Source organism: Bombina bombina, chromosome 3 (assembly GCF_027579735.1).
Source record: "Bombina bombina isolate aBomBom1 chromosome 3, aBomBom1.pri, whole genome shotgun sequence".
Taxonomy (NCBI): Eukaryota; Metazoa; Chordata; class Amphibia; order Anura; family Bombinatoridae; genus Bombina; species Bombina bombina.
In genome coordinates, this window is record NC_069501.1 from 646,162,676 (window position 1) to 646,414,221 (window position 251,546).

Below are 251,546 nucleotides of genomic sequence, written 5' to 3' on the forward strand. Positions count from 1 at the left end.
CATAAAAGGTAAGTCCAGTCAAGTCAGTCAAATGCCTCTTCGGCATCGGTAGAGAGGAATACGGCTGGGGTCTTAATTAATGAGATGTGTTCAAGGAGGTTGAAAACTTTGACAGCATTGTATTTTGCTTTCCTGTGAGGAACAAACCCAACTCGCTCTTGGTGAATAATTTGGGGGAGAATTTGGTTTAAACGGGAGGCTAAAATTTTGGCATCTAATTTTAGGTCTACATTCAGTAAAGAAATCGGTCTAAAGTTAGCAGGGTTGTTGGGAGGTTTATCTGGTTTTGCTAGAACAGAGATATTTGCTTGTAACATAGTGTCTGGGAAGTGGAAGCTTTCAGAGATTGTGTTAGATAGGGAATTGGTTGTTCTAAAGATTCACAAAGGTCTGAGGAAGTGCTTTTGTTATTTTTTAATATATAATAAAACATTTTCTGTAGTGTAGCTGCCCCCCTTCAATGCCCTACCCCCCTCCCAGATCCCTTGCCCGCCACATCATCCGCACTTCTATGTGACTGGATCCAGGATTAAGCAATGATGGGCCGCCCACCCGCCTCCCTGCTACAGCTCCCACCCACCAACGATCGGCACCCACCAATGATGGCCGATGCAGAGAGGGCCACAGAGTGGCCCTCTTTGCATAGGTGGGTAACAAAGGGTATTGCAGTGATGCCTCAATCAAGGCATCACTGCAATACCCTCAAAGGGTCTGGAAGTGATCACCATCGCTTCCAGCACTTGAAACCCCAGAGGACGTGTCAGGCATATCCTTGGTCCTTAACTGTATTTTTTTGTAGGATGTCCCTGACACATCCTTGGTCATTAAGGGGTTAACTTTCATGAGTATCCCTTCCCTAAAACAATCCACTCCCATCAAAATCTAATGGCCATTCTCCTCTAAGTTGTGCATTTAAGATATATTCAGAGTTCCGGAGGTAACATAGTAGTTGTATTTGCAAGTATTGTGGTAAACTAAGTAAGTAACATTCCCATTTCCATATGAAATTAGAAGTTCTATGTTTCACATCTCCCATAGCATAATATAGTTCAATAGTTAACTGGTGTAGGAGAGAGTTTTTAAGTTGAGCTAATGTTCCCTCTTTTTATTTTTATTACTAAATTAGTTAAGATAAGTTTATCTATTCATAATATATAAGTATGTGAAAATCAAAGTTTAACATTGAATGGTCATTTGAACTTAAAGGGACATTGTAAAATTGTCTGCCCTTTAATGTGTTGCCAACTAACCATTCTACCTGTTGGTGTGCATTAAATTGTTTCCAAATATTTGTTACCCTTATTTTGTCATTTGAAACAGTTGCTTTTTGCCTGTTCAAACTAAGATGTATACTGAACATTTCAGTACTGCAATATTGAGTATAGAAAATTTTGTAAGCAAGTGGTTGCAGCAGAAAGCAACCTCCCAGTGTGTGTGTGTGTGTGTGTGTGTGTGGGGGGGTTGGATCCAGTCCATTTAAAAGTGTTCAAGCAGCTGCTTTGAATACAATTCACATTTATCTGCTGCTTACCTGAATACATTATCCTTTAAAACTATAGCTGCACTACCACATAGTCATATCATTGGATATATATGATTTCCTGTTTTTGCTGTGTTCTAACTGTTTGTTTTCATCTATATTTTGAAATAAAAACATAGATTCACAGTAATGATAGTTGCAATGGAACTGCTCAGTGTACAATGCACATGTTTGATTTATTACATCTAATATCTAGTTTGCGTCATTATTTAGGCATCCTTTGTTGAAAAGCATATCTAGGTAGGCTCAGCACCTTGGTGCTATTTGCTGATTGATGCCTGCACATATAGAATGCTACAAGCCAGAATATAAACTAACAGAAGTTCCTCTACCCACCAACTTGTCCCTGGGAAAAAAGTACTAGAATGCAGAAAGAGAAAGTGTTTGGTCCTTTAAATCTTGATGGCCATTTTCTTGTCCATCAGCCAAGAGCCAGAACTGATTAGTAAATTGGCTCCTACTGTGAGTGAAGACAGAAACAACTGTTTATATTTTTCATGTTTTATTTATTTTTAATAACAAATGTGATCATGTTATGAAGACTTTCTGTAATATACACATACCTGTATAAATATATATCTCCTATATTAGGAAATCATTTCAGTTATTACTTTATTACATTATTGTGAAGACTTTAATTTTCATTACACAAGACAACACCCCGTTTGAAAAAAATGGCTTGTTTTTGTATTAAATAACATTGCTTCTGTTGCATACACATTACTGCTACTGTAAAAACAGGTTGAAGTGACTTTGCAATATAAATCTTGGACCTACAGCTCAGTTCTTCAATACTTTAGAATTGTGGAGCATAATAAATAAAAAAGAAAGTATGTTCTGTAGCTAAGTAGCTAGGGATGTTTGACAGTGAATCTAATAATAAGTCCAATAATAAGTACTGATACAACAGCTATAGTATCAAGTACTCTGCGTATAATAATTTTTTTCAAAGGTTGATCAATCTTCTTTTTGGAAGGCTGAGACACTTGCCTATCTGGCTGAGTTTCACTGTTTGATGATTCCAATGCAGCATAATTCTTTAACTCCAAGTTGTCTGTTAAGAAAAAAAATGCAATTATCTGTTTTGAGAAAAATATCATAGTTCTATTAAAAAAAAAAAGGCTTAATTGGGTTACTAATCGTATATACTGTATATTACAGTTTCAAATCCCCAAATCTGGAATTCCAAGATCCAAATTTATTTGGAAGTCCAAACTTTTTAATTAATTAATATTTTTAAAAAGTAAAACGATCAATTAATACTATTTTTTATGCCTATAAGTCACAATCTTCTCTGCCTGTGTCTTTGGTTTTGTTTTTTTTCTGTGTTCTAAAATGTAAATAATTGTCTATATTTTTTTAAAACAACAAATATTACCTTTCTGATTACAGTACTGTACAATCTCTCTGAGGTTACTATGTATACAAAAATATTACAAATTAAATAAAACCATCTTTAGGTTGCATGTATAAGCTGTATTATGACATGTAAATATTGCCTAAACTTAAGATATTGTTTTTATACTACCACTCCCTCTCCAAACTGTCCCATATATTACAGATACCAATATCCAAAATACAAACTATTCTGAAATCTAAATCTTTTATGGTCCCAAGCAGGTTGGATAATTACATTTCTACCTTATGTTAAAGCCAGAGTTAAGTTTTCCATCAAATGTGTAAAAGCAAGAAACTCCCCCCACTTCTCCCTTGGGAGCTTTGCATGACATCATCAATGACATCACTGGTTACATCATACTTGACATTGTTGATGCCATTATCAGTGACACCACCTCTGATATATAGTATAATCTGCACTATCTAAGTTCACTCTCTTTTACAAGTCCTTGGTAACCTTTTCATTTCCCCTCTCCCTCACATTCTCGCCTCCATTTCCCCCACAACTACAACAACTTTGAAAAATTGTTCATTTAAACATTTGTAAGTGTATAATATGTTTGTTTCTTTGTGCTGGAAAAGTAGTCTTGCTGGATAGAACAAACTGTGTCTGCAGAACTCACAGACATAAATGATGAACTGAATGTAGCTGTTACAGGGCGCGTTTCAGGATATTTCACCTACACTGTCGGTCAGCATGCAGAACTCGCAAAGACTCTTGTGAAATACATTGTCTCTGTGTTGTGTATTGTTATTGTAAAGCTGATAAAGTTTTGTCAATTTTTTTTCTTCTAACTTTCTAACTTACAATTTACTTTTTTGTGTGCATATTTTAGAGTGGACTGTTTTATTAAGGTAGTTTTTATTTTGTTTTATTATTTTGTCCTGTAATGCTTTGAAGTGTTTTTGGGATGCCTGTAGCCTTCATAGTCTAACTTGACAAGGGGTGTGTAAAAATCTCTTTCAATAGCTTAGTTTTTGGTTGAGATGTTGCAGCAATTATTTTACTTATATTAGAGCGGCCTGGGTCTCTCTGAAGAAGGGTCAGGATTAGTGCAGTTTAGTAGAATGCTACACGTTTTTCACCTGTAGCAAAGGAACACTTACATTTGTTTAACGGAATGTGAATGTTCCATAAAGATTCAATATTCATTAAGTTTTAAACTAAACAAATACAGAATAGTGCAGTAGACGAATATTCAGATTTTTTTTTTCAGAATATTCGTTCTGAAAGATTCAAAAGAAACACATTTTTCACTGCTGCACAAGTTTAATGCAATCATTATAAAAACATAATTTATGTAAGAACTTACCTGATAAATTAATTTCGTTCATATTGGCAAGAGTCCATGAGCTAGTGACGTATGGGATATACAATCCTACCAGGAGGGGCAAAGTTTCCCAAATCTCAAAATGGCTATAAATACACCTCCCACAACACCCACAACTCAGTTTAACGAATAGCCAAGAAGTGAGGTGATAAAAATAAGGAGTAAAAAAGCATACAAAAAGAGAAACTGGAAATATAATTGTGCTTTTATACAAAAAATCATAACTACCATAAAAAGGGTGGGCCTCATGGACTCTTGCCAATATGAAAGAAATGCATTTATCAGGTAAGTTCTTACATAAATTATGTTTTCTTTCATGTAATTGGCAAGAGTCCATGAGCTAGTGACATATGGGATAGAAATACCCAAGATGTGGAAGTTCACAGAAGAGTCACTAGAGAGGGAGGGATAAAATAATAACAGCTATTTCCGCTGAGAAAATTAAATCCAAACAAAAAAAACAAGTCTTTCTTAAAAACCTTAAATCATAAGCAGAAGAATCAAACTGAGACATCTGCCTGAAGAACTTTTCTACCAAAGACTGCTTCTGAAGAAGCAAATACATCAAAATGGTAACATTTAGTAAATGTATGCAAAGAAGACCAAGTTGCTGCTTTGCAAATCTGATCAACTGAAGCTTCATTCTTAAAAGCCCAAAGTGTGGCGACTGATCTACTAAAATGAGCTGTAATTCTCTGAGGCGGAGACTGTCCCGCCTCTAAATAAGCCTTGTGAATCAAAAGCTTTAACCAAGATGCCAAAGAAATTACAGAGGCTTTCTGACCTTTCCTGGAACCATAAAAAACAACAACAAAACTAGAAGTCTTTCTGAAATCTTTACTAGCTTCGATATAGTATTTCAAAGCTCTTACAACATCTAAAGAATGTAAAGATCTTTCAAGAGCTTTCTTAGGATTAGGACACAAAGAGGGAACAACAATTTCCCTACTAATGTTGGTAGAATTCACAACCTTATGAAGAAATGTAAACGAAGACCGCAAAACAGCTTTATCCTGATGGAAAATCAGAAAAGGAGACTCACAAGAGAGAGCAGACAATTCAGAAACTCTTCTAGCAGAAGTGATAGCCAAAAGGAACAACACTTTCCAAGAAAGTAGTTTAATATCCAAAGAATGCATAGGCTCAAAATGAGGAGCCTGCAAATCCTTCAAAACCAAATTAAGACTCCAAGGAGGAGAGATTGATTTAATAACAGGCTTGATACGAACCAAAGCCTGAACAAAATAGTGAATATCAGGAAGTTTAGCAATCTTTCTATGAAATAAAACAGAAAGAGAAGAGATTTGTCCCTTCAAAGTACTTGCAGACAAACCTTTATCCAAACCATCCTGAAGAAACTGTAAAATTCTAGGAATTCTAAAAGAATGCCTAGAGAGTTTATGAAAAAAACACTATGAAATATAGACTTTCCAGCCCCGATAATAAATCTTCCTTGAAACAGACTTACGAGCCTGTAGCATAGTATTAATCACTGAGTCAGAGAAACCTCTATGACAAAGCACTAAGTGTTCAATTTCCATACCTTCAAATTTAGCGATTTGAGATCCTGATGGAAAAACGGCCCTTGAGACAGAAGGTCTGGGCTTAAAGGAAGTGGCCAAGATTTGCAATTGGACATCCGGGCAAGATCCACATACCAAAACCTGTAAGGCAATGCTGGTGCTATCAGAAACACATGCGATTGTTCCATTATGATCTTGGAGATCACCCTTGGAAGAAGAACTAGAGGCGGAAAAATGTAAGCAGGTTGGTAACGCATCCACCATCTCCACCTGAGGATCCCTGGACCTGGAAAGGTACCTGGGAAGCTTCCTGTTTAGATGGGAAGCCATCAGATCTATTTCGGGAAGACCCCACATCTGAACAATCTGACAAAATACATTTGGATGGAGAGACCACTCCCCTGGATATAAAGACTGATGGCTGAGATAATCCGCTTCCCAATTGTCTACACCTGGAATATGTATCACAGAAATTAGACAGGAGTTGGATTCCGCCCAAGAAAGTATCCGAGATACTTCTTTCATCACTAAAGGACTGAGAGTCCCACCCTGATGATTGACATATGCCACAGTTGTGATATTGTCTGTCTGAAAACAAATGAATGATTCTCTCTTTAATAGAAGCCAAGCCTGAAGAGCGCTGAAAATCAAAATATTGATTGGTAACCTCGCCTTTTGAGGATTCCAAATTCCTTGTGCTGTCAGAGATCCCCAAACAGCTCCCCAACCTGTGAGACTTGCATTTGTTGAAATCATTGTCCAGGAAGGATGAACAAAAGAGGCCCCTTGAATAATCCGAAGATGGTCTAACCACCAAGTCAGAGAGAGTTGAGTGTTGGGATTTAAGAATATCAATTGTGATATCCGAGTATAATCCCTGCACCATTGATTCAGCATGCAAAGCTGCAGAGGTCTCATATGAAAACGAGCAAAGGAGATCACGTCCGATGCTGCAGTCATGAGACCTAAAACTTCCATGCACATTTCCACTGAAGGGAATGATCGAGACTGAAGGTTTAGACAGGTTGAAACCAACTTCACACGTGTCTTCAGCCCCCTGCCTTATTCATGGACATAAAGTTTAAGGTAATCTCACTCCTTAAATACACCTGTGTCCCCAGGTGTTATACCACATGATGCAAACAATTAAAGGGATATCTAACATATTGTTGTCAGATTTAAATCAAAAACATGCATACGCTCGTAAATATAGTAAGGCTGACTCTTAAATTTCACAGTTAGATATATTATTTTTCTGAATTTATATTGGTTTTTAGAGTCAGCCTTACTATATTTACGAGCGTATGCATGTTTTTGATTTAAATCTGACAACGATATGTTAGATATCCCTTTAATTGTTTGCATCATGTGGTATAACACCTGGGGACAAAGGTGTATTTAAGGAGTGAGATTACCTTAAACTTTATTGTGACAGACCCTTCTGTCAGGACTGAAGGAGTTAATTGTGTTTAGCTAAGAAACTAATTTCTAAAGACAGAGTTGCTGGCTCCAGCTATAATCTAATTAGTGCTAAGCATTCTATTGTTTGATCACCTCCAGAGAGAAAACGCCTAAGTGATAAGAAGGGCCAAGAGTGTCTTGTGGTTGAAGTGTTTAAGTAATATAATTCTATTGTATCATGTCAAAGGGCTTGTTCCCTCCATGTAATGTACAACAGCCTTTCAACCCCCATCTGGGGGGGTCAGACCTGCATAAATACTAGGCATAGCCTTTTAATAAATGTCATTCTGTTTTAAACCTGAAACTGGCTGGGTTGTGAATTGCTGATTGTCTATGCAGGACATTGTTCATCTGGTATTAACCCTTGGTACACTGTTGGTACCGTAACAATTGGTGGCAAGCGACGGAATGAACCTTATCGCCCAGAAGAGCAACTACACAAGCCAGTAACCTCAGGAAGAGGGGGATTATTACAATACTGACTAAGATGGAAAGAGTACCAGGGACAGAAGGAACCAATGGGCCCAGCATATCAGACAGAACCCCTGAAGAAGCAAGCTTTGATCGGGCGGTTAAAATAAGACTGGCATATTATGGCCCCAACCCATCTGCGGAAATTATCGACCGGGTCATAGCAGCTGTGGAGGCCAACCTACTTCGCCAAAGCAGCGCTGCAGCAGCCCAAGTGGAAAAGAGAAAAGTAAATTTTGCAGCTTTTAAAAACTTCCTGGAAACAGAAGGAGAGATTGATGGGTTCCTTGCGGATTTTGAGAGGCAATGTGCACTACACAAGGTACCCGCAGAGGATTGGGTCACGATATTATCCGGAAAATTATCCGGCCGGGCCAGTGAGGCTTTTCGGGCCATTCCAGATGAGGAGGTTGGGGATTATAATACTGTGAAAGAGGCTCTGCTCTCCAGGTATGCGGTTACACCGGAGGCATACCGGAGGCGGTTCAGAGACACTGTTAAATTAGCTGGTGATTCCTACGTTGAGTGGGCATGTAAGGTGCACCGCACAGCAGCTCACTGGATAGCGGGGTGCCAAGCCGTATCTGGGGAAGAGGTGCTGCAGCTATTCCTGTTGGAACATTGCTTTGACAAGTTATCAGCAGGAGTTAGAGAGTGGGTTCGGGACCGTAAACCCTCCACCCTGCATGAAGCTGCTCGCCTGGCAGATGAGTATATGGATGCCCGCAAACTGGACACTGCTACCACTAAGCCCCCTGCTAGAGTGGAGTACAGACCCCCAGTCACCCCAGCAGCTGCCAGTTACCAACCCCCGGCGCACCGCTATACCACACGGCCTCCGGCCACGAACTACCCTCAGAGAGCCCGGTTCAATTCACGGGGCTACTCACAGCCTATTTGGTGCTTTGGATGTAAGCAACTAGGGCACAAAAGACCAGAGTGTCCCCTAAATGCAGCGAACCAAGCACAGTCCTGGAGAAGACCCGCCGGCGGAATCCCACGTAACTCTCAGCCTGCGGCCCGCTACGTAGAGGCGCAAGAATTCTGGAGCATCCTACATGAGGCAGACCTTGTGCAAGCTGCCCACCGGAATAACCGGCAACTGGTTAAAGTGAATGGGAAGAAGGTCAGTGGTCTACGGGATACTGGTGCTACCATGACCTTGCTTCAAAAGAACTTGGTGTCTGAGAAACAGTACACTGGAGACACTGTGGCTGTGAGGGTAGCAGGGGGCGATGTGTTCAGCCTACCTGTTGCCAGGGTACATTTGGATTGGGGAGTGGGCGCTAGACCTGTGAATGTGGGGGTCAAGAAGGACTTACCTGCTGATGTTCTTCTTGGAAATGACTTGGCTCCCCTTGTTTCTGCCTATGCTCCCATGGGTCCCGCTGATGTTAACCCTGTGACTACCCGTGCTCAGATCCGTGCAGCAGAGACTGACCCCCCTGCTGCTAAGCCCCAGGACGCTGAGCTCAGTAAATCTCTATCCGCTATTGATACGTGGAAGTCCCGTTACAATGCGCTGATGAAGGAGAAGAGGAGCGCAGAGGAAAAAGCACGTTTAGAACGTGAATCTCTGCTAGACAAGCTGCACCGACAGACTGCAGAAAACACCAGCTTGAGAGTGGGACATGAAACATTAAAGACAAACTTAGCGACACTTGAGGAGAAGCTGACGCTGGCTCATAGTGAGGTGCAGCAACTCAAGGGCACCCTATGTCAGTATGAAGGGATTGTGGATACCTATAAAGAGCAGGTACAGAAAACTCGTAAAGAAGCTGATGGGATTTTGAAGGACTGTTTAGCCCTAGTCTGGTCACTGAGGAAGTTGAACCCTTCTTTGTATGGACAGGAATTCTCTCTCATAACGGGAATACAGATGGATTGTCCGGGCAAACTGACATGCCTACCACCTCCTAGTCCGGTCATCCCCAGGTTGACCCGCCAAAGGGTCAAGCCGGGTCTGCCGGAGTGTTCCACAAGGGGGGAGATATGTGACAGACCCTTCTGTCAGGACTGAAGGAGTTAATTGTGTTTAGCTAAGAAACTAATTTCTAAAGACAGAGTTGCTGGCTCCAGCTATAATCTAATTAGTGCTAAGCATTCTATTGTTTGATCACCTCCAGAGAGAAAACGCCTAAGTGATAAGAAGGGCCAAGAGTGTCTTGTGGTTGAAGTGTTTAAGTAATATAATTCTATTGTATCATGTCAAAGGGCTTGTTCCCTCCATGTAATGTACAACAGCCTTTCAACCCCCATCTGGGGGGGTCAGACCTGCATAAATACTAGGCATAGCCTTTTAATAAATGTCATTCTGTTTTAAACCTGAAACTGGCTGGGTTGTGAATTGCTGATTGTCTATGCAGGACATTGTTCATCTGGTATTAACCCTTGGTACACTGTTGGTACCGTAACATTTATGTCCATGAATAAGGCAGGGGGCTGCCGAAACGCGTAGGACTTGTACTTACCACTGATGCTTGGGTCACAAGCTTTTATGCTGTTTTAACCTTTCTCTACAATAAAGAACTTTTATGCATTACCTTGAGGCTTGCTGGCATTTCTTCTTTGCTGTTTTGGATATCGTTTCCAGCAGAGCCTTTGTAAGCATTCCGGACCTACAGCACTATTGATGACGTCAAGACGGCAGTGAATGCGCTGTTCAGGAAAGAGGCTGAGACGCAGGTTGTGGCTGCCCTTTGGTGTTGTGTGAATACTCACCCGGTGTTGGCTACTGTTCCCCTGATCGATCTAAGGTGAGGGTGGAGTGAGGAGTTGAAGCTTGGGGCTGGCGGAGTGATAATCCCGGATGGAACAGGAGTGACGTTCCGGAGTTAGAGGAATTGAACCCGCAACCGCGATTGTGGAGTCCCGCATGAAGTTTCACTATATGAGCCTACCGGGTGAGTTCTCTTTCATTCACTGTGACTTTATGCTGTTATAGTCTTGAGCTGTATTGTGGGACAAATTGAACTTTTTTTTCAAACGTCTCTTGTCTGTTAAAGTCATGGACAATGGACACTGAATCTGTCTGGAAACCTAAAAAGGTGACCCTTGTCTGAGGAACCAAGAAACTATTTGGTAAATTGATCCTCCAACCATGTCTTTGAAGAAACAACACAAGTTGATTTGTGTGAGATTCTGCTAAATGAAAAGATTGAGCCAGTACCAAGATATCGTCCAAATAAGGAAATACTGCAATACCCTGCTCTCTACAGATAGAAGGGCACGAGAACCTTCGAAAAGATTCTTGGAGCTGCTGCTAGGCCAAATGGAAGAGCAACCAATTGGTAATGCTTGTCTAAAAAAGAGAATCTCAGAAACCGATAGTGGTCTGGATGAATCGGAATGTGAAGATATGCATCCTGTAAGTCTTTTGAGGATATGTAATGACCTTGCTGAACAAAAGGCAGAAGAGTCCTTATAGTCACCATCTTGAAAGTTGGGACCCTTACAAATTGATTCAAAAACTTCAGATCCAGAACTGGTCTAAATGAATTTTCCTTCTTCGGAGTAATGAATAGATTTTAATAAAAACCCAGACCCTGTTACAGAAGTGGAACTGGTACAATTACCCCTGAAAGCTCCAGATCTGAAACACACTTCAGAAAGGCCTGAGCTTTCACAGGATTTGTTGGAATGTGAGAGGGAAAAAATCTTCTCACAGGAGGTCTTATTCTGAAACCTATTCAATACCCCTGAGAGACAATATTCTGAATCCAATGATTCTGAACGGAACCTGCCCAAACGTCTTGAAATTATTTCAATCTGCCCCCCCCCACCAGTAGAACTGGATTGAGGGTCGCCCCTTCATGCAGTCTTGGGGGTTGGCTTTGGTTTCTTATAAGGCTTGGATTTATTCCAACTCGAAGATGGCTTCCAATTGGTGCCCGAGTCCTTAGGGAAAGTAGTGGTTTTCTGTTCTCTATTCTGACAAAAGGAACAAAACCGATTAGAAGCTTTAGATTTACCCTTAGACTTTTTATCTTGGTGCAAAAAAACTCCCTTCCCCCCAGTAATAGTGGAAATAATAGAATCCAACTGGGAACCAAATAAATTATTACCCTGGAATGATAGCGATAGCAATCTAGATTTAGATACCATGTCAGCATTCCATGATTTGAGCCATAAAGCTCTTCTAGCTAAAATAGCCAAAGACATAGATTTAACATCAATCTTGATTATATAAAAATAGCATCACAGATAAAATGATTAGCATGCTGAAGCAAACAAACAATGCTATGCAAATCAGAATCTTTTTCCCGTTGCGGCTGCATCAACTTTTTGGTTGGATAGCTTAGCACAACATCAGCCATAGAAATGGCATGTCTGAGAATATAGCCAGAATGTAAATAAGCTTTCCTTAGATAAGATTCCATTTTCCTATCTAAAGGATCCATAAAAGAAGTACTATCTTCCATAGGAATAGTAGTACGTTTAGCAAGCGTAGAAATAGCCCCATCAACCTTAGGGACCTTTTCCCAAAACTCTAATTTAGCCACTGGCAAAGGATTTAACTTTTTAAACCTTGAAGAAGGAACAAAAGAAGTACCAGGCTTAGACCATTCCTTAACAATCACATCAGAAATAGCATCAGGTACAGGGAGGTCACAGGAGGTTTATAGACAGAATTTAAACGTTTACTAGATTTATTATCAAGAGGACCAGACTCCTCAATACCCAAAGTTATCAACACTTCTTTTAACAAGGAACTAATATACTCAATCTTAAAAAGATAAGATGATTTATCAGTGTCAATGTCTGAAGTTGGATCTTCTGAGTCAGAGAGATTCTCATCAGAGGTGGATATATCAGTATGTTGTCGGTCAATACAAATTTCATCAGAAGTATGAGAAGTTTTAAAAGACATTTTACGTTTATTTGAAGGCAGAATAGCAGACATAGCCTTCTGTATCGCATCAGCAATATAATTTTTCATATCAACAGGGATATCATGTACTTTAGATGTTGAGGGAACAACAGATACTAGCACTAATAGAAACCGTTTCTGCATGCAAAAGCTTATCATGACAATTGTTACATACTACAGTTAGAGATTCTGGGGCATATGTATCAAGCTCCGTATGGAGCTTGATGCCCGTGTTTCTGGCGAGCCTGCAGGCTCGCCAGAAACAGCAGTTATGAAGCAGCTGTCACAAAGACCGCTGCTCCATAACATGTCTGCCTGCTCTGAGCAGGCGGACACACATCACCGGAAATCAACCCGATCGAGTACGATCGGGTTGACTGACACCCCCTGCTGGCGGTCCATTGGCCGCGAGTCTGCAGGGGGCGGCATTGCACTAGCAGCTCTTGTGAGCTGCTGGTGCAATGCTGAATACGGTGAGCGTATTGCTCGCCGTATTCAGCGAGGTCTGTCGGACCTGATCCGCAGTGTCGGATCAGGTCCGCCAGAGCATGATAACTAGAGGCCATAATCTCCACTATTTTACAACAGATACACTTAGCTTTGGTAGAACTGTGTTCAGGCAGCATGGTTCCTACAGCAGCTTCTGAGACAGGATCAGATTGAGACATCTTGTAAAATGTAAAAGAAAAAATAACATTTAAACAACAATATCTTATTTCCACATATAGCAGTTTCAGGTTTAGTTTCAGCAGCTAAAATTGGCAAAAAAGCAAATAGCATAGACCTCTGAACATAAAGAAGAAAAGGAGCATATAGTAAGTGAGATGAAATATAACTACATTTTTTAGCGCCAAGAATGATGCACGGCGCAAAAGGAAGTTTAATTTTTTTTTGCCGTCAACAAACATCCGGAAATGACGCAACTCGCTTCATAACAAACACAATTTCGTGCCAAACAACCTGGCGTCAACTAAGAGGCAGGAAATGATGAACTTGCGTCAATATAGACGCACATTCACGCCAAAAAATTCTCCCGCCAAGAAGATGCAATAAATAACAGTATTTTGCGACCTTGTGAGCTTAATTTGCCCGCAAGATTTTAAAGAGAATACAAGTCAAATTGGAAAAAAGACTATACCCCAAGTAAGACAAACTTTCTAAAACATGATTCCCATAATGAAACTGCCAGACTGCAAAGGGAAATACACATAGACCTGACTCATGGCAAATATAAGTAAATACATATATTTAAAACTTTATATAAATTCATAAAGAGCCAACCATAGCTGAGAGTGTCTTAAATAATGATACATACTTACCGAAAGACAACCATCCACATAAACCAGTACTGAAAACTATCAGCTGAGGTAATGGTATAAGAGTATATCGTCGATCTGAAAAGGGAGGGAGGAGATGAATCCCTACAACCGATAACAGAGAACCCTTGAACAGATTTTCCGTGAGAAAAAACATAAAAAATCAATAGGCGATACTCTCTTCACATCTCTCTGACAAACACTGTACTCTGAGAGGAATTGGGCTTCAACAATGCTGAGAAGCGCATATCAACATAGAAATCTTAGCACAAACTTACTTCACCACCTCCATAGGAGGCAAAGTTTGTAAAACTGAATTGTGGGTGTGGTGAGGGGTGTATTTATAGGCATTTTGAGGTTTGGGAAACTTTGCCCCTCCTGGTAGGATTGTATACCCATACGTCACTAGCTCATGGACATTGCCAATTACATGAAAGAACATTTTTATTTCCTAGCTGATTATACAGCATTTAGAATAATTAAATGGGGAGGGTCATCAAATGGTGTAGATTTCTTGTCAAATATAAAATCAATACATCTGAGCAATCCATAATGTGAAAGAGTTACCTGTTTATAATGATGGGTAAAATTACCTTTATATGTCATATGTTTAATGAAAAATGGTGAATATTTAATTAAGAATAAAAATGAATTGGTCAAGGAAGCTGCCAACCCACTGTATAAAAAATAATGACATAGCTGAAATCTCACCTAATAATGAGCAGGGTCTCTTTTGTTTAAACGGTTACACAACTTTCTTGATATGGTATGGTAGATGTAAACATTGCAGTTTTTTATGTCCTAGATTCATGAATTGAACTATATATTATATTTGTTTGCCGAAACTGAAACTTTAATGTTTGGGACATTTAATTTATTTTGCTTCCTCCTGAAAAAAAATTTGTGGACACTCGAGATTTTACACAGACTTAGTCCATCTTGGCCATTTGAAAATCAGAAATGCACACTTACAAACATGCTTCTCTTTAGTGTTATCATTGTTTATCAAAGGTGGACACTGTGCAAGCCTAATGTTCACTCATACATACGTGGAGTAAAAAAATGCAGGTGGTTTTAAAATATTTTAATGATAAGTTTTTAGGAATATTTTTTTGCAAAAGAGTATAACTGAAATCAAGTAAACTTAAACTATGCATGTCAGTTTTGGAAATCTGTATTCAAATGATACAGTGTATCTTAGAGTGTTTTAAACAGAATGGTCTTCATCTCTGAAATTTACCAGTAGATGATTTCTGTTTCCCTAATACGTCTCTGGCTTTTATCTATGTATTACACATTTTTGCTTTTAGAATTTAAAGGGACAGTCTACTCCAGAATTGTTAGTGTTTAAAAACATAGATAATCCCTTTATTACCCATTCCTCAGTTTTGCATAACCAACACAGTTATATTAATATATTTTTTTCCTTTGTGATTACCTTGTATCTAAGCCTTTGCAGACTGCCCCTTATTTCAGTTCTTTTGACAGACTTGCATTTATCCAATCAGTGCCCTCTCACTTGTAAATAAACGGGTGTGGTCACAATGTTATTTGTATGTCAGCCATGAACTTGCTCCCTCTAGCTGTGTAAAACTGCCAAATGCATTGAAATAAGGGGTGGCCTTCAAGGTTTTAGAAATTAGCATGAGCCTACCTAGGTTTAGCTTTCAACAAAGAATATCAAGAGTACAAAACAAATTTGATGATAAAAGTGAATTGAAAAGTTGTTTAAAATTGCATTCCCTATCTGAATCATAAAAGTTTAATTTTCACTAGCCTGTCCCTTTAACGACTCCTAAATAAGCAGAATTTTTTATGTGCTGCAAATCTCAGCAAGCACCTATTTTTATTGCATGTAACCTTACTGACTTCCGACTGTAATCAAGAAATGAGTGAACATGCTTTCCATGTTTGTTTTACAAACTTTCGTGTAGATTACGAGTTTTGCGTTATGAGCGGCTCGGTGCTAACTTGCAAGTTATTGTCACCACTCACCTCCCTATAGCGCTGCTATTACAGGTTTGCAAAAACCCGGCGTTAGCAGGCAATATGGCAGCGTTAAGCTCCTAATCTGCCGCCCTTAACATTGCCGCCACCTACATTACACTTATTATCCCCAAATCTGCCGCCCCCAACGTCGCCGCCACTATACTAAAGTTATTAACCCCTAAACCTAAGTCTAACCCTAACGTAACCCCAACCGTAACACCCACTAACTTTAATGTAATTAAAATAAATCTAAATAAAAATTACTATCATTAACTAAATATTTACTATTTAAAACTAAATATGTACCTGTAAAATAAACCCTATGATCACTACAATATAACTAATAGTTACATTGTAGCTATCTTAGGTTTTATTTTTATTTCACAGGCAAGTTTGTATTTTTTTTTAACTAGGTAGACTAGTTAGTAAATAGTTATTAACTATTACCTAGTTAAAATAAATAGAAATTTACCTGTAAAATAAAACCTAACCTGTCTTACACTAACACCTAACCTTACACTACATTTAAATAAATTACATTAATTAAATACAATTAACTAAATTACAACCCCCCCCCCACTAAATTACACAAAGTAAAAAAAATCAAATATTTTAACTAATTACACCTAATCTAATAGCCCTATCAAAATAAAAAAGCCCCCCCAAAATAAAAAAAAACCATAGCCTAAACTAAACTGCCAATAGCCCTTAAAAGGGCCTTTTGTGAGGCATTGCCCCAAAGAAATCATCTCTTTTACCTGTAAAAAAAATACAAACAAACCCCCAACAAAAAAAACCCACCACCCCCACAACCAACTCCCCAAATAAAATCCTGAAAAGGGCATTTGGATGGGCATTGCCCTAAAAATGGCATTTAGCTCTTTTTCAGCCCAAACCCTAAGCTAAAAATAAAACCCACCCAATAAACCCTTAAAAACCCCTAACACTAACCCCTGAAGATCCACTTACAGTTTTTGAAGACTGGACATCCATCCTCAACGAAGCCAGGAGGAGTCTTCCTCCAAGCGAGCAGAAGTCCTCAACGAAGCCAGGAGAAGTCGTCATCCAAGCGGCAAGAAGTGATCCTCCAGGCGGGCAGAAGTCTTCATCCAGACGGCATCTTCTATCTTCATCCTTCCGACGCAGAGCGGCTCCATCTTCAAGACATTCAGCGTGGAGCATCCTCTTCTTTTGACAGCTAATGAAGAATGAAGGTTCATTTAAGGGACGTCATCTAAGATGGCGTCCCTTGAATTCCGATTAGCTGATAGAATTCTATCAGCCAATCGGAATTAAAGTTGAAAAAATTGGCTGATCCAATCATCCAATAGGATTGAGCTCGCATTCTATTGGCTGTTCCAATTAGCCAATAGAATGCGAGCTCAATCCTTGTGGCTGATTGGGTGGATTAGGTATAATAAGTTTAAATATCTGATAATTTATTTTTTATTTTGTGTAATTTAGTGTTTTTTTTTGTAATTTAGTTAATTGGATTTAATTAATGTAATTTATTTAATTTTAGTGTAAGGTTAGGTGTTAGTGTATCTCAGGTTAGGTTTTATTTTACAGGTAAATTTGTATTTATTTTAGCTAGGTAGTTAGTAAATAGTTAATAACTATTTACTAACTAATCTACCTAGTTAAAATAAATACAAACTTGTCTGTGAAATAAAAATAAAACCTAAGCTAGATATAATGTAACTATTAGTTATATTGTAGCTAGTTTAGGGTTTTATTTTACAGGTAAGTATTTAGTTTTAAATAGGAATTATTTAGTTAATGATAGGAATTTTTTAAATAGATTTATTTTAATTACTGTATATTAAAGTTAGGAGTGTTAGGCTTAGACTTAGGGTTAGGGGTTTATAACTTTAGTATAGTGGTGATGACGTTGGGGGCGGCAGATTAGGGGTTAATAAGGGTAATGTAGGTGTCGGGGGCCGCAGATTAGGGGTGTTTAGATGTGGTTTTTTTGTTAGGGTGTTAGGTGTAAACATAACTTTTATTTCCCCATAGGAATCAAAGGGGCTGCATTACGGAGCTTTACGCTCCTTTATTGCAGGTGTTAGGCTTTTTTCAGCTGGCTCTCCCCATCAATGTGTATGGTGAAATCGTGCAAGTGCACGTAAAACCAGCTCACCGCGCGGTGGTATTGGAGTGAGGTATGGAGCACAATTTTGCTCTACGCTCACTTCTTGCCTACTTACGCCGGGTTTTTGTAAACCTGTAATAGCAGCGGTATAGGGAGGTGAGCTGTGACAATAACTTGCAAGTTAGTACCGCACCACTCATAACGCAAAACTCGTAATCTAGCTGTATGTTAATTGTATTTAATTAATGTAATTTATTTAATTGTAGTGTAAGGTTAGGTGTTAGTGTAAGACAGGTTAGGTTTAATTGTACAGGTAAATTTGTATTTATTTTAACTAGGTAGCTAGTAAATAGTTAATAACTATTTACTAACTAGTCTACCTAGTTAAAATAAATTTATTTATTTTACAGGTAAGTATTTAGATTTAAATAGGAATAATTTAGATAATGATAAGAATATTTATTTAGATGTATTTAAATTATATTTAAGTTAGGGGGTGTTAGGGTTAGGGATAGACTTAGGTTTAGGGGTTAATATATTTATTATAGTGGTGGCTACATTGGCGGCGGCAGATTAGGGGTTAATAGGTGTAGTTAGGTGGCAGCGACAAGTGTAGTTAGGTGGCGGAAGAGTAGGGGTTAATAAATAAAATGTAGGGTTCGGCAATGTTGGGGCAGCAGATTAGGGGTTCATAAGTATAATGTAGGTGGAAGCGGTGTCCGGAGTGACAGATTAGGGGTTAATAATATAATGTTAATTGTATTTAATTAATGTAATTTATTTAATTGTAGTGTATGGTTAGGTGTTAGTGTAAGACAGGTTAGGTTTAATTTTACAGGTAAATGTGTATTTATTTTAACTAGGTAGCTAGTAAATAGTTAATAATTATTTACTAACTAGTCTACCTAGTTAAAATAAATACAAACTTGCCTGTAAAATAAAAATAACACCTAAGCTAGATACAATGTAACTATTAGTTATATTGTAGCTAGCTTAGGGTTTATTTTATAGGTAAGTATTTAGTTTTAAATAGGAATTATTTAGTTAATGATAGTAATTTTTATTTAGATTTATTTTAATTATATTAAAGTAGGGGATGTTAGGGTTAGACTTGGGGTTAGGATTAGGGGTTAATAACTTTAGTATAGTGGCAGCGAATTTGGGGGCAGCAGATTAGGGGTTAATAAAAGTAATGTAGGTTGCGGCGATGTTAGGGACAGCAGATTAGGGGTTAATAATATTTAACTAGTGTTTGCGATGATGGAGTGCAGCGGTTTAGGGGTTAATATGTTTATTTTAGTGGCGGCGATGTCCGGAGCGGCAGATTAGGGGTTAATAATTTAATTTTAGTGTTTGCAATGCAGGAGGGCCTCAGTTTAGGGGTTAATAGGTAGTTTATGGGTGTTAGTGTACTTTTTAGCACTTTAGTTATGAGTTTTATGCTACAGCTTTGTAGTGCAAAACCCATAACTACTGACTTTTAGTTTATGGTACGGATCTTGTAGTTATAGGCTGTACCGCTCACTTTTGGGCGGACAGGTAAACTCGTAATACCGGCACTATGGAAGTCCCATTGAAAAAGGACTTTGTGAAAGCTGCGGTAGTTATGTTGCGTTATGGGCAAAACAGTGTGCGGTACAGATATACCTGTAAAACTGGTAATACCAGCGGTAGTGAAAAAGCAGCGTTATGAGGCTTTTTCACTCATAACGCAAAACTCGTAATCAAGCCGCTGGTCTTTTATTTACCCTGTTGCCTTATCAGATTCCCATCCTCTCATCTCTGTCTCCCCCCCCCCCCTTAACACTCTATACAGCTTCACATATTTTTCACTTCTTACAACAGCTTACTCAGACACACAGGCTTCCATACTACAAGACAATACAGACATCCTCCTTCCTACAGCTGCACTGCAAATCTCAGCAAACATTTACCACCCAACCCTCCCCTCCACCCTCTAACCCTACTGCTCCCTTGTAACCTCTCATTTTAAGTGAGAACAAGTGCAAGTGTCATGTCACCTGACTGCAGGGCACGTTACACTTATCTTATTACATAACTGCTTTGTATTCTACACTTCCTCCAGATTTCACACATTCTCAGATAAAACAAGCATTTGTTATTGTAATGTAGTTCTTTCCCCTCTCCTGTTGTCATTTTTTTTTTTTTTTTTTCTGCTTTAAATTGTAAGCTTGAGAGCTGCTCAAAGGGGTTGATTTAACAAGCTGTGGTGGACCGGGACACATATGCGCCCCTGTCCACCGCAGCTCACCTCTGGCAGGCTGAATTCCGCTGCCAGAATTCAGCATTGCACAAGAACACAATTTTTGCACTCTTATGGAACGCTGCTTGCGCACAGACAATCACGCACAGACAGGAGCTGTCGATCTCCCCGGTCGTAAGAGACCGAGAGATTGTAATTCACCACCCAAGAGGTGGCAAAATGACCGCTGCTTGTTAAATATGGACTGCAGGTTCTCTTGTGAGAACCTGCAGTTCTAGGCAGGCGAAGCTTGCCAAAGGGTTTGAGAAATCAACCCCATATTGTAACTCACTTTGTATAAAGTGCATCTATGACTGGTTGTGCTGAAAGAGGACAGGGATTTCCTTTTGTTTATGTTTGTCTATGTTAGTGTAGTAATGTATATAGTGTTACATAGTTTTACATAACATTTTATTGTTTTTATTGTATTGTACCCTTAGGTTTGTAATGTACTTTTGTATAGTGCTGCGTAAATTGTTGGTGCTTTATAAATAAACAATAATAATAATAATACTATTGTTTATCTAACACACCTTACGTTCTATGATTTTAATGCCCCTGTGTTCTGCAGATATTGTATAGCAAAAAGCCCTTTACCTGTTTACTCAAGAGATAAATAATGTCTTTTTTTTTTCAAATTCAGCTGGGTTACATCATTAGACGTAATGTTGTCACCCTGACAATACTTTACCAACATGAACAATATTCCTAACGTTCAGTTCCATGTGGATTAAAAAGAATATTTATAGATGAAAATTATTTGTATGTGTGAATAGTATATAAAATAAATAGTTATTTTTTAGTTATGACATATAATATACTAATTTATGCTAATTAGCAAGCATGGTATATTTTGGTTTTGTAGAAAGGTGGCATTATTGATTATGAGCTGATATACTCCACACATTTCTGTATTTATAATAAACTATTTGATGTTTCTCTGAGAATAGACCTAAGAGTGAAACTGTTCTTTACATATATGAGTGCAGTTTTACAGTTTTGGAGAGTATTCTTATTAAAATTTCCAGTGAAAGGTAACTTTAAAGAGCCTTGCAATTACTTGCAATCTGTTTATATTTATGTTTCAAAAGAGAACCCTGTATTTGTGCAGAACAATATGAAAACCTTTATCAATCAAATATCTTAGCAATAAAAAGTTTCTACAATATTTTGTTAAAATAATTTAATTGGACTTCAAAGCCAGTAGTGTTAGTAGCTTTTACAAACTCTCATGAATTGACACATAGGGGTGTTAGATTTACATTTTTACTGGTTTATTTGGTTTGATTCAGTCTCTTTAGACTGATAATGCTCAATTGCTCAGTAAAATTGTACACATTTTTCACTGCACCAAGCTACGGAGGTAACATCTTTTGTTTTCCTGCAGAAATTAGATTTTCTTAGTCTGTGATTGCAATACATACCTGAGGTATCGTGACCGCTGTAGTGAAAAGAGAGAGAGTCTCTTTCTCCGAGTTTTTGGTCAACCCTGCTCGTTCCTGAGCCTATAAAGACATTTACATTTGTACTAACAGAAATGGTAATAGAAAGCAGCTGATCATACAAAAGGAATCTATACATTTCTTTAAGTAATGTTAACTCTACCTTATTGCCGTTACTTTTAAAGGGAGAGTCTACACCAGAATATTTATTGTTTAAAAAGATAGATAATCCCTTTATTACTCATTCTCTAGTTTTTCATAACCAACACAGTTATATTAATACACATTTTACCTCTGTGATTATCTTGAATCTAAGCCTATGCAAACTACCCCTTATTTCAGTTCTTTTGACAGACTTGCATTTTAGCCAATCAGTGCTGACTACTAGGAACTCAATGTGTGTGAGCACAGTGTTATCCATATGAAACACATGAACTAACACCCTCTAGTGGTGAAAAACTGTCAAAATGCCAGAAGCTAAAAGGCAGCCGTCAAGAGCTTAGAAATTAGTATATGAACCTCCTAGATTTAGCTTTCAACTAAGAAAACCAAGAGAACAAAGCAAAATTGGTGATAGAAGTAAATTGGAAAATTGTTTAAAATTACATGCCCTATCTGAATAATGAAAGCTTGTTGGACTAGACTGTCCCTTTAAGACAGGTTTCATGAGAGAGAAATAGTATCACGTTGCAACTGGATTGTGACACTGCTACAATATATGTGTATGTTTCACATTAAAAACACAATTTATGCTTACCTGATAAATTTATTTCTCTTGTGGTGTATCCAGTCCACGGATCATCCATTACTTGTGGGATATTCTCATTCCCAACAGGAAGTTGCAAGAGGACACCCACAGCAGAGCTGTAATATAGCTCCTCCCCTAACTGTCATAGCCAGTCATTCGACCGAAAACAAGCAAAGAAAGGAGGAACCATAGGGTGCAGTGGTTACTGTAGTTTAAATTTAAAAATTACCTGCCTTAAAATGACAGGGCGGGCCGTGGACTGGATACACCACAAGAGAAATAAATTTATCAGGTAAGCATAAATTGTGTTTTCTCTTGTAAGGTGTATCCAGTCCACGGATCATCCATTACTTGTGGGATACCAATACCAAAGCTAAAGTACACGGATGAAGGGAGGGACAAGGCAGGAACTTAAATGGAAGGAACCACTGCCCGTAAAACCTTTCTCCCAAATATAGCCTCCGAAGAAGCAAAAGTATCAAATTTGTAAAATTTTGAAAAAATATGAAGTGAAGACCAAGTCGTCGCCTTGCAAATCTGATCAAAAGAAGCCTCATTTTTAAAGGCCCAAGTGGAAGCCACAGCTCTAGTGGAATGAGCTGTAATCCTTTCAGGAGGTTGCTGTCCAGCAGTCTCATAGGCTAAGCGGATTAAGCTTCTTAGTCAAAAAGAAAAAGAGGTTGCCGAAGCCTTTTGACCTCTCCTCTGTCCAGAGTAGACAACAAACAAAGCAGATGTTTGACGAAAATCTTTAGTAGCTTGTAAGTAAAACTTTAAAGCACGGACCGCGTCCAAATTGTGTAACACAAGGATGGAACAACAATCTCTTGATTGATATTCTTGTTAGATACCACCTTAGGTAAGAACCCAGGTTTGGTACGCAGGACTACCTTATCCGTATGAAAAATCAGATAAGGAGAATCACATTGTAAGGCAGATAGCTAAGAGACTCTACGAGCCGAGGAAATAGCTACCAAAAAAAAAGAACTTTCCAAGATAAAAGCTTGATATCTATGGAATGAAGAGGTTCAAACGGAACTCCTTGAAGAACCTTAAGAACCAAGTTTAAGCTCCATGGTGGAGCAACAGGTTTAAACACAGGCTTGATTCTAACTAAAGCCTGACAAAATGCCTGAACGTCTGGAACATCTGCCAGACGCTTAACTAGCTGACAATCCTTTTTCCAAACCTTCTTGGAGAAAAGATAATATCCTAGCAATCCTGACCTTACTCCATGAGTAACCCTTGGATTCACACCAATAAAGATATCTACGCCATACCTTATGGTAAATTTTCCTGGTGACAGGCTTTCGTGCCTGTCTTAAAGTATCAATAACTGACTCGGAGAAGCCACGCTTTGATAAAATCAAGCGTTCAATCTCCAGGCAGTCAGCCTCAGAGAAATGAGATTTGGATGGTTGAAAGGACCCTGAAGTAGAAGGTCCTGTTTCAGAGGCAGAGACCATGGTGGAAAGGATGACATGTCCACTAGATCTGCATACCAGGTCCTGCGTGGCCACGCAGGTGCTATCAGAATCACTGATGGTCTCTCCTGCTTGATCTTGGCAATCAGTCGAGGGAGCAGAGGAAACGGTGGAAACACATAAGCCAGGTTGAAAGACCAGGGCGCTGCTAGAACATCTATCAGTGTCGCCTTGGGATCCCTGGACCTGGATCCGTAACACGGAAGCTTGGCGTTCTGGCGAGACGCCATGAGATCCAGTTCTGGTTTGCCCCAACGATGAATCAGTTGTGCAAATGCCTCCGGATGGAGTTCCCACTCTCCCGGATGAAAAGTCTGACGACTTAGAAAATCCGCCTCCCAGTGCTCTACACCTGGGATATGGATAGCTGATAGGTGACAAGAGTAAATCTTTGCCCAGCAAATTATTTTTGAAACTTCTAACATCTCTAGGGAACTTCTCGTTCCCCCTTGATGGTTGATGTAAGCTACAGTCGTGATGTTGTCCGACTGAAATCTGATGTACCTCAGAGTTGCTAACTGAGGCCAAGCCTGAAGAGCCTTGAATATCGCTCTTAGTTCCAGAATATTTAATAGAAGGAGAGACTCCTCCTGAGTCCACGATCCCTGAGCCTTCAGGGAGTTCCAGACTGCACCCCAACCTAGAAGGCTGGCATCTGTCGTAACAATTGTCCAATCTGGCCTGCGAATGGTCATAACTTTGGACAGATGGACCCGAGATAGCCACCAGAGAAGAGAATCCCTGGTCTCTTGGTCCAAATTCAGTTGAGGGGACAAATCTGTGTAATCCCCGCTCCACTGACTGAGCATGCATAGTTGCAGCGGTCTGAGATGTAAGCGTGCAAACGGCACTATGTCCATTGCCGCTACCATTAAGCCAATTACTTCCATACACTGAACCACCAAAGGGCGCAGAATGGAATGAAGAACCCGGCAGGAATTTAGAAGCTTTGATAACCTGGACTCCGTCAGGTGAATTTTCATTTCTACAGAATCTATCAGAGTCCCTAGAAAGGAAACTCTTGTGAGTGGGGATAGAGAACTCTTTTCCTTGTTCACTTTCCACCCATGCGACCACAGAAATGCCAGTACTACGTCCGTATGAGACTTGGCAATTTGGAAGTTTGACGCCTGTATCAGGATGTCGTCTAAATAAGGGGCTACTGCTATGCCCCGCGGCCTTAGGACCGCCATAAGTGACCCTAGAACCTTTGTAAAGATTCTTGGGGCTGTAGCTAATCCCAAGGGAAGAGCTACAACTGGTAATGCCTGTCTTAAAAGGCAAACCTGAGAAACCGATGATGATCTTTGTGTATCGGAATGTGAAGATAAGCATCCTTTAGATCCACTGTAGTCATATATCGACCCTCCTGGATCAGTGGTAGGATGGTACGAATAGTTTCCATCTTGAACGATGGAACTTTGAGGAATTTGTTTAAGATCTTTAGATCCAAAATTGGTCTGAAGGTTCCCTCTTTTTTGGGAACCACAAACAGATTTGAGTAAAAACCCTGTCCCTGTTCCTCCTTTGGAACTGGATGGATCACTCTCATAACTAGGACTCGTACACAGTGTAAGAATGCCTCTCTCTTTATCTGGTGTGCAGATAATTGTGAACGGTGAAATCTCCCTTTTGGGGGGGAAGCTTTGTAGTCCAGAAGATATCCCTGGGATATAATTTCCAACGCCCAGAAATCCTGAACATCTCTTGCCCACGCCTGGGCAAAGAGTGAAAGTCTGCCCCCTACTAGATCCGTTCCCGGATAGGGGGCCGTTCCTTCATGCTGTCTTAGAGGCAGCAGCAGGCTTTTTTACCTGCTTACCTTTTTTCCATGTCAGGTTTGGTCTCCAGACCGTCTTGGATTGAGCAAAAGTCCCCTCTTGTTTATTATTAGAGGAAGTTGATGCCGCACCTGCCTTGAAGTTTTGAAAGGCACGAAAATTAGACTGTTTGGCCCTAGATTTGGACCTGTCCTGAGGAAGGGCATGACCTTTTCCTCCAGTGATATCAGCAATAATCTCCTTCAACCAGGCCCGAATAGGGTCTGCCCCTTGAAGGGAATGTTAAGTAGCTTAGATTTTGAAGTCACGTCAGCTGACCATGATCTAAGCCATAGCGCTCTGCGCGCCTGTATAGCAAAACCAGAATTCTTAGCCGTTAGTTTAGTCAAATGAACAATGGCATCAGAATAAAAGAATTGGCTAGCTTAAGTGCTCTAAGTTTGCCAAGTATGTCATCCAATGGAGTCGCTACCTGTAAAGCCTCTTCCAGAGACTCAAACCAGTACGCCGCAGCAGCAGTGACAGGGGCAATGCATGCAAGGGGCTGTAGGATAAAACCTTGTTGAATAAATATTTTCTTAAGGTAACCTCTAATTTTTTATCCATTGGATCTAAAAAAAAAAAAAAAAAAAAAAAAAAGCACAACTGTCCTCGACAGGGATAGTAGTACGCTTTACTAGAGTAGAAACTGCTCCCACCACCTTAGGGACTGTCTGCCATAAGTCCCATGTGGTGACGTCTATTGGAAACATTTTTCTAAAAATAGGAGGGGAAGAGAACGGCACACCTGGTCTATCCCATTCCTTATTAATAATTTCTGTAAACCTTTTAGGTATTTGGAAAAACATCAGGACACACCGGCACTGCAAAGTATTTATCCAGTCTACACAATTTCTCTGGCACTGCAATGGTATCACAGTCATTCAGAGCAGCTAAAACCTCCCTAAGCAACACGCGGAGGTGTTCAAGCTTAAATTTAAATGTAGAAATATTAGAATCAGGTATCTTTCCTGAGTCATTAACATCACCCACTGACTGAAGTTCTCTTTCCTCAGCTTCTGCATATTGTGAGGCAGTATCAGACATGGTTCTTAAAGCGTCAGTATGCTCTGCATTTTGTCTCACCCCAGAGCTATCTCGCTTACTTCTAAGTTCAGGTAGTCTGGCTAATACCGCTGACAGTGTATTATCCATGACTGCCGCCATGTCTTGTAAAGTAAACGCTATGGGCGCCCTAGATGTACTTGGCGCCATTTGAGCGTGAGTCCCTTAAGCGGGAGTCAAAGGGTCTGACACGTGGGGAAAGTTAGTCGGCATAACTTCCCCCTCGTCAGATTCCTCTGGTGATAAATTTTTTAAAGACAGAAAATGATCTTTATTGCATAAAATGAAATCAGTACCTTTGGTACACATTTTAAGAGGGGGTTCCACCATGGCTTTTAAACATAATAAACAAGGAGTTTCTTCTATGTCAGACATGTTTATACAGAATAGCAATGAGACTAGCAAGCTTGGAAAACACTTTAAATCAAGTTAACAAGCAAATATAAAAAACGGTACTGTGCCTTTAAGAGAAACAAATTTTGTCAGAATTTGAAAAACAGTGAAAAAATGCAGTAAATCAAACGAAATTTTTACAGTGTGTATAATAGGCTAACAGAGCATTGCATCCACTTGCAAATGGATGATTAACCCCTTAGTTCAAAAAACGGATCAAAAAAACGAAATAGACGTTTTTTAACAGTCACAACCAACTGCCACAGCAAGCTGTGGCCCTACCTTCCCCAATAAACGACTTTGGAAAGCCTTTGGGCCCTTTAGAGATGTCCTATAGCATTCAGAGGGCCTTTGAGGGAAGCTGGATGTCACAGTTTGTAATTTTAACTGCACCAACTGTAACTTTTATACTACAACAGTGGAAATTGTTTCTAGTCAAAATTTAAGCCAGCCATGTGGAAAAAACTAGGCCCCAATAAAGTTTTATCACCAAAGCATATATAAAAATGATTAAACATGCCAGCAAACGTTTTATATTGTAAATATCATAAGGGTATTACCCCTGGGAGTAAGCATGATACCAGTCGTTATTAAATCACTGTATTCAGGCTTAACTTACATTAATCCGGTATCAGCAGCATTTTCTAGTGTTTTCCATCTCTAGAAAAAATTATAACTGCACATACCTGATAGCAGAATAAACTGCACGCCATTCTCTCGCTGAAGTTACCTCATCTGTGTAATCCCCTCAGACATATGTGAGAATAGCAATGGATCTTAGTTACAACCTGCTAAGATCATAGAAACCTCAGGCAGATTCTTCTTCTATTTACTGCCTGAGATAAAATAGCACAACTCCGGTACTATTTAAAAATAACAAACTTTTGATTGAAGAAAATAAACTAGCTATATTTAACCACTCTCTCCTACAACGTCCTAGCTTGTTGAGAGTTGCAAGAGAATGACTGGCTATGACAGTTAGGGGAGGAGCTATATTACAGCTCTGCTGTGGGTGTCCTCTTGCAACTTCCTGTTGGGAATGAGAATATCCCACAAGTAATGGATGATCCGTGGACTGGATACACCTTACAAGAGAAAGTAAAGGGAATCACATTTTATTGCCACTTTTCAATTAAGCGGTTTTGGTTATTTTTTTTCTATGGGTTTAGGGTAGTGTCAGGGTTGCTATCATATAGTGAAAGTATTATTATTAAATTTGGTTTTAGAGCAAATCTTTCTCTTAGTGACATGATCCAATGCAGCATCATCAAGGTCTATTTGTGGAAGTGACATTAAAGGGACTTAAAACAAGTTGAGATAGAGACAAAATATAATAATATGTACATTAATTACTTTACCTGCAAATTTATACTGCTGTGCCTTGCCTTTAACCATTTCTTTTAAGTTTCTGAATTGTACAGCTCTAACTCCCCCCACACAATTCCTTTTATGGCTGTAGCTATATCCATTGTCATTTTGGTAAAATACACAAATGAATAGGGATTATCTGATGGAGCTTGCCTAGAAGCTGTGAACTCAGCTGAAATACAATGCCTGTGTCTAAACACTGAGAAGAGGGGTGGAGCACAGTGGCCAGACAACATGGAGATTTTAAGTATTTTTGCTTATTTTTTAAAATTATTTTAAAATACTTCCCAACAATTTTTAAACAATTTTTTTATGCAAACTATTTTTTGCTTAATTAGCCCATTTAGGATATGCATATATCTCAACCTGTTTTATGGCACTTTAATTGTAGAATGTTATGTCACTTTAAAGTGCCATAAAACAGGTGTAGATCTGTGCATATCCTAAAAGGGCTAATTCTTTAAAAATAGTTTTTATAAAAAAATTGTTTAAAAATTGCTGGCAAGTATTTAAAAATAATTTTCAAAATTAAGCAAATATAATTAAATAGCTATGCTGTCTGGAGCAGTCTACTCCACCCCCCATATCAGTGTTTAGATACAGGTATTGTATTTCAACTGAGTTCAGAGCTTCTAGACATGCTCCAGCAGATAATCACTGTTCACTTTTGCATTCTACCAAAAGAACAATAGATATAGATACAGCCAAGGAAGGAAATGCGTGGGGGGAGTTAGAGCTTTACAATTCAGAAACTAAAAAGAAAGGGTTAATGGCGAGGCACTACAGTATAAAATTTGCAGGTAAAGTAATTAAAGTACATATTATTATATTTTGTCTATCCTAACTTGTTTTATGTCCCTTTAAGCAATTTTAGTATGGGTGCCTAGGTTATTTATGTTGTAGTAACCCTTTTATATAATTGTTTAAAGATTAATTTATTTTAATCCATATTTTAATTTAGTTGCAGTATTGTCTAGGAATAAACATGAATAGGCTACACATTATATAAACCTATAAATCTAAAAGAAAATCATCAAATGTGACAAGACATATGTATTTGTAAAAAGAATAGATATAAAATAACTGCTATTATTTGTCATATAAAATGCAAATATCACTACAATGCAGATCTGTATACAAATACAGAACACACTTTTATGCTAATACATTAAAATGAACTCTACACAAACCTGTTTTGTCAGATCTTGCCAGTTTAACCTCCAGTAATAGATGAGGAAAAAAATATCAATAAAAAATATCCCAACTGTTACTCCAATCCAAAAACCTGTTTAAAAGTATAAAAAGAGTTTATATTTTTTTTCTTTAATTACTTTTTGCTATTATAAATTCTGAATACTGGGCATGCATGTTCATCCAACAGCTACTTTATTGTTATTTATTAAGAAAACAATGATAAAGTATTCACGTAAATGGTACAGTAACTTGCAAATTGTATCCCGTGGGAAGCTCTCAAAAGGATTGAATTAAATGGATATGAAACTTATTTTTTCTTTCATGATTCAGATAGAGAATACAATTTTTAAACAACTTTCCAATTTACTTTGGTTATCTAATTTGCATTATTCTCTTGGTACCCTTTGTTGAAGAATTAGCAATGCATTACTGGCAGCTAGTTAATGCATTGGATGAGCCAATAACATGAGGCATTTATGTACATTACAAGTGACTGGTTATTGCTACCGCAAGCTCACAGTAGCAATTAGCGCTTATAAAACTATCCAGCGACCAGATCTCTGGTTAATTTGATAAATGTGCCCCAAATGCCCCCAAACTTAAAGGGACAGTCTACACCAGAATTGTTATTGCTTTAAAAGATAGATAATCCCTTTATTACCCATTCCCTAGTTTTGCATAACTAACACAGTCATATTAATACACTTTTTACCTCTGTGATTATCTTGTATCCAAGCCTCTGGAAACTACCCCCTTATTTCAGTTCTTTTGACAGACTTGCATTTTAACCAATCAGTGCTGACTCCTAGGTAACTCCATGTGCATGAGCACAGTGCTATCTATATGACACACATGAACTAACACCCTCTAGTGGTCAAAATGCATTCATATTAGAGGCAGCCTTCAAGGTCTCAGAAATTAGCATATAAACATCCTAGGCTTAGGGTGTTAGTTCAACTAAGAATACCAAGAGAACAAAGCAAAATTTGTGATATAAGTAAATTGGAAGGTTACATTAAAATAAATTACTTACCCTATCTGAATGATGAAAGTTTATTTTGGACTAGACTGCCCCTTTAAGTGTTAGTTTTCTTTCTTTCTTTTTTTTTTAAAGTAGCATTTTTTTTTAAAATAAAAAAAACTGCACTTAGCAGTTTTTGGGGGCTAAAATCAGCGGCTGTGGGGTGTTAGAAAAAAACTGAAATATGTGTTCCCTGTAAATATATGAATATATACATATATATGTTTATTTGTTAATACCTGTATATACACAAATTAACACATAAATATATATGTACAGTATATATTCATAAACATATATATTTACATTTGCTGCCCATCGCTGCAAGACTTACCCCCTTCACTGCACAATGTTCTTATGCCGTGTCTCACGACATGAGAACGAGGCTTTCTTTGGAGCCTATGGAAGCACACGCTCTCATGAGCGCAATGCTTCCGTGCAATGTGAACGCACTGGTATTACAAAGTGGAGCGCAAATATCGCTTTAGCAAAAGCAATATTTTGTGTTCCACTTATAATCTGACCCTAAATAAATGCAAGATAGAATGATGCATTCAAAGAAAAGATTAGTCTGAGAATAACATGTAGAGGTATTTTTTTTAAAGTTCTGTGTAAAGTTTTAGTGTCTATAAAATAATGGGAGCTGCCATGTTGTAACTTAGGTTACTTTCTCTGCTGTGGCTAATTAGAGACAGTTATAAATAGGTCACAAGAGTGTGCAGCCAATGGCTGTGTGGAATATAACAGTGTTATGCACTTCCATTTCTACCAGGAACTGAAAGCTCACAATTCCAGAATGAAATTACAGGAAATGTGGACAAAACAGATAATGAAGGTATATTGCAGAGTAGTTTTTATATATACGGTTTATTATTTTATATTACCATCGAAAAAGTGTTTAAAATTCTTTAAGGGTCTCTTAGAAAGACACTTAGCGGCTGTGAAGCAGTTTTCGGCTCCATAGTGTTAATAAGACTTTTTCGAGTGCCCAAAACCCATTTGCGAGTGTGAGAATCAGCTGAAATAATAAAAGTATCCTTTTCAGGCCAAAAAATGTGCTCTTGATAGATTATGATTGAGGTTAGGGAACCATAATGCTTTTCCTTCAGCAAAAATATAACATCCCATACGGAAAATGAAAAATTAGATTAAGGATTTTCTTTAATTAGAAACATACTTTAAACCATTTTTTTGGGCACAAATAAAAGCAGTGTAAATGGGCTGATCCTTGAAATCTGCATTTCTTGCAAAACAATAAATCAAAATTCTTCCATTTTGACTAAACATGGATAAATAAATAAGAAAGATATAGGAGTCGTATATATGTTATTCCTGACACCCTGAAGCTAAAATGGCTTTTTCTGCACGATCTCTACTTGAGTTCAAGATCTGGTAGAGAGGAAAATATTTAATTTTTTTCTAATATATAGGGGCATATTTATCAAGCTCCGTATAGTCTAAAGACCGCTGCTCTATAACCTTTCTGCCTGCTCTGAGGCGGCGGACGGAAATAAACCTAATCGAATACGATTGGATAGATTAAACCCCCTGCTAGCGGCTGCAAATCTGCAGGGGGTGGCATTGCACCAGCAGTTCACAAGAACTACTGGTGCAATGATAAATGCTGAGAGAATATGCTGTCGTCATTTATCGATGTGCAGCGGACATGATCCGCTATATCGGATCATGTCTGCTCGCACAATCATAAATATGCCCCAGTGACTGTAATAATGGATATACATTCTGGTTGTTAACAATATTATAACATGGGGCAATTCTCCCTTCTATAGTTAGAAATTAAAATCTTTATTTTTATCATTTTTCTCTTTCACAACTACAGTTATTTAAAGGAAAAATAATAATTTGCATAAATGCAAAACAATTGTTTGTTGGAGAAGTTATAATTCAATTTGATAAATTCCAAACCACAAATAATATTTCTCTGGGGATCAATAAGTTGATGTATATGGATAAGGCCATTTTAACACTGAGGGACTGATGAAAAAAAGAAAATTCTCCTACTTTGGAGAGAAATTGTAATGCAGACTCACAAGGGCTAAACTCGCTGAATGCTCAAAGAAAAAGGGCGGAACCCTCCAGCCCTGCAAGATCTCTTACAAGAGTCTAGAGAAGCAAACTTTGCTATAAATGTCTTAGGGGTGTTCTCTGCATTTATGTGTGTGAAGGAGAGACCAGCCAAGTGCAATACAGCACTGCATGAAATGAGAGTTTTGTTACATTTACACGTTGTGCTTTGTATTTTATATTACTTTATACTTTAGATTGTGTCCTTTTAGTATTACATTTACACTTTGTACTTTCTATTTTTATTCTAATACATTTAGATTTAGAACTAGCAGTTATTTTACAAATTCTGATTATGTTTTGAAAGTTTCCGTATTGCTTTATCAAATGTGAACCATACTTTGTATATTTCTGTGTATCTTTTACAAATGATCTCACTAGCTGTATGCAGGTAAACTGCGCTTGTCTCTCCTTCACATAAAAAAATGCAGGGAACACCCCTTGGAGAAATTCAGACCTGATTAGAAGTTTTGTAGAGATTTTTTTGGCAATGCCAGAATAGGCAAACTGATTGACTGCAGCCTTTTGATCTTATTAGTTAGCTTATCAAAATAAACATGTAAAGCATTAAGAGAAAAACACATTTTGTTCCATATCCAAGTAGGTGCAATAATCACTCTCCATAAGCCAATCTAAAACTATCTTTCCTAGATAAGCCCAATTATAAACCTCAAAGTCTGATAAGCCCAGACCACCATCAGCTTTTGATATAGTTAACTTGGATAGTACATTTCTTGGTTTACTATTATTAATAATAAAAAAGGACAGATTTTATTGTCCTTATACAATCATTATACAGATTGTATTTTCTTTTAATAAAGGAGGGAATATTCTGCATTAGACATACAAACTTAGGCAGTAAACTTTTATTTCCAGAGACATGTATACATATATAATGTATCTCTGTTCACAAATCATGAGGGTTTACAATTAAACCAATTCCATAAACCACACTTTATTTAAGAAACAGTGGTGCAGACCCTATAAAATGAATTTTCTAATCATGGCAGACAAGAAAAATATAGATGGAATAAAGTACTTCACTCAAACTAAAGAAAGGGATTCAAGCACTCTTTTAGAAAATGCATTTATTGAAAAACAAAATCTAAAATATCAAGCAAAAAATAGTACACAGCAAATGGATTCCATAAATAAAAAACTGTACAGGATACATGCATCTAATATATATATATATACTGTATATATATATATATATATATATATATATATATATATATATATATATATATACATACACACACTAATATGTAGCTATAGCTGCCATAGTATCCATGCACATACAATATGAGGGCTCTATGCTATTCTAATATGGAATATTTAGCTGTCGTACGGGCATGCAAATATTGAATATGTCCAACAGGTTAATAGCTTACAACTGGCAGAAACGTTGTTATATATAGATCAAGATGCAGATCCAAACATAGACCATTTACTTGCAAATAATATAGATAAAATTGCAAAGACGTTAGTAGGCAAGCAAACATTAAGACATTACTTGAGCTATAAGTAAGTAGTAAGCCACATACCAAGCTGTTATACACAGTTAATCCCAGCCTGACATAGTTTAATGCAATGGGAGCCATTCACACGTCGCAGCAGTTAACCATAAGATCTTCTCCATAACAAGTAATGCCCAGGCTGCTCCTGCAACACTGGCATGAGGACTGTGTAATAAATTAACCTGCTCGCTATCAGTGCTCCTGGCTCTATTCCATACTCTACATACTAAATTTTTGGGTAGTTTCTCTCCAAAAACCTATATCTAAAGAGCCTGTTCTTCAAATTTTTTTTAAAAGAACAGTGCCCCCTAAATCAGAGAAAGTGGCTTAAGGCAGCCAACAAACTATTGGTAGCCATATTTTACTACAGTTGATAACCCTCCTTTCTATTCTTAATGAGTAGGAATGACATTTATTAAGCATTGAATTAAAGAAAACTAATATAGGTGTTGTCATTCAGTTTTGAAACACATCCTTCAACAACTGAACTGGTCCATTTTACAATATTAAAATGTGATTGACAGATCTTAGCCACAATTGTACGTAATTGTACACATAATGGCTCAGATTTCCAAAAACTTCTTGAATTTCCCATGCCCCTAGATGAAGGCAGGCAGAAGTGGGGGCACACGTGGCCCCCATAGGTGTTCCACAGATTTGCTTATAGAGCTTTCCATCAAAAGTAGAAAAAATTGTCTCTAATATAAATTTCAAGAAGTCCATGTATGTTGTTGATATGGATTTTCCCTGCTCTCCAGAAAACGTCTTCACGTTTTAAACCCTATTTCATGAGGGATAGAGGAAAGTTAAAAGTAAACTAAATTTGTGTGCGTCAGGTTTGCACGAGTGAAGACCTAGCATAAAGTGTAAGGGTTAAAAAAATGTTCACCAAACACAACATAAATACATTAAAATAAAGTGTTACAATTATATATACTCTATCTAATTAAAAATTATTCATATAAGTAGTATTACATTTTTTTTTCTAAGAGTTAAAATGTATATGGTATATGACAAGGTGTTTGAACGGAAAGGTCAATATATATGTGTATGGGTGTATATATAGATGTGTTTATATATGTAAATACACACATATATACATATACACATGCATAAACACACACACACACATATAAATACAATAGCAAATATATATATATATATATATATATATATATATATATATATATATATATATATATATATATATATACACACACACACACACACACATACACTTTGGAGCCCTTTCCAAATAGCTTAAAAGTTGAAATTTTTTTATAACAATTTTAATATATGATAATGTGCTTTTACTGTAAATATTTTACATTCAAAATTTATGTTCTTCATTTTTTATTTTTAAATATTTATTTCTATATATATCTGTATAGATATATATTTTTTACAAAAAAATAATCACATATATATAGAAATATTTTTATTTAAAAATAAAAAGATTTTCTTCTTTGTGCAGAACATTGGAATGTTAAATATCTGTAACAATTTTCAGGTTTAGCACTCTAGGTCTAATGTTGTGTTTGGCTAGTCCATGGGGAGAAGTTATAATAGTCCTGATATCCGAAGTCCTGTAGTTAGCGCGCATTGGGTTTTGATCGCACACAAACAATTTACTTTCAACTAGTAATACATGAGCTAACCCACCGGGGTTTAAAGTTTACTTTCAGCGGAGTTTACACGCGACCGGAAACATTTTTTAGCATGTCACTTGTAATCTGGCCCATTATCAGATGCCCTGGTAGATTAAATAAGTTTTTATGCACTGTATCTAAGGGATACGGTAAAAAACTACTGGAAAATCAGGGTAAAGATATTTAAATTCTATAAAGCTAATTACACCAATTTGTTTAGCATCATTAAGTAACCTAAAAAGTGCTGACTGAATTGTGTATTAGTTCCAATTCTTAGATATTGGGAGGTGTCCAGAAGCTGTCTTTTTTTTTTTTTATTGACAATTTTGCATAGTTAAAATACATACACAATACAACAATTGCTTTTTACATTTGTATATCAGATTGTGAACATATACATAAGTAACAGTTTTGTGTTTTTACAATATTCCTAACAATTATTAACAGTATATGTTGTTAAAGGAGAATCTTTCTGTCCTTGAGCCTAATTCGATCTATAAATATAGCTCAAGTAATGTTACTCCACTCTCCCAATATTAGTAATTTAAGGAAGTATTCTGTGTTTTTTAAAGCTTTCAATATTTCTCTTTATTTGGCTTCAGGCAGGATTTTTATATATGAAGACCATTTAAAAAAAAAAAGAATTCTATTCTATTGTTGATATCTATTATCACATCCATTTCCTCTATATTTATCTGGCGCCATATATTTCCTCTTAGTACACTAATTGTTGGCTTTTTTTTATCCATAATTTGAATATAAGCTTTTTAGCTAATAAAATAATCATTATGATGATCCTTCTCTTTTTTGTTACTTCACTGTGAAGGTCAAAAAGCATGATATTATTAATGTCGAGTTTTAATTTTAGCCTCGTAATTTTTGTAAGCAGAGAAGATATCTGGCAACAGAATTGGTTTATTTTTGGACATAGCCAAATATACGCCTAGATTACGAGTCTTGCGTTGGCCTTAAAAAGCAGCGTTGAGAGGTCCCAACGTTGCTTTTTAACGCCCGCTGGTATTACGAGTCTGGCAGGTACAGGTGTAACGCTCACTTTTTTTCTGCGACTCGAGCATGCTGCAAATCCATTTAGGTAAATTGCGTATCCTATCTTTTCAATGGGACTTGCATAACGCCGGTGTTACGAGTCTTGGAGAAAGTGAGCGGTACAGCCTCTCCTGTCAAGACTCCTACCACATTTAAAAGTCAGTAGTTAAGAGTTTTATGGGCTAACGTCGTAACATAAATCTCTTAACTAAAGTGCTAAAAAGTACACTAACACCCATAAACTACCTATTATACATTTTTTAACCCCTAATCTGCCGACCGGACATCGCCGCCACTTCAATAAATATATTAACCCCTAAACCGCCGCACTCCCGCCTCGCAGACATTAGTTATATTTTATTAACCCCTAATCTGCCGCCCCTAACATCGCCGACACCTACATACATTTATTAACCCCTAATCTGCCTCCGCAACTATATTAAAGTTATTAACCCCTAAACCTAAGTCTAACCCTAACCCTAACACGTCCCTAGCTTAAATATAATTTAAAATAATCTAAATAAAATTACTTCAATTAACTAAATCATTCCTATTTAAAACTAAATACTTACCTATAAAATAAACCCTAAGATAGCTACAATATAACTAATAGTTACATTGTAGCTAGCTTAGGTTTGTTTTGCTTTTTACAGGCAACTTTGTATTTATATTAACTAGGTACAATAGTTATTAAATAGTTATTAACTATTTAATAACTTCCTAGTTAAAATAAAGAGAAATATACCTGTAAAATAAAACCTAACCTAAGTTATAATTACACCTAACACTAAATTAACTAAATTAACTACAATTAATTACAATTAAATTAAATAAACTAAAGTACAACCCCCCCCACTAAATTACAGAAAATATTAAAATAATTACAATTTTTTAAAATAATTACACCTAATCTAATCCCCCTAATAAAATAAAAACGCCCCCCCCCCCCAAAAAAAAAAAACCCTACCCTATACTAATTTACAAATAGCCCTTAAAAGGGCATTTTGCTGGGCATTGCCCCAAAGTAATCAACTCTTTTACCTGTAAAAAAAATACAATACCCCCCCAACATTAAAACCCACCACCCACACACCCAACCCTACTCTAAAACCCACCAATCCCCCCTTAATAAAACCTAACACTAACCCCTTGAATATCACCTTACCTTGAGATCTCTTCACCCAACTGGGCAGAATTGGTCCTCCAGACGGTCTGAAGTCTTCATCCTATCCGGGCAGAAGAGGTTCTCCAGACGGCCAGAAGTCTTCATCCAGGCGGAATCTTCTATCTTCATCCATCTGGAGCGGGTCCATCTTCAAGACATCCAACACGGAGCATCCTCTTCTTTCCGACGACTAACACTAAATGACGGTACCTTTAAGTGACATCATCCAAGATGGCGTCCCTTCAATTCTGATTGGCTGATAGAATTCTATCAGCCAATCGGAATTAAGTTAGAAAAATCCTATTGGCTGATGCAATCAGCCAATAGGATTGAAGTTCAGTTCCAGTGATTTCAGTTATTGGAACAGCCAATAGAATGTGAGCTCAATCCTATTGGCTGATTGTATCAGCCAATAGGATTTTTTCTACCTTAATTCCGATTGGCTGATAGAATTCTATCAGCCAATCGGAATTGAAGGGATGCGATCTTGGATGACGTCACTTAAAGGTACCATCATTTAGTGTTAGTTGTCGGAAAGAAGAGGATGCTCCGCGTCGGATGTCTAGAAGATGGACCCGCTTCGGACCGTCTGGAGGACCACTTCTGCCCGGTTGGGTGAAGACGTCTCAAGGTAGGGTGATCTTCAAGGGGTTAGTGTTAGGTTTTATTAAAGGGGGATTGGGTGGGTTCTAGAGTAGGGTTGGGTGTGTGGTGGGTTTATTAATGTTGGGGGGTATTGTATTTTTTTTTTACAGATAAATGAGCTGATTACTTTGGGGCAATGCCCTGCAAAAGGCCATTTTAAGGGCTATTTGTAATTTAGTATAGGGTAGGGTTTTTTTTTATTTTGGGGGCTTTTTTTATTTTATTAAGAGGATTAGATTAGGTGTAATTAGTTTTAATTTTTTTTTTAATTATTTTATTATTTTCTGTAATTTTATTTTTTATTTTTTTTCGTACTTTAGTTTATTTAATTTAATTGTAATTTATTGTAGTTAATTTAGATAATTTATTTAATGATATTGTAGTGTTAGGTGTAACTATAAGGTTAGGTTTTATTTTACAGGTATATTTGTATTTATTTTAACTAGGAAGTTATTAAATAGTTAATAACTATTCTACCTAGTTAAAATAAATACAAAGTTGCCTGTAAAATAAAAATAAACCCTAAGCTATCTACAATGTAACTATTAGTTATATTGTAGCTATCTTAGGGTTTATTTTATAGGTAAGTATTTAGTTTTAAATAGGAATAATTTAGTTAATTGTAGTTATTTTATTTAGATTATTTTAAATTATATTTAATTTCGGGGGGTTAATAAATAGTATGTAGGTGTCGGCGATGTTGGGGGCAGCAGATTAGGGGTTCATAAGTATAATGTAGGTGGCGGTGGTGTCCGGAGCGGAAGATTAGGGGTTAATAATATAATGCAGGTGTCGGCGATGTCTGGGACGGCAGATTAGGGGTTAATAAGTGTAATATTAGGGGTGTTTAGACTCGGGGTTCATGTTAGGGTGTTAGGTGTAGACATAAAATGTATTTCCCCATAAGAATCAATGGGGCTGCGTTAGGAGCTGAACACTGCTTTTTTGCAGGTGTTAGGTTTTTTTCAGCCAGCTCTGCCCCATTGATCCCTATGGGGAAATCGTGCACAAGCACGTTTTCCAGCTTACCGCTACCATAAGCAGCGCTGGTATTGAGGTGAGATGTGGAGCTAAATTCTGCTCTACGCTCACTTTTTTTGCGGCTAACGCCGGGTTTCTAAAGACCCGTAATACCAGCGTTACTGTAGGTGAGCGGTAAGGAAACACTGTGCGTTAGGAACGCACCCCTTACCAACAAAAACTCGTAATCTAGCCGATAGTGTGTTATATCAGGAGCTAGTTTACTATATTTTACACATATTGGATTAGTACTGCTATCCCACTTTGCTCTTCTCGTGGAGGTTATGTAGTCAAAGTGAATAAGTCTCATATTAGATTCCCTTAATCCCATATCTAAGGTTGTATGTCTTACATTTTTAACCCCTTAAGGACCAGCGACGTACCCTGTATGTCACTGGCCTTTTTTTGGGACTTGATTGTTTTATAGCGCGGTCTTGCCACCAGCGTTGAGACTGCTCTATTCCACAAAGCCTGCTGGAGGGAGTGGATTAATAGTGTGTTCTTGCTAGACTTGTGCTATTATGTCCTGAAAAAACCCTTAACGACCAGTGACATACAGAGTACATTGTGGTCATTAAGGGGTTAATACAGCTGAGGATCATGTCTTCAGTTATTTGTATATCTGTACCTTTCTCCCAACCTTCTACTTTTCCCTTTAAACATATTTTTGATTCTTTCTTTATTAATTGCTTATATAAGAATGCTAATTTATATTTCACTTTCTGACTTTTTTCTATTATATTCAACACTGTATATTCTGTGTTTTGTTTGTCCATAATTAGATCTTCTGATTGTATATAATGCTTAATCTGTAAATATGATAAAATTTGTCCTTGGAATGTTTCATATTGGCTAAATAGTTCCCTACTTGATTTTATTTTCGCTTTTCCCATATTAATTGCATCTTTTATATATTTAATAGTTGGTTTTCCTTCTAGTGATAGAAAAGGGAATTGATTGCCTGGCCTAAAATTGGGGTTGCCTTGCATAGGCAAGTAGAGCTTAAGCTCTGAGCCTGATTTTAAATGTGTATTTATTTTTTTCCATGCCCATATTGTGTCTTTTATCAGGACATTATTTTTTGTGAACTGGTTAGTTCTTTTTTGGCTGCATATGGTAAATATGCCAGAGCTACCTTTTCTGCCATTTCTGTTCTAAACTTTAGCCAAATTATCTACCGACTTCCTAAAATCCATTCTATTATATATTGTGTTAATAACGCCCAATTATAGTATTGGATATTTGGTAATCCTAGACCACACTGTTCCTGGAAGGATTGTAATTTGCTTTATTTGATTCTTGTTTTTTTGTCTCTCCCAATAAAATTTCTGATTATTATGTTTATGCGCTGCAGGTTTATTTTATTTAGCAGAAACGGTAACATCTGCATTGGGTATAACCATTTTGGTAATACAATAATTTTTATTATTTAAATCCTTCCTGATAGATTTAAGAATAGTTTACTCCAGACCTTCAAATCTCATTCAATTTGTCGTATTATAGGTTGATAGTTTAACTTATATATGTTAGTTGAGTCATTGGTTATCCTTATGCCTAGATATGTTATGTATTTGTCTTCTACCTAAAATGGATATTTAAACCTCTCATTTACTTTATGTAACCAATATATTTTGGACTTTGTAATGTTTATTTTATATCCTGATATCTTTCCAAATATTTAAATATTTGTTATTATATCCTCTATATGATTTTTGGGATTTGCAACGAACAACAGCAGATCCTCTGCATAGAAAGCCAATTTAATTTCCAAGTTCTCCATTTTAATTTTAAATGGTATTTCTTTCAGTAAGTTAACTAGTGGTTCCAGTAACAAATGAAACAATATTGGTGACAACGGGCATCCTCGATAAGTGCCTCGATATAAAGAAATTGGTTTAGATAATTCATCATTTAGTCTATTTGTTATTATCTTCATTAATATTTTGTAATCTGCATTAATTAGAGACAAAGGTCTATATGATTGGGGAAGTGTTGGATCCTTGCCTTCTTTTGAAATAACTACTGTGTTAAAGGGCCATAATACCCAAATGTTTAAACACTTGAAAGTGATGCAGCATAGCTGTAAAAAGCCGACTAGAAAATATCACCTGAACATCTTTATGTAAAAAAGAAAGATATTTTACCTCAAAAGATCCTCAGTAGCCACCTCCCATTGAAAAGGATTTCTAAGCAGCATGAGCCTCGTGAACTCTCATATTATTTCACCAATCAGGTAAAGGAAGCTTACTATGAAATCTCATGAGAGTTAAGTCAAATCTCATGAGATCACAGTAAGAGTTCATGACCTCAGCACTGCTGATGCTGATTGGTTGCTGTTCATTTCTTCATTTTTTTTTTATTTTTACCTGCAGCTGGGAGCAGGTGAAGTATAACTTTTTACACAGAACTTACTCTGCTGAGCTGAGGAGATTGTGAGGTAAAATATCTTCCTTTTTTACATAGAGATGCTCAGGTGATATTTTCCTGTCAGATTTTTACAGTTATACTGTATCAGTTTCAAGTGATTTAGCATATGAGTATTATGTCCCTTTAACTGCTTTGAAAAATTGTGATATTGTTCCTTCTCTATTATACATATTTACATATACACTATGTAGGGGTTCTATTACTTTACTTATTAATATTTTATAGAAGTCCGATGTAATCCATTGGGTCCTGCTGCTTTAGCCGCTGGTAAATTTTGAATAGCCTTAATAATCTCCTCTTTTTCTATCACTTAGTTAAGTATATCTTGTTGTTGATCTTTCATTATCTTGGGCAATTTAATCTTCTCCCATATATTATTGTCTCTGTTATCCTCACTTTTTTTCGGATTCATATAACTTTTTAAAATAATTTCTAAATATTTCCATAATTGATTCTGCATCTTTCAATATTTTACCATTGCCTTTCATAGCAAGAATTTTGTGATTAGAATGATTAGTTTTTACTGCTGCTGCCAATAGTTTACCTAAGCGATTACCCCATCTGTAATATTTTCCCATATTGCGTTTCTCTTCTAACTGGGACTGGTCTATGGCATAGTCATCTCTTTGCTTTTTAATTTGAAAATATCTTAAAGGGACACTGAACCCAATTTTTTTCTTTTGTGATTGAGATAGAGCATGCAATTTTAAGCAACTTTCTAATTTACTACTATTATCAATTTTTCTTTGTTCTCTTGCTATCTTTATTTGAAAAAGAAGGCATATAAGCAATTTTATGATTCAGATTCGTGGACAGCACTTGTTTATTGGTGGGTGAATTTATCCACAAATCAGCAAGAACAACCCAGGTTGTCTTGCATTTCAAATAAAGATACCAAGAGAATGAAGAAAAATTGATAATAGGAGTACATTAGAAAGTGGCTTAAAATTGCATGCTCTATCTGAATCATGAAAGAAAAAAATTTGGGTTCAGTGTCCTTTTAATTGATTATGTTGTTAGGGAACCTGTCTATAATCTGCATAGGCCATTATCAATTGCTCAGTTAACTTTTTTTCTTTTTTTTTTCTTTCATTGTTATTATTAATGACATAAGACATGATATAAGCTTTTATAACGGATTTTGCCGCTTCCCAAAATAATTGTGAGTTACTTATATGCTGTTCATTATTTTCTTTATATTCATTCCATTTTGCTTCTAGATATTTCTTACATTTTAAGGAATTGTTGAGATAATTTGGGTAGAATATTTTTATTTTTCCTATCTGTCTGATTGATTATCATTGCTACTGGAGCGTGGTCAGAAATCATCATGTCTCTTATTTCTACTTCTGATAATTTACCTCTGAAGTTTTTAAAGTTAAGAATAAATCAATTCTTGAAGATGTATTATATACTCTAGATATATGGGTATATTCCAGACTGTCAGGATTAGTAATTATCCATATGTATTTTACCCCAGTGTATTGCATATATAATTTATAATTGTTTCCTCGTACTTACGTTCTTTATTATTATTTATTATTTTGGCCTTCTGTTGGTTCTATCTAGCATTGGTCTTGGAGTAAGATTAAAAGCACCTGCTATTATAATGTCTAAATCAATATATCTTATTAATTCTTTTTGAATTTTATCCCAAAAATTTCAGTATTTTTACTCGTTGCAAATTAACAGCTCTTTTTCTTTTTCTGTCATTAAAATAATTACATACCTTCCTTGGTTCTCTATCTTCACCTTTTTGATCTTATATATTAAGTTTTTGTTGAATAACATTGCTACTCCTCTAGCTGATTTTTTGTAAGAGGAGTAATATAATTCTTTCACCCAATTCTGTGTTAAATTTTCATGTTCAGCATCTAATAAATGTGTCTCCTGGAGACATGCTATATCAATATTGAGTTTTCTCAGTTGAGTTATGATTGGCTTTCTTTTAACTGGTGAATTTATTCCCCAACATTCCATGTTGCTAGTTTAATAATCTATACTACTTCCATTATTTTCCTATTAGCCCATTAAAAAAAAATCACTGCAATTCCCCATTGTATCATCAAATTCCTGCTTCTTATAAGACCCTTAAGGCACTTAAACCATAGAATCTCTATATCTGACTTCTAATGTTGGCTTTTCATAGGCATTACCCTTTTGAGCAGCTATGTGTATATAGTAGACATCGTTGTTTATCTGTCAATAGCTCCTAAGACATATATTATCTTATGCTTTAATCAGGGAGAAAAGAAAAACATAATTTATGTAAGAATTTACCTGATAAATTAATTTCTTTCATATTGGCAAGAGTCCATGAGCTAGTGATGTATGGGATATACAATCCTACCAGGGGGGGGCAAGGTTTCCCAAACCTCAAAATGCCTATAAATACACCCCTCACCCCCCAGTTTAATGAATAGCCAAGTAGTGGGGTGATAAAGAAAGGAGTAAAAAGCATCAACAAAGGAATTTGGAAATAATTGTGCTTTATACAAAAAATCATAACCACCATAAAAAAGGGTGGGCTTATGGATTCTTGCCAATATGAAAGAAATGAATTTATCAGGTAAATTCTTACATAAATTATGTTTACTTTCATGTCATTGGCAAGAGTCCATGAGCTAGTGATGTATGGGATATCAATACCCAAGATGTGGAACTCCATGCAAGAGTCACTAAAGAGGGAGGGATAAAATAAAAGCAGCCATTTTCCTCTGAAAAAATAATCCACAACCCAAATCATAAGTTTATTCTTTAATGACAAGAAAAACTTAAAACATCAGCAGAAGAATCAGACTGAAACTACTGCCTGAAGAACTTTTCTACCAAAAACTGCTTCTGAAGAAGCAAATACATCAAAACGGTAGAATTTAGTAAATGTATGCAAAGAGGACCAAGTTTCCACTTTGCAAATCTGATCAACTGAAGCTTCAGACTGATCTAGTAGAATGAGCTGTAATTCTCTGAGGCGGGGTCTGACCCGACTCCAAATAAGCTGGAAGAATCCAAAGCTTTAACCAAGAACCCAAGGAAATAGCAGAAGCCTTCTGACCTTTCCTAGGACCAGAAAATATAACAAATAGACTAGAAGTCTTCCTGAAATCTTTAGTAGCTTAAACATAATATTTCAAAGCTCTCACCATATCCAAAGAATGTAAGGATCTTTCCAAAGAATTCTTAGGATTAGGACACAAGGAAGGGACAACAATTTTTCTACTAATGTTCTTAGAATTCACAACCTTAGGTAAAAATTTAAATGAAGTCCGCAAAACCGCCTTATCCTGATGAAAAATCAGAAAAGGAGATTCACAAGAAAGAGCAGCTAGCTCAGAAACTCTTCTGGCAGAAGAGATAGCTAAAATGAACAACACTTTTCAAGAAAGAAGTTTAATGTCCAAAGAATTCATAGGCTCAAATGTAGGAGCCTGTAACACCTTCAAAACCAAATTAAGACTCCAAGGAGGAGAAATTGATTTAATGACAGGCTTAATACGAACTAAAGCCTGTACAAAACAGTGAATATCAGGAAGTTTAGCAATCTTTCTGTGAAATAAAACAGAAGAAGCAGAGATTTGTCCCTTCAAGGAACTTGCAGACAAACCTTTATCCAAACCATCCTGAAGAAACTGTAAAATTCTATGGATTCTAAAAGAATGCCAAGAGAATTTATGAAAAGAACACCATGAAATGTAGGTCTTCCAAACTCAATAATAAATCTTTCTAGAGACAGATTTACGAGCTTGTAACATAGTATTAGTCAGAGAAACCTCTATGACTTAGCACTAAGCGTTCAATTTCCATACCTTCAAATTTAATGATTTGAGATCCTGATGGAAAAATGGACCTTGAGACAGTAGGTCCGGCCTTAATGGAAGTGGCCAAGGTTGACAACTGGACATCCGAACAAGATCCACATAACAAAACCTGTGTGGCCATGCTGGAGCCACCAGCAACACAAACGATTGTTCCATGATGATTTTGGAGATCACTCTTGGAAGAAGAACTAGAGGCGGGAAAATGTAAGCAGGATGATAACACCAAGGAAGTGTCAGCGCATCCACTGCTTCCGCCTGAACATCCCTGGACCTGGACAGGTATCTGGGAAGTTTTTTGTTTAGATGAGAGGCCATCAGATCTAACTCTGGAAGACCCCACATCTGAACAATCTGAGAAAACATATCTGGATGGAGGGACCACTCCCCTGGATGTAAAGTCTGACGGCTGAGATAATCCACCTCCCAATTGTCTACACCTGGGATATGCACCGCAGAGATTAGACAGGAGCTGGATTCCGCCCAAGCAAGTATCCAAGATACTTCTTTCATAGCTTGGGGACTGTGAGTCCCACCCTGATGATTGACATATGCCACAGTTGTGATATTGTCTGTCTGAAAGCAAATGAACGGTTCTCTCTTCAACAGAGGCCAAAACTGAAGAGCTCTGAGAATTGCACGGAGTTCTAAAATATTGATTGGTAATCTCACCTCTTGAGATTTCCAAACCCCTTGCACTGTCAGAGATCCCCAACCTGAAAGAATTGCATCTGTAGTGATCACAGTCAAGGTTGGCCGAACAAAGGAAGCCCCTTGAACCAAACGCTGGTGATTTAACCACTACGTCAGAGAGTGTTGAACATTGGGATTTAAGGATATTAATTGGGATATCTTTGTAAAATCCCTGCAGCATTGATTCAGCATACAAATCTGGAGAGGTCTCATGTGAAAACGAGCAAAAGGAATCGCGTCCGATGCTGCAGTCATGAGGCCTAAAACTTCCATGCACATAGCCACTGAAGGGAATGACTGAGACTGAAGGTGCCGACAGGCTGCAACCAATTTCAAACGTCTCTTGTCTGTTAGAGACAGAGTCATGGGCACTGAATCTATCTGGAAACTTAAAAATGTGATCCTTGTCTGAGGAAACAAGAAATTTTTTGGTAAATTGATCCTCCAACCATGTCTTTGAAGAAACAACACTAGTTGATTCGTGTGAGATTCTGCAGAATGTAAAGACTGAGCTAGTACCAAGATATCATCCAAATAAGGAAACACCGCAATACCCTGCTTTCTGATTACAGATAGTAGGGCACCTAGAACCTTTGAAAAGATTATTGGAGCTGTTGCTAGGCCAAATGGAAGAGCAACAAATTGGTAATGCTTGTCTAGAAAAGAGAATCTCAGGAACTGATAATGTTCTGAATGAATCAAAATATGAAGGTATGCATCCTGTAAGTCTATTGTAGACATATAATGTCCTTGCTGAACAAAAGGCAAAATAGTCCCTATAGTCACCATCTTGAAAGTTGGTAGTCTTACATAACGATTCAAAATTTTCAGATCCAGAACTGGTCTGAATGAATTTTCCTTCTTTGGGACAATGAATAGATTTGAATAAAACCCCAGACCTTGTTCCTGAAAAGGAACTGGCATGATTACCCCTGAAGACTCCAGGTCTGAAACACACTTCAGGAAAGCTTGAGATTTTACTGGATTTGCTGGGATACGTGAGAAAAAATCTTCTCACAGGAGGTCTTACTCTGAATCCTATTCGATACCCTTGAGAGACAATGCTCTGAATCCATTAATTTTTGACAGAATTTATCCAAATATCCTTGAAAAACCCTAATCTGCCTCCTATCAGTTGAGCTGGAATGAGGGCCGCACCTTCATGCAAACTTAGGGGCTGACTTTGTTTTTTTTAAAAGGCTTGGATTTATTCCATTTTGAGGAAGGCTTCCAATTGGAAACAGATTCCTTGGGGGAAGGATTAGATTTTTGTTCCTTATTTTGACGAAAGGAACGAAAACTGTTAGAAGCCTTAGATTTACCCTTAGGTTTTTATCCTGAGGCAGAAAAACTCCCTTTCCCCCAGAAACAGTTGAAATAATAGAATCCAACTGAGAACCAAATAAATTATTACCTTGGAAAGAAAGAGATAATAATCTAGACTTAGATGTCATATCAGCATTCCAAGATTTAAGCCACAAAGCTCTTCTAGCTAAAATAGCTAAAATCATGGATCTAACATCAATTTTGATAATATCAAAAATGGCATCACAAATAAAATGATTAGCATGTTGCAGTAAATGAACAATGCTAGATATGTCAGAATCCAATCCTTTTTGCGCTAAATTCTCCAACCAAAAAGTTGATTCAGCCGCAACATCAGCCAAAGAAATTGCAGGACTAAGAAGATGACCTGAATATAAATAGGCTTTCCTTAGATAAGATTCAAGTTTCCTATCTAAAGGGTCTTTAAAAGAAGTACTATCTTCCATAGGAATAGTGGTACATCTAGCAAGAGTAGAAATAGCCCCATCAACTTTGGGGATCTTTTCCCAAAACTCTATAGAAATTGCTGGTAAAGGATACAATTTTTTAAACCTTGAAGAAGGAATAAAAGGAGTACCTGGCTTATTCCATCCCTTAGAAATCATATCAGAAATAGCATCAGGAATAGGAAAAACCTCTGGAGTAACCACAGGAGGTTTAAAAACAGCATTTAAACGTTTACTAGTCTTAACGTCAAGAGGACTGGCTTCCTCAATATCCAAAGTAATTAACACTTCTTTTAACAAAGAGCGAATATACTCTATTTTAAATAAATAAGTAGATTTGTAAGTGTCAATATCTGAGGAAGGATAAATCATTATGTTGTCGGTCATTTGAAATTTCATCAACTTTATGAGAAGTTTTAAAAGACCTTTTACGTTTATTAGAAGGCGGAAATGCAGACAATGCCTTCTGAATGGAATCAGTAACAAATTCTTTAAAATTCATAGGTATATCATGTACATTAGAAGTTGAAGGAACTGCAACTGGCAATGTACTATTACTGATGGATACATTCTCTGCATGTAAAAGTTTATCATGACAACTTTTACAAATGACATTCAGAGATATAATTTCCACAATCTTACAACAAATGCACTTAGCTTTGGTAGAACCGATGTCAGGCAGCAAAATTCCAACAGATACTTCTGAGACAGGATCAGATTGAGACATCTTGCAAAGTTTCAGGAATGGGAAAAAAATGCAAATAGCATAGCCCTCTGACATAGAAAAAAAGCAAGAGGCAAATAGCAATGGGGTAATAAATTAATGAAAAATTTGGTGCCAAGTATGATGCTCAACGTAACTGAATTTTTTTTGGCGCCAACATCCGGAATGACACACTTGCGTCACTAAAGACGCAACCCTGTGTAAGGACTCGGCGTCAACTACGACGCCGGAAATGACGAACTTGCGTCAACGGACGTACTTTCATGCCAAAAATTATCGCGCCAAGAATGACGCAATAAAGTCTAGCATTTGGCGCACCCGCAGGCCTAGTACTGCCCGCAGTTTGAAAGAAAAATGTAGTCAATCTGAAAAAAAGACTAAACCCCAGGTAAGAAAAATTATTTCTTAATATGTTTATTTTCCCCAAATATGAAACTGACAGTCTGCACAAGGAAATACATGAACCTGACTCATGGCAAATATAAGTACAATACATATATTTAGAACTTTATATAAATGCATAAAGTGCCAAACCATAGCTGGGGTGTCTTAAGTAATAAAAAACATACATACCGAAATACACCTATCCACATATAGCAGATAGCCAAACCAGTACTGAAACAGTTATCAGTAGAGGTAATGGTATATGAGAGTATATCGTTGATCTGAAAAGTCTTTAATCCAAGATGGTGACTCGCGCCACTGCATGGAACTACGCAATGTAAGTTCTAGGTGCTTTTTGACATCTGTGTTCCCTTCAGGATCATCTGCTGAGTATAATTCAGTATTGTCTAGGATATCATCCCAGGTAGTAAGATAGAATTTTTTTTTCGTGTAAAGAATGCCACTTTACATGATGAAAGATCAGGAGCTCTTATGATGTGTGTCCGATCACTTCCGCAGTTGGCTCCGCCCCCAAATACTGAATTTTTAAATTATTTACCGATACAGGGAAATATAAATTTTGTACCAGAATATACATCTTGGCATTTCGCAATGGCAAGCAAAAAGGTAACATACAAATTAAACAACTAATAGAGGTAGCTGGAAATGTAAAATCATTTGAGAAACTTAAAGAAAAATTTAACTTCACAAATAATTACCATTTTGCCTATTTACAGGTAAAACATTATGGGCCAGATTACAAATTGCCGATATTTAGCGCTTTTGTTTGTGCGCAAACACTGCAACAATAAAACTATTAAAGCACGCAGAGTTCGTAATACAAGTTTAAAGTAAAATGTTTTCTCGCCAGTGAAAGCCAATATGTGCTAACTTCAGGACTTTGAATATCGTGACTATGGTAAAGTCTTCTTCCCAAAGACTTCAATGGAGAGCACAAACTGAAAATCGCTTGCGCTAATGTGACCGGAGTTAAACTTACAACACTAACCTAAAGATACTTATAAATATTTTACATTCCAATGTTCTTCACATTGAAGAAAATTTTCTATTTATTTTTAAATATATATTTCTATATATATCTAATGCATTTTTTGTAAACATTTATAGGTATATATATAGAATATAGAACATTTTCCCCTGTGTGTGAAGAACATTGGAAAATAAATTATTCACAGTACATACACACTAAAACACATTATTAAATATTAAAATTGAATAATAATGTTTTATATTTTTAGGTATTTGAGTGGAAAGGGCTCCAAAGTATATATACATATGTATACAGGGAGTGCAGAATTATTAGGCAAATTAGTATTTTGACCACATCATCCTCTTTATGCATGTTGTCTTACTCCAAGCTGTATAGGCTCGAAAGCCTACTACCAATTAGGCATATTAGGTGATGTGCATCTCTGTAATGAGAAGGGGTGTGGTCTAATGACATCAACACCCTATATCAGGTGTGCATAATTATTAGGCAACTTCCTTTCCTTTTGCAAAATGGGTCAAAAGAAGGACTTGACAGGCTCAGAAAAGTCAAAAATAGTGAGATATCTTGCAGAGGGATGCAGCACTCTTAAAATTGCAAAGCTTCTGAAGCGTGATCATCGAACAATCAAGCGTTTCATTCAAAATAGTCAACAGGGTCGCAAGAAGCGTGTGGAAAAACCAAGGCGCAAAATAACTGCCCATGAACTGAGAAAAGTCAAGCGTGCAGCTGCCAAGATGCCACTTGCCACCAGTTTGGCCATATTTCAGAGCTGCAACATCACTGGAGTATAAAAAGAGAGAGAGATGCACTCAGCTGAGACAGAACAAAATCTGGAAAAACTTCCGTGCCATGTTCATTTTAGGGTGCCACTCAGGGTGCATACTCTTTTAGCACACTATGCCCCTTCACAGAGAAAAAATATCCTGTAGCATATCAGTCTGACCCTGCCCAATGACAGTCCAGCACCGAAATACCAGGCAATTCTTCTCTGAACAAGAAAAACAACAACCCCAGACGATCGTTTCGGCCTTTTGTGGGCCTCGTCAGTGAGGTGCAGTCGCATCTCTCTAAGGGCATGCGTGCAAGGAGTCCACGTCTGGTTTCCCCTTTTACTCTTAGGGAGACCCAAGAGCAATTTGCATAAATATAAAAAGAGAGAGAGATGCACTCAGCTGAGACAGAACAAAATCTGGAAAAACTTCCGTGCCATGTTCATTTTAGGGTGCCACTCAGGGTGCATACTCTTTTAGCACACTATGCCCCTTCACAGAGAAAAAATATCCTGTAGCATATCAGTCTGACCCTGCCCAATGACAGTCCAGCACCGAAATACCAGGCAATTCTTCTCTGAACAAGAAAAACAACAACCCCAGACGATCGTTTCGGCCTTTTGTGGGCCTCGTCAGTGAGGTGCAGTCGCATCTCTCTAAGGGCATGCGTGCAAGGAGTCCACGTCTGGTTTCCCCTTTTACTCTTAGGGAGACCCAAGAGCAATTTGCATAAATATAAAAAGAGAGAGAGATGCACTCAGCTGAGACAGAACAAAATCTGGAAAAACTTCCGTGCCATGTTCATTTTAGGGTGCCACTCAGGGTGCATACTCTTTTAGCACACTATGCCCCTTCACAGAGAAAAAATATCCTGTAGCATATCAGTCTGACCCTGCCCAATGACAGTCCAGCACCGAAATACCAGGCAATTCTTCTCTGAACAAGAAAAACAACAACCCCAGACGATCGTTTCGGCCTTTTGTGGGCCTCGTCAGTGAGGTGCAGTCGCATCTCTCTAAGGGCATGCGTGCAAGGAGTCCACGTCTGGTTTCCCCTTTTACTCTTAGGGAGACCCAAGAGCAATTTGCATAAATATAAAAAGAGAGAGAGATGCACTCAGCTGAGACAGAACAAAATCTGGAAAAACTTCCGTGCCATGTTCATTTTAGGGTGCCACTCAGGGTGCATACTCTTTTAGCACACTATGCCCCTTCACAGAGAAAAAATATCCTGTAGCATATCAGTCTGACCCTGCCCAATGACAGTCCAGCACCGAAATACCAGGCAATTCTTCTCTGAACAAGAAAAACAACAACCCCAGACGATCGTTTCGGCCTTTTGTGGGCCTCGTCAGTGAGGTGCAGTCGCATCTCTCTAAGGGCATGCGTGCAAGGAGTCCACGTCTGGTTTCCCCTTTTACTCTTAGGGAGACCCAAGAGCAATTTGCATAAATATAAAAAGAGAGAGAGATGCACTCAGCTGAGACAGAACAAAATCTGGAAAAACTTCCGTGCCATGTTCATTTTAGGGTGCCACTCAGGGTGCATACTCTTTTAGCACACTATGCCCCTTCACAGAGAAAAAATATCCTGTAGCATATCAGTCTGACCCTGCCCAATGACAGTCCAGCACCGAAATACCAGGCAATTCTTCTCTGAACAAGAAAAACAACAACCCCAGACGATCGTTTCGGCCTTTTGTGGGCCTCGTCAGTGAGGTGCAGTCGCATCTCTCTAAGGGCATGCGTGCAAGGAGTCCACATCTGGTTTCCCCTTTTACTCTTAGGGAGACCCAAGAGCAATTTGCATAAATATAAAAAGAGAGAGAGATGCACTCAGCTGAGACAGAACAAAATCTGGAAAAACTTCCGTGCCATGTTCATTTTAGGGTGCCACTCAGGGTGCATACTCTTTTAGCACACTATGCCCCTTCACAGAGAAAAAATATCCTGTAGCATATCAGTCTGACCCTGCCCAATGACAGTCCAGCACCGAAATACCAGGCAATTCTTCTCTGAACAAGAAAAACAACAACCCCAGACGATCGTTTCGGCCTTTTGTGGGCCTCGTCAGTGAGGTGCAGTCGCATCTCTCTAAGGGCATGCGTGCAAGGAGTCCACGTCTGGTTTCCCCTTTTACTCTTAGGGAGACCCAAGAGCAATTTGCATAAATATAAAAAGAGAGAGAGATGCACTCAGCTGAGACAGAACAAAATCTGGAAAAACTTCCGTGCCATGTTCATTTTAGGGTGCCACTCAGGGTGCATACTCTTTTAGCACACTATGCCCCTTCACAGAGAAAAAATATCCTGTAGCATATCAGTCTGACCCTGCCCAATGACAGTCCAGCACCGAAATACCAGGCAATTCTTCTCTGAACAAGAAAAACAACAACCCCAGACGATCGTTTCGGCCTTTTGTGGGCCTCGTCAGTGAGGTGCAGTCGCATCTCTCTAAGGGCATGCGTGCAAGGAGTCCACGTCTGGTTTCCCCTTTTACTCTTAGGGAGACCCAAGAGCAATTTGCATAAATATAAAAAGAGAGAGAGATGCACTCAGCTGAGACAGAACAAAATCTGGAAAAACTTCCGTGCCATGTTCATTTTAGGGTGCCACTCAGGGTGCATACTCTTTTAGCACACTATGCCCCTTCACAGAGAAAAAATATCCTGTAGCATATCAGTCTGACCCTGCCCAATGACAGTCCAGCACCGAAATACCAGGCAATTCTTCTCTGAACAAGAAAAACAACAACCCCAGACGATCGTTTCGGCCTTTTGTGGGCCTCGTCAGTGAGGTGCAGTCGCATCTCTCTAAGGGCATGCGTGCAAGGAGTCCACGTCTGGTTTCCCCTTTTACTCTTAGGGAGACCCAAGAGCAATTTGCATAAATATAAAAAGAGAGAGAGATGCACTCAGCTGAGACAGAACAAAATCTGGAAAAACTTCCGTGCCATGTTCATTTTAGGGTGCCACTCAGGGTGCATACTCTTTTAGCACACTATGCCCCTTCACAGAGAAAAAATATCCTGTAGCATATCAGTCTGACCCTGCCCAATGACAGTCCAGCACCGAAATACCAGGCAATTCTTCTCTGAACAAGAAAAACAACAACCCCAGACGATCGTTTCGGCCTTTTGTGGGCCTCGTCAGTGAGGTGCAGTCGCATCTCTCTAAGGGCATGCGTGCAAGGAGTCCACGTCTGGTTTCCCCTTTTACTCTTAGGGAGACCCAAGAGCAATTTGCATAAATATAAAAAGAGAGAGAGATGCACTCAGCTGAGACAGAACAAAATCTGGAAAAACTTCCGTGCCTGGTATTTCGGGGCTGGACTGTGCTGTGAAGTCAGGATCAGACTGATATGCTACAGGAAAGTTCTTCTCTGTGAAAGGCACATATTGAGCAAAAAGAGGCTGCTTCTAGGGTGGTAACTAGCCATAGAACAAGCTATTATGCTATTGTTCGTTCCCAGGTTGAGCGCTTCTCTCTTTTTATTTATGCAAATTATGACACTTAGGGAAGTCTCCCTAAGTGTGATGCGGGAATCCAGACGTGGACCCGTTGCTCAGTGTGCCTAGAGGGATATGGCTGCACCTCACTGACGAGGCCCACAATAGGCCGAAACGTACGTCTGGGGTTTTGCTGTTTCTCTTGTTCAGAGAGGGATTGCCTGGTATTTCGGGGCTGGACTGTGCTGTGAAGTCAGGATCAGACTGATATGCTACAGGAAAGTTCTTCTCTGTGAAAGGCACATATTGAGCAAAAAGAGGCTGCTTCTAGGGTGGTAACTAGCCATAGAACAAGCTATTATGCTATTGTTCGTTCCCAGGTTGAGCGCTTCTCTCTTTTTATTTATGCAAATTATGACACTTAGGGAAGTCTCCCTAAGTGTGATGCGGGAATCCAGACGTGGACCCGTTGCTCAGTGTGCCTAGAGGGATATGGCTGCTCCTCACTGGCGAGGCCCACAATAGGCCGAAACGTACGTCTGGGGTTTTGCTGTTTCTCTTGTTCAGAGAGGGATTGCCTGGTATTTCGGGGCTGGACTGTGCTGTGAAGTCAGGATCAGACTGATATGCTACAGGAAAGTTCTTCTCTGTGAAAGGCACATATTGAGCAAAAAGAGGCTGCTTCTAGGGTGGTAACTAGCCATAGAACAAGCTATTATGCTATTGTTCGTTCCCAGGTTGAGCGCTTCTCTCTTTTTATTTATGCAAATTATGACACTTAGGGAAGTCTCCCTAAGTGTGATGCGGGAATCCAGACGTGGACCCGTTGCTCAGTGTGCCTAGAGGGATATGGCTGCACCTCACCGACGAGGCCCACAATAGGCCGAAACGTACGTCTGGGGTTTTGCTGTTTCTCTTGTTCAGAGAGGGATTGCCTGGTATTTCGGGGCTGGACTGTGCTGTGAAGTCAGGATCAGACTGATATGCTACAGGAAAGTTCTTCTCTGTGAAAGGCACATATTGAGCAAAAAGAGGCTGCTTCTAGGGTGGTAACTAGCCATAGAACAAGCTATTATGCTATTGTTCGTTCCCAGGTTGAGCGCTTCTCTCTTTTTATTTATGCAAATTATGACACTTAGGGAAGTCTCCCTAAGTGTGATGCGGGAATCCAGACGTGGACCCGTTGCTCAGTGTGCCTAGAGGGATATGGCTGCACCTCACTGACGAGGCCCACAATAGGCCGAAACGTACGTCTGGGGTTTTGCTGTTTCTCTTGTTCAGAGAGGGATTGCCTGGTATTTCGGGGCTGGACTGTGCTGTGAAGTCAGGATCAGACTGATATGCTACAGGAAAGTTCTTCTCTGTGAAAGGCACATATTGAGCAAAAAGAGACTGCTTCTAGGGTGGTAACTAGCCATAGAACAAGCTATTATGCTATTGTTCGTTCCCAGGTTGAGCGCTTCTCTCTTTTTATTTATGAACATCACTGGAGTGCCCAAAAGCACAAGGTGTGCAATACTCAGAGACATGGCCAAGGTAAGAAAGGCTGAAAGACGACCACCACTGAACAAGACACACAAGCTGAAACGTCAAGACTGGGCCAAGAAATATCTCAAGACTGATTTTTCTAAGGTTTTATGGACTAATGAAATGAGAGTGAGTCTTGATGGGCCAGATGGATGGGCCCGTGGCTGGATTGGTAAAGGGCAGAGAGCTCCAGTCCGACTCAGACGCCAGCAAGGTGGAGGTGGAGTACTGGTTTGGGCTGGTATCATCAAAGATGAGCTTGTGGGGCCTTTTCGGGTTGAGGATGGAGTCAAGCTCAACTCCCAGTCCTACTAACAGTTTCTGGAAGACACCTTCTTCAAGCAGTGGTACAGGAAGAAGTCTGCATCCTTCAAGAAAAACATGATTTTCATGCAGGACAATGCTCCATCACACGCGTCCAAGTACTCCACAGCGTGGCTGGCAAGAAAGGGTATAAAAGAAGAAAATCTAATGACATGGCCTCCTTGTTCACCTGATCTGAACCCCATTGAGAACCTGTGGTCCATCATCAAATGTGAGATTTACAAGGAGGGAAAACAGTACACCTCTCTGAACAGTGTCTGGGAGGCTGTGGTTGCTGCTGCACGCAATGTTGATGGTGAACAGATCAAAACACTGACAGAATCCATGGATGGCAGGCTTTTGAGTGTCCTTGCAAAGAAAGGTGGCTATATTGGTCACTGATTTGTTTTTGTTTTGTTTTTGAATGTCAGAAATGTATATTTGTGAATGTTGAGATGTTATATTGGTTTCACTGGTAAAAATAAATAATTGAAATGGGTATATATTTGTTTTTTGTTAAGTTGCCTAATAATTATGCACAGTAATAGTCACCTGCACACACAGATATCCCCCTAAAATAGCTATAACTAAAAACAAACTAAAAACTACTTCCAAAACTATTCAGCTTTGATATTAATGAGTTTTTTGGGTTCATTGAGAACATGGTTGTTGTTCAATAATAAAATTAATCCTCAAAAATACAACTTGCCTAATAATTCTGCACTCCCTGTATATGTGTTTATATGTGTATATATGTATGTATGTATGTATGTTACATTTTGCATATTATTCTCCATTTTATTTGAAGACGTGGACAACACTGGGAAATAATAAATGTCTGAAATGTAATATGGAATTTCCTGATTTAATAACAATTTTTATGGTCTTGGTTAAAAAATACAGAAATACTGGAAAATAGTGATGTATTAGGTAAACAAAAGAATAAAAATCAGATCTGAGATAGACATATATAAAATGTTGTTAATTAATTAAATAATACAATAGAATGTCTTTCTTTTATTTGTGATCCTTTTGTGTAGAAAATTAATTTTCAAACTTTGGAATACAAAACCTCTCCAAGTTTATAAGGTCTAATAAAATTAATTAATTATGATTTAATCATTGAACAATTATACTCCCTTATGGAACCTTACATTTGGAAACAGATTTCTCAAAAAATTGTAATGTTTCATTAAAGTACAATCCATTAGTAGTGATGTTGCGAATTGTTCGCCGGTGAATAGTTTCCGGCAAACATAGCATGTTCGCGTTCGCCTCGGCGGGCTAACATATGCAATGTTTGATCCGCCCCCTATTCGTCATCATTGAGTAAACTTTGACCCTGTACCTCACAGTTAGAATACACATTACAATCATCAGCAGACCCTCCCTCCCAGACCCTCCCACCTCCTGGACAGCATCCATTTTAGATTAATTTGGAAGCTGCATTCTTAGTGAGAGGAGGGACAGTGTAGCTGCTGCTGATTTAATAGGGAAATCGATAGCTAGGCTAGTGTATTCAGTGTCCACTACAGTCCTGAAGGACTCATCTGATCTCTGCTGTAAGGACAGCACCCCAAAAAGCCCTTTTTAGGGCTAGAACATCAGTCTGCTTTTTTTTTTTTCGTGTGTAATCTAATTGCAGTTTCGTGTGTGTCAGGCTCACAGCGTATACTGTGCCCACTTGCCCAGTGCCACCACTCATATCTGGTGTAACAGTAGTGTACATTTAAAAAAACAAAAAAAATTTTGACACTGAAATAATAACAGACAGCTGCCAGTACCCAAGATAGCCGCCAATAAGGCAGATGGGGAGGGTTAGAGAGCTGTTTTGGGGGGGGGGGGGAAATCAGGGAGTTTGGGGGCTAAGGGGGGATGCTACACCACAGCATATGTAAATATGCTATATATTTTTTTTTTAAACCTTTTATTTTAGTACTGGCAGACTTTCTGCCAGTACTTAGGATGGCGGGGACAATTGTGGGGTGGGGGAGGGAAGGGAGCGGTTTGGGAGGGATCAGGGGGTCTGATGTGTCAGGTGGGAGGCTGATCTCTACACTAAAGCTAAAATTAACCCTGCAAGCTCCCTACAAACTACCTAATCAACCCCTTCACTGCTAGCCATAATACACGTGTGATGCGCAGCAGCATTTAGAGGCCTTTTAATTACCAGAAAGCAACGCCAAAGTCATATATGCCTGCTATTTCTGAACAAAGGTGATCCCAGAGAAGCATTTACAAACATTTGTGCCATAATTGCACAAGCTGTTTGTAAATAATTTCAGTGAGAAACCTAAAATTGCAAAAAAAATTAAGTTTTTTTAAAATTTGTTCGCATTTGGCGGTGAAATGGTGGCATGAAATATACCAAAATGGGCCTAGATCACTTTACTTTGGGTTGTCTACTACACTACACTTAAGCTAAAATTAACTCTACAAGCTGCCTACATGCTCCCTAATTAACCCCTTCACTGCTGGGCATAAAACACGTGTGGTGCGCAGTGGCATTTAGCAGCCTTCTAATTACCAAAAAGCAACGCCAAAGCCATATAAGTCTGCTATTTCTGAACAAAGGGGATTCCAGAGAAGCATTTACAACCATTTATGCCATAATTGCATAAGTTGTTTGTAAATAATTTCTGTGAGAAACCTAAAGTTTGTGAAAAAGTGAACAATTTCTTTCTATTTGATCGCATTTGGCGGTGAAATGGTGGCATGAAATATACCAAAATGGGCCTAGATCAATACTTTGGGTTGTCTACTACACTACACTTAAGCTAAAATTAACTCTACAAGCTGCCTACATGCTCCCTAATTAACCCCTTCACTGCTGGGCATAAAACACGTGTGGTGCGCAGTGGCATTTAGCAGCCTTCTAATTACCAAAAAGCAACGCCAAAGCCATATAAGTCTGCTATAATGGCATGTCTGGCACACAGTGTTGGGGCAAGGGTCCATCTGACCACTGATACCTGGTCTGCAAAGCATGGTCAGGGCAGGTATATCACCTACACTGTGCACTGTGAAGCGGGCGTAACCCTTACACTACCTGATCGATACATCATACCTGATGTTTTAAAGCACGTTATTGCAAACAATTTGGGAATGTTAGGTGATTTATGCCCTTTATGGATTAAAACCAGACTCTGCATCAACTATGTCATTTTCCATGGGAGTTTTGCCATGGATCCCCCTCCGGCATGCCACAGTCCAGGTGTTAGTGCCCTTGAAACAACTTTTCCATCACTATTGTGGCCAGAAAGAGTCCCTGTGGGTTTTAAAATTTGCCTGCCTATTGAAGTCTATGGCGGTTCGCCCGGTTCACGAACTTTTGTGGAAGTTCGAGTTCTCCGTTCGCAAACCCAAATTTTTAGGTTTGCGACATCACTATCCATTAGATAAACAAAAGACAGAAGGACAAATATACAAGGCGCTGCTAAAAATACATATAAATAAAATTCCCAATGGTCTAAAAAATTATATTAAACGTTATTTACAAGTTGTGCCCCTGTTATAGAACAGAGGAAACATTTGATGCAGTACAGAAATAAAAAAGTTCTTACAGATCCTCCAAAGTCAATTATATGGCTGATCAAGATCAATGTTCCTTTAGGGTATTATATATGGGCTGCTCCTTGAATAAGTCCCATCACAATCTTAGCACAGGAATCTAGAAAAAAGAGAATAAAGAGCGCCCAAACGCATCTAAGTGCAGACAGATAGTACAAGTTTATCATACCAAGTAGAAATAACACACATAAGAATCGCACTCACAATGTTTAAAAATAATACAAGCAGTGTATTATATCACCCGCTTTGTTTCCGGTCTCTTCCACTCCAATGTCTCTGTGTGTGGCGTCAATTCCCCGGATGTATGTGGGCGTGTTATATTCAGAGCCAATCCGGTGACTTCTTCCGTGAATGGACCCCACGCTATTGGATAGTTTTAGTGGGCTTGTAGTCCTAATACGGATCCTCCTCCAGACGGTGCAATGTGTCTCTCCACACACAATAGTCTTATGTGTGTTATTTCTACTTGGTATAATAAACTTGTACTATCTGTCTGCACTTAGATGCGTTTGGGCGCTCTTTATTCTCTTTTTTCTAGATCACTATCCATTAGTAAACAAAAAAAAATGATTGCATTTTGAGAATTCAATTTATTTGCAAGACTAGAGATTACGGGGTAAATGGATACTTAGACTTTCAGGATCTAGATTCTGGGAGAGCCCTTGTAACTTGTTCAAATTTGATTTTGTTATTAATGTTATTAATGTTACTAATTTTATTAGTTTCAGTTAATTGCAATAACACACACATTGTATTTGAGTTGTTGTAACATGTAAGATTATTAATTAAAGGGACATGAAACCCACATTTTTTTTCTTTAATGATTCAGAAAGAACATGTAATTTTAAACAACTTTCCAATTTACTTGTATTATTTAATTTGCTTCCTTCTCTTGGTATCTTTTGCTGAAAGGTTTATCTAGGTAAGTTCAGAAGCAACAAAGAACCTAGGTTCTAGCTGCTGATTGGTGGTTGCATATATATATAACGATTATCATTGGCTCACCCATGTGTTCAGTTAGAAACCTGTAGTGCATTGTTGCTCCTTTAACAAACCATACCAAGAGAATGAAGCAAAATTGATAATAGAAGAAAACTGGAAAGTTGTTTAAAATTTTATGTTCTACCTAAATCATGTAAAAAATGTTTTGGGTTTCATGTCCCTTTAAGTTATATAATAATAATTTGTTTTGTACTGGAAAATGATGGAAGATTATTTTCTTACTTGCCGTACATATATTTTGCTTGTGTTTATCGATTTAAATACATAAATAATAATAATAATAATAATAATAATAATAATAATAATGATAAAAAAGAAGAAGTCCCTGTGCCTTCCTCTCCTCATCATTCTGAAATTTTGACCTTTCACTTTGACTGAATCTCTCTTGACGACTGTTTCTTATCGGATATCACCTCTCTTTGGTATATGAATTTACTCTTGTTGTACCTGCTCCTGCCCACTCTCCTACATAGGAAGAATCCTTTAAACCGGAATCATTTCTAAATCTTAAAGTCAAAACTCAAAGTCAAAAGAAAGGTCAGAATGATGAGGACAGGAAGGTATAGGGAATTCTAGTAAGTCCAAATAATTAATTGCAGATAGTTAATTTTTCTTCTTTCAGACTGGATTTAGCGCAAATGAGCTTTCTTAAGATCATTATTGACAAATATAAACTAGTAAAATATTTACATTGTTATGCTAGGAAACTTGTGTTGACTCAAATTATGTGAATTAAATATTCTGAGTCCTCTATTGCAGTGTTTCTCAACCACGGTCCTCAAGTACCCCCAACAGTCCTGGTTTTCATTATAACTGAACAAGAGCAGGGGTGAAATAATCAGCTGATGGGTGAGAGCAGGTTAGTAACCATGGTTACTGATCAGCTGATTATCTCACCTGTGCTCAAGTTCAGCTACAATGAAAACATGGCCTGTTTGGGGTACTTGAGGACCGCGGTTGAGAAACACTGCTGTATTGTATTAGATCAACAAGATGATATAACATTGGCTGATCTTTATTCACTTTTGGTGGAGGGAGTTTGTGGTGCTGAATCCAGTTTGAACGATTAATAACCATCTAGAGAGATTCAAATTAGGACCCCTTTTCATGCTAAATCAACCTATATATCCCCTTTATCTTTAAATCCAGCTGTTAATTTCTTTGTAAAAGTGGTGGAGAAAGATATTGAGAAATTATCCTATACAGGTATTGTAGATGATAATTTATGATGGATGAGCGAAGAGTATTATGTTATTTGGTAAATGCAAAAAGAGCCATCCTCATACTGACTGATTAAGGGGTAACCTCGTCCTACTTGATGAGACACGGTATGTTTTGGAAGTTAAAAGACAGCTTATGGACACCTCCCAATATCATTAGGTTACTTAATGATGCTAAACAAAGTGGTGCAATTTGTGTTTTACTTTATCCCTTAGATACAGTTCATAAAATGTATTAAATCCACTAGGGTGTCTGATAATTAGCCAGATTACAAGTGGCATTCTATTTTTTTTTCCCCGGTCGTAAACAAACACTGCTAAAAGTAAACTTTTAATGCCGGTGGGTTAGTGCATGTATTACAAAAATTGAAAGTAAATTGTTTGCGCATGAGCAAAACCCGATGTATGCTAGTTTTAAAACTGCAGAAATCATGGCCATGCTAATTTATTCTTCCCTTAGACTTCAATGGAGGGCACTGAAGAAAAAATCCTGTCGCTTGCACGCTAAGCTGACAGTGGTTTCAGTGCTTTGCTGTATCCCTAAGATACATATAAACTTATTAAATCCACCAGGACATCCGATAATGAGCTAGATTATAAGTGGCTCTCTAACTATAGGGTGCAAGCAACATGATGTATTTTGCGTATTATGAGTTGAAAGTAAACGTGTTCACTGTAGCGCAATTGAAATTTAATGCATGGCAAGAACTGCTGGTGCAATGATAAATGCTGTTCAAAAAGTATCAGTCAGCACCTGAACCACTTGCACGCCACATAGGGGTACCACCAAACCCTACCATGTAATGAAAGTCCAAAGAATATGGCAGCAATAAGTGGTTTCTCAATGGTCTTTATTGGAGCACAACAAACAAAGTAGCAGCGACGTTTCAGGAGCTTCCTCCCTTTGTCAAGCATCTTGACAAAGGGAGGAAGCTCCCGAAATGTCGCTGCTACTTTGTTTGTTGTGCTCCAATAAAGACCATTGAGAAACCACTTATTGCTGCCATATTCTTTGGGCAATGATAAATGCTGACAGCGTATGCTGTCAGCATTTATCAATGTGTGGCAGACATGATACGATACATTGTATGCAATCTCGGCTATTGGTTTAGAGGTGGAAACATCACCTCATTGAGTAAAGAGCACAGAAAGTGTGAGTTTAGCACCCTTTTTTTTACTAAGTGATCACTGGAAGTCCACTTTATTTTTAGTGATGGCAAATCCTAGCGTTTTTTAAACACTCGGATTTACCTTCGCTTTAACTGTGCTCGGTATGTTGCTTACTACTTATAGCGCAAGTTATGGCTTAAAGTAATTGTAAAGTTTAATGGATAAGTGCCCTGTAACTAAAAATAATCTTAAAAACAGGGGCACTTTCATTCATTAAACTTTACAATGCCGCTTATTTTTTAAACTACTTACCTTTGCGTTATCGTAAACATAAACGCGGATTCTCTGCCCTCAGCTTCTGCTTTCTTTAGCAGATCAATGATGATTTTTACTTTTAGTTACCAGGCAGTAACTTTGCAAACACTTTAATGTTTGCTTGCATATTAACATCTTTCCTATTGTATTTATCTTAGTTGCAAGTATGTTATTATCTGCATCTTGATCTATCTATAACAATGTTCTTGATGGTTTTGAGCTAATAACCGATAGGACATATTCAATATGTTCATGCCCATATGGTGACTAAATATTCCATATGGGAATCAGCATAGATAACTTATATTTTATGTACATAAATATTTCCCTTCAATGTTGTTGTGGTCCATTGTCGGTTGGATGTTGCTAGTTGTCATTAAGGGCATATGTGGTCTTCTTTGAAGAAGTTCATGATATTATGGCTGTTATATTTTAATTTGTTTGTATCTTATGTATTTTTTATATGTGGAATCTATTTATTGTGCCCTATTATTTGCTTGGCATTTAAAAAAAAAAATTCCAATACATTTATTTGTTTAACTTTTCTAAAAGAGTGCTTGAATCCCTTTCTTTATTTTGAGGGTAGTATTTTATTCTCTCTGTATTTATTATAAATAAATAATGATTTTCTCTATTAAAAACATTTTTTTATTTAGACTTTTATTAGCAAATTAGTTTGAATTGGTTACATGGATAATTAGTTTAATAAAAGATTTAAAGCTTGGGGCGGAGCCTGAAGCCAAAGTGACTGGTCATGTTTTAGTGGAGCTCCTGACTTCATTATGCCTAATATGGGATTTACCTAAGATCTGTCCTATAGTACCCTCAAGAAACTACATGAAGCAAGATACTGCAACTTAGCAGTTAATTTCAAGCTTATCTACTCTATCTACGTGCTGCAGATGGGCCACGTGGTTGCTGTCTTTCCAGAGATCTATAATCTCAAGCCCTTAAGACAGCCAATAATGCCTCCTACTCTAAGATCTGCTGCCGCAATTGATACCTGGGAAAATGAACTGCGCAACGTCTTACATCACCATTTTATCAGAATGGAGACACTGCTTTACCAGACCCTGGGCCTCGCTGGGTTCAGGCCCTCAAACATCGTGGACAGCGCTGAAATAAGAGTTGGTGAGAGTGAGACTGCTGTTACTGCGCAGGATTTGTTTCTGCCTGCTTCACTTTTACCTGAAGTGACTTGTGAGTATAGCACTTTGAATATGGAAGGGAGACAGTCAGCCGTAGATGGTCCGCATCGTGTGGAGATAGGACCGATTCCCTTTACTGATTGTGACATGTGGCTGAGTTGCACCGGAGCAGATCTAAAGGTCCCTTCAATATCGATCAGTTAGCTGACTTCTGAGAATGCGGTGGGAACTGACCTGAATACAGGCTCCATTTCTGCTGACCATGTTATCCTGGCTGAAACAGGACATGCTCCCGCAATATTTTGGTGGCTAAACATAGTGGAAGGGCCTCAGCTTGTAGAAGTGTCTTTGCTGCTCTCTCTCTCTCTCTTTGCTGCCTACGGTTGGGACAGATTATTTCATAGGAGGACAATGAGGAGAACGATCTTATCTGTGTCCCTTCAACTGATTCTGTTTGAAGAGCAAGGACTCTGAGACTTTACTTTTATTTTATGTTTGGTGTGAAAAGTCAACAATACTCATTGGGGGGCTATTTAGCTGTGACCTGTTTAATATATTGATGTTTTGCTCCCTGTTCATTCTAATTCCTACTAGGAACATATGTGTTTCAATATTACCAGTATCTTTAATTTTGAATATTACGCAGTGGTACTTTAGTGAGATGTAGCCAATCCTATTATGTGTTCCAAACGATCTACATACCAATTCTTTGTTTTTTATATTACTTATGTGCCTAGCATACTTTTGCATGTTACACTATAGGACCGGTTGAATTGCTCTCAATTTATTTAGGAAGAGGTGGAGAATGTGTATTAATAATGGCATGGCAGAAATCGGACTTATAACAGTGCTTGCCCACCTATGAGACCTGGCTAAATATGACAACTGTCCCCTGAAGGCTTTTCTCATATATATATATATATATATATATACAGACGATCCACATTGTTAAGCTCCTTTTACCTCAATCATTTGAGTCATTTGTATAAAAATGCACCGCACTGCAGAATTTAGATTTAAATGTATATTTTCTTTTGAAAGATGTAATTACCATTTTCTACCACCAGAAGGGAGTAGAGGTTTAATTATGCTCTATGCATGGCACATTTTGTACACGTTTGGCTTGGCTTCCTGTATTGCTTGGGTCTGCTCCAAGATTCCTGGTTATACATTTATCGTGACACCCTCTACAGACACATCTACTTCTTTATATGCAGCTCACAACTAGGTATTTATATATTTTTCCCCACTGCCTCCTACCGTCCAAAGTTAATGTTCTGAGGAGGGCTCTTGATGACTGTCACTGTTTATATTATACATCCTAATTTGAGTTTTGTGCTTTAAGTGTACTTATGGGTTTAGTGGATGTGTGTTGATGGGGCATATTGCTGTCTATTGTATATTTATAGTAGTATATTTTCTTTTCTGGAAACACAGCTCTCTGCTGCTTTTATAATGCAATTCTATACTTGACTATACTTACAAGCCAAATGTGAGTGATTGAGTCTAGGATAATACAGGGTGTGTTGATGTTATAGAGAGACTTTTTACTTTAGCTGAACTATATGACATTACTTAGACATAGCTTACTAATGCTCCAATATTCCTTAGCTCTAGGACAAAGGCCATATTTGGAATATACCCACACATACCTCCCAACATCTCAAAATTCAAAAGAGGGACACCCCCCCCCGCCGGCAAATTTTTTTTTAAATGTGGTGGGCGGGGCTTAAAAAATCATAAGACCAAAGTAATAAAAATAAAATTCTAAATAAAGTCATATATTTTAATACACTTAGGCTGCAAATCAAACACAAGCTCAAACCACTGGTATGGCTATGTGAGCGCTGTATTTTATTAGCCTTTGCAAAGATATTGCTAAATATTTTTATCTTAATTGCACATTTATTAATAAATTCTTTAAAACTACTCTCTGCATTCCCCACTTATACATGCAGATTCTAGATTCTGGCCTTTAAAGTCAGCAAAAATGCACAGTAGCACACTACATAGCATACACTTACACATGCAGATACACACACTACATAGCATACACTTATACATGCAGATACACACACACTACATAGCATACACTTACACATGCAGATACACACACACTACATAGCATACACTTACACATGCAGATACACACACACTACATAGTATACACTTACACATGCAGATACACACACTACATAGCATACACTTATACATGCAGATACACACACTACATAGCATACACTTACACATGCAGATACACACACACTACATAGCATACACTTACACATGCAGATACACACACACACACTACATAGCATACACTTATACATGCAGATACACACACACTACATAGCATACACTTATACATGCAGATACACACACACACACACTACATAGCATACACTTATACATGCAGATACACACACACTACATAGCATACACTTATACATGCAGATACATACACACACACTAAATAGCATACACTTATACATGCAGATACATACACACTCACTTCTACATACAGATTCACACGCTACATAGCATACACTTATACATACAGATTCACACGCTACATAGCATACACTTATACATGCAGATACACACACACACACTACATAGCATACACTTATACATGCAGATACACACACACTACATAGCATACACTTATACATGCAGATACATACACACTACATAGCATACACATATACATGCAGATACATACACACTACATAGCATACACTTATACATGCAGATACATACACACTACATAGCATACACTTATACATGCAGATACACACACACTACATAGCATACACTTATACATGCAGATACACACACACTACATAGCATACACTTATACATGCAGATACACACACACTACATAGCATACACTTATACATCCAGATACACACACACTACATAGCATACACTTATACATCCAGATACACACACACTACATAGCATACACTTATACATGCAGATACACACACACTACACAGCATACTCTTATACATGCAGATACACACACACTACATAGCATACACTTATACATGCAGATACACACACACTACATAGCATACACTTACACATGCAGATACACACACACTACATAGCATACACTTATACATGCAGCATAAACTTATACATGCAGATACACAGACACTACATAGTATACACTTATACATGCAGACACACACTACATAGCATACACTTATACATGCAGATACACACTTATACATGCAGATACACATACACACACTACATAGCTTGGAATTTGAAAAGAAACCAATGGCACTACTATTGTGTGAGACCTAAATTCCTACAATTCTTCAATAGTTTGTCAGGATGCGGGTGCTGTGTATAAGAACGTTTTGTAGCAAAAAAAGAAAGAAAGTATACACTTGTAGCACTCCTAGGTCTAAAGATAAATTTAATCTAACTGAATGACACAAATTATTCCATAAGGAATAAGTGAAAGGGGGAGAAAACAAATTACAAATTTAAAATATAACTTTTATTGGGTTAAGTTAAAATAGGAATGAACTTAAAATCACACTTAGGCACCGATTATTTATGATTGGTGCAAACAAAATATTACAAATTAAGATTGTTGCTCCTGGTACTTCTGTGTTAATGGTAGGCTGGAGTGGGGACTGCTATATCCTTATATCTTGGAGATGTGATACACCACACGTTCTGTATAAGAAGTTCACAGGTCCGATATGAGAATTGAGTACACAACGTTATATTTTTTATCTATGTCTCCAAAGTGATATATCTTTATATGCGAAGCTTAGTGTTAGTTGAACATTGGGTATATAATTTTGTATATTTCTGCTTATTTTCAGCTAAAATTATGTACACCACTTATTACTTGATTTCTAAGTATATTTCAAGATGGGACAAGTTTATATAGCGTTTTTCGTCAACAATTATAAACAGTCTCACTGCTTGTCCAAAGTAACTGAACTTCTGTATTAGCAATTACCCACTAAAAGATTGAAGTGTAAGCTATTCGCTCCGGAAATCAAGAACTGTCTTTCGAGAGCGCTCTTATAGTGTATATAGGTGATTAAACTTTATTATGATACAATTTCTTATTTATTGAAACATTGTATATCGTTATTCAACTGGATAAATAATATAATGTTAAATTCCTCTGCGGTTATATGTAAACCGCTGTTATTGGATATACTCAGACCCTAATTGCAAGGATTGCGTTCTTTATTATATGCACTTGAGCTGTATGTGCTGAGTAGCTCCGTGGATAACTTAGTTTTATTATGGTAAGTGTCACTGTTATGTGCTTGCCAGAACATACAATCTCTATTAAGGTGCCCTTAATTATTATATATTATTTATGAACGTAGTTGGATTACATTTGCTAATGCTCTTCATGTATATATTAAGCGGCTCTTAGATTCAGTATGTAGCGTGTATTGAAGCAGTAGTAAAAGGTATGCCTGAGTGGTATATTGCACAACTTATAAGTCAAAATTAGTTTGTATTTATTAAACGAACTTAGGTAGAATTTGTCTGCTCACAGTTTCTTTGAGTGCCAGTTTAAATAACTCTCTGTGATGCGGCAATTCAATAATGTGGTATATTACAGCAATGGAGCGTGTTTATTCCAAGCACCACAGATTTATTTGAGTACCGATTTAAATAACTCTCAGTGTTCCGGTAATTAAAATAGTGTGGTATATTGCAACAATGGAGCGTATCTGGTCCCAGCAACACCACAGTTTTGGCAAAAAGATGTTCAAAGATTCTGCTTGTATTGTAAATCTATGTGATTGAACCTACTGTTCGTTTAAACTTGCACACTCGCAGCTGATTACACTAGTCTGTGTACGTACCACCCCCCTTACACGATCTCCACAGATTAAATTTTTAAATTTGTACACTGCTCTTTGTATGAGCAGTGTTAGAGGCAAAATTGTGCCTTTGTGATCAAGCTGCACTTAATAATAAAACACAAGGGCAAATACAATTGCGTTCTAAATAAACTTAGTGCACATTGGCTTTAGGAGCAGAGATATCTTTCAGCAAAAAATGTATCGTGAATATACCCAGTATAGCTAGAGGTCGATTTTAACTTATTAGGCAATAGCCACAATCGTAATTATATTGTCCAGTTATTTTACACTATAAGTTTTAAAGTTGGCTATTATAGGAGGAATAGCACTTACAACAACATTCGGTACCAGCACAATATATTAACACATAGTTAAATCTGAGCGTTCATTATTACAAGTGAAATGTTTGCTGACTACAGTAATTTGCGGTAGCCTAAGGCTGTCTAAAAACACAGGAGCTCCTAGGACTCCTCACCATTGCCCTATCGTCCCTAACATGTTTCGCAACTTAACGTTGCTTTTTCAAAGACCTTTGAAAAAGCAACGTTAAGTTGCGAAACATGTTAGGGACGATAGGGCAATGGTGAGGAGTCCTAGGAGCTCCTGTGTTTTTAGACAGCCTTAGGCTACCGCAAATTACTGTAGTCAGCAAACATTTCACTTGTAGTAATGAACGCTCAGATTTAACTATGTGTTAATATATTGTGCTGGTACCGAATATTGTTGTAAGTGCTATTCCTCCTATAATAGCCGACTTTAAAACTTATAGTGTAAAATAACTGGACAATATAATTACGATTGTGGCTATTGCCTAATAAGTTAAAATCGACCTCTAGCTATACTGGGTATATTCACGATACATTTTTTGCTGAAAGATATCTCTGCTCCTAAAGCCAATGTGCACTAAGTTTATTTAGAACGCAATTGTATTTGCCCTTGTGTTTTATTATTAAGTGCAGCTTGATCACAAAGGCACAATTTTGCCTCTAACACTGCTCATACAAAGAGCAGTGTACAAATTTAAAAATTTAATCTGTGGAGATTGTGTAAGGGGGGTGGTACGTACACAGACTAGTGTAATCAGCTGCGAGTGTGCAAGTTTAAACGAACAGTAGGTTCAATCACATAGATTTACAATACAAGCAGAATCTTTGAACATCTTTTTGCCAAAACTGTGGTGTTGCTGGGACCAGATACGCTCCATTGTTGCAATATACCACACTATTTTAATTACCGGAACACTGAGAGTTATTTAAATCGGTACTCAAATAAATCTGTGGTGCTTGGAATAAACACGCTCCATTGCTGTAATATACCACATTATTGAATTGCCGCATCACAGAGAGTTATTTAAACTGGCACTCAAAGAAACTGTGAGCAGACAAATTCTACCTAAGTTCGCTTAATAAATACAAACTAATTTTGACTTATAAGTTGTGCAATATACCACTCAGGCATACCTTTTACTACTGCTTCAATACACGCTACATACTGAATCTAAGAGCCGCTTAATATATACATGAAGAGCATTAGCAAATGTAATCCAACTACGTTCATAAATAATATATAATAATTAAGGGCACCTTAATAGAGATTGTATGTTCTGGCAAGCACATAACAGTGACACTTACCATAATAAAACTAAGTTATCCACGGAGCTACTCAGCACATACAGCTCAAGTGCATATAATAAAGAACGCAATCCTTGCAATTAAGGTCTGAGTATATCCAATAACAGCGGTTTACACATAACCGCAGAGGAATTTAACATTATATTATTTATCCAGTTAAATAACGATATACAATGTTTCAATAAATAAGAAATTGTATCATAATAAAGTTTAATGACCTATATACACTATAAGAGCGCTCACGAAAGACAGTTCTTGATTTCCGGAGCGAATAGCTTACACTTCAATCTTTTAGTGGGTAATTGCTAATACAGAAGTTCAGTTACTTTGGACAAGCAGTGAGACTGTTTATAATTGTTGACGAAAAACGCTATATAAACTTGTCCCATCTTGAAATATACTTAGAATTCAAGTAATAAGTGGTGTACATAATTTTAGCTGAAAATAAGCAGAAATATACAAAATTATATACCCAATGTTCAACTAACACTAAGCTTCGCATATAAAGATATATCACTTTGGACACATAGATAAAAAATATAACGTTGTGTACTCAAATCTCATATCGGACCTGTGAACTTCTTATACAGAACGTGTGGTGTATCACATCTCCAAGATATAAGGATATAGCAGTCCCCACTCCAGCCTACCATTAACACAGAAGTACCAGGAGCAACAATCTTAATTTGTAATATTTTGTTTGCACCAATCATAAATAATCGGTGCCTAAGTGTGATTTTAAGTTCCTTCCTATTTTAACTTAACCCAATAAAAGTTATATTTTAAATTTGTAATTTGTTTTCTCCCCCTTTCACTTATTCCTTATGGAATAATTTGTGTCATTCAGTTAGATTAAATTTATCTTTAGACCTAGGAGTGCTACAAGTGTATACTTTCTTTCTTTTTTTGCTACACTATATAGCTTACATTTATACATGCAGACACACACACACTACATAGCATAAACTTATACATGCAGATACACACACACACTACATAGCATACACTTATACATGCAGATACACACTTATACATGCAGACACACATACACACACTACATAGCTTACATTTATACATGCAGACACACACACACACACACTACATAGCATACACTTATACATGCAGATACACACACACACTACATAGCATACACTTATACATGCAGATACACACTTATACATGCAGACACACATACACACACTACATAGCTTACATTTATACATGCAGACACACACACACTACATAGCATAAACTTATACATACAGATACACACACACAGTTATGGATACAGATAGACACACACACTACATCATATATGGGTATCTGTAATTCATTGTATGGGGTCCTGGGGTTGCTAAGCACATTAGCTGGCAGTCTGTGGCTGCCACTGTTCGTTACACTGTTCGTTACCCTGGTATTAGCACTTCTCATTGTATAAAACTGAAGGCATGCTAATATTATCACCAGGGGTTAGATATCATCATTACCAGAGGTAGGTTAGAGAGGTCACCATTACCCGTGGTCAGAGTGTATACAGCCTTCTTACTCCTGCTTAACCCACACACCATTCCTTTTCCACAGGGAATATATAACAGGTATCTAACTATGTGAGAGCAAAGCCAGCTGCTTCTGAGTATGGGCCCAATAGAATTAAAAAAAAATAAAAATTTTTTTTTTTTTAATTGCCTGGGGAAAATCGGGACAGATGGCTAGCAACTCGGGACAGAGGGACAGACCCCTAAAATCGGGACTGTCCTGCGAAAATCGGGACAGTTGAGGGGTATACCCACATACACTATTTATTTTTTCTGTACAGCTTAATATGTACTTTACTTATGTGTCTCTTAGATCGAAGTTAATATTTGACCTCCTCCTTAGAGGTGGAAAGCTTCTGTTCCTTTAAAGGATTGCTATGTTACTTTGTTTTCTTCATATGACTAGTGGTTGGGGATTGCTATAGCCAATATTTACCTTTCCATATGAATATACCAATCAGTGATGTAACACGGGGACTTATGGTCATATGCTGTGTGGGGAACTGGAGGGATATATGGTTTAGATACTTACATATCTGTTACTTTATAAGCTGTTTAAACCTATATTAGTTGATTTATCTACATGACTACAATCCACTTTGTATAATAGAGCTTTAAATTTACTATCCCTTTATATGAGATACAATTGCTTTATTCTACCACTGGAGGGGAGTATTGGTTTGTTTCCAACTCATATACAGCTAAAGTATGTGTTTTTATTGTTCACTCCACTATATTACTTTTGTAACTCTGGAGTTGATATCCTTGGGTTCCCCACATATCTTCAACCTATATTTTATGTTAAAGGGTCTCCAGGGGTCTCTATAATACATACTAGCTGGACGTATCACAAGCCATGTTATACGCTTGGATCTAATCTTGGCCCTTATGGTAGTTGCTTCAGTATTTACATGTACTATTCCACATTCATAGATAGCCTTAAAAAGGACCGTTAAGATAGACATACTGGAGACGTAGAACAATGTATCATTAGGACCTATCTCACTTATAATTTTTCTAACTTATAATTTAATTGGTCTACCTGCTGATGGGCATAGGGCCTGTGCCCAGGTGCAGGATTTAATTATACAATATTGTCTTCTACATGCTAACACCGAAGGTCCAATTATTTAATATTCAATATTGTCCACTTTATATGGTCTCATTGGAATGTACCAGTTGTGGCTATTTATGCCTTTTTTATAGCTCGACCGATATGTCTTATATCACTTAAAGCTGGGCGTGAGAGTATGTGAAAGTATAATGTTTACAATCCTTAAGGCTTTTTGTCCCCATAGTTCTGTTGCATATAATCTCCCTGCTAGCGGATAAACTTAGCTCACTCTTGTCCTCCTATACTTAACCAACATGTTCATGTGACTATAACTACGATGATAGTGCCCAGTGTTACTACAGTTTATCTACTCCTCCTACATTTATTTAAGTAACTCCTCCCTGACACGCAATGAGCCTTTTGGTTCCTAGGATACATATTTTTCGTATGATACTTCACTTTACCACCTCCCCCCCCCCCCTTACTGTATAGTATCCTGGTTCTTTATGATTGGACCAGATACTCAATGCGCGGTTCCCTTGTGAATAACCACAATTATTAGTATTATGCTTTATAAATAACTATGTTCTCTATCTTTAACATTGTCTCTCTCTCAGCAATATAGAGTATACTAACCATTTTATTGAGAGAAAAGAGAGCAAACAAACACTCTTTGATATATCATATCTGTTTTTTATCCTTTATCACTCTTCTCCTATTCCTCTTATATAGTAATGACAAGTGTGTTTGCACCACGTTCTACTGTTAATTAATTATTAATGAAACGTTATAATACCTAAAAGTAAAAAATGTATGAGGTTTGCTTAGTCTTGGGACTCTATGCACAACATACTATGCCTGTCAAGGACTTGACAGGCTCAGAAAAGTAAAAAATAGTGAGATATCTTGCAGAGGGATGCAGCACTCTTAAAATTGCAAAGCTTCTGAAGCGTGATCATCGAACAATCAAGCGTTTCATTCAAAATAGTCAACAGGGTCACAAGAAGCGTGTGGAAAAACCAAGGCGCAAAATAACTGCCCATGAACTGAGAAAAGTCAAGCGTGCAGCTGCCAAGATGCCACTTGCCACCAGTTTGGCCATATTTCAGAGCTGCAACATCACTGGAGTGCCCAAAAGCGCAAGGTGTGCAATACTCAGAGACATGGCCAAGGTAAGAAAGGCTGAAAGACGACCACCACTGAACAAGACACACAAGCTAAAACGTCAAGACTGGGCCAAGAAATATCTCAAGACTGATTTTTCTAAGGTTTTATGGACTGATGAAATGAGAGTGAGAATTGATGGGCCCGTGGCTGGATTGGTAAAGGGCAGAGAGCTCCAGTCCGACTCAGACGCCAGCAAGGTGGAGGTGGAGTACTGGTTTGGGCTGGTATCATCAAAGATGAGTTTGTGGGGCCTTTTCGGGTTGAGGATGGAGTCAAGCTCAACTCCCAGTCCTACTGCCAGTTTCTGGAAGACACCTTCTTCAAGCAGTGGTACAGGAAGAAGTCTGCATCCTTGAAGAAAAACATGATTTCATGCAGGACAATGCTCCATCACACGCGTCCAAGTACTCCACAGCGTGGCTGGCAAGAAAGGGTATAAAAGAAGAAAATCTAATGACATGGCCTCCTTGTTCACCTGATCTGAACCCCATTGAGAACCTGTGGTCCATCATCAAATGTGAGATTTACAAGGAGGGAAAACAGTACACCTCTCTGAACAGTGTCTGGGAGGCTGTGGTTGCTGCTACACGTAATGTTGATGGTGAACAGATCAAAACACTGACAGAATCCATGGATGGCAGGCTTTTGAGTGTCCTTGCAAAGAAAGGTGGCTATATTGGTCACTGATTTGTTTTTGTTTTGTTTTTGAATGTCAGAAATGTATATTTGTGAATGTTGAGATGTTATATTGGTTTCACTGGTAAAAATAAATAATTGAAATGGGTATATATTTGTTTTTTAAGTTGCCTAATAATTATGCACAGTAATAGTCACCTGCACACACAGATATCCCCCTAAAATAGCTAAAACTAAAAACTACTTCCAAAAATATTCAGCTTTGATATTAATGAGTTTTTTGGGTTCATTGAGAACATGGTTGTTGTTCAATAATAAAATTAATCCTCAAAAATACTACTTGCCTAATAATTCTGCACTCCCTGTATATTTGTATGTCTCTTAATTATAAACCTCAATAAAAACTATTTAAACAAAAACATTTAAAGATTAATTGAAGATACTTATTTTTGTATGTTTTTTACTTTGCATGACTATTTTTCATGGTATTTAGAACTAAATTGACAGTAACTAAATTTCCTGAGTAATTTTGTTTCAATAGTTTTCAAAATATTTCAAACCATTTTTTTTTTACATTTTTGAATAGTGGTCTTTCATAAACTTTAGTCATAACTATAACCCAAACCACTGAATGGATTTAATTACATTGTTCATACTAGGCAGCATGGAACTTCCATATTTTTAGGTTGTATTGATAGGTTTCTTTTATTCTAATATAACATTGGGACAGGTTATATACTTATTATTTTAAAAGCTACTCAAATTCTGCAATACATTTTTGGGTGTCACTTTAACTGGAAATTATATTGAATTCAACTATATCTCCACATTAGACTTCATTTTCATAGTCTGTCAAAACTTGAATATAAGTTCACACACCATAAAAACAAAATTTTTTTTTTTTTGTAAAGGGACCCACCTCTTGTGCCAATCTTCACAACAAACATCAAAGGAATAGAAATAGAAAAGTTGATCAGGAGAAACCCAAGAGCATATACTATAGCTCCAACTGTTTGTTTACCAGTTCCTCTGATAATTCCCCCAAAAAGAGCCTGTGGATAGATAATTAAAATTAAAAAATATAATAAACAGAAATATTTCCTTTTTATCAAAAATTTAGTTAGATCTAAAAATAGAAGTTAATAAATTAAGCTAATGTAAAATCATATTAAGAAAATATATATAAACTAAAATATATATACTAATGAATTGTATTTTCCAATATTTTTATTAATATTGTGATGAAGATCTTGTAAAATAAAAATTTACAAAAACCTAGGCCTAGATATCAGGTAATAGTAAATTGTATTTCCTTGTAGTAACAAACAAATTAAGGGACAGATTATGAGTGGAGCTCAAACATTTTGGCACAAGCGATATAGGATATTCATGTTTTTTTAGCGTACAGGTTCAATTGCGCTGATATTGCAAGTTGAAAATAAATGAGATTACTTGAGAGTAATTCAAGTTAACCCTCGTCGGGTTATATGTGTATATTTACAGACATATACAAGTGGCCCTCTCAACGATGGTTCAATTTGCGCCGTTTCAGAATAACAACCTTTTTTTCAGTCATGCGAATGCTATTGAAAAACATTGAGAAGCAGTGCATTGATTAAAATAGCCAGTAGGTAGATCTGTCTGCTTGTGTTGCAGCAAAGATATGCAAGCCAAGCACACAAGCAGGCTGAAATTAATTGGTGTAGCTAGACCTGAGCTATCAAGCAGTTTCCAAAGAAACAAGATCTTCCTGCCTAGAAATCAGTCCAAATTGGAATGCATAGAAAGAACTAATAGCAAAAAAAAAGTAAAGTCTGTGTTGTGTGATTTTTAAATTAGGTTTATAATGCTGTTTAGCATTTAAAGTCTTCATTTCAAAGCTTTAACAATATTGTATTAGCTGTAACTTATGACAATTTTGAGAAGGGCCTGGAACCTAACTCCCTCACTTCCCTTTGACTTACATTATAAACTGGGTTTCAATTTACAACGGTTTCGATTTACAACCATTCCTCCTGGAACCTAACCCCGGCGTAAACTGAGGGCTACCTGTGTACACATATAAACCCATAAATACATATGTATAGATATATAGATTTTATAGGAACCCTTTGCAGTTAAGTAAATGAAAACATGTTAAATAATATGTATGCACTATTCATTTTTAATAAATTGTTAGTGTGTATTTATTGTAAATATTTCACGTTCCAATGTTCTGCACATAGCAGAATATGTTCTATGTATTAATAAATATATATTTCTATTTATATCTGTATATATGTAGTAAGGAATATATATATAGAGGACAGCGACAAAAGTAAAAATAAGTATACAGGCTCGACTTCAAAAGGGAACGATTGCCTAACTAGATCGTTCCAATTATATGGAGTAGGTATATAGGTGGAGGAGCACCTCCAGAAGAGGCTTAAGTATACTATAAACAGAGCATTTAGCACTGAGGTTAGGTGTTGCGTTATACCACTAAAATAGATAAATAGCGATAGTATCCTAATGCTATTGTAAAAGCTGATGTAAAGTGACTGGATAAATCAATAATATTGTTGGAACGGTTAAGCAAAAGATAATAGAGTGTGATATCAGTATAGCCAATGTTACTCAGATATGTAACTAAAATGTATAGCAAGTATATCTATTTAGAAAGTTACAAATTTACAAATATAACTGTGATTATGTTGTACATTATGTTAGAACAGCTTTCATATTAATAAAATACAGATAACAAATGATGTTATATAACATCAATAAAGTTATACACTGATAATCAACAAGTATTGCATAGGTCGCGCAAAATGAACAGATATTGTTAAGATCGTGGATTTAGAACTTAACACAAAAAGATTGGCCAATCTTGAAAAAGTATATTAAAAATTGTGCAGGTAACAAGTGAGGATAAGTACAGTCCGATAAGGTGGCCAGTTAAATGGGATATCCAAAGTGCAACGAATGGTTCTAAGTGTGGATCCAGTAAAGAGTAACCTATGAAGAAAAAATAAAACAGAGGGCTGCACAAAACAAGCACAATAATACCAATACAATTGAAAATGTGCTCACCGTATTACAGAAAAACTCGGGCTGGTATGTTATATTCAAGAGCGGTCTACGCGTTTCAGCCTGCAACGAGGCCTTTGTCAAGACTATACCAGCTGAGAGTGATTTCAGTATTTTAAATCCTTGTTTAACCAATGCCGTGTGGGGGGGGGAAGGTATCACCATTTTGTGTCATTACATATCATATAGTGCCTAGCATATTTATGACTTATACATGTATTTGGATTTAATCAAATACGAGTAACAATAATATAAAAGGCATTTGTATACTGGAATAAATTTTTTTTGAAAAACGTGTTAAGGAACAATAATGCAATTATTTGTTTGTAGTGATTCTTACGCAATTTTGGAGTTGGGCAATTGGTTTACGCTATGGGTAGTTATCAAACAAAATATATTTGTGAATGTTATTACAGGTAAAAAAAAGAAAAATAATATATATATATATATATATATATATATATATATATATATATATGAATCATATAGATGTGTAAAGTTATCTTTAACACAGTATTGAGGGATTGGTGAGAGAAATTGCGAAATTAGATTAAATGTTCAGTGTTTTTGTGACAGTACATTACACAGGGAGGATTTTATAACAAATGTACTAGCAATGTTGGCTTGCAAGGACAGAATATAGAAAAATATACCATATTTTAGAAAATATGACGTTAAAGTTTAAAATATATAACATACAATGGCATAATACGATTAATTCCTATATCAGATGCAATACACAGCTAAAACATTGCCATGATTACATATAACACAATTAAAAAACAATTAAAAGAGGAAATCAGCCCGAGTTGGTGAGACACATAATAAAAATAAACATAAACAACATATTTAAATGGTGGTGTGTGAGATATATAAATATGTAGACATAATTATATGGAAATATTGCTAGTTGATGTTGATGGATATAAACCTTTTTGAAAAATCCAGAAATTAGGTTGCTAAGTGATATCAATAAGTAACCATTATGGTATAAACCTACCTATGGGTATTACATAAAATTGGGGTTTATAGTTGTGTACAAATACATGGTGTTGATATGTCTCAAAGGTGCATTCTGAAAGAAAATCTAACCTCTACGTGTTAAGAATATGGGTTAAAAAATAATAAATAATAATGCAACTTGAAATATTCAGCTTGTATGGCTTTATTTGTAAAAATGTATTATGAAACTGGCTCTATGTGATGGAGCTTAAGGGTTTGTTAGTCATAGTGGTATGGAAACCCTTCAGGTATATATCAGGAGACAAGATATGAACCCGATTGGGGTTACGGAGAGCTTACACAAGGGAGAATGATTAGGTACATTTTTATCTGAGAGGGAGACTACAATAAGTGTGCAATTTCAAAGTCTACATTTAGACCTTTAGGATGGATGCTATCTAGTTCAAAAATCCATTGGTATTCAGTCCCATGAATTTTAAGGCTTTGGTATCTCCATTATGTATTTCTTTGAAATGTTTGTATATGGGTACACCATCTATGTTTCCCTCTATTTTAAGGAGATGTTCTTTAATACGGTCTCTCAGGAACCTACTCATTTGGCCTACACATTGAAGTCCACATGAACATTCCATTAAATATATTACTCCTTTGTCTTTACAGCGAATCAGTTGATTTACTTTAAATCTTTCTTTTGTAATGTATGATTTGAAAAAAATCTTCTTTAGGCCATGCTTGCATGCCTTGCATTTATAGCATGGGTAAAAACATTTAAGTATATCATCTTGAACTCCTTTTGTTATATTGGGCTTTTTTCTCTTAGTGGTTGGTGCCAGAATGGTTTTGAGATTACTGTTTTTTTTATATATAAAATGTGTTTTATTTCCCCTATAATATTATCTTCTTTAACAATGTTCCAATGTCTCCTTATAATTCTCTCAATTTTAGGTTTATCTTGGCTATACTCTGTGATGAAAGGGACGTCCAAAATTTGTTGGTTTATGGATACAGCTTTGATCTTATAACTGAGTAGGGTGCTTCTATCAATCTTTTCCACTTCTATGGCAGTGTTGATCACATCTGTGTCATAACCTCTTTCTTTAAAACGGTCCAAAAGGATTTTAGATTGTGAACGCTATTCTTCTGGTTGGGAACAATTTTTCTTAACCCTCATGAGTTGTCCTTTGGGTATTTGTTGATCCAATTTTTGTAATGTCAGCTCTTTTTATGGAGATAATTGCTACAGTCTACTGGTTTGAAAAAAGTTGAAGTATTGATTATTCCTTTATGGGAGTCTTACTTTAGATCTAAAAAAATAATTTCACTGTAGGAATATTCGTGTGTGAATTTCAAATTGATCGTGTTTTGGTTTATCACGCTGAGGGTATGGTTCAGATCTTCTAGACTTCCCTTCCATATTATTAAAATGTTGTCAATGTACCTCTATCACAGGAAAAGATGAGAGAGTGAATTCAAATCTTTGTTGTGTCTTGTGTAAGGAAATGTCTAATTTTAGCAATGTTTTTAAGGTGGAAGCGGCAGGCTTTAGCCAAGGACTGAATGTGAGGAGTGAAAGAAAGATTTGAGTCAAGTGTGACCCCAAGACATCGGGCATGTGAGGTTGGGGTAATGATGGAGTGGAGATTTTGGAAGAAGGGGGGGAAATTAGGAGCTCAGTTTTGGAGAGGTTTAGCTTGAGGTAGTGAGAGGCCATCCAAGATGAGATATGAGAGAGACAGTTAGTGACACGGGTTAGCAAGGAAGGAGATAGTTCTGGTGCAGAGAGGTAGATTTGGGTATCGTCAGCATACAAATGATAATAAAACCGAGGGAACTTTATTAAGGAACCTAGTGAGGACGTGTAGATTGAAAAGGGGACCGAGGACAGAGCCTTGTGGTACCCCAACAGAAAGAGGTAACTGGGCAGAGGATACCCCAGAGAAGGCTACACTAAAGGTACGGTTAGACAGATAGGAAGACAACCAAGAGAGAGCTGTGTCACAAATGCCGAAGGATTGTAGGGTATGGAGCAAAAGAGGGTGTTCCACAGTATCAAAGGCTGCAGACAGATCAAGGATGATAAGTAGAGAGAAGTGGCCTTTTGATTTTGCTGTAAGTAGGTTGTTGGTAACCATAACAATTGCTGTCTGTTGAGTGAAGGGGGTAAAATCCAGATTGCAATGGGTCAAGGAGGGAGTTTAATGTAAGGAAATCGGATAGACGAGCATATACTAGCTTTCAAGAAGTTTTGAGGCAAGAGGTAGTAGGGAAATAGGGCGGTAGTTGGATGGGAAGGTTGGATCGAGAGAAGGTTTTTTTTGAGGATAGGTGTGACTAATGCATATTTAAGAGATGTAGGAACTATACCAGTGCTGAGGGAGAGGTTGAAGATGTGTGTAAGTATAGGGGTAAGGGTAGAATAGAGGGAGGGGAGTAGTTGTGAGGGGATGGGGTCGAGGGGACAGGTAGTGAAGTGAGAGGATAATATAAGGGCAGAAACTTCATCCTCTGTAACAGGGGCTAAATGTATGGCTATTTGGGTTTTGGATGATTGTGAGCTTTTGGAGGGGTTGGGACACCGGTAGTATGTTGAGAGCTGATTTAATTTCTGATGGAGTCGATTTTGTTGCAATAAACCACATTTTATATATATATAAAAAACAGAAATCTCAAAACCCTTCTGGCACCAACCACTAAGAGAAAAAAGCCCAATATAACAAAAGGAGTTCAAGGTGTTATACTTAAAGGTTTTTACCCATGCTATAAATGCAAGCATGGGCTAAAGAAGAATTTTTTCGAATCATACATTACAAAAGAAAGATTTAAAGTAAATCAACTGATTCGCTGTAAAGACAAAAGAGTAATATATTTAATGGAATGTTCATGTGGACTTCAATATGTAGGCCAAATGAGTAGGTTCCCGAGAGACCGTATTAGGGAACATCTCCTTAAAATAGAGGGAAACATAGATGGATGTACCCCTATACAAACATTTCAAAGAAATACATAATGGAGATACCAAAGCCTTTAAATTCATGGGACTACAAAAAATACAGAAAGACTGGAGGGGAGGAAATTTTGAAATTAAGTTACTTCGTGCTGAATACCAATGGATTTTTGAACTAGATAGCATCCATCCTAAAGATCTAAATGCAGAATTCGAAATTGCACACTTATTGTAGTCTTCCTCTCAGATAAAAATTTACCTAATCATTCTCCCTTGTGTAAGCTCTCCGTAACCCCAATCGGGTTCATATCTTGTCTCCTGGTATATACCTGAAGGGTTTCCATACCACTGTGACTAACGAACCCTTAAGCTCCATCAGAGCCAGTTTCATAATACATTTTTTACACCTAAGCCATACAAGCTAAATATATCAAGTTGCATTATTATTTATTTTCTATTTTTTAACCCATATTCTTAACACAGAGGTTAGATTTTCTTTCAGAATACACCTTTGAGACATATCAGCACCATGTATTTGTACGCAACTATAAACCCCAATTTTATGTTATACCCATAGGTAGGTTTATACCATAATGGTTACTTATTGATATCACTTAGCAACCTAATATCAGGATTTTTCAAAAAAGTTTTAAGTAATAGGTTTATATCCATCAACATCAACTAGCAATATTTCCATATAATTATGTCTACATATTTATATATCTCACACACCACCATTTAGATATGTTGTTTATGTTTATTTTTACTATGTGTCTCACCAACTCGGGCTGATTTCCTCTTTTAATTGTTTTTTTATTTGTGGTATATGTAATCATGGCAATGTTTTAGCTGTGTATTGCATCTGATATAGGAATTAATCGTATTATGCCATTGTATGTTATATATTTTAAACTTTTTTAACAAGTCATATTTTCTAAAATATGGTATATTTTTCTATATTCTGTCCTTGCAAGCCAACATTGCTAGTACATTTGTTATAAAATCCTCCCTGTGTAATGTACTGTCACAAAAACACTGAACATTTAATCTAATTTCGCAATTTCTCTCACCAATCCCTCAATACTGTGGTAAAGATAACTTTACACATCTATATGATATATATATATATATATATATATATATATTATAAATTTATTTTTTTTACCTGTAATAACATTCACAAATATATTTTGTTTGATAACTGCCCATAGCGTAAAGCAATTGCCCATCTCCAAAATGGTGTAAGAAGTACTACAAACAAATAACAGAATTTATGCTTACCTAATAAATTACTTTCTCCAACGGTGTGTCCGGTCCACGGCGTCATCCTTACTTGTGGGATATTCTCTTCCCCAACAGGAAATGGCAAAGAGTCCCAGCAAAGCTGGCCATATAGTCCCTCCTAGGCTCCGCCCACCCCAGTCATTCGACCGACGGACAGGAGGAAATATATATAGGAGAAACCATATGGTACCGTGGTGACTGTAGTTAGAGAAAATAATTCATCAGACCTGATTAAAAAACCAGGGCGGGCCGTGGACCGGACACACCGTTGGAGAAAGTAATTTATCAGGTAAGCATAAATTCTGTTTTCTCCAACATTGGTGTGTCCGGTCCACGGCGTCATCCTTACTTGTGGGAACCACCAAAGCCTTAGGACACAGATGAAGGGAGGGAGCAAATCAGGTTACCTAAACGGAAGGCACCACAGCTTGCAAAACCTTTCTCCCAAAAATAGCCTCCGAAGAAGCAAAAGTATCAAATTTGTAAAATTTGGCAAAAGTGTGCAGTGAAGACCAAGTCGCTGCCTTACATATCTGGTCAACAGAAGCCTCGTTCTTGAAGGCCCATGTGGAAGCCACAGCCCTAGTGGAGTGAGCTGTGATTCTTTCAGGAGGCTGCCGTCCGGCAGTCTCATAAGCCAATCGGATGATGCTTTTAAGCCAAAAGGAAAGAGAGGTAGAAGTCGCTTTTTGACCTCTCCTTTTACCAGAATAAACAACAAACAAGGAAGATGTTTGTCTGAAATCTTTAGTAGCCTCTAAATAGAATTTTAGAGCACGGACTACGTCCAAATTGTGTAACAAACGTTCCTTCTTTGAAACTGGATTCGGACACAAAGAAGGTACAACTATCTCCTGGTTAATATTTTTGTTAGAAACAACTTTAGGAAGAAAATCAGGTTTAGTACGCAAAACCACCTTATCTGCATGGAACACCAGATAGGGCAGAGAACACTGCAGAGCAGATAACTCTGAAACTCTTCTAGCAGAAGAAATTGCAACCAAAAACAAAACTTTCCAAGATAGTAACTTAATATCTATGGAATGTAAAGGTTCAAACAGGAACCCCTTGAAGAACTGAAAGAACTAGATTTAGACTCCAGGGAGGAGTCAAAGGTCTGTAAACAGGCTTGATCCTAACCAGAGCCTGAACAAATGCTTGAACATCTGGCACAGCTGCCAGTCTTTTGTGTAGTAAGACAGATAAAGCAGAGATCTGTCCCTTTAGAGAACTTGCAGATAATCCTTTCTCCAAACCTTCTTGTAGAAAGGAGAGAATCTTAGGAATTTTTATCTTATTCCATGGGAATCCTTTGGATTCACACCAACAGATATATTTTTTCCATATTTTATGGTAAATTTTTCTAGTTACAGGTTTTCTGGCCTGAACCAGAGTATCTATTACAGAATCTGAAAACCCACGCTTCGATAGAATCAAGCGTTCAATCTCCAAGCCGTCAGCTGGAGGGAGACCAGATTTGGATGTTCGAATGGACCCTGAACAAGAAGGTCCTGTCTCAAAGGTAGCTTCCATGCTGGAGCCGATGACATATTCACCAGGTCTGCATACCAAGTCCTGCGTGGCCACGCAGGAGCTATCAAGATCACCGAGGCCCTCTCCTGATTGATCCTGGCTACCAGCCTGGGAATGAGAGGAAACGGTGGAAATACATAAGCTAGGTTGAAGGTCCAAGGTGCTACTAGTGCATCTACTAGAGTCGCCTTGGGATCCCTGGATCTGGACCCGTAGCAAGGAACCTTGAAGTTCTGACGAGACGCCATCAGATCCATGTCTGGAATGCCCCATAATTGAGTTATTTGGGCAAAGATCTCCGGATGGAGTTCCCACTCCCCCGGATGGAATGTCTGACGACTCAGAAAATCCGCCTCCCAGTTTTCCACTCCTGGGATGTGGATCGCAGACAAGTGGCAGGAGTGATTCTCCGCCCATTGAATTATTTTGGTCACTTCTTTCATCGCCAGGGAACTCCTTGTTCCCCCCTGATGATTGATATATGCAACGGTCGTCATGTTGTCTGATTGGAACCTTATGAATTTGGCCTTTGCTAGTTGAGGCCAAGCTCTGAGAGCATTGAATATCGCTCTCAGTTCCAGAATGTTTATCGGGAGAAGAGACTCTTCCCGAGACCATAGACCCTGAGCTTTCAGGGATTCCCAGACCGCGCCCCAGCCCACTAGGCTGGCGTCGGTCGTGACAATGACCCACTCTGGTCTGCGGAAGCTCATTCCCTGGGACAGATGGTCCAGGGTCAGCCACCAACGGAGTGAATCTCTGGTCTTTTGATCTATTTGAATCATTGGAGACAAGTCTGTATAGTCCCCATTCCACTGTTTGAGCATGCACAGTTGTAATGGTCTTAGATGAATTCGTGCAAAAGGAACTATGTCCATTGTTGCAACCATCAATCCTACTACTTCCATGCACTGCGCTATGGAAGGATGAGGAACAGAATGAAGCACTTGACAAGAGCTTAGAAGTTTGATTTTCTGACCTCTGTCAGAAATATCCTCATTTCTAAGGAAATCTATTATTGTTCCCAAGAAGGGAACTCTTGTCGACGGAGACAGAGAACTTTTTTCTATGTTCACCTTCCATCCGTGAGATCTGAGAAAGGCTAGAACGATGTCCGTATGAGCCTTTGCTTTTGACAGGGACGACGCTTGTATCAGAATGTCGTCCAAGTAAGGTACTACTGCAATGCCCCTTGGTCTTAGAACCGCTAGAAGGGACCCTAGCACCTTTGTGAAAATCCTTGGAGCAGTGGCTAACCCGAATGGGAGGGCCGCAAACTGGTAATGCTTGTCCAGAAAAGCGAACCTTAGGAACTGATGATGTTCTTTGTGGATAGGAATATGTAGGTACGCATCCTTTAGATCCATGGTAGTCATAAATTGACTTTCCTGGATAGTGGGTAGAATCGTTCGAATGGTCTCCATCTTGAACGATGGTACCCTTAGAAATTTGTTTAGGATCTTCAAATCTAAAATTGGTCTGAAAGTTCCCTCTTTTGGGAACTACGAACAGATTGGAATAAAATCCCATTCCTTGTTTGTTTATCGGAACTGGGTGTATCACTCCCATCTTTAACAGGTCTTCTACACAATGTAAGAATGCCTGTCTCTTTATTTGGTTTGAGGATAAGTGAGACATGTGGAACCTTCCCCTTGGGGGTAGTTCCTTGAATTCTAGGAGATAACCTTGAGAAACTATTTCTAGCGCCCAAGGATCCTGAACATCTCTTGCCCAAGCCTGAGCAAAGAGAGAGAGTCTGCCCCCCACTAGATCCGGTCCCGGATCGGGGGCTACTCCTTCATGCTGTTTTGTTAGCAGTGGCGGGCTTCTTGGCCTGCTTACCCATGTTCCAGCCTTGCATCGGTTTCCAGGTTGGTTTGGGTTGTGAGGCATTACCCTCTTGCTTAGAGGATGCAGAATTAGAGGCCGGTCCGCTCCTGCGAAATGGACAAAAATTAGACTTATTTTTAGCCTTAAAAGACCTATCCTGTGGAAGGGCGTGGCCCTTTCCCCCAGTGATGTCTGAAATAATCTCTTTCAATTCTGGTCCAAATAAAGTTTTACCTTTGAAAGGGATGTTAAGCAATTTTGTCTTGGATGACACATCCGCTGACCAAGACTTTAACCAAAGCGCTCTGCGCGCCACGATAGAAAACCCTGAATTTTTCGCCGCTAATTGCAAAGCGGCATCTAAAATAAAAGAGTTAGCCAATTTAAGTGCGTGAACTCTGTCCATAACCTCCTCATATGGAGTCTCTCTACTGAGCGACTTTTCTAGTTCCTCAAACCAGAACCACGCTGCTGTAGTGACAGGAACAATGCATGAAATTGGTTGTAGAAGGTAACCTTGCTGTACAAAAATATTTTTAAGCAAACCTTCCAATTTTTTTATCCATAGGATCTTTGAAAGCACAACTATCTTCGATAGGAATAGTAGTGCGTTTGTTTAGAGTAGAAACTTCCCCCTCGACCTTAGGGACTGTCTGCCATAAGTCCTTTTTGGGGTCGCCCATAGGAAATAATTTCTTAAATATAGGGGGGGGAACAAAAGGTATGCCGGGCTTTTCCCACTCCTTATTTACTATGTCCGCCACCCGCTTGGGTATAGGAAAAGCGTCGGGGTGCACCGGAACCTCTAGGAACTTGTCCATCTTGCATAATTTCTCTGGAATGACCAAGTTGTCACAATCATCCAGAGTAGATAACACCTCCTTAAGCAGTGCGCGAAGATGTTCTAATTTAAATTTAAATGTCACAACATCAGGTTCAGCTTGATGAGAAATTTTTCCTGAATCTGAGATTTCTCCATCTGACAAAACCTCCCTCATGGCCCCTTCAGATTGGTGTGAGGGTATGACAGAACAATTATCATCAGCGCCCTCTTGCTCTTCAGTGTTTAAAACGGAGCAATCGCGCTTTCTCTGATAAGTAGGCATTTTGGATAAAATATTTGCTATGCAGCTATCCATTACAGCAGTTAATTGTTGCATGGTAATAAGCATTGGCGCACTAGATGTACTAGGGGCCTCCTGCGTGGGCAAAACTGGTGTAGACACAGTAGGAGATGATGTAGTATCATGTTTACTCCCCTCATCTGAGGAATCATCTTGGGCAATTTCATTATCTGTGGCAGTACTGTCCTTACTTTGTTTGGACGCTATGGCACAATTATCACATAAATTTAAATGGGGAGACACATTGGCTTTCATACATATAGAACATAGCTTATCTGAAGGTACAGACATGTTAAACAGGCTTAAACTTGTCAACAAAGCACAAAAACGTTTTAAAACAAAACCGTTACTGTCTCTTTAAATTTTAAACAGAAAACACTTTTACTGAATATGTGAAAAAGTATGAAGGAATTGTTCAAAAATTACCAAAATTTCACCACAGTGTCTTAAAGCATTAAAAATATTGCACACCAAATTTCAGAGCTTTAACCCTTAAAATAACGGAACCTGAGCCGTTTTTAAATTTAACCCCTATACAGTCCCAGCTATAGTCTTTGCTGAGACCCAACCAAGCCCAGAGGGGAATACGATACCAATTGACGCCTTCTAGAAGCTTTTCCAGTAATTTTTAGATCCTCACACATGCATCTGCATGCCCTGCTCTCAAAAAACTGCGCAGTAATGGCGCGAAAATGAGGCTCAGTCTATAACTAGAAAGGCCCCCTGACTGGAAAAGGTGTCTAACACAGTGCCTGCCGTTATATAAACGTTCCCCAAGATTATAAATGCAAATTGTCAGCCTAAATCTGAATAATATGCCCAAATAAAGCAATCGATTTAGCCCATAAAAATGTCTACCAGTTTTTTAGCCCATATTAAGCCCTTTATTCTGTTTGTTTGACTAAGAAAATGGCTTACCGGTCCCCATGAGGGGAAATGACAGCCTTCCAGCATTAAACAGTCTTGTTAGAAATATGGCTAGTCATACCTTAAGCAGAAAAGTCTGCTAACTGTTTCCCCCAACTGAAGTTACTTCATCTCAACAGTCCTATGTGGAAACAGCAATCGATTTTAGTTACTGTCTGCTAAAATCATCTTTTTCTCACAAACAGAAATCTTCATCCTTTTCTGTTTCAGAGTAAATAGTACATACCAGCACTCTTTTAAAATAACAAACACTTGATAGAAGAATAAAAACTACATTTAAACACCAAAAAACTCTTAACCATTTCCGTGGAGATGTTGCCTGTGCAACGGCAAAGAGAATGACTGGGGTGGGCGGAGCCTAGGAGGGACTATATGGCCAGCTTTGCTGGGACTCTTTGCCATTTCCTGTTGGGGAAGAGAATATCCCACAAGTAAGGATGACGCCGTGGACCAGACACACCAATGTTGGAGAAAATTGGATTTTTGTTCCTTAACACATTTTCAACATTTTTTATTCCGGTATACAAATGCCTGTTATATTATTGGTACTCGTATTTGATTAAATCTAAATACTTGTATAAGTCATAAATATGCTAGGAACTATATAATACGTAATGACACGAAATGGTGACCCAAACCCCCCCCCCCCCCCCCACGGCATTGGTTAAGCAAGGATTTAAATACTGAAATCACTCTCAGCTGGTATAGTCTTGACAAAGGCCTTGTTGCAGGCTGCAATGCGTAGACCACTCTTGAATACGACATACCAGCCTGAGTTTTTCTGTAATACGGTGAGCACATTTTCAATTGTATTCATATTATTGTGCAGCCCTCTGTTTTATTTTTTTCTTCATAGGTTACTCTTTACTGGATCCACACTTAGAACCATTCACACTTTGGATATCCCATTTAACTGGCCACCTTATAGGACTGTACTTATGCTCACTTGTTACCTGTGAAGTCCCACTACACCCAGGATCTGACTATACTTTCCACATATGGGACACTAAATTAACAAATTAGTAACTTTTTCTGGAATTTCACTTTATCCCTAATTTTGGGACATTTCACCCATATATTCCTATTTTTATTTATATTTTTTTATTGTTACTTTATTCATCTCCCCTTTCACCTGGATATTTACATATCCTCTGTGCACAATTTTTAATATACTTTTTCAAAATTGGCCAATCTTTTTGTGTTAAAGTGATGGTAAAGTCATCTGTTGTGCAGTACATAATCCTTTTTTCTTTTACCTTAACTAGCACATCGATGTGCTTATATAAATAAAAAACAATTTATTCACTCTGTAATGATGATTTTATTTCCCCTCCGTAGAGTTTTTTTAAACAGCCTCTCTATAATTTTTTCACCGGTGCAGCTTTGATTGACAACGCTTTTAGCCAATCATCAGCTCACCATGCGCCCTATGTAAAATATGAACCGCACGCTCCCGGCATCTACACTAACTCTTTGCTACTTACTGCGCATGCGCACTTCTTACGCTAACTGCGCATTGCTATCTGAGAATACTCAGCTCCTGGTTTTAGCCGATGTAAGTAAACAGTAAATCATTCCTTTCGTAATGATTCACTGTTTGCTTTCATTTCTCTCATCAGCCAGATATTTTTCGATGTCTATATGTTTCAATGTTTGCTTTAATTTCTACCATCAATAATTTCTCTCTTCATATATAAAATAATTGTAAGTATTTTTTGCCCAAAAAATACTTACAATTATTTTATATATGAAGAGAGAAATTATTGATGGTAGAAATTAAAGCAAACATTGAAACATATAGACATCGAAAAATATCTGGCTGATGAGAGAAATGAAAGCAAACAGTGAATCATTACGAAAGGAATGATTTACTGTTTACTTACATCGGCTAAAACCAGGAGCTGAGTATTCTCAGATAGCAATGCGCAGTTAGCGTAAGAAGTGCGCATGCGCAGTAAGTAGCAAAGAGTTAGTGTAGATGCCGGGAGCGTGCGGTTCATATTTTACATAGGGCGCATGGTGAGCTGATTGGCTAAAAGCGTTGTCAATCAAAGCTGCACCGGTGAAAAAATTATAGAGAGGCTGTTTAAAAAACTCTACGGAGGGGAAATAAAATCATCATTACAGAGTGAATAAATTGTTTTTTATTTATATAAGCACATCGATGTGCTAGTTAAGGTAAAAGAAAAAGGATTATGTACTGCACAACAGATGACTTTACCATCACTTTAAGTTCTAAATCCACAATCTTAACAATATCTGTTCATTTTCCGCGACCTATGCAATACTTATTGATTATCAGTATATAACTTTAGTGATGTTATATAACTTCATTTTTTTATCTGTGTTTTATTAAATATATAATTTTTAATATGAAAGCTGTTCTAACATAATGTACAAGATAATCAGTTATATTTGTCAATTTGTAACTTTCTAAATACGCTTTGCTAGATATACTTGCTATACATTTTAGTTACATATCTGAGCAACATTGGCTATACTGATATTACACTCTATTATCTTTTGCTTTACTGTTCCAACAATATTATTGATTTATCCAGTCACTTTACATCAGCTTTTACAATAGCATTAGGATACTATCGCTATTTACCTATTTTAGTGGTATAACGCAACACCTAACCTCAGTGCTGAATGCTCTGTTTATAGTATACTTAAGCCTCTTCTGGAGGTGCTCCTCCTCCTTTATATATACTCCATATATCTGTATATATCTATACCTATTTATGATCATGTGAAATATTATATATATATATATATATATATATATATATATATATATATATTCGTGCTGGGTTAGTGCATATAAGAATATGGGATCAGGGTTTTTGCTCCATTGACTTCTATGGGGCAATAGGTTATTGCTCGCGCAATATTCTAAGTTCAGCTTTTTGCATGCGTCGGGTTAGTGAGAGAGCAATAACTTTTTTTCTTTCAAATCATAATACTGAAACACGTCCGAAAGTTTACTTCTAGCACAATTAGCGCTCTAGCAAGAGTGCTTCACTCGTAATCAGGTCCGAATTTTTTCTTTTCTTTTTATAAAGACAATGATGCTGCTAATCATATATACTCACATTTGATTTTGAAATAACGCATTGATAACTCCTACATGGGTTTTTGTCAAATATGAAAAAGTGTGTAAGAAATCTAAATTTATATCGAAAAATTAAATTGTGGCTACCAAAATACTTGTTGCAATCAACTTTACAAAGTTATAGAGATTTTAAGTTCAGTTTAAATTTCTCTTGTCAGCCTGATCTTTCTGTTGTAAACCTGAAACTGAAATTAATTTATAATCATAGCAGAAAGATTAGCTGGTACTTACATTGGTTTGGACTGAGAGACACTGTGGTTATGAACACAGAAATGCGATGCGGTAACTAATTCTTCCATTGCTGCTTTTTATCTTAGTTGAGAGCTTGTGAGTGAGTGCTGGACTTTTTCTGTGTGTTTATATTAAAAAATATTATTTTTTGTAATTTTCCTTGTTTGGGCCTTGCACCCAGGCCTGACTGGGGTTAACTGCCTGTGACTCTGGTGGCAGTGCAGCTTCCTGAGAGTGCTGGTTTGCACCCAGGGCTGTGCATGTTGCAGGGTCATAGGATGTGTACCCGGTCCGGTCTGAGAGTGCTGACCCCACCCCATGTTTTGTGTATATATATATATATATATATATATATATATATAATTTTTATTTTTTTATTTTTTTTTGTGAGCAAGCACAGCAGAAGGTTTTATTAAATCATTGGAAAGATATTGTTAACATGTTTTCACACAGGGTAATTTTACCATTTAATTTCTTTCATAACGCCAGAGAAAATTGATTTGTATTGATTTTAAAATGATACTTTGCAGCGTTTACTGTTCTACTGATCAGCCAGCCTGTTACAACTGCCTGACTGGCTACTGCTTTATAATTAATTCATTTTGCTTATAGGCAGCCTAAAAATCAACTTATAAACAGTTATTGGTTTTCATGTTAACCAATAGCTTGAGGACAGGGTTGTTCTAGACCATAATGTTAAGGATGCAATAAGTTGACCTCAAAGGTAAATTTAAAGGGTACAGGGGATATTGGGGGCTATTTCACCTTTTCACATCTCTAGTGTGTTGATAAAGGTGCAAGTGTATGTCCTCTTGACATTTAGATCACAGAAATGGAACATAGCTGAATATAATGTTAAAAAAAATATTTGTTGTATACTTACACACATTGCATCAGCAACAAAGAATATTGCAATAATGGGTGTTGCTTTGATGACCAGAGATAGTATTTCTCTGGAAAAAAAAAAAGTTTATGGGAATTTGTCTCACAAAAGCAATAAACCAATTCAGAATACAAAATGAGTTATTCACCAGAAGGAGTTTAATAGTGAAGGCTTCCTTTCTTTGAGTTTGAATGCATTAAAATGACCAGAATCACATTTCTATTATCGTGAGCAACTAAGAGTTATTAATGCTAGGCTGAGCATTTGCAAGTAACTTTAAATTTACTTATGATAACAATAACCATATAATTACTGTGATAAAGGCTTATATTATACTGTAAAATGTCGCCCCCTTTAATTTGTTCCCAATGATCCATTTACCTGCCAGAGCATATTCAATGGTTTACAAATTCCATATTTACCTTAATTGTGTCATTTTAAACATTTATTTTTGCCACTAATACTGAACATTGTAATATTATAATACTGGCTATAAAAAGCTATCTGAACACATAACGGACAGTGTCAAAGCATTGTTATTCTGTCTTTTTTACTTTGTGTATTTAAAGCTTGTATACATTCAGTATGATTTGGGTTTGTATGTGCCCTTTCATAAACCAAATCTCAAATGTCATTTCCTTGGCTCTTATGGGCCCTGTTTGTATGTGGCCCTGGTTACATGTAGTAGCTGAGTTAACAAATGAAGTTACATCCACTCTGCTCTCATCCAGAATGCCCTGCTAACAACATGAAACATGAACACAGCTATTGTTCTAACTCTATCTCATGTCATCTCTCTACAGTAGGGTTGCGACCTCAGTCATGTTTTCCTGGACACTTTTGAGTTATACATGTTGCAGGGTGTGCAGAAAGGAACATGAATAGTGCTGTTCAGTGTCACTATTTATGTGCTTTCCAGGGTTGAAATTCATGTTTTCGACCTGCACACCCTGCAGCATGTATAACGCATGTGTCCAGGAAAACATGGCGGAGGTGGCAACCCTACTCAGGTATGCAAATTCACCTCTTTTCACCACTATCTAAGGATGAATTTCCTTGTCCTGTAAACAGTTTTATTTCTGGTAATGTTTGATTTTTATGACTATTTTGTAATCAGATGTATTCTGTTTAGCTGTGTAAGTATAGTCTGCATTTCCTAGCATTTGCCTCTTCCCCTACATTCTAATGTGTATGGTGCATAACTCCTTTGTAGCCAGACTGCCTGAAACCAGGTGAATCACATTAATTCATTAGTAGTTAGCCTCCACTAATATAAACATCCTTATCCTTGGCTTGGCTCTCGTGGGCCCTGTTTCTAAGTAGCCCTGATTACATGTGGCAAGCAGAGTTAACAACTAAAGTTAGAAACTGGATGGAGAATGTCTTGCCGGACTGACAGAGCTCAGACTCTCACAAAGAGGTTTACATAAAACCAAATTTTATTAATAAAATGAAAATCTCAGTGTCTCATGACACTAGATATTAAAAGAACAAGCAACGCGTTTCTCAGACTGCTGTCTGTTTCATCAGGCTTCCTGATGAAACAGACAGCAGTCTGAGAAACGCGTTGCTTGTTCTTTTAATATCTAGTGTCATGAGACACTGAGATTTTCATTTTATTAATAAAATTTGGTTTTATGTAAACCTCTTTGTGAGAGTCTGAGCTCTGTCAGTCCGGCAAGACATTGGAGAAACCAGTTTCCTTGCAGTGTCAGTGAGCTGGGACACTGTGAGATCCCAGTCTGTTTGATTTAGCACAATTGGGTGCTGCTCCACTTGTGAGTACCTTTTTGATTACCTAACAAATCTCTTTCACCAACTGTATTACACTAGGAGGCGCCTTTGTCTTTTTGTGATTTTTTTTTTTCACAGAGAACTTGCTCTTAGATCCTGATTTCCCTGACAAAGCAGCTGACTCCAGTCATCATCTGTGTTCCTGATCATTGATCATCCTGGTATTTGATCACATTCATCATTTGGGACTATACCCACCCCAATTGGGACATTTACCATCTATATAACATTGCAGAAGAAGACAGCATTTCCAGATAAGAACCTTTTAGGAATTTCTTATTACTGTATTTGCTATTATTTGTGTTGTATCCTATGTTTCTCATAGTCCCATATTTATAAGAATTGTTTCTTTTTTGTTTACATTATTCCGTATAGTATATTTTATTATAGTTATTATATATAATATCTTGTTCTCTTCTCTCTTAGCCTATTTACATAATAATCATATAAGGTCCTGTGCGCCCCCTAGTAGTAACACACCCTTAGTGTTACTGATTGTTTCTTTTGACTTTACAAATAAAGTATAATATATATAATGTTAACATAAGGTTAAATTATATATTCTGGGTCCAGTTGGTCACAAGGTTAGGGCTATCCAATGAGATAACAGCTACGGGTATATATTTTAGGTGTTTTTAACTATGTCTAGGTCTATGATTAAGGCTTAACGGCCAAAACATGTGAGACTATTTCACCTGATAAGCTGCTATAATGCCATTTTTAATTTGATGAACAAATAAAGGAACTTCATTTTAACCACATCTTGTGCTGGCTGAACTTTTGGTTTCTGTCTATTTATTATATGTAAGCAAGGGGCAGCATCAGTATTCAACCTTCCAGTAGGGGTTGAGAGAGAGCCTGGTCCATTTGAAAGGATATTTTCCTGCAGCATCCAAAAAGGTTTTGTACTGTGTAGGCTTGGAAAGTGTTGGACCATTACATTTATTGGGAGCACATGGAGGAAAATATAGTTATTTGTGAGTATTTTGTGGAGTAAAGAGATCTTAAGGGTGTAGGTTTGGTGTCAGGTTTCTGCAAGGGTTAAAAAGTTAATGGTAAGAGAAGATAATTCCTGTTTAAGGGTCTATCAGTTTAGGGGTGTGACAGCTATTTTAGTGGCGGCTATGCTCTGTATCCTGTGGGGATGTGTGCCCAGTCAGCTGTTAAGGGAGATGTGTATTGACAGATTAATGGCCCTACTAACAGTCTCTTTGGCACCAGACAAGTAAGTTGCATCCTTATCTCCCATTAAAAGAATAAAACTAGAAATGCCTCTCTGTCAGAAAACTGGGTTGAGGTTGTATTTGTTTAAATGCTATTGATTCTTTTACAAGATTTTGATTTTCATATGAACTGGAATAATCAGAAGAGTTTTATATAAATATGTGTGTGTGTTTAATAAAGAATTTATACTGATTTCTTAATTTAGACTCGATTTTGAGTCTAGATTGAAAATGTGGAACTGGCATGCAAGTGCCTTAGGATATCTTTCCCTATATTGCTTGAATCTCCAGTGAATAAAGTATTTGTAAAGGCTGTCCGGGTTGTACTATCACAGACTGCTGGTGGACTCCTCAGGTCACTGCCAGTGACCTCTGTCTTTGTATAGAGAGAGCAGATACTCTAACGGTTACATGTCAGTCGGACACATGAGTAGGTGAGGACCAGAAATATATTAATTAAAACAAAATTAAATCAAAATTCAACATAGATATGTAAAAGTTGGGATACAACATAAACATCTATGGTTCACTAAGTAGTTGCAGTTGCAATACAAAAGTGCAACAGTGTAAAACGAAAGTGCAGATTTCCAAGTGCAAAAAGGCAAAAATGCTATGTGTGTATTAAAGTTACAAATTACAAACATATATATATATATATATATATATATATATATATGTGTGTATCAATATACGATCGCATAAGTAAATAATTCATTTCACCTATCCAAAAAAGTGCAGGTTAGTCCCAAATTATTTCAAGGGTAAAGTCCACAGGGGGTTATTACATGCGGCAGGCTACTTCTTCTAGTAACTTGCTGGTAGTCAAGTCAGATCGTCTAGAATTATCAAAGAAAAGAAGAAGGCGCCACCATAGTGCACAATCAGTAGTTCAAATGCGTATCTGCACAAATACTTAATGTACTTACAAGATTCAGGGCACTTGAGAAGTGCTACATAAGCCTCCTGGACTTTTATAAGTCATCCAGACAACTTTTTCCTCGTGTGTTCCAAAAAGCTTCTGCTCCAAACAGCTTGTAGTTTGATTAGACTGTCAGTGACCGGGATAGTTGGATTGCTGCAACGGTTGCAAGGCTGTGATTCACAGGCCATACAATAAGACCATATAAAACTTCCACAATAGTGGACAATGGTTAAAAGTATATATAAAAAAAAAGTTGTGAAAAAGTCTAAATAAAATAAGACTTTATTTGTTAAAACACAATGTTTCACGGGCTTGCCTTATCGTTTCCTCAGGTGTAAATATACACCTGAAGAAACGGTCAGGTAAGACCGTGAAACGTTGTGTTTTAACAAATAAACACCTAGATTATGAGTTTGGCGTTATGAGTCAAATAGCAGCGTTATGGCCTATAACGTTTCATTTTCCCTAACGCTGCTATTACAAGTTTTGACGGTATAGGTGTACCGCAAGCCTTTTAGCGGTATTATGAGTTTGCCTGGGAGGCAAAAAAGTTAGGGGTACACCTTATACCGACAAGATCCGTACATCTGAAAGTCAGTAATTATGAGTTTTACGTTACAAAGCTGTAACATAAAACTCATAACTAAAGTGTTAAAAAGTACACTTATACCCATAAACTACATATTAACCCCTAAACCAAGGCCCTCCCGCATCGCAAACACCGCTCCCGACTGCCAACACTAATAAAATTTATTAACCCCTATTCCTCCACTCCCCGACATCGTTGCCACTATAATAAACCCATTAACCCCTAAACCGCCACCCTCCCACATCGCAAACACTATTTAAATATTATTAACCCCAATCTGCCGTCCGCACACACCGCCGCTATAATAAACCTATTAACCCCTAAACCACAAGCCCCCCACAATGAAATATACTATAATAAAATATTAACCCTAAACCGCAAGCCCCCCACAAGAAAACATACTTAAATAAACTATTAACCCCTAAACCGCAAGCCCCCCACAACAAAATATGCTATAATAAACTATCAACCCCTAAACCGTAAGCCCCCCTAACTTTATATTAAAATTACAATTTCCCTGTCTTAAATTAAATTAAAAATTACCTGTCAAATAACAAAAGTTAATTTTAAACTAACAATTAAACTAATATAATTATTAAACTACAATTAAACTAACGACCAATTAAAGAAACATAAACTACACATTAAAAAAATCCTAACAGTACTCTAAAAATGAAAAAGTAACTAATTACAATAAAAAATAAAACTAAATTGAAGGATCCATCCAGCCGGCGAAGTCCTCATCCATGCGGCCTCTTCGATCTTCATCCAGCCGGTGAAGTTCTCATCCAAGCGGCAAGAAGTCTTAATCCAGGCGGCATCTTCTATTTTCATCCATCCGGTGTGGATTTCAGGGCATGACGAAAAAGCTAAATGTCCTTTTAAAGATGCATTATACACATTTTTTTCTTTGCATAAATGTTTTGTAGATCTATTTATATAGCCCATAAAGTTTATTTTTTTTAACATTGCTCAGATTTTCAGACTCCTAACCAAGCCCCAAAGTTTTATGAGAATACCGTGATATACCTACTCCTGCTTGCTTCTGTTTGTGTAAAGGGTCTTTTCATATGCAAAAGAAGGGGGAGGGGGAGTGTCTTATTTCCCACTTGCAGTGGACTTTCCAGCTACCTTTTTTAACAGAGCTAAACTGAGAGCTTCTAAGTAAGTTTTTAAATTGTTTTATACTGGATTTTTATATCAGTATCTGCATCTTATTCTTTATAGTAGTGTCTATTACATGCAGTTATATGAAAATTAGTGTATACTGTCCCTTTAAGGGCAATGCCCATACAAATGCCCTTTTCAGAGCAATGGTTAGATTAGGTTTGTTTTAGATTTTAGCTTTTTATTTGGGGGGGTTGGTTGGGTGGGTGGTGGGTTTTACTGTTGGGGGGGGGGTTGTATTTTTTTTCAGGTAAAAGAGCTGATATCTTTGGGGCAATGACCCACAAAAGGCCCTTTTAAGGGCTATTGGTAGTTTATTGTAGGCTAGGATTTTATGGGGGGGGGGGTTATTTTGATTGGGCTATTAGATTAGGTGTAATTGTTTTTTTATTTTTGATAATTTGTTTCTTATTGTTTATTGTAAATTATTGTTTGTAATTTAGTGTGTTTTTTTTGTAATTTAGTCAATTTTATTTTAGTAATCTTAGTGGGTTTTTTTTCTGTAATGTTAGGTTTTAGTGTAAGGCAGGTTAGATTTTATTTCACAGGTAAGTTTGTATTTATTTTACCTAGGTAAGTTAATAAAACATAATTTATGTAAGAACTTACCTGATAAATTCATTTCTTTCATATTGGCAAGAGTCCATGAGCTAGTGACATATGGGATATACAATCCTACCAGGAGGGGCAAAGTTTCCCAAACCTCAAAATGCCTATAAATACACCCCTCACCACACCCACAATTCAGTTTAACGAATAGCCAAGCAGTGGGGTGATAAATAAAGGAGTAGAAAGCATCAACAAAGGAAATTTGGAAATAATTGTGCTTTATACAAAAAAATCATAACCACCATAAAAAGGGTGGGCCTCATGGACTTGCCAATATGAAAGAAATGAATTTATCAGGTAAGTTCTTGCATAAATTATGTTTTCTTTCATGTAATTGGCAAGAGTCCATGAGCTAGTGACATATGGGATATCAATACCCAAGATGTGGAGTCTTCCACTCAAGAGTCACTAGAGAGGGAGGGAATAAAATAAAAACAGCCATATTCCGCTGAAAAAATAATCCACAACCCAAAAAATAAGTTATTTTCACTTTTAAAAGAAAAAAACTTAAATCAAAAGCAGAAGAATCAAACTGAAACAACTGCCTGAAGAACTTTTCTACCAAAAACTGCTTCTGAAGAAGCAAATACATCAAAATGGTAGAATTTAGTAAATGTATGCAAAGAGGACCAAGTTGCTGCTTTGCAAATCTGATCAACTGAAGCTTTATTCTTAAAAGCCCACGAAGTGGAGACTGATCTAGTAGAATGAGCTGTAATTCTCTGAGGCGGGGTTTGACCCGACTCCAAATAAGCTTGATGAATCAAAAGTTTCAACCAAGAAGCCAAGGAAATAGCAGAAGCTTTCTGACCTTTCCTAGGACCAGAAAATAAAACAAATAAACTGGAAGTCTTCCTGAAATTTTTAGTGGCTTCAACATAATATTTCAAAGCTCTTACCACATCCAAAGAATGTAAGGATCTCTCCAAAGAATTCTTAGGATTAGGACACAAGGAAGGAACAACAATTTCTCTATTAATGTTGTTAGAATTCACAACCTTAGGTAAAAATTGAAAAGAAGTCCGCAAAACTGCCTTATCCTGATGAAAAATCAGAAAAGGAGACTCACAAGAAAGAGAGCAGATAGCTCAGAAACTCTTCTAGCAGAAGAAATAGCCAAAAGGAACAACACTTTTCAGGAAAGTAATTTAATGTCCAAAGAATGCATAGGCTCAAATGGAGGAGCCTGTAAAGCCTTCAGAACCAAATTAAGACTCCAAGGAGGAGAAATTGATTTAATGACAGGCTTAATATGAACTAAAGCCTGTACAAAACAGTGAATATCAGGAAGAATAGCAATCTTTCTGTGAAATAAAACAGAAAGAGCGGAGATTTGTCCTTTCAAGGAACTTGCAGACAAATCCTTATCCAAGCCATCCTGAAGAAACTGTAAAATTCTAGGAATTCTAAAAGAATGCCAGGCGAATTGATGAGAAGAACATCATGAAATCTAAGTCTTCCAAACTCTATAATAAATCTTTCTAGAAACAGGTTTACGAGCTTGTAACATAGTATTAATCACTGAGTCAGAGAAACCTCTATGACTTAGAACTAAGCGTTCAATTTCCATACCTTCAAATTTAATGATGTGAGATCCTGATGGAAAAACGGACCTTGAGATAGTAGGTCCAGCCATAACGGAAGTGGCCAAGGCGGGCAACTGGACATCCGAACCAGATCCGCATACCAAAACCTGTGTGGCCATGCTGGAGCCACCAGCAACACAAAAGACTGTTCCATGATGATTTTGGAGATCACTCTTGGAAGGAGAACTAGAGGCGGAAAGATGTAAGCAGGATGATAACACCAAAGAAGTGTCAGCGCATCCACTGCTTCCGTCTGAACATCCCTGGACCTGGACAGGTATCTGGGAAGTTTCTTGTTTAGATGAGAGGCCATGAGATCTATCTCTGGAAGCCCCCACATCTGAACAATCTGAGAAAACGCATCTGGATGGAGAGACCACTCCCCTGGATGTAAAGTCTGGCGGCTGAGATAATCCGCCTCCCAATTGTCTATGCCTGGGATATGCACCGCAGAGATTAGACAGGAGCTGGATTCCGCCCAGGCAAGTATCCGAGATACTTCTTCCATAGCTTGGGGACTGTGAGTCCCACCCTGATGATTGACATAAGCCATAGTTGTGATATTGTCTGTCTGAAAACAAATGAATGGTTCTCTCTTTAGTAGAGGCCAGAACTGAAGAGCCCTGAGAATTGCACGGAGTTCTAAAATATTTATTGGTAATCTCGCCTCTTGAGATTTCCAAACCCCTTGTGCTGACAGAGATCCCCAAACAGCTCCCCAACCTGAAAGACTCGCATCTGTTGTGATCAGTCCAGGTTGGGCGAACAAAAGAAGCCCCTTGAACCAAACGATGGTGATCTATCCACCATGTCAGAGAGTGTCGTACATTGGGATTCAAGGATATTAATTGTGATATCTTTGTATAATCCCTGCACCATTGATTCAGCATACAAAGCTGTAGAGGTCTCATGTGAAAACGAGCAAAGGGGATTGCGTCCAATGCTGCAGTCATGAGACCTAAAACTTCCATGCACATAGCCACTGAAGGGAATGACTGAGACTGAAGGTTCCGGCAGGCTGCAACCAATTTTAAACGTCTCTTGTCTGTTAGATTCAGTGTCCATGACTCTGTCTCTATCTGGAAGCCTAAAAAGGTGACCCTTGTCTGAGGAATCAAGAAACTTTTTGGTAAATTGATCCTCCAACCATGTTTCCGAAGAAACAACACTAGTTGATTCGTGTGAGATTCTGCATTATGTAAAGACTGAGCTAGTACCAAGATATCGTCCAAATAAGTGTTATGAGCTGCTTATTCTATTTTCATTATTTTATATGTTTAACCAAACTTTTCCTTTTCTTTTCTGAACTCTTCTCTAAAACTACAGATATATTACTTCTGTATTTTCCAGCATTTCACTCCTGACCTAATAGGTGATGTATCTTTAACAACTTACTTTTAGCCTAATAAGTATGTATCAGTACATCTTAAAGTTATGGCTTCTCCCATACATTGTTTTCTAAATATCTGAAACTCAAGGTAAAATCCAAGGCTTCTCTGTTCAGTATCAACTTCCAAGAAAACATCAACTTCCAAGAAAACATATCTCCCAAATTTTAACATAGATGAGTTGTTTTTTTTTTCTTTCTTCCCAGTAACCACTAATCACGTGAGATTTATTAGCCAATTATCAGCTGTTACGGTTACCCTTAGTCTCGCTGAGGGATGGATCGCTTAGTAGCCTGGATCCCTATTGCTAAAGAGGGGAGAAGCTGCTTTCCATAGTATTCTATATGAGTCTCGCAAATATAGAATAATCTCCCTTAGCTGCAGTACAGCTAGGATACCCTTCTGCCCACAAAAACGAGTCAACGTTGCGATTGAGGGTCAAACAAGAACTCAGGACTGGGATGCCCAGCCTGCTTTTTATTAAGGTTACATGCACACAGGGCACTCCCAGGGGGAGAGGGGGGGAAGCACAAAATCCCCCATCACACATTTAGATAGAGAGCACTGTCCTTTGACAGGCCACAATAGGATTACAGTACTTAAGATAACAAGTTTACAAGTTCATCTTATCAATTAGCAGTCTGGCTCCAGAGGTGATTAGACAATGGGATTGGTTATCCCTAAACTTAGAGCTGAGGCCAGCAAATGTGTATTTAGGCAATAGTTTCTAAAAGCTGAAAAAAGAGTTAACTCTTTATGAAATGATACTTGTTACGGTTTTCTTGGAGCCCTTCTTAGGCGCTGGCTTGCTGGTTCAGGCATTGCTGCTGGGAAATAAGCTCTTCACAACAAAATAACTAATGCTTCTGTAACAGTGCTCCCTTTCTGTGGAACACTCTGGCAGACACGGTCTGACCCCTTTTCGGGGCAGACTAAGGCTGTCCAGACCGCTGGTTATGCGGGGCTGAGGTCGGTTTGTCTGGACAACCCGTCGGCGTTGCCATTCTGTTTCCCAGGTCTGTAAGTAATGGTGAAATTGAAGGGTTGCAACGATAAGCTCCAACGTAATAGCCTGCCGTTATCTCCAGAGACCCGGTTCAGCCACACCAACGGGTTATGGTCGGTGACCAGAGTGAACTCCTGACCATATAAATAGGGAGTCAATTTCTTTAATGCCCACACCAAAGCCAAACACTCCTTTTCGACAGCTGCATAGCTGACTTCGCGGGCAGGAGCTTCCGGCTGATGTAGGCAACTGGATGCTCCCCTCCATCTTCGCCTACTTGGCTGAGGACAGCTCCCAGCCCGAACATGGAAGCATCTGTATGGACGATAAAACGTTTGTTAAGGGCTGGGGCCGCCAAGACAGGAGCGTTAATTAGAGCATTTTTGAGAGCCTGGAAAGCCGTTTCACAGTGGGGAGACCACAGGACCTGTCGAGGTAAGTTCTTCTTGGTCAAGTCAGTCAGGGGTTTGGCAAGTGTGCTGTAGTCTGGTACGATCCGTCTTTAGTACCCTGCCGTGCCCAGGAAGGCTAGGACCTGAGTCTTAGTGATGGGGGTGGGCCAATTGGCGACGGCTTCTATTTTGGCCGGCTCTGGTCGCTGCTTTCCACACCCCACCCGGTGACCCAGGTACTGTACCTCGGCCATCCCAAAGTGGCATTTTTCTGGCTTCAGAGTCAGGCCAGCAGCCCGGATCTGATCCAGAACCATTCCCACATGAGCTAAGTGGTCCTCCCAGGACTCACTGTGGATCGCTATGTCGTCCAGGTAGGCGCAAGCAAAACTCTGGAAGCCATCCAGGAGCCTATCCACCAAGCGCTGGAATGTAGCTGGGGCATTCTTCATCCCAAACGGCATTACCCTAAACTGATATAAGGCGAATGGGGTGACGAATGCCGACTTGGGGATAGCCTCCGGGGCCAGGGGAATCTGCCAGTAACCTTAGCAGAGGTCAATAGTGGTCAGGTAATTTCCCCTGGCTATACGATCGAGTAGCTCGTCTACCCTGGGCATAGGGTAAGCGTCCGTCACAGTATTTTCATTGAGCCTCCGATAGTCTACGCAGAACCGGGTGGTCCCATCTTTCTTGGGCACCAAGACAACTGGGGAGGCCCATGGACTATCGGAGGGCTCAATTACCCTGAGCTGGAGCATCTCATCGATCTCCTTCATTCCTGTCCTAACTGCTTCGGGGATTCGGTACGGAGCCTGGCGCAAGGGAGCTTGTCCCGGAGTATCTACCTGGTGGGTGGTTAAAGTAGTGTACCCTGGCTTCGGGGAGAAGGTGAGGTGTTTGGACTGGAGGAGTTGGTTGAGCTGCTCCCTTTCAGTGGGGCTAAGTCGGTCCCCTATCTGAACCTGCGCCACTATACCTGTGGGGAGACTCTTTTCTAATAGGTCTGGAATGGGTAAACTGTCGGGGTCTACCTGAGGGGAACAACATACGGATTGTTGTCATGGCAGCTAGCTATCACATAAGTGGTGTCTCCCCTTTTCTCTACGATCTGGTAGGGACCCTGCCAGGACGCCTGCAATTTGTCTGTCTTCACCGGCTTAAGTACTAACACCTTTTGTCCTATGGTGAAGATTCTCTTTCGGGCCCCCCGATCGTACCATACTTTCTGTCTTCTCTGGGCCAACTGGAGATTAGCCCGCACGGATTTGGCTAATTGCTCCATTCGGTCCCTAAGTTCCAGCACGTATGGCACAATGTGGACACCGTCAGCCTCCATCTCTCCCTCCCAGCGCTCCCGGATCAGGTTTAGGGGTCCCCGTACCTTTCTTCCGTAGAGCAACTCGAAGGGAGAGAACCCTGTTGTTTCCTGGGGCACCTCCCGATAAGCAAATAGGAGGTGCGGCAGGAAGCGTTCCCAGTCTCGGTATTCCTGAGTGAACGTCTTGAGCATTTGCTTGAGGGTCCCATTGAACCTCTCACACAGCCCGTTCGTCTGGGGGTGGTATGGGGAGCTCAGGAGGGACTTAATTTTGCAAACCTGCCAGAGTTGTTGGGTTAATTCAGCCGTAAATTGGGTGCCTCGGTCGGATAGGATTTCTTTTGGAAATCCTACCCGGGAGAACACCTGTACTAGTGCATTCGCTACCGTATCCGCTTGTATGTTGGATAGGGCGACAGCCTCTGGGTACCTGGTAGCGTAGTCCACTATGGTAAGAATGTAGCGCTTACCGGAGGGACTAGGGGTAGCCAGTGGTCCCACTAGGTCAATAGCAACCCGGCTGAAGGGTTCCTCTACAATGGGCATATTTACTAGCTGGGCTTTAGGGTGATCGCCTCGCCTTCCTACTCGTTGACACACATCGCAGGTGTTACAGTAAGTTCTAACGTCAGCGTGCACCCCTGGCCAAAAGAACGTGTGAGTAATGCGGTGTAGGGTACGGGTTACGGCTAGGTGGCCTGCTAAGGGGATGTCGTGGCCTATTTTGAGGATTTCTTGACGGTATTTGTGGGGCACTACCAGCTGTCGCCTACGCTGTCCCCTTTTCTCTGTCCAGCAGTATAGTTTCCCTTAAGAATATTTCGTTATCTGCCCCGCCCCCTCCGGTCTCTGCTCGTTCCCGGTACTTTTGTAAGGTCGGGTCAGTCTTAGACTCTGCCTCAAAAGCATCTGGGGTGTCCCAGGGTATGGGGCCTAACCTGTCAGGCAAGGTCGGGGTAGGTCTTATCTGTGTCTCCCGCACTGGTGAGAGCTCTCGCTCCGTCCGGGCTTGGGCCCGTGTAGTCACTGGGTCCGCCTCGTTGTTGCATACTGGAGCATAGGCAGAAGTCATGGGGCCCAAATCGTTGCCCAGTAGTACTTTGGCAGGTAAATTATCCATTAGGCCCACGTTCACAGCCCCCTTTCCCGCTCCCCAATCAAGATGAACTTTAGCTGTTGGAATTTTGTACACATCCCCCCCCCGCCACTCTAACGGCCACAGTCTGTCCGGATCGCTTGTGCTCTGGCACCAAATGACTCTGTACCAGCGTGATAGTAGCCCCTGTGTCTCGCAATCCCTCGGTAGATCGCCCCTCGAGCCATACCCTCTGCCGATGCTGCTGGCGGTTATCTGAGGCAGCATATACAGGGTCTGCCTCGTGAAGCGGCCCCACATATCCCTCCATAGGGGCCTCTTGGTTAACACAGAGGGCCCGGGCCGGACGATAGGACCCAGAGGGGTAATTGTAATTCCTGGGTGTCTGGTGCGTATTAAGGGGGCAGCTAGCCATGAAATGCCCTGGTTGCTTGCATCGGTGGCAAGTCGGTCTGGGACGCTCAGAGCTGTTATTGGGTGGTCCTGAGTGTCGGACGGGCCCTGTGGGCACCGGGGCTCGGAATTCAGCACGAGGGGGTGCACGGTAAACCTCTCTGGGTTCGACCCGTGCTGGAGCTCGGTAGTTCATGGGTTCGTGAAGACGGGAGTCATAATGTTCATCGGCCAATTTGGCTGCTTCTTCTAAGGTAGAAGGCCGCCTGTCTCGCAGCCATTCCTACCCTTGCTGTTCCATGCCATTATAAAAATGTTCTAAGAGAAACAATTGTAAAATTTCCTCCCCAGTCACCGCGTTACTTCCGCTCAGCCAGTGATTTGCCGCTCTCCGCATTCGGGGCGCCCATTCCATATGGGTATCGTTAGGCTTCTTTTCCGTGCCCCGAAACTGTCGGCGATACGTGTCCGGAGTTACAGCGTACCGTCGCAACAGTGTCTCCTTAACTAGCTCATACTGTGTCACTTCCTCAGCACCCAGAGTACAAAAGGCTTCCAGGGCTCGCCCGGATAGTTTCCCAGACAATATCGTGGGCCACTCTCTGTTGGGAATCTGGTGCAGGGCACATTGCCTTTCGAAGTCCGCCAAATATTCATCAATCCCTGTCTCGCTCTCTAGAAAGGGTCGAAATGCCGCATAGGGTATCTTGGGCCTCCCAGCATTTTCGACAGGGGCTTCAGCATTGCGGTGTGCGTTCGCTAGGTTGAGTTCGTGGGCTCGAGTCTCTCGTATATCCTCATCCACCTGCGCCATCAACTGCTGTACCAATTCCATGGAGGGGTTCGGCCCGTATAATGAGAGCCTTTCCCGAACAATCCTGGTTTTTTCGTCACTAATCGTGGTCGGTGTTTCCGCCATTGTGAAGCTCTGATCCAGTTCGGTCAATTCTGCGATCAGCTCTCTCCTCGGCCGGTTGCTGGCGTACCCCCCTCTGCTTTCAAGTAAATCCTTTAGGGTTGTACGCTTCAATTTTTCGTAAGCGCTCTCCATCCGTTCTGTACCTCTCCTAGGAAATCCAGGAAAATCCCGCCGCTGCCGCCAAATGTTACGGTTACCCTTAGTCTCGCTGAGGGATGGACCGCTTAGTAGCCTGGATCCCTATTGCTAAAGAGGGGAGTAGCTGCTTTCCATAGTATTCTATATGAGTCTCGCAAATATAGAATAATCTCCCTTAGCTGCAGTACAGCTAGGATACCCTTCTGCCCACAAAAACGAGTCAACGCTGCGATTGAGGGTCAAACAAGAACTCAGGACTGGGATGCCCAGCCTGCTTTTTATTAAGGTTACATGCACACAGGGCACTCCCAGGGGGAGAGGGGGGGAAGCACAAAATCCCCCATCACACATTTAGATAGAGAGCACTGTCCTTTGACAGGCCACAATAGGATTACAGTACTTTAGATAACAAGTTTACAAGTTCATCTTATCAATTAGCAGTCTGGCTCCAGAGGTGATTAGACAATGGGATTGGTTATCCCTAAACTTAGAGCTGAGGCCAGCAAATGTGTATTTAGGCAATAGTTTCTAAAAGCTGAAAAAAAAGAGTTAACTCTTTATGAAATGATACTTGTTACGGTTTTCTTGGAGCCCTTCTTAGGCGCTGGCTTGCTGGTTCAGGCATTGCTGCTGGGAAATAAGCTCTTCACAACAAAATAACTAATGCTTCTGTAACATCAGCCAATTAGCTCTCTGCTTTGTAGGAACTCTAGGGTCTAAAAATGCATGTATATGAAAATGTGTTAGTTCTGTGTTGCTGTGTTTGTGTTGGGTCACTGTTGCAACAGTGAAATAAAGATCACCCCTCCTGGGGTTAGCCTTTATTTGCTGAATACCTGGTCTGGACCTCTTTATTACTGCACCTGAGATGAGCTCACTCACGACAGTAACTTGGCGACTCTGGTGGGACGTGCTTCAGGTCGACCTTCCGTGCCTCCCCAGCTGGGAACCAACATCTGCGCGCACACATCTGATTCAGGTCTGTAGCTTACCTGTGGGAGGTTTTGTCTTGTTGGCTGGGGAGTCCTGGGGGGCAATAAGGGAGTACGTCCTGAGGAACAGACCACAAACAACGGACACAATCTACCCCTTGGACCGGTCCGTGAGTGTCTTCTTGTCTTTTGTGTTCATGTACGTGTAATATATGTTGTGGGTCTTTTACCCTGTTTTTTTTTTTATATGGATCACTATTAAATTCAGTGGGACATCTGTCTGGCAGTTAAACACCATTAGGGTGCCAGCCCACTATAAAATAAAGTTTCAGATGACAGGAGATTTTACAGAGGCAGGAATAGTGATCCAAGGCATATTGTGACTTGACTATAGTGCAAATCTCTCCCGCTAAGCAGGGACGTTGAGGAAGTGTCCATCCGGTAACTGCAGGGACTTGACTTGACTATAGTGCTAATCTCTCCCGCTAAGCAGCGACGTTAAGGAAGTGTCCGTCCGAAAACTGCAGGGACTTGATTAGGGATTAGAGTGAGTGTGGATTTTGTGGAGTTAAAGTGCCCCTGTTTTTGGTCAAATTATTATTATTATTTGTCATCAGAATTTACATTCACTTTAAGGAACAGGGGTATTATAATGGGATCCCGGCTGTCTAAAGTAGACAAAGACTCTCCCCTTGCTAAAGTATATGAAAATTGGGGAAAACTGAATACTGCTAGTTTAAAGAAAAATAGACTTTATACTTTGTGCACAGAGCTCTGGGTCTCCTATACTCTAGGCCTTGATCCTAAATTAAGGTGGCCGAGATTTGGGTCCTTTGAGCTCCCTAAATTAATTGCCCACCGCAATCTACTGGTTGATGTACACGCTGGCCAGATGGACTACTATTATCTTTTTGAGAATAGTAGGGTTGCGGACGTCAAAACCCAAATGCCCTTATGCCATGCACCTCCAGCATATGTGGACCCTGATGACCTGTTAGGACTTGGTTACCCCTTGCCCCTGCCACGGCCACCACCCATAGCACTCTTAGGTAACCAGCCCCAAGTGCCGGCACTGCCCCAATATGAGCCCACACCTCCGCCCCTAAGGCCCGCTCCACAAATACCACCTGCACCCACACTCCCACCACCGCTTATGACTTTGGGGGCCTCTGCGCCTAAAGCTTCTGCAGCTGCCCCCGATAATAGATTGACTGGCCCTCAGTTTCAGGAACATCGGTCATCTGCTGCCTCCTCATCCTCCTCTAGGTCTGGTTCAATTACCCCTGATAGCTTACAAGAGGAGGAAGACCTTATAGATTTTAAAGAGGAGGCAGAAGAGGAGACTGATCAGCCAGAATTGAGGCCTGAACCAATTCTTAAAAAAACCAAAAATATTAATCTGAAAACCAAAAAGCCCACTGCATCTGGAAGTCGGGGAGTTGTTACACGTAACCAGGCTGCTGGAGTTAAAAGTAAAGAAAAACTCCAAGCCCCCTTGCATGTGATACCTGTCCCGACTGCAGAGGGCAGTGTAACTGAACATTTTGTTCATGTCCCCTTTACCACCAGTGACCTTATAAATTGGCAAAATACCACCCCAAAATTTAGAGATGACCCTGAGGGTGCTAGAAAAACATTTCAAGCTATATTCCGTACATATAATCCCTCATGGACAGACATACATGTCCTCCTTGAGGCACTAATGTTGGATGGCGAGAGACTAGAAGTCCTACGCCAGGCAGGAGCTGCCCTAAAAACTATAGACCCTCCTAACCGGGGTCATCATTATTCTGTTCCTAGATTGTCCGCCACCATTCTCACTAATGACCCCAATTGGGATTACAATACAGAGGATGATAGATGGGCATTAGGTATTATGAAGCAGGCTATCTTAGAAGGAATTAGAACAGCAGGCAGAAAGACTGTTAACTGGCAGCATGTTACGTCAGTTGTTCAGGGTTTAGATGAACATCCCGCTGACTTCTACCAGCGCTTGGTAGAAGCTATGCGGGTGTGGGGAGGGATTGATACAACAGCACTGGCCTCAGACTCCCTTATCATCGGATTGTTTAAAAGTCAGTGCACCCCTGACATCCGGAGGAGACTGTTGAGCAGGGAGGATTTGGAAGGTCTGAGCCCGACTGCTGTTTTAGCAATTGCCAAGAATGTATATGACAATAGGGAGCATAAGAGTCGGTCAGCAAAGAAACCGAAACGGTTTCTCTTCTTGCTGCGTTTTTCACTCAATCAGGTGTAATAGGGCAGAGAGGAAGAGGAAGAGGGAGGGGTGGACAGCGCTCAACATCACAGGCCCAGGATCGATTGTGCTTTCAGTGCGGTGATCCTGATCATTTTAAACGTGATTGTCCTTACCGTAATAGCCCTCAAGATGCAAACCCGAGACAGTCTCGTGGCCGCGGACGTGGCAGGCACAATAGTGCCCCAGACTACCCGCAGGACCACAGTTATAACACTAACCCAGGCCATGCCATAGATCATCCATACCCAGCTACAGTTCAGCCCTATAACCCTTCCCACTCTCAGGCCTATAACCCTCCTCAGAATACTTACCGCAGCAATTACACCTATGGCAACCAAGGCTACCAAGCATGACGGGATGCCGGGGACCCAACCGCTAAACTAACTCCCCATTTGAAACAGTTACTTTCATTTAATATTTCCAAAGACAGCCCTATGATAACACTACTTGTAGGAGGTAAACCCTACTCATGCCTAGTTGACACGGGGGGCCACTATTTCCACCCTCACTGACCCCTCAATTCCTAAAAGTATAGACACTGAGACCGTAAAGGGAATTGAAGGTAATCCCCACACTTACCCCATGTCCAAACTACAGACTGTGCGAATGGGTCCCCTGACAACTGACCATTCTTTTCTTATTGCAGAAGGTCAGTCTGTGAATCTTCTCGGACGTGATATTCTGTGCAAACTCAGAGCCACCATTGAGTGTAGCCCCGAGGGCATGTATTTACAATTTCCCAAGAGCTCATTAAAAGCAGTAAACGGACTCTTCTTTTCAACCTCGCTACCGAACACAGACCTTAGTGAACTTTTTGCAGCTACCCCTCCCTGGTTGTGGGGTACTGCAGCCTCTGATGTGGGATTCTTAAAATCCGCTGAGCCTGTCCACATCCGTGTCCGCACGGATCTCCCCTTCCCATGCGTTCGACAATATCCTCTATCTGCAGAGGCTATTGCTGGACTCCAGCCCCTTGTTGACAGTTTTTTGGAACAGGGTATTCTTGTACCCTGCTCCTCACCATGCAATACTCCCATTCTCCCAATTAAAAAACCTCAATTGAGTGCAGACGGTAAGACTGTCTGGCGGTTTGTGCAGGATCTAAGGGCAGTTAAGGTTTTTGTGATACCTCGCCATCCCGTGGTGCCCAATCCTTACACCATACTGACAGCTATTCCTCCGACCACAAAGTTTTATTCTGTCATTGACTTATGCTCCGCTTTCTTCTCTATACCTGTGCACCCTGACAGTCAATACCTTTTCGCTTTTACCTGGCCACCGGCCTCCTCTCAGATGGCCTGGTGTTGTTTACCACAGGGCTATGTGGAGAGCCCTGCTATATTTTCTGCCTGCCTACACTTTGATCTGAAAGATCTTACCTTACCCTGTCACTCTCAACTTCTTCTTTATGTTGACGACATTCTCCTTTGCTCACCTGACCTCGACAGCTGTAAAACTGACACCATTGCCTTACTAATTTCTCTTGCACACAAGGGCCACAAGGTATCTCCTAAAAAGATTCAGTATGCCTGGCCACAAGTCCAATACTTAGGACACATTCTTACCGCAGACACCCGCAGTTTATCACAAGAAAGAATACAGGGTATTATTGACTGTCCCCGTCCAAGTACTAAGCGACAGCTTAGGGGTTTTCTTGGAATGGCTGGTTTTTGCTGCTCCTGGATACCCAGTTACGGGGAGCTCTCTAAGCCCCTGATTCATATGACTATGAAAGACATGCCAGACAGCCTGGACTGGACGACAGAAACTGACAAATGCTTTACTTCCATAAAGACCTGCCTTCTTTCTGCTCCGGCTCTAGGCCTTCCTGACTTCCGCAAACCCTTTCACCTCTACATGCACGAGCGTAGGGGCATTGCCTCAGGTGTACTTACACAACCCCTTGGTGGCAGTCAACGCCCCATTGCATACTACTCCGCCCTCCTTGATCCTGTTGCACAGGGCCTTGTCGGCTGCTTACGGGCAGTCGCTGCAACAGCCCTGCTTGTAGATAAAGCACAGGAGCTTGTACAGGGACATCCTTTGCACATTTATGTGCCACACGCAGTACACCTCTTACTCAATCAGAAAAATACACAACATTTTTCAAACCAACGTCTCACTATATATGAGACAATGCTCCTTGTACCTTCTAATATCACTATCTTCCGCTGTATCTCTCTCAACCCAGCAACTTTGTTACCTCTGCCTGATGATGGTACCCCACACCATGACTGTTTATCTGTATCTCTCTTTTCCTCCAAACCAAGGGATGACCTCTCTGATGTACCTCTACCAAGCCCAGATTGGAAACTGTTCTGTGATGGAAGATGGTGAACGGTTCTCGCCGATCCGGCTATGCTGTAGTCCAGACAGACTCTGTTGTAGAGGCTGAGCCCCTCCAGTCTCACTACAGTGCCCAATCAGCTGAGCTACATGCACTCACCCGTGCTTGTCAACTCTCAAAGGACAGGTCAGTAAACATTTACACTGATAGTAAATATGCCTTTGGGATTGTACATGCCACTGGTCAATTATGGAAATTAAGGGGTTTTCTAACTTCTGCTGGTACCCAGATTGCCAATGCACCCCAAGTTTCTGCACTCCTTGACTCAATTAATTTACCCACTTCCATCTCTGTTATGCATTGCAAAGCACACACCCACTCACAGGACCCCATCTCACTTGGTAATAGCTATGCTGATCGAATTGCTCAGCATGCAGCTTCCTTCCCACTTATCCTTCTCTCAGTCATCCCCACTCACAAACCTCACCCTCTTGACACTACATTGTCTTCTCTTTACACATCTCTTCCTGAACAAACTGTTCACCTCTGGACTAGTCTTGGTCTTACCTGTGACTCTTTTGGCATCTGGTCCACTACTGATGGACGCCCTGCTCTACCCCAACCACACCTCTCTCTTATGCTATCCTTTCTACATAACCAAACACACTGGGGTACCACACGACTTGCTGAAACCCTTAACAGACATTGGTTTGCCCCCGGTATCCATCAAGCTGCAAAACGAGTTGTATTGAATTGTGTGACTTGTGCTCAATTCAAGCCAAGGGGGGACCCTAAAGGCCCACCAGGCGGACGCCCATGGGCATTTCAACCTTTTGAACGTTTACAAATTGACTTTTCTGACATGCCTCCCTGTAGGGGTTTCAAACACTTACTTGTGATAGTGGATCAACTTAGTGGATGGGTCGAGGCCTTTCCTACTAGAACTGTAAAAGCCCAAGAAGTTGCCAAGTGGATGCTAAAAGAACTCATACCCAGGTTTGGCCTCCCCAGAGTAATTGAATCTGACAGAGGAACACATTTCACAAGTAATATTATTCAGCAACTGACATTAGCCTTAGGCTTTACTTGGCATCTCCATACCCCTTGGCACCCAGAAAGCTCAGGCCAAGTGGAAAGAATGAACCAGACCCTAAAACAGACTATTGCTAAAATTTGTTCTCAAGCAAGCCTTAAATGGGTAGATGCTTTGCCCCTAGCACTGTTTGGGACTCGCACAAATCATAGGGGACCCTCAAGCTCTCACCATATGAACTATTGTTTGGTAGGCCACCTCCTTTGTATAGTGCCAACACTTTACACCTGCCTGACCTTGCGGTGGGTGATGTACAATTAACTGCCTATCTTTTGCAACTGCAAAAGCAATTACATTCTCTCCACAGATATGCCTCTCTCTCTCAGCCATTGCCATTGGATGTGACTGCACACCCCTTCCAGTCAGGTGACTCCATTTTGGTCAAGACTTATCAAAAGAAGCCACTACAGCCTCTCTGGAAAGGTCCCTTCCTGGTTTTGCTGACTACTCCAACAGCTATCAAAGTTGCTGAGGTCGACTCTTGGATCCACTACTCCAGGTGTAAAAGATACAGCCCAGACAAAGAAGCAGCCTGCAACAAGCCAAAGAAAGAAGAAGCTGGGGCAACCAAGGCCTCTAAAGAAGGGGTAACCAAGACCCCTGAATGGTTAATTCAGACCCTTCCGGGTTTGAAACTCAGACTAACCAGAAATAGTGAAATCTCACTAGCTGAATGACTGAAACTGAAAGATCTGTCTTTCTAACTCTTATTTTCATTGTCTCACTCCTCTGTTGATATCTTGAGTAACACTCCTCAATATGTCTGCATTGTTTTGTGGCACACTTTTGACCATGCTCTCTTACTCTATTTCCCAATATGTGTCTTCTGGTCAGTGTGTTTGTCCTAACCCCATTACTAAATACTCTTGTTCTGGTAACCTTGTATCTGTGGCAGTTTTTCCTCCTACTACTAGCTGCCCTCAACAAGTAATTATACTCAAAGTTCATATTAAAGGCCCTAAGGGGTTTGTTATCCAGTCTATTTGCATAGCCCCCACTAGTGAATGTGGTTTGAAAATTATGAAGTGGGTATCTGAGAAATGAAAGTCACCCCTTCTTGCTTGGCGTTCCCCTGTAACTACCTCTGCCACAACCCCTATTTACCCCCATGATTCTTTACCCCATAATGATAAAAACATGCCATGACACTGAATGACAACCCACTATTCGCCATCAACTCTACAAGAATGATGGGGATTGTTAATTGTTGTTAATGAATCTGGGAGGGGATGTTTCTGCACTATGTCATGCCACACACATATGTCATGCCACACACACATATACAGCATAGGAATGTTTAGGTAGTTGTCTACTCCACCCGATGGCGACTAGCGTCCGGTAATAGCGGAATTGTCTACTACCTAATAACTTCACTCCTACCTTGTTTTTGCTTACCCTCTTGTAGTCCTGTGAACCATCTTGGACGCGAGCACCCATGTACTAATAGCATTGTGATTGTCAAACCGCCATGAGTCGCATTTACTTTTTGTGATCACGGCACTTTGACGTTTGCGATCAAAGGGGGGAATGTTATGAGCTGCTTATTCTATTTTCATTATTTTATATGTTTAACCAAACTTTTCCTTTTCTTTTCTGAACTCTTCTCTAAAACTGCAGATATATTACTTCTGTATTTTCCAGCAATTCACTCCTGACCTAATAAGTGATGTATCTTTAACAACTTACTTTTAGCCTAATAAGTTATGGCTTCTCCCATACATTGTTTTCTAAATATCTGAAACTCAAGGTAAAATCCAAGGCTTCTCTGTTCAGTATCAACTTCCAAGAAAACATCAACTTCCAAGAAAACATATCTCCCAAATTTTAACATAGATGAGTTGGTTTTTTTTTTCTTTCTTCCCAGTAACCACTAATCACGTGAGATTTATTAGCCAATTATCAGCCAATTAGCTCTCTGCTTTGTAGGAACTCTAGGGTATAAAAATGCATGTATATGAAAATGTGTTAATTCTGTGTTGCTGTGTTTGTGTTGGGTCACTGTTGCAACAGTGAAATAAAGATCACCCCTCCTGGGGTTAGCCTTTGTTTGCTGAATACCTGGTCTGGACCTCTTTATTACTGCACCTGAGACGAGCTCACTCACGACATAAGGAAACACTGCAATACCCTGTTCTCTGATTACAGATAGTAGGGCACCCAGAACCTTTGAAAAGATTCTTGGAGCTGTTGCTAGGCCAAATGGAAGAGCAACAAATTGGTAGTGCTTGTCTAGAAAAGAGAATCTCAGAAACTGAAAGTGTTCTGGATGAATCGGAATATGAAGGTATGCATCCTGCAAGTCTATTGTGGACATATAATGTCCTTGCTGAACAAAAGGCAGAATAGTCCATATAGTCACCATCTTGAAAGTTGGTACTCTTACATAATGATTCAAAATTTTCAGATCCAGAACTGGTCTGAACAAATTTTCTTTCTTTGGTACAATGAATAGGTTTGAATAAAACCCCAAACCTTGTTACTGGATTTACAGGGATGCGTGAGAAAAAATCTTCTCACAGGAGGTCTTACTTTGAATACTATTCAATACCCTTGAGAGACAATGCTCTGAATCCAATGATTTTGGACAGATTTTATCCAACAATCCTTGGAAAAACCATAATCTGCCCCCTACCAGCTGAGCTGGAATGAGGGCCGCACCTTCATGCGGACTTAGGAGCAGACTTTGGTTTCCTAAATGGCTTGGATTTATTCCAATTTGAGGAAGGCTTCCAACTGGAAGCAGATTCCTTGGGAGGAGGATTGAGTTTTTGTTCCTTATTCTGACGAAAGGAACGAAAACGGTGAAAAGCCTTAGATTTACCCTTAGGTTTTTTATCCTGAGGCAAAAAAACTCCTTTTCCTCCAGTGATAGTTGAAATAATAGAATCCAACTGAGAACCAAATAAATTATTACCTTGGAAAGAAAGAGATAGTAATCTAGATTTAGATGTCATATCAGCATTCCAAGATTTAAGCCACAAAGCTCTTCTAGCTAATACAGCTAAAGACATGGATCTAACATCAATTTTGATAATATCAAAAATTGCATCACAAATAAAATGATTAGCATGTTGCAGTAAGCGAACAATGCTAGATATGTCAAAATCCAATTCATGTTGCGCTAAATTTTCCAACCAGAAAGTTGATGCAGCCGCAACATCACCCAAAGAAATAGCAGGTCTGAGAAGATGACCTGAATATAAATAGGCCTTCCTTAGATAAGATTCAAGTTTCCTATCTAAAGGATCCCTAAAGGAAGTGCTATCTTCCATAGGAATAGTGGTACGTTTAGCAAGAGTAGAAATAGCCCCATCAACTTTGGGGATCTTTTCCCAAAACTCTATAGATTTTGCTGGTAAAGGATACAATCTCTTAAACCTTGAAGAAGAAATAAAGGAAGTACCTGGCTTATTCCATTCCCTAGAAATCATATCAGAAATAGCCTCAGGAATGGGAACGAAAAAAACGTCAATAGGACTGGTTACCTCAATATCCAAAGTAATTAACACTTCTTTTAATAAAGAACGCATATACTCTATTTTAAATAAATAAGTAGATTTGTCAGTGTCAATATCTGAGGAAGGATCTTCTATTTCAGATAGATCCTCATCAGAAGAGGATGAATTATTATGTTGTTGGTCATTTGAAATTTCATCAGCTAAATGAGAAGTTTTAAAAAACCTTTTATGTTTATTAGAAGGTGGAAATGCAGACAAAGCCTTCAGAATAGAATCAGAAACAAATTCTTTAAAATTTACAGGTATATCATGCACATTAGAAGTTGAAGGAACTGCAACTGGCAATGTACTATTACTGATAGAAACACTATCTGCATGTAAAAGTTTATCATGACAACTATTACAAATGACATTCGGTGGAATAATTTCTACAATTTTACAACAAATGCACTTAGCTTTTGTAGAACCCATGCAGGCAGCAATGTTCCAGCAGAAACTTCAGAGGCAGGATCAGATTGGGACATCTTGCTCAATGTAAGAGAAAAAACAACATATAAAGCAAAATTATCTATTTCCTTATATGACAGTTTCAGGAATGGGAAAAAAATGCAAAAGCATAGGCCTCTTGATAGAAAAGAAAGCAGGAGGCAAACAACAATGGGGTATTGAAATAATGAAGAAAAAATGGGCGCAAGTATGACGCACAACATAACGTAAACTTTTTTGGCGCCAAAAACGACCGGAAATGACACACTTGCGTCACTAATGACGCCGCCATGTGAAAGATCTCGATGTCACGTATGATGCCGGAAATGACGAAGTTGCGTAATTTCCCCGCGCCAAAAAGGTTTGCGCCAAAGATGACGCAATAAAGTCTAACATTTGACGCACCCGCGGGCCTAATACCCGCAAATGCAAAAGTAGTCAAATTGAAAAAGACTAAACCCCAGGTAAGAAATAAATTTCTTAAAGTGTTTATATTCCCAAATATGAAACTGACAGTCTGCAGAAGGAAATACATGAACCTGACTCATGGCAAATATAAGTACAATACATATATTTAGAACTTTATATAATTTGCATAAAGTGCCAAACCATAGCTGAGAGTGTCTTAAGTAAATGAAAATATACTTACCAAAAGACACCCATCCACGTATAGCAGATAGCCAAACCAGTACTAAAACAGTTCTTAGTAGAGGTAAAGGTAAATTTGAGAGTATATCGTCAATCTGAAAAGGGAGGTAGGAGATGAATCTCTACGACCGATAACAGAGAACCCATGAAAAAGACCCCCGTTAGAGAAATCATCGTATTCAATAGGTGATACTCCCTTCACGTCCCTCTGACATTCGCTGTACTCTGAGAGGAATCGGGCTTCAACAATGCTGAGAAGCGCATATCAACGTAGAAATCTTAGCACAAACTTACTTCACCACCTCCATAGGAGGCAAAGTTTGTAAAAACTGAATTGTGGGTGTGGTGAGGGGTGTATTTATAGGCATTTTGAGGTTTGGGAATCTTTGCCCCTCCTGGTAGGATTGTATATCCCATATGTCACTAGCTAATGGACTCTTGCCAATTACATGAAAGAAATATTAAATAACGATTTATTAACTAGTCTACCTAGTTAAAATAAATACAAACTTACCTGTGAAATTAAAATTAAACCTAAGTTAGCTACAATATAACTATTAGTTATATTGTAGCTAGCTTAGGTTTTATTTTACAGGTAAGCATGTATTTAGTTTTATATAGTTATTATTTAGTTAATAATTGTAAGTTTAATTTATATGTATTTTAATTATGTCAAAGTTAGGGGGTGTTAGGGTTAGGTTTAGGGTTACGTTACGGTTAGGCTTAGGGTTACGTTAGGGTTAGGTTTAGGGTTTAATATATTCATTTTGTGGTAGTGATGTGGGAGGCCAGAGGTTTAGCGGTTAATAACTTTAGTATAGTGGTGGCAACATCGGGAGTGGCAGATTAGGGGATAATAAATGTATGTAAGTGGCAGCGATGTTAGGAGCAGCAGATTAGGAGTTAATAAATTTATGTAGGTGGCGGCTATGTTGGGATGGCAGATTAGGGGTGTTTAGAATCGGAGTTTACGTTAGGGTGTTAGGTTTTAACATTTAATTTATTTTCCCGATAGACATCAATGGGGCTGCGTTACGGAGCTTTTCATTCCGCAATAGCAGGTGTTACACTTTTTTTTTGCCGGCTCTCCCCATTGATGACTATGGGGAAATCATGCACGAGCACGTAACAGCAGCGCTTGATTTCGGTGCAATATGGAGCTCAACGCAACCATATCACCCGCACGAGCCTGCTTTTTTTAAACTCGTAATAGCAGCGCTATAGGGGGTGAAATAACGCTGCTTTTGTTGCGGTCGTTAAAAACCCTACAGCGCTCAAAACTCGTAATCTAGCTGAAAGTTTTATTTTATTTTAGACTTTTCCACGACTTTTTTTATAGATACTTTTAACCATTGTTCACTATTGTGGAAGTTTAATATGGTCTTATTGTATGGGCTGTGAATCACAGCCTTGCAGCCGTTGCAGCAATCCAACTATCCCTGTCACTGACAGTCTAATCAAACTACAAGCTGTGTTTGCAGCAGAAGCTTTTTGGAACACACGAGAAAAAAGTTGTCTGGACGACTTATAAGAGTCCAGGAGGCTTATGTCGCACTTCTCAACTGCCCTGAATCCTGTAAGTACATTAAGTATTTGTGCAGATACGCATTTGAACTACTGATTGTGCACTATGGCGGCGCCTTCTTCTTTCCTTTGATAATTCTAGAGGACCAGAAGATGTGGTTTGCATGCTTATTGGAGCATCTGCAGGCAGTTTCTAGACTATATTGATGTCACCCAAGATATCTATTACAAGGGCTTTTGCAGTGGGGGATGCTGGCAGGTTATAGGTGAAATATTTAGGTTGTACTATATTGCAGGATGTTGAGGTTTTGTGATTAATATGTTTATGTGGTTTTGAGGGAGAGTAATGCTAGTGGTTTGCAGGTGTTTATTTTAGTTTTGGTCTTGCTATAATGGAGGGTTAATGCTGGTGTAAGTATGATATTGGCTAGTATATTTAACCCCGCAAGTGCTTGAGCTTAGTACCAGGTGTTAATTTGTCATGGAATGTTACTCACAACTCTGATTTTCCGACTCTAATACATTCTCAAATATTTAAAAGGTGCATGCATATTCAAAGATTTCTATTGTGGTGGGATTAGTCCCAAGTAGGTTAGTTTTCAGATCGGAATAAACAGGAAGATTGGAATCTACCATATAATGAGTGGACATCTGTCTGTTTTATAGTAATGTTTTAGCTTTTTTTCATGCTTGATTGCAAAATAGCATAAACAATAATTGTTTGGGGGGTTGTTAAGCCTTTAGTAAGAGATTACTTAATTCAAAGGGGTAATATAGGTTTGAACATACTGAACAACAGGAGAACTACATTTGCAAGTTACAGCTCTTATCTTTAGGACATGACTGTTATTTTTTAACATTAAACTTTCATGAGAGTAGAAATAAATCACCTACTTGTCATTGGTAAGAAGTGAGAAAATTGGAGTCCTAAGACCAAGCAAAATGGTGATTAGAAACAATGTGGTGAAAGCTGCAAAAGAAAAAAAATATTTAGTACAGAAACATATGCAATTTTATTTCAGTATGGAACTACATGTTGAACCTTTCATGTCTCTTGCTTACCAAGCAGAAATTAATCAATTTCTGACAAGCTTCTTGTTGGACCAATAGTGTTAGGCAAAGATAGCTTTTTTAGACAAATGTTAACTTTCCCTTTATCACATGACACTGTATATAGAATTTAATGTTTGAATATTGAAATATTAAACTTGTAATGCTGATTCTCATGGGCTTCAATGTAAAATTCAAATATTAGATTCATACATACATTTGTTGGAATCAAATGGTAGAACAAATAGGAGAACATTTCTTTTACAATAGATGTGATTTGCACAAGTATATTCTATATCAGTAACTCGGCCTTTCTTAAAAAAAAATAAAAAAGTTAAATGAAGATACATTTTCACATGCAAGCTCAGATTTTTTTTTGCTTAGGAAATGCATAAGAAGGTTACACTGACAAACTTGGCAAAAAAAAAATACACCCTGACTCTCTTAAGTATGGGCACTTCTAATTTAATATACAGGTATATTTCACTATTTTAAATCTCAAATCCATTTTGACACTGATTTACAAAAAAAATCTATACGTTTATAAAATCTATAATGGACATGAAATGATTGTAATACAAAATGTATACATTTTTGTACAATACAATACAAAAACTGCATTATACTTTTTCCTTTAAAGGGACAGTCTACACCAGAATTTTTATTGTTTTAAAAGATAGATAATCCCTTTATTACCCATTCCCCAGTTTTGCATAACCAACAGTTATATTAATATACTTTAAACCTCTGTGATTATCTTGTATCTAAGCCTCGGCAAACTGCCCCTTTATTTCAGTTCTTTTGACAGACTTGCAGTTTAGCCAATCAGTGCCTGCTCCCAGATAACTTCACGTGCACAAGCACAGTGTTATCTATATGAAATACATGAACTAACACCCTCTAGTGGTGAAAAACTGTTAAAATGCATTCTGAAAAGAGGTGGCCTTCAAGGTCTAAGAAATTAGCATATGAACCTCCTAGGTTAAGCTTTCAACTAAGAATACCAAGAGAACAAAGCAAAATTGGTGATAAAAGTAAATTGGAAAATTGTTTAAAATTACATGCTCTATCTGAATCATGAAAGTTTATTTTGGCCTATCCTGTCCCTTTAATCTACTTCTGAAAATTGTGGGTTTTCCAATTGTGAAAACTGGGACTACACACTCCAGACTCCATAAACATAACCCTGCTTAATATCTCTCCCTAACTGTTCTCACCAATGGTGGTGACATATGATATTGCTAAACATAAGAAGTTTTGCATTAAGTGGAAAGTCTTTATTACTCCAGTAACTAGTCCAGAATGTTTCCTCCAAATAGGTCAAACGGCTCATGAAAAAGAGCATGCTTATATGCTTATATATTGAAAATGTTCACACTAATATGTTAATTTATTGCAATACTTTAAAAAGTTATATGTATACTCAAAAGCTAACCATTAATAAACTTACTGATCTCCTAACTGTATGTGGCCTATCACTGGTACTTCATCAATGAAGATCAAAAACAGTAGTTTAAGGTTTCAAATGTACCATACCTGTTACAAGAAAACTGAGTTTTGCTACCTTCTTAGCTTTATCCGTCTCTCCAGCACCTAAATAGTGACCCAATTTAATGCTACATGCCATAGCAACTGAATAGTTGATCTGAAAAGCAATAGATAGATTGGATAAATTATTAATAGACTAAGTATGCCCAAAAGATAGATTTGAGGTCTACCTGTAGATTTCAAGCAGATCTCCAGATTGGTTAGTGATTTCCTCATTTCACTGAAGCCAGTTATAATGCTATGGTGTCAAGTTAAAAACAAATCTACAAAAGTGTTTACACAATTATATTATGCATTATGGCCTCAATTTGAAAACTAATCCTGATTTGGCCCAATGGCATGCTAGTGTAACGCTTGTGGGATACTCCTCTATCAGACCAAACTCGGCCAGTAGTCTTGTTAGCCTGGCGTTGAGCTGGAATGATAAGAAATCTCCCAGAGCAGATGAGGAAGGCAGCACTCACCACAGGCAGAACAGTCCCCAGCAACAACAGCAGAGCAGTCCAAGGATGAACCACTAGAATAGTCAGGCAGGCAGGATCTGGCAACAGTAAAGCAGTCCAAGGATAAACCACTAGAATGGTCAGGCAGGCAGGGTTTGGCAACAGTATAGCAGTCCAACAGGGATAAGGCAGGTAGAGTAGTCAGACAGGCAGGTTCAGCAACAATAATTAATCCAGCAGTGTAAGGGTTAAGTCAGGTAGAGTAGTCAGACAGGCAGGCTCAGCAACAATAATCAATTCAGCAGTGTAAGGGTTAAGGCAGATAGAGTAGTCAGACAGGCAGGTTCAGCAACAATATTTAATCCAGCAGTTTAAGGGTTAAGGCAGGTAGAGTAGTCAGACAGGCAGGTTCAGCAACAATATTAAGGCACATAGAAAGAATGATCTGTCACACCCAGGAGCACACAAAGTATCACCTATACTTGGGCAGATACAGATCGTTATTAGAACTTTTAAATAGGCGCAGTTTCGCGCCACTGAGCTCCGACCGGCATCCTGAGTGTGCGGAGATGACATCAGCGCTGCACGCATCCAGACCTGATACTGCCCCTGGCAACGAGCAGGGAAGGAGACGCTGCGCCCCTAGCAACGGCTAGAGCGGCACGGCGTGACATAGCCCCCTCTCAAGGGTTCCTTCCGGGAACCAGAGTCAGCCTCAAAGGATGAGCAGCATGGAATCTGGAGACCAGAGATGGCGCATGCACATCACGGGCAGGAACCCAGGAATCTGCCACGGAGTAATCCTTCCAATGTATCAGATACTGCAGTTGTCTGCACCTGTATCTGGAGTCCAGAATCTTAGCTACTTCATATTTGGGGTCACCACAGACCAAGAGCGGAGGAGGAGGAGCTCGGAGCTGGGTATATCTATTCTTGATGTAAGGTTTAAGTAGTGAGATAAGGTAGACTGGATGTATGCACAGGCTTTTTGGCAAGGCCACTTTGTAGGCAACAGGAGACAGTCTTTTCAGGACCTTGTAAGGACCGATAAACCTAGGCCCCAATTTGTGACAGGGTTGATGTAGACAAATATATCGAGTAGAGATCCAAACACATTCACCCACTGGAATGGCACGTACAGAAGCCCTATGACGATCAGCAAACTTCTTATATCTAGAGACAGCTGAATGCAGCTGAGAGCAAATACATTGGCAATGAGTGGTGAGTTCAGTGGCGTGTCGGTCTGTGGCAGGGACCCCAGTGGACTGAGCTAAAAGAGGGAAGACACAAGGTTGATACCCTGCTGCGGCTTGAAATGGAAAACATTGAAGAGAAGAGTGCTAATGAGTGTTTTTTTGCCAGCTCAGCTAGGGGTAGCAATTCAGACCAGTTGGTATGGCGAGTGCTGACAAAGGCTCTAAGGTAGGCTTCAAGATCCTGGTTAGCTCTCTCAGTTAGTCCATTGGTTTGAGGATGGTAGCCAGACGACAAGGAAACAGTGGATCTAATCAACTTACAAACGGCTCTCCAGAAGGCAGAGATGAACTGTGGACCTCTGTCTGAAACAATATTCACAGGAATGCCATGAAGTCGTACCACATGCAAGAGAAAAATGGACGCTAATTCTTGAGCAAAAGGCAGTTTGGTTAGGGTGTACAAAGTGAGCCAGTCTGGAAAAGCGGTCCGCCACAACCCAGATAACTGTATGGTGGTCGGAAGAAGGAAGGTCCACAATGACGTCCATTGTTATGTGTGTCCATGGTTGTTTGGGAATGGACAATGGAGGCAAGGATCGGGGAGTCTTGTTGGCAGCACAAATTGTGCAGGCTTTCACAATCCTGAGCGTCAGACTTCATACTAGGCCACCAAACATGTTGGGAAAGAAGCTTGAAAATCCTAGTCAAACCAGGATGTCCTGAGAGTTTGCTATCATGAGCCCAGGCTAGCACAGGGTTACGTAGGTTCAGAGGTACAAAGAGGATATTGGAGGCCATGGGGGCACCAGGAGGTTTACTAGACTGAGCACATTGCAATTTTTGCAGAAGGGTGGTATTGAGTTGAGCAACCACACAGGAGGGGGGGTATGATGTGTTCAATAGGAGCTTCTGAGGAATCACTTGAGTGAGGGAACTGACGGCAAAGGGTGTCTGTCTTCTTGTTCTTGGTCCCAGGAAGATAAGAGATCACAAAGTTAAAATGGGAAAAGAACAAGGCCCACCTGGCCTGTGGAGGATTGAGTCAATGAGCAGTCTCTAGGTAAGTCAGATTCTTGTGGTCGGTGAGAATCTGAATAGGATTGGCGGTGCCCTCTAACCTGTGACGTCATTCAGTCAAGGCCATCTTAATGGCTAAGTGTTAACGATTACCCACATCGTAGTTCCTCTCAGCAGGAGTAAACCGTTTAGAAAAAAAGGCTACAGGGTGTGAGTTGGAAGTCAAAGGGTCCCTTTGGGTAAGAACTGCTCCAGCCCCTATCTCGGGGGCATCAACCTCTAAATTTTACTGTAGGTCAGGATCAGGATGGTGGAGCACAGGAGCTGAACAAAAAAGCCCCTTTCAGACAAGAGAAGGCATTTATGGCCAATATTTAAAGTCTTTGTTCCGTTTTGTCAATTCAGCAAGAGGAGCGACTGTTTGAAGAAAGTTCTTTAGAAACTTGCGGTAATAATTGGAGAATCTCAAGAACCTCTGCATTTCCTTTAAAGAGATAGGCCTCAGGAGGCCAATATTTAAAGTCTTTGTTCCGTTTTGTCAATTCAGTAAGAGGAGCGACTGTTTGAAGAAAGTTCTTTAGAAACTTGCGGTAATAATTGGAGAATCTCAAGAACCTCTGCATTTCCTTTAAAGAGATAGGACGGGAGGGAAGGACCTTCCTTGTTCTGTCTCTCTCAGCTTGCCTTTCCAGAAAGCAAGAGTCCAGATTGATACAAAGCGCTATAAAGTCATCCAGAGAAGAAGGAATATCACGATAAGTGAGTTCATCTTTAATGCGTTCATGGAGACCCCTACTAAAGGCTGCCTTAAGAGCACTGCCATCCAAAGTGGTTTCAAGTGCCAAGGTGCGAAACTCGATGGCAAATTGTGCCACAGTTTTATTGCCCTGGCGGAGATCCAGGAGAGAAGAAGTCCCAAACACAGAAGATAAAGCAGAAATTAACTCATCAACATCATGCAGGAGTGTAGCGTTCTGTTCCAAAAGGTAAGAGACCCAGACTAGGGCCTTGTCCTTTAGCAAGGAAATGATAAAGGTGACCCTTGACTGATGAGACTGAAAGGTGTGAGGATCATTGCGGAAGTGCAGCCTGCATTGGTTTAGAAAGCCCCTGCAATCAGTAGTACCTTCATACTTGTCAGGCAAGGGTATCCGGGGTATACTTTCAGAAGCAGAGGAAGTAGTAACTGTAACAACTGTACCTTTAATTGGAGGTGGCTCTTTTCCTCTCTCTTCCCTATAAATAATAACAGCTGCCTCATTACTTTGCTTGATTAATTTTGTACCCATGCTGCGTTCAAACAGCATCACACTGAACTCGCAGTGTGAGTTCTTTTCCAAGCTCCTGACTCCAGCCCTCAAGGCATATTTCTTGTTACAGGCTCCGGATCAGCAACATGCTCTGTGGATGCAATTACTTACCTGTTTATTTGCATTAAATCCTGCCATTCTATCTGAGACGTTCCTCTGCAAGGTAATCCTGTTTCAGCTGTTCTCTGCATTCAGTCGCTATTTCTGCAGACAGCCGATACCTCACTTCCGGTTTTCGGCCAGGAACCGCAGCTCCTCACATAGACGCTCCTCTGCATACAGCAGTCTGCTCTGGTTCTCAACAAATATCCTTAGAGCGTTCACAGTAGTAGGTAAGTCTGTTTAAGCTTTACAGACAACTGCAGAATCAGCTTCCAGCTCAGCACAGGCAAACAGAGAACATCGAACAGAAGAGTGCTAATGAGTGTTTTTTGCCACCTCAGCTAGGGGTAGCAATTCAGACCAGTTGGTATGGCGAGAGATAACTTCCGTTAACTTCCCATCAAGTTCGCTGGAGTCTCTATTTCTCCAGATTTAATTATACCATCATGTTTAGACCAGGGAAAAGAAATGCTACGGCTGATGCTTTATCTAGATCCTTAAGCAGACCTACCAACTATCAAAGTACCGCTACCATCATACCGTTGGAAAACTTTTCAGCCTACATAGGACTAGATCAAGATGAGCTAAAATGCCGACAACACCTTGATACTACACTCCCAAAAGATCTGTTACAACAAGACTCAAACGGAATCTACTTATGTGATTCTAAATTATACGTTCCACCGGATTTGAGGATACAGGTTCTTCATTCCATTCATGACACACCATTAGCTGGTCACCCTGGAATGCAGAAAACTGTAGAATTAATCAAACGCTCTTTTTGGTGGCCAAATCTCTACCAAAGTGTACATGATTACATACAGACTTGGGAAACTTGTGTTACTTCTAAATCTGAAAAGAAGAGACCTTACGGTTATCTTATGCCTTTACCCATTCCTACCAGAGCTTGGATGGACATTTCACTTGACTTCATTGTAGAACTTCCAGAGTCCAACCATTTACAGTCATCTTAGTAGTGGTCGACATTTTAACCAAAATGGCACACTTTATTCCTTGCCAGAAAATCCCAACAGCAGCAGAGACAGCTCGTCTCCTCATAACGAATATTGTCAAACTCCATGGATTACTGGTCACTATTACCTCAGACAGAGGTTCACAGTTTACTTCTCGCTTCTGGAAGGAATTGTGTACTGTACTACAGATCCAAAGACGATTATCAACCGCTTACCGTCCACAAACCAGTGGCCAAACGGAAAGAACGAATCAGTGGCTTGAGCAGTTTTTGCGTTGTTATTGTAGTCACCAGCAGGACCTCTGGTCCTATTATCTTACGTATGCTGAATTTGCCTACAATAACTCATCACATACCACCACCAAACAATCACCCTTCTTTGCCAATTATGGTTTCCATCCTAATCTACACTTCCAAACCCAGTATGATAGCTCCTGTCCATTGGTCAACAAAACCATCAACTCTATCTCCGAGAACTTTAAGATAATACAGGAAAATATACAGTACGCTCAAAGTAAACAAAAACATTCATATGATCTTCGCAGAAGAGAGTCTCCCACTTACTCCGTAGGTGATTTCGCTTGGTTATCCACGAAAAACCTAAAGCTCCATACACCATGCAGGAAGTTCAATAAACTGTTCATCGGACCTTTCAAGATTCTTAAACTTATAAACCCGAATGCAGTCACTCTTCAGCTCCCCACCAGTTACAAGATACACCCCACCTTTCATGTAGTTTTACTCAAACCGTACAAACAAGTTAGATCCCAGGATGACCCTGAGATACAATCACCTACTCCTTTGGAAGACGAAGAGGAATATGAAGTTCAGGAGGTTCTCGATTCACACTATCTTACGCTATCTTAAGGGTAAACTTTAATATTTGATCAGATGGGTAAATTACACCCCAGAGGAAGATTCATGGGAACCCTTCACTAATTTATCCTGTCCTCATTTGGTCTCACAGTTTCACAGCCGTCATCCGGATCGGTCTAGACCATGAATCACGGAGTGCTTCTTTGGGGGGAGTATCATGTAACAACTGTACCTTTAATTGGAGGTGGCTCTTTTCCTCTTTCTTCCCTATAAATAGGAACAGCTGCCTAATTACTTTGCTTGATTAATTTTGTACCTATGCTGCGTTCAAACAGCGTCACACTGAACTCGCAGTGTGAGTTCTTTTCCAAGCTCCTGACTCCAGCCCTCAAGGCATATTTCTTGTTACAGGCTCCGGATCAGCAACATCCTCTGTGAATGCAATTACTTACCTGTTTGCATTCAATCCTGCCATTCTATCTGAGACGTTCCTCTGCAAGGTAATCCTGTTTCAGCTGTTCTCTGCATTCAGTCGCTATTTCGGCAGACAGACGATACGTCACTTCCGGTTTTCAGCCAGGAACCGCAGCTCCTCACACAGACGCTCCTCTGCATACAGCAGTCTGCTCTGGTTCTCAACAAAGATCCTTAGAGCGTTCACAGTAGAAGATAAGTCTGTTTAAGATTTACAGACAACTGCAGAATCAGCTTCCAGCTCAGTACAGGCAATCTCTGGTAAGTCCTGTTAAATACTTTTCTGCAGCTTGCATTTTCGCACATATTAAGTTGTGGTCTACTGTATTGTACCCTGACTGTATTGCATTTCCCAGGCAGTGCTTCCATCATTCTAAGGCTGTCACATTGTAATTTATTCAGGGTTCAGACAGTGCATCATAAACACCAAACATATGTCCAATCTTTTGCTGTATAAACTCTGCAGCTGAGATTCATAAGTTGAAATTAAAACATAAAATTCTTGTATGACTGTTTTATAGATTTACAGATAAGACTGGTGTGACAGTAACAGTACTAGGAGTAGGGGCTGGTGGTGTAGCAACAGGAGCGGCATCCCTCGCTGCAACTAGTAAGGAGAGTTGAGCGGTAATAGCCTCTAACTTGGAATCCATATTCTGTGGTATGGGTTCCCAACATCTGTCCCTGAAGATAAACAGCTAGTGCCACCTTATCTGGCTGCATGGACCAAGTATAATGTAATGCTCGCGGGATACTCCTCTATCAGACCAAACTCGGCCAGTAGTCTTGTTATCCCGGCGTCAAGCTGGAATGATAGGGCATATCCCAGAGCAGAGAAAGTTGGTAAGATGAGGAAAGCGGCACTCACCACAGGCAGGACAGTCCCCAGTGGCAACAGCAGAGCAGTCCAAGGATGAACCACTAGAATGGTCAGGCAGGCAGGGTCTGGCAACAGTAAAGCAGTCCAAGGATAAACCACTAGAATGGTCAGGCTGGCAGGCAGGGTTTGGCAACAGTAAATCAGTCCAAATGTTTAAGGGATAAGGCAGGTAGAGTAGTCAGACAGGCAGGTTCAGCAACAATAATCAATCCAGCAGTGTAAGGGTTAAGGCAGGTAGAGTAGTCAGACAGGCAGGTTCAGCAACAATAATCAACCCAGCAGTGTAAGGGTTAAGGCAGGTAGAGTAGTCAGGCAGGCAGGTTCAGCAACAATATTTAATCCAGCAGTTTAAGGGTTAAGGCAGGTAGAGTAGTTAAACAGGGTTGTTCAGCAACAATATTTAGGCACATAGAAAGAACAATCTGTCACACCCAGGAGCACACAAACTATCACCTATACTTGGGCAGTGACAGATCATTATTAGAACATTTAAATAGGCGCAGATTTGCGCCACTGAGCTCTGACCGGCATCCGGTGCGTGCGGCGATGACGTAAGCGATACACGCTTCTGGAGCCAACACTGCCCCTGGCAATGAGCAGGGAAGGAGACGCCGTGCCCCTAGCAAAGGCTAGAGTGGCGTAGCGTGACAGCTAGAACTTGTAGTTTTATGTGAAAAAGAGCTAAATCGCTTTAGGGTAATGCCCTACAAAAAGTACTTCTAAAGGCTATTGCTATAGTAACTTTTAGTGTTTTTATCTTGGGGTGTTTTTTTTTTTTTTTTAAAGGGGAACAGCTTTAGTATAGGCATAACTGTGGATTTTCTATTCTTGGTAATGCTTTTTTTGGTAATGTTTTTTTTTATTTGGTTTTTATTTTGTGTAACTTAGGGGGTGGTAGGTTAAGGGTCTTGAGGGGGCTAGCTATTAGGTAGTTAAGTAGTGTATGGGGTAGTTTACATTGGGGGTTGTGGCGGTTTAGGGATTAATAGGTTAGGGGGCTTATTGCTTTGGGGGGTGGTGGTGGTGGTTTAGGGATTAATAGGTTGAGGGTGGTTAGGTGTTTAGGTTATGGCAGATTAGGGATTAATAGTGTAGGTTGTGATTGGAGTGAGGGCACATAAGGGGTTAATAGTTAAGTTTAGCATTGCATTTATATATATTTATGTTTAAATAATATACATTGTCATGTACATTGCATATTATTTTCAGTATTGTATATCATTTAAAATTTAGTTAATTTTGCTTGTTCCGTTTATTTTTTTAAACATAAATATATCATTTAAATGAAATATTTATGTTTAAAATAATAAAATGCCCAAGCAAAAATAACTACATTTTAAATTAGAAACAATACGTAAAATAATATGCATTATACATAACAATGCATATCATTTTATCATTGTATATAAATGTAGCGACATAGCTCCATTAGCTATAATAGGGAGGTTTTTTTTTTTTATACGTAATTATTCAGGTAGATTGCAGACATTATGTGAGAGTTAGTCAGGCATTCCAGGGGGAGTATAGGGAAGATATGATGTAGGTATAGGCGGTATTAGGGAGTTAGCTATTCGCACTTGGGGGAGTATAGCTAAAGTATGACATAGATGTAAGCGTTCTGTGGGAGTTAGCCAGGTGTTTCAACGGTTGTAATCTGTACTTTGATTGTGATACATTGCCAGCAGTGCAAAATATTCAAATCTCTGAAGTGCAGGTTATGTGTAGAGTTTCAGCCATGTTTGTCTCACCACCTTTTCAGTGGCAAGACTTTTCAGTGTGAGGCAGGTAGTGTAGATGTAGTCACAGTTAGGTCACACAGGCATTATTTGAAGTGTTCCTACACAGAAATAGTGTTTGGTTTCAGTGAGTGCACTGTCTGTGCTGTGTAGGAACACTTCAAATACGCCCCCAAACTGCTGAAAGTGGCGATGTTGACAGACTTTTGCAGAAGACACGATCCCTATTGTTTCTTAAGGGAGACACATCGCCACTCAACGGCAGTTTGCGTGTCCACAACCTTTTTTATATCAGCAGAACAAAGGACTGCGAGGCCGACGAGGTCAGAAAGGCAGTTTCTCGTTGGACTGTCAATGCTTTGAATATGAGGACCTTATTAAGAGGATGCACAGAGTAACATAGACAATAAAGATATTGAAGAGACTGGTGAAGCTGCAGAATATATTAATGAATTTAGTGCAGTGATACATAGGAGAAAAATAAAAGAACGGCAGATAAATAGATTAGACTGCTGCATAAATATTGCTTGGTAAATAATTGAATACAATTATTGTGGGAAATAATAACTTATTTAAGCATTTACATTTGAGACATATAGATACCTCATGGAGACAGTGGCGGCTGGTGACTTTTGAAGATGGGGGAGCACTAGCCCCGCCCCTCAGATGGCCCCGCCCATTTTATTGTGTGTGTATGTGTATATATATATATATATATATATATATATATATATATACATACACACACATACATACATACACACACACACTATGCCAGTTACCTTAACACATTCTTGTACAAGGTGAGGGCAGTGTGTTATGTGTATTACTGTGTGTTGTATGTACATAACTAACCTGAAAGACAAGAGCACCACATACACACATACACCCTGCAGTTACTATATATATATATATATATATATATATATATATATATATACTGGGTACTTGAGTCCTGTCACTGGGGCAGTATAAGGACTTTATAAATATATATATATATATATATATATATATATATATATATATATATATATATATGTCCTTATACTGCCCCAGTGACAGGACTCAAGTACCCAGTATATATATATATACACCCAGAGACAAGCAGAATACACTTTTTAATAATGTTTAATACACACACTGTCTGACACTAAAGTAAAGGGGCATTTAATTTATATAGGTATCATTGTTATACCTACTATAAGGGGATCCACTGACATACATACATAGAGATACACACATACATACATAGTTACACAGAGATGCACAAACTTATACATACACAGAGATACACACATACATTCATGCAGAGATACACACACACAGATAGGCACCAACACATGCACACAGGCACACACAGATATAAGCAGACATACACTTATATATGCAGGGACAGTCACATGCATGGTAATATTATTTTTACAATACTCTTGGGACTTTTTCTTATTCTAAACTTGAGTTCCAGTCCAGCTCATTTAAATGTTCATAACATACAGCAGTGGTAGTGTATTAATAATCTGAGCTGAGGCTGAGCTAACCTTCTTTGTGCCACAGTACATACAGTATATTAAGTATTTTAGAGCATAAAACTTTAGCAACTAACTCACAGACTGACCTCTATCACATAGTTGCTGCTTCAAGTGCCGTGCAGAAGACAGAGTTGTAAATTTAAACTGGAGCTGTCCTCTCCCTCATGACCTCCTGCCCTGCAGCATGCATAGGAAAACACTGATTCACAATTTAACCCCATGGCTACCAAAAAGGGCTGCAATACACTGCTTAGGAATAAACTGCAGTCCTTTCTGGCAGCCAGGGAGTTAAATTGTGTTCAGCATGTTACAGAGTCTTTTTTTCTATTAGGTATTGGTAATTCAAATGTCAAGGGTGAAGTGTTTACCGGGTGGGTCCCACATTTAAGTACATGATCACAACACTTTCCCTGACAGGCTCAGAAATGATCCGTCAGGTAGGAGGAAGAGACAGACTTAGTAGAACAACAACAAGTAAGGGGACGCAGCACATATTCCACAGCACAGCCATGACTTACCTCTTTCCTTCCTTCCACTTTCTGCATTTGCCGACAGAGCGCTCATACCCCCAGCTCTCCACAGCACACTTGAGCGTGCTCCCGCCCCTCACCTTAAAAAAGTTACAGCTTCAGCCAAGCGTCATCACTCACAGTCACTGGCTGCTGCCTTTCTCTGTGAATAACACCTCCCACAGATCGCACAGTCTGAAGTGTGCGATACACAAAGTATAGGGATGGGGAGGCTGGGAGCTGCGCAGGCTGCAAATTTAAGATGCGCATAGCACACTGCCATATATCTAGCTACCGCACGTGCGGTTAGTGTATAAATGATAGAATAAAAAATAAAAAATTTTTTTTTTCCTTCTTAAACAAATTGTTTGAATTTTTTGGGGGACAAAAAAAATATATAATTTTTACAGTAGGGGGCTATTGGAAAAATTATATTTTTTTTCTTCTGTTTTTTCTTTCTATCTTCTGGGCTTCTTCTGGGCTTCTGAGGGGGGCACGTGCGATTGTGCTCAAATGGAGGAGCCTCCACTGCATGGAGAAAGATGCCAAGTTCCAACAATATTGCTTGTGCTCCAAGTTCCACTAAGTTAATATGACCTACATCAAGAAGAAAGATAAATAAAAACTTTGAAACCCCCCCCCAAAAAACACTTAAAGAACAAATAAATGGATGAATTGTATTAACCTGCTAAAAAGATTGCTATATCGTATATCCACCATTCAGTATACTGCATCAGCATGCTGGGAATTCCCAGAGACAGGAAAGAATTCCAGTCCGTCAAACAAACTAAAGACCAGCCTGAAGATAAAAATGTATATGAAAAAGATATGTGAGTTGCAAATATTGAAACTATGAGCTTAAAAAAGTTTGTTACACATTTATTAATCCAGTATATAAACATATCTCAATATTCATCCAATTCATGCATTCAACTTGTAATTGTTTCTGGTCTTGAAATAGTGTGGCATTTACTGAAAGGATCAGCTAAGGATATTGGTCCCTTTTGTAATTCCCCTACTAAATACCTTACATGTTTTTTGAGGTGTTTTCAGATTTGTAGCTGGTTTTAATTTCTTAGAATACAAATCAATAGCAAATTTATTGTATCAAGATTACACCCAATATGGGGACATTTAGACAGTGGGATTCCAATTAACTGTACTTTTTGATCACTTTTCTAAGGATTTCTGGGCTTTTCTTATTCATCAGTATCGCCTCTAACAGAATATGAAATTCTTGTGCAGGCTCAATAGAAATAAACCAGGATTGAAGTAAATGATTACATTGGTCTTAATCCGTTAATTTACACATTTGTAAATCTATTCATTAAACAAATGCTTTTTTATGTTCTGGGCGTTTCTTCTGCATTGGATGATAAAGTTTTGCATGCTTTGTAAATGTTACAAATCTAATCAGCACTTTATGGTTGATATTATTTTAACATTAAAATAAACTTTAAACATGCTCAAACAATAAAAAAAAAAACATACATAAGTTCAGCAAGGATATGAATAAAACATGTTTTTTATGGCTCTAGTTCTTTTATGATTCAACTTTGGGAAGTGAGGGGTTAAAAATAAAAGAGAAAACTCTTGCTATGTTAGTATTTTTAGACAAATTAAAATTGTCAGAAAACAGACATAAACAAATCCATAAAAAAACATAGAGCTCCTGAATCAATGAAAGGACTATTAAATACAGTAGAATTGCAGAATCAGCAGTTGCATAATAAAGAAAATCAAATAGCCCCTGCTCTGAATTTCAAATGAGCAGAATATTTTTCTGACAAATTTCAAAATTCCTTTAAATTTCACTGCCCCTGTATCACGTGACGAACATCAGCAAATCACAGAATCATATACATATACATTGAAAACTCTTCCACATGATCAGGTGCTAGTGCCTCAGAAAGTGTGCATATGAAATATTGTGCTCATTTTGATACTGGACGTAAGTTGAAACGTTTTTAAAATTTCATGCTCTATAAGAATCATGAAAATTTAATTTTGACTTTAGTGACCCTTTAAATGTGGCCGAGGTGCCCTAAATGCTAATTTGCAGAGGGAATTGCAGCATTTTAGAAGCAAAGGATTTAGGTTACAACATAACAATAATTTCGCAGATATCCAACAGAAGTTACAAAATGATGCAATATTCAGAATCCCTTTTGCCTAGAATAAGCACTAACATCCCTCTATATCCCATACATTAAAGTGTTACATAGAACTCCTCATATCTTACATCTTGTATCATTATATCATACATGTTCTTTGCGATTTTCCTCTGCATTTTTTTGCTTTTTTTTTTAAAAACATTTTGCAAAACTGAAATAACATTTTCAAACTAACATAAACAATTCTGTGGTACTATTAAATGACCCTACACCCCTCTCTATCGTTATCAAGAGAATTGGGATGTGAACTAGTATTGATTCTCTAAAAGGGTAAGTTCTCTAGATATTCCTAGTATTTCGTTTAGCCTCACTCGACCTCCAACCACCTCTCTACTCTGCCGTCTCCTGTATTATCCAGTGGAAACAAATTTTAATAAATTGGTCCCTGCTCCCCTGAATAGATGTGGCTAAGTCTGACATAGTATATATATATATATATGCTCTATTTTATCTATCACTTCAGGCCAGACTGGAGCCCCTACCTTCCAATGTCTGGCTATACAGATCCTAGCTGCAGGGCATTCAATCTTAATGCACGTGACTGTTAATTGCTTTATTGTATGGTTTGAGTCTGTAGTTTAGAAGAGCCTGCTCTATGGTCAGGATGATTGAGTCTCTCAGTACTCTGCCCAAACGTCTCTGTAACTGTTCCCAGGTAGCTCTGATCTCAGGGCACTCCCACCACATGTGTATGTATGTCCCCCTAGCCCCACATTCTCTGTAGCATTGTGTAGTACCCACTGAGGAAAAATGGCTTGTCTTCTCTGGGGTGAGATACCACCTAAAGACCGTCTTAATACAGTTCTCTTTAACCCCTTAATGACCACAGCACTTTTCCATTTTCTGTCCGTTTGGGACCAAGGCTATTTTTACATTTTTGTGGTATTTGTGTTTAGCTGTAATTTTCCTCTTACTCATTTACTGTATCCACACATATTATATACCATTTTTCTCGCCATTTAATGGACTTTCTAATGATATCATTATTTTTATCATATCTTTTGCTATAAAAAATATATATAAAATATGAGGAAAAAATGGAAAAAAACACACTTTTTATAACTTTGACCCCCAAAATCTGTTACATATCTACAACCACCAAAAAACACCCATGCTAAATAGTTTCTAAATTTTGTCCTGAGTTTAGAAATACCCAATGTTTACATGTTCTTTGCTTTTTTTGCAAGTTATAGGGCAATAAATACAAGTAGCACTTTGCTATTTCCAAACCACTTTTTTTTCAAAATTAGCGCTAGTTACATTAGAACACTGATATCTTTCAGGAATACCTGAATATCCCATGACATGTATATATTTTTTTAGAAGACATCCCAAAGTATTGATCTAGGTCCATTTTGGTATATTTCATGCCACCATTTCATCGCCAAATGCGCTCAAATACAAAAAATCTTTCACTTTTACACAATTTTTTTCACAAACTTTAGGTTTCCCACTGAAATTATTTACAAACAACTTGTGTAATTATGGCATAAATGGTTGTAAATGCTTCTCTGGGATCCCCTTTGTTCAGAAATAGCAGACATATATGGCTTTGGCGTTGCTTTTTGGTAATTAGAAGGCCGCTAATGTGTATTATGCCCAGCAGTGAAGGGGTTAATTAGGGAGCATGTAGGGAGCTTTTAGAGTTAATTTTAGCTTTAGTGTAGTGTAGTAGACAAAACAACAAATCAGACCACACAAAAAGGAAAATTGTGGTTCTAAGTGAGAGGTGCGCCAACTACAACAACCTCTCCTGTATTAGTTATGAGAAATGAGGCAATGATGCAGATAATAAAAAATAAAATATTAAATAATAAGATAATAAATAAAATATCTATATATAACAACAATATATAAAAAAAAATAATAATAATAAAAAATATATATATATATAAGTAAATATGCAAATATGTAGATTAATAGTCCAATGGACATTAAACACATATTGCGATACAATCCCAAAATAGTCTCTCAACAAGGAACCAGCAGATAGGTAAGAGGGCAGCTCTCTCCACAGGATGATAGAGATATTAACCACGAGTCCTAAAAGACAAAAAAAGAGAGGCGCCCTTGATGCAGCAGCTTCTTAAAGGGATAAACCAAAACAAACCGTGACGATCCAGTACTCACAAAGATGACTGCACATCCAGTGCAATAATAAACAGGCCAAAGCTTCAGAGCCGTTCGGCTGACTCCCCTGCGGCGGATCAGCTGGAAACAGGAATAGGCTTCAAATGGCAACACAGTATCCGGTACTGCTAGCCGACTCAGGGCACCGACTAGAAGTGAAGCTCTTTATCCAGCTGACAGATGCCTTGAGCAAGCTTTGCCAACTGCTCTGCTATCACAGCTTGATGAATAGACTGGGAGGTTTAAGTTTTAACATCAAATTCATCCTTTAGAAAATCTGTATAACATTCGTCCTGTAGAATGTCCCTGGCTAAACTTCCCTGGCTAAATGTCCCTCTAGTTCTGAACTGTTCTTTCCTTCCATCTGTGTAGTAGACAACCCCAAGTATTGATCTAGGCCCATTTTGGTTTATTTCATGCCACCATTTCACCGCCAAATGCGATCAAATAAAAAAAAAAAAGTTATATTTTTTACAATTTTAGGTTTCTCACTGAAATTATTTACAAACAACTTGTGCAATTATGGGACAAATGGTTGTAAATGCTTATCTGGAATCCCCTTTGTTCAGAAATAGCAAACATATATGGCTTTGGCGTTGCTTTTTGGTAATTAGAAGGCCGCTAAATGCAGCTGCGCACCACACGTATTATGCCCAGCAGTGCAGGGGTTAACTAGGGAGCTTGTAGGGAGGTTGTAGGGTTAATTTTAGCTTTAGTGTAGAGTAGTAGACAACCCAAAGTATTGATCTAGGCCCATTTTGGTATATTTCATGCCACCATTTCACCGCCAAATTAGATCAAATAAAAAAAAATACGTTCACTTTTTCACAAACTTTAAGTTTCTCACTGAAATTATTTACAAACAGCTTGTGCAATTATGGCACAAATGGTTGTAAATGCTTTTCTTGGATTCCCTTTGTTCAGAAATAGCAGACATATTTGTCTTTGGCGTTGCTCTTTGGTAATTAGAAGACCGCTAAATGCCACTGCGCATCACACGTGTTTTATGACACATCACACTCCCTGATCCCTCCCAAACAGCTCTCTTCCCTCCCATATTTACATATGCTGCTGTGTAGGATCCCCCCTTAGCCCAAAACCTCCTTAATCCCCCCCAAACAGTTCTCTAACCCTCCCCTCTACCTTATTGGGAGCCATCTTGGCAGCTGTATGTGTAGTGTAGCTCCCCCCAAAGACAAACCTCCCAGATCCCTTAGACCATTTTTAGATCCATTCCCTCCCCCCTTTCTCCCACTTTTTAACATTTTTCTGTAGTATAGCGGTTCCCACCCACTCCCCCCGTGCCTCCGGTGACCCCGTCCCTAATCCCGCCCCCCTCTTACTGGAAGAAGCCATCGATGGCCGCCCACCCGCCTCCCACTTCGGCTCCCATCAATGATTGTAGCCATTGATGTCCGGTGCAGAGAGGGCACAGAGTGGCTCTCTCTGCATCGGAGGGGTAAGAAAGGTTATTGCAGGATGCCTCGAAATCGAGGCATCACGGCAATAACCGGAAAGCGGCTGGAAGCAATCAGGATCGATGAGGGCGTACGTCCTCGGTCATTGACTGTATTTTTTTGAGGACGTACGCCATATGTCGTCGGTCATTAAGAAGTTAAGGTCAGCATTATTCAACCCCTTACTTGAGTATGTATGTCTTGGAAGGTCTAGCCCAGTGTCTTGTGTCCATTTGTTTATTATCGTCGAGTGGTTCGGGGTTTGAGCTCCCTGAATAGCTAAGTAAAGTGTCAAAATCAAGTTCTTCAATCTGCTTGGGGTAGTACATACTCGTTCTAACATTGTGAGTGTCTGTGGGGCCCATGGGTAACAGTATTTATGTAGGGCTGAGGAAATCTGGAGGTAAAGGAACCATTGTAATTTCAGAGGTTAGATTCTATCTTGGACACGAGAGAACGTTTGTATTTAGTTTCATTCAGAAAGTCAGCTACCCTATAGAGTCCTTTATTAAACCATTTCCCTACTTGTGCATGTAAGTCTGGGTGTAAGAGAAATTTAATTGGTTTGTTCCTAGAGTTTGCGTGAGCTAATTTCCCAGTAAATGATTTTCAAACCCTAATTATCTCACTAGTGGCAACAGCTTTATAGTTATGACTGTCAAATGTGTGGTCTAGTTTCCACAGTACATCTGCAGGAGAATCATAACCACCCAGGTCTGTCTCAAGTCTGGTCCATAAAATATTGTAGTCATTCTTACGTAACAAAGAAGCCTGCACCAGTCTAGCCGCATGATAGTTATCGGTTAAATTCAGGAGGCCTACTCCCCCCAATTGTCTGTGACGGGATAGTATATGCATGGCTATTCTTCCCCTTCTATCCCCTCTCAGAAAAGTGTTTAAAGAAACCTGTAATTTCTGTAAGTCTGATCTAGATACCTTGATCGGAAGTGCCCTAAAGAGATATAAAATTCTTGGGAGGATGTTCATTTTAATCGCGGAAAGCCTATCGTACCAGGAGAATTTGCAAGCTCTCCATTTTTTAAGTCTCTATTGATTGTTTTGTAGAGTGGGACATAGTTCAAATCATAGAGTTTGTGATTTGAGTCTGATAATTTAATGCCCAAGTACGTAATTGACTTCGTGGCCCAGACAAATTTGAAGTTGGTCTCAATCAATTTTTTGGTAAGTGGCAAAACATTTATAGATAATGCCTCACTCTTGTCTAAATTAATCTTATAGCCTGAAACAAGTGAAAAGTAATGTAGGGTTTTGTATAGGTTGGGCAAGGATATTAGGGGTCTAGTCAATGTCAGGAGGACATCGTCCGTGAATAATGACAGTTTATATTCCGAGTCCCTAACTACCACTCCTGAAATGTCTGAGTTATTACTAATAGAAGTGGCAAGTGGCTCCATACATAGAGCAAACAGTATTAGCGATAAGGGACACCCCTGAAGGGTGCCATTCAAAACTTTTATAATCTTAGATTGGAATCCTGCTGCCCTGATGACCGCTGTCAGGTTAGAGTATAGTCCCTTTATTGCCTTCATGAAGCCCCCCAAGACCCAATTCCATTAGAACTGTGTTCATATAGATCCAATCTATTCTATCAAATGCCTTCTCCGCGTTCAAAGATAGGAGCCGAGAAGGCGTTTCTATAATAATAATTTACCATGGTTACAGTTTTCCTCATGTTATCTGGCAATTCCCTATCTGAGATAAAGCCCATCTGGTCAGGATAGACCAGTTTTGGGGCTAGTTTCTTAAGCCTGTTAGCCAAAATTTTGGTGAGGATTTTAACATCCTGGTTTATCAGGGAAATTGGACTATAGCTTTGGCATTTCTCAGGGTTCTTACCGGGCTTGGGGATCACCACAATCCTAGCGCTCAACTCTTCAGGCGAGATAGCATTGCCCTGCATAACATCATTGCAAAATGAATTACAGTATTTTTAAAGGAGGAAACAGAGCCGAACCTTTGCTTGCATTGAAGGACATTAAAGTGTAAAATTTATCAAAATGTTATACGTAATTTTGAGGCTGTGAATGAAACAATCATTTATGAACATTTCCAGATAACTAATGCTTATTGATCTTATTATGAAGGGCTATATAATTTACCTACTACATAAAATGATCACCCTGTGGGATGTAGATCAAATTTTTAGAGAGCTAGACCTAAGTAAGATTTCTAGTCAGACCTCGGAGGCTTTGGAAGACCCTATCACCCTTCAAGAAGTCTTTAATGCTATACATAGTTTGCCATGTAGAAAGGACATAGGTCCTGACAACTTTTTAAATCAATATTATAAAACCTTCAACTATCTCTTAGCACCTCATATTTTCTCCCTTTTTCATTTATTGACAATGCTAGTCATTTTCCCCCTCCCATGTTAGAAGCACTTATCTCTGTAGTACATAAACCCGGAACCCCCTACTAGTACTAGTAATTATCGTCCCATTTCACTTCTCATTTCAAACTTAAAAAGCTATGCTAAAATACTAGCTATATGACTAAATGCAATTTTACTTCAAATAGTACATACTGACAAGACAGGGTTTGGTCCAACAACTTATTGAATACGCTAAACTTGCTAATATTAAAACAGTTCTTATATCCACTGACACAGAAAAGCTGCAGATCTCTATACGGTTCTCTGGTCAGATTTGGATTTGGAAAATTAAAGCAACATTGCAGCCAAAATTGGGATCCACACGAATGCATTTCAGTTTTAAAAAGAAGCATTTCTGTAATATACATGTATTTACAAAAATGCTTCTAATGAAAGCTATAGCTGTTTCAAAAGCGTATTAAGTATGCACTGTGTACCAGCATTTTAAACACAGCACTTGCTTAGAATCCCAAACGTGCCTGTACCATCTGGTAATTATTTAATTTGTTATTTGCTGACATGATAAAGCCCCACTGGCACTCTGCACAGCTACAGTATTTAAAATGCTGGTGCACTGGGGATATCTAGCTATGCTTCGCATGCACATGCAAAGAAAAAAATGCTAACACTAAAACAGTGATTACTTTTACTAGAAGCACTTTTGCCAATACATATATATCGAAAAGCTTCACTATATGTAATGGGACAAGGCAGGGCTGTCCACTATCCTCAATAAACTTTATACTCAATATGGAGGCTCTGGCCTCATGTATTAGAAGCAATCCCCTGATATCAGGTGTTACTGTAGACCTTAATGAATATTAAGTTTTGCTTAAGGCAGACAAAGTACTGCTTTCCCTAACTTCGCCTACATCCTCTATTTGATATTAGAAGAATTCAGAACATTTGGACATCATTCCAAATTTTTAGTAAATAACCAAAAAAATATTAAACATATATCTTACATCTAAGTGAATTCAAATATTTTAAATAAATTCGCTCTTAAAAAGTCCAGCTAAAAGCACTCAGATATTTGAGTATAGCTCTATCCACTTGCCACAATCATTATTTGACCTTAATTTTAGATCATCTTAAGCCACATAGCAGAGAGACCTGGTCTTGTGGAGGGACCAACCTCTTTTCTTCTGGGACAGAATTAACCATGGCATGAGAACAAGGGTCCTATTGGAGCCTATGGAAGAGAGCTCTGGCAAGCGCAATGCTTCTGTACAATGCGCACACAAGGTATGCAATGCGCTGGTATAACTAAGTTGTGCGCAAATATCGCTTTAGCAGTAAGCAATATTTTTCATTCAACTTGTAATCTGGCCCTATACTGTAAAATATACATTATACAACCATACTTTTTTACTTTCATATTAATAACATGGATGCAAAGAAATATACATCATAAAGAGATTTTTGTATAAAGTATTTATAAATCTTTTCTTTGTGGCATTCAATCTTGTCATATTGCATCATATGACATGGGAATGATGATCCCACAAAATTCTTTGAGTTTTTTTATTGAGAATTAAATTGTAATTTAGGTCTTTCTCGTTCACATCCAGAACTCTCAATAGTGAGCTAAAAAAGCTAAAGCTAAAATCTGCTTTTATAAAATAGTTTGAGGAACCTTGTACAGCTTTAGATTGTCAGGCACTAAATGTGGTCAATAATTTTTCTTATAGTCCAGTAGGAATATATTTTGCTAAGATGCAACATTGCAATTCCTATTAAACTGTCCCATTCAAATCACAAAAATCACATAAAATATATATTACAGCTTCTAAAACAAGTTACATAGAAAATATTATTTGTAACTTTATATTACTAAAAGGTATGGTGAAACATTGTTCCTGCTCATAAAATAGTTTTATGAAAATGGTTAATCTCATAACAATGAGTTTTGAAAAATTCACATATGAGAACATTTGCCTACATAGCAAGAAAAAGGTAATTATTTTATTTAACAATATAAGGCCTAGATTTAGAGTTTGGCGGTAGCTGTCACAACCAGCGTTAGAGGCTCCTAACGCTGGTTTTTACCGCCCGCTGGTATTTAGAGTCAGTCATTAAAGGGTCTAATGCTCACTTTGCAGCCGCGACTTTTCCATACCGCAGATCCCCCTACGCCATTTGCGTATCCTATCTTTTCAATGGGATCTTTCTAACGCCGATATTTAGAGTCGTGGCTGAAGTGAGCGTTTGAAATCTAACGACAAAACTCCAGCCGCAGAAAAAAGTCAGTAGTTAAGAGCTTTCTGGGCTAACGCCGGTTTATAAAGCTCTTAACTACTGTGCTCTAAAGTACACTAACACCCATAAACTACCTATGTACCCCTAAACTGAGGTCCCCCCACATCGCCGCCACTCTATTAAATTTTTTTAACCCCTAATCTGCCGCTCCGTACACCGCTGCCACCTACGTTATCCCTATGTACCCCTAATCTGCTGCCCCTAATACCGCCGAAACCTACATAATATTTATTAACCCCTAATCTGCCGCCCCCGCTATCGCTGACACCTGCATATTTTTTTGAACCCCTAATCTGCCGCTCCGTACACCGCCGCAACCTACATTATACCTATATACCCCTAATCTGCTGCCCCTAACACAGCCGACCCCTATATTATATTTATTAACCCCTAATCTGCCGACCGGACCGCACCGCTACTATAATAAATGTATTAACCCTTAAAGCTAAGTCTAACCCTAACACTAACACCCCCCTAAGTTAAATATAATTTAAATCTAACTAAATAAATTAACTCTTATTAAATAAATTATTCCTATTTAAAGCTAAATACTTACCTGTAAAATAAACCCTAATATAGCTACAATATAAATTATAATTATATTGTAGCTATTTTAGGATTAATATTTATTTTACAGGCAACTTTGTAATTATTTTAACCAGGTACAATAGCTATTAAATAGTTAATAACTATTTAATAGTTACCTAGTTAAAATAATTACAAAATTACCTGTAAAATAAATCCTAACCTAAGTTACAATTAAACCTAACACTACACTATCAATAAATTAATTAAATAAACTACCTACAATTATCTACAATTAAACCTAACACTATACTATCAATAAATTAATTAAATACAATACTTACAAATAAATACAATAAAATAAACTAACTAAAGTACAAAAAATAAAAAAGAACTAAGTTACAAAAAATAAAAAAATATTTACAAACATTAGAAAAATATTACAACAATTTTAAACTAATTACACTCTAAGCCCCCTAATAAAATAACAAAGACCCCCAAAATAAAAAAATGCCCTACCCTATTCTAAAATTAAAATAGAAAAGCTCTTTTACCTTACCAGCCCTGAAAAGGGCCCTTTGCGGGGCATGCCCCAAAGAAGTCAGCTCTTTTGCCTGTAAAAAAAAAAAAATTTAATACCCCCCCCAACATTACAACCCACCACCCACATACCCCTAATCTAACCCAAACCCCCCTTAAATAAACCTAACACTAAGCCCCTGAAGATCTACCTACCTTGTCTTCACCTCACCGGGTTCACCGATCGCTCCAGAAGAGGGTCCAAAGTCTTCATCCAAGCCATAGCGGGGGGCTGAAGATGTCCATGATCCGGCTGAAGTCTTGATCCAAGCAGCGGCTGAAGAATTCCATCATCGGGCTGAAGTCTTGATCCAAGCGGGCGCTGAAGAGGTCCATCATCGGGATGAAGTCTTCTATCAAGTGGCATCTTCAATCTTCTTTCTTCCGGAGCCATCTTCTTCCAGCCGACGCGGATCCATCTCCTTCTACCGACGCCTACTCGCCAAATGACGGTTCCTTTAAATGACGTCATCCAAGATGGCGTCCGTCGAATTCCGATTGGCTGATAGGATTCTATCAGCCAATCGGAATTAAGGTAGGAAAATTCTGATTGGCTGATGGAATCAGCCAATCAGATTCAAGTTCAATCCGATTGGCTGATTGGATCAGCCAATCAGATTGAGCTCGCATTCTATTGGCTGTTCCGATCAGCCAATAGAATGCAAGCTCAATCTGATTGGCTGATTGGATCAGCCAATCGGATTGAACTTGAATCTGATTGGCTGATTTCATCAGCCAATCAGAATTTTCCTACCTTAATTCCGATTGGCTGATAGAATCCTATCAGCCAATAGGAATTCGAGGGATGCCATCTTGGATGACGTCCCTTAAAGGAACCGTCATTCGTCGGGAAGTCATCGGCCAGGATGGATGTTCCGCATCGGCGGGATGAAGATGCATCCGGAAGAAAGAAGATTGAAGATGCCGCTTGATAGAAGACTTCAGTCGGATCATGGACCTCTTCAGCTCCCGCTTGGGCCAAGACTTCAGCCGGATCATGGACATCTTCAGCCCCCCGCTTGGGCTTGGATCAAGACATCAGAGCCTGGACGGATTGGTGATACCTGGCATGGTGAAGACAAGGTAGGGAGATCTTCAGGGGCTTAGTGTTAGGTTTATTTAAGGGGGGTTTGGGTTAGATTAGGGGTATGTGGGTGGTGGGTTGTAATGTTGGGGGGGGGTATTGTATGGTTTTTTTTTACAGGCAAAAGAGCTGAATTCTTTGGGGCATGCCCTGCAAAGGGCCCTTTTCAGGGCTGGTAAGGTAAAAGAGCTTTTCTATTTTAATTTTAGAATAGGGTAGGGCATTTTTTTATTTTGGGGGTCTTTGTTATTTTATTAGGGGGCTTAGAGTAGGTGTAATTAGTTTAAAATTGTTGAAATATTTTTCTAATGATAGTAAATATTTTTTTATTTTTTGTAACTTAGTTCTTTTTTATTTTTTGTACTTTAGTTGTACCTGGTTAAAATAAATGCAAAGTTGCCTGTAAAATAAATATAAATCCTAAAATAGCTACAATATAATTATAATTTATATTGTAGCTATATTAGGGTTTATTTTACAGGTAAGTATTTAGCTTTAAATAGGAATAATTTATTTAATAAGAGTTAATTTATTTCGTTAGATGTAAATTATATTTAACTTAGGGGGGTGTTAGGGTTAGGGTTAGACTTAGCTTTAGGGGTTAATACATTTATTAGAGTAGCGGTGAGATCCAGTCGGCAGATTAGGGTTTAATTATTGTAGGTAGGTAGAGGCGACGTTGGGGGCGGCAGATTAGGGGTTAATAAATATAATATAGGGGTCGGCGGTGTTAGGGGCAGCAGATTAGGGGTACATAGGGATAACGTAGGTTGCGGCGGTGTACGGAGGGGCAGATTAGGGGTTAATAATAATATGCAGGGGTCAGCGATAGCAGGGGCGGCAGATTAGGGGTTAATAAGTGTAAGGTTAGGGGTGTTTAGACTCGGGGTACATGTTAGGGTGTAAGGTGCAGACTTAGGAAGTGTTTCCCCATAGGAAACAATGGGGCTGCGTTAGGAGCTGAACGCTGCTTTTTTGCAGGTGTTAGGTTTTTTTCAGCTCAAACTGCCCCATTGTTTCCTATGGGGGAATCGTGCACGAGCACGTTTTCGAAGCTGGCCGCGTCCGTAAGCAACGCTGGTATTTAGAGCTTGCAGTGGCGGTAAATATGCTCTACGCTCCCTTTTTTGGAGCCTAACCCAGCCCTTCTGTGAACTCTAAATACCAGCGGTATTTAAAAGGTGCGGGGGAAAAAAAGCATGCGTAGCTAACGCACCCCTTTGGCCGCAGAACTCTAAATCTAGCCGTAAGTCTCTTGACTTCCCATATTCTATGCACTGAAGAAATCATTACTACACACTGCATATTTCTCACATATCTTCTGAAATTTCTTAAAGTTACTTATTATGGATAGTTTTAGCGAGTATTTCAATAAATGATTGAAGTTACTGTAACAGCGGTGCAAGATACATGTTTTATATATTACTAACAGTTATAAGTACTACATACCTGGCCATGTGTCCACATGTAACTTTTTCAGATGGATGAAGAGGAATAGTAAGATGCACTCAGATGTGTAGGTGATAGTTATAGCCACTGAAGCTCCTCTAAATAAAGGGACATGTATTGTAAATATTAATTGTTACTATTCAATATAGGATGATAGCCTAGTGCTAATTATCACCGCCTGTAATTGGGCTAGATTACAAGTGAGGCACAAGCAGGTTTGTACTAATTGTGTTTTTGCAAGCAATTTTCATTCCGCTGACATTACAAGTGGATCGAAAACGCGATCTCTGAGCTGTAGTTAACTGTTTCCCTAAACAAAAAAGTTGCACAAAACACATAAAAAATACATTACAAAGTACAGTTCCATTCATATTAACACTTTCTGATAAAATCTATTTAATAAAAATATTGCACAAAAACTTTATAAGGGCTCAAAGATTGAAGATCTCGGGTGTTAGAAAAAAAAAAAAAGGCAAGCACATGGCTTCAGCATTGAGACACATACATATAACACTGTGAAAGATGTATATATATATATATATAGATAGATAGATATATATATATATATATAGATATGTCTATATACTGTATGTGTACATATATATTAATGTTTTTATATATGTGTGTGTGTATATATATATATATATATATATATATATATGTACAACCCCAATTCCGAAAAGTTGGGACAGTATGGAAAATGCAAAAAAAAAAACTAATGAAAAGAGTCATTTGAAAACTCAATTCACCATGTACTATGTTGAAAACACATTATTAACACATTGTTTCTTGTTTTACGTTGTGAATTTAATGTATTAATGTATACCCTCATTTCAAATCTGATGCCTACAACACGTTCCAAAAAAGTTGAGACAGGGCAATTTAGAACTAATAGCGATGTGAGAAGTTGAAATAAGAAGGTGATGTGAAACAGGTGAGGCAATCATGTAATCATAGTATATAAGAAGCCTCCAAAAAAGACCTAATCCTTCAAGAGCAAGGATGGGTCCAAGCTCAACAATCTGCCAACAGATGAGTCAGCAAATAATCCAACACTTTAAGAACAACATTCCCCAAAGTCTAATCGGTAGGATTTTGGGCTTTTCACCATCTACAGTGCACAGTATAATTAAAAGATTCAAGGAATCTGGTCAAATCTCGGTGCCAAAAACAAATTCTAAATGCACGTGATCTCCGATCCCTCAAAAACCTTCATGAGTCTGTAATGGATATCCTGACATGGGTTCAGGAATACTTTGGTAAACCTTTGTCAGTCAACACCATTCACCGCTGCATCCACAGATGCAAGTTATGGCTTTACTATGCAAAGCAGAAGCCATACATCAACACTGTCCAGAAGCGCCGCTGACTTCTCTGGGCTCTGTATCATCTGAGATAGACAGTAGCACAGTGGAATCGTGTTTTGTGGTCCGACGAGTCAACATTTCAAATAGTTTTTGGAAAAAACAGAGGTTGTGCTCTCTGGGCCAAAGAGGAAAAGGACCATCCAAGCTGTTATCAGCATCAGGTTCAAAAGCCAGCGTCTGTCATGGTATGGGGGTGTTTCAGTACCCATGGCATGGGTAACTTGCAGATCTGTGAGGACACCATTAATGCAGAAATATATGCATACATTTTGGAGCAACATATGATGCCATCCAGAAGTCGTCTTTTCCAGGGACGTCCCTGTATTTTCCAGCAGGACAACGCCAAACCACATTCTATCTATCTATTGGGTACTTATAGACCGCAAACTAATCACCCGTGAGGGTCTCAAGGCACTAAGGGAAAGGGGATAGGAGAAGGGGGGAGGGGATGGGCATTCAGTCAAAGAGCCAGGTTTTGAGGTCCTTTCTGAACTTTGTAAGGGAGGTAGATTGTCTGAGGTGCAGCGGGAGAGTGTTCCATATCTTTGCTGCCATGTGGGAGAAGGATCTTCCGCCCGCTGTGGATTTGCTGATGTGGGGGATGACTGCGAGTGCTTGGTCAGCCGATCAGAGTTGTCTGGCTTGGGTGTAGAAATTTACGCGGTGGTTGAGGTATTCGGGTCCGATGTTGTGTAGGGCCTTGAACGCGTGGGTAAGGAGCTTGAAGGTGATTCTCTTGTTGATGGGGAGCCAGTGAAGGTTCCTTAGGTGTTTGGTGATGTGGCATTGGAGAGGGATGTCAAGGATGAGTCTGGCTGAGGCATTCTGGATATGTTGGAGTCTATTTTAGAGTTTGATGGTGGAGCCGGCGTAGAGTGCATTGACGTAGTCTAACCGGCTGCTGACGAGGGCGTGGGTGACTGTTTTCATGGTTTCGGTAGGGATCCATTTGAAGATTTTTCGTAGCAGGTGAAGAATGTGGAAGTATGTTGAGGTGATGGCATTGATTTGTTGGTCCATGGAAAGTGAGGAGTCCAGGATGAAGCCTAGATTTCGTGAATGGTCGGTTGGTGTTGGAGGGTGACTGAGGGCTGTGGGCCACCAGGAGTCGTCCCATGCGGATTTATTGGATCCGAGGAGGAGGACTTCCGTTTTGTCTGTGTTCAGTTTGAACCAGTTGTCCTTCATCCAGGCAGCGACTGCTGTCAGGCCTTTGTGGACGTTCTTTTTGGCGATGGTGGGATCTCAGGTGAGTGAGATAATTAACTGGGTGTCGTCGGCGTAGGAGATGTTGTTGAGGTGATGGCGTCAGATGATGGTGGCAAGGGGGGCCATGTAGATGTTGAAGAGGATGGGGATCAGCGAAGAGCCTTGCGGTACACGGCAGTTGACTAGTGTGGGTTTGGATGAGAAAGGTGGGAGTCTGACTTTCTGGTTCCTGCCCATGAGGAAGGAGGTGATCTATTCCAGGGCTTTGCTACGGATGCCGGCGTCATGTAGGTGGGTGCGGAGGGTGTTGTGGTCGACAGTGTCGAAAGCTGCTGAGAGGTATAGAAGGATGAGGGTGGCGGTTTCTCCTTGGTCGAGCATGGCACGGATGTCATCTGTGGCAGCGAGGAGGGCGGTCTCGGTGCTGTGGTTGCTTCTGAAACCAGATTGGGAGTGGTCCAGGGTGTGGTTGGCCTCAATGTGGTCAGTAAGTTGCAAGTTGATGGACTTCTCTATGACTTTGGCCGGGAAGGGGAGTAGAGAGATGGGGCGGTAGTTATTCGGGTCCGTGGGGTCTGCCGGCAGTTTCTTCAGCAGATATCCAGGAAGATGCCGGTTTTGATGGAGCAGTTGATAGTACAGCGAAGTTCAGGGGCGATGGTGTTGCTTGCTTTGTTGAATATGTAATGGGGGCATGGGTCTGAGGGTGCGCCGGAGTGGATGAATTTCATGATTCTGAAGGTGTCATCTGTGGTGACGTGGCTCCAGATTGTCCATGTGTGGTGAGGGGGGGCAAATTTGGGAGGGGTGTTGGGTGTAGGGGAGTGGGTGGTGGAGGTTGAGTTATGAGGCGTTAACATGTCATAGATGTCGAGGATCTTGCGGTGAAAGTGTGCAGCGAGGGCTATTGCAGAGGTCCTGGAAGGGTTGAATGTTGGTGATGTCACTGTTGGGTTTAGAGAATTCCTTGATGACTGAGAACAACTCCTTGCTGTTTTGTGCATTAGAGTTGATTCTGTCCTGGATGGCTGTTTTTTTGGTGGTTTTTATGAGGTGGTGATGGGTGGTGATTGCTTCTTTAAAGTCAGATTTATCCAGAAGGGTCTTGCTGGATCTCAAGGTTCTTTCCAGTCATCTGCAGTGGCGTTTGGAGTCCTGGAGGGCCGGGGTGAACCAGCTGGCTTTGATGGTGTTTTTGCAGTCAGATGGTTTTTTGAGGGGGGCGAGGATTTTAGAGCAGTCTGTAATTCAGTGGTAAAAGTTGCGGGTGGAGAAGTTGGCCTCTGTGGAGGTAGGTGGGGAGGATTTGTTTAGGGTGCAGTGTAGTTGGTCTTGGGTGATGTTGTTCCAGTTTCTGCGGGGTGTGTGGTACTGTCGGAGGTGGGTGGTGAGTTTGTTGAAGAAGAAGTGTATGCAGTGGTGGTCAGTCCAGAGGAGTTCAGTGATGTGATTGACTGAGATGTGGTTGCCTGAGGAGAAGATCGGGTCGAGGGTGTGGCCTGCTGTGGGTTGGTTTGGGTAGTTTACGAGTTGCTTCAGTCCGATAGTTCTGAGGTTTTCCAGGAGGGTAGAGGTGTTGTGATCATTGGGGTTGTCAAGATGGAAGTTGAGGTCACCGAGGAGGATGTAGTCCATTGAGGTGAGGGCATGGGGTGCAATGTGGTCAGTGATGGAGTTGCAGAAGGCAGGACGAGGTCCAGGAGGTCTGTAGATGACGGTGTCGTGGAGGTTGGCATTGGGGTTGGCTGGATCTTGAAGTGTAGGTGTTCTAGGCCTGGTGAGTGGTTGTCGGAGCTGGTTGTGACTTGGATGGTGTGTTTGTGGATGATGGCGATGCCTCCTCCAAGTAGGTTGCTGGGGTCTTTGTAGCAGATCTTCTAGCCGTCGGGTATTGCAGTGGTGATGTCTGGCACTGATGCAGGGTTTTGCCAGGTCTCGGTGAGGAAGGCGACGTCGGGGGGGGGGGAGTCTAGCAGGTTCCAGATTTCGAGGGCATGCTTGTGGAGGTGGAGCGGGTGTTGAGGAGGATGTAGTTGAGGTAATTGCGGAAGTTTTTGGGTAGGTTAGTTGGTTGGGTTGTGGCCCAGAGGGAGGGGAAGGAGCAGTTGCGGCAGGTGAAAGGTCAGAAGGTGTTGGTCGGGGATGCGTGGTGGCAGGTGGATAATCTATCAGTGTTGAGCGTGTGGAGGGTGCTGGCGTTGTAGTGGCGGCAGTTTCTGGAGTCAAGGTTTGTGGCGTTGGGTGCAGTCGGGGCACGGACGGGTGCTGATGGGCTTGCCTTTGGTGCGCCCTTCAGTGATCACCATTAAATACAGCAGGAAGGTGGGAGGGCTGGTTAGCTGGGTAGGGGGTAGGTGTGAAATAATAACAGAGCAAACAAAATACAGAAAGATACAGCACAAATACATAGGGATAAGGGAGAGAGAACTTACTTTAGTGGTGCAACGATCACCATTAAATACAGCAGGAAGGTGGGCGGGCTGGTTAGCTGGGTAGGTGGGAAATAATAACAGAGCAAACAAAATACAGAAAGATACAGCACAAATACATAGGGATAAGGGAGAGAGAACTTACTTTAGTGGTGCAGCGATCACCATTCTGCCTGGATTACAAGCGCATGGTTGCGTAAGCAGAGAGTGCGGGTGCTAGCATGGCCTGCCTGCAGTCCTGAGCTTTCTCCGATTGAGAATGTGTGGTGCATTTTGAAGCGCAAAATAAGGCAAAGAAGGCCCCATACAGTTGCACAGCTAAAGACAAACATAATAGATGAATGGGGGAAAATTATGCTTGTTATTAACAGAAAAGGTGATGTTACACAGTGGTAAACATTTGACTGTGCAAACTTGTTTGGAATGTGTTGCAGTCATCAGATTTGAAAAGAGTGTATATTTTAAAAAATACATTAAATTCACAAAGTAAAACATCAAATAATCGGCTAGATTAGGAGTTTTTGTCGGTAATGGTGTGCGGGGCTAATGAGCAGTTTCTGCTCACCGCTTACCTACAGACAACGCTGGTATTATGGGTTTTTACAAACCCGGCGTTAGCCGCAGAAAAGTGAGTGGAGAGCAAAATTTTGCACCACATCTCGTACCAGCGCTGCTTACGGTAGCGGTGAGCTGGCTAAACGTGCTGCGGGCAGGAGTGTATTTAGACCGCTGCTTCATAGCTGCTGTTTCTGGCGAGTCTGAAGACTCGCCAGAAACACAGGCCCACAAGCTCCGTTCGGAGCTTGATAAATGGACCCCCCTAGTCTGAAACTTCAGTACAATTCCTACGCAATCTCATAAATTGTTCTTTTGGAATCGCTCTTTTTAAGTGCTGAGGATGATTTGAATCATATCTTAGAATACAATTTCCTGCAACCGCTATATGGTACATATCTGTATTAATTACCTTTCCATACTAATCCTTCTTGATATTTAAATCTAAGAAGGAAATATAATATTTTGAACATGTAAATGTGAAGTTCAGATTCATATCACTGGTATTCAAATTTTCAATAAAACTCAGCTTCTTGAACCACTCCTTCCCATATAAAAAGTATATTGTCAATAAACTTAGTGTAAAATTCAATATTCTCCTTAAAGGGGTTCAAATCGCCAAAGATTTTTAACATTTTTAAAATATGCCAGATATAAATTTGCATAAGAGGGAACAAATTTAGCCCCCATTGCTGTTCCCCTCTTTTGAAGATATATTTTGTTTTCAAAGATAAAATAATTATGATTTAGAAGGAATTTGACAGAATCTATCAAATAATTAATTAAACTGAACTCATAGTTAGTATATAATGTAAACATTTCTTCAAGTACAACTAGCCGTTGAGCATTCGGTATACTAGAGTAAAGAGACACCACATCTACGGTAAGAAAGAAGTAATTTTCTTTCCATTCAAAACCATCAAGTTTTCTTAATAGCTCTTTAGTTTCACTCAAATACCTTGGTATTCTCTTCACAATAGGCTGCAAGAATAATCTACCCATTTACCCATATTTTCACCAAATTTACCAATAGTAGAGATTATACCGGGCAGGTTTCACTTGGTCCTTATGAATTTTGGGTAGATGTTTGAAAGTAGAAACATTAGGATATTTTACCAATATGTGTTCAGAAGTTTGTTTATTCATAATTCCTAAATTTACACCTTCTTTTAATAATTGTTGTAATTCATCTACAAATTAGCTAGTGGGATTATATGTTAGCAAGATATGTTTCGGTTTCACCTAACTGCCTATTAGCATTTCTCTATATAGTAATCCTTATCTAAAACCACAACTAATCCTCCTTTCTCTGAATTGGTAATCACAAATATATATAAATATTGAGTTTTATATATATCATTTGCTACTTAGTTATGTTTGGATATTATAACAGAATTTTTTGTGTGTGAAATATTTGTTGTACAATTTTGTTACATAACAATAACTGTGCCTTAATATTTGTAATACCAGTTCAAAAAATATTTTTATATTTCTTTTTTCTTCACATTTGTTTCTTTTTATATTCTGTTTTAATTGAATATATATGGAGCTGTTACCAGTGAATACTGACATTGAAGAGTTAGGGGCCGAATTATCATGGTGCGAGCAAACATGATCCGATATTGCAGACCATGTCCGCTGCACATCGATAAATGCTGACGGCATATGCTCTCGGCATTTATCATTGCACCAACAGTTCTTATGAACTGCTGGTGCAATACTGCCCACTGAGCAGGGGGTGGTAATCAACCCGATCGTATTCGATCAGGTTGATTTCTGTCGATTTCTGTCCGCCACCTCAGAGCAGGAGGACAGGTTATGGAGCAACGGTCTTTAGATTACTACTTCATAACTTGTGTTTCCGGCGAGTCTGAAGGCTTGACAGAAACACAGAGCTTGATAATTCGGCCCCTTAATGTTTAGTATAAAGGGTGGAAGGGAGCACAGATGCACTTTCCTGATGAAGTGCTTGTAAGGCAGAAAATACGTTGGAGTGTAGCTCCTGTGTGGTGAGAGCTATGTTTGTGTCTTTTTGCTTTTAACTATATACAATAAAGATGGACTTTCAAACTTCTGATTCTGGATGCCTTTTCCTTAATCCTTTCATTTTTTTGTTTTGTGGATCACTGTTGCAGCATTTGAGATCTCTGGTTTGGAGTATTGGGTCTGTTTCCCCATTCACATTCATTAGTTACTGAGCCTCAGTTACATGACCCTGCTACGCTAGCCTCTGTTGGAGAATCTTGGTCTAGAGCCAACCTGAGGGAGTTGGGACCGGTAAGAGGAAGAACCGAGGTTTAGTGTTTTCCTACTACAGTGTGGATGCCTGTGGAGCGGGATAATCGATGATGAGACCAGAGGAAAAGGGTAAGATTATTATACAACTGCTCTTTTGAGATATGAGGATTTCGGACATCCACATCTCGTTTTGGTGAGTCTTGGCTATTCTTTACTTTATTGTGCCATTGCTTCTATACAGAGTTTTACTGTGGGAAGTTTTACCACCAAGAGTTGGTTCAATCACTACTCATTATAAATAAGTTATATGTTTTTTTCACTGGCCTTTGTTTTATATATGTCTAATGGCCTTTTGGACATATAGCTATAAGATTTTTTTTTTTACATGTCTTTAGGTGAAGCTTCATCACTCATCTTCAATAGAGGCATAGGGGCCAATTTATGAATGTCTGGCAGTCATGATCCGCTGTAGCGATTATGTCAGCCAGACATCGCTGAATGCTGTAGGCATACACGGTCTACATTTATCATTGCACAAGCAGTTCTGGTAAACTGCTTGTGCAATGCCGCCCCCTGCTGATTTTGCAGCCAATCGACCGTTAGCAGGGGATTTCAATCAACCCGATCGTACATGATCAGGCGGATGGATGTCCGCAGCCTCAGAGGAGGCGTACGAGTTAAGGAGCAGCGGTCTTAAGAACGCTGCTTTTTAACTCCTGTTTCGCGGAAACAGATGCATTGGGGCCGATTGACTATTTGATAAATCGGCCCATTGATTCATTTGATCTTTCTGGGGCTACAAGAAAGCAGCTCCCAGGAGGGATATATAAGTGTCCAATTAGGATATTATGTTAAAGAGGCTAAACAAAATATCTTGCAAGCTGTTTCTCAAAGCTCCGTAGAAAGAGTTTTTAGGAAATGTATTTTTGAAACACTTCTGAACAAAAAATATGAATAAAATGTCCACTTAATCTAGGACATATTATACTTGTCAACGTGGCAATCTATAAGCTTAGGGTCACATGACTACAGAGGATTGTTACTTCAATTTATAGTAACTTTGATAGACAATCAGAACCAGAATGTACTTACATCACTCCAGTTTTTACTATGAACATTAAAACATAGCACAAGATGATAAGAAGAATATTTCCAATAAAACATATTATGGTCTGAGGCCAAATAATACCCTAAAAAAAAAGAAAAGGCAGATTAAAAAAATAAATAAAAAAGATTAGTAATTAGTTCTGTCTTGGGTATTATATTTCTTATTTTTGTTGGCTGATCTACATGCAGACATGTTTTATTTCTATATTTAGGCACTAAAAAACATAAAAGGAAGGTTTTATTTTATTTGAAATCTTAGCAGTTTCTGTACTGCATATTTTATTAGTTTTATTATACTTAGGGGTAGATTTATCATAGTGCGAGCGGACATGATACAATGTAGCGTATCATTTCTGCTGCACATTGATAAATGTTGACTGCATATGCTGTAGGCATTTATCATTGCACCAGCAGTTCTTGGGCAGGGGGTGTCAATCAACCCGATCGTATTCGATCAGGTTGATTTCTGTCAGCGGCCTCAGAGCAGGCGCACAAGTTATGGAGCAGTGGTCTTTAGACTGCTGCTTCATAACTTTTGTTTTCGGCGAGCCTGAAGGCTCGCGCGGAAACAGGGGCATCAAGCTCCGTACGGAGCTTGATAAATCAGCCCCTTAGTATTAACTAAAAATGCAAACCTTCAGTATATAGGAAAATATCAATAACTGTGTACGCATAATCACGATTGACTGGCTGCCAATTTTTTATTTTTTTTTAAACTCCATTAAATATTGCAGAGCAGGTCAGGTGATTTTTTTTTAAAATCAGTAAACCTGCAAAAACTATTTGAAAACACCTAGGATGCATTGTGATACTTCTGGGTTCCTGGAAGAAGTAAATTCATGAAAAGAAAGCAGGGTATCACATGACTTTATAGAGGTAAAATATACACATCCAAAAATAACTGAGAATGAGTTTAATTTCTCTAAGGTAAAGTGATTTGCAAGGGGATACAAATATGATATATAAATAAATTCAGTATAAGTGCCATTTTAGGCCAGGGGTTTGCAATTTAAAGAGGTCAGTCCTTAAGAATATGTTATCATTAATAAATAATGGGATGCTTACCAGATTGGACAGCAAGTATGGGGATTGTGAATAACAATGTAATAGGAATAAACGTATTTTGACCGGTATGAATATAGTCAGCATTATTTTGAGATTATTTTGTCTCTCATTCTTTTTTAGTGTAACTGTGCATGAAACAAGAATCACATAAAATCTAGAAACATTTGAGCTTACAGCATATGGGCTAGGACATATCCCAGTGGATAAGGGGGCAACTGGTGGTGGTGGTCAAATCTCAACTAAATTCTATGAGGAGTTTTCAAATGAAATTTAATAGAGCAATTCTACTTTTTATTGAGAGTTATAATTATTGTAAGCTTTTTGGAACAGGTCCCACCTCCCCGTGAACTAGATTTGTTTAGTCTGTTATGTTTTTGTATCTTATCACAAATCTTTGCCATTGTATATCCTTCTCTCTGTACCCAGTGGTGCAGAATTTGAAACACTATACAAATGAATGATAATAATAATATTCATGTAGTTTTTTTTATGCAGTGCCAAAGTAAATGTAATAAGAAATGTAAAAAAAATTATTAATTATGATTCACTTGAAATGGAGATGATAAAATACAGCAAGTTTATCACAATGAAAGCACAGTTGTTTGGGGGACTGCATGAGGAAAATTGCTACCATTAAAGTGATGGCAAAAACTCTCTCCTTTTTAAAACCAGATCTGTAATGTTTGTGATATTTTAGATGGAGTTTAATTAATAAGTTGTAATGAAGATGCACTATATCTTTCTTTTAATTATAGATATTGTCATGAACCAAGCCTCCAGACTAAAAAGAAAAAGAAAAGGTCTGGGAGGCATTCTGCTAAGAAGGGCTGTATAGGGATTTGAACCTGTGGCTCTGTGGTTGCTATTTCTGTTTGCTTACATGTTGAGCCACAGCCAGTTCCAACAATAGCATGGATCTTAAAAGATCTGATAAATAACTATTTGCCTTACTTGTTATTACACCTGTGCAACACACAGGTGTTCTCAATTCTGGAATTGATCAGAACCAACCCTGTGCAAAACCTCCCTATTTAAGGATGGCTTTTAGTCTGCATTTTTGTCTTCACATTGGATCTGTTTTGTCAAGTCAGAACCTGTTTCCTGTATTTCTTTGGAGAAAAGATTTCCTTTGCACCTGTTTACAAGGTATTACCAGGAGAAAGCCTTTACCTTTAAACCTGTTACCAATCTACAAGTTTGTTTCCTGCTTTATGCAATTCCTGCACTTGGCCATTGCCAGGAGAAGGATTTCCTTTGCACCTGTTTATAAGGTATTACCAGGAGAAAACCTTTACCTTTAAACCTGTTACCAATCTTCAAGTTTGTTTCCTGCCTTGTGCATTTCCTGCACTCAGCAATTATAAGGAGAGAGACTTTACCTTTAAACCTGTTACCAGTTTGCAAGTTGTTTCCTGCATTGTGCAATTCCTGCACTCAGCAATTACAAGGAGAGACACTTTACCTTTAAACCTGTTACCAGTTTGCAAGTTGTTTCCTGCATTGTGCAATTCCTGCACTCAGCAATTACAAGGAGAAAGACTTTACCTTTAAACCTGCTACCTGTTTACAAGTTGTTTTCTGCCTTGTGCAAATCTTACATTTCAGTTATTACCAAGAGAAAGACTTTCCTTTTTGAATCTGCATCTCTGCTTACTAGTTTTCTTTATTTTCACTCCTGCTGTATGTGGTCTTAACATACCTGAGTAGCATATTTAAATATTCTGCAAGTATTTGCTTAAACAAAGTATTTTGTTATTCAAATAAATTTGTTTTCATTTTCAATCAGTATGGCTTCTACTAACCTTCCTTTAAAGCAACTGTTCCAGACAATGAGGCTCTCACATGATATCCTGAGACAGAACATGACAGAATGTGAAGACCTTAAAAGAGAGCCCTCTGGGATTATTGCTATATTGGATTCAGTGTTAAAGTTTATTAAGGACATACTCATTAACTTTATGGAGCTGGTGGAAATGTTATCTCTCCCAACCGAAACCTTGTCTAAAGTTACCTCCCAAACAAGGAAAGGTTTTAAAGAACCCTTAACAGAAGAGGAGAAAATTCGGCGAAGACAGCTTAACCTCTGTTTCTATTGTGGGGGAACTGGTCACCACATCACAGGGTGTCCAGTAAGACCCCCTAGAGGATCAAGTCGAGATATAGCCAAGTTTAAAATGGACTCTGATGTTAAGGGAACAAATTATTCTTCCACTAGCAAACTTAAAGATACTCCTGGAGAGGATCCAGCTACTGAGAATACATCAATTCTACAAACAACCGTTTCTAACACGCTTCAAGAAATGGTACCTGATTTGAAACAGATGGTCATTGGGAGTACAACTCCAACTACATCCATTACCCATACCACTGCATCTGTTTCTGCATCAACCACATTGGGGAACTCTGCAAAAATACCTCCTGGAAATCCTGCACATTACCTTGTTTCTGCCCTGGCTGGAGATCCAGCTAACAAATGTCACTCATCAGACATAAAAGTGACAAACCTTCCAGCTAAATCAGACTCTGCCAATTCTAAAGATCCACACCTCCTTGCACCACCTTCACCCAGCTACTCATTGACTGAGAAAGAATTGGATGAGATGGTTGAATTGGATATAAATGGCACAGAAAATGAATTCCTGGACTCTGAAGGAGAGGTCATACTTTACCCGGAGGTACTCTACCCATCAGGCAGATATGACCCAGATAACAAATTCCTTGACTCTGAAGGAGAGGTCTTTTCCTACCCGGAGGTACTCTGCCCATCAGCCAGTCCATTGCAAGCTGCTGGGTATAATCAGGAACCTCTAAATCAAAACTGTCTTGGTTTTTCAACTCTTGTTATGCCTACAGGGATATCTTCTAAGGGTCCCCAATCTCAGGCAGCTGTTCCAAGCGAAGAATCAATTCCATCTGATTGTATTAGGGCTTCAAATGGAACACTTGTTCGTAAATCTCACCTTCAGATGTTTGATCAGGCTTTGAGCGCCCAGAGTGCGCTCTTTGGAGGGGGCATCTGTCATGAACCAAGCCTCCAGACTAAAAAGAAAAAGAAAAGGTCTGGGAGGCATTCTGCTAAGAAGGGCTGTATAGGGATTTGAACCTGTGGCTCTGTGGTTGCTATTTCTGTTTGCTTACATGTTGAGCCACAGCCAGTTCCAACAATAGCATGGATCTTAAAAGATCTGATAAATAACTATTTGCCTTACTTGTTATTACACCTGTGCAACACACAGGTGTTCTCAATTCTGGAATTGATCAGAACCAACCCTGTGCAAAACCTCCCTATTTAAGGATGGCTTTTAGTCTGCATTTTTGTCTTCACATTGGATCTGTTTTGTCAAGTCAGAACCTGTTTCCTGTATTTCTTTGGAGAAAAGATTTCCTTTGCACCTGTTTACAAGGTATTACCAGGAGAAAGCCTTTACCTTTAAACCTGTTACCAATCTACAAGTTTGTTTCCTGCTTTATGCAATTCCTGCACTTGGCCATTGCCAGGAGAAGGATTTCCTTTGCACCTGTTTATAAGGTATTACCAGGAGAAAACCTTTACCTTTAAACCTGTTACCAATCTTCAAGTTTGTTTCCTGCCTTGTGCATTTCCTGCACTCAGCAATTATAAGGAGAGAGACTTTACCTTTAAACCTGTTACCAGTTTGCAAGTTGTTTCCTGCATTGTGCAATTCCTGCACTCAGCAATTACAAGGAGAGACACTTTACCTTTAAACCTGTTACCAGTTTGCAAGTTGTTTCCTGCATTGTGCAATTCCTGCACTCAGCAATTACAAGGAGAAAGACTTTACCTTTAAACCTGCTACCTGTTTACAAGTTGTTTTCTGCCTTGTGCAAATCTTACATTTCAGTTATTACCAAGAGAAAGACTTTCCTTTTTGAATCTGCATCTCTGCTTACTAGTTTTCTTTATTTTCACTCCTGCTGTATGTGGTCTTAACATACCTGAGTAGCATATTTAAATATTCTGCAAGTATTTGCTTAAACAAAGTATTTTGTTATTCAAATAAATTTGTTTTCATTTTCAATCAGTATGGCTTCTACTAACCTTCCTTTAAAGCAACTGTTCCAGACAATGAGGCTCTCACATGATATCCTGAGACAGAACATGACAGATATAAAATTCAAATACTCTGCGCTCTGTGTGAGCTAACGGTTTGAATTGTTCTCCAATCAGAGCTCTAGTTACAACAAAAGTGCCATTTGGGGAGAGTGCTGATTGGGCAACAATTTAAACATTTAACTCACAGAAAAATTGACTTTTGAAGTGGGCAGCAGAGCGCGGGTATTTAAATTATATATCTATATTAAAAAATAAGTTATAGCGCTCCTTCATTACATCTGATGAATTAAACTCCATCTAAAATATCACTAACATTCATCTCAATCTGATTTTAAAAAGGGGAGAGTTTACCATCACTTTAATAATACAAACAAGAAGCGGAGATGTAAACTTTATTACACTGTACCTGGTTTTGCAAATACCGTTGTTGAAGTTGGCAATAAAATAGTACCTGCCAAAACAATGATTATATTAATATAGTTGACATTTTTACTTTTTACACAATGCAAGTTTAGAACACACATACATAAATTTTTATGTTGTTGCAAAGTTAATTTGGGCATCTCTGGCCTAGGAGATAATTGTTTATGCAGAGTAAATTGCATCATGTAACTCAACATGGTTTGCATGAAAACTTGCCTTTGCAGCTAAAAAAAGGGAAAGATCGCAATCTGGTTGCAGAAATTTAGGGCTAGATTATGCATTGCATACTGTTGTGCGCAAGTGGAATGTGTGAATATATGTATTTATATGTGTATATATGTAATTACAGACATATACACCTATAAACACATAAATACATATGTATACATATATAGACAAATATATAAGTGCATTGGAGCCCTTTGCAGTCAGTTGGCTGAAAACAGGAAAAATCATATTTATGCAATATTCATATTTAATAAAGTGTTTAACTGTGTATTTACTGTAAACATTTCACATTTCAATGTTCTTCACATAGGGGAATATGTTCTAAGTATTTATAAATATAAATAAATAAATATATATATATATATATATATATATATATATATATATATATATATATATATATATACAGGGAGTGCAGAATTATTAGGCAAGTTGTATTTTTGAGGATTCATTTTATTATTGAACAACAACCATGTTCTCAATGAACCCAAAAAACTCATTAATATCAAAGCTGAATATTCTTGGAAGTAGTTTTTAGTTTGTTTTTAGTTTTAGCTATTTTAGGGGGATATCTGTGTGTGCAGGTGACTATTACTGTGCATAATTATTAGGCAACTTAACAAAAAACAAATATATACCCATTTCAATTATTTATTTTTACCAGTGAAACCAATATAACATCTCAACATTCACAAATATACATTTCTGACATTCAAAAACAAAACAAAAACAAAATCAGTGACCAATATAGCCACCTTTCTTTGCAAGGATACTCAAAAGCCTGCCATCCATGGATTCTGTCAGTGTTTTGATCTGTTCACCATCAACATTGCGTGCAGCAGCAACCACAGCCTCCCAGACACTGTTCAGAGAGGTGTACTGTTTTCCCTCCTTGTAAATCTCACATTTGATGATGGACCACAGGTTCTCAATGGGGTTCAGATCAGGTGAACAAGGAGGCCATGTCATTAGATTTTCTTCTTTTATACCCTTTCTTGCCAGCCATGCTGTGGAGTACTTGGACGCATGTGATGGAGCATTGTCCTGCATGAAAATCATGTTTTTCTTGAAGGATGCAGACTTCTTCCTGTACCACTGCTTGAAGAAGGTGTCTTCCAGAAACTGGCAGTAGGACTGGGAGTTGAGCTTGACTCCATCCTCAACCCGAAAAGGCCCCACAAGCTCACCTTTGATGATACCAGCCCAAACCAGTACTCCACCTCCACCTTGCTGGCGTCTGAGTCGGACTGGAGCTCTCTGCCCTTTACCAATCCAGCCACGGGCAAGTCCTAAAAAAAAGTGTGGGAACTCACCAAGACTTCCACCCTTTCTCACAATTAATATTGTTTTAATATATATATATATATATATATATATATATATACACACACACACTGTATTTATATGTATATAATCTATACACTTTGATTAATGAAAGCAAATGAAATCCAATGAAGGGTTGAATGGTTGCCTTTGGGCCTGAGAATACTCCTCTGTCACAGAGCCTTACCCATTTAAGGTGCAATAGTCCTATTTCTGCTAAGGGGAGCCAAATAACCCCAGAGCAAACCACACAGAAATGTTTTCGCGCACGTCGGGTTAGGGTTAGGTTAGGGTTAGCAAAAGCCAAAGTCTTGTGGAGTTAATGCTTGAGTGGGATCAATAAATAGCGCTCCATATGTGACCTAGCCCTTCGTTGGTATAACAAAACATTTTGGGCCAGATTACAAGTGGAGCGGTATTTTGAGTTTCCATTATAGCGATAACTTCGATAGCATTAAGCTTTTTGTGCTAGTCGGATTGTGCTGGTATTACAAATTAAAAGTAAACTGATTTTGCTCTTGCGGTAACCTGAATAGCGTAAAAAGCCAAACTTAGAATACTGCGTGCACGTTCACGGATTTCCACATAGAAGTCAATGGCACATATTCTCACATTTTCTCATTAGCCACTTATATTGTAGCACTTTGTATTTTCTGTGAAAAGGTTACATTCAAATCGGCATCATTTAGTGTCAACATTCTGCACACTATATAATAGAATAAATTAATTGATTTTGACCCCTAATGCAGTAACTGATATCTACTGTAGTGTATACCATATGCTGCTCTGTATATATAAACCATAACCCCTAACATTATTATCTCTAACAGAGGTCTTCTGCCACAGTTAGCCCTAACTGAGCTGGCCCCTTTATCATGAGCTTGAGCTGACCTTGGTCTCAACCATGATTTTGGTGGGCAGACTCACTTTCAAAATTGAGCTCTTGTGCTTTTCTGTTTTTATAATCACTGATTAACCAACCAGAAGAATTTGAAAGATCTGTTTGCAGGTAAACCTTCCTGTCACAATTAAGATTAGTAAAATAAAGAGAGAAATCTTAAAAAAAAACAGACTATATCCAGGAATATGAGAGACTCTCTTGCTGCTACATCCTCAGCCATACAATGGTGAGTCTGCTCTATTGCTTCATTCCTCGTGAATGAGGCATTGCAGAAATAGCATAATGAAGCTCACCCCATTCTAGCAATCGCAGGAACATGGTGTTCATATGATAGCATGCCTGTCAGTGATTAGTATATGGGGTGCCTCCATTACTCTCTGCAATCTGCGTGCATGTGAGGCTCTCCAGCAACAGTACAGTAACAGTCAAATATGACTGTTACTGTGCATAAAATCCCTTAAACAGCCAGTCACAGTGGTTGTATACTGACATGCTGCAATGTATTCTGGTATCAGGCTCACTGGACAACTCATAATATCAGCACAATTTTTTTAATTCTAGTGCAATTAGTGCTCTAGAGGAAATGTAAAGTAATGCTCCACTTGTAATCTTGCCCTACGTGTCTAATGTATAAATGCTTACTTTGTCACATTTTTGGGAAAGAGAGACTGAGAGGAATAGAGAGGAAGAGAGAAAAGAAAAGAAAAAAAATATAAATATTATATAATATATAGATATTTATCTTCCTTTTCCTTGACCTCTTATTCCAAATAAGTGTTGAGAGAGAGAAAGAGAGAGTAGTTGTAAGATACTCTGTCTTTCTCTTCTAGTTTATACAAGTTTTGTTGTATAGAACATATCATTTCTAAAAACATGCAGGAAAAACCAACTTGCTCTACAGGTTCTTACTTTGATCTTGAAAATAGAAAAGCCTTTTTCAACACTATTTCCAACAGCCAGAGCAATGATTATGATCAACCACCTGATATCAAAGCTAAATTCACAGCTTTAGAGAAAATGCTATCCATTGACCTCAGGCTCATGTGGGATATTGTGACTTTTGAGCACTAACTGGAGTCTAACAGAATCCCCAGAGGACTGTGATTGTGCAAGTTCCCAACCTATCAAGATTTGATGGAAGAATGGAATGATGCACTCACTAGTTGTTCCAAAACACTTATCAATATCTTGGTAAAAGGCAAACATAGGAGAAGGAACAACCTGAAAGATCAAATTCAAATAGACAAGATGTTGTCATTAAAAATGCTAAAAAGCAATGACTCATACACCACCCTAATGGGACAAATGAAAGAACACATAAAGAAATTGGATACTGAATTGGCTGAATTTAAGAGAAACAAATTTGACAGGGATAGAAAGGACTATGAAAATAATAGAATCTATTTTTGGCGCAGTATGGCAACAGGAGATTCAGATGTTACTCTGGTCCTGGTAAGGATACCAAGCATACCCAAAATCTATACTAAAGAACCAAAAGGCAAATAAAGAGAAAAAAAGTGTCATTTTCTTCCACAGATATGGATTCTTCATATCCTGAACCCACCTCACAGGTGCCATCTGATATTGATAGTGGCTTTGTAGCCACGTCCTCAGTAAAAGACTCTGGAGGTGAACCAATGGCAAATACTACATCCATCACACCTTAATTAAGTGTCCCTTTAGGTATAGGACATGGAGGTCCCAAAGGGGAAAAAAGAAACAACAGCAAGAAATAGTGGACAAAAGTCTGAGCATTGTGAATCTCTCTGACTATAATTTGACCAATGAAGAAATTTCAGTTTTGTCTAGAGGACTAGGTTTTGCTTCAACCAACAGGTTTTCGGTGTTTGAAGCCATAATAGATGTTAATAAGTTTGTTCGCAAGCTTACACTGAAAAAGTTATTTGACACAGACCAGCTATCCACAGAACAACAGGATCTCAATGAAGACACTCATCCCACAGAGACTGACCAAAGGATTGATGAAGAAGACCTGAAAGATTTCAAGGACTATTGTGCTCTGGAGGTTATGAGAGAATTTTCTGGCAGTGGGGATCCAAGCAATGGTCCCAGAAAACAATCCGTCATTCCTCCTATAATAAAGAACAGAGATTTTTGTCCCATACAAATCAGAGGGCCATACATCAATCAGAGTAGTGTTGAGACGGATCTAATCAAACTAGCCTCAGAAATTGAAAAAGATCCATATTCTCACACAAAAAGAAATTAATCACGTAGGGAATTAACTGCCTTAACTAGATTAAAAAGTAATGACAATCTTATTATAAGAAATGCTCAGTCGTGCTTCTAGATAAAACTAGTTATGTTGCAGAAGCCAAGAGACAGCTATCAGACCATGTCACCTTTCGCACCCTACCAACTGACCCTACTTATAAATTTAAAAAAAGATCTTGCTAACTTGCTGGATCATGGAATAGCCTTGGGTATTTTACAAAAAAAGAGAGGCGGAACTTTTACTTCCCAATTCATCAGTAACTCCTATCTTCCACCATGTACCCAAGATCCACAAAGATCTGAAATCCCCCCTGGGTAGGCCCATTGTCTCATCCATAGGCTCCCTTTTAGAGCCTGTGTCCAAGTGGATGGACTCTGTCCTCCAGCCCCTAGTCACCAGCTTATACAGTTATTTGAGAGATTCCAGTCACCTACTGCAAAATCTGAAGAAAATCAAATGGAAAGATACATTTTGTTGGGCCGTCATTGACATAGAGTCCCTTTATTCATGTATCCCTCACAATTTAGGAATAAGAACTGTTAGGTGGTTCCTGGACAGGAATACTTCCTGTTCGCAAGATGAGAAAATCTTTCTGTGTGAATGTTTGGAGTTCCTGCTAACCCACAACTATTTTCTGTTTGACCACACATTTTATCTCCAACTATATGGCACAGCCATGGGGGGAAATTCATCCCGTCTTATGCTAATTTGTCTGTGGATTGGTGGGAGCTCCATTACATCTTCTCTGATAGCAATTTGTACATTAATGATACTGTTATTTACAACTGGTTCATCAATGATATCATATTTGTAATAGATACCAAGGATGGTGGAAGTTTCACCATCACAGAACTTTTAAATTATCTTAATGATAATGATTTCAAACTTTGATTTACGGGTGCAACAAATTCTTTCAAAATTATTTTTTTGGACCGTACACTTGAGAGTGTGGAGGATTCTGGTGACATTATGTCCAGTTCTTACCTACAGCAGGCAATACCATCCTGCATGCTCAATCTGCACATCCACCGCATTTATTGAATTCCATACCTAAGAGTCAATTCCTCAGAATAAGAAGGAATACTAATTGTGACAAAACTTACAGCTATCAATCTTAGGAATTAAAGACTAGGCTCCTTAATAGGGGCTATAATCATAAATCACTCAGCTCTGCACAGGAAGAAGCGAAAGAAGGCCAACAACTAAATAAAAAGTCAAGGAAAACATTTCCACAAGGATCGATTGTTTTCAGTACCCCATATTCTTTGCATTATGACAAGGTTGTTGGCATTTTGAAAAAACATCAGACACTCTTGGTTCAAAGCTTTCTCCAAGCATGGTTCAGACAAACAAAACCACTACTAAAACTTGGCTACACCGCAAGGGGAATTTTAATTGTAAATCTTGCCAAACGGTAATAGTAGGGAATATTTTTTTTTTCCTTTGCCACTAATAGATCATTCGACATTAACCTTTATGCAACATGTAGAACTAGATGGGTTGTATACTTAATAACTTTCAACCATTGCAAATTACAGTATGTTGGCCAAAATTCTCGTGAACTCTGGGACAGAGTTAGAGAGCACCTCAGGGATGTTAAAAACTTCAATAAAGATTCTGCCATAGCCAAACATTTCAATGGCCTGCACTAGCATTCCTGACTTTGGGGTGCAGGTCATTGAAATAGTAAAAAGACACCTTAGGGGGGTGACAGACACAAGTTTCTAACCAAAAGAGAGCTATTTTGGATTTTAAAGTTAGACACGAGACACCCTAAAGGTATGAACCTAGAATGGGATAGCTCATATTTTACAAACTAACATTGTAATCTATTCACAATTTTTTTGAAATTCCAAAAGTCAGCTCCTTTGCTTGGTCCCTTAATTACTTTTAGTAATCTCTAAAATGCAATAGAAATCATTGTTGCATTCCAGATCATTAAATATTATTTTCTGTATCATTTATTTTTTGATTATTAACCCCTTGTCTTGAACTAAAATGAAAAAATAATTAAGCTTAGAAAAGCATTCATTTCAAATACTAATGTTCAGGATAATGAGTTTAAACTTAATATAATATTTTCTTCAAATCCTGTAAGCAATTTTCAAGGATAATGTACCATTGAATTTATTTACAATTAATCGGCTAGATTATGAGTCTTGCGTTAGGGTGAAAAAGCAGCGTTGAGAGGTCACCTACATTATATTATTAACCCCTAATCTGCCACTCCGGACACCGCCGCCACCTTCATTATAGTTTTGAACCCCTAATCTGCTGACCCCCAACATTGCCGACACCTACATTATATTTATTAACCCCTAATCTGCCGCCCCCAACGTCGCCGCAACCTACCTACCATTATTAACCCCTAATCTGCCACCCCCAACATCGCCGCCACTATAATAAATATATTAACCCCTAAACTGCCGCACTCCCGCCTCGCAAACATTAGTTAAATATTATCAATCCCTAATCTGCCGCCCCCAACGTCGCCGCAACTCTATTAAAGTTATTAACCCCTAAAACTAAGTCTAACCCTAACCCCCTAACTTAAATATAATTTACATAAATCTAAATACAATTACTATAATTAACTAAATTGTTCCTATTTAAAACTAAATACTTACCTATAAAATACACCCTAAGATAGCTACAATATAACTAATTGTTACATTGTAGCTAGTTTAGAGTTTATTTTTATATTACAGGCAACTTTGTATTTATTTTAACTAGGTACAATAGTTATTAAATAGTTATTAACTATTTAATAGCTACCTAGTTAAAATAAAGTCAAATTTACCTGTAAAATAAATCCTAACCTAAGTTACAATTACACCTAACACTACACTACAATTAAATTAATTCCCTAAACTAACTACTATTAAATACAATTAAATACAATTATCTAAAGTACGAAAAAAAACAAACACTAAATTACAGAAAATAATAAAATATTTACAAGTTTTTTAAACTAATTACACCTAATCTAATCCCCCTAATAAAATTAAAAAAAATAATAATAATAAAAAGCCCTACCCTATACTAAATTACAAATATCCCTTAAAAGGTCCTTTTGCGGGACATTGGCCCAAGTAATCAGCTCTTTTACCTTCATCCATCTGGCGCGGAGCGGGTCTATCTTCAAGACATCCGACGCAGAGCATCCTCTTCCAACGAAGTCCAACTGAAGAATGAAGGTTCCTTTAAATGACGTCATCCAAGATGGCGTCCCTTCAATTCCGATTGGCTGATAGAATTCTATCAGCCAATCAGAATTAAGGTAGAAAAACTCATATTGGCTGATGCAATGCTGATTGGGTCAGTCAATAGAATGCAAGCTCAATCCTATTGGCTGATTGCATCAGCCAATAGGATTTTTTCTACCTTAATTCCAATTGGCTGATAGCATTCTATCAGCCAATCGGAATTGAAGGGACGCTATCTTGGATGACATCATTTAAAGGAACCTTCATTCTTCAGATGGACTTCATTGGAAGAGGATGCTCAGCGTCGGATATCTTGAAGATGGACCCGCTCCGCGCCGGATGGATGAAGATAGAAGATGCCGCCTGGATGAAGACTTCTGCCCATCTGGAGGACCTCTTCTGGCCGGCTCTGATGAAGACTTCTGCCTGTCTGGAGGACCACTTCTGCCGGCTTCGTTGAGGACTTCGGCCCGGTTGGGTGAAGACTTCTCAAGGTAGGGTGATCTTCAAGGGGTTAGTGTTAGGTTTTATTAAGGGGTTATTGGGTGGGTTTTAGAGTAGGTTTGGGTGTGTGGGTGGTGGGTTTTAATGTTGGGGGGTATTGTACTTTTTTTCAGGTAAAAGAGCTGATTACTTGGGCCAATGTCCCGCAAAAGGACCTTTTAAGGGATATTTGTAATTTAGTATAGGGTAGGGCTTTTTATTATTATTTTTTTTTTTTAATTTTATTAGGGGGATTAGATTAGGTGTAATTAGTTTAAAAAACTTGTAAATATTTTATTATTTTCTGTAATTTAGTGTTTGTTTTTTTTCGTACTTTAGATAATTGCAGTTAATTGTATTTAATAGTAGTTAGTTTAGGGAATTAATTTAATTGTAGTGTAGTGTTAGGTGTAATTGTAACTTAGGTTAGGATTTATTTTACAGGTAAATTTGACTTTATTTTAACTTGGTAGCTATTAAATAGTTAATAACTATTTAATAACTATTGTACCTAGTTAAAATAAATACAAAGTTGCCTGTAATATAAAAATAAACTCTAAACTAACTACAATGTAACAATTAGTTATATTGTAGCTATCTTAGGGTGTATTTTATAGGTAAGTATTTAGTTTTAAATAGGAATAATTTAGTTAATTATAGTAATTGTATTTAGATTTATGTAAATTATATTTAAGTTAGGGGGTTAGGGTTAGACTTAGTTTTAGGGGTTAATAACTTTAATAGAGTTGCAGCGACGTTGGGGGCGGCAGATTAGGGATTGATAATATTTAACTAATGTTTGCGAGGCGGGAGTGCGGCAGTTTAGGGGTTAATATATTTATTATAGTGGCGGCGATGTTGGGGGCGGCAGATTAGGGGTTAATAATGGTAGGTAGGTTGCGGCGACATTGGGGGCGGCAGATTAGGGGTTAATAAATATAATGTAGGTGTCGGCAATGTTGGGGGTCAGCAGATTAGGGGTTCAGAACTATAATGAAGGTGGCGGCGGTGTCCGGAGTGGCAGATTAGGGGTTAATAATATAATGTAGGTGTCAGCGACGTCGGGGTGTTAGGTATAGACATAAAATGTATTTCCCCATAGGAATCAATGGGGCTGCGTTAGGAGCTGAACTCTACTTTTTTGGAGTTGTTAGGTTTTTTTTTCAGCCGGCTCTGCCACCCATTGATTCCTATGGGGAAATCGTGCACGAGCACGTTTTGCCAGCTCACCGCTACCATAAGCAGCGCTGGTATTGAGGTGAGATGTGGAGCAACATATTGCTATCCGCTCACTTTTCTGCGGCTAACGCCGGGTTTAAAAAACCCCGTAATACCAGCGTTGTCTGCAGGTAATCGGTGAGCATAAAATGCTTGTTAGTCCCGCACAGTTTAACCGACAAAACTCGTAATCTAGCCGAATGTTTTTACATTTTATTCTTGCAATGGTCCGGTTTTTGGTACCTGATTGGCTGGGTCCCCCTTAAATATGAGTTGGTCTGTATCCTGTGTATCCTATGACTAAGCGCCAAGAGAGGCGCAAAACGCATCAGGACAGTCCTTTTCCTTGACCCCTGCATGTATATGGCATGTATACTGCATTTTTAATCTTTATCTAATAAAGATCGTTTTTTAATCTCCCCTCTGAGTGCCTTAGGATTCAGTTTCTCTTTTCATTTCTATTAAGAATAATTATTCACCAAAAGCTATACAAAGAATAAATCTACATCATATCTTTATTAAAGCCTTCTGGATAATGGGTTTTACGAATATGTTCTATTCCCATAAAAGAGAAATCATTTCTAATGTTTATCTACAGGTGTTCTTGAATTGGGATCTTATTTTGCCAATAGATGTTCCCTAATTCTATCTTTTAGGGCTCTGGTGGTGATCCATTCCCTACATATTGAAGCAAACATAATATATGTGATTTAATAAATGCTTTATTCACCCATAATAAATCAACAGTAAAATATATTAATTAATCAGAAGCACTTACTGGAAGAGCTGGAATTTGCACCATCACACACCTCTCTGCCATGCTGTAGAAAAATATCAATTTGTTAATTTAATCAGATAAATAAAGTTTCTTTTGCAGATTTTTTTGAAAAGCATGCTCTTCTTATTTCTAAACACATTCTAATTTGCTGTTGGAGCAAAAGGTATATTTTATGCTATGTTGTTTATTCATTATCTGGTAAATGGATAACAAGAATAATATATATATATATATATATATATATATATATATATATATATATATATATATATATATATATATATATATATATATAAAAGTCAGATGCACTCTCAGGTCTTTCAATAGATTCTTTAATGGAACGTTTTCGGGGTTCACAACCCCTTCATCAGCATTTATATATAAATAGTACTTGAATTGACTTATTTTTTTTAAAAATATTTTTTTTATTGAGGTTTGTGCATGAAATGAAAAACAAAGAATAAATGTTGGTATAGGAATTACGGCATTTTCATAGTACACAATACAAATATATAAGCATAAAGTAAGATAATTGCTAGAATATAGATACGTGAAACCTCTATTTTATAATTGTAAATTTTCCTGGACACTTAATTTTCTTATATATTAATTTTTTTATATTTTGGGTTTTTACACACGATATTTGTATTTGTATTTACTACTACGGCAAGGATTTTGGACACATTTTTTTGTTTCTTTAGGACTTCAAACATATATACTATTTGAGTTTGTATATCATTTGTATCACAAGATTATTATTTTTTTTCAAAAATACTTTTTATTGAGGTAAAGTCATAAATAAAACAGTACATTTACATAAGAGAATCATGGCAACATGCCCATATGACATACATCGAGAAAGCAAACATAAATGACCAGTGTAACAGACATGTCTTTAAAATTATCTAGATTTCTTGAGCTCTATCCAAAGAGGATGTTCCTTAGCCATGAGTTATACCTCTTTTTACATGACTTCATGTTCAACAGACAGCGAATAATACATGCATCAGAGTTTCCTACTGTAAGCCTATAATCTCACAGAGGTGTTTAATACCTTAGGGCTTATCCCTGTTAATGATCAAGTCAGAGATCATAGTTTTAGCTAAAGTAACATAGACCAAAAGATATTAACTAAGAGTTTTTTTATGCCTTGCCTGGGACAGGACCCCTCCTCTAGCTTTGTCTAATATAGGGTATAATGCTTATAGGCTTATAGGTTGTCCAAACCCAGACAAGTTATACCTTGTTCAACAGTCAAAGAGTAAAAGTTCAGCCGGGCGACAGGGCGTCCGAGAGTATAGAGAAGAATAAGGAAGTGAGGAAGGAGAAAAGGAAAAAAAAAAAAAAAAGGGGGGAGGGGGGGGGGGGGGGGGGAACCCAAGCCCCAGCCGCGGGTGACTATCTCCTACTATGCTTCCTTTGATCTCCGCTCTCGAGGGCTATTACATTCTAAATATCTTTCTATTTATTTTCTCCTATTTTCCAGAGTGCCCAAACTTGTCCATGTAAGCCTGCTTTGCCCACGGACCTCAAAGAGAATTCTTCCATAGAACGGATGTATTCAATGATATCCCGTATCATGTTAAGTGTGACCTGTGTTTTTCCCAACCAGCATCTTGCGATTGCTAGTTTCGTGGCTAAAAGTATAACTATACAAAGCATCTTCGCAGGCTGGGCCAGTTTCCCCAATCCCAAATGAAACAGGGCAGTGTCAGGTGTCAGTCTGCGTAGTAACCCTAAGTGATCTAACAATGCTGCTACCTGGTCCAAGATTCCCCTGACTCCCGCACAGCTCCACCAAATATGAAAGTGGGAACCTCTTTGGCCACATCCCCTCCAGCATCTGTCTGAAGTCTGTGAGAACATCTTATTTAGGCTGACTGTAAATCCTTCGGAATCCAATAGGAGTTGATAATGTATTGTCAAAGCCTTACGGAGAGGCTTGCCCGCGAGCCACCTTTTTTCCCATTGAGTCAATTCTCTGGGTTTCTCCTTTTGGAACTTCCAGGATATCAGCAATGATATAAGCCTGAAATATTCGAAGTGAAACTTTTTGGGGATATCTATGTCCGACAAGTCCGGAGCCTGGATCGCCAAACCCCGGGGCGTATAGAGATCCCTAACATGCTTGATACCCCAACCAGACCACATATGTGCGTGTGACTCCGGCAGACAGGATAGCAGAGCCCTAATTGAATGCACTGGGGATGGGTGAGGTGCCACTCCAGTCAAACCGCGAAGTTCCCTCCATATTTTAACGCCAGCTTTAATGATAGAATTCTCAACCCCCACAAGTGCATCTGCATGTTGAGGGACCCATATAAGGTCTTCTAGCATTAGGCCCGAGGGGAGCACAGCCTGCTCAAGCTGTCCCCACCTGGTGTCCTCAGACGGGGCCCCCCACGCCGTCACGTGGGAGAGCATGGCCGCCTTATAGTATTTGCCTTTGCTGGGTGCCGCCAACCCTCCATGGAGAACAGGCCGTTGCAGTTGTTGCATGGCTATCCACAAAGGTTTGCCCTGCCTGATAAACCTGTTTATAATTGCTTGGAAGCGACTGAGAATATATTGCGGGACTGCCAACGGTATACACCTAAAGAGGTACGTGACCTTAGGGAGAAGGGACATCTTTACCGACTGTATTCTCCCAATCCATGATATCTCGTATCTAACCCATTTCACAGTAAGAGAATCAAATTCTTTTAGCAAAGGGTCGTAATTTGCCCGAATTACTGTCTTCGGGTCTGGGGAGAGGATAACTGTTACAAACTGCTATTTGTGACTGGCCCTTTAAATGGAAGGTTGCCCTGCTTCCCTAGAATTTGGAGAAGCCTATTTGCCAGCCTCCTTCCTCATGACTATGGCCCCTGGAAGATTGTGCCCCTGAGAGTATATTGACTTTTGTTGGGTGTGTGTGGCCCTTTGGGAACCGTCTGGGGACATATTGTGACTTTGGTGAACAATGCCCCTTTAAGACTATGTCCCCAGACCTGTGAAATGACTTGTCTCTGGCTTTCTCCCACTTGGTTCAGTTTCATTGTGTGCCATTAAGAGTTAAATTTTGTTCAGCTTCAAGAAACCTATTCTAAATACAAGTCTGCTGGGATTAGCTCTAATTAGGTTTAGTGATCAACTTTCCCATTGTCTAATCAGACTAGTATTGATAAGGTGGACTGCATTGTTTTATTGTGTGTAATGTTATCTGCTGAAGTAAATGTTGTGGCCTGTCAAAGGGAGTGTCTCTCTATCTAATATCAAATGTGTGATGGGGGATTTTATGCCTCCCCCTGAGAGTGTCCTGTTTGCATGTAACCTCAATAAAAAGGAGGCTGTGTGCTCCAGCACATCAGACCTATGTTGACCCTCTAACTTGAAGCTTTGACTCATGTTTGTAGGATACGGCTTATAATCACTACAGGGATTGCTATGCTCTTCATACTCCCTTAGCTACAGGGATTGCTACAGAAGGAAGCGGTTCACCTACTGGAGCCTGGTCATAGGTCCAGGGCGCAGAGCAGACGGCGAGATACCAGCCCAGCAGCGGTGGTTCATAGAGTCTGCATTACTTATGGTGGCTACGCAGCAGTTATAGTGTCCACGGTGCTGCTGCTCCTTTGGTGAGCGCTAGGAGCATCCTTTTCTACGGTCCAACTTCCAGCCAGCCTGGAGGCAACCGTAACATTTGGCGGCAGCGGTGGGATTGGCGTCCTAGCGCAAGGAGCAGCACCACAACAGCACTGGTATCGTAGGAGAGTAATTGAGGGCAATGCTAGCCACTGTGCAGCATCCCTACCTACAGCAGCATGGAGCTGACAAGATACTGGTCAGAACCATGTGAAGAGCACCTCAACCGGATCCGTCGCTATGAGGGCGCGGATTTCATTCCAGAGGTAAAGAGGCGGCTAGTCCGATATGGTCCAGACCCTGTGCAGGAGGTAGTCAGTCGCATCATCCGGGAATTGGATACGGAGAACAAAGCGGCACGAGCCTTTGAGCGCCAACTGTGGAGTTTGAGGGTATGGACACCTGGTCTCTCTCCCCAGCCGCAGCATGTTCCACAGGGAGAGGAGAGCAGCGACCTCCCTCCCCAGCGGCAGTATACTGTGCAGAGGGAAGAGACAACCGGTCTCCTTCCCCAACCCCAACCAGAGATACCAGAGGCAGCAGGCCTCATAGACTGGTCCTGGGAGGACCCCCAGCAGGCAGGTGGAGATGGGACCGCAGTCTCTCTACCGGCCCTACAGGGATGCTGGGCAGGCGGCCCAGATCCCCAGCGACAGACCCAGCTACAGGGAGGGGAGAGCATCGACCTCCCTCCCCAGCCGGAGTGTGCCTTCCAGGGAGAGGAGACAACCGGTCTCTCTCCCCAGCCGCAGCATGTTCCACAGGAAGAGGAGAGCATCGACCTCCCTTCCCAACGGCCGCCGGAGTATCAGGAGGAGGAGGTAAGCCAATCTCCCCCTCCCCAGCTAACTCCTAACTTGGGCCCAGGGTTAACAGTGGAGATGTTAACCCCCACTGCCCCCCACGTTCCCTTTGCCACCGGGCAGGACTATGCCCCAATTCCCCCAGCAGAAGAGCTGGCATCAGGACAGAGCGCTGCTGGCCTCTGCCCTACAGACCCCCTTGTTACAGGACTGGCCTGCAAACCCCTCACCCCAGCAGAAGCGCTGGCACCAGGGCAGAGTGCCGCTGGCCTCTGCCCCCCAAGTACCATCAGCTATTTGCCCAGCTGCGCCAGGAAGGCAGAGGATGCTACACTTTCATCCTATAACCTGGAACCTACAGGCCAGTGCTACTTGTTGTGGGGGGCTGCTTTGCTGCTAGTGTTTATTTGTGGGTGGGTTGCGAGACTAACTTAGGCACTGACCGACAGAAGGTCAGGTGCCTTGTTAGTCTCCCTCCAAAAGGGGAGATATGTTACAAACTGCTATTTGTGACTGGCCCTTTAAATGGAAGGTTGCCCTGCTTCCCTGGAATTTGGAGAAGCCTATTTGCCAGCCTCCTTCCTCATGACTATGGCCCCTGGAAGATTGTGCCCCTGAGAGTATATTGACTTTTGTTGGGTGTGTGTGGCCCTTTGGGAACTGTCTGGGGACATATTGTGACTTTGGTGAACAATGCCCCTTTAAGACTATGTCCCCAGACCTGTGAAATGACTTGTCCCTGGCTTTCTCCCACTTGGTTCAGTTTCATTGTGTGCCATTAAGAGTTAAATTTTGTTCAGCTTCAAGAAACCTATTCTAAATACAAGTCTGCTGGGATTAGCTCTAATTAGGTTTAATGATCAACTTTCCCATTGTCTAATCAGACTAGTATTGATAAGGTGGACTGCATTGTTTTATTATGTGTAATGTTATCTGCTGAAGTAAATGTTGTGGCCTATCAAAGGGAGTGTCTCTCTATCTAATATCAAATGTGTGATGGGGGATTTTATGCCTCCCCCTGAGAGTGTCCTGTTTGCATGTAACCTCAATAAAAAGGAGGCTGTGTGCTCCAGCACATCAGACCTATGTTGACCCTCTAACTTGAAGCTTTGACTCATGTTTGTAGGATACAGCTTATAATCACTACAGGGATTGCTATGCTCTTCATACTCCCTTAGCTACAGGGATTGCTACAGAAGGAAGCGGTTCACCTACTGGAGCCTGGTCATAGGTCCAGGGCGCAGAGCAGACGGCGAGATACCAGCCCAGCAGCGGTGGTTCATAGAGTCTGCATTACTTATGGTGGCTACGCAGCAGTTATAGTGTCCACGGTGCTGCTGCTCCTTTGGTGAGCGCTAGGAGCATCCTTTTCTACGGTCCAACTTCCAGCCAGCCTGGAGGCAACCGTAACAATAACCCCTAGGTGTTTTAATTCAGTTGTAGACCAAGTAAATGGATAAGTCTCTTTGAGCCACAAAAGTTGCTCCGCAGGAAGGTTTATCACCAACGCCTCTGTCTTAGTGAAGTTGAGTCTATAGTATGATATCTCACCAAATGTCCGTAAACATTCGAAAACTACCGGCAGTGAGGTCTCGGGTTCTGTGATGAACAGGGTGAGGTCATCTGCAAAAAATGCGAGTTTCTGCATAGTATCATGAATTAACATTCCCAGTATTCCAGTAGTCTGTCTAATCATGGCCGCCAGAAGCTCAATAGACAACACAAAGAGCAGTGGGGACAACGGGCACCCCTGCCTGGTCCCATTTCTGATCTCAAAGGGATTGGAGCAGAACCCCTTTCCTCTGATTCTGGCTGAAGGGCCCGAGTACAGCGCCATAACAGCACTAATTAGATGAACCGGGAGCTTCCTCCATATACTCCCACCGCACCCTGTTGAAGGCTTTTTCTGCATCTAGCGACAGGGCGACAAGTGGGAGCCCCAGAGACTTGGATTCAGCAAAGATGTCCAAGAGGCGGCGTGTGTTGTCCGAACCCTGACGACCCCGGACGAACCCCACCTGATCCAGATGGATCAAAGAGGGGAGTATTTTGGCTAGCCTATTGGCCAGGATTTTCGAGTAGAGTTTTATATCCACATTTATCAAGGATATAGGTCGGTAACTTTCACATCTGCTCGGGTCTTTACCCGGTTTTGGGATGGTCACAATTTCCGCTTCCAAGTACTCTCTGGAAAAACACCCAGTCTGGAAGGCTGCATTAAAGACAGACACCAGGATGGGACTAACTTCCCCCGAAAGTTTCTTATAGAAGATAGATGAAAAGCCATCTGGTCCCGAGGCCCTGTGCAGTTTTAGCCCTTTTATGGCCTGGGTCACCTCAGAGATAGTAATAAGAGCTGACAAAGATTCCTCAGCTTCCTTCGGGACCTTGGGCAGGTTGAGGGTATGTAGAAAGTTCACTATATCCTCCCTAGGGAGGTTTGGCCTCCCCTCCGAAGAGGATATCTGGTAGAGCCTGCTATAATACTCCACAAAGGCTTAGCCTATGGCCCTCGGAGAATAACACCTCCCCTCCTCTGCCTGAATATAAGAAATTCTGTTCGCCATTGTTTTTTGGCGAAGCTTATTCGCAAGCATGCGGTCGGCCTTATTTCCACTATGGTAGAATTTCAGCTTCAAATACCTAAGCGTTCTTTGCGTTTGCTCTAGCTCCAATTTTTGGATTTGTGCCTTAATTTCTTGCCACTTAGTGATATCTAGGGGGGAGGCACTGTTCTCAGCTCTCTTCCTGAGTGCTCCCAGCTTGCAGTATAGCTGTGCCAGGGACTCATTTCTCCACTTTCTCTGTTGCGATTCCTTTTTTATAAGGAGTCCCCTCATGTAGGCTTTTAGTGCCAACCAGACTATGGGTACTGGAGTCTCCCCTGTGTTATTGATCCTCAGAAATTCTGTGGTTTCTCTGGACCATTTGGGTATGGAAATATCTTGGAATAGATGGTCAGGCATGCGCCATCTCCTGGGCCCCTCTCAGGCACCTCCCGCATCCAGGGTAACCACCACCGCATCGTGGTCGGACCATGTGCATGGCATTATAACTGATCTTTGTACCTTCCTCAGTGCCCAAGGGTCACAGAAGAAGTAGTCTAGCCTGGAGAAAGATGAGTGGGGAGCCGAGTAAAAGGTGTGATCACAGGAGTCAGGATGAAGAGCCCTCCAGACATCATGGAGATCGTGTTGAGCAGACAGTTCCCTAAATTTTTGACAAGTATAATCTCTATTCCTATCTCCGGACAGTTTGATGTTCCCCCTCCTGTCCTTCTCGGGGTCCCAGATCATATTGAAATCCCCAGCTAATAGGATGTGGCCTTGTTTCACTTTATCTAATTTCCGGAGGAGATTCTTAAGGAAGCTAGCTTGATTGGTGTTAGGTACATATATAGCCACCAGCGTATACAGAATACTGTCAAGACGGCATACACAGATTACATACCTCCCTGCAACATCACATTCAGTGTATATAGGGTCATATGCCACTTGGTCCCCGATCAGTATCGTCACACCCCTTGCCTTCTTGTAAAATGTGGATGTAATACTAACTGGGTAGTGTATTGATTTAAATCTGGCGGCTATATCTTCCGTCCAGTGAGTCTCCTGGAGGAGAGCTATATCAATGTGGTGACTTTTCAGAAATTTAATTAGTAAGCTCCGTTTAGTCGGCGAGTTCAGGCCTCTGGTGTTTAGAGTGCATAGTTTCATGTTTCGTAGCTGTGAGGGGGGCCCTTAAGCAGAGGGAAGAAAAAAAAAAAAAAAAGAGGGGGGGGGGGGGAGATAGGGGAAAGGGAGAGGGATAAGAGTTATAGAACAAGGGTTTTCGTAGCAATGATCTAACCCGTTCAGACGCCCCGCCGCCCCGGAATGGCAGAGAGCCCTCTACTCCGCCAGGCGTATGCGGAGGGCCAAGTGTCCCCTATCCGCAAATGAATCCTAGGTTTCGTGGGTTGGGGGGCAGTGAGGTGAAATAGTATGGTATGTAGTGGAGTGAGAGCGGTGGGGTGGAGGGGACAGGGACAAGAATAGATGGGATGGGGTAATGTTGGTAGGGCAGGGGGTGGGAGAAGGGATGGGATGGGACGTGGGACGGAAGGCGAAGAATGGGAGACGTAAATCGGGAAACAGGGGGTGGACAGATGTAGGATGAGGGATGTGCGATGAAAAGACACAAGAGGGAAGGGTACAAGGTGAGAGGAAAGGGGATGAGAAATAAGGTGGGAGGTGTGAGATGGACGCCTTGGGATGAGAGGTGAAGGATGAGAAGTGGAAGGTGGAAGCTGAAAAAATGGAAGATGGAAGATGGAAGATGAGGGATGGAAGATGAAAAGATGAGAGATGAGAGATGAGAGGTGAAAGATGAAAAGAGGGGGCGGAGCCAGCAGCAGACCCACAGCCCCCCCCCCAAACCTGTAATTAGAAAGTTAATAACAACAAGATAACATCAACAAGCGTTTAAATAAATGTAAGAAAAATAGTGACCAAACATAGCCTCTATAGGCCTTAAACAAACTAGAATAAGAAGACATAAATAGCAACTTTTGAATCCCTTTTGACAGAGTAAACACCATTATTTATGAACCAGTAAGGTATTCAGGGATGGTAATGACATTCAACTACTATGCGTCTTACTTAAAATCTGTGCATAAGCGAGACCTTACATCAGGACTTGAAAAGGTTGAAAAGAAAGTAAAAATGATTTTAGGCCCTAAAGAATATTCAGAAACTCCTAGACCCCTCTTGGGAGTGCAGGTAGATTAATTGTGATAGGATTCCACCTGAGGAGTGAAAAGTAAGTCAGGCCTAGATATGTAGAAAGTAATTCACAGGATTATGGGCTTCCCGGATTCCATTCCTGGCCATTTACTCTCAGATCTGGGCTCCTTCTGCGTGGGCGTGCTGGTAGATTCTGATCTATAGGAGGCCTCCCCGGGGAGGCCGATGGAGACCCATCTTGCTGTGGCAACTGCCACGTCCGAATGAGCTCTTGCCCCTGTTGGGGAGTCAGGATGATATGCTGGGTTCCATCTTTAGTGACTAAGAGCTTAGTTGGGAAGCCCCACCTATATCGGATTTGGGTACTCCTTAGGACTCTGGTGACCTCCGCAAAACTTCTCAGTTGAGCCAAGGTGTAGGAGGACAGATCAGGGAACAGAGAGACCTCTCTAAATTGCCCATTTAGCTGCGGGGAGCGCAACATTGCTCTCATCAATTTGTCCTTGTATGAGTAATAATGTAAACGGGCTATAGTGTCTCTAGGTTTACCAGGAGGCAGGTTTCTGGGTCTCGCCGTACGATGGATTCGGTCAATTCTGTTTACGTCTCCAGCAGCGGGCCCAAGAATTGACTGAAAAAGGCGATGAGCATAGTCTTCCAAGTCTTGCGGGAGTACCGACTCCGGGATACCCCTGAGTCTCACATTATTTTGCCTGGATCTGTCCTCCAGGTCTGCCACTTTCGCCTCCAATGAGGACACCTGATCTGTTAGGCTTTGCGTTTGGCTCACCCAGTTAACATGGTCCACCATGAGATCTTCCTGCTTCCTTTCAAGGGTATCGGTTCTTTCACTGATGGATGAGATATCACGTCTCAGATCCTCAAACGATCTCTCCAGCTTATCAAACCGTCTAGTGAGGGTCTGGTTCTGATTCTCGAACATGCGCTGGATTGTATCTGCCTGGGGTGTTGGAGGTGGAGAGCCTGCTCTCAATGTGTTCATCTAACATTTCTGAAGCGTTAGCTTGCTCGTCCTCCGATCTGGCGGGTTCTCTCTGTCCCCGCGGATGGAAATGGTCCATCACAGTTTTCTTGGGCCCAAAATTGCTTTTTTGTTTTTTCTTCGCTTGCTGTGACATGATGGCTGTGGCCCTCTTGGTGGATGCTGGACACCACAGTGCTTGTTAAATAGATGCTATCTTGTCTGTCTAGGGTATGCTAGCATAGGGGGGGGCGTCAAGGGCCCTTTTAGACTGACATAATGTGGTCGGACTTACTTGGGAAATACAGAAGTAAGCAGTATATCAAGAAGAGCTATTTACATGTATGTCTGAACTTTAGGCTAGAAGCCCCATGTTGCAGGGCCTTTGTGCCCTTATGCTGCCCTCTCCTGGGGAAGTTGTCACCATAGGACGATGTGGGGAAAAGGAGGAGGGATATGACCCGCCAGCAATAGTCTGGCGGGAAAGGGAGGAGAGGGCGCTTTTAATACCTGAAAATAAGGCTTTTGTTATAAATGCAAATGTATCTCAGTTCAATTCAATGATGCTTATAACACAATAACTCAGGCCCTAAACACACAATATGACATGCAGCAGACTGATCAATATAGAGCTACAATAATAGAAATACTTTAGGCATATTCTTAAAGTTACACTCAACTCAGTAGTACTTATTTACGTTATAGTGCCATGGAACCTGTGTGGGGAATCAAAAGATATTAGTTAAGCACAGAGAGGGAACTAACAGTACACTCCACTCAGAGCCCAAGCTCAGAGAAATTATGCTGACGCAGCAGCTTTAATTAGTGAAGCACTTTGCAAGAGAGAATTAAAATGACACTCCACTCTGAGCTCAGAACTCAAAGAAAATTATGCTGATGCAGCAGCTTTAAACACAGAGAGTTTCCCAAACCAAAAAGTTCCTGAGCATTAAATCCAGCAAGTTCCTTTTACGGCTAGATTTAGAGTTCGGCGGTAGATGGGCTGTTAACGCCACGCGTGTTTATGTCTAACGCACGTCATTGTTTGACTCCGGTATTTAGAGTTAATATAAGACCATCTAACGATGCTCCTAACGCGTGTATGTCACACGCGTAATCCTGCCCGCGTTAGACAGTCTCCCATAGAGATCAATGGGAAAGCAAATAAATTGCCTTTTTTCACCTAACACTCGATCTCGCGAGAATACGCACAGCTCGGTCATATGACGCATACCACATCATGCACAACAATAACACGCCGCAAATGTCACAACAACAATCAATCAACAAAGCACACAAGCATTACACATTCACAAGCGGGGGAAGTTTTAATACTATTTATACGGGGAATACGCATATACTTTAAGATGCGGAAAATCGCACAATAACAACAAGGATTAAAAAAGATATACATACACTAGAAACAAAATCGCATTCAATATCATTATATATTATGAAAAACATACATATACAACACTTCACGAAGAACACACCATCGCAAATTCACATTTAAAAAGAATACTTTTGGACAATGAAAGCGAAAACGAACACTATGGCATCATCGCATTCTACACATTCCACAAATACCAACTCTAAATGAGCATGCGCAAATTCACACACCTAATACACATTGCAATAATATTAATTGCTAATAAAGCACACCTGAACACTAATTACAATGGAAATTGGGACATCATTAAACATTTACACAGGGTATATAAGCACCACACAAGCATGGCTTCTTTGACTGTGTTGCTGGTGGGTCTTTGGAGATTTAAGAATAGAGATTTTGAGAATTTTTGAGAGTGAGTTAGTGTTAGCGTGAGAGAGTCAGTTGGTAGTGTTAGCGTGAGAGAGTCAGTTGGTAGTGTTAGCGTGAGAGAGTCAGTTGGTAGTGTTAGCGTGAGAGAGTGATTGAGTTAGTGGGAGTTAGTGGGAGTGGGAGAGAGTCTGTTAGTGGGAGCGTGAGTGAGTTAGTGGGAGTTATTAGTGATAGTTGTTAGTGTGAGCGTCAGTTAGTGGTAGTTAGTGAGCGTTAGTGGGAGTGTTTGTTAGTGAGAATTAGAAGTAGTGTTAGTTAGCGAGCGAGTGATTTATCTGTACACTTAACACATTTACACGCAAACACATTCAATACATACATACACTTATCAATAACACTACATACACTCCATACCCCCTACCCCCTCATACTACACTCCATACCCCATTCCTTGTAGTCCCATTCCCTTTCATCCCATTTACTCTTATCCCATACCCCATACCCATCCCATACCCATCCCCTAGTTACATTTAGTTTACATATCCTCCTTTTAGTCTTATTCTTTTCGTTTATTTAAATACTCCTTACCCTCTTTGTTTTTTTTACATCCCTCACACTTTAAGCACCTTTTTTGTCTTTTTAGTTCTTTATTTTGACCCCCTTTCATTTCATCACACTCACTTTTTGTTTGATTATTTGGGGTTTAGTTTAGTAGTAGGAGATGGAGGCCAGGCAGGGGACAGGTAGAGGGGGGAGTAGAGGGAGGGGGAGAGGAACAGGGCAGGAAGGGGGGCAGGAAGGGGGGCAGGAAGCGGGGGTGGAAGCGGTGGGTGGACCCAGCCACTTGGTTCAAGATGACCAAGTGGCTGGGCCCAGTGGCGGTCAGAGTAGGGCTTCACAGTCCGGGAAACAGAGGGCATCGTCACAGGGGAAGGCCAAGGCGACTAGGGAGGCGAGGTTTACGATGGAGGAGAAGGAGGCCCTCGTAGAGGCCTATATGGCCAGGCATAGGATGCTGCAGCACCAGAAGACTACCCCGACTGACAGGAGGAGGCTCTGGAACGAGATTAGGAATGCAGTCAATGCAGTGGGTGGCCGGAACCGGGATATGGATTCTATCAAACATCGGTACCGGGACTGTAAACTTGAACTTAAAAAAAAGTTAAGCCTGGAGGCCCGACATGCCGCAGGGACCGGTGGCGGCCCTGCCCTTGAAATGGAGTACTGCAGATGGGAGGAAATGTTGCGGCCCAGCATCTCCGAGGTGGAAGTAGTCGGTATCGGAGGAATCGATACCGGGAACCTGCCACTCTCATCTGACGGTAAGCTCATTGAACAATAATTTCACATACGAATGTATTTCAATGGACACTATACGCAAAAATTTACTTTCATGATTGAGGTAGCGAATACAATTTGACAAAACATTCAAATGTACTTATATTACCTAATTTGATTCATTCTTGAGATATATTTTAATGAAGAAATAGCCATGCACACGGTGAAACAATCACAGGAGGCAGCTATATTCAGCTAACAATCAGCATCTTATAAGCATATTTAGATATGCTTTTCAGCAAAGAATATCCAGAGAATGAAGCTAATTAGATAAGAAAAGTACATTCGAAAGTTGATACTAAATGTATGCTTCTAAATCATGAAAGATAAAACATTGGGTTTCATGTGTTAAGGATCAGATTAATGCTATTACGCTGTTTACACGCATTCTATTACTTTGCGGTTACATCAGTATCTAGGCTATAGGTTAGGTGTGCATTTAAACAGACTGAAAACAAACGCAAAAACATTCACATTGACCAGATATCACAAACACGGTTTAGAAAAAGCGGAAATCGTATTGATTGTTTGTTAGATTTCAAAGTGGATTAATGATTCTGCATTTGTAATTGTATCGTAAGCTAAGTCATTTAAACCTTGATTTGCAAATATGCTAATATATATATATATTTTTTTTTTTCTTTATTTATATACAGAGTCTGGGGACGAGGCAGCACAGCCTCCTGCATCTCCCCGGGATGAGAGTGGTGGTGAGGAATTCCCACTTCGGAGGGAAGAGGCCCCCCGTGACGAACAGCGCACGGGAGATGATGAAGAGGCCCCGGAAGCACAGGAGGATCCCGCTGAACCCGCGGAACCCGAGGTCCCTCAAAGACCCGCACTCCGCCGTGCACGGGCACCCCGCCGTGCACGGGTTCAACAGGCACAACAAGAAGAAATAGCGGAGGTGCGGGTTCTACTGGAGTACATAGACCAGATGCGTACCTCCCGGATAGAAAACATAGAAGGACGACGCAGAATACTTGATGGGCAGAATCAAATAATTCAAGGCCAAAATGAAATAATCAGTATACTGAATAGAATACACGAAGGACAAACAAGAATGTTTAATCTTCATCAGGAAATGTTCACATTTTTCCGGGAGGCGCATGCTGGTCTACCTCCTGTTGCTGGGCCTCTTGTTGCTGGGCCTCTTGCTGCTGGGCCATCTCCTCCTGCCGGCCCATCTCATCCTCCTCCTCAGCCATCTACTCCTCCTCCTCCTCAGCCATCTACTCCTCCTCCTCCTCAGCCATCTTCTCCTCCTCATCCATCTTCTCCTCCTCCTCCTCAGCCATCTACTCCTCACCTTGGTCGTCCCAGTACTCTTCCTTCCACTCCTCCCACAACAGCTCCAAGGAGGACTCTTCGGAGTCGGCAGTTGCCTCTCCCAGAGCCTCAGCCCCGTGGGAAGAGGGGAAGGAAGAGGAAGTAAGTATTTTTTTCCATCTTCAAATTTTTTTTTTGTGTAATGGATAGGTATGTGATGATGTGGTTTTCATACACTTGTGGACCACACTCTGTATATAATCGACTTCTATGGGACCGGGTCCATGGAGGAAGATTCTTTGCAGAGTGTGGGTTATAAGTGTGTGAAAACCACATCATCACATACCTATCCTTGTTCATGATATTGATTGGTTTCTGTGATGTGATGTCCAAACTGTTTCCCGAATCGCTAACTAAATTACCATAACAATTATCCATGATGGCATATTACTGTTTGAATGCCAATAACACAGCTTAAAGGGACAGTCAGAAAATTATTGATTACAAAGAAAACACTGTATTACGCATTATAAAGTTTGAAACAACAAAACATGGAGAAATACATGTGTGACTTATGTGCTTACCCTTGTATCTATGACTATGAAAAATGACCACTTATTTGTTGTTCTGACATAACAACATTTTAGATATCAATGATCAATACATGGTCAATAATATGCTGTATGAGCACAAGGTTTTACATATACAAATGCTATCCAAATGCCCTCTAGTGCTCAAATTGTATAATGATTACAAGCACTCTTCAAGATTTAAGAAATGAGCACACCAACCTCATAGGTTTAGATAGCAAATTTAAATAAACCCAGACAAATGTTCAATTGTTGAGAAACATTTGATATCCTTGATATTACAGAATTGACTTTTCGAATAATTGTAAAAAATTTTTTTTTCTAAACTGTCCCTTTAACAACATTACATATGCTAACACATATTTTAAGCTTGTTGGTATATCTACATGTACTTTGTCAAAAAATAAATTTTAAAATCACATTTATATTGACGTGTTAAATAAAGTCTATTTTCTTTAAGACACATTATTGTGTTAATATTTTATTGTAAATATTTTTATTTTAACAATGAATATGGTTTAAAGTCCTTTTAGGAGTGGGGGGGGGGGAAATATGCTAACAAAAATATATTTGAAGATTAAACTATGTGGATCTCATACATGATACAAAAAACAACATTTGCATTCAAGGGACAGTATCCTATATTTTTTACATAACTGTATGTAATAGACACTACTACAAACAACAAGATTAACATATACTGATATCAATATTAAAAAGCTTCAAACACTTGCAAATAAAATAGGGTTAGCTATATTGAAAATATAGATGAACCACCATTACAACCGTAAAACAACACAATACCCCATCATTAACATATGAAAAGCCCCTTTACACAAACTGGACAAAGCTGGAGATGGTACTCACATGAAACTCATTGGCTTTGCGAGGAGTAAGAAAATTACTTACATTTTCTTACAACACAAGACAAAATAAACCTATTGGTTAAACAATGGACTATCTAACTAGAGACAAAATCAATTATTTTTATTTATAATGTGAGTGTCTAATGAACCTTTCATAAAATATACAACGAAATTACATTTAGAAGAAGTCGGCATCATATATTTAGCATATGATAAATGCATATTGATTACTTTATTCAAACACAATAGCGCATATTTATTAATTAGATATGTTCAACATTAAACACAACAGTAATTTTTCAGAAAAAGGAACATTGTTGACAAACATATTAAACATGGACTGTAGAGATTTGCACTTGCCTATAAATATCCTATGCATGAAAACATTTTGCTTTCGTTCGTTGATTCAACCAGACATCCAGCAAAAGAGAATGTGTTGGTCTTTATCAGCTACGGGTCAACAATGTAACATGATGCAAATAATACATATTCGCAAGCTTTTTAAAATTGCATGCAGTCACAAACGTTTTTAACGTGCACAAATATTGCGGGACTACGCAATCCAATCACACGTTTTTTTAACTTTACATGTGCCGTCTTAACATGGCGCTTCCTTGATCACGTAAGAACGCCATCCAATGAAAGGCACATTATTGATCACGTAAGAACGCCCAAAAAAAAAGGCGCATCCTTGATCGCGTCAAAATGCAATCCAATAAAAGGCATATTCCTGATCACGTAAGAACGTCAGTCAATACAAGGAATCATTGGACAGCCTGGCAGGTGACGTCTTAAGCAACATGGCGCATCCGAGATCGCTGAAAAACCGCAGACAATACAAGGACTCAGTGACATCTTGGCATATCACTAAGAAACGTATTTATATTTTAGGAACTAGTATGTGTGTAGATTGCTATCTAGGAATGTCACCAAATCATGAATCATCTTTTCGGACTTGACTGTCCCTTGAACTATAGCTATGGTGTATATCTTTAACATTTAAAAGATACACATGAGAAATACATATGCCATTGATGTTTTAAGATATGTTTGGATTGTTGTTGAATAACAATAGTTATACATGTATTGATTAAACGTGTCATTTAGTCAAGTTTAATTATTGTCAGCCTACCTATAGCCATATATGGGAGGAGATGTATTTTGTTAACATATTAGTTAACTAATATTCATCATCTACATTATTTGCATTACACACAGAGATTTATTTGGTTACACTTTGACAATAATATATATTTTAAAATGAAATACAGGTGCTGTCAACATTACAATAATATTGTTTATTAATAAAACTATATGTCCTTGTTCTTGTAAAAAGGACAAAAACGCTTTACAAATGGAAATACATTCATTTACAATAGTGATCAACATCACTTAAAGGGACATTATTTTGTTTTTAAAAAGAGCATACACATAGTCAATACTATTTAAATAAAATGAACACTTTACAGGGATTATATCATTGTATCAATACTCAGATCATTTGGTAAAGGTGCATCAATTCATGCAGAGTTTATAAATACACACATGGATCTGAACATTTAAATATACATATATACACAAATACAAAAATATATATACATATATAAAGAAATTACTCTGCTAATCATAATCAGGCAATGATAGAGCTAAGAGAAAATAATATAAACACAAATAATAAGATTACATTGGAGATGTTAATCTTAAAGTCATTTACTATTGTCTTACATATATGATTTCATTATAACAAATATATTTGTTAGGTCCCTTTAAGGATAAACAACATAAACTAGAGCTTTCAAAAAATAACAGGAAGAATGAGGACAAAGATTTGTGAAATAAAATGTATTTTATTAGTATGTAAGAAAACATACACAACGTTTATAAATAATCTTGTAAAAATAAGGAATATATGAGCCATATGACAAGGTAACACAGTGCATCACAGTCCATGAAGAGAGTTGCCAAGGGCCAGCATAGCCCCATTGGAGACACATGACAAGGTAACACAGTGCATCACAGTCCATGAAGAGAGTTGCCAAGGGCCAGCATAGCCCCATTGGAGACACATGACAAGGTAACACAGTGCATCACAGTCCATGAAGAGAGTTGCCAAGGGCCAGCATAGCCCCATTGGAGACACATGACAAGGTAACACAGTGCATCACAGTCCATGAAGAGAGTTGCCAAGGGCCAGCATAGCCCCATTGGAGACACATGACAAGGTAACACAGTGCATCACAGTCCATGAAGAGAGTTGCCAAGGGCCAGCATAGCCCCATTGGAGACACATGGCAAGGTAACACAGTGCATCACAGTCCATGAAGAGAGTTGCCAAGGGCCAGCATAGCCCCATTGGAGACACATGACAAGGTAACACAGTGCATCACAGTCCATGAAGAGAGTTGCCAAGGGCCAGCATAGCCCCATTGGAGACACATGACAAGGTAACACAGTGCATCACAGTCCATGAAGAGAGTTGCCAAGGGCCAGCATAGCCCCATTGGAGACACATGGCAAGGTAACACAGTGCATCACAGTCCATGAAGAGAGTTGCCAAGGGCCAGCATAGCCCCATTGGAGACACATGACAAGGTAACACAGTGCATCACAGTCCATGAAGAGAGTTGCCAAGGGCCAGCATAGCCCCATTGGAGACACATGACAAGGTAACACAGTGCATCACAGTCCATGAAGAGAGTTGCCAAGGGCCAGCATAGCCCCATTGGAGACACATGGCAAGGTAACACAGTGCATCACAGTCCATGAAGAGAGTTGCCAAGGGCCAGCATAGCCCCATTGGAGACACATGACAAGGTAACACAGTGCATCACAGTCCATGAAGAGAGTTGCCAAGGGCCAGCATAGCCCCATTGGAGACACATGGCAAGGTAACACAGTGCATCACAGTCCATGAAGAGAGTTGCCAAGGGCCAGCATAGCCTCATTGGAGACACATGACAAGGTAAAAGAGTGCAACAGGCACAACAATAAACTGATAAAAAGGCCAAATGGCAACAATATAAATACAAATTCAACATGTGGACGGAGGATTCTTATCTGCCACCATGGAGCATATCCAGATCCTCCACTTACTGGTCATCCTCTTCATTGTCCTGTGCATGTCCAGCTCCAGATTCAGGCCTTGAACGTAATCGCATAATTTCACGCAGAGTCAAGTCCTGAACCCGGAGCTGGGCCTGCATGGTGTCGTTCATCCCTCTCAGGACAGCTGCGTTCCTCAACACGGCCTGCTCTACTCTTGCTATCCCTTCTAGCATGAGCCATGCTGAGTCACAGCCTAAAATAAAATAAAATTAAATATTAAGGATAATTACACAACAGAATAAAAGATTTTAATACATACATTGTCATCATAAAGACAAATAATTATTTACATAAATTATTTTTCATATATTCTTTACACATGAATTAGGTTATTCAGACAGACAGAAATCATTAAAGGCTCATGTTACTCAAACATGTTGTCCCCTTTAATTGGTTTTAGATGATCCACTTATACAGCTTGAGTGTATCAAATCTTGTTAAAGGATTTACATTGTACTTACATCAGCAATTTAAAAATTCAATTTAGACTGTGGTAGGCACACCTATCCTTAAACATTTTGGCATTGAGGACAAGCTGTGTAAACATAGCAACCAGAAGAAATTACATTCCCACTGGGTTAGACAAGAGATAATGTATCCACATTTGGACATAAAATTTTGGATCCAAGTAGTGGTGTTTGGTATATGTAGTGATATCCAATTAAAGGGACACTGAACCTAAATATTTAATGGACTGATTCAGATAGAGCATGACATGACAAATCTTTAGAAATTACACATATTCATTATATGTTTTAATTGTCAAGCTATATTTTGAATGCAAGAATGTTGGTTTTTATGGAAGCCAATATTTGTTGATTAACTTTGTTTGTGCATGCTGGTTGATGGATACATTCATCCAACAATAAAGAAATGATGGCCACATTTATTTTATTGTTTAAACTAATTATAGGAATAAGTTGTTTTCCATAAATATATCAAGAGAATGACGAATAATTCATAAGAGTATTCTATTATACATTGGCTTAACATTGCATGCTGGATTTGAATCACAATTTAACCAATTTAACTTCACTGTACCTTTAAGTATCTTATAAAGTGTATTTAGAATGATACTTACAGCTGTGCCTGGGAAGGACAATCTGACACCCAGGACAATGAAGGTTTAAACAGGGGGGAGGGATGGGATTGGCTTGGGGAGGGATGGGATTGGCTTGGGGAGGGATGGGAATGGCTTGGGGAGTGGTGAGCTGCTGCTCCAGGGTAGGCCGTACAGCTGGGGAGTGGGGAGTTTGGGTCTGGGCAGCTGTACGGGCCAGAATACGGGGAGAGCGGCGAAGGGGGGTGTCTGGGCGTTTTTTGGGAGGGACAGGATATGAAATATGGGAAGGGCTGGCAGTGGTCGGGGCATGGTCATGAGTTTGGTGATGGGAAGGGCTCTGGGTGTGTGCAGAGGTGTGGCCATGGTCAGGGGTGTGTGCACGGGGAGGGGTCTGTGACTGGGCAGGGGCGGAATCCAGATGACCAGAAGTGGTGGATCCATCTGAAAATGTAAAAGAAATATATTAACATCTCATACATCCTGACATCAAATCAACGCATTTCAAATTGATTATGTTTTCAATATACTTCGAAGTGTGTTTGAATCTGTAAACTATTCTGAAATGAGGATATGGTATCTATATAGGCACTCAGATGAATCTCAATGACTGTCTGTACAATGTGAAACTTATTATTGTGTTTTGGCATGGAATATGCATGTGACATAATGATGGCATGAATTATATATTCTTAAAAAAATATATACAAGCAGATTTTCATGCTGCCTGATATAGAAAGGGGGCAGTAGTGTATTTGAACAGACAAATAATATTCCTTTTTAAAGGGAAAAAGCTGTAGACTTTGAATGTCTTCAATAAAATGATTTCAAAAAAAGAAACATGTTGGAAACATGATAGATATATTTCACATACCATCAGACTCCAAGGCAGCCTCTTCCTCCTCCATCCCACATGTGACATCAATCTCTGTAAAACATAACATGTTGTGTACACCTTAAGATCAGATATTATAACATATGTTACTGTTGCTCAAATACGCACATCAATGTTGCATTAAAGATATACACACACAAAGTTATGATTTACATCATTTTGATGGAGCATACAAATGACAATAGATTTGTTATTGTCAATAAATCAGAATATTAATGTATTGTTTGTCTTAATGTTAAATTCATAAAAGCATAGTACATAGAACATTTAAGATTTCTCATGTGTGTATCACTTGATGACTGTTGTCAAAAAAAAAAATTTAAAAAAACATATGTTAGACATCTTATGAATAACAAATGTGTAGACTAATAAAGTAGAAATTATTAATCGCTCAATATAAAAAATAAATATATAATCAGAAGATAAATTCTATGATTTTTTATAATGTTATGCTTCATCGGAATCATGATCATAATATTGATTAGCAATACACCTTCAATTACATATAAATGAGTCAATGGACTTACCAGGAGACCGCAAAGGCGGCTCTATGTCACTGCTGGATTCCTGTGGGCTTCCCACACCAACTCTCTCTATGAATGATATAGATATATATTATTAAACACATTTTGGATATCACTAAATCACATCTGTCTAGAATTTTAACATTAATCAACTTTAAAATGTGAAGAATAGAGCAGTCATTACACCAGAAAATGCTTGATTGAATCAAGGGGATTCTGTAAACATATCTGTATTGAACATATGTTTAATGTCAGACTACATTAGACATCAAATTCATCTCAGATGCTGCTATTGCATATCTAAATATACCCAATGATCAATGTTCTTAACCCTTTAAGGACACAGCTTTCACTTAGCTCAATTGTTTTATGACGGAATAATTCCGTCATATGTCCTTAAGAAGTTACAAGAATACACACAAACCACATATTGAGGAGCATCTGTTGACAAATCTAAACAAACATGTGTCACATCGACCCATTTTTTCAATGTACAGTAATCTTGTTTAGGACACAACACATATTTATCACAATACATAACAAACTTGATTATTACAAATATGTAATCATGGTGCTGTTAGAGTATGCAGATATCTATAAAGTAACTCCAACAGATAATTAGATTTATATATCAATAGTTTTTAATAAAAATAATGTAAAGATGAATTAATCTATTTTGTCTTAAAGGGACACTGACATGATTAATTTAAATAATTGATTTCTATGTTCAAACTGTAAAAAATGATTTAACATTGACTCCTATTATAATTAGAATGTTGTTCGATATTAATCTTAAAGGCAGATAAGGAATATTGGATTCAATAAATATTGTTTGTTGAAGGTATCCACCAATCATCAATATAAACCCAGGTTGGTCAACAAATATTTAGATGCACATAAACGTACTTTCTTTATTTTAAACTACATTTAGCAATAGAATATGTCACATATGATGATAGTATTATATTTTATGTTTATTAATATTGCATACTGTATGTGAAAGACAATATTAATAATTGTAGCTCAGTATCCCTTTAATCTAAAATTAAATAGATTCCACAATGTTGTTGTTTGTTAATGAATTATCTACTCCATATGTTGATGTAATGAATGGTATTGAGCATGCAATTAAAATCAAATATGTTATTTAAGGATATCCGAATAATTATATAATTTTCATCTATTAAATAGACATTACATATAAATATTGAACAATGTGTATTTAGTATGTAATGTTCATTCCATGTTTCTAAGACAAATGTCAATTAAAATGAGACATACCATACTGTGACAAGCCCTGGCTTGAGGATCCAGCAGCCACATCCATATCTGTAATATATTAAATGAGGATTGCATATCATTAATACTAATCATGCCATGTTTAAAATATTTACATTAATAACAAATCAATAGAAAAATATTAATCCTTTGGTAGTCCCATGAGTTAATAGTTTCCGCTATTAAATTAATGATAAATATATCCTGGACTCTTATTTTCAATCAGTTGTGTTGTTTACTGTATCTTTAAGAATATCTGCTTGTTATTACATAATCATCAATTGATGGCCATATGTTATAATTTATTAGTATTATTCGTTTTTTATTAGATATAATATTTAAAATAAGAATACTGTATTCTTCACTAATCTAAGAATTTCCATTTAATTTTTAACAACATGTATAAAGCAATGCCACTTTCCGCAAACCCATGTTAACGTGGATGAGAAATGCCATTTTCGCGATCATTGCGCAATGATTCCAAGCGGAATTACGCATCCGTCATTTGAACAACATGTATAAAGCAATGCCACTTTCCGCAAACCCATGTTAACGTGGATGAGAAATTCCATTTTCGCGATCATTGCGCAATGATTCCAAGCGGAATTACGCATCCGTCATTTGAACAACATGTATAAAGCAATGCCACTTTCCGCAAACCCATGTTAACGTGGATGAGAAATTCCATTTTCGCGATCATTGCGCAATGATTCCAAGCGGAATTACGCATCCGTCATTTGAACAACATGTATAAAGCAATGCCACTTTCCGCAAACCCATGTTAACGTGGATGCGAAATTACATTTCCGCTCTGTGACGCATATTCTGTAGAGCGCAAGAAACATCATTCCTATTTCATGTGTCAATAATCTAAAATCAGATATCTAAACATCATATGTAGTGTATGTTGTGAGATCTGTATAGGTTTAGTATCTGACTAAATACACATTTTTGATTTTTAACATTATAAATATTATATGAAGTTGGATAATTACCTGGTTCAGATTCTCTATCGGCTCCTCCCAGGCCACCGGACGGAGAAGCATCTGCCCTGTCCCCCGCGTCAGGACTTTCAGATCCCGCAGCTGGGAGGGAAGAAGAGGAGGCCGAGGATGGCGAGGATCTAAATCTTTTGGGGACCCGGAGATTGAGGAGCTCGCATAAAGTCACCTCATAAGGGAGTAGGTACAGTTTCCGCGGGGCCTTTCTTTGGCCCCCTCTTTTACGGGCTTGTACCCAGTCCCTTATGAGGTTGACTTTTTTCGATAAACGCAACCTCATATCTCCGAATCTCCTCATGATCTGATCCTGGGTCCTCTGGACGTCACACACCAATCTAACCGCATTGGTGATAGACTCCCAGAGGGCCTTCTTAACAGGAGCATCTGTCGAGCTCCTCTTGTTCCCAAACAGCTGGGGATAAAAGTCCTTGACGGCGTGGACCAGTGCAGCGCTCTCCTCCTTGGTGAACCTGGGAACTGACATGCCTGCTGGGTTGTCCAATAAATATATTATAATAATATAAACTGCCTGCAGGCATTAGAGAACTGACAAAGATGGCAACGTGTAATGGACTTTTATATGGTGAAGTAAACATGAGATGCACCATGGGACAATTTATCTGTACATCTGATTGGATAAAAGTTTGAAATATTGTTATAATGTCTGTGAGACCATCCTGACTCAAGTTGTGTTTGTGTGATGAACTCTGATTGGCCGTTCCTTAATGTTTCATATCTTAGTAACTTCCTTACACATACCGCTTGGTGGTGCTGTAACTTCATTTTTCATGTAGACTTATTTGTAACTCATGGGCCTGTCATGCGGATATGTGTGACGCAGATTTAATATCCGGGATCCGTGAAATATTAATGATTAAATACTCTTTAAAATCTAATCCTGTCACATTATTAATGTTGTAGACATTTCTCGGTTTAATAACGGTCTGTTTCTTTAATACAAATACACATTTAATATTGTATGTCTTTATTGTTCTTTAAATAAATTTATTGTGAAGTATTGACATTGCTCTATTAAATGTATTTATAATGCACATTGATTGTGTGCTATTGCGTGACATTACACTAATGTTTAAATATGCTAATCTGGTGTTTGAAGATGCGTTTCCCACGCAATATTTATTAATGTTAAAATTCCGGTTAGAATGTCAGTAACTTGGATAATCTGTTTATAAATGTTAAACTACAGCTTTGTTATTCGCAAATAAACCTCGAGCTTGTATTTCTCTGAAGTGCTCATATATGTTATTGTGTAATGGCGTCTTTAGTTTTAAAGAGACATTACAAACAAACAATTGTATCAAATGATCTGTAGAGATAGAAGATTGTTTAGACTTTAAACTGTAAATCATTTTCTCTTAGTATTTATATATCCTCAACAGAAGAAATTTAAATGCACATGGTTGAGACAATCACATAAGGCATCTCTGTGCATCCACCAATCTTCATCTACTGAGCCTATCTCGATATGCTTTTCAAGCAAAGTATGTCAAGATAGGAAGAGAAGTAAATACACTCTTTAAATCTCTTAAAGGGACACTGTCCAAACAAATTTACCATTGGTGATTGAGCATGAAATGTTAATCAACTTTATTATTTAATACGATTATCAAATGTTAAGTTATCTTGTTATGTTTCTTTGCAAATCAATAATGATATTTTATATTACGGACAATTGTTTAATAAAAACCTGGGTTGTCCTTGACGATTGTTGCATCAATTATTCCAAACAATCAAGTTCTGTCCAGAGTACTGAAGCAAATAAATTAGCTATTTACTGCCTTATTTCTAAAGTAATGATAGCAACATCACAATGAGCATTCATAATATGAGACAAGTTTTAAAGTTGATTAAAATAGAATACTCATTCAGAATGTATAAATCATTGTTTTTTTAAATGGCTACCTTTAAGTATATTTTGAGTTCATGTCCCTTTAAATAAACATTTCACAATAATGCTTAATATATCATAAACCTAGGCACCTTCCTTTTGCTAAATGAGTCTAACATATGAGTAAAGCAAATTTAGATTAACTTCTAGATTGTTTTACACACTGACTGAAATATATTTATTAAATGAGGTCTTTTTTAGCCTTCAGCGTAGAGGGACATTAAGCTATATGTTATGTATGCATTTTGTATAATAATCTTATATTTGACCAACTTAATATGTTTTGTTATTCAATCATTATATTGTAATTATATAGATTCGTGGATTAAATACATCTCTACATAGGCTATTTTGATGCTGATTGTTGTTTGCATATAGATGCCTTATATCATTGACTAAGATATGTGCATTTATTTTTATTTTAACAAGTATATTTAAAGACTGAATGTAATTCTATAGTACATTCTAAATATGTTTAAATTCTTGTATGATATTTGTAACAATGTATACAAAATATACATTTTGAATGACCCCTTTAAGGACCCAAACATATTGTATTTTGATTTAACATTGACAAAATAAACTAAAGGGGAAATTACATTCTATATAGATATTTGATGTCTAACCCAAGAGGTAAGATTGTAATAAATACATAATATTACTAAGTATAGTTAAATGACTCCACTAGAAAATTACATAGATTAACCTGGCATCCAATAAATAATTTTTTAAAAATATCAAGTTAAATGACCTACCATTTATAAATGTAATAATTGTAAAATATTTTCTAATAATGTTTTGAGATACCTAAGGAAGATACATGATCTTATACAATTCTTTTTACATTCAACAACACTGTCACTTTCATGTCATTGAACCACTTCACCTTATTAAATGTTAAAACAATCATAATATTAATACATATCCTAAATATTTTTAATATATACTTTTTCAATATAAAAGCATTGAAGAATATGACTCCCCAATTAATGTTAAAAGATATCTTTTAATATTCTCTGAAGATTTTTATTTTCTACTATTAATGCATTATTTTCTCTTATGCATGTGCTTGTCAAATAGCCAACTACCAGTCATGGGAGTCCAAGTTTTATTTATTTACAGATTATATTGATATATATTAGAATCTGTTAAAAATAAACATATATTTAATAGAAAATAATTAAATATTCCAGGAAGTCATCAGATGCCAATCTGAAATGACAAATAATAAAAATGGAACAAAGTTAATACACACGTTGTAAAATATTCATAAAATACATTTAAAATCATATGGTGTCTATGCTCTAACTTTGATCAACATTTTTTAAAGATAATCATTACATTGATTTTAAATTAATGAAATACATACACCATTATATTGTTGATTAAAAATTATATTTAAATATCAAAAATTAAAATTATACATAATAATGTATATCACATGTAAACAATATATGTATGCTGAACATAAATGTAATATTTCATGTCCATTCAAATACCTCTATATCAACTATAATATGTATTCCTTTTTCTGATTGTGATCCCTAAATATCTAATTAAGAACTAAATATGACTAATGTATGTAAGCTACTAATATTCTACAGTCTTCACTAGCATGCATTGGTACACCAACCTGGACAATGCATGGTCTTTGAAAGTCAATTCAGGGGTAAACAGTTGATCTTCAATAGGTGTCTTATTCATCAGTTCATTAAATAGAGGACTGGGAAATACCATCTAAAAAAGTAAAATCATCTAAGTGTCTGATTGTGATCCCTAAATATCTAATTAAGAACTAAATATGACTAATGTATGTAAGCTACTAATATTCTACAGTCTTCACTAGCATGCATTGGTACACCAACCTGGACAATGCATGGTCTTTGAAAGTCAATTCAGGGGTAAACAGTTGATCTTCAATAGGTGTCTTATTCATCAGTTCATTAAATAGAGGACTGGGAAATACCATCTAAAAAAGTAAAATCATCTAAGTGTCTGATTGTGATCCCTAAATATCTAATTAAGAACTAAATATGACTAATGTATGTAAGCTACTAATATTCTACAGTCTTCACTAGCATGCATTGGTACACCAACCTGGACAATGCATGGTCTTTGAAAGTCAATTCAGGGGTAAACAGTTGATCTTCAATAGGTGTCTTATTCATCAGTTCATTAAATAGAGGACTGGGAAATACCATCTAAAAAAGTAAAATCATCTAAGTGTCTGATTGTGATCCCTAAATATCTAATTAAGAACTAAATATGACTAATGTATGTAAGCTACTAATATTCTACAGTCTTCACTAGCATGCATTGGTACACCAACCTGGACAATGCATGGTCTTTGAAAGTCAATTCAGGGGTAAACAGTTGATCTTCAATAGGTGTATTATTCATCAGTTCATTAAATAGAGGACTGGGAAATACCATCTACAAAATAGAAAATCATCTAAGTGTCTCCAATAGGATGTCTCCACAGCCTTATTCTATCAAATAGTTTGCACTTACCATGTGAACATGTATTTGTATGGTTTTCAAGGTCAGCAGAATTGAAATATAATGCCAGACATGATCCCATTGGTATACTTCAATTTCAATCTTGGCTTTTCCCCCACTGTCAGTCTTGGAAATCTTCACTGTCAGGCTTCAAATTGTTCCCTTTCAGTCTTTAGATTAAGTCATCTCCCTAATGTAAGAAATTATATATAAAGATTTCATACAAGTGTGTGAATCAGTTCTGTACCCCTCTCCCACCCCCCATTTCATAATAAATATCTATCACTAGCTTACTAAGCCTGTGTATGAACCTGTGTTATTTTCTATCAAGTGTGAAGATGAGTCATATTGAGCAGAACAAACCTCTGTGTGACATTGAACCATAGTCATTCTAGAGTATCCCTTTCTGATTATGTACATTTTAAGTAATGTGTAAACAAAGTTATATTTTTTAAAATGTATGCCATATGATGTATTTGTGTACAAATCATGCCAGCAACAGTCCATACATTTCTACTTACCATCTGATGTCCTCTTTAAAAACCAGGTGGCAAAGACTCGCTATAGGACCCAATGCCCAGAGCATCACCTATATTATGAGAAATAAAGATTATTCTAACATTTGATCAATACTAACATGTTTGCACAATTCTCTACTTGTCATTTCCCTAGAGTTCACATCTATTGAAAATACTCCAGTGTAACTTCTATTATTTACCGTCTAAAGTGGCGGTTGATGACGTCTGCTCTGACATCAAGTCCCTCGTCCTGGAATTCCCCCTCTAGAACAGGATCATCCTCCTCATCTCTGAGGAGGTCTCTGTCCACCGGGACGGCCTGCAGCATCCCAGCCCGCTGTGCAATATTATGCAGGACGCTACAGGCTACAACGATCTTAGCCACCTTCTTTGGGTTGTACTGGAGTGCTCCTCCAGAACGGTCCAGGCACCTGAATCTCATCTTCAGGAGCCCGAACATCCTTTCAACCACCGCCCTGGTTCTCTTATGAGCCCTATTGTAGCGCTCCTCAGACACATCAGTTGGGCTACGCAAGGGGGTAATGAGCCAAGGCCGGCTCATGTACCCAGAATCACCTATAAATTTAGAACAGAACATAATTCAAACAGAATACTTAAACTAGTATATTGTTGTATAAATATATTTTTTAAAAACCATAATCCATATTAAAAGTTGTCAGAAACATAAAAAAAATAAAATAAATTTATATATAAATCTGTATCTTGCCATTTCATCTAAGACATGCTACATATGCGTATTTCTCCTAAACCAAACCTTGTGTAAAATGCTAACTACATGGTTACATTGCATTCTCTATCTGAACACTTAAGGTAAGACATGCTACATATCTGCATTTCAATAAAACTAGACATTAGCAGAAAAAGACAATGACAGGGTTAAATTGCATGAGATAATATCTTGCCATTTCATCTAAGACATGCTACATATGCGTATTTCTACTAAACCAAACCTTGTGTAAAATGCTAACTACATGGTTACATTGCATTCTCTATATGAACACTTAAGGTAAGACATGCTACATATCTGCATTTCAATAAAACTAGACATTAGCGGAAAAAGACAATGACAGGGTTAAATTGCATGAGATAATATCTTGCCATTTCATCTAAGACATGCTACATATGCGTATTTCTACTAAACCAAACCTTGTGTAAAATGCTAACTACATGGTTACATTGCATTCTCTATATGAACACTTAAGGTAAGACATGCTACATATCTGCTTTTCAATAAAACTAGACATTAGCGGAAAAAGACAATGACAGGGTTAAATTGCATGAGATAATATCTTGCCATTTCATCTAAGACATGCTACATATGCGTATTTCTACTAAACCAAACATTGTGTAAAATGCTAACTACATGGTTACATTGCATTCTCTATATGAACACTTAAGGTAAGACATGCTACATATCTGCTTTTCAATAAAACTAGACATTAGCGGAAAAAGACAATGACAGGGTTAAATTGCATGAGATAATATCTTGCCATTTCATCTAAGACATGCTACATATGCGTATTTCTACTAAACCAAACCTTGTGTAAAATGCTAACTACATGGTTACATTGCATTCTCTATATGAACACTTAAGGTAAGACATGCTACATATCTGCTTTTCAATAAAACTAGACATTAGCGTCGGTAAATAACAAATGGTTAAATTTAATCCTATAGCTGAACATGACGCTAACAGTTAAAAAATACATGGGCAATTGTCAAAATAATTAACCATGTTGAGCACAAATACTCACCAACGAGATAACCAGGGGGCATTTGTCTTTCCTCAAACTGTCTCCACAGGGACGACAGAGAGAGGATGCGGGCATCATGACAAGCCCCTCCAAAATTCGCATACACATGCATAATCCTCATCCGTGCGTCACAAACATACTGCACGTTGAGGCTATGAAAATGTTTGCGATTTCTGAAGGGCAAGTCATCAATTGGAGCACGCAGCGCAATGTGGGTACAATCAATGGCTCCCAAGACATTGGGCAATTGAGCAATATCAAAGAATTCCCGCTTCAGGCGCCTCCAATCACCATCATTCTGTGGGAATCCTATGTATTGCTTACTGATACGTACCATGGCGTTCAGAAAGTTATCAAACACCCCAGAGAATGTACCTTGAGCCAGGCCATGCATGTACAGTTCTCCGGATTGAAAACTCCCGGAGGCCAGGACGTATAGACAGCTTAGCATCTTACTCATGGGGGGAACAGCAGTCCTTATTTGTATACGTGGCTCCAAATGAGGTTTAAGAAGCTCGTAAAGGCCAATGAGCTGTTCGAGATCGAGCCGATACTTATCAAAAACCTCAAAGTCACTCATGTTTTCCAAGGTGGGTCTCACCCTGTAGACACGAGGACCTCGAACCAGACGACCCCTTCGTCTCGGTCTGAGCCGCCGAGGCTGCCTGATTCGACCAACAGCTAGTTCGCCAATAGCACCACCAGCAGCGTCTACCATGTCATCGTCATCCATCTTTCAAAACAGCGTAACAAGGTAAGCACTTGATCTGATGTGGATCACAAGTGATGCATTGGCCATGTTGTTTGGGGGATTTATAGTACAATTAGTCCAATGGTAGTGAGTTTGTAATGATTGCTAATTGTATTCACTTGTTTGTATGTGAGCGGCGCGAATGCTTTCACAGTGGGCGTTTATTTGTTGTTTGCTGAAATGTTAGTTTCAAACAATGATTCTCAATGTGAAAGTGTCAAATATCACACATACAGTGCATGTTTGTAATGTTTGATCATATGCGTAATCAATATTTCTTAAACGCGATCTTATAGTAACAAGCACACGTCCAGGCTAACATGAATGAAAGTGCATAGTTGTGTATAATGTGCATCGAATGTGATCGATCAATGTTGATGCAATATTGTTTGTAAACGATAAAGTAACATCTGCCATCTGTAGTATTGTATATATAAGTGATTTCCGAGCTGTCAATATTGTATGCGTCCCATTAAAATGGCACTAATACTGAATAACTTCCGGCTGCCATCTGTAGTATTGTATATATAAGTGATTGCCGAGCTGTCAATATTGTATGCGTCCCTTTAAAATCGCAATAATAATTCCGAACTTCCCGTCTGCCATCTGTAGTATTGTATATATAAGTGATTGCCGAGCTGTCAATATTGTATGCGTCCCTTTAAAATCGCAATAATAATTACGAACTTCCCGTCTGCCATCTGTAGTATTGTGTATATAAGTGATTGCCGAGCTGTCAATATTGTATGCGTCCCATTCAAATCGCACTAATACTGAAGCACTTCCGGCTGTCATCTGTAGTATTGTATATATAAGTGATTGCCGAGCTGTCAATATTGTATGCGTCCCATTCAAATCGCACTAATACTGAAGCACTTCCCGTCTGCCATCTGTAGTATTGTATATATAATTGATTGCCGAGCTGTCAATATTGTATGCGTCCCATTCAAATCGCACTAATACTGAAGCACTTCCGGCTGTCATCTGTAGTATTGTATATATAAGTGATTGCCGAGATGTCAATATTGTATGCGTCCCATTCAAATCGCACTAATACTGAAGCACTTCCCGTCTGCCATCTGTAGTATTGTATATATAAGTGATTGCCGAGCTGTCAATATTGTATGCGTCCCATTCAAATCGCACTAATACTGAATAACTTCCGGCTGTCATCTGTAGTATTGTATATATAAGTGATTTTATATCTGACAATATTGTATGCGTCCCATAAAAATTGCACGAATACTGAATAACTTCCGGCTGCCATCTGTAGTATTGCATATATAATTGATTTGCGATCTGACAATATTTCTTAATTGTCCCATTGAAATCTCCATAATAATGCTGTTCAAAAGTGTGGTTTACGTATATGTTGTATTGTAGTATTGAGTGTTAAAGTTCCTAAAGGGGCGGTACAGTGGTGAATCTGTGATGTGTATGGTTGAATATTGTAATGACGTCATGATATTATTAACCTGCCTATGTAGTTGTGAAATCCTCATTGTGTTGTTGTATTGTGCTACATTGTTATTGTGTGCTGAATAAAATCTAAATGTGTGCTTTGTGGTTGCGTGATGGGTGATGCGTGTTATGTACATGTACGTATATATTGTGATTGTGTCCCACATATGCTGACTTCTATATAGCGGTCTGGCATTGTTGTTCCTTCCCATAAAGTGACATCTGTAATCTGGTGTAATGATGTTCGTGTTGTACGTAATTCCTAATGTTTTCTGGTGATGGAATCATGATGTTAAAAGTACAGTAAAATCCATATGTTGTGTTTTGTGATTCCTAGAGAGAATGTAATGTGTTTTTCCCCCATCATTTGAATGCACATGTATGAGTGAATGTTAAACGTAATGTATGTGCATCCATGAGTGATTATGTGTTAAGCCTATGTAGATATGCAGTTGCTGCAAGCATATGAGTTGAATAACTGAAATGCAATAATAAAGGTAAATGAGAGATGTTTCCCATTGTGTAGTGTTTGTGAATCCAGAAATGTGGATTGAATTTTATTTTAATTGTAAATGTAATTTTATTGAAATAATAATGTGTTACTAGTGATGGGGATTTGTAGTTGATGTAATCTAAAAGTGTTAAAAATATTTATGGTGTGGTGAATATTTAATATTAAAAAACATAAGTCCACCATAGGGAAATAGTCATTTCTTGATCTATTTATCATCGCTAGGTCTAACGCATGAAATCATGTATTTTCTAGCGCTGGTATTTGGAGTTTTTCAGTCTACGCTATTTGCGTGCGTTAGGGAAATGAGGGTTTCGCGTGCACGAGCACGTCTTCCCAATAGAAGTCAATGGAGGCTCCAAAGATTTCAATTTTTTTTTTCTAAGACTGGTTTTCCTCGTAAAGTGAGTGACGTCATGATCTTGTGTGAAAAAGTAAATAAATCGTGTTCTTTTTGTAATAAATAAATATTTTGTGTATGTCATGTGGTGTATATTGTTTGTATGCATCGATGAGTGTATGTTTGTGATAATGTTATTCGTTAGATGTAGGTATATGAGGGTCTTTTCCCGTATGTCCATGTAAGTCAATGGGAAAATGGATTTGTGTGGATTTTTTTCAAACACCCGAGATCTCGCAACTTTAATCCTTTGTATTTTAACGAAAAAAAAAAAAAAAAGACAAATAAAGATAGTGTTGTGTTTGTATGAGTGTAAGTGTACTTTGTGTAATATTTGTTTTGTGATTCGTGGATGTTTTTTTTGGCGGTATATGTTTACTACTGGGTCTGAGGTGGCGGTAGAAAGGTGAGCGTTAGGTGTATTTTGAGTGGCGGTAAATAAACTCTAAATACCGGAGTGCGTAAGAAACCCGCGTTAGGAGCCTCTAACGCTGGTTTTTACGGATAACGCCGAACTCTAAATCTAGGCCTTAGTTTGGTATGTGTGGGGGTCCCCTCACCTTGAGCAGGATGGCATAAACCCAGGGCCCGCAGTATAGAATAGGGCTAGGTAAGCACCACAGGTCCTTTCTGGTAATAATAAAGCCTTTAGAGCCCTTAAAGCAAAAATAGCATAACAGTATTATTCCACACTTTGTTTCAGGGCCCTCTATCCAAGTGTTCAGTACCCCCTACAAATCTGTGAACCCTCTGTACTCTTTGCCTGTGTTGTAGTGAAGTCACTTAAGTGTAATGCCTTCCCCACTTCTCAGGGGATTATCCTTTTGTCTCTAAATATTCTAGACAGAGTCACCAGGTTATCTGCTGTCTATGCTGCTAGGGGTAATTAGTGTGGTTGGGAGGATGGGGGGACCCCAAGCTGAAGTCAAATATAGTGTGTCTCAGAAATTGTGACCCCTGCACTAGTGTACTGGCAAGATATTGTACTGGCAGTAGAGGACTTTGTGTGTGGGAAAAAAAAAACAACTGTGGTAAGCCAGTACCTGAGTCTCCCATGTGGATGCGGCCTTCTCCGGGACCAGGGGGAAACCCTCGCTGGCCTCAGCTCACTCTGCAACTCTCCTTTCCTCAAATAGGCCGCACAGGCTAGCAGTGTGTGTGAAAAGGGGCCTGAGGTGGTGGTTTAGGGCAAGCGGACAACTTACCGCACCTCAGCTATCCGGCACTCTGAAGGCTGTCCTGGCGCAGCACCTAGGCCCAAGATGGCTGAATTTCGCGCCCTCACTTCCGAGCGGCGCAACAGGGGATTGTGTAGGCTTGTCCTGCCCGGTCTCCTACTTCTCCAATGGCGGTAATTTCTCACTTCGGGCTCCCACCCCAGTAGTCAGGGGCGATCAGAGATGCCCAGCTAGCATCCAATGCAGCAACCGGTCTCCGGTAAGTGAAGGGCTTTGGTGTGTGGTGCTCCGATGTGGGCCGCCTCAGTTGTGTTAGTCAGGTAGGGTGCAATCAAGTCTCCGGAGCGGAGCCCCGACCCTCCGGAGACCAGGAACCGCCGCAGCCGCGGCACTCAAAGAGGAGCTTACAGGATCAGCTGCAGGTAGCTCCCTGGATTGGGCCTAGCAGGAGGGGGTCTTCATGTACCTTCACCGGACCCTCTCGACAGTACAAGGGTCCCCTGAACTAAGCCCAGTAAAGTTGAGCCGGTATGTGTTCGTTCTGGAGTGGAGCCCCAACCCTCCAGAACACAGGCAGCCGCAGTCTCAGCAGTATAGGCGGTAAGTTGGTGTGCGACCAGCCTGGCGGGTCAATATGGATCAAGTCTCTTCAAAATAATAGAATTGGGCAAATTCAAGCCCCCAAAGATGGTATCTAAGTATTGGGTATAATTATCTATGTTAAGGCTAGATCTTGCAGGACCAACATATAAATAAAAACCTTGATTTGGGTTTTTATGCAAAGGAGCTCAATGTCTCCACGTCCTTACAGCACGGCTGCTGGCTCCGCCCCCCCGTATCACAAGATTTTTTCCATATCATTTGTACTACAAGATTTTTTGCTATATTGTATCACATCCTTGGCGTTACTGTAAGACTAATCGCTATCATTTCACACTGCATATTTGTGTAAACATATTGCATCTTCTTATGCAACCTGAATTAGCTAATCTGTATTCATTGAAAACCCTTTTGTGATTAATTTATGTCGTTAATGAATGTTATTTTATACTTCTTACCCTTTGCAAAAAATAAATGTTAACTTTTAATTGTATTTACCCGTATATATCCTACTTTAAGCTTTTTTAGCTAATAGCTATTCTAACGCTCCTCATATAGCTCATATTTTAGGTTCACCATAAGATCTGGTTGCGAGATATTTTAAAATTTGATATTTTAGTTAATGTAGGAGACCTTGATAAGTTTTCCTCTCTCTGTATTTAGACTACCTTTAAATCTGCAGATAATATAGAGGAAATGATGGGAAATGTGTTATAGTCTATCTGTCTATAGTTACCGAAGATTACATATGTCAATAATGAAATCTCTTAGTTATACATGTTTTATTTATAAGCTATGTTCTAGAATGCTCTGGTGGTTAATTGTCTTCTATGTTATGCAAGAATTAGTGTATAAGCTAGAAAAGTAATAATGGTGTATGAGCTAAGTTCTATTTTACAAGCATAGAGCTTCTGGGCAGAGGTTAAGAAGTGAGAACTGGAACTAGCTCATGATGCTAAATATAACTAGATGGTAAAACTATAAATATAATAGAACAGACAAATGATATATAATAATATAGTATGAAACACAGTATATAAACCCATTTGAATTACATAATGTAGTAGAATGCTAGTACAACCAAAATTAGGCAGAATTTCAGGCATTAAAAGAGTGAGAGTTTATCATACTAAGTAGGAGTTAAATAGGGAAAATATTGGAATTTCTGTAGTTGTGAATATATACGTAAGAGATAAAACTTAATAATCACACATCACTTATGAGGCTACTATAATATAGAAAAAAGGAGGTAGTATTTACATTTGCATAAAAACGAGTTTTGGTGTAGCATAGTATCTAGAAGTGAACACTCCTGAAACGAAATAAACCATGCATAGAATTGAGTATCTAAAGTGTTGATATACTAATACTGGAGCCATGGTGACCCAAACTATGTCACAAAGCAGGTTGAAGGTAAACCTAGAGTACTGACTTATAGGAGTATCTAAGTAAACAAGATATCAGAATCCAGGTCATTATAGATATAGGTATACATACATTTCAATACACCCTTTCATTAAATGAAGATCGTTAGACCTACTGTTACGGCTGCTAACAGCAGGATTGGACTAGGAATATATGTAGTATTATAAGGAGTCTAAGCACCTTTGTTGCTTACACCTATGTTGGATTGGTGATGTAGTATTGGAAAAAGCATTGTTGCAACTGCAAAAATCTAGGGATATACAGGGGTTTATGACGTATCTACATAAAATAAACATATGATCCCCCTTTGTATTATGGCATACAACTCCGAACTTGATAGAAACAGCATTGAAAAGCACTATTATCAACAGTAGGTGATATGCACAAACCTGAACAATAACTAGGAAAGAAAGGGCTACTAACAGGTCAGCATGGTTACATCTTATGTAGTTCAGGCAAACATGCCAGTTAAGTATGGTCTGTGGTATCGGAAGATAACAAAGTAGATAATCTCTGGGTGCAAAAATGCCCAGTGTTAGATTTGAAATTCAAGCGTGTGTTTATCATAGATTCTAACACTTGTTTTATGGGGAGGTATCATCAGACCTCATATCAGGGTAGCATTGGGGTGACCTGAAAATAGACTGGTCACTCAATCTATTTCTCTAAGTTGGCACCTTCAAATAATGTGTTGTATAGCTTATTAGCAAAATAGTTTGACTTTAATTACAGAGACTATGGTGTTTGAACTTAAAAAATACTGGTTATACTTATTGCTGTTGTATCGTAGGTACAAATCAGCAGAGGACGTGGCATCTGAAGTAAACTATAAAATGTCTCTCTTTAACCCATGCCAATGGTATCGAATTGAGTCTTAGGTTGTAAGATAATGTATGAGAGGACCCGGTATATAGAAAACCTCTTGCAGCCAGGATGAGCTACCCAATCACTCTTTGTCATACTCGGTGCCTGTTGTACAAGGTATATGTGGTGCTTCTCGGCTGTAGACTGGGGTACTATGCTATCTCTACTGGTGCTTGAAATCTGCGGTCCAAAAGCAGTCTGGCGTTCAGATGTTCCTTGGTTACCAGCAGACTCTGAGGTGGTATCCTGAACTGCTGCCCGGTGGTGTGGGCCTTCATCTGGCATCATCAGTAAGGGGATCTGCAGTCATAGGGAGCTGCTTGTCAACTGTAGGTGCCAAAGGAAACATATATGAGATTTCCTGCCTGAGGTCTCGAGAATTGCTCTTCCATACTTGCCTGTATGCACTCCAATGATCGTAAAATCGCCGCTTTCAGAGCCATTTGTGGATAAGGTAAGGCAGCGACTCTGGTTAAAAGAGTAAAGGGTGTGCAGCAACCCAGCATGGCAAACTACTTTTGTTACACTAAGGTCTCCTGGTAGGCTTTAGAGTGTTAATGGTACCAAGATCATTCTGATTCAACAAAAGGAATATTATTGGCACTGTGATAAAGTGAAGCCAGGTAATCGGAGGTAAACCTTACCTCGATGCTACCCCTTGAATATAATGTACACAAAAAAAAGGTGAAAGGGGAAGGGGACAAGAAGGGGTTAATTAGCACTCATTCCCATGGCATAGTAAAGTTGTTGACTAAATTCAACTAAGGTGGTGAAAAAGTTATTGCTTTAAAACTAATTTATTAGCATTATGTTAAAATAAGGTGAATAATAATTATTACGTAACTAAATGAAAAAAATATTTATTAACCTCATAAATGCCCAAAAGAACACCACACTCCTACTGAAGAGTATAATTGATAGAATACACTGCTGACTGAGCCACCCCCCTGTGTTCCTGGCCAATAACGGGAAACGTTGACTTCAGGTGCCAGGGATGGTCTCAGCTGTGTGAATAAGAAGACTCTGTCAGCAGGGAAAAACTTTAAAAATACATAAATGCATTTCAGCCGTTGTTGTCCGGTCTTTCTCAATATGAAAAAGTATAATGACAAGCTGAGTGCCGCAACTGAACCCCTTTTAATAGCCAATCGCATGTTGCTTCATCAACACACCTCTTTAGGAACCAATCGATGCCGATCTATGTTGTGCGATGGGAACGTCATATGCTATTTCCGATTGGCTAACTGACTTTTAGTTTGTCCAATAATTCATTGTTTATATTCGGAAGTCACGTGTGCGGTTCAGTAGAATTCTCTTTGACAGCTCGATAAAGTTCATATATTAATGTGCGAATATCACACAGCTAGATTATAAGATATATAAAGTGATTGCGGCTAAAATATTCAAATGTGTACAGTATTTCCTGAAAACCTGCTGTTAGATTATGTATATTACATAGTAACAAAGGATGTGTACAAAAACATTACCTTCTAACACATAACACAACATATTGGCTAAAGGGGCGAGTTTTAAGACAAAAAAATTCTTATAGTGAGGATCACTAATTGCTTACAATAGAGTGACAAAAACATTACTCTTCTTAAAAATGATTATATTCAGATTAAACCCATAGATTTATTTTATCCGTTGTGTACAAAATAATTTCTACTATTATACATCTCTCACATTATATATAAAAAAACACATGTAAGAGCTAAATAGAGAAGAGATTCAATTGTAACTTATATATAGTATATCCATAGTATATTCATGGGATATATTGCCTCAATCTTATTAGATATTTGCAAGTTGCCAAGAAGATAACATATATTCCCAATATACATATGTGTCCAACTCCATAATAACCTCAATACCTAAGTTAATATAACATCAAAGTTAACAGTGAAATCAGTCCCATTATTTCAATTGGTATGTTTATCAAATGATCCCAGAAATAATACCATGGTATATAAAATCCTAGATGTGCAAGCATAGTATATTATCCTCACTAGTTTGGGGTGCACACTTGAATCAGAGGTTTAATAAGACATATATGTCAAAGTGAGATTAGTTGTGTAGTACACATCATTAAATACAACTACATCTCTTAATATAGCGAAGTCTGGCGTCAATATATTTGCTCGCCTTTTCTGTCAGGGACCCAATGCCAGTGACAATGGGCCTTCCAAGAGGGCACAATTGATTTTTATGGACCTTAGGTAGCAAATATAGAGTCAGTACTTTAGGTTGTTTAACTTCTAGGAACTTAAATTCTTTCTTGTCAATAATGCCTGCAAATATCTAATAAGATTGAGGCAATATATCCCATGGATATACTATATATAAGTTACCATTGAATCTCTTCTCTATTTAGCTCTTACATGTGTTTTTTATATATATGGTGAGAGATGTATAATAGTAGAAATTATTTTGTACACAACGGTTAAAATAAATCATTGGGTTTAATCTGAATATAATCCTTTTTAAAGAACAGTAATGTTTTGTCACTCTATTGTAAGCAATTAGTGATCCTCACTATAAGAAGTTGTTTGTCTTAAAACTCGCCCCTTTAGCCAATATGTTGTGTTATGTGTTAGAAGATAATGTTTTTGTACACATCCTTTGTTACTATGTAATTCACATAATCTAACAGCAGGTTTTCAGGAAATATGGTGCACATTTGAATATTTTAGCCGCAATCACTTTATATATTTTATAATCTAGCTGTGTGATATTCGCACATTAATATATGAACTTTATCGAGCTGTCAAAGAGAATTCTACTGAACCGCACACGTGACTTCCGAATATAAACAATGAATTATTGGACAAACTAAAAAGTCTGTTAGCCAATCGGAAATAGCATATGACGTTCCCATCTCCCAACACAGATCAGCATCGATTGGTTCCTAAAGAGGTGTGTTGATGAAGCAACATGCGATTGGCTATTAAAAGAGCCTATTAGATATATAAGGGGTTCAGTTGCGGCATTCGGCTTGTCATTATACTTTTTCATATTGAGAAAGACCGGAAAACGGTCGAAATGCGTTTATGTATTTTTAAAGTTTTTCCCTGCTGACAGAGTCTTCTTATTCACACAGCTGAGACCATCCCTGGCACCTGAAGCCGACGTTTCCCGTTATTGGCCAGGAACACAGGGGGGTGGCTCAGCAGTGTATTCTATCAATTATACTCTTCAGTAGGAGTGTGGTATTCTTTTGGGCATTTATGAGGTTAATAAATATTTTTTTCATTTAGTTACATAATAATTGTTATACACTTTATTTTAACATAATGCTAATAAATTAGTTTTTAAGCAATAACTTTTTCATCACCTTAGTTGAATTTAGTCAACAACTTTACTATGCCATGGGAATGAGTGCTAATTAACCCCTTCTTGTCCCCTTACCCTTTCCCCTTTTTTTGTGACCAAGATCATTCTAACAGTAAGTTTGGTTTTTAACCTGAGTGTCCCTGTGGCATTACAATAGTCAGTGCAGTCTGTGGGTGTATCATATGGCGTTTCGTGGTACTGTGCTGTTTCTTGTGTTGAGGCCCATTTTCTAAAACTGGCTGTGTTTATCTCCCAGGATATAATTTCCCTCTTAGTACCTGCGGTGTGATGGCTCTCTGTACTATGATCGGCGGGTAACCATTGATATGAAGGATCGCTGAGTTAATACAGCCTGTTGTGTCCTCCACTGAGGGTGATGTTGTCATATAGCTACTTGACTTATATACCATCTCCTAACATTCCCTCAATATCCATTTCTTTGTTTACATAATTTCTATACATGTTCATTACCTGCTGTAACTCCTCCCCCAACCTCCGGTATAAATTGCTCTCAGTCACTCTCAATATCGCTTGGTAGTACGCTTCCTCCGTAGAAGAGTTCCTCCTGAGCCATATCTGACAAGGCACCTATAGCAGACTTCTCTCTCTCTCACCCTCCAAGCTTATCCTGTCAGCCAAGTTGGAATACGCTGCAAGCTGTCTCGTGTACAAGGATCTGATTCCACACTTCTGTTCCACTATCCTCACGGTGAGGTCACATCCCAGCTTCACACGCTGCCTCAGCTGCAACAGCTCTCCAGGCACACCTCACAAGGAATCCTGTCGGCCTCGCTGGCTTGCTTCCAGCAACTCACTGCAGCTCTCATTCTCATCCTCCTTCCACTCTGACAAGGTAACGGGATAATACCTTTTAGTTGCAGTGCCTGCTTTGTTATTGTATATCCTGTATGAACTGCCATACTTATCTACTCCTGATTAGTGATACTGTGTGTTACATATCAATTACTCCTACTCTCATGTTAACTGCTACTCTTTGTATACACCATTTCCATTGGTTACCTATCTTGATAATTCTGCTGCATTAATTAGTGACTTGTCACAGGTGGCAGCAATAGAGGTATTCATTTTATGACAACCACTCATAAAACTTGCTTTTAGGTTTCTGGGGATTTTACATTACCTATATGAGTGATTTATGTTCAATCCCAGCAATTTTCCAGTTATATATGGCTCAGAAGGTGTTATCGAGCCACTGCCCCTATATTCCCTAGGTTGTGGTAGTGTTACTAAGGTTTTTTCAGGCCCATAATCAAAGAAAATAAGCTTCTGTAGCTGGAACTTAGCAGAAACACGTCTTCACTGCTCGGCTACAGGCTCCGTCCCCCAAATTGACTTATTTTGACTTAAATCCACATTCTACTCTGAGCTACTCTTCACATCTCTAGTGTGAGCAGATCATTTTCTGCTAGCTTCCAACTTTGGGTGTTTGATTGCAAATTTGTTCTTAAAGGGATAGTAAACCCCCCCAAAAAAATTTATGATTCAGATAGAACATACAATTTTAAACAACTTTCCAAATTTAATTCTATTGTCAAATCTTCAATTTCTTGTTATCCATTGGTGAAGGGACAGCATTGCACTACTGACAGGAAGCTGAAAATATCTATTTAGCCAATCACAAGAGACAAATGTGCGCAGGCACCAATTAGCAGCAGCTCCCACTAGTGTATGATATGTACATATTTATTTTTTTTAAAAGGGATACTTAGAGAATGAAGTACATTTGAAAATAGAAGTAAATGTAAAAGTGTCTTAAAATGACATGCTCTATTTGAATCATGTAAGTTTAATTTTGACTTTCCTATCCCTTTAACAAAATGTTTTTGTCTTTTAGATTCTGCCATTTCCTTAAACTATAACTATGGGTTTGATCACAATCTATCGGCTATTTGCTCTCAAAATGGCTTTTGACTTTCTGCCCAAATTGATAGTCAAATTTCTCAAGTAATCACAATGTAAAATCCATTTGTTTATTACAACTCTGCAACCACAAACAAGTTTTCAACACAAAAGCTTCTGAAGTTCATGTTTTCAAAATAGAAACTGGGCAGTTATCTGAAACTGGCTGATATAATAAACAATTCACACCTCTTAGGGTTACAGTTAAGGTCTTTGTTTACCGTAGAAGGCAAATACTCATTTATATGTATGACAATAACCTATTGTAATACAAATCCATAGCATTTTGAAATACTTGCGTCTACATTATTGAATTAGAAAATGTGCCTTTGTGAGTCACTTTGTTTGAAGGTCTCCTAATGAATTGTATGTTAACAGACCTCTACAAAGTCTTATGTGGTAATTTCAGAGTGTTTTAAAAGTTAATAGTCTGTTTCCAAATATCCAGGAAATAGTTGAAAAGATGTCCAAAATGCCCATTTGAAGACTTATCAAGTGCTCTGAGGTGTTGAATTTGAAAAGATGTTGAAAAGGGATTTAAATTGAATTTCACCCCATAGGAAAAATAAGACTTTTAGGGAGGATCCAAAAACACATTTGTGGGTGTGGGAAGGAGCAAAAAACATGCTATTGTGATGGTGTTAAATGAAAAAGTGGTGTTTTTGTCCGATAGATTGTAAATTAGGCCTTGATAAGAAGTGTATCTATCTATAATACTGCCTAAGGCATTGTGTAAATTATGTTTAAATTTTGCTCACTTTATTTAAAAAGCCTACATGTATGAAATTCTTCCAACAGACTTTTAAGAAGAATATTAAACAAATTTTTTGGACAAAACAATTTTTTTGCCCATGCACATTTATAGTATTTGTCCTGGTATAAATGTTTATTTAGCTATGTTACAGCTAGATTACAAGTTTTGCATTATGGTGCGGTACGGCTACACCGCTGAAAAATTGCCATTGCACGTGGAATGGCAGGTCTCCCGTATTACAAGTTGCGGCGGTAAATCTATACCGCAATCGTTTTAGCCTGTAACGCAACGATCCATTCCGCACTAAAAAAATTACGTTTGAGTGCAGGATTTTCCATAGCGCTGTATTATAAGTTGTTCGGGCAGTCTATAACGCTTATAGCTTATACCGCCTCGATCCATTCCCTGATCTGATACCAGTAATTATGGATTGTGCGAAACAAAAATGTTTCACAAAACTCATAACTAAAATGTTACAAATTACACCAACACCCATAAACGACCTATTAACCCCTAAACTGCCACCCTCCCGCATCACAAATACTATATTAAACGTATTAACCCCTAAACCACCCACATCGCCAACACTAAATAAATCTAGTAACCCCTAAACCACCGACCAACGGTGGCGCGGAGCTGTGGAGGCGCGGAGCATCTTTGCCGGCAGCACAGACATCCAGCGTGGAGGATCCTCTTCATACGATCACAGCCGTCCACAGAAGCTTGATTGCAAGGTACCCGTTTAAATATGGGGTACCTTCCATTCCTATTGACTGACATTTTCAAATCAGCCAATAGTATGAGAGCTGCTGAAATCCGATTGGCTGTTCAAATCAGCCAATAGGATTTCATCGCAACGCACTAAATTAAACTATTAACCCCTAAACCTAACACCCCCCTAACTTTAAATTAAATTTACAATATAACTATCTTTAAATAAATTGAAACTTACCTTTGAAATGAAAAAAAACAACTAAGTTTAAACTATAAATTCAACTAAAATTAAAATTTTAAATATATTAAAGAAACGAAAAATAAAAGAAACTTACATTACAAAATTATAAAATCCTAACACTATGATTAAAAATAAAAAAAACTAATATTAGAATATTATAAAATCCTAACACTACGAATAAACCCCCCCAAAAAACTAACACCACAAAAAATAATAAACACTAGCATTAAGAAAAATAAAAAAATCTAAGATTACAAAAAATAATAATCAAAATGATCTAAAATAATAAAAATCACACTTAATCTAATAGCCCTATAAAAAGAAAAAGGACCACCAAAATAAAAAAAACCCTAACCTAACAATAGACTACCAATAGCACTTAAAAGGGCATTTTGTAGGGCCCCCAACAGTAAAAACCCCCACCCAATTAACCCCCCAAAATAAAAAAACCTAAGTCTAAAAAAAAAACTTACCTACCCATTGCCCCTAAAGGGGAATATGCCTTTTCAGCGTCTGTCGACAGAAGCACGAGCAGCATTTTTTTTTGTTTGGAATATTCAATTATCTGCATTATTTTGAGGGTATTGTCCCTTGCCTCCCTCCCCGGGACAAAAATCAGACCGGGTAAAAACCTGTTAACCCTATTAGCCAATACTTTTGCTAGTATCTTCATGTCCGTATTAAGTAACGAGATTCGCCTGTAACTTTGTGTCCTGTCCGTCGGTTTCCCCGGTTTCAGTATTACAGTAATGTACGCTGTCAGCATGGATGGAGGTAAATTTTCTATGTCGGGTAGTGCATTGAACAGTGTTTGTAGGTGTGGTAACAGTATGGGTAGAAAGGTTTTATAGTATTTAACTCCCAACCCGTCCGGCTCAGGGCTTTTCCCACTTGGGAGGTCTTTAAGAGCTACCTGTATTTCCTCTTGTGTTAAAGGGTTTTCCAGTAAGTCTATCGCGTCTTGTTCTAACGTCTGCAGCTGGGTGTTTTTTAAGTACTCCTGTGCCGCTGACTGCTGTGGGGCCTTATCAGTAGATGTGTGTGTTAGCGAGGATTTAAGGTTATAGAGTTCACTGTAATATGCATAAAAGGTTTGGCAATATTTGGGCTGTCTTTGTGAGTTTTACTCCTACTGTCCTAGATAGTATATATGTGTGACTTCAGTTGTGATCTTTTAAGTGCTCTAGCCAACAGCTTCCCTGCCTTGTCCCCCCTTCATAGTATTTTTGTCTGAGCCACAGCGCTTTTTGTTGGTTTTCCTCCTGCAGCAGTTGCCTAAAGTCCACCCTGGCCTGGGTAAGTTTAGCATCTTTGTCGGTGTGCAAGGGATTCTTTTTATGTTGTTCTTCAAGTGCTATGATAGTGCCTATTATATGATTGTATTTTTCCCTGCTCTGCCGTGTGAGTCTGACTTTATGTTTAAGAAAATGCCCTCTAATGACGTTTTTGTGCGCCTCCCATATGATAGGTATCGGCAAGTCCCTCGTCACATTTAAGGCGGTGGGGTATCTATGGTTATGCCATTTAGGCTCTTTATTCTTTGCAAAGTGCGATTCTTGTATAAAAACCATGTCCCCCTGTAATTTGTGTAATTTATTCACATTAATTGTGATAAATTTAAGGGGGTGAACTCTCGGTTGGTGCCGCGAGGGGGCCATTGTAAAGGGGGGGGAGGGGAGCAAGCAAGTAAGGGAAGAGGAAAGAAAGATTTAAAAAAAAAAAAAAGGTGGGAGTAAGTGAGGAAGAAGGGAAAATAGATTAAGAACTATATAAGGTTCAGACTTTTATGGCTGGGCTCACAGATGTCTGACTTATGAAGGCGATGGCGTGTGTGCACAAAATTGTATACAAACACAAAAATAGAAAAAGTGTTTAACAACAGTAGTTCAAATATATAACAAAGGTTATGTTAACACTCTATCTCTTCTTTCTCAAAAGGTTCTAAAGGGTATGTGCCTATAGCTGGCCTACTTTGGAACATAAAAATAAGACAAGAAATTTTAACACATAACATTGCTGAAGTGAAATCTGAGGATATAAGCATTAGCAATATAATTGAACATTTTAATATTTAACATATAACATAGAAACCGAGGGGGGTAAGTGTAACTCCTGGGGGAGGTATGGTAAGTAAGAACTTCTCCATAACAATTAAACTTTCTTTCATGTGAAAACAGCATGATATTGGCAAGCTAAGACAACAGTGAGAGTCGACAGTGCTGTATTAAACTGTTGTTTCTTAGCTTACGTATCGGTTATATTCAAACATCACCTCATTATAGAGATGAGCCTAACAAGAAAAAAGGAAAGTTCAGCAGTTTACGTTACCAGTCAGGTTTGGTGTTGGTTTTCTTCCACCGGCTGGGACAAGGTAGCCATGGTGTCTGGGTTCGGTGGTGCTATACCAAGCGTGCTGCAGAAGAGATCCAAATCAGCAGGGGACCTAAATATTGCCGTTTTATCCCCATTGGAGGCTATAACACATGTGGGCAAACCCCACCTGTACAGTATTTTGTTCTCCTGCAGTGTGGACGTGAGGTAACACAGGTCCCTGTGTTTTTGCAAGATGCCGGACTAAGGTCCGAGAAGATTTGTATTGTTATTCCTTCATGTTGTATGGGATGTTTGCTCCTGCTGCTTCTGAGTATCTCCTCCTTTTCCTTGTAAGCAGATGAAGGATGACTTACCTAGGTGGTGCTTTAGGTGAGGACTTCGGGCGCAATGCCCTATGGGCTCTCTCAATGGTGACTTCGGGTGCCATCGGTGTTCCTTTGATCGTCCTGAAAAGATCTTGTAGATATCCCTGTAAGGCGTTAGGGTTAATTGTCTCAGGTACTCTGATGTGTAAATTATTCCGCCGGCTGCGGTTGTCCAAATCTTCGGGACCATGTTTGTGGTCTGTTGCGTCTGTGAGGTATTTTCCTTCATCTGCCCCTGCAGTGCATCCTGTGTCTGCTCGACGTTTGAAACTCTTTGGGTTAATTCAGTTAAATCTCTACGCAGTTCACTGAACACATTTTTAATTTCAGAAACAACCTCTTTGATATCCTCCTTTGATGAAAGGGTTTTTAGATCATCTTTTGTGACATACTGTAGGGGAACCTGGGGAAGCGAGGAGGCTTGCGTAGGGTCATCATCTTTATGTTGGTGTAGCACATGTGTATCATCTGCTGCCTGAGGCTCTGCTCCTTTAATATAATAATTCATATTCCTAGTCTTAGCCCCTTTAACTGAGGTGTTATTTTTTTTTGGGCCATGTTCCTTTGTAATAAATCACCCAGGTATACCACTTAATTTCCCTTAAAGTCTCTATTCAGAGTATGTTTGGTGCAATGTGGCGTGCGTGGGCACTTATGGCCCTCTATTATGAAAATGCTGTGATCAAATAGGGATGTGTGGGGTCCCGGTATGAAGCTTACCCTCCGCAGGGTAGGGTAGACAGGTTTGGCATTTACAACTGTTTGCCGTTGGATCTTCCCGTGACAATCTTGCCTGTTATACAGATATTAGGGAATCTGCACTTATTCCTTCAATCTATTTAGCTGCCGTTCCCAGTCCTATCTGTGGTGTGCTTGGATTTTGGCCCCCCTGCTGAAATATCTGCCAAGTTTTTCCCCCCTTCTCCTCAGGGTTTAAGTGTATAAGCATGAAGGTTGCTCTTTGAATAAGCTTACTGGTCACTGATGGTGGCTCGTACAGTGTCCGGGGACAGCGTCACTCCTGCTCCTCACATATCAGTGACCAGGTGGGCCGTGGTTAGGTTGGAGATGTCTGCGGGTATGTACTTCTCCCTTTGGAGCTCATTAACCGCTATTCACCAAGCTAGTCTGTGTAGTCCTAGTGCGTGTGCCTGATCACGCTGTTTTTACTCTAGCTAGGTTGCGGCCTGTCACGGAAGCCCCGCCGAGATATCAAGTCCTCGAGGGCTTCAGCTTACAATATTGTACTGCCGGTATGTCCCCCTCGGTTCTAGTGCTCTAATCCAGTGTGGGTCTAGTCTTCCATGTGGGCTTTGTAGCTTTAGGCCATTCTCCAGCACAGCTAAGCTCCGCCCCAGTGTTAGGTTTTTATAATATTGTAATGTTAGTTTTTTAATTTTTAATCGTAGTGTTAGGATTTTATAATCTTGTAATGTTAGGTTTTTTTATTTTTCGTTTCTTTCATTTATTTAAAATAGTAATGTTAGTTTTTAATTTATAGTTTAAACTTAGTTTTTTTTAATTTCACAGGTAAGTTTTTATTTATTTAAAGATAGCTATATTGTAAGCTCAATTTAAAGTTAGGGGGTGTTAGGTTTAGGAGTTAATAGTTTAATTTAGTGTGTTGCAATGTGGGGGGCTGGCGTTTTGGGGTTAATAGGTTTAGTTTATTAGTACCAATGTAGGGGGCCAGCAGTTTAGGGGTTAATCATTTTATTTAGTGTCTGCAATGTTGGGGGGTGGCGGTTTAGGGGTTAATCATTTTATTAAGTGTCAGCAATGTCTGGAAGCGGCGGATTAGGGGTGTTTAGACTAGGGCTTTATGTTAGGGTGTTAGAATTAAACATAACTTTTTTTCCCCATAAACATCAAAGGGGATTGCGTTATGGCGATCTCCATTCGGCGATCGCAGGTGTTAGTTTTTTTTCTAACACTTTGATGTCTATGGGGGAAAGTGTGCACAAGCACGTAACCTCAGCCCTTGGCTTTTGTGCGGTATGAAGCTTATTGACCCATAACGCACAGCAGAAAGAGGTTTTTCAGTAACTTCTAATGGCAGCGCTATGGAAAGTGTGATAACACCATTTTTTTTGCGTTCTTTACGCACCCGGTGCGCAAAACTTGTAATCTAGGTGTAAGTTAGCTCCTAGTCACCTAAATAGCCATTTAAAACAGCATAGATCTTAACCTTAAAAACGTCTGAACTCCCCAAAAATATGACCCTTGGCTTCAGTTTGCCTATTGCCTTGAATGTTTTTCTTTGTCCTCAAAATATATAATCCTACAAATTACACCCAAATGAACTCTGGTTAACTAAGGCCTAGATTTAGAGTTTGGCGGGAGCCGTGAAAACCAGCGTTAGAGGCTCCTAACTCTGGTTTTAGGCTACCGCCGGTATTTGGAGTCAGTCAGGAAAGGGTCTAATGCTCACTTTCCAGCCGCAACTTTTCCATACCGCAGATCCCCTTACGTCAATTGCGTATACTATCTTTTCAATGGGATCTTTCTAACTCCGGTATTTAGAGTCGTGTCTGAAGTGAGCGTTAGAATTCTAACGACAAGACTCCAGCCGCAGAAAAAAGTCAGTAGTTAAGAGCTTTCTGGGCTAACGCCGGTTCATAAAGCTCTTAACTACTGTACTCTAAAGTACACTAACACCCATAAACTACCTATGTACCCCTAAACCGAGGCCCCCCCACATCGCCGCCACTCTAATACATTTTTTAACCCCTAATCTGCCGACCGCCACCTACGTTATACTTATGTACCCCTAATCTGCTGCCCCTAACACCGCCGACCCCTATATTATATTTATTAACCCCTAATCTGCCGCCCCCGCTATCGCTGACCCCTGCATATTATTATTAACCCCTAATCTGCCGTCCGCACGCCGCCGCCAGCTACATTATAGCTATGTACCCCTAATCTGCTGCCCCTAACACCGCCGACCCCTATATTATATTTATTAACCCCTAATCTGCCCCCCTCAACGTCACCTCCACCTGCCTACACTTATTAACCCCTAATCTGCCGAGCGGACCGCACCGCTACTATAATAAAGTTATTAACCCCTAATCCGCCTCACTCCCGCCTCAATAACCCTATAATAAATAGTATTAACCCCTAATCTGCCGATCGGAGCTCACCGCTACTCTAATAAATTTTTTAACAACTAAAGCTAATTTTAACCCTAACCCTAACACCCCCCTAAGTTAAATATAATTTTATTCTAACGAAATAAATTAACTCTTATTAAATAAATTATTCCTATTTAAATCTAAATACTTACCTGTAAAATAAACCCTAATATAATTATATTATAGCTATTTTAGGATTAATATTTATTTTACAGGCAACTTTGTATTTATTTTAACCAGGTACAATAGCTATTAAATAGTTAAGAACTATTTAATAGCTAAAATAGTTAAAATAATTACAAAATTACCTATAAAATAAATCCTAACCTAAGTTACAATTAAACCTAACACTACACTATCAATAAATTAATTAAATAAAATACCTACAATTACCTACAATTAAACCTAACACTAAACTATCAATAAATACCTACAATTACCTACAATTAAACCTAACACTACACTATCAATAAATTAATTAAATACAATATCTACAAATAAATACAATGAAATAAACTAACTAAAGTAGAAAAAATAAAAAATAACTAAGTTACAAAAAATAAAAAAATATTTACAAACATCAGAAAAATATTACAACAATTTTAAACTAATTACACCTACTCTAAGCCCCCTAAGACCCCCAAAATAAAAAAATGCCCTACCCTATTCTAAATTACTAAAGTTCAAAGCTCTTTTACCTTACCAGCCCTGAACAGGGCCCTTTGCGGGGCATGCCCCAAAGAATTCAGCTCTTTTGCCTGTAAAAAAAACACATACAATACCCCCCCAACATTACAACCCACATACCCCTAATCTAACCCAAACCCCCCTTAAATAAACCTAACACTAAGCCCCTGAAGATCTTCCTACCTTATCTTCACCATACCAGGTTCACCGATCGATCCAGAAGATCTCCTCCGATGTCTTGATCCAAGCCCAAGCGGGGGGCTGAAGATGTCCATGATCCGGCTGAAGTCTTCTATCAACGGCATCTTCAATCTTCATTCTTCCGGATCCATGTTCATGTTGCAGACCTCCGACGCGGAACATCCTGCTGGCCCGACGGACTACCGACGAATGAAGGCTCCTTTAAGGGACGTCATCCAAGATGGCGTCCCTCGAATTCCGATTGGCTGATAGGATTCTATCAGCCAATCGGAATTAAGGTAGGAAAATTCTGATTGGCTGATGTAATCAGCCAATCAGAATCAAGTTCAATCCGATTGGCCGATCCGATCAGCCAATCAGATTGAGCTCGCATTCTATTGGCTGATCGGAACATCTAATTTCGTTAGATTTAAATTATATTTAACTTAGGGGGTTGTTAGTGTTAGGGTTAGACTTAGCTTTAGGGGTTAATACATTTATTAGAATAGCGGTGAGCTCCAGTCGGCAGATTAGGGTTAGGTGTCGGCGATGTTAGGGAGGGCAGATTAGGGGTTAATACTATTTATTATAGGGTTAGTGAGGCGGATTAGGGGTTAATAACTTTATTTTTAGGTTAGGGGTGTTTAGACTTGGGGTACATGTTAGAGTGTTAGGTGCAGACGTAGGAAGTGTTTCCCCATAGACAATAATGGGGCTGCGTTAGGAGCTGAACGTGGCTTTTTTGCAGGTGTTAGGTTTTTTTTCAGCTCACACAGCCCCATTGTTTTCTATGGGGGAATCGTGCACGAGCACGTTTTTTAAGCTGGCCGCGTCCGTAAGCAACTCTGGTATCGAGAGTTGCAGTGGCGGTAAATATGCCTGTACGCTCCCTTTTTGGAGCCTAACGCAGCCATTCTGTGAACTCTCAATACCAGAGGTATTTAAAAGGTGCGGCCAGAAAAAAGCCAGCGTTAGCTACGCGGGTCGTTACCGACAAAACTCTAAATCTAGGCGTAAATTAGCTAGCATGCCTGCAGCCAATCCAGAACCAGTTCAGAAGTAATAAATGGGTGAGGGCAACAATAAGACAATATTTAAAAGTATTTTTTTAAAGGATGAAAATGCAATGCAAGAAAAGTGCAGAGCAAATAAAGTGCCACGTGCAGAGTGAGAAGACAGGTAGTTCACATAAAGTGCAGAGCAAATAAAGTGCCACGTGCAGAGTGAGAAGACAGGTAGTTCACATAAAGTGCAGAGCAAATAAAGTGCCACGTGCAGAGTGAGAAGACAGGTAGTTCACATAGGATAAAAGAGAGGAAGTGCATGCAGCACAGAGGTAAACATCTAGACTGGGATGCATTCAGTGGAAATGTACAAGTGAATAATACAGCCTCTAGATATTTTACTGCTAAAGAAAAAAGTAAAACATTTGTGCCTGTAATGAGACAAACTTGGTAGCTTGTGACTACAGTGCAATTTGGAAAGCAACCACTAGGAATAATCACCATTCCTAATTGAATTTTTACACAAAAATGCCAAACAGAATAAAAATACTGAAACAGCTGTATAAAAAACTATACGTTATTTTTAGCCCTAGGGGAATTAAAGAAAAATTATTTGATAAGTTAGGGGGTTTGGGGGTTTTAGGTTATGTGTGAATTTAGGTTGAGTTTACTGTGCTTACATAAACTACACTGGTCATGAAATTATTACAAATTAAAAATTATTAACTAATATCATTTTAATGCAAAATTAAAACGGAATGGATTTTGCGAAGCAGTATTAGTGCTCCATTCTACTTGTACCCTGGCATATTATTTTTTGACCACATACTGTATATATAATCTTTTTTTTTAGTGAAGCTCTTCAGAAGTTATTTGAAGCTATTCAGAAGTTATTTGGTTCATTGAAAATTAAAAAATCGCTTAAATTGCAATATGCAAAGTTGAAATACAATAATTGTATGTCTATTAACTTGTAATATAAGTGCAAACATTAAAGGGACAGTAAAGTCAAAATTAATTTTATATGGCCTGTATAGAGCATGCAATTTTAAACAATTTTCCAATTTACTTATATTATCAATTTTGCTTAGTTCTCTTGGCATTCTTTGTTGAAGAGTAATCCTAGGTGAATTAATGAGTGTGAGCGTATCTTAAGCCATCTGACAGTAGTGCTTGCAACATTGTTTATAGAGATGTGTAGTATACTGTTGCCATAGACTGCTATAAAGACGTGCACATTCCTAAGCTCCTATCATCATAAACAGGTTTAGTCTTCAACAAAGGATACCAAGAGAACAAAACAAAATAGAAGTACATTTAAATGTTGTTTAAAATTGCATGCTCTGTCTGAATCATGAAAGTTCGATTTTCACTTTACTGTCCCTTTAATCCTGTGTGTAACCCTGCTTTCTGCCATAGTCCTTTCTTTTCTATATCAAAGAAATAATGATAATACCGTACCTTGCCACTTTGGGATCTTGTCCAAGAAGAAGCAAAATGCTTTTGGTGTTAACAAATAATGCCCAACATGGGAAGCAAGCAAGAAAGAGGATGAGTATAGCGCGTTGTATAATAACACCAATGAGTTTCAGGTTTTTCCCTCCATAAATCTGAAATGAAATATAATTATAAGCTACATTTGTTTTGTTATTATTCTAGAGTTACACCACATGTTGTAACACTACTTTTAATAGTTCTACATTTTTTTTTAATTAAGAATCAATATTTAATAACATCACATTAAGTATAACAATACAAACATTAAAAGAAAAAATGCAGCATACAATATTAATTTAGTATACATAAGATCTGTGTGATAAAATTTAAGCTTACATTTATCTGTTTCTAACTTTGTCCAAGGGATTAAAGAACTGTATTTTCTCATTTGGAGACAGGAAGAAGAAACTAAAAACAAAATTTCCCTCCCTCCCACTCTCTCAAAAAATTATGCATCGATTAGATGATGGATTTTATTATATATGTCACAATTACATGACTGTTTCATCTAGAACGTCATCAAGGCAATTCCATTCTCCCTGCAATCTAGCCATTAATACTAATTCTGTTTGTGCAAAAGGTAACCAAATTTGTCTCTGCATCTCTATTTCTAATGTCTTTATATAGGGTTGCCATTTTTTAAGAAAACCTCTCAATCTATTTGAGCTATCCAATTTAGTACCACCATTGCTCTATAAATAACTGTCATATAATTTAATTGTTTAATTAAGGAATTCTGGGAGGATTCCTAACCGTCCATAAATCAAGTATTCACTTGCAAGGTAACAGTATAATTAAAATGAGAAGTGTTTTCTTTTTATCAATTTTTTTATCCCATTGAAATAAGCAAATTTGAGGGATATCCAAGGTAGTATCAATGTTAAAACAGTGTTTAATCCAATATTGGACTTTGCTCCAAAAATATTTAATCCTTGGGCAAGTATAAAAATTATGAGTATACTTTGCATTCTCCCAGTGGCAAGTCTCCACTTAGATAAACTATGAGGGGTTATATAATCATGATTTAACATTCTCAATTGAGATTCTTTAAGGGGTATAGAAAGAGTTGCTTTTTTCACAGAGTTTAAACTGTCAACAATTGTAGAGGGTGTTAAGTCCTCTGCAACACATCCATGCTCCATTTACCCACCAACCCATCCAATACTTCTAAATCTATCTTGTAATTAAGGATTTTATAAAATCCAGAAATAGAGAAAGAACCCATAACAAATGCTGTTTGAGGCAGGATAAAAACAGAGGTATTCCAAAAGAGGATTCCTTTCTCATAAAGGTGGCCCACGGTTTACGACAGTTCAATTTGCGCCGTTTCAGAATAACGCCTTTTTTTTTCAGTCATGTGACTGCTATTGAAAAGCATTGAGAAGCAGTGCATTGATTAAAATAGCCAGTAGGTGGAGTTGTCTGCTTGTGTTGCAGCAAAGATATGCAACACAAGCAAGCTGAAATTAATCAGTGTAACCAGACCTGAGCTATCGAGCAACTTTCAAAGGAACAAGATCTAGCAGTCACTTCCCTTAGCTGCAGACCTGATATTATCTAACATCCTAACAATGCAGAGAACTGTTTGCAGAAAAATGCAAGTAAAAAAATGTTTTTGTTCATTAAACTTAGTTTGATGATAATACAGTCTGTGTTTGTGTAATTTTTTATTAGGTTTATAATGCTGTTTAGCAAATGTTTATAATGGAAGACGGAGAATCTACAATCCTCAAGAGGTGCGCTGGTGTACAATCGACAATCCTCGGTTCCGTTACGCTGAATTCACGGCTGCACTCTCCAAAGGAATGGAATCCTGGCTGCACAGATGGGATAGAAAAAGAGAGGCGCCAACACATAAAACAGTATCGTTGATCTGATGAGATGGATTAGATGCGAGCCCCCCCCAAATGAGAGTTTATTCTCACAAGGTAAGCGGCACTAACAGCGTGCCTTAAACAGCAGGTCGGGACTATTTAGAGTCGCCCGACAGACACCCCCAGGCAGATCTACGTCACCACAGGACCTCCAATCAGCTGCGAGCAATGCTGCTCTGTGGGAATTCTCCGGAATCAGCTGTAGTATGCGGCGGTGGTGATTGTAGACAATAGACAAGGAGCTCTTCTTAATAACGGTCAGTAAGAAAGGTGGATGGACATTCAAAGTCAGGAACACGTAAGGTATAGATAAAATCTTGATTTATTACAAGTTTAAAAACAACATCAACGCGTTTCTCGGCTACAATGCCGTTTCATCAGGCTGTCTGATGAAACGGCATTGTAGCCGAGAAACGCGTTGTTGTAATTTGCGAAAGCCGTTGCAATAGCAGCTGGCGTCCTGTATATAGTACCGCAAAATCTAATAGCTGCTACATGTTTGCGAGATGATCACATCTTGACTAAAGAGGCAAGTAGCATACCTGATCTATTCCCAAATCTGTAATAGCGACTATCGGTTTTTAGCAATGAGTGTGATGCTTGATGTGCAAAATAAACATCCTGTTCTTCTTTGCTTGTCAAATAAGCCTCTCGTGTCAAAGATGTGGGTGTTGCACAATAGGAATAATAAGCTGCAGTTAATTTTTCCTGCAACTGTTGAAGTTTCTGTCTAGTTTTCCTATGTTAGTTAGCATTGTATGCTATTAAATTACCGGAGAGTACTGCTTTAGTAGTCATTCCATAAATGTATTAGATGTTTTTGAAAACTTTCTGAAGAGTATAAATAATATGGAAAATGCAAGGTATTTCTATTACTAACAGGGGGACCATCTGAAAAAAACAGTTCTATTGGTGGGTGGTATGAAATCATCACATCATAGATTTTATCCTTAATAACCCTAGGAATGAGAATTAGAAATAGGTCTATTCTAGAGGGAATAGGAACCACTCTGGAGGCACAGGTATAATCCCTACCATCTGGATTGCACAGTCTCCAGATAGCCACTAGTTGAAGAGTGTCTTTCAATTTTTAAAAAATGTTCCCCTCAAACTTTCCGTGTTTGCTGATTGATGTTCTCAACTTTGAACATCCCTAGGTTTGGAGTCTGTCACATATGGGGTCTGGAGCTAAATTAAAATCCCCTCCTAGTATTAGATCCATACCCTGAAATGGGGCCAGTGCCTGAATTAAACCAGTCCAAAACCCAGTAGCCTTTTCATTAGGGACATAGATATTGCAGAGCACCCAAACTCTACCCCCTATCCTGACCTGTAATATAGAAAATCTACCTTCAGGGTCCTTGACAGACTTGACCACATCAACTGTATGCCGTTTGCCAAAAAGTATTGCAATTCCCATCTTTGCATTGGTATAGGAGACAAATACTACTGACCCTACCCAATCTCTCCGTAATTATTCATGTTCTTCTTAAAGGAATATTCTAGTCAAAATTAAACTTTCATGATTCAGATAGAGCATGCAATTTAAAGCAACTTTCTATTTTACTCCTATTATTTTTTCTTCATTCTCTTGCTCTCTTTATTTGAAAAAGCAAGAATGTAAGCATAGGAGTCTGACCATTTTTGGTTCAGCACCAGGGTACAACTTTTTGATTGGTGTCTAAATGTAGTCACCAATCAGCATGCCCTACCCAGGTGCTGAACCAAAAATGGGCCGCGTCTAAGCTTACATTCAAATAAAGATACCAAGAGAACAAAGAAAAAATGATAATAGGAGTAAATTAGAAAGTTGCTTAAAATTGCATGCTCTATCTGAATAATAAAGTTTAATTTTGACTAGACTATCCCTTTAAGTGGTTAAGTATTGTCTGTCTTTTAATGGGGGAGTTAAAAACCCCACATTCCATGATACAAATTAAATTTTTTTAAAAAAGGGTCATATAGTAGATATGACCCTTTGAAGGGAGGAAACAAAGGAGATGGTAGGGGGGAGAGGGGGAGAGAGAGAGAGAAAAACTCAAAAAAACACACCCATAAACATATAAATTAAACCTTTTTTAAATAAACACATGTGTTCCAGTGTACTATCTCCTCTAAAAGGGAGGATGCGCTGCAAGAATCAGCCATCCAAGTAACTAATACAATACAATTCTTTTGTGGCACCTCAAAATATGCAGTTCTCAGTGTTCCATAAACTGTACATATGCAAAAAATAACAAAAATATATTATGTGAGAGAATCATTATGATGCATAATTTTACTTCAAAGCCTTATCTTATGTGAACAATTAAAATACAATAAATTCATCATCTTATATAACATAAAACTTGAGTTATAAGTGATAACCATCAAAGTGACCAATACCATTTAAAACCTGGGGAGGGAGAAAAAAAAGTCCTTAATCATCCTTTTTGTAACATATCAGATTTTACATTCCAAAGCATCTTAAATATAAGCCTAGACATAAGACAATCCAAATAAAGACATGTTCAATATCCTTTAAGAGGAAAGTTATACTACAGTCATCATCTATCAAAGTGATTAATACAATTCCATTATTTTATAACACATTCATTTGTGCAATTCTCAGTGTCCCATAAACCGCAAAAAAACAAGAAAAATAAAATAAAAATAAAAACCCCTTATAAGTGTGTAAACATTAATCATCAATATTCCCTAATTTAAAGATTAAATAACCTTGTCCTATGTTACTCTAAGCCGGAGGGAATAAAGACCGTGAAGGGGCATTAAAGTTGTAATCCAAAAAATTCTGTGCTTCTTGATGGGAGTCAAAAGATTTGGGACCTAGAGGTGTCAAGATTTTTAATTTAGCTGGGTAAAGTAAAAAAAAAATGTTTGTGCCTTCTTTGTTAAGAGCAAAGCATAAGAGTGCAAATACTTTACATTTCCTAGTTAATTCTACTGAGTAATCTTGAAAAATAAGTAATTTAGAACTTTCAAATAGGAAAGATGTAATTTATAGGCCCGCAGAACAGCTATCTTTCAGCTGGATTACGAGTTTTGTGTTATGAGCGGCTCGATAATAACTTGCTATTACAGGTTTTCCAAAAACCTGCGTTTGTGGGCAATATGGTTGCGTTAAGCACCATATCGCACACAAATACAAGCGCTGCTTTGAGGTGGTTTTACGTGCTCGTGCAAGATTTCCTCATAGACATCAATGGGGAGAGCAGGCTAAAAAAAGCCTAACACCTGCAATAAAGGAGCGTAAAGCTCTGTAACGCAGCCCCATTGATTCCCATGGGGAAAGAAAATTTATGTTTACACCTAACACCCTAACATAAACCCCGAGTCTAAACACCCCTAATCTGCTGCCCCTGACATTGCCAACACCTACATTACACTTATTAACCCCTAATCTGCCACCCCGACATCGCCGCTACCTACATTACACTTATTAACTCCTAATCTGCCGCCCCCAATGTCGCCGTCACCTACCTATACTTATTAACCCCTAATCTGCCGCCCCGACATTGCTGCTACCTACATTACACTTATTAACTCCTAATCTGCCGCCCCGAATGTCGCCGTCACCTACCTATACTTATTAACCCCTAATCTGCCGCCCCGACATTGCTGCTACCTACATTACACTTATTAACTCCTAATCTGCCGCCCCAATGTCGCCGCCACCTACTTACACTTATTAACCCCTAATCTGCCAATATAATGCAAGCTCAATCCTATTGGCTGTTTGCATCAGCCAATAGGATATTTTACCCTTTAATTACGATTGGCTGATAGAATTCTATCAGCCAATCAGAATTCAAGGGACGCCAGCTTGGATGATGTCATTTAAAGGAAACTTCATTCTTCAAGAGGAGTCGAAAGAAGAGGATGCTCCGCGCAGGATGTCTTGTAGATGGAGCCGCTCCACGTCGGAAGGATGAAGATAGAAGATGCCATCTGGATGAAGACTTCTGCCTGCCTTAAAGACGACTTCTTGCCGCTTGGATGAAGACTTTTTCCGGCTTCATTGAGGACTTCTTGCCGCTTCGATAAGGACTTCTGCCCGCTTGGATGAGGATGGATGTCCGGTCTTCAAAAACTGTAAGTGGATCTTCGGGGGTTAGTGTTAGGTTTTATTAAGGGTTTATTGGGTGGGTTGATTTTTAAATTAGGGGTTTGGGTAATGTAAAAGAGCGAAATGCCCTTTTAAGGGCAATGCCCATCCAAATGCCCTTTTCAGGGCAATGAGGAGCTTAGATTTTTTTAGATAGGATTTATTTGGTGGTGGGTTTTACTGTTGGGGGGTTGTTTGTAATTTTTTTTTACGGGTAAAAGAGCCGATTTCTTTGGGGCAATGCCCCGCAAAAGGCCTTTAAGGGCTATTGGCAGTTTAGTTTAGGCTAGGGTTTTTTATTTTATTTTAGGGGTGCTTTTGTATTTTGATAGGGCTATTAGATTAGGTGTAATTAGTTTGATCATTTCTTTTTATTTTGTGTAATTTAGTGTTTATTTTTTTGTAATTTAATTAATTGTATTTAATTAATGTAATTTATTTAAATTGAGTGTAATGTTAGGTGTTAGTGTGAGGCAGGTTAGGTTTTATTTTACAGATAACTTTGTATTTATTTTAACTAGGTAGTTAATAAATAGTTAATAACTATTTACTAACTAGTCTACCTAGTTAAAATAAATACAAACTTAGCTGCAAAATAAAAATAAAACCTAAGGTAGCTACAATATAACTATTAGTTATATTGTTGCTAGCTTAGGGTTTATTTTACAGGTAAGTATTTAGTTTAAAATAGGAATTATTAAGGTAATAATTGTAATTTTTATTTATATTTATTTTAATTATATTTAAGTTAGGGGGGTTAGGGTTAGACTTAGGTTTAGGGGTTAATATATTTATTTAGTGTTAGTGATGTGGGAGGCCAGAGGTTTAGGGGTTAATAACTTTAGTATAGTGGCGGCGGCGATGTTAGGGGTGGCAGATTAGGGGTTAATAATATTTAACTAGTGTTTGCGATGCGGCAGTGCAGCGATTTAGGGGTTAATATGTTTATTATAGTGGCGGCGATGTCCGGAGCGGCAGATTAGGGGTTAATATTTTTATTTTAGTATTTACCATGCGGGAGGGACTCGGTTTAGGGGTTAATAGGTAGTTTATGGGTGTTAGTGTACTTTGTAGCAGTTTAGTTATGAGTTTTATGGTACAGCTTTGTAGCGTAAAACTCATAACTACTGACTTTCAGTTGACGGTACAGATCTTGTAGTTATAGGCTGTACCGCTCACTTTTTGGCCTGCCAGGCAAACTCATAAGGCTCGCCAGAAACACGGGGCTTTAAGCTCCATACGGAGCTTGATAGATATGCCCCTAAGTATCTATCCCTATGCAAAAACCTATTATATATTCTGTGTATTTAATGAGTCTATAATGTTTCCTCTTACTAAAGGGATGGTAGTTTTTGCTACCCTGGAGAGCCTGTGACTCCTGTAAGTTATTGAAGTTATCTGAAGGTTTGGATCAGAGTATAGGTACTGCGTGTTCCACTGATTTCTATACCCGATGTCCTCTCCCATTCTCTCCGACACCCAAGTGGAAGATAATACCTTATGATAGGCTTACAGGCTGCCTTCTCACTAAGATATATTAATCCTAGTTGCAACAACAGATCTGCCGGTCAACCGCTCCACACACCGTGAGAGCAACGTTCAGTCGTAAGTGATCACAGTGCTCCGGGCTGAATACCACGCCTCACACTCGGCTTGCAGATTGCCCTCTAGCCTAGGTATGTTTTCCTTCGATAAAGTAGTGGGCTCACCAGCAGTTCTCACCGCACCTAACACTTATTAAGGGTATTGAAGGAGTCTGTATGGAGTTTCCGCCGCTGATCACTTATTTTACTGCCATAAGCCATCTGTCTCCTTGCTCCCAAACAGAGTTCTGCCTGCTCGTTAAACACGCGAGAGCAAAATTCAACCACATGTGGACACAGTGTTCCATTACTCACCTACTCACCTCGTCTTAGAAGCAGTTTAAGTAAAAAAAAATATATATATTTTTAGTCCATGCTTTCCTGCGTAGCTGTTATTTGGCTGGGTGGAGAGATGAAGGCTCTCCAGTGCCGCTTAGGTCTGGACACTCCTTCAGATTTCACTGTTAAACCATAGATCTACACAAAGCTTCAAAGTTAAGCTGCTTGTTCCTTGCCCGCCCACCGGAAGTGCCTTCTAAATTTGATCATTTCATTGACTGACATATTGTTTATTAATTTCTTCCAATAATACAAACGTTTCATACTTAAAGGCATATGAAAACCAAGCATTTTTTTGTGTGATTCAGACAGAGCATATCATTTAAAAAAAAGTTTTCAATTTGCTTCTGTTATCAAATTTGCTTTGTTTCCATGATATTTTGTGTTGAAGAGATACCTAGGTGGGCATCTGTATCACTACATGGCAGGGAATTGTGCTGCCATCTAGTGCTCTTGCAAAACTGCTGTGATATAGATCTCCAGAAATGGACCGGCTACTAAGCTTATGTCCCTGCTTTTCAACAAAAGATACCAAGAGAACAAAGAAATTGATAGTAGAAGTAAATTAGAAAGTTGTTTATAATCACCTGCTCTATCTCAGCGTTGAAAGAAAAATGTTGGGTTTCATAGCCCTTTATGTTTAAATCTTTTTTTATTAAGAAGTTTTTCATACATTAACATTCAGGTAGATTACGAGTTGTGCGTTCATGTTTTAACGCTGAAAAAATGGCCATGTCAGCGTTAAAACAGCAATGCAGCCATTACGAGTCTTGACGTTTTTGCATGGGATTCCCATAGCGCTGCCATAACGAGTTTTGCTGTGAGACTAAAAAGTTTGCGTTACACCCTATACGACACAATCTGTACCGCCATCTGAGAGCAGTAGTTATGAGTTTCACGCAACAAAACTGTTACATAAAACTCATAACTAAAGTGTTACAAAGTACACTAACACCCATAAACTACCTATTAACCCCTAAACCGAGGCCCTCCCGCATCGAAACAATAAATGAAACCTATTCACCCCTAATCTGCCGCTCCCGACATCGCTGCCACTAATAAAATGTATTAACTAATCTGCCACTGCCAGACATCGCCCACACTATACTAAAGTTATTAACCCCTTTTTCCCCACACCCCAACATTGCCCACACTATAATAAAGATATTAACCCCTATTCCGCCGCTCCCTGACATCGCCACCACTAAATAAAGTTATTAACCCCTAAACATCTGGCCTCCCACATCACTGCCACTAAATACACCTATTAACCCCTAAACCGCCAGCACCCCACATCGCCAAAAACGAAATTAAAGTATTAACCCCTAAACCTAACACCCCCCCCCAACTTTATATTAAAATTACAAGATCCCTATCTTAAAATAAATAAAACCTACCTGTGAAATAAAAAAAAAACAACTAAATTTAAACTATAAATTAAACTAACATAAATATTAGACTAAAATTAAACAAAATTACAAAATTAAACATTGCAAAAAATAAAACCTAATAAATTACAAAAAAATCTAAAGTACAAAAAACCAAAACACTAAATTATGACAAATAACAAATGAAATTATCCAAAATAAAAACAATTACACCTAATCTAACAGCCCTATCAAAATAAAAAAAACTCTAGCCTACAATAAACTACCAATAGCCTTTAAAATTGCCTTTTGTAGGGCATTGCCCTAAGTAAAAACAGCTTTTACCTGTAAAAAAAAATACAGACCCCCCAACAGTAAAACCCACCACCCAACCCACCCCCCAAAATAAAAAAACCTAACTCTGAAAAAAACCTAAGCTACCCATTGCCCTGAAAAGGGCATTTGTATGGGCATTTAGCTCTTTTGCTGCCCATTAAAATTAAAAAAATGTCTATTCTAAAAAAAACAAAAAAAACACCCCCCAAAAAAACATTACACAAAATAACAAACAAATTATCTAAAATAATAGCTCTTTTTCTTGCCCTTAAAGGGGTTTCAGCTCTTAAGATAGCCCAACCCCTAATCTAAAAACCCACCCCAAAAAAGTTTTAAAAAACCTAACACTAACCCCCGACAATCCACTTTTCAGTTTTTGAAGTCCGGACATCCAACCTCATCCAGGTGGCAAAGTCCTCATCCAGGCGGCGAGAAGTCTTCATCAAGGCGCAATAGGATTTTAGCTACTCTATTTCCTATTGGCTGATTTTAATTTTTCAGCTAATAGGAATGCATTGGTACCCCCATTATAAAATGGGTACCTTGCATTTGAATCCTCAGTGTGCAGTGGACGATTGCATGAAGAGGACCTCCATGTCGGATCGATGGACCTCCGCCTTGGACCTTCGCCTGGACCTCCGCCTCCGCGCATCGACCACTCTGCCTCTGCAGGGATGAAGAAGATGCCAGTCCCGCGATGGATGAAGATGGAGCTGCTGGGATGAAGATCGTTCAAGTCGGACTACATCAACTGTGAGTACCTAAAGAGGGGTTAGTGTTAGTTTTTTTACGGTTTTTGGGGTGTTTTATTTTTTAGATTAGGGTTTAGGCTATCTTAAAAGAGCTGAATGCTCTAATTTTGTGGATTTGGGGGGTGGGGGGTTGTATACTGTTAGGGGGTGTTTGTTTTTCTTTTGTAGAAAAAGAACTGATTTCTTTAGGGCAATGACCTACAAAAGGCCCTTTTAAGGGCCCTTGGTAGTTTATCATAGATTAGGGTTTTTTATTTTGGGGTGTTTTTTTTTTTAAATAGGGTATTAGAATAGAAATAATTTTTATTGTTTTGGATAATTTTGTTTGTTATTTTTTGTAATGGTAGGTTTCTTATTTTTTGTAATTTTAGCGTTTTTTATTTTTTTGTAATGGTAGTTTTTTTATTTTTGTAATGTTAGGTTTTAGTGTAAGGCAGCTTAGGTTTTATTTCACAGGTAAGTTTGTATTTATTTTAACTAGGTAGTTAGTAAATAGTTTATAACTATTTACTAACTAGTCTACCAAGTTAAAATAAATACAAACTTACCTGTGAAATAAAAATAAAACATAAGCTAGCTACAATATAATTATTAGTTATATTGTAGCTAGCTTAGGTTTTATTTCACAGGTAAGTATGTATTTAGTTTTAAACAGGTATTATTTAGTTAATAATTTTAACTTTAATTTAGCTCTATTTTAATTATGTTAAAGTTAAGGAGGGTTAGGTTTAGGGTTACGATTAGGGTTAGGTTTAAGGTAACGGTTAGGGTTAGGTTTAGGGTTAGGTTTAGGGGTTAATATAGTTTAATTTAGGTTGTTGCAATGTGGGGGGCTATTAATAGGTTTATTTAGTGGTAGTGATGTGGGAGGCCAGAGGTTTAGGGGTTATCGGGAGTGGCAGATTAGGGGTTAATAACTTTATTTAGGTGGCGGCGATATCGGGAGCGGCAGATTAGGGGTGTTTAGACTCGGGGTTTATGTTAGGGTGTTAGGTTTAAACTGAACTTTTTTTCCCCATAGACATCAATGGAGTTGCGTTACAGAGCTTTTCATTCCGCGATCGCAGGTGTTAGGTTTTTTCTAACACGCCCTACCCATTGATGTCTATGGGGAAAGGTTGCACGCAACCATATCGCACGCACAAGGCTGCTTTTTCAAAATTTGTAATGGCAGCGCTATGGAGGGTGAAATAACGCAAATTTTGTTGTGTTCGTTTCAAACCCTCTATAGCGTACAACTCGTAATCTACCTGAATATTAATTACAAACAGTGTGTTAAATCATATTGTGCCATGCTTCTTCACACCTGAACCTCGAAAGTCTAAATTGCATTTCTCTGCAAGAATCATTTAAGAATGAATGCAGGAGGCTTCTAGAGAGTCTTTGAGGCAGCTATGGCATCGTCAAGAGCATAGTTTCGAAGGAGAACATCATATATTCATACATAGTCAATAAAATCAATATGAAATGACAAAGGAAGAAAAAACAGAGAAACAAAAAAAAAGTAACAAAAAACTAATACAAAGGAAACGTAAGTAAACATAATTACCGAGTCATTTTGGTGTCTTCGTACAAGAATATTATAGTAGACAAGTCTAATGGTTATCTGAATTCGAAAGGTCAAGGTGGTGGTGGTGAGCAAAATATTAATCTGTTGTGGAGGTTGCTTGTGCCAGGGAAGGTGGGTTGGTTGCGTTGTCCTTTAATATTCAATAAAAGCAAATGTTGTTTACTGATCCTTTATTATCTAGTACCCAAGAGGCTGATTCGTACATTGAATAAGTAGTGTTTATTTTACTAAGTATTTCTGGCCAAGGGGGAGATCCTGTTTTTAAGTATTTGGCTATGCAGGTCCGTGTAATGGTGCAAAGAATTTTAATGAAGGTATTAATTGATTTGTTAAATTGATGGAAACATTCATGTAGTAGGGCTTGGGCCTGTGTGAGTTGGATGTTTTCATTTAGTAGAGAGCTGAGTAAGATAGATAAAGAGTCCCATATCCCCTTCACCTTATCGCATTCCCACCGCATATGGGAACACGTTCCTAATGCAGTACATCCCCTATAGCAATGTCTTCTCCCTTTAGGGTTCATATGAGAGGTTTGGAGTGGGGTTAAGTACCATCTAAATGTGGTTTTAATGGCGTTTTCCCTTAGGTCTGCACTTAGGAGTCCCTTGTCTGTTAAGCTAGATAAATCAGCCCACTCCTGATTATCCATTTCAATACCTATGTCCCTTTCCCAATTAGTAATCAACTGAGTTTTAGAATGAATATCTGATGATTGTATTGCAATGTCAACCTTGATATGGTATGTTTTGGTCTATTTTGTGCAATTTTAGCTTGTAGCTGGGTATATGACATAGTTTTATTATTGTTCCTTAGGTGGGCAACCCTATAAAGGCCTTTATTACACCATTTGTCTACTAGTCTTCGAGAGTCTGGTGGTAAGCGAAATCTAATCGGCATAGTCCATGATTTTTGAGGTCTTAAATTGGGAGATTTCACTGTATTGTTCCATGAGATTAGTGTGGCTTCTAATGTAGGGGGTTTAGGATGTTGCTGATGGGAGTTGTGAGATTGTGCATCCCAAAGTATGTCGTCTGTGTAATTCCATCCTCCCATCTCTTTTTCCAGAGTAGTCCAGAGGGTGTCTGAATTTGGTCTACTTAGGAGAGTTGTTTGGGCTAATATAGCTGCTCTATAGTAATCTATTAGGTTGGGTGCTCCCACCCCTCCCAGTGTTTTATGTCTTGTAAAGATAGACAATTTAATTCTGGGTGATTTTTTTTTCCCCCCTGATAAATGTTATTAGTTTAGATTGGATAATAGCTAATTCCGAAGGTGGAAGCCTAATCGGGAGTGCTGTAAAAAAGATATAATAAGCACAGCAAGATGTTCATTTTAACCGCTGCCAGTCGGCCATACCAGAAAAATTAGTTAGTGGACCATTTTTGAAGGTTGCGATGTATGTCTTTAAATAGAGGAAGATAATTCTATTTATATAAATGACTATTATGAGTTGTCAGGTAAATCCCCAGGTATTTGATAGACCGTTTGGCCCATCTCAAGTCAAAATTAGCCTCTATGAGTTCCTGTGTTTGATGTGGTAATGCTATGGGGAGAGCTTCGCTTTTATCTAAATTAATTTTGTAACCTGATATAGCGGAAAAGCAGTCCAGTAATTTGTAGAGGTTAGGAAGTGAGAGAAGTGGTTTGGTGATAGTTAATAAAATGTCATCCGCAAATAGAGTTATGTGATGGATTGTATTCTAACTCCAGTGATATCGGAAGAGAGTCTAATTTGAGCTGACAGTGGCTCTATACAGAGGGCAAACAATAGGGGCGAAAGAGGACACTCCTGTCTAGTTCCATTGAGAAATGGGAAAATTTGGGATTTATAGCCTGTTGCTGTTTTGAATAGATTGCCTTAATAGCGGTGATAAAAGGCCCCTCAAATTCCATAGTTTGGTGTACCGACAGTAAGTATCTCCAGTCAATTCTGTCAAAGCCTTCTCTGCATCCAAAGATAGGAGTTTTGGTCTCATTAAGATAATAGTGTCAATCATACGTCTAATATTATCGGGTGCTTTCCTATCTTTTATAAAGCCGACTTGATCAGGGTGCACTAAAGTGGGTAAAATCAATTTGAGTCTATTGGAGAGAATTTTGGTAAAGATTTTGAGGTCTTGGGTGATAAGGGAGATGGGGGTGATAGCTTGGGAAAAATTTAGGATTCTTACCAGGTTTGGGAATGACCACAATTCTGGCTGCTAGTAATTCAGGGGGGATAGCATGTCCTTCTAAAATGTGATTGCAGAATTTGGCTAAATGGGGAATCAGAATGGATTTAACCCCTTAATGACCACAATATACCCTGTATGTCACTGGTCGTTAAGGGTTTTTTCAGGACATAATAGCACAAATCTAGCAAGAACACGCTATTAATGCCCTCCCTCCAGAAGGCTTTGTGGAATAGAGCAGTCTCAACGCTGGTGGCAAGACCACAGTATAAAACAATCAAGTCCCAAAAAAAGGCCAGCGACATACAGGGTACGTCGCTGGTCCTTAAGGGGTTAAACAATTTGTAATGTTCCCCAGGGAACCCATCCGGGCCAGGGGCTTTCCCTTTTTTAAGTTTTTTTTTATAGCTGAGGTGATCTCTAAGGACTGGATCTAAAAGTTTAAGGACTCCCGGTCTTTTTCTGAAAGAACATTTAATTTAGCTGTTGTCAGAAATTTGGAAGTGGAAGATTCTGTGGAGAGGGAATGAGAAACCTTCCTACCATCATATAACTCTCTGTAAAAGTCAGCAAAAGTAATGACTATTTCTTTAGGGTGGGAAGTTGGAGCTCCTTTTGAATTGACTATGACTGGGATGGCCGAAGCCTTACATCTTTCACAAATTTTATTAGCTAATAGTTTATCGGGTTTATTGGCAAAAATGTAATATTGTGTGTTCAGTTTTAATATCGCTTTTGCTGCATTAGTGTTTAGAATGTTGTTTAAGATATTTCACTTTTTATTTAGGTCAGTTAAAGTGGATTGTTTTTGTGTGCGTTTATGTTGGGCTTCTAAATTTGATATATCAGTCTGAAGTTGTAATATCATGGAATTTCTTTGGCGGTTAAGGTGGGATTTACTTTGAATCAAAAGCCGTCTCATATATGCTTTATGTGCAGCCCACGTAGTTAGTGGGTTGTTAGTAAAATGTAAATTTATATTCCAGAATTTAGTCAGCATTTTGATAGTTTTGTCTTAAATTATTTTGTCTTTAAGATAACTAGGGTCGTAAGTCCATGTCCTTGATCTCTTAAAATCTATAGCCCCATCCAAGAGGAGGGACATTGGGGAGTAATCAGACCATGTACATGTGTGAATCTCGGAGGATAGCATGAAGGGGAGTAAAATCTGACTAACAAATATGTAATATATCCTAGTGTAGGAACGATGTGCTGCAGAATAGAATGTGGTATCATTTGTATTATCATATAGAAATGTCCAGGAGTCTGTAAGTGTGTGAGGAGCTAGAGTGTCCTGAATAGATCTTACCATTCTGCTATGGTGCTGTTGTTTATTAGTGATTTTAGTAGTTGAAGTAGCGACAATTGAGGACATATTAATATTGAGGAATCCTGCCATTATAATCTGATATTGAGACCAATGTGTGAGCAAATGAGATATATTCCTAAAAAAGTATGTTGATTCTCATTCAGTGCATATATGTTGCAAACAATAATATCAGAATCGGCTAAATGACCTTTTACTATTAGGTATCTGCCTTCAGGGTCCAAAATAGTGGATTCATGTGTAAAGTTAAGAGATGAATGGATTAGAATAGACACCCCTCTTCTTGGAATCCATCGTAATGTGAAAGCGCTGTGTAAATACCTTGGACCAATATTTGGGGATTTTAGTATTAATGAGGTTAGTCTCTTGTAGGAAAAGGACATTAGTTTGAAGCTTATGATAGTAAGACATAGCTACCCGACGCTTAATATCTGTATTCAAACCTCTCACATAGTGTGAGTGTCTTGAGTATAAGTGTTCATGTAAATATTCCACAACATATATATTATTCAAATTGATAACATGACCTCAGTTCTACGGTAAACAAAACTTGACATATTTCTAGACATTGTGTATGAAAAACCAGATCACAAATGTCTGGAAGAAAAGTAGTGAATTACCACAATTCCAGCATGTTGGAATCATAAAAAATCTTAGGTAAGTAATGTAAAGAGGTAAGGCACCAAATTACATAACACATGTGTAAAACAGTAAAATGACAGAATTATTAACAACGCCAGGCTATTCCAAAACGCATTCAACGCAACATTGCATACATCAACTATTCTCAGATGACTGGTAGTTAAAAAGTGTAGTAGAGTCCTGGATAATAAGTAGAGGGGTAAATAAACTCTACAAAACAAGTCTTTCAAATAAAGATATCACATGAGAGAATATCAAGTTTTTTACCTCTTCTTGTTAACTGTAAGCCATTTGGATTGTCTTGGAGTGCAGTGGGGAAGCTGTGTGTCTGCAGATGGATGTGATGGTGAGTCTGTTGTTATTAAGGGAACGTCAAGTCCCAGAATTTTCCAGACAGCAGGAATCTCTTCAGTCTCCCTGATAGATATCGTTTTCCCATCTTTAACCATATGTAAAGCAAAGGGGAATCTCCAGCGGTATTGAATTTGATGTTTTCTCAATATGACTGTCAGTGTTCTTAATAGGTTTCTCCGCTGAAGTGTTCTCAAGCTTAAATCCTGGTAGAATTGGACCACTGTCCCTTGAAATTTGAAGGTCGAATTATGTCATGCTGCGGATAGAATTTTCTCCTTTTCTTGGAAGATAAGCATTTTTACGATAACATTCCTTGGTGGAGCTTCTTCTCTTGGTCTGGCTCTAAGAGCTCTATGAGCTGTTTCGATGCTGTAACTTGAGTCTTGTTTATCACCTGTAATGGCCTAAAAAGTTGTTGCAAATAGATTTGCAAGTCTTTATTTAATATTGATTCTGGGATGCCTTTCATTCTAATATTGTTATGTCGGCCTCTATTCTCGAGGTCTTCGATCTTATCCTGTAGGTCGGTAAGAAGTTGTTGTTGAGAGGTGATGGCGTGAGATAATGAGGAGAGATACTCAGTGATTGTATCTTTGTTCTCTTACAGTATTTCAATTCTGCCACCTAACTCAGCAATGTCCGATTTTATGTCAGTTAAGCTGTTTGTAACAGCTGTGTGCATAGAATCAATCTTTTCCCACAGGTGTTAAAAATTTGAAGAGATGTCTTGTTTTGAGACTAGTGAACATAGGTCTGTTTTGTTACAGGCACTTGATCTTCATCCATTTTGCTGGATTCTAAATCTTGTTCAGGTTCTTCATCAGCTTCCAAGGTAGTCTGATTTGAAATATTATTAGCTTTGGTAGGTCTAAAATAGGTGTTTATTATTGGAGGCTTATTAGGTTTGACAGACTTGATTGGTCTCTTAGACTCCATCGTTGAATAAATATTCAGCAATGAAATGCTTTTTCAATTAGCAATAGCTTGCCAGTAAGAGATATAGTTGGCTAAGGTTATGCTAGCCTTTTACTCATTTGAATTCTGCGCAACCTATAGGCTATATAAGCCACGGGTTCCTGCCAGCTATACCACACGTGTTCTGTAGGTAGTGGTGGATCAAAATGATCACAGTTCTTTATTGATGAGAAAGATTCATGAAAACCTCTCAAGGAGAAGTTTATCCAGACTCTGGATTTAAATTATAACATAATGTGCTGCGTCATATAGATTATGCTGCCTGCAAGTTGGGTTATTGAGGCCTAGCCATATTCGTACCTAGGTTTCTGAGAAGCACTTTCAGGAACATAAGAGTTTATTTTTAAACCCAGGATTTCAGCGTAGCTACCATTGCGATCAGAGCCGCATAATAAGGAAGAGCTGAATCAGCCTACCCCCCACAGAGTTCACCATGGCTGGAAGGAATTTGCATCCCACATGCGGCCTAGAGTAAAGCGTGTCTGCCAAAGATCAAATCACTCACTTGCGGTAACTATGATCGTCGCTTCTATAGTCCTTGAGAGCCACTTAAGAACATTGCTTGTCACGGCTGCGAGATGGTAAGGATCCGCTCTGGGATAATCAGAGGCATTCCGTGTCGTGTGTGTGTGTAGTCCTCATTCAGCATGACAGAGTTGAGCATAGAAATGTTCTCTACGGCAATTGTTTTGTGTTGTCGGTAAAAGCAGGCCGTTTAGTCTGTGTTAATCCACTGTTTTTGCTGATTGTCCCCCGGAGCTTAGAGATCAGACAACCATCTCTGACCATGGTTAGATTTTTATTTGCAGAAATGTTTTGTAGATGATCCATTTATATATCCAATCTAGGAGTGTTTTTGTAAAAATGTATAGTTTATGAAGCAGATTGATTCATAAAAAAACATATTTATCCAATGGCAATAACAGAATATTTGGCAACTTTGTAGAAAATGTACCAGACAGATTATTTGAGTACTAATATTTTTGTTTTTGTATTTAGGCAATTAAAAATTTAATGTAATGGAAAAAATTGATATTTATGAAAACTGTCTTGCATGTCTTCTCATGGAAGCTTTAAAATTCGAGGTGATTCCAATCAATTAGAAAACCCACTTATCCAGGGCAAAAACAGTTTTCCAATAGTTTTGCACTACATTTACCTCACACGTACTAAGGGCTCCATGTACGAAGCAGCAAAAGCTGCTCCGGAGCCCTTGCGGGGCAGGTTACATATGCGAGCCTGCTTCCCGCAATGTAAGAATCAGCGGTCATTAGACTACACTGAATATTTGCTTTAAAAATTTAACAGAAACATTCCATATGAAGGTAAAAAAAGAAATAGATTAACTAGGTAACCAAACATTTGTAACACTTACTTATTTTCACTCATTCATATAAAATTACAAATGATTTCTTTGAATTCTCTCTTTTTTTTTTTTAAATAATTGTTATTAGGGTTATACAGTCTACAAACAAAAGTAAGATTACAATGTAATCATGATACAATATTTTATACTTAGGTAACATAATGTAGAGAGTTCTGCCATATACATTTTGTACCTTACAATATAGAAATGAGATATGACATGAGCACGGCTATATACAAATACTTAACCTGTACAATCAATATTTAACCTCTTTTATATTAAATTGGACAAGTTCCCATTTCAATTAGTGGCCACTCTTGGGCCATGAATATCGACAATATAAGTAATTGGGATCAGTAATATCTAGAATGAGGAGGAAGGGAAAAATATCTTGTAGATAGAAGCTAAGTTATAGTACATTGGTGTTTTCAAAATATGATGCTTAGATTCACCTAGAACTCAGTTGCATCTCCTGTGGATTTCTTTATTATTGTTATATAATACACTGATCGCTAGATTACGAGTTGTGTGTTAGGCTTAAAAAGCAGCGTTGGCCGGTCCCAACTCTGCTTTTTAATGCCTGCTGGTATTACGAGTCTTGAAGGTACAGGTGTACCGCTCACTTTTTTGGTCAGACTTGGAAATACCGCAAATCCACTTACGTCAATTGCGTATACTATATTTTCAATGGGACTTGCATAGTGCCGGTATTACGAGTCTGCCAAAAGTGAGCGGTACACCCTCTCCTGTCAAGACTGGTACCGCATATTAAAGTCAGTAGTTAAGAGTTTTACACTACAACGCTGTAGCATAAAACTCTTAACTAAAGTGCTAAAAAGTACACTAACACCCATAAACTACCTATTAACCCCTAAACCAAGGCCCCCCCCCACATCAAAAAAACACTAAAATAAAATTTGTAACCCCTAATCTGCCGAACCGGACATCGAAACCACTATAATTAATATATTAACCCCTAAACCGCTGCACTCCCGCATTGCAAACATTAGTTAAATATTATTAACCCCTAATCTGCTGTCCCTAACATCGCCGACACCTACCTACATTTATTAACCCCTAATCTGCCGCCCACAACGTCGCCGCCACTATATTAAAGTTATTACCCCTAAACCTAAGTCTAACCCTAACCCTAACACCCCCTAACTTAAATATAATTAAAATAACTATAAATAAAATTACTATAATTAACTAAATAATTCCTATTTAAAACTAAATACTTACCTATAAAATAAACCCTAAGATAGCTACAATATAACTAATAGTTACTTGTATCTATCTTAGGGTTTATTTTTATTTTACAGGCAAGTTTGTATTTATTTTAACTAGGTACAATAGTTATTAAGTAGTTATTAACTATTTAATAACTACCTAGTTAAAATAAATACAAAAGTACCTGTAAAATAAAACCTAACCTAAGTTACAATTACACCTAACACTACACTACAATTACATTATTTCCCTAAATTAAATACAATTAAATTAAATTATCTAAAGTGCAACCCCCCCACTAAATTACAGAAAATAATAAACAAATTACAAGATTTTTAAACTAATTACACCTAATCTAATCCCCCTAACAAAATAAAAAAGCCCCCCCCCAAAATAAAAAAATGTCCTACCCTACACTAAATTACAAATATCCCTTAAAAGGGACTTTTGCGGGGCATTGCCCCAAACTAATCAGCTCTTTCACCTGAAAAAAAATGACAAATCCCCCCCAATATTAAAACTCACCACCCACACAACCAACCCTACTCTAAAACCCACCCAATAAAGGTACCTTTAAGTGACGTCATCCAAGTTGGTGTCCCTTCAATTCCGATTGGCTGATAGAATTAAGGTAGAAAAAATCCTATTGGCTGATGCAATCAGCCAATAGGATTGAGCTGGCATTCTATTGGCTGATTGGAATAGCCAATAGAATGCCAGCTCAATCCTATTGGCTGATTGGATCAGCCAATAGGATTTTCCCTACCTTAATTCCGATTGGCTGATAGAATTCTATCAGCCAATGGGAATCTAAGGGACGCCATCTTGGATGACGTCACTTAAAGGTACCTTCATTCTTCAGTCACAGTGGAAAGAAGAGGATGCTCCACGTCGGATGTCTTGAAGATGGACCCGCTCCACGCCAGATGGATGAAGACTTCTGCCCATCTGGAGGACCACTTCTGCCCGTCTGCAGGACCACTTCTGCTGGATTCGTTGAGGACTTTAGCCCGGTTGGGTGAAGACTTCTCCCGGTAAGGTGATCTTCAAGGGGTTAGTGTTAGGTTTTTTTAAGGGGGTATTGGGTGGGTTTTAGAGTAGGGATGGTTGTGTGGGTGGTGGGTTTTAATGTTGGGGGAGATTTGTAATTGTTTTTTACAGGTAAAAGAGCTGATTACTTTGGGGCAATGCCCCGCAAAAGGCCCTTTTAAGAGCTATTTGTAATTTAGTGTAGGGTAGGGCTTTTTTTTATTTTGGGGGGGCTTTTTAATTTTGTTAGGGGGATTAGATTAGGTGTAATTAGTTTAAAAATATTGTAATTTGTTTATTATTTTCTGTAATTTAGTTTTGTTTGTTTTTGTAGTTTAGCTAATTTTATTTAAATGTATTTAATTGTATTTAGTTTAGGGAATTAATTTTATTATAGTGTAGTGTTAGGTGTAATTGTAACTTAGGTTAGGTTTTATTTTACAGGTAAATTTGTCTTTATTTTAGCTAGGTAGTTTATTAAATAGTTAATAACTATTTAGTAAATATTCTACCTAGATAAAATAAATACAAACTTGCCTGTAAAATAAAAATAAACCCTAAGCTAGATACAATGTTACTATTAGTTATTTTGTAGCTAGCTTAGGGTTTATTTTATAGGTAAGTATTTAGTTTTAAATAGGAATAATTTAGTTAATTATAATAATTTTTTTTATATTTCGTTTAATTATATTTAAGTTAGTGGCTGTTAGGTTTAGGGTTAGATTTAGGCTTAGGGGTTAATAACTTTAATATAGTGGAGGCGACGTTGGGGCGGCAGATTAGTGGTTAATAAATGTAGGTAGGTGGCGTTGATGTTAGGGCTAGCAGATTAGGGGTTAATAATATTTAACTAGTGTTTGCGATGCGGGAGTGCAGCTGTTTAGGGGTTAATATGTTTATTATAGTGGCGGTGACGTTGGGGGCGGCAGATTAGGAGCTAAGAAGTGTAGGTAGGTTGCGGCGACATTGGGGGAGGCAGATTAGGGGTTAATAAATATAATGTAGGTGTCGGCAATGTTGGGGGCAGCAGATTAGGGGTTAATAATTATAATGTAAGTGTCGGCGATGTCAGGGGCGGCAGATTAGGGGTTAATAAGTGTAAGATTAGGGGTGTTTAGACTCGGGGTTCATGTTAGGGTGTTAGCTGTAGACATAAAATGTATTTTCCCATAGGAATCAATGGGGCTGCGTTAAGGAGTTTTACACTGCTTTTTTGCAGGTGTTAGACTTTTTTTCAGCCGGCTCTCCCCGTTGATTCCTATGGGGAAATTGTGCACGAGCATGTTACACCAGCTCACCGCTAACGTAAGAAGCGCTGGTATTGGAGTGCGGTAAGGAGCAGAATTTTGCTCAACGCTCACTTCTTGTCTGGGTTGTAAAAACCCATAATACCAGCGCTGTCTGTAAGTGAGCGGTGAGCATAAACTGCTCGTTTGCACCCCACAGCTCAAAACGAAAAACTCGTAATCTAGCCGTGAGAGTTTGAGAGCATTTGTTAATAGACATGTTCTATAGTATAGGGAGCTATATTAGGATCTCAACTCTAATTTCTAGATAATACCGTACAACTTAATCCTCTGGATTTAAGTATTATTTGGTTAGATGAACTAGGCATAAGTATTATACTGTACATTATTCAATCCCTTTGAAAAAAAAAAATACATTTATTTGCTTCTGTAATTAGTCTGCATTTATAATGGTAATTAGGGGATATAGGTCTAAGTATATATTTTCCTAAGTTTACTTAAGTAAACCATTTTGTTGGGGGGAGGGACGGATCTAGTGACAAAAAAAAATTGGATTCTTGGGAAGATAGGAATAATTTAATTAATAATGTTGCAAATGTCTGACTTCTAAAAGACCATGGAATGACTACATATAGCTCGGTGGGGTCTCAACTAGCAGTTGTACATCTTTAACTAGACATATAGTGTGTAGCATATGAGAGTATGTCAGTATTAAATCTGGATCTATAGGGGCCGAATTATCATGCTCTGAATGGAGCTTGATGCCCCTGTTTCCGGACGAGTCTTCTGCCGGAAAAAGAAGTTATGAAGCAGTGGTCTAAGGACCGCTGCTCCATAACTTGTCCAACTGCTCTGAGGCCACGGACATCAATCCACCCGATCCTATATGATCAGGCTGATTGACACCCCCAAATCTGCAGGGGGCGGTGTTGCACAAGCAGTTCACAAGTAATGATAAATGTAATGATAAATGCTGACAGTGTATGCTGTCGGCATTTATCAATGTGTGGCGGACATGATACGCTACATCGTATCATGTCCACTCGCACATTAATAAATTGGTTTCATAGGCTTCAGTCATGGTGTACTTGGTAGGAGGGACCTAAATTAAGTTTTATTAGAGCTACTGCGTATCTTGATAATTGTCACATTGTCACTCTAGGTCATATAGGAAGTTTAATGAGGACTATTAGAGAAATAAAACTATAGCTGGTTGCTAACTCCCATCTAGTAATGAAAATTGGTTTTTACCTTTTGTCTCAGGATATTGTGGTTTTAAAAACTCTGTCTGCCAAAAGGCATATCTGAATGACTATCTTAGACATCATTAAGAAAATAACTAGTAGTTTGCTGAACCTGAAGGGTGGTAGTCAACATCTGCCTTAACATTTACATCGAAAACCTTACATAAGACATGATAGGAAACTCTCTTAAAGTGCATTTAGCAGAGCTCTTACAAGTCTGATATGATGTAGTATGCTACCTTGCTAAATAGAAGTGGTCTAATGGAGGCTTAAAAGTGTCTAAAAAATTGACATATTAAATGGCATATACATCTGGTGAGTAAAGTTTACAAGTGCTAATTAACTTTCAATGTAACTCAGCAGTAAGAAAAAGAACCACAATAACTGAGTGATATAGTCTCTGTGAAATAGAACTCAATGTCCTACCCTATGCCAGTCTTTCCGGCCATTCGTTCCAAGAGGGTGAGATAAAAGTTCATCCACATTTGCGTAGCAGCTATTTTAACTCCTA

The 251,546-nt window shown here is 38.9% G+C and overlaps 1 protein-coding gene across 1 annotated transcript; it reads right to left on the reverse strand.

The window, feature by feature from the left end:
- Positions 1-31,697: 31,697 nt before the first annotated feature.
- Positions 31,698-230,818, reverse strand: LOC128652464 (multidrug and toxin extrusion protein 1-like). Its single transcript, XM_053705402.1, has 13 exons — positions 230,729-230,818; positions 227,489-227,637; positions 173,647-173,689; positions 163,257-163,301; positions 157,696-157,793; positions 148,806-148,903; positions 135,442-135,555; positions 135,286-135,353; positions 123,760-123,868; positions 122,068-122,143; positions 93,943-94,012; positions 76,959-77,091; positions 31,698-31,807 (listed from the first exon to the last, which is right to left on the reverse strand). The coding sequence occupies exons 1-13, from the start codon at positions 230,816-230,818 to the stop codon at positions 31,698-31,700; spliced, it is 1,203 nt and encodes a 400-aa protein (XP_053561377.1).
- Between the last annotated feature and the right edge of the window lie 20,728 nt (positions 230,819-251,546).

What these genes read in the sequence shown, in the direction of transcription:
- LOC128652464 (XM_053705402.1), bottom strand. Translation starts at nt 230,818, where the DNA reads ATGGGAATTGCAATACTTTTTGGCAAACGGCATACAGTTGATGTGGTC. An exon ending in GTAGATTTTCTATATTACAG is followed by an intron (nt 227,638 to 230,728) that starts GTCAGGATAGGG and finishes ATTTCATTTCAG; the next exon opens with ATTTATGGAGGGAAAAACCT. An exon ending in TTGTTGCTGATGCAATGTGT is followed by an intron (nt 77,092 to 93,942) that starts GTAAGTATACAA and finishes ATCTATCCACAG; the next exon opens with GCTCTTTTTGGGGGAATTAT.